The 239,969-nt window shown below is 43.8% G+C and overlaps 3 protein-coding genes and 1 long non-coding RNA gene across 6 annotated transcripts; 2 read left to right on the forward strand and 2 right to left on the reverse strand.

Annotated features, from left to right (window-relative positions):
- Nucleotides 1-3,246: 3,246 nt before the first annotated feature.
- Nucleotides 3,247-18,377, reverse strand: LOC116556772. Of its 2 annotated transcripts, none has more exons than XR_004271155.1 (3): nt 16,195-18,377; nt 12,566-12,708; nt 3,247-3,357 (listed from the first exon to the last, which is right to left on the reverse strand). It is a non-coding gene; the product is annotated as an uncharacterized LOC116556772 (long non-coding RNA). The 2 variants fall into 2 exon arrangements; XR_004271154.1 differs by having other exon boundaries at nt 12,570-12,708; nt 16,195-18,376.
- Nucleotides 18,378-30,292: 11,915 nt separating this feature from the next.
- SAT1 (spermidine/spermine N1-acetyltransferase 1) lies at nt 30,293-33,386 on the forward strand. Its single transcript, XM_032286130.1, has 6 exons — nt 30,293-30,631; nt 30,907-30,958; nt 31,049-31,132; nt 32,499-32,600; nt 32,694-32,734; nt 32,860-33,386. Exons 1-6 carry the CDS (start codon nt 30,566-30,568, stop codon nt 33,028-33,030), a joined length of 516 nt encoding a protein of 171 aa, XP_032142021.1. The 5' UTR covers nt 30,293-30,565; the 3' UTR covers nt 33,031-33,386.
- A 50,463-nt stretch (nt 33,387-83,849) lies between these two features.
- On the reverse strand, nt 83,850-156,756 carry APOO (apolipoprotein O). 2 transcript variants are annotated; one of them, XM_032286132.1, is made up of 9 exons: nt 156,514-156,756; nt 128,534-128,641; nt 126,636-126,755; nt 123,740-123,794; nt 117,847-117,942; nt 107,979-108,070; nt 105,634-105,711; nt 91,007-91,072; nt 83,850-84,004 (listed from the first exon to the last, which is right to left on the reverse strand). In XM_032286132.1, exons 1-8 carry the CDS (start codon nt 156,520-156,522, stop codon nt 91,037-91,039), a joined length of 594 nt encoding a protein of 197 aa, XP_032142023.1. In that variant the 5' UTR covers nt 156,523-156,756; the 3' UTR covers nt 83,850-84,004; nt 91,007-91,036. The 2 variants fall into 2 exon arrangements, with proteins under 2 accessions (XP_032142023.1, XP_032142022.1); XM_032286131.1 differs by having other exon boundaries at nt 83,850-84,106.
- A 2,554-nt stretch (nt 156,757-159,310) lies between these two features.
- On the forward strand, nt 159,311-189,155 carry CUNHXorf58 (chromosome unknown CXorf58 homolog). Its single transcript, XM_032286133.1, has 8 exons — nt 159,311-159,481; nt 161,655-161,754; nt 164,826-164,920; nt 165,337-165,448; nt 175,239-175,370; nt 184,778-185,007; nt 188,200-188,356; nt 188,895-189,155. The coding sequence occupies exons 1-8, from the start codon at nt 159,363-159,365 to the stop codon at nt 188,952-188,954; spliced, it is 1,005 nt and encodes a 334-aa protein (XP_032142024.1). The 5' UTR covers nt 159,311-159,362; the 3' UTR covers nt 188,955-189,155.
- The last annotated feature ends 50,814 nt before the right edge of the window (nt 189,156-239,969 follow it).

A 239,969-nucleotide genomic window follows, 5' to 3' on the forward strand; every position in this document is an offset into this window, starting at 1 on the left:
TTGTTTTGTTTTGTTTTTTGTTTTTTGCTTTTTGTTGGAGTTTCACTCTTGTTGCTCAGGCTGGAGTGGAATGCCACAATCTCGGCTCACTGCAACCTCTGACTCCCAGGTTCAAACAATTCTCCTGCCTCAGCCTCCTGAGTAGCTGGGATTATGGGCACCCACCACCACACTTGGCTAATTTTTGTATTTTTAGTAGAGATGGGGTTTCACCATGTTGGCCAGGCTGCTTTCGAACTCCTGACCTCAATTGATCCACCCATCTCAGCCTCCCAAAGTGCTGAAATTACAGGTATTAGCCACTGTGATCGGCCACTAGTTGGTATTTTTAAAAGGGGTTCCTATTGGATCTGCATTGTTGTTTAACATAATTAGTAAAAATCTGCCAGGGTAAAAATTATACGATTGGGCCAGGCACAGTGGCTCACACCTGTAATCCCAGCACTTTGGGAGGCCGAGGCGGGCAGATCACTTGAGGTCAGGAGTTTGAGACCAGCCTGGCCAACATGGCAAAACCCCATGTCTACTAAAAATATAAAAAGTAGCTGGGTGTGGTGGTACACATCTGTAGTCCCAGCTACTTGAGAGGCTAAGGTGGGAAGATTGCTTGAACCCAGGAGACAGAGGTTGTAGTGAGCTGAGATCATGCCATTGCACTCCAGCCTGGGCAACAGAGAAAAAAAATTTACAGGATTGTGGAATAACAGAATGGCAAATGGACTTAGACATCCATCTACTGCCTTCATTTTGCAGATAAGGAAACACGCAGACTGAGAAAATTCCCTCACCTACTGAACAGTCTAGGGGTCCAAGTCATGGGGTGGGGAAGATGGCTGAGAGGAGAACCAGCACTTAGTATTTATGGAGCAGAAAGAACTAAGCATTGAGCCATGGCACACACAAAGCCATCAAGGACAATGTTTATGGTGCAAAAGGCTTTCTTAATGAAGCACCAATTTTGTTTTAAGTCAGAGTCTCGCTCTGTCGCCAGGCTGGAATGCAGGGGCACGATCTCAGCTTACTGCAACCTCTGCGTCCCAGATTCAAATGATTCTCCTGCCTCAGCCTCTGGAGAAGCTGGGACTACAGGCATGTGCCACCATGCCAGGCTAATTTTTGTATTTTTAGTAAAGACAGAGTTTCACCACGTTGGCCAGGCTGGTCTCAATCTTTTGACTTCGTGATCTGCCAGCCTCGGCCTCCCAAAGTGCTGGGATTACAAGCATGAGCCACCACGCCCATCCTAAAGTCCCAATTTTTAACTCCAAATAAACATTTCAAATCTGTTCACTATGCTCCAGATCCACCACCTTCAGCCTGTCTTTTTCATCTGGATTACTCTTGTCAGAGACACCTAACTGATCTACTCCCATTCTCTCTTGCCCTTTACTCAAAGCTGGGACTTAACATGGAAGTCTAATCACATGACTCCTCCACCTAAAGCTGACCACTTCAAAGGCTGCCTACTGCTCTTTGGATAAAGACCAGAACGTTCAGCATGGGCCACTGAGCCCTGATGATCAGGCTCTGGCCCACCTCCCCTCACTTCCAGCACCTTCATCCTCCTCCTCCTCCTTCTCCTTCACAACACTCCAGGATTCCACCTGTTCTGTTCCCTCTCAGGAAGCCTCCTCCCTCTTTTGTTTTTTTGAGACAGTCTTGCTCTGTCTCCAAAGCTAGAGTTCAGTGGCACAATCTGGGCTCATTGCAACCCCCACCTCCTGAGTTCAAACAATTCTCCTCCCTCAGCCTCCTGAGATTACAGGCAGGCACCACCACACTTGGCTAATTTTTTGTATTTGTAGTAGAGACGGATTTCACCATGTTGGCCAGGCTGGTCTCAAACTCCTGACCTCAGATGATCCACCCGCCTCGGCCTCCCAAAGTGCTGAGATTACAGGCGTAAGCCACTGCGCCTGGTCTCAACCAGTTTTAATATGTCATGTTGGGGAGGAAGGGAGAGGGAATGGGATTTTTAGATTTTTACCTCAACATAATATTTGCGACCAAAACGTGGATGAGGCTGGACACGGTGGCTCACACCTGTAATCCCAGCACTTTGGGAGGCCGAGGCGGGAGAACTGCTTGAGCCCACGAGTTTGAGACCAGCCTGGGAAACATGGCAAAACCGCACCTATACAAAAAATACAAAAATTAGCTGAACGTGGTGGTGCATGCCTGTAGTCCCAGCTACCTGCAAGGCTGAGGTAAGAGGATCACATGACTCCTAGAATTTAGCTTCTGAGATGCCGCTCCTCCACATCTTGGGTTTATTCTTTTTTTCTGTTCGAGTCAGGGTCTCACTCTGTCTCCAAGGCTGGAGTGCAGAGGTGCGATCAGAGCTCACTGCAGCCTCGAACTCCTGGACTCAAACAATCCTCTCACCTCAGCCTCCCATGTAGCTGAGACTGTAAGTATGTGCCACCACACCCAGCTAATATTTTATTTTTTTTAAGAGATGGGGGTCTCACTATGTTGCCCAGGCTGGTCTCAATTTCCTGGGCTCAAGCGTTCCTCCCACCTTGGCCTCCCAAAGTGCTGGGATTACAGGTGTGAACCACCATGCCTGGTCCACGTCTTGGGTTTATATACTGAGATTGTCCTCAGGTTTATGATTCTATACCCGATCTTATTAGAATTCAGTCAAATTTGTTTTTAATTTTGCATTTCCTCTTTGAATTCTGACACTGTCCCACAAGGAGTTTGCTTCCTCCCTAATCCCTCTCCTCTCAGCCGCTTTTAAGAATCATCTGCAAACCATTTCCATCAATGGCTTTTATTTGGCCAAAAGTTTCAGGTCGTTTGAGCAATAGAAAGTAAAGGTAATGAATATAAAAATGTTTCTGATGCACTCTATCTTCAAATCTTTGAAAACAATCAGGCTGGGTGCAGTGGCTCACTGTAATCCCAGAACTTTGGGAGGCTGAGGTGGGCAGATCCCTTAAGGTCAGGGGTTCGAGGCCAGCCTGGCCAACAGGGTGAAAAGTTGTCTCCACTAAAAATACAAAAATTAGCCGGGTGTGGTGGTGCATGCCTGTAATCCCAGCTACTTGGGAGGCTGAGGCACGAGAATCACTTGAACCCAGGAGGTGGAGGTTGCAGTGAGTCGAGATCATGCCACTGCACTCCAGCCTGGGTGACAGAGCAAGTGAGACTCCATCTCAAAAAAGAAAAAGAAAAGAACCAGACCAGTAAAGAGGGGAGGGGACTAAAACAAAATAATCAGTAAAGCCAATATACTAATTGAATTCCATTTAATTCATTTATTGAGCACCTACTATATGTCAGGTATTATATTGGGTCCTGAGACGACAAAGATCAAACAGGGAGAGTTTCCAACTTCTGAGAATTCTCCAGCTACAGGGAAAAAGCAGAAATGTAATCAAATACATTGTGATAATTGCTGCAGTGAGTCATGTGCCACATAGTCTACAGGAAGCAGCAAACAATTTTGCCATGATGGAGTGCTAGAGAAGTCTTGGGGAGGAGACAGCATAGTGGCCTGCAATGCGACAGAGAGGAAATGACATTTGTGTAAAGAGAAATGAAACTAAATAAGAAAAAGAAACTAAATTATCCAACTTGAATTTCCTAGTTTCTTGCTAAACCCTAAGAAAGTTTTCCAAAAAATTAAAGGAAAACATGTTTGTCTTTCTGTCTCACCTGATGATATATCTAAATACCTAATTAAAATGTCATTTTAATTAAAGGCACTCATGAAAGGTGGCTGGGTACCACTGTATCAATGGCCCAGCTGGCCATCCCCTGGCGGGAGATTTCCGTAAGTGACCTAGCAGGGTTACTGTTACTATTACTGCCCCACATGAATCTTGTGCTGGAGGTGACTAGACTGTGTGTTCCTCAGCAGAAGCGGGATGCATAAGCAAAAGCTCCCTTTTTGTTTCATTTTCAGAGTATCCTAGTTCCACACTGCAAGAAGTCACATGCCTCACAGGACGGTTCCAAGCTGAGCCCAAATCACTGAGGGAGGTTCACTGCTTGCCAACATGAACTTTATTCCTAGATAAACAAGTCCCAAACCATCTTCTCCACATGCCACCAAGGTCAGGTCAGAACACACATTATCAGCTGGGCACGGTGACTCACGCTTGTAATCCCAGCACTTTGAGAGGCCAAGGCAGGTGATCACATGAGGTCAGGAATCCGAGACCAGCCTGGCCAAGATAGTGAAACTTCATCTCTACTAAAAATACACAAATTAGCCAGCATGGTGATGCGGTGGCGCGCGCCTGTAGTCCCAGCTACTTGGGAGGCTGAGGCATGAGAATCACTTGAACCGGGGAGGCAGAGGTTTCAGTGAGCTGAGATCACGCCACTGCACTCCAGCCTGGTGACAGAGCGAGACTCTGTCTCAAAAATAAATAAATAAATAAATAAATAAATAAATAACCTTTTTTGGCTGCGTGCAGCAGCTCACATCTGTATTCCCAGCACTTTGGGAGGCCAAAGTGGGCGATCATTTGAGGTCAGGAGTTCAAGGCCAGCCTGGCCAACATGGTAAAACCCCATCTCTACTAAAAATACAAAAATTAGCAGGGCATGGTGCCAGGCACCTGTAGGCCCAGCTACTTGAGAGGCTGAGGCAGGAGAATCTCTTAAACCGGGAGGTGGAGGTTGCAGTGAGCTGAGATTGCGCCACTCACTCCAGCCTGTGTGACAGAGCCACATTATATCTCAAAAACATAATTAATTTTAAAAACAGAAGAATGCATTTCATACTATGACAGAATATCAATGTTAGCAGTAGGAAAGGTCTGATTTTTTTTTTTAGAGCTTATACTTTCTGAGGGAGAATCATGATAAGGGCCTCTTTCTTCCCTTCCCATCTCCAACTTACTTGTAGGACTGAAGGCCCAGGAAATCCTTACCCCTTTTCTACTTCCAGCCTGTCTCAGCCTGAAGGAACTGGATGACTGACACCCCAGTGAAGGCTAAGGAAGAAATTCAAAGGGCTGTGTTTTCCCTATGCACCGGGAAGAGACAAGTCCCCCAGCTTTCTTTCGGTGTCTGGTAGGAAGTCTGGAGTAGATGTTTTGATCTGTGATCTGTGTTGCTTTGTGTCTATATTTTTTTCTCCAGTTACAGCATAAAATTTCCCCTAGTATTTTAATGGAAATTTTTTCAGCTGGTACACTAGGTTCTCCTGAAAAAAAAAAAAAAAAAAAAAAGCCAGGCACCGGGGCTCACACCTGTAATCCCAGCACTTTGGCTGGGAAGCTAAGGTGCGCAGGTCACCTGAGGTCAGGAGTTTAAGACCAGCCTGGCCAACATGGTGAAACCCCATCTCTACTAAAACACTAAAATTAGCCAGGAGTGGTGGCACATACCTGTAATCCCAGCTGCTCAGGAGGCTGAGGCAGGAGAATCACTTAAACCTGGGAGGCGGTGGTTGCAGTGAGCTGAGACAGTGCCATTGTACTCCAGTCTGGGCAACAGGAGTGAAACTCCATCCCCCCCCTCAAAAAAAAAGCCTCTTTTTTTTTTTTTTCTCTTCTCCTCTCTTCTTTTCTTCTATTTTAAGATAGAGTCTCACTCGGTCACCCAGGCTAGAGTGCTGTGGCGCCACTGCGGCTCACTGCAACCTCAGCCTCCTGAGTAGATGGGACTACAGGCGTTGACCATGCCAGCTAATTTTTGTATTTTTTGTAGCGAAAGGGTTTCACCATGTTGCCCATGGCTGGTCTCAAACTCTGGCGCTCAAGCAATCTGCCTGCCTCAGCCTCCCAAAATGCTGGGATTACAGATGTGAGCCACCACGCCCAGCCGACTTTTCACATTTTGATAACCTGCCTCCATCCTTTGGTCAGCCAGAACCTAGCATGTTATAGGAAAGGACCTGACAGAGATCTCTTTCATAAGGGAGAAGAGAGTCCTATTGATAAAACCAGAAAAGTTTATCAAGAGTCTTGAAGGTTCTGTCTTATTTATTGCTGTAGCTACTATACCTGGCACACTGCCTGATATACTGTAATTACATAATAATATAGATTGACCAAATGAATAAATAGCAGTAGTGACAGCTACCATGTATTGAGTACTTAGTGCCTAACATGTTAAAAATATAAAATAAGGCCGGGCACGGTGGCTCACGCCTGTAATCCCAGCACTTTGGGAGGCTAAGGTGGGCAGACCACTTGAGGTCAGGAGTTCGAGACCAGCCTGACCAACATGGAGAAACCCCATTTCTACTAAAAATACAAAATTAGCTGGGCATGGTGGCACATGCATGTAATCCCAGATAACTCAGGAGGCTGAGGCAGGAGAATCGCTTGAACCCAGGAGGCAGACATTGCTGTGAGCCGAGATCACGCCATTGCACTCCAGCATGGACAACAACAGCAAAACTTGGTCTCAAAAAAAAAAGAAAATACATAATAAATAAATGCTGAACAAACGAGGGGTTGGGCGCGGTGGCTCACGCCTGTAATCCCAGCACTTTGGGAGGCTGAGGCGGGTGGATCGCTTGCGGTCAGGAGTTCGAGACCAGCCTGGCCAAGAGGATGAAACTCTGTCTCCACGAAAAATACAAAAATTAGCCAGGCGTGGTGGCACACGCCTGTAGTCCCAGCTACTTGGGAGGCTGAGACAAGAGAATCGCTTGAACCCAGGAGGTGGAGGTTGCAGGGAGCCGAGATTGCACCACTGCACTCCTGCCTAGGTGACAGAGCAAGATTCCGTCTCAAAAAAAAAATGAGTGAATAGTAGCATGGATTGTATTGTTTATTGAGCACTAATTCCTTAAATAAGGACTAATCTTATTTAAACTCACAAATGGATGAGGTCAATATTACCATTTTATAGATAAGGAAATTGTGGTTTAGAGACATTGGGTAACTCTCCAGAAAGTCAAAATGGCCAGCAATTGATGGCTAGCACAAATTTACCAAATATTAGGTTGGTGCAAAACTAATTGCAGTTTTTGCCATGGAAAGCAGCCTATTATCAGATGTGTAATTAGTTGTGTCTTTCTCCACCAGAGGGAGCACTCCTGCACCCAAGACTTGCCACAGAAAAACTGATAATGGGGTAGATCTGGGCTCATCACCCTGGTCATTGATAACAGCAATCACTGGTGGAATCAGGAGATTCTGCAGTCACAGGACTCAAACTTGGAAATGAGAAATCATCTGGAAACCTAAATGATCACCGGGCCTCAAAATGTAATATTCAAGTTCCCCTTTCATGTACATATTCAGCATTTTCCAAGCCTTCAGCCAATATTTCTCCCTTCTTGGTTTGTCTCTCCATGGGGACAAACGTATTCTACATTTATTTTTACTCTGGTACATGATAAAGTAATGAATGACAGATGGTTCTAACTTAATTGACGGGCTCCCCACCATATTGCAAACCAAATGAATTGAAAATTATCATCTGAGAACCCTATGTCTGCATTTAATTTTTGTAATCTAGGACTCTTTTCTATCTCAAGCCAGTAAATAAGGAAACTGTATTTTCACTTCTTTCCATTGTACTTTGGCAAAAATAGATTCTGGACTTCTTCTGCCGAATGTGAGTCTGTCTCATTTATTGGTTACATCCTTACACATGTATCATTCTTACCCATCTCAGTGCTGTCTACCATGGAAACAGTGGATGATGAGAGGAGAGTAATAAGCATGAAATTCAAAACCAGAATGGTGAGCTCCTGCTGGGGCTACAGGGTCTGTACTGTCTGCAACTGGAGTGGACCATTCCTGCTGTTCTGTCCTTAGTATGACACTGACATAAGGCAACAGTAAGACTCAAAGTAAAGATCAGGAAAAAGCATTATCAGGTAAATACTTACAAAAATAAAGCTGTATTACTTAGCCAGGAGTGATAGCATGTGCCTATAGTCCCAGCTACTCGCGAGGCTAAGGCAGAAGACAACTTGTGCCCAGGTCAGTAAGCCATGATCGCATCACTGCACTCCAGCCTGGGTAACAGAGCAAGACCCCGTCTCAAAAGATAAATAAATAAACAATAACATGTAAAATTAAAAAATAAAAAACCGGCCAGGCGTGATGGCTCACACCTGTAATACCAGCACTTTGGGAGACCAAGGTGGCGGATCACCTGAGGTCAGGAGTTCTAGACCAGTCTGGCCAATATGATGAAACCCCATCCCTACTAAAAATACAGAATTAGGCCGGGCGCGGTGGCTCAAGCCTGTAATCCCAGCACTTTGGGAGGCCGAGGCGGGTGGATCACGAGGTCAAGAGATCGAGACCATCCTGGTCAACACGGTGAAACCCCGTCTCTACTAAAAATACAAAAAAACATTAGCTGGGCATGGTGGCGCGTGCCTGTAATCCCAGCTACTCAGGAGGTTGAGGCAGGAGAATTGCCTGAACCCAGGAGGCGGAGGTTGCGGTGAGCCGAGATCGCGCCATTGCACTCCAGCCTGGGTAACAAGAGCGAAACTCCGTCTCAAAAAAAAAAAAAAAATACAGAATTAGCTGGGCATGGTGGCGCATGCCTGTAATCCCAGCTACTCGGGAGGCTGAGGCAAGAGAATCACTTGAACCCAGAAGATAGAGGTTACAGTGAGCTGAGATTGTGCCATTGCACTCCAGCCTGGGCAAAAAGAGCAAAACTCCATCTCAATAAAAATAAAATAAAGTAAAATAAAAAATAAATAAGATATGGGCCAGGCACGGTGGCTCAAGCCTGTAATCCCAGCACTTTGGGAGGCCGAGGCAGGTGGATCACGAGGTCAAGAGATCGAGACCATCCTGGTCAACATGGTGAAACCCCGTCTCTACCAAAAATACAAAAAAAAAAATTGGCATGGTGGTGCGTGCCTGTAATCCCAGCTACTCAGGAGGCTGAGACAGGAGAATTGTCTGAACCCAGGAGGCGGAGGTTGCGGTGAGCCGAGATCGCGCCATTGCACTCCAGCCTGGGTAACATGAGTGAAACTCCGTCTCAGAAAAAAAATAAATAAAATAAATAAATAAATAAATAAGATAAAAAACCACTGTAAAGAGGCACAAACATGATAAAAGAAAAAATTCGCCATAAAAATATTAATATAAAAACTCTGAGCTTGCTTGTATCCAATAACTTAGTCTCAGTTAAAACTGCAATGATAAATTTGACCTTTTTTTTTGAGACAGGGTCTTGCTCCCTTGCCCAGGTTGCAGTGCAGTGTCACTATCACAGCTCACTGCATCCTCAACCTCCTGGGATCAAGGAATCCTCCCACTTCAGCCTGCTGAGTAGCTGGGACCACATGTGTGTACCACCACGCCCAACTAATTTTTTTAATTTTTAGTAGAGACAAAGTCTGTCATGTTGCCTAGGCTGGTCTCCAACTCCTGGACTCAAGGGATCCTCCCACTTCGGCCTCCCAAAGTGCTGAGATTACACGCATGAGCTACTGCATCTGGTCAAACTTGGCTACTTTAAATTGAAAGACTTCCATATGACCAAAGACACTACTAGCAAAAAAGCATCCTAGCCACAGATTCAGTACACGTCTGTAACAAAAATAACAAAGAGAGGAATAAGAATAATGAATTATATAAAAGGGCTACTAAATGAATAAGAAAAAGAAAAATGAGTCAATCAAAAATGGATAAAAGTCAGCACGGCATGGTGGCTCATGCCTATAATCCCAGCACTTTGGGAGGCCAAAGCAGTCAGATCACCTAAGCTCAGGAGTTCAAGACAAGCCTGGCCAACATGGTGAAACCCCATCTCTACTAAAAATACCACACACACACAAAAAATAGCCAGGCGTGGTGGCAGTCACTTGTAATCCCAGCTACTCAGGCTGAGGCAGGAGAATCACTTGAATCCAGGAGGTGGAAGTTGCAGTGAGCCAAGATCACACCACTGCATTCCAGCCTGAGCGACAGAGCAAGACTCCATCTCCAAAAATAAAAATAAAAATAAAGGAAAATAAATCTAAATGTCCATCAACAGGATTTTTTTTAACTTTGAATGCTCCAGGGAATGATTTTTTTATCCAATTAGTTCATAATACATTGCCAAATCAGTTTCAAGGTCAGTACACCTTCCTTGGATAGATTTCAAATGCTTCTAATTTAATATTCCTTCTTATATCCCTTTCACATATATGAATACATGTAAACACTCCAAATAAGGGAAAGGCTCACCTGCAAGATTGGTGTCATTAATGTAAAAAGCTGTGTGGCTCTTGTCTCCCATAGTGGCTCACAGGGTTGAAATGCCTAGCTGAGTTTATCACGGTTCCGATACTGGCCCTCCGATATGCAAGTCTGAAACTTGATTTGTCACTTCACTAGAGGTAAATCTGTGTGTCTAGAAGGACTCACATTAGCCAAGAGACTGATACATGAAATTAGAATATCAATTTATTTTTTTTTATTTGAGACAGGGTCTCTCACTCAGTCACCCAGGCTCAAGTGCAGTGGTATAGTTACGGCTCACTACATCCTCAAACTCCCAAGCTCAAGGAATCCCCCCACTTTAGCCTCCCAAGTAGTTGGGACCACAGGTGTGCGCCATCATGCCCAGCTAATTTTTTAAATTTTATTTTATTTATTTATTTTTTTTGTAGAGATGAGGTCTCCCTAAGTGGTCCAGGCTGGTCTTGAACTCCTGGGCTCAAGTGATCCTCACACCTCAGCCTCCTGGGATTACAAGCCTGAGTCACCATACCTGGCCTCCGTTTTTGTTTTTGTTTTTTTGAGACAGGATTTCAGTCTCTCGCCCAGACTGTAGTGCAGTGGTGCGATCTTGGTTTACCACAACCTCTGCTTCCTAGGCACAAGTGATTCTCCTGCCTCAGCCTCCCAAGTAGCTGGGATTACAGGTGCACACCACTACTTCCCAGCTAATTTTTATATTTTTAGTAGAGACAGGGTTTCACCATGTTGGCCGGGCTGGTCTCAAACTCCTGACCTCAAATGATCCACCGGCCTTGGCCTCCCAAAGTGCTGGGATTATATACGTGACCCACCACTCCCTGCCTGGCCTCAACTTTTTAATTCATAATGAGATGTGGGTCTGCTTGAGGGCTATGAGAAGCCCAATTATAACTGGAAGATTTTTTTTTTTTTTGAGACAGAGTCTCACTCTGTCGCCAGGCTCCAGGCTGGAGTGCAGTGGCACAATCTTGGCTCACTGCAACCTCCGCCTCCTGGGTTCAAGCAATTCTCCTGCCTCAGCCTCCCAAGTAGCTGGGACTATAGGTGCGTGCCACCACGCCCAGCTAATTCTTGTATTTTTAGTGGAGACGGGGTTTCACCATGTTGGCCAGGATGGTCTCAATCTCTTGACCTCGTGATCCGCCTGCCTCGGCCTCCCAAAGTGCTGGGATTACAGGCTTGAGCCACCGCGCCCGGCCGTAACTAGAAGATTTATTAATGAGCATGAAATCAGTTGCATTCAGCTAAGATACATTCACAAGAATATAAGCACCATGACGGTAAAGATTTGTCTGATTTTTCTACTGCTATAATTCCAGAGATTATAGTAGTACCTGATACAATAAAAACTCTGGGCCAGGTGTGGTGGCTCATACTTGTAATCCCAGCACTTAGGGAGGCTGAGGTGGGTGAATCACGAGGTCAGGAGATCAAGACCATCCTGGCCAACATGGTGAAACACTGTTTCTACTAAAAAACACAAAAATTAGCCGGGCGTGGTAGTGCATGCCTGTAGTCCCAGCTACTGGGGAGGCTGAGACAGAAGAATCGCTCGAACCCGGGAGGCGGAGGTTGCTGTGAGCCAATCCAGTCTGGCGATAGAGCAAGACTTCGTCTCAAAAAAAAAAAAAAATCTGTTAAATAAATGAATAAATAAAGACAGACTGATGTATCTATCTCCACAATATACACACACCTGTCTCAAGATTCAACGACGGAAGTGCTTGCATCAGGGTATTCTTGTGCCCAGTTTAGTACCAGCTTGAGTGGTGCCAATTTTGGCCTTTGAGGTTCTTCTTTTTCTGTGTGTCCAGGACTGAACCTAGTTAACACCTTTAGTTGCCTACCCTAAGCCACTCCCTTTTTTTTTTTTTTTTTTTTTTTTTTTTTGAGACAGTTACACTCATGTTGCCCAGGATGGAGTGTAAGGGCATGATCTCGGCTCACTGCAACTCCACCTCCCGAGTTCAAGCGATTCTCTTGCCTCAGCCTCTTGAGTAGCTGGGATTACAGGCGCACACCACCATGCCTGGCTAATTTTTTGTATTTTTAGTAGAGACAAGGTTTCACTATGATGGCCAGCTGGTCTCGAACTCCTGACCTCAGGTGATCCACCTGCCTCAGTGTCCCAAAGTCCTGGGATTACAGGTGTGAGCCACTGTGCCCAGCTGCCCTGCTAATTTTTTATGTTTTTAGTAGAGACAGGGTTTCACCATGTTGGCCAGGCTGGTTTTGAACTCCTGACCTCAAGTGACTTGCCCACCTCAGCCTCCCAAAGTGCTAGGATTACAGATGTGAGCTATTGTGCCCAGCCACTTCTACAGAAGTTATAAAGCCCATAATACATGGCTATTATTTTCATCCTAGATAGTTAAATATCTTTTAAAGATGTTAAAAACAGGAAAAATATATTTTATATTTACACACATATTTGCCATTTCTGGTGCTCTTCATTCCTTTGCATAAATTCAAGTGTCCATCTGGTATAATTTTCCATCAGTCTGAACAACTTCCTTTAGCATTTCTCGTAGTACAGTTTTAGTGAATTCTTTTGGCTTCAGCTTTCCTGAAATAAAAATCCATTTTTGGATTATGCCTTCATTTTTGGAGAACATTTTCACCGGATATAAAATTCTAGGCTGACAGTGTTTTTCTTTCAGCGCATTAAAGATGTCATTCCACCACCTCTAGTTTGCATTGTTTTTGATGAGAAACCAGCCATCAGTCTCATCTTTAAAATTTTCTCTTTTTTTTTTTTTTTTTTTGAGACGGAGTTTCGCTCTTGTTGCCCAGGCTGGAGTGCAATGGCGCGATCTCGGCTCACCGCAACCTCCGCCTCCTGAGTTCAGGCAATTCTCCTGCCTCAGCCTCCTGAGTAGCTGGGACTACAGACACGCGCCACCATGCCCAGCTAATTTTTTTGTAGTTTTAGTAGAGACGGGGTTTCACCATGTTGACCAGGATGGTCTCGATCTCTTGACCTTATGATCCACCCACCTCGGCCTCCCAAAGTGCTGGGATTACAGGCTTGAGCCACCGCGCCCGGCCCTAAAATTTTCTCTTAATCAGGCCAGGCGTGGTGGCTCACACCTGTAATCCCAGCACTTTGGGAGGCTAAGGTAGGTGGATCACTTGAGGTCAGGAGTTTAAGACCAGCCTGGCCAACATAGTGAAACTCTGTCTCTATTAAGAATACAAAAATTAGGCTGGGCGCGGTGGCTCAAGCCTGTAATCCCAGCACTTTGGGAGGCCGAGGCGGGTGGATCACGAGGTCAAGAGATCGAGACCATCCTGGTCAACAAGGTGAAACCTCGCCTCTACTAAAAATACAAAAATTAGCTGGGCATGATGGTGCATGCCTGTAGTCCCAGCTACTCGGGAGGCTGAGGCCGGAGAATTGCTTGAACCCAGGAGGTGGAGGTTGCGGTGAGCCGAGATCGTGCCATTGCACTCCAGCCTGGGCAACAACAGCAAAACTCCGTCTCAAAAAAAATAAATAAATAAAGAATACAAAAATTAGCCGGGGATGGTGGCACATGCCTGTAGTCCCAGCTCCTCAGGAGGCTGAGGCAGGAGAATCACTTGAGCCTGGGAGGCAGAGGTTGCTGTGAGCCAAGACCATACCACTGCACGCGAGCCTGGGTGACAGAGCAAGACTCAATCGCAAAAAAAAAAAAAAGTCTCTAATCACTGGTTTTCAGAAATTTGATTCTGCAATGCCTTGTGGTTTCCTTTGTGTTTATGTGGCTTGGGATTCACTGGGATTCTTAGGTGTGTTAATTTATAGTCTTCAATAAATTTGGAACATTCCAAATGTAGAATGAGAACTACAAGATTGAGAATTGTGTTTCACTAATATATATTACTGAAGGTAAATAAAGAGTGCTTAACAACTATTCACAGGTCTTTAACTGTTTTTGTTTTTAACCATGGCTTCAGAGACTAGGTACTGAAAGAAAGTTTGGGAAAATTTAGCAAGCAATAGGTTTCTGACATTCTTTTTAAAAAGAAAAAAAAATAGAAAGTCTGGGAAATTGTTTTGTCTGCTGCCCTGTCCAGATCCTAAGCAATGTAACTGCATAATTTCCCCCATCTGGTATCTGTAAAATATCTATAAAATGAACAAAGGGCCAGACATGGTGGCTCATGCCTAGAATCTCAGCACTTTGGGAGGCCAAGTCAGGTGGATCACTTGAGATCAGGAGTTCAAGATCAGCCTGGCCAACATGGTGAAACCCCATCTCTACTAAAAATACAAAAATTAGCTGGGCATGGTGGCACATGCCTGTAGTCCCAGCTATTTGGGAGACTGAGGCAGGAGAATTGCTTGAACCCGAGAGGTGGAGGTTACAGTGAGCCAAGATCCTGCCTCTGCACTCCAGCCTGGGTGACAGAGCAAGACTCCATCTCAAAAATAAAAATAAAAAAAAAAGAGCAAGGAAGAAAAGTTGTATGAATTAATATATTCTGAATCATGGCCTTTTGCACGTTTTCTCCTTCTTTCATCTTTTCTGTAAGCTTGCTTCTTTAAAAAAAAAATCTCGAAGTGTCAATTATAGTTGAATGTTATTTAAGTCACAAATAAGGTCCACTTTTAAAGTGAGATAGACCTGTAAATAATTTACCCAGGTGATGTATTCTGGATTGACCCTGTTCACATGGTGTCTAGCCAGGCAGACAAAATGCTCCAAGGAACGTGCAACAGGGTTTATAATACTGATTATCCATACTGTTTTCAAACAAGAATCATTGCACGTTTATTATTTGTGAGGAAGGTCAATGCTTCATGCCAAAGGTTAGCGAATAAGAGAATGGTCCTGCGTAAGGGCAGGACAAAACAAGCGTAGGGCCCCATCAGGTCACTCCCAGCTATTCTTCCTAATCCAAAAATAGTTGTAATCCTTATATCACCAGGTAGCCAGAAAGGAACAAATCTTTAGAGGGTGCCTATTATATCCTAGGCACTCTACAAAGGGCTTTAATACTTTATATATATATATATATATATATATTTTTTTTTTTTTTTTTGAGACAGAGTCTCACTCTGTTGCCCAGGCTGGAGTGCAGTGGTACAATCCCAGCTCACTGCAACCTTCACCTCCCAGGTTCAAGCAATTCTCCTGCCTCAGCCTCCCGAGCAGCTGGGATAACAGGCATGCACCACACCCAGCTAATTTTTGTGTTTTTAGCAGAGATGGGGTTTCACCGCATTGGCCAGGCTGGTCACGAACTCCTGACCTCATGATCCACCCGCCTCGGCCTCCCAAAGTGCTGGGATTACAGCGCGTGAGCCACCGCGCCCAGCACAGAAGCTATTATTATTCACTTCATTTTATACATAACTACACTCAAATTCAAGTACCTTATCTAAAATCACACAGCTGGTAACTGGCAGCACTCAGATTTGCACCTAAATGTGCCTGGCCTAAAAAAAAATCCCTGCTTTTTCTGCCACACAAGTCCACTTAGCTCCACCTTCTAAAAGGAATTACTGAGTCAACTACCCTTTGGCATCACGCCAAAAGGCTGGCATCACTTGCATGGATGGGAAAACCCACAACCCCTGTCTGAGGTTCGGTGTGTATTCTATCTATGAGGGAAGAATATAAATGAAGACGTGGATCATTTTGTTAAAGTGAAAGCAAGTTTAGTTTTTTTGTTTTTGTTTTGTTTTTGAGACAGAGTCTCGCTCTTTCGCCCAGGCTAGAGTGCAGTGGTGCAATCTTGGTTCACCACAACCTGCACCTCCCGGGTTCAAGCCATTCTCCTGCCTCAGCCTCCTGAGTAGCTGGGATTACAGGCATGTACCACCACCCGGATAATTTTTGTATTTTTAGTAGAGAGGGTATTTCACCATGTTGACCAGGGTGGTCTTGAACTCCTGACCTCAAGTGATCCATCCACCTCCACCTTCCAAAGTATTGGGATTACAGGCATGAGTCACACCCAGCCATGAAAGCAAGTTTACTAGGAAAGTAAAGAAATAAAGAATGGCTACTCCACAAACAGAGCAGCCTGTAGACCATTTTTAAAGTATTGGGACAGCTCTCACCTCTGAAAATGATGGTGTTATGATGACTCAGCTTTACCAAGTAGATCTGCCAACCAATGAGATCTGCCTCAATCATCATAGAATCAGGAATTGTCATCTCAGAGTCATTCTGAAATGATTCATCATAGAATTGGGAATCATCCGAGTCATTATCAGAGTCTCAGATCATCAGGATTCTAATCCCTATGGCACTTTGCTTGAAGCATTTTATTTTCCTGGCCAGACACCATCTGTTTTCATGAGCAGAAAAATCCTACGGTCTCTGCAATTCCCCTTCTGTGAAGAGGCCTGGATGGAGGCAACTTCCTGCAGCCTCTGTGGGTGGCAGGGATCTCCTAGCAAGTTGATCGTGTCACGAGATCCTTCGGGTGTTGCTTTTCCAGCTGGAAACCTCTGTGACCAGTGGTGCCTTTGACTGAGTTTTGATCTGGCCAGGGTACTCATTCCGCTGACATGGGCTAGCAGGCTGTGCTTGGCTCATGCTACCAGCCAGGATTCCACACCTGCCAAGGGTTAGCCAGGCATGGAGTGGCAAGGGGTGTGTGGGTGAGCAAGCACAGGGTCTAGCCACTGCGCACAGCCAGACACACCAGCTGCTGCAGCTGGGCGGGCAGCTCCAGGCACTGGCAAAGGTGCTGGTTCCGTGCAAGTCTGCAGCTGGATCTGATGAACCATAAGCGGTGTCTGCTGTGGGCACTGTGTCTGGACAAGGGGGACGCAGCGCTGCCCAGAAGTTTGAAGATGCCAGAAACCGCAGAGCTCCAAAGAGGGTATCACAGCCCTGGCTCAGGGAGCCCCTAGGTCTGGGACCCCAGAAGGGCCACAGCACTTCTCTCCTTCACATCACCCGCAACATGTCAAGTCGGGGTGGGGGGAGAGGGTGTGTTTCAGCCCTGTTTGTGTTACTGCTCTTTCAGTCCCATCATTCAGTAGGTCCTGAGTTCTTGTCCCACATCCAGGAAGAATGAGGTCCACGGACAACTAGAGGGTAAGCAAGGCAGAGAGGAGCCTTATTGAGTGACAGAGCAGCTCTCGCGAAACCTGAAGTGGATAGCTCCTTTCCGCAGGCAGGTTGTCCCAGTGAGGGTCCAGCTCTCAACGGAGAGGAGACTCAGAGTAGGTAGCTCCCTTCCGCAGGCTGGTCGTCTTGATGAGTCAAGAAGACCTGAATTGGGCAGCTCCTTGCCACCGCTGGTAGTCCCAGCATCTGTGTGAGTCTGGCCGGGATGAGAAGAGAGGAAGTGCATGCTGATTGGTCCGTGGGGCGGCCATGGGCGGACCCGGAAAAAGCACCTAAGTTCTCACTCCCGGCCACAGACTTCAGGCGGAACTGACAGCTCGGCCCCCAAGCTTCAGGCCTCCGGGGGCTTGACGGTGGGGCTTCACCGGGGACCCACCCCTTTCCGCCCAGGAGCCTGTCTGCCTCCTGCTACCATCAATCAGGTCGTCCATCCCGCCCAGGCTGTTCCTGCAGAGGAGTGCCGGCAGGCTTGCACTCAGCTGTCCTCAGCGTCCCCTGCCCCCCACCACCAGCCTCCCTCCTGCACTTGTCAGTTCCCAAAGTCTAGAGGGGGCCAAGGTGGCAGGGGACTGGCATGTCAGAAGCGCCCCCAACAAGCACAGCACACCTAGCTGGGTCTAGACACCACTTGGGCTCAGCCACAACTTTGCTCCGCCCCAGAGTGGGCTCCAGGAGGGAGAGGCCAGGCAGCGGGAGCAGGCACTTCCAAGCCTGCCGGGGGAGGGGGGCCTCCCGGCCTCCTAGAGTACAGGGATGTCCAGGTCCGCAGCTATGGCTGTATGGCTGCAGCCTTGCCTGAAAGCTTGGGGATCCCGCCCCTCCAACTCAGAAGTGGGTGGGGCTCTGGCCAGCTCCACAGAGCTTGCAGCCCGGTCCGCGCCTCCCCCAGTACAGCCGGCCTCATCGCAGTAGCCGCTCCAGAAGGGCCACTGCTGCCATCAATTCTTTACTTGTCTTAAACTGTAGATGTTCCTGACCCATATTGCAGAGTTCTACTTACCAGTCCCATTATCAGGACTGGGGACTGGGATGCAAAGCAGAAGAGAAATGCTTAGGAAGAGGAAGAGGTCGAGGAGACCAGAACTGTTAAGAGCACTCCCTGTTGTAATTATGTAGCCAGGCATGGTGGCTCAGGCCTGTAATCCCAGCACTTTGGGAGGCCGAGGCAGGTGGATCACCTGAGGTTGGGAGTTTGAGACCAGCCTGACCAACATGGAGAAACCCCGTCTTTACTAAAAAATACAAAGCCGGGCGTGGTGGTACATGCCTATAATCCCAGCTACTTGGGAGACAGGTAGGAGAATTGCTTGAACCCAGCAGGCAGAGGTTGCGGTGAGCCGAGATAGAGACATTGCACTCCAGCCTGGGCAACAAGAGGGAAACTCGATCTAAAAAAACAAAACAAAACAAAACAGGATGTGTGCTAGTGAAACTTAATTTGTGAGAAGTGGACTCAAGTGTTTTGCTTGTTTACAGATTTTTGCTTGAGTTCCAGCCCTAGGAGAATATTTCATATAACGTCTGTTTTTTGTTTTTTGTTTTTACCATTTCTGCGAAGATCTATGAGGGTCATAATTGCACATAATTACACAGCGGTACAGTAAAAGATTTCTTGACTTCAAAGTCAGTAAACCAGCCAGGCGTGGTGGCTCATGCCTGTAAATCCCAGCATTTTGGCAGGCAGAGGCAGGCGGATCACTTGAGGTCAGGAGTTCAAAGACCAGCCTGGCCAACATGGCGAAACCCTGTCTCCACTAAAAATACAAAAAATTCGCTGGGGATGGTGGCGTGTGCCTGTAATACCAGCTACTAAGGAGGCTGAGGCAAGAAAAACGTTTGAACCTGGGAGGCAGAGGTTGCTGTGAGCTGAGATGGTGCTACCACACTCCAGCCTGGCTGACAGAGGAAGACTCCATCTCAAAAAAAAAAAAAAGTCTGTACCTAAGCTATGTTTCTGACTCTCTTTCTTTTCTAATGAGGTTGTTTTTGTTTTGTTTTGTTTTGTTTTGTTTTGCTTTTTCTGAGATGGAGTTTCCATCTTTTTGCCCAGACTGGAGTGCAATGGCACGATCACAGCTCACCGAAATCTCTGCCTCCCTCACCCTTCCGAGTAGCTGGGATTACAGGTATGTGTCACCACGCCTGGCTATTTTTTTGTACTTTTAGTAGAAACAGGGTTTCTCCATGTTGGTCAGGCTGGTCTCAAACTCCCAACCTCAGGTGATCCACCCACCTTGGCCTCCCAAAAGTCTGGGATGACAGGCGTGAGCCACTGCGCCCAGCCTAGAAGGGAGGCAGAAGTGAGTGGATCACCTGAGGTTGGGAATTCGAGACTAGCATGACCACCATGGCGAAATCCCATCTCTACTAAAAAAATACAAAATTAGCTGGGCATGAGGGTGGGCACCTGTAATCCCACCTACTTGGGAGGCTGAGGCAGGAGAATCACTTGAACCCGGGAGGCAGAGGTTGCAGTGAGCTGAGATCGTACCATTGCACTTCAGTTTGGACAAGAGTGAAACTCTGTCTCAAAAGAAAAAAAAATGAAGTTTCTAGTCAACTATCTGCCACTTTCTAGCCGGATGACCTGGGACAAGTACTTCACCTTCTCTGGGCTTCAGTTTTCTTAGGTTTTAGAAGAGGGATTCGGACTACAAAATTACTTTCTATGCTTCTAAGATGACAGAAACCTCAACAGTAGAGGATGTAGGACTTTGAAGAAAATACTTCCAGATTATATTTTTCCAGACCAGTTTTATTTAAATGGCTCTCCCTTTTGGAGTACAATTTAATAGACTCCAGATGAGAAAGTAAGACATATATTTTAAAAAGTAACAATACGCCGGGCGCGATGGCTCACACCTGTAATCCCAGCACATTGGGAAGCTGAGGCGGGAGGATAACTTGAGCTCAGCAGTTTGAGACCAGCCTGGCCAACTTGGTAAAACCCCATCTCTACTAAAAATTTAGCCAGGTGCATTGGTGCGTGCCTGGAATCCCAGCTACTCGGGAAGCTGAGGCAAGAGAATCGCTTGAACCCAGGAGGTGGAAGTTTCAGTGAGCCGAGATCGCAGCACTGGGTGTCGGAGGGAGACTCTATCTCAAAAAAAAAAAAAAAAACTACATGAAATCACATTTGTATAATGCCAAACAAGGAACACCACTCATAGTAGGAACTAAGAAATGCCAGTTGCATATTTTGTTTTCCCTCTGCTGTAGTACCTCCTATAATTAATCTTATAAGGAGACCCTAAAATGTGCTGGACTTCTCTCAGTCCTATGCTTCTGGGTCCACTTTTGATCTTCTTGCACCCTTCCCCTAACTCCATCATCCTCCCAAAAGGAAGGACTCACCCCAACATCCTCCACCTCCAGAATGAGTTTTCAGGTCATAAGCCCTGTTGTTGCCAGCCAACTATGCCAAACATTCACTCACGCCAAGGCCGGAACATAGGTCTGTTCCTTGTTCCTCAGGCCAAACAGAGGCTGCTTGGGTGCAGTGTACTCTCAGATTTCCTTCTTTGAAGCATCCTCTATTTTCCTGGATTCACTGTTAACATTTAATTGCCAGCTGACAAATGGTACAAAGGTTGGTAAACTGGATTTTGAACTTTAAAATCTACTGCATGTACCCAGAGGCCACAGAGAAAAGAGGGGATGTCTAATGCTTTGTGCACTAACAGGCAATTATTTACTATGATCTTTTTTTTTTTTTTTTTTTTTTGAGACAGAGTCTCGCTCTTTTGCCAGGCTGGAGTGCAGTGGAGCGATGGCTCGCCACAACCTCTGCCTCCCAGGTTCAGGCAATTCTCCTGCCTCAGCCTCCTGAGTAGTTGGAACTACAGGTGCATGCCAGGGTTTCACCATGTTGGCCAGGGTGGTCTCAATTTCTTGACCTCGTGATCCAGCTGCCTCAGCGTCCCAAAGTACTGGGATTACAGGCATGAGTCACCGTGCACAGTCCTACAATCTACTATGATCTTCCTACCGAGTAATCTCTATACCTAGATACAAAGAGATGATACTTTTTTTTTTTTTTTGAGATGGAGTCACACTCTGTTGCTCAGGGTGGAGTGCAGTGGCAGGTTGCTTACTGCAACCTCCACCTCCTGGGTTCAAGCAATTCTCCTGCCTCAGCCTCCCAAGTAGCAGGGATTACAGGCGCCCTACCATGCTTGGCTAATTTTTGTTCTTGTTTCTGAGACGGAATGTCACTCTGTCACCCAGGCTGGAGTGCGGTGGTATGATCTCGGCTCACTGCAACCTCCACCTCCCAAGTTCAAGTGATTATCCTGCCTCAGCCTTCTGAGTAGCTGGGATTACAGGCACCTGCCACCACGCCCAGCTAATTTTTGCAATTTTAGTAAATACGAGGTTTCACTACATTGGCCAGGCTGGTCTCGAACTGACCTCAACTGATCCACCCAGCTCAGCCTGCCAAAGTGCTGGGATTACAGGCGTGAGCCACCACGCCCAGCTGAGAGCTGATACTTTAGGAGGCCTAAGGATGGTTGACTGTACTTTTCAGATATCCTAAGTATTTATGAGGAGTTAAAGCACTGATCTCTGAGCTGAGTGATAGGCAGTAGTCTTCCTTTTAGACACAGTCTCAGGAGGGAAGAGAGGAAGGGCTGCCCGGAATGGAAAGGGCCCACATGGAATGGGTTTCAAATCATGTATCTCCCCCTCAGTTCTAAATAGACCTGTGCTTTTTCTCTAGAAGGCAGAAGGCTGAGGCAGGAGAATTGCTTGAGCCTAGGAGGCAGAGGCTGCAGTGAGCCAAGATCACACCACTGCACTCCAGCCTGGGTGACAGAGCTAGATTCTGTCTCCAAAAAAGAAAAAAATTACACAATTCAAAAATGGATGAAGGAGCCTGGGCACAGGGGCTCATGCCTGTAATCCCAGCACTTTGGGAGGCTGAGGCGGGCAGATCACCTGAGGCCAGGAGTTTGAGACCAGCCTGGCCAACATAGCAAAACCAAATCTCTATATGAAAATACGAATAATTGGCCAGGCGAGGTGGCTCATGCCTGTAATCCCAGCACTTTGGAAGGCCAAGGTGGGTGGATCACTTGAGGCCAGGAGTTTGAGACCAGCCTGGGCAATATGACAAAACCCCATTTCTACTAAAAATACACAAAAATAAGCTGGGCATGGTGGTGCATGCCTATAAGTCCCAGCTACTTAGGAGGCTGAGGCACAAGAATTGCTTGAACCTGGGCGGCAGAGGTTGCAGTGAGCCGAGATCAAGCCACTGCACTCCAGCCTGGGCCACAGAGCCACACTCTGTCTCAAAAAAATACAATATTAAAAAATTAAGGAAATCCTGTCCCATGAGACAATATGGATGAACCTTGAGGACATTATTATGCTAAGTGAAATAAGCCAGTCACGGTCAGGCACAGTGGCTCACACCTGTAATCCCAGCACTTTAGGAGGCTGAGGTGTGTGGATCACCTGAGGTCAGGAGTTGGAGACCAGCCTGGCCAATTGGTGAAACCCCATCTCTACTAAAAATACAAAAATTGAGTTGGGGCATAAGGGCCCTGGGGGCCGGGGGCCGGCTCCCTCCCAGGATAAAAAAAAAAAAAAAAAGAAAAAAATACAAAAATTAGCCGGGTGGCACATGCCTGTAATCTAGCTACTTGGGAGACTGAGGCATGAGAATCACTTGAACGCAGGAGGTGGCGGTTGCGGTGAGCCACGATCGCACCACTGTACTCCAGCCTGGGCAACAGAAATGACACTGTGTCCAAAAAAACCAAAAAGTGTTCATGATAGAGAGCAGTGGCCCTTTTTCTAACAAAACCAGGCTTAATTCATAAATATTCATGACTCTATCATGTCCCAGCTTTAACAACGTTGTAACCCTGTTGGCCTCAGGTGTTGTCAACTGGAAAGTCGGAGCTAACATTACTTATGGCACAAGATGATTGTAAGGGCCAGGCATGGTGGCTCACATCTGTCATCCCAACACTTTGGGAGGCCGAGGCAGGAGGAGTGCTTGAGGCCAGGAGTTCGAAGCTAGCCTAGGCAACTTGGCAAGAGCCCATCCCTACAAAAAAATGTTAAAGATTAGCCAGGCATGGTGTCATGTGCCTATGGTCCTAGCTACTCAGGAGGTTAAGGTGGGAAGATTGCTGAGTCCAGGAGTTGAGATTACAGTGAGCCATGATCGCATCATTACCCTCCAGCTTGGGCAACAGAGCAAGATCCTGTTTTAAAAAATAGGTGGGGAGGTCAGGTATGGTGTATCACGCCTGTAATCCCAGCACTTTGGGAGGCTGAGGTGGGCAGATTACCTGAGGTCAGGAGTCCGAGACCAGCCTGGCCAACATGGTGAAACCATGTCTCTACTAAAAATACAAAAAATTAGCCCAGTGTGGTGGTGTATGCCTGTAATCCCAGCTACTTGGGAGGCTGAGGCAGGGGAATTGCGGGAACCCAGGAGGCAGAGGTTGCAGTGAGCCGAGATCGCACCATTGTACTGCAGCCCGGGCCACAAAGCAAGACTCCATCTCAAAAAAATAGGGCTGGGTGTGGTAGCTCACGCCTGTAATCCGAACATGTTGGGAGGACAACGTGGGCAGATCACCTGAGGTCAGGAATTCAAGACCATCCTGGCCAACATGGTGAAACCCCATCTCTACTAAAAATACAAAAAAAATTAGCTGGGTATGGCGACACATGCCTGTAGTCCCATCTACTCGGGAGGCTGAGGCAGGAGAACTGCTTAAACCCAGGAGGCAGAGGTTGCAGTGAGCCAAGATCGCACCACTGCACTCCAGCCTGGGCAACAAAGTGAGAAGACTCCCTCTCAAAAAAAAAAAGTAGAATAAGCTGGGCATGGTGGCTCACGACTGTAATCCTAGCATTTTGGGAGGCTGAGGCTGGTGGATCACTTGAGGTCAGGAGTTCAAGACCAGCCTGGGCAATATGGTGAAACCACATCTCTACTAAAAATATAAAAATTAGCCAGGTTTGATGGCACATACTTATAATTCCAGGTACTCGGGAGGCTGAGGCAGAAGAATCACTTGAACCCAGGAGGCGGAGGTTGCAGTGAGCTGAGATCACGCCACTGCACTCCAGCCTGGGCAACAGAGCAAGACTCTATCTCAAATAAAAAAAATAGTTGTAAGGATCAAATGAGACAATTAAGGCAAACCGCCTAAGGCAATGCCTTGGCTGAGTCCCTTCCTACTCCTCTCCCCTACTCAGTTCTCCTCAGTTCTAGGAATTCTCTTTCTCACCAAGGTTAAATTCTGCTACATAAGCCAACACACATCTCTAAAAGTAACCTGTATATACCACGAGGGCTGGTTTCCAAACTTGGTCATCCTTCAAAACCTCCAAGTACCTAGTACAAGACTCAGTAAATACATGTTCATCTGTTGACTCATTAACCAAATAAAATTTTCCAAATGCTAGATAGTTAATCCCGTTTCTGTTTGTTTGTTTGAGACGGAGTCTCACTCTGTCGCCAGGCTGGAGTGCAGTGGCGAGATCTTGGCTCACTGCAACCTCTGCCTCCTGGGTTCAAGCAATTCCCCTGCCTCAGCCTCCTGAGTAGGTGGGACTACAGATGCGCACCACCACGCCCAGCCAATTTTTTGTATTTTAGTAGAGATGGGGTTTCACCATGTTGGTCAGAGTGGTCTCAATCTCCTGACCTCGTGATCCGCCCACCTCAGCCTTCGAAAGTGCTGGGATTACAGGTGTGAACTACCTCGCCCGGCCTAGTTAATCCCTTTTTTATGCCATTTCCCCCCCGCTGTTCATGAGCTGTATGTGATATTTTAAATATAAATTCCACACTGGGTGTGAGATTTCTCATGCCTGTAATCCCAGCACTTTGGGAGGCTAAGGTACGAGAATCCCTTGAGTAGGAGTTCAAGACCAGTCTGAGCAACATAGAAAGACTCCCATCTCATTAGCTGGGTATGATGGCACACACCTGTAATCCTAGCTACTCAGGAGGCTGAGGTGGGAGAATCGCTTGACCCTGGGAGGTGGAGGTTGCCTGGGCGACAGAGGAAGACTCTGTCTCAAAAAAAAAAAAGACTCCCATCTCTACAAAAAATTTTAAACATTAGCCAGGCATGGTGGCACATATCTGTGGTCCCAGTTACTCAGGAGGTTGAGGTGGGAGGATCACTTAAGCCCAGTTCAAGGCTGCAGTGAGCTATAATCATCCCACTGCACTCCAGCCTGGGTGACAGCAAGACCTTGTCTCTTAAAGAAAAAAATAGGCCAGGTGTGGTAGCTCCCGCCTGTAATCCCAGCACTTTGGGAGGGCGAGGCAGGCAGATCCCCTGAGGTTGGCAGTTTGAGACCAGCCTGACCAACATGAAGAAACCCCGTCTCTACTACAAATACAAAATTAGCCAGGTGTGGTGGCGCATGCCTGTAATCCCAGCTACTTGGGAGGCTGAGGCAGGAGAATCACTTGAACCCGGGGCGGAGGCTGCAATGAGCTGAGATTGTGCCATTGCACTCCAGCCTGAGCAATAAGAATGAAAATCCCCTCCCCAGATCACAAAAAAAAAAGAACAAAACTCTGTCTCAAAAAATAATAACTACTATTATTATTTCTATTATTATATATATTACATATATATATGGCTGGGTGTGGTGGCTCACACCTGTAATCCCAGCACTTTGGGAGGTTGAGGCAGGTGGATCACCTGAGGTCAGGAGTTCGAGAGCAGCCTGGCCAACATGGTGAAACCCCGTCTCTACCAAAAATACAAAATTAGCCAGGCATGGTGGCAGGCCCCCAGCTACTTGGGAGGCTGAGGCAGGAGAATCGCTTGAATCTAGGAGGCAGAGGTTGTGGTGAGCCGAGATTGCACCACTGCACTCCAACCTGGGCAAGAGAGTGATAGAGTGAGACTGTCTCCAAATATATATATATATATATATACACACACACACACATATCTATATTTTATATATATACACACACAAATTCCAGTATCAGGACAGGGTAATGTTGGTTGCATCAATCCATTGATGACAATGGAAAAGCATAATGTGATTCACTGCCATGAAAAACATTCAAATTTCTTAGGGTCTAGGCTTCTTTACGTGCACAAACACAGTCACAATAGGCTTTATTTAGCCATCTGTTCTGTTTTGGTTTTTTTTGAGAGAGGGTCTCGCTCTGTCCACCCAGGCTGGAGCACAATGGCACAGTCATCACTCACTGCAGCCTCGACCTCCTAGGCTCAAGCGGTCCTCCCACTTCAGCCTCCCAAGTATAATAGCTGAGATACAGGCACATGCCACCACACCTGTCTACTTTTTGTATTTTTTGTAGAGACAGGGTCTGCCTGTGTTGCCCAGGCTGGTCTCAAACTCCTGGGCTCAAGCGATCCATCCACCTCAGCCTCCCAAAGTGCTGGGTTTACAGGCATGAGCCACAGTGCCCAGCAACCATCTGTTTTTCAGAATAAGTTCTTTCTGTCACAAGGTCAAAGCAAAGCAAAAGACCATGAAACTTAAACCAGTCCAGGCATGGTGGCTCATGCCTGTAATCCAGGCACTTTGGGAGGCCGAGGTAGGTGGATCACGTGAAGTCAGGAGTTCGAGATCAGCCTGACCAATATGGTGAAACGCTGTCTCTACTAAAAATACAAAACTTAACCAGGCTTGGTGGTGTGCACCTGTCGTCCCAGTTACTCAGGAGGCTGAGGCAGGAGAATAGCTTGCACCTGGGAGGTGGAGATGGTAGTGGGCTGAGTTCACGCCACTGCACTCCAGCCTGTGCGAAAGAAAGAAAGAGACTTAAACTGGAAAGGCAAAATAAACAGAAAAAATCACAATGCATGGGCCGGGCGTTGTGACTCACGCCTGTAATCCCAGCACTTTGGAAGGCCAAGGCAGGGGGATCACGAGGTCAGGAATTTGAGACCAGCCGACCGACATGGTGAAACCCCATCTCTACTAAAAATACAAAAATTAGCTGGGTGTGGTGATGGGTGCCTGTAATCCCAGCTCCTGAGGAGGCTGAGGCAGGAGAATGGCTTGAACCCCAGAGGCAGAGGTTGCAGTGAGCCGAGATTGCACCACTGCACTCCAACCTGGGAGTTAAAACTATAATGTATTTTAATGAAACAATCAGTATTCTACTAAACTAAACAACCCAAACAGAAGATGGCTTTGGTTTTGCTTTAGCTACGCAGCTATCACTAGTGCTTAGTCATAGCAGTCTAATTCACTGTTAACCAGTAAATGCATAACAAGCTCTCCTAAGTCCTGACATTTGAGACAGAAACAGGAGGAAAAGGCCTTCTGGTCATCCAGGAGGTCTAACCAACACTGTCAGGAAAGACTACTCGCTGTAACTTAGGCAACCGAGAATCAAAGTCATTTTGTAAAAATCACTTTGAAAAAGACGTTTGAGTTTCATAAACTCCCAGGCTGACTCATTATTCGTGGAATTCCCCTAGGGCAGGAAGGGTAACAGAGAATCTACTTCTGTTTTCTTTACTACATACAGGATATTGCTAGCAAAGGCAGAGAATCACTTGTCGAACGTTAGGGGTGGTCATTTGGAGACAGCCTGATCCCTCCTTCTACAGGCTGCAGACACTGCAGGCCCGTTTCATGCTTTTCTTTTTCTCTTTCTTTTCTTTCTTTCTTCTTTCCTTCTTTCTTTTTTTCCTTTTTCTTTCTTTCTACTTCTCTCTCTTTCTCTCTCTCTTTCTTTCTTTCTTTCTTTTTCTTTCTTCTTCTTTCTTTCCTCTTTCTTTCTTTCTTTTTATTTCTCTCTCTCTCCCTCTCCCCGCCCCCCTTTCTTTCTTTCTGAGACAAAGTCTCACTCTGTTGCCCAGGCTGGAGTGTGGTGGTGTGATCTTGGCTCACTGCAACTTCCGCCTCCCAAGTTCAAGCAATTCTCCTGCCTCAGCCTCCTGAGTAGCTGGGATTACAGGCACGAGCCACCACACCTGGCTGATTTTATATTTTTAGTAGAGATGGGGTTTCACCATGTTGATCAGGTCAGTCTTGAATTCCTGACCTCGTGATCCACCCACCTCTGCCTCCCAAAGTGCTGGGATTACAGGCATGAACGACCATGCCCAGCCTCTTTTTATGCCTTTCATCACTGTGAAAATCATCCTCTGACTCATTTCTGAACCCAGGCAGGGCTGCCGAAGCAAGGCCCTCAGCAGGGCTGTCTGGGAAAGTGGGTTGTAAAAGAAATGTCATTCATTCCACAAAGGCTTGAATACTTTCGCCAGGAGGTACAATCCAGGAGTAGCTATCCTCGAATTCCCAAACACTGGTTTCAGAACATTTAAAACTTGTCAAGGGGCCGGACACAGTGGCTCATGCCTGTAATCCCTGCACTTTGGGAGGCTGAGGTGGGCAAATCACCTGAGGTCAGGAGATCGAGACCATCCTGGCCAACATGGTGAAACTCCATCTCTACTAAAAATACAAAAATTAGCCTGGCGCGGTGGCGGGCACCTGTAGTCCCAGCTACTTGGGAGGCTGAGGCAGGAGAATCGCTTGAACCTGGGAGGCAGAGGTTGTAGTAAGCTGAGATTGCGCCATTGCACTCCAGCCTGGTGACAGAGCAAGACTCTGTCTCAAAAAAAAAAAAAAAAAAAAAAAGCTTGTCAAGGAATCCAGCTAGTTTTAATCCCAGCACTTTGGGAGGATGAGGTGGGAGGAGCACTTGAGCCCAGGCGTTTGAGACCAGCCTGGGCAAGATGGTGAGACCCTGTCTCTACAAAAAAACAAACAAACAACAAAAAACCGTATCAAGGAATCCAAAGACCTTACCTTTAAAAACGGAAAAAAAACGTAAGAATACACAAGCACACATTATTTTAGTCACTAGAGCAATGACGTCATCACATATCCTGTAAAGGTATAACTATTTCAAAAAAGAAGTTAAAGGAAATGAAGCACAGAGGATGGAGCAAGTGGGGATTACAACAACTTTTAACAGCAACTGAAGTTAGAAGACAGATACCACCAATGTGCTGAAAGAGGAAAACTTCTGAACCTCAAAATCTATCAACAGTGAAATAAACCCTTCAAGAATTTTAAGATGGAGGCCGGGTGTGGTGGCTCACACCCGTAATCCCAGCACTTTGGGAGGCAGAGGCGGGAGGATCACGTGAAGTCAGGAATTTGAGACCAGCCTGACCAACATGGTGAGACCTTGTCTCTAAAAAATAAAAAAATTTAAAAAAAGAATTTTAAGATGGGCTGGTCCAAAGGTAGTAAGTTATCTCGATTGTTTATAGTCAGCTACAGATCAAACTCCTTATTTTACTTTCACTACTGCACTTGACTACTGTAATAAAAAAGAATTATAAGATAAAGACACATTCAGACCAGCACTGAGAAAGTTTGGCAAAAGCAGATCTTTACTAAAGGAAATTAGGAAGAATATACCTCAGGCAGAAGGAAAGGTGTCAAGGAACATCAGAGATTTGAGAAGGTACAAGAAGGTTAGAAAAGTAAGAAAAAATATCCTGTTAACTCTAAAAACCACAAGTATAAGGAAAAAAGATTATTGGGAAATCCAAATAACCTACCCTAGGAAATTCTAAAAACCACAAAAATATACAAGCTCACATTCCTTTGGTCATAACAGCAGTGTCATCATTAGACATCGGGTCACCTATGGAAAATTCCATTGCGAGTTGAAAAGGCAAATGACGTCTATTATTCTAAAACTAGTTCTGCCACCGAACCTCTAGAAAGGATCTTGGGATCTGCAGGGCCTCCCGGATCACACTTTGAGAACCGCTGCTTTAATCATTCTCCCATCTCCTAAGGCCAGGGCTCCTGAGTTTGCTTCCCTGACCGGCCAAGGAGAAAAGAGCAAGGTCAATGGTCGGGGGCCGCAGAGAGAATCCCACTCCTTCTTTTGCAAAGGTTACTAGAGGACACACGGGCTGCTGGTGGGGTTTCCGGGAAGACTCCGCAAAGCGCCACTAGAGGGCGCGGCTAGCGATTTCCACAGCGCGTCCCGCAGCCTACGCCGTTGTCCTACGGGTTCACACGGGCTCCTGAAAGAGAGGGTGGTGCCTGGGAGAGGAAGCGGTGCGCCGCGGGGCCGCGACCTCATTGGACGAGAGACCTTCGCCTCACGGCCCGAGGCGGGGCTTCTCGCGCTTAAGAGCTGGGCCGCGCCAGCGCTTAAGTGCGCAGCTTAGTCGTAAGTCTGCTGGGGTTTTTCCGTCACTCGCCGAGGTTCGCTGGGTCATGGTGCCAGCCTGACTGAGAAGAGGACGCTCCCGGGAGACGAATGAGGAACCACCTCCTCCTACTGTTCAAGTACAGGGGCCTGGTCCGCAAAGGGAAGAAAAGCAAAAGACGAAAATGGCTAAATTCGTGATCCGCCCAGCCACTGCCGCCGACTGCAGTGACATACTGCGGCTGATCAAGGTAGCGGAGAGCCCGAGCTCCCCTCGGGGCGTGGGGTGGAGATGGCTCCGTTTTCCGGGGTGGGGGAGGATCCACGTCTTGGGGTCTGGGCCGGTGTGAGAGCCCAGCCTGTTCCCCTTTCTGCGCCTGCCTCCCTTCGCCCCATCTCCGGTGCGGCCGCCACCCTGGGCGGGCCGCCACCGCGCCCCGCCCGCCCCATTCCCTTCCTCTGAGCTGGCCTGGCCGGAGCCTTATTTTGTTTTCCGCTTCTCTCTCTCCTATGTGCATGCCCCCAGGAGCTAGCTAAATATGAATACATGGAAGAACAAGTAATCTTAACTGAAAAAGGTAATTCAACAGCAGCGGGGTGGGGGGAAAGCGTTCGGTGCTTGGCACCTTCGCCGAGGCCGTTACCACCCCTGTTGTCCCTTCTTGCAGATCTGCTAGAAGATGGCTTTGGAGAGCACCCCTTTTACCACTGCCTGGTTGCAGAAGTCCCCAAAGAGCACTGGACTCCGGAAGGTAACTCCTCTCCCTTTCCAGAAGCCAGAGAGAGCGAGTGTTATGTAAGAAGTAGTGTTGGCGGTGTAGCCCTGACTCCACAGGCCGAAGTTACTGAGAAGTTGGACAGAAAAAAATAGCAAGGGTTCAAAGTACTGAGGAAAAAAAAATTAGATACGCTGCACTTGAGAATAATAGGGCAGGGTAAAAGAGTTTAAGTATCAGAGTGCTGTGGAGACTCGGAAGAGTTAGGTATAATGTCATTTGTTGTAATTCAGTTTCATAAAATGGTTCTTGTTTGACCCTAACGTGACCGTTTTTGTAATTGTGTTAAATCACATTTTTTTCTTTAATTTGTCCCAATCTTCAGGTTACAGTCTCTAGCTTCGCCATGTACATGGCCCTTCCGTGTACATGGATGGGCGGGGAGGTAACTAAAAGATCCTTTACACAATAAAGTAGATGATCATGATAAATGAGGTAAGGTCCTATTATCACACAGTTAAAACACGGTAGATCAGAAACCCACTGTGATACTCGCTTCCTATCTGTTTGCAAAGGAATATAAAATGGCTAGAAAGTTTAATTTGAAACCTTTGCCTCCATTTGGAATAGTAGACACCAGTTAAGAGGGTGTCAGATGCCTTTTTTTTTCTTGCTGATCCCTGTTGATTGGTCAGAAGACAGCTCAGCTAAAAGGGGAAGTTGTTTGGGTGGGTGCTTTTTTTTCTGACGTCTGTTCCTCAGGCTGTAAGAATTCAGCAGAAAACATAAGGGATGAGTACTTTTTAGAGTATGTGGGTGTTACGTAATACCTGTTTCTGGGCAATGCTGCTGCTTCTGACTCAACAAATGGGGAGAGCAAATTGAAAATATGTAAATTGGAAGGCAAGTTCTGAAATTAAACGTTGTACTTTGGCCTGATGTTCTGACCTTTAAGGAAGCAAGACTTTGTAAACTTACAAATATCGACTATTCTGAACTGCCGTGTAAACCTGACTTATTCCCAAGTCAACATACCAGTATACCAATAGGATGTGAATAATGTGTGTGCAAGTTTAAAACCGTAGCAGTTTTGCTCTGGCAAGTAATGAAAGCTTCCTGAGTGTGAGATCCAGCAGTCTGCAGAGTGGCAAGTCCACAGTTGTAGCCTGACTTCAGTGAGTTCTGATGTGTGCTTTTTGCAAATACATGTTCTCAGAACAGTGAGATCATCCAGCAGTGGCCTGGACTGCACTCATGTAAATCATGAGACACTCGTGGCTGCTTGTTTCTGTAACACATGCATGTATGTTTTTTAAAACCTATGATAGGCCTCTGATTCTGCAGCTACAACTTTTATGGAATGTTTTCCTTCTCCACATCTCATGTGATACTCTTATTACAGGACACAGCATTGTTGGTTTTGCCATGTACTATTTTACCTATGACCCGTGGATTGGCAAGTTATTGTATCTTGAGGACTTCTTCGTGATGAGTGATTATAGAGGTATGATTTAGTTTGGGGCAGAGGGTCTGAAGAGTTTAGGGCTGTAAATCCTTACAATGACTTTTAAAATCATATTTCTCTTTAACTTTTTAGGCTTTGGCATAGGATCAGAAATTCTGAAGAATCTAAGCAGGGTATGTCGTAGTTTTTGGTTTCCAAATTTGTAAGTTTACTGGATTATTTTAATGATGGAATAAAAATTGGGTCTTGAAAGCAGGCTGAAATGTCATGGGGTTTGTATTTTACTCTCTCATGATAGGTTGCAATGAAGTGTCGCTGCAGCAGTATGCACTTCTTGGTAGCAGAATGGAATGAACCATCCATCAACTTCTACAAAAGAAGAGGTGCTTCTGACCTGTCCAGTGAAGAGGGTTGGAGACTGTTCAAGATTGACAAGGAGTACTTGCTAAAAATGGCAACGGAGGAGTGAGGAGTGCTGGCGTAGATGATGACAACCTCCATTCTATTTTAGAATAAATTCCCAGCTTATCTTGCTTTCTATGCTGTTAGTAGTGAAATAATAGAATGAGCACCCATTCCAAAGCTTTATTACCAGTGGCGTTGTTGCATGTTTGAAATGAGGTCTGTTTAAAAATGGCAATCTCAGAGGCAGTTTGGAGAGTCAGATAGTTCTTGAAACTCTTTCGATAAACAACAAGGTGGTGTGATCTTAATATATATGAAAAAAACTTCATTCTCGTGAGTCATTTAAATGTGTACAATGTACACACTGGTACTTAGAGTTTCTGTTTTGATTCTTTTTTAATAAACTACTCTTTGATTTAATTGTTTGGTGTAAGCTTTTTCACTAATTCTTTATTTCTTACACATTTTTCTTGCTGTTGAAGACTAAAATGACCCGCAGACATCATTGGATAAATACAATTGCTCAAAATAATTTTTAACCCAATTTAAAGTTTTTATGATCATTTGTTATGCTAGTATTAACAAAGTCTGGATAGAAGCCAGTTGACTATCAAGGTTTTATATGTAGCAACATGTAAAACGACTTTTTTTAAATTGAGACAGAGTCTCCCTCTGTTGCCCAGGCTGGAGTGCAGTGGCGCAATCTCAGCTCGCTGCAACCTCCACTTCCCAGATTCAAGCAATTCTCATGCCTCAGCCTCCTGAGTAGCTGGGGCTATAGGTGTGTGCCACTGTATTCAGAAAATTTATGTATTTTCAGTAGAGATAGGGCTTTGCCACGTTGGCCAGGCTGGTCTTGAACTCCTGACCTCAAGTAATCCACCCACCTCAGCCTCCCAAAGTGCTGAAATTACAGGCATGAGCCACCGCACCTGGCAAAACATGACTTTTTACACTGATGACACTGTACACTGCATCTGACAGAATTTTCAAGGGCTGAAAAACCAAGTTAGAAACCGAGGCCCACAGTGAATAAGCCAATCATTACACAAGTAAAATGTGGAGCTGCGATTATGAAACATTGAATATCGAGAAAAAACATCTTGTTACCGAAAACCTCATGCCACACAAGACTTTTTAAAAATAGAGCCAAGTTCTCACCCTTTTGCCCAGGCTGGAGTGCAGTGGTGTGATCACAGCTCACTGTAGCCTTATCTTCCTGGTTCAAGCGATTTTCCCACCTCAGCCTCCCAAGTACCTGGGACTACAGGTGTATGTCACCATGCCCGGCTAATTTTTTTTTTTTTTTAATTTTTAATAGACACAGGGTCTCACTAAATTGCCTAGGCTGGTCTCAGATTCTCCTGCCTCAGCCTCCCAAAGTATTGGGATTACAGGCGTGAGCCATGGCACCTGACCAAGATAATTTTGACAGTAAAGTGGATCACTGAAATAAGTGTCTTCTGTGAACTGAAATAGTACACATTTTTACAGGAAATTTGCAAACAGAAAAGCTCCGGTTGGACACAGGTACAAATCAGACAAATTAGCATCTTATTTGGAGGGTGAATTTGTAGTACTGTGTTAATACAATGGATTTTTAGAGCAGAGAAACAATAGCCCTTAAAATTGCCAGGAGGGAAAGAAGTAAACAAATGCTTTCTAAGGACTGAAATGAAAAAGAAGAGGTAAGAGGAAAAGACCGTTGGGAGGCCGAGGCGGGTGGATCACGAGGTCAAGAGATCGAGACCATCCTGGTCAACATGGTGAAACCCCGTCTCTACTAAAACTACAAAAAATTAGCTGGGCATGGTGGCGCGTGCCTGTAATCCCAGCTACTCAGGAGGCTGAGGCAGGAGAATTGCCTGAACCCAGGAGACGGAGGTTGCGGTGAGCCGAGATCGCGCCATTGCACTCCAGCCTGGGTAACAAGAGCGAAACTCCGTCTCAAAAAAAAAAAAAGAGGAAAAGACCGTTTTCCCCTTAGATATGTGAACTCCTTTCATTATTCATTACATTGGCCCAAATTCCTAAACCGACTAATTTCCACAATAATGAAAACAGTAGTTGATAAGAACACTGGTAGACTAAGATCCAAGATAAATGTTTTCCAAAAGAAGTCAGATACCTGAAAACAATGCTCTGTATCTCTCCGTGTTCTCCAGGAAATACTGAGTGCCTTGGTCGAAGGGAATGTTGTCCCGCCATCCTTTGTATCAGTGTCTGTTGTGGCTTCCTAGATTAGAAGGCAGCCATATGTAAAAGTGTAACCCTGTTTTATATTTAATACAGGAGGGCTTTGGGGTTTATCGGTGGCTCAGCGAGCATGCCATGAAAACAGGCTCACAAGTCAATCATCAACCAGGGACCTATTAGGCAGGCAAGTAACTACATAAGAGAAACTGGCAAAAATAAAAGGGTAACTAAACACAAAGAGCCTTGTGGGGAAGTAAGATATTTTGCAAACTGTGTTTTGGAAAGTGAGCCTCTCAGAGGAAAACAACTACATGCTGACTGTGGTTAAATATATGAATAAATTAAATTAACCAAGCAAGTTACAATATAACTCTTTGTTTTCTCATCTTTCTTAGAGCTTAGCCTTAAAGGCCCAGTATTGTTAAGATAAAGGCTTTTTTTTTTTTTTTTTTGAGATGGAGTCTTCCCTGTGTCACCCAGGCTGGAGTGTAGTGGCGTGATCTCAGCTCATTGCAACCTCCACCTCTGAGGTTCAAGCAATTCTCTGCCTCAGCCTCCTGAGTAGCTGGGATTACAGGTACCCGCCACCTTGCCCGGTTCATTTTTGTATTTTTAGGAGAAACAGGGTTTCACCATCTTGGCCAGGCTGGTCTTGAACCTCTGACCTTGTGATCCACCCACCTTGGCCTCCCAAAGTGCTGAGATTACAGGTGTGAGCCACTGCGCCCAGCCTTTTTTTTTTTTTTTTTTGACATGAGTCTCGCCCTGTCGCCAGGCTAGAGTGCAGTGGCGCGATCTCGACTCACTGCAACCTCCACGTCCCGAGTTCAAGCGATTCTCCTGTCTCATCCTCCTGAGTAGCTGGGACTACAGGTGCCCACCACCACGCCTGGCTAATTTTTTGTATCTTTAGTAGAGATGGGGTTTCACCATGTTGGCCAGGATGGTCTCGATCTCCTCACCTCGTGATCCACCCGCCTGAGCCTCCCAAAGAGCTGGGATTACAGGCGTAAGCCACCGCGCCCAGCCGATAAAGGCTTTTATGAAGTTTTTGTATCCACTTTAGAGAAGTCACTTAAGTGTAAAATTTAATTTTTATTTTATTTATTTATTTATTTTCCTTTCTTTTTTTATATGTTCCACAGAAGGAATTTTTTTGTTTGTTTTTTGAGATAAAGTTTCGCTCTTGTTACCCAGGCTGGAGTGCAATGGCGCAATCTAGGCTCACCGCAGTCTCTGTCTCCTGGGTTCAAGCAATTCTCCTGCCTCAGCCTCCCAAGTAGCTGGCACTACAGGCGCACGCCACCATGCCCAGCTAATTTTTGTATTTTTAGTAGAGACAGGGTTTCATCATGTTGACCAGGATGGTCTCGATCTCTTGACCTCGTGATCCACCCACCTCGGCCTCCCAAAGTGCTGGGATTACGGGCTTGAGCCACCGCGCCCGGCTTTTATTTTATTTTTTCCTGAGACAGGTTCTCAGTCTGTTGCCCAGGCTGGAGTGCAGTGTGCAATTAAAGCTTACTTGCAGACTCGACCTTCTGGGCTCAAGCAATCCTCCTGCCTCAGCATCCTGAGTACATCCTAAGTAGCTAGACTACAGGAATGTAGCACGACGCCCGGCATTTTTTTGTTGTTGTTGTTAATTTTTTTGTAGAGATGAGGTCTCGCTACATCTCCCAGGCTGGTCTCCAACTCCTGGCCTCAAGTGATCCTCCCACCTCGGCCTCCCAAAGTGCTGGGATTACAGGCATGAGCCACCGTGCCCAGCCAAGTGTAATATTTAGAAGCTGAAACACCACAGCATTAGCCCACTGCAAGCTCAACTCAATTACAAAGACACCTCTTTAAAAACTGAACTATAGCCGGGCGCGGTGGCTCAAGCCTGTAATCCCAGCACTTTGGGAGGCCGAGGCGGGTGGATCACGAGGTCAAGAGATCGAGACCATCCTGGTCAACCTGGTGAAACCCCGTCTCTACTAAAAATACAAAACATTAGCTGGGCGTGGTGGCGCGTGCCTGTAATCCTAGCTACTCAGGAGGCTGAGGCAGGAGAATTGCCTGAACCCGGGAGGCGGAGGTTGCGGTGAGCCGAGATCGCGCCATTGCACTCCAGCCTGGGTAAGAGCGAAACTCCGTCTCAAAAAATAAATAAATAAATAAATAAATAAATAAAAAATAAAAACTGAACTATAAAGCAAATCTGTAAAGTTTGAAGTCACCAGGCAAGTAAGAAAACATGTTATGGGGAAATTATCGGAAAAGAAACAACAAACAATAATAAACATGAAAAAGGAAAAAAGTAGTCCACATAAGCAACACTCCCATAAAAATAGTTTTTTTTTTTTTTTTTTTTTTTTTGAGACAGAGTCTCACACTGTCGCCGGGGCTAGAGTGCAATGGCTCAATCTTGGCTCATTGCAACCTCCCCCTCCCAGGTTCACACAATACTCCTGCCTCTGCCTCCCGAGTAGCTGGGATTACAGGCGCACACCACTACACCTGGCTAATTGTTTTTGTATTTTTAGTAGAGATGGGATTTCACTGTGTTGACCAGACTGGTCTCGAACTCCTGACCTCGTGATCCACCCGCCTCAGTCTCCCAAAGTTCTGGGATTACAGGTGTGAGCCACTGCACCAGGCAAAAAATATCTTTAAAATTACTATTTTACTAAAATATTATGCCTAACAGAATTATTTCAGAGAAATAGTATTTCAGGTCTAAGGACTTACCAATTATTGCATCAGGATATTTTGGGTTTACCGTGTGTGTTAAAAACAATAACTTTCATACCTGTAATCCCAGCAGGGAGGCGGAGGTGGGTAGATCACCGAGGTCAAGAGATCGAGACCATCCTGGCCAACATGGTGAAACCCTATCTCTACTAAAAATACAAAAATTAGCTAGGCATGGTGGTGCATGCCTGTAGTTCCAGCTACTTGGGAGGCTGAGGCAGGAGAATTGCTTGAACCCAGGAGGCGAAGACTGAGGTGAGCGCCACTACACTCCAGCCTGGTGACAGGGTGAGACTCTGTCTCCAAATAAAAAAAAAGAACTTATTTGCTAAGTTTATGATGTCACTAAAAGATTCATAAAATCAAAAATTTTTGATGCTATTAAAACAGGATTGTCCATGAATAAGCTTAAGACATCCTACTACCAATCTGATTACAGGGTTGATAGTGGAGTCGTGGTCATCATCCAGACCAGACCCCAAGATCATCAACCACTTAGATTCCCCAGAGTAGTCTTTCTAGGGAAAGAAGGTAGAGTCTTTTTTACAGAAATACTGAAGAAACAATCCAGAAGAAACCTAATAATTTATTAATGTCTTAGACCCACTCCACCCCTTCCAGTTAGTCTCCTTTCCACTGGGGACCCGGTAGGGCCTAGAATGGATGATGCTTATCACGGTTCATTGAAGCAAGTGGCTGCTCACCAGCAACTGATGGAACTGGCCATGCCCTGGGAAACCAGCCACCTTCTCCTGCTAGGAGTGAAGCAATTTCCTCCCTGACTGTGACAGGCATGACCTTCCTCTGAGCTTGCAGGTGGCCATGTCTGCTCCTAGAATTCTGTTTCCTTGACAGGTGCCATCTTTGTTGTTTTTTGTTTGTTTTCAGATGGAGTTTCACTTTTGTTACCCAGGCTGGAGTGCAGTGGTGCGATCTCAGCTCACTGCAACCTCCACCTCCCGGGTTCAAGCGATTCTCCTGCCTCAGCCTCCAGAGGAGCGAGGATTACAGGGGTGCACCCCCACGCCAGGTTAATTTTTGTATTTTTAGTAGAGACGGGGTTTCACCATGTTGGCCAGCTAGGCTGGTCTCGAACTCCTGACCTCAGGTGATCTGCCCGCCTCGGCCTCCTAAAGTGCTGGGATTACAGGCGTGAGCCACCACGCCAGGCCCTGTTCGTTTTTTGAGACAAGGTCTCCTTCTGTCACCCAGGCAAGGTTGCAGTGGTGCGATCAGGGTTCACTGCAGCCTCGACCTCCCAAGCTCAAACGATCCTCTCACCTCAGCCTCCTGGGTAGCTGGGCCTACAAGCATATATCATCACCCCCAGTTACTTTTTTAAATTATTTTTTGTAGAGACAGGATCTCACCAGGTTGTCTAGGCTGGTGTCGAACTCCTAGCTTTAAGCCATCTTCCCACCTCAGCCTCCCAACTGCTGGGATTGCAGATGTGAGCCACCACACCCAGCCCATGCCATCTTTGTTTTCTTGCTTTTTCAACATCTCTTTCTCTGGATTGTCACCTCAGAATGACCTTGTGCTTCATCCTCATCCCTTTTCTTTGTGTTTTCTGTCTGGGCTTCCTCTTAGTATTCTCCCAGCACCCTATTTCAGCACATTCTTGTGGCTCACATCTGCCCTGCAAATGTTTCAGTAGCTTCCAGTTGGTTTTCAAAATAATAGCTACTGGCCAGGTGCAGTGGCTCACACCTGTAATGCTAGCACTTTGGGAGGCCGAGGCAGGAGGATCACCTGAGGTCAGGAGTTCGAGACCAGTCTGGCCAACATGGTGAAACCCCGTCTCTACTAAAAATAAAAAAATTAGCCTGGCGTGGTGGCGTACACCTGTTATCCCAGCTACTTGGGAGGATGAGGCTGGATAATCGCTTGAACCCGGGAGGTTGCAGTGAGCTGAGATCACACCACTGCATTCCAGCCTGGGTAACAGGGAGAGACTCCATCTCAAAAAAAAAAGAAAGGAAATTAGCTAGTGATAAAAGCTAACATTTATTAAGCACTAACCAGGAACCAAGCATTCAGTTTAGCACCTTGCATATATTATTATTTCATCTAATTCTCACAACCACCATACGAGACTGGTACAATTATTAGTTTCTTTTTACAACGAGAAACTAAATCTCAGAGCGGTTAAGTTGCCCAAGGCCACACAACTAGACCTGGGAATCAAGCTCCAAACCAATTCTCAAACCATTGGGGTTCCTGCCATAGTCTCAGAGGACCTCACAGTCTCTGAAAGAATGGTGTTTCTGTGGGATTCTATTCCAAAGAATAATCAGTAATAGCGTTTTCTGGATCATCAAAAGCCATGGCTCATCTGGGTGCAGTGGCTCACTCCTGTAATCCCAGCACTTTGGGAGGCCAAGAAGGGCAGATCACAAGGTCAGGAGTTTGAGATCAGCCTGTCCAACACGGTGAAACCCTGTCTCTACTAAAAATACAAAAATTAGCCGGGTTTGGTGGTGGGTGCCTGTAATCCCAGCTACTCAGGAAGCTGAGGCAGGAGAATGGTTTGAACCTGGGAGGCGGAGGTTGCAGTTAGCCAAGATCCCACCATTGTTGCACTCCAGCCTACGCAACAAGAACGAGGCTCTGTCTCAAAAAAAAAAAAAAAAAAAGCAGTGGCTCTCAGTATGGACTACACATTAGGATGGCCTGGAAATCACCATAAAAATACTAATGCCACACCCTGAGAGAGATTCCTCATTTACTTATATTTTTATGTTCATACCAAAGTGGTGCCAGGGGTCTGGTGAAGTAGCTCATGCCTGTAATCCCAGCACTTTGAGAGGCCGAGGCGGGAGGATCACTTGAGGTCAGGAGTTTGAGACCAGCATGGCCAACATGGTGAAACCCTGCCTCTACTAAAAATACAAAACTTAACTGGGTGTGGTGGTGTGCACCTATAAACCCAGCTACTTGGGAGGCTGAGAACTGAGAATCGCTTGAAACTGGGAGATGGAAGTTGCAGTGAGCCAAGATTGCGCCGTTGCACTCCAGCCTGTGTGACAGAGCGAGACTCTGTCCCAAAAAAAAAAAAGTGCCAAAGGCATCAGCAGTAATACTTGATCAGATTCAGGTTTGAGTTTTTGGCAAGAATATTTCATAGGTGATGTTTTTCCCCTCAAGAGGCAAAAAATGCCTGGTCGTGTCTGTGCTGCTGGCAGCTGTTAACATCAATACTTAACGTATGTTGATCAATTAGGAGTGCAAAATGATGATATTCTACCATTCTTTATGAGCTAGAATAGTTCTATAAAGAGAACTTTCAGCCGGGTGCTGTGGCTCACACCTGTAATCCTAGCACTTTGGGAGGCCGAGGCGGGAGGGTCACTTGAGCCCAGGAGTTCAAGACCAGCCTGAGCAACATAGTGAGACCCCCGTCTCTATAAAAAATTATTATTATTATTAAAATAGAGAACTTTCCCCCATCTTACATTTTGTTACCCTGAGATACACAGTTCACCCAGAAGAGGCAGAATAAATGCTTAATTACTCCCTTTACTAGTTTCCAAAAGAATGAATTTAGTGCCCCCAGCATCTTCCAGTTAGGCTTTTTTTTCCTTTTAAGTAGCATTATAATTATTATTTAATAATATGCAGTCGGTGTTTCACCATGTTGCCCACGCTGGTCTTGAACTCGTGAGCTCAAGCTATCCTCTCACTTCAGCCTCCCAAAGTATTGGAATTCCAGGCATGAGCCACTGTGCCCAGCCTGAAGTATCATAATTAACTCAAAGCCTCTTAGCATTTCCTGTGTCTTAATTACTTGCTATTATTTTTCTTATGGAAGCTCAGATTTCCCTAATTGTCCAGTGAAAGCTTCTTCAAGTTGGCTCCAGAGTTGAGTCCTTTGGACGAGACCCCAGAAACCTTTGTTAACTTCTTCCCTTTTAAGTTTTCCCAGGCTCATCTAGTACATTTCCTCCCCCAGACCTGACATCAATGGCTAGGTAATTCTGAGCTTCAGTGGTTCCCGGGGGAAACTACATTTATTGGGAGCAGGTGTTGTTCACAGTTCTCTGTTATGATAATGACACAGGCACAGCAGGGAGATCCTTTTAAAGTGGTGCTTGAGAGTGGCTGCATTCACTCCAGGCTTCCCTGAGGACGTGTTCCACCAGCTGTGGGACAACATGGTCTTCTTTCACCTCAGTGTTTATACTGCTTTCTTTTATCCAGTGAGTCAATAACAACAACAGCAACAAGCGGTTTCAAAACAGCTAAATCCACAACAGCAAATCTCTGTTTGCGTAGAGATGTGGTCCAGAGGCAGTTTGAGTCTGGTGAACACTTGTCTTGGAGTCACAGGAAATTGAATTAGATCCTGGCTTTTCTTCATTTATGAGAATAAAAACAAACTTCTTTTATTTCTTTTTATTTATTTATTTGGAGACGGAGTCTTATTCTGTCACCCAGGCTGGAGTGCAATAGCGCAATCTCGGCTCACTGTAACCTCCACCTCCCGGGTTCAAGCAATTCTCCTGCCTCAGCCTCGAGTAGCTGGGATTACAGACATGTGCCACCACCCCTAATTTTTTTTTTTTTTTGTATTTTTAGTAAAGACAGGGTTTCACCTTGTTGGCCAGACTGGTCTCAAACTCCTAACCTCAGGTGATCTACCCGCCTTGGCCTCCCAAAGTGTTGGCATTACAGGTGTGAGCCACTGTGCCTGGCAGATATACATTATGAATATATTCTATGTGATATATTTATAGTCACCCTACATGGAACATCTACTATGTGCCAGACACTGTGATTTTATTTCATAAATGCCCATAACAATATTGTAGGGTATTCCAGTGGTACACTAGTAAGTCAGCTGGAGGTGGGGTATCCTTGATTTGTAGAATTGACTGATTTCCATGGTGTAAATACTTCCACCAAGGGTGTACCAATGGTTTTAAGCAACTGGCTGACAAAATTCCTGAGTATTTAACAATAGGTTCTCACAAGCCAGTAGGAGCAGCTTGCAGCACACCACTGGATCAGGCCCATCTTATTTTACTGTAATTTACTTTATTGAGACAGGGTCTCATTCTGTTGTCCAGGTGCAATGCAGGGGTGTGATCGCAGCTCACTGCAGCCTCAACTTTCCAGGCTCAATTGATCTTCTCACCTTAGTCTCCTGAGTAGCTGAGACTACCGGTGCATACTACCAAACTCCTAGCTAATTTTTGGTTGTTTTTTTTTGTTTTTTTTTTTTTTTTTTTTGCAGAGACGGGGGTCTCATCACGTTGCCCAGGCTGGTCTTAAACTCCTGGGTTCAAGTGATCTGCCGGCCTTGGACTCCCAAAGTGCTGGGATGACAGGTGTGAGCCACTGTGACCAGCCCAGGCCTATTTCAAAGATGAGGAAATGGAGGCTCAGGGAGTTTAAGCAACTTGGATTCATTACAGGGGGTGCAGGTCTGGGCTATCAACCACGTTTGTGCCTTCACAACTGTGTGCTTTTTCTACCACACTGCTGCCACTTTTCTAAGCTGTTGAGCTACACCAGCAATCTCCAAACTTTTTGGCACCAGGGATCAATTTCATGGAAGACAATTTTTCCACAGATGGGGGGATGGTTTTTAGATGAAACTGTTCCACTGCAGATCAGCAGGCATTAGATTTTCATAAGGAGCGTGCAACCTATTGTGAACCCTCCAATGCAGAGTTCACAATAGGCTTCACTCTCCTGTGAGAATCTAATGCCACCACTCGCTGATCTGACAGGAGGCTGAGCTCAGGCGATAATGCTGGCTGGCCCACAGCTCACCTCCTGCTGTGCAGCCTGGTTCCTAACAGGCCACACACCAGTGCCACTCTCTGGCCTGGGGACTGGGAAGCACTGAATTACACTATTTGACCTCTGACTTATTTATGCTTTTGGCATAACAGCGTGCACAAAAATGTTTACTTCTCTTGACTGTAAACATCCTGGGTGCAGGGATTATGCCCATAATCTCTGTATCCTCAGGGCCTCATTCCATGCATGGCACATAGTAAACACTTCATAAACGTTCATTAAATAAATGGAATAAACCAGTCACAGTTTTAGGGGGAAACTGAAATAGAAATCAATTCTAATGTCTTTCTTTACCTATAACAGACACCCATTTTGGGAATCACAGTTAAATTGAAAAAAGAAAGCCAGGCCAGGTGTGACAGCTCACACTCATAACCCTAGCACTTTGGGAGGTTGAGGAAGGCAGATCATGAGGTCAGGAGTTCAAGACCAGCCTGGTCAACATGGTGAAACCCCATCTCTATTAAAAATACAAAAATTAGCTGGGCATGGTTGTACATGTCTGTAATCCCAGCTACTTGGGAGGCTAGGGCACAAGAATCACCTGAACCCAGGAGGAGGAGGTTGCAGTGAGCTGAGATTGTGCCACTGCACTCCAGCTACAGAGCGAGACTCTGTCTCAAAAAAAAAAAAAAAAGAAAGCTAATAATTATAGGACACTTTCTACATTCCACATGTTATACATGGATTATGTCATTTAATCCTTAAAGCAAAGCCATCGTTTTGTGTATGAGAAAGGTAGGGTGTAGAAAGCAAATCAATTTATGTCATACAACCAGAAGGCAATAGGATTGAGATCTGAACTGGGTAGCCAGGTTCCACTTATACCTCACAAACTACAACTCACTGTCTAGTCTCACTAACCATTCACAGTGGCGTTTAGTCATTAAACACTGGTGGTGCTTTAGGGCTAAGACTGTTTCTTTGAAACATGGAAAGGTCTTGCATGTGCTTAGATTTGGTGTTGAGCAACAGGGAGAATGCGGGCTTCCTATTCACTGTTCCTGTCTCAACACGTCTCTGCCAGCTCTGCAAAAAAATTCGACACTTCCACAAAAGACCAGTGAAGGAAATCAAAATGTTTCACCCCACAACATACTCCTTTGACATATTTCAAGACGGCTATTCAGAAGGGCTGGAAATACAAGAATAGCTGCAAAGCTGTCTTTTGTGGAGCCTTGTATCTGTAGAGAAAATCCGCATTGATGCAGCCCTGCTTTCTCGGAGGCCCTCCCTTGTCTTGATCTAGGAAAGATGAACTGAGAGTCTGATGCTTTCAGAGGACTTTAGAGGCCTGAAAGGGGGCTGCGACCTGTGAGGTTTGACCTACATAATAAGACCCCTTCGCCAGCCAGGCCTCCTCTTCACCCCCTAAACAGGTTACAAGAGGCCTTCACTTCCGTTTTGCCAAGATCCAAGACCCCATTCTTCCTGTAACCTCAAGACGGTATATAAGCTTCTGTACCTCATGGGGCGGGGGTTGCAGTAATCACTCTGTGATTTCCCTCCGCAAATGTTAATAAGTTTGTATGCCATTTCTCCTACTAATCTGCCTTTTGTCAGTTGATTTTCCAGGGAACTGTCAGAGGGCGAAGGGAAAGATTTCCCTTGGCCTCTACAGCAGCTTCGAGGCAAGGCAAGGGGTTCAGCAATCATCCGCTTTTTTCTTCCTTGAATTACTTATGAGTTTGTTTTGAGACAGGATCTCACTCTGTCACCCAGGCTGGAGTGCAGTGGTGCCATCTCAGCTCACTGCAACCTCTGCCTCCTGGGTTCAATCAATTCTCCTGCCTCAGCCTCCCAAGTAGCTGGGATTACAGGTGCCTTCCCCCAACACCCAGCTAATTTTTGTATTTTTAGTAGAGATGGGGTTTCACCATGTTACCCAAGCTGGTCTCAAACTCCTTACCTTAAGTGATCCACCTGCCTTGGCCTCCCAAATTGCTGGGATTACAGGTGTGAGCCACTGTCCCTGGCCAAATTACATATGAGTTCTGTCACTAGAAACAAAAGTTGGCTCTTCTGAATTTTCCACACAGGCCCCCAAGGAGTTAAAAGACAAAAATCATTTTCCAGTTTCTCTGGCTTCAAGCCTGATTCCCAGACGGGATCCAACACTATGCGCCATCCAAATGCCTGTCAGCAAGACAGTCATTATGTACTCTGGCATATAGTACTGAGGCGGTCTTGGGCAATGTTGTTACAGTATTATGTTATAATTATACCCAGCCTTGTTTCCTGTACATCTCACAGATACTTATACACCAATGGGGTGTTAGCTGACAATCATTCTGAACAAGCCCAGACAAAGGAATAATAGCGGTAACCTTAGGAACTTCTGAAGAAATACACAGCTAAGGTCTGAGAATGTTCAGCCAGTTCAATAGCCTCTTACAGGCAAGTCTAATGGCAGGCAGCATTCCTACCTTTTCCTGTTCTTTGACCTTTTTGCCCTCTCTTGTCCTGTCCAGAACAATGTCACTTAACTCCTCTGTATTTCTCCCCTGCCCCCCTTTGCCAAGATGGAGTTTCACTCTTGTTGCCCAGGCTAGAGTGCAATGGCGCCATCTTGACCTCCACCTCCCAGGTTCAAGCGATTCTCCTGCCTCAGCCTCCCGAGTAGCTGGGATTACAGGTGCCTGCCACCACGCCCAGCTAATTTGGGGTACTTTTTGTAGAGACTGGGTTTCATGATGTTGACCAAGACGGTCTCGAACTTCTGACCTCAGGTAATCCACCCACCTTGGCCTCCCAAAGTGCTGAGATTACAGGTGTGAGCCACCGTGCCCGGCCTTTTTTTTTTTTTTTTTTTTTTTTGAGACAGGGTCTTGTTCTGTCGCCCAGGCTGGAGTGGCACGAGTACAGATCACTGCAGCCTTGACCTCCCAGGCTCAAGTGATCCTCGTACCTCAGCCTCTGGAGTAACTGGGATTACATGCACACGCTACCATATCTGACTAATTTTTGTATTTTTTTGCAGAGACGAAGTTTCACCATGTTGGTCAGGCTGGTCTTAAACTCTTGGCCTCAGGTGATCCACCTGCCTCAGCCTCCCAAGGTGTTAGGATTACAGGTATGAGCAACCCACTGTGCCTGGCCAAAAACATGTAACACTGGGGGAAGTTCTTACAATCCTCCATTACCCGTGAACCCCACTCCAATACCACCCCACCTTCCAAAAGGGTTCAAAGCCTCAAGGAGCTGAAAGTCGGTGTGCTGTTTGTTAGAACTGCGAGGGAAAGGCCTATCTACCCACTGCCCTCTTGCTCCTCCCCTGAGATGGGAAGAAAGCGCTTGTGTTATGGTCAGGTGTGCCCTGGTCTCAGCCAGCCCAGATGGAATTCTGGGAAAACATTCCCACCGAAATCCAGAGAAGTGGTGAGGAGCAAGCTCCTGAGGGAAGAATCTAGGTGGTGGTGGGTGTGTGTGTGTGTGTGGTTTACATTCCAGTCTGTATTTTAAGAAGTTTCCAAGCTGATTTTAATTAACCTCCAGCTGAAACTTGCTAAACAAGTTTTGCAACCTACGTTATTATGTTAGTATTTTTCCGGATATATTGTCCTAGGTTTGAATTTCATGACGTTTATTATTCTTTCTAACTACAACTCAGTGGGGAAAAGCCGAGTGTACCTTTTAAGAGCTAAGTATTTCCTGGTAATGACTTGTAGGAAAGAATGACATTTCCATAATATTTGGACCAAGAGAAGAAGTGAGAATTTAAAGTTGACATTTGCAAGTGATAAAAGCCAAAACCAAAAGTATTCTTTTAAAGAATATGCCTTTCTTCTAATGAAATATATACAAGTCTTGAGTCAGATGATAACTTTTTGAGATTTACCTTTTAAAACAAGCCCTTAGGTTTCTTATGCTCCAACCCCTAGGGGCCAGACTCCGAACGACTTGTTTCTTTCAAGTCTACTCTAATGAGGCCTGCCTTCTAGAGACTATTTCTCTGACAAAAGAGAGTCTCTCTCTCTCTCTCAGTATCTCTCTCTCTCTCTCTCTCTCTCTCTCTCTCTCAGAGGGAGTTTTGCTCTTGCTGCCCAGGCTGGAGTTTAATGTTTTGATGGCCAATCTCTACTCCCCACCACCTCTGCCTCCCAGCTTCAAGCGATTCTCCTGCCTCAGTCTCCCAAGTAGCTGGGATTACAGGCATGCACCACCACACCTGGCTAATTTTGTATTTTTATTAGAGACAGGGTTTTTCCATGCTGGTCAGGCTGATCTAGAACTCCTGATTTCAGATAATCCGCCCACCTTAGCCTCCCAAAGTGCTGGGATTAGAGGCATAAGCCACCACGTCCGGCCTCTAGAGACCTTTTGTAAAATTTTTTTGAGATACTTTCGCTCTGTGGCCCAGGCTGGGGTGCAGTGGTGCAATCTCAGCTCACTGCAACTTCCACCTCCCAGGTTCAAGCACTTCTCTGCCTCAGCCTCCCAAGTAGCTGGGATTCAGGCACCTGCCGCCATGCCCAGCTAGTTTTTGTATTTTTTTTAGTAAAGATGAGGCTTCACCATGTTGATCAGGCTGGTCTTAAACTCCTGACCTCAGGTGATCCACCCACCTCTGCCTCCCAAAGTGCTGGGATTAGAGGCGTGAGCCACCATACCTGGCTTCTAGAGACTTTTCTTTTTTGAGATGTAATTTTGCTCTTGTCGCCCAGGCTGGAGTGTAGTGGCGCGATCTCAGCTCACCGCAACCTTCTGCCTGCTGGGTTCAAGCAATTCTCTGCCTCAGCCTCCCAAGTAGCTGGGATTACAGGCGCCTGCCACCATGCCCAGCTAATTTTTGTATTTTCTTAGTAGATACAGGGTTTTACCATGTTGACCAGGCTGGTCTTGAACTCCTGACCTCAGGTGATCCGCCCACCTTGGCCTCCCCAAGTGCTGGGATTAGAGGCGTGAGCCACCGTGCCTGGCTGTGACTATTTTTAATGGGTACCACATGATCTCTCCGGAACTGAGACGAGCAGACTTTGGGGAAATGAGAAAAGATGTAGTAGGATGCTGCCCCACAGCCTCCATCTCATAGCCTTCAGAATAATCGCTTGACATGATCTCTTACGCTCTAGGTCATTTATATAAGCTTCTGCCCCAAACATATAGGAGTCATCTAGTTTAGGGCCATCAAACTGGGAAACATTTACTGCTTGAGGTTTACAAGAGCATTCCAGGGTACTGAGTTTTAAGGAAACTGGGTTCCAAACCTCAACTTCTATATATACTCTTTCCGGAAATGATCTGCCTGCAAATGCTCCTTAGCTTAAGAGGTCACACTTGGGCCGGGCGCAGAGGCTTATACCTGTAATCCCAGCCCTTGGGGAGGCCAAGGTGGGAGGATCCCTTGAGCCCAGGAGTTTGAGACCAGCCTCGGCAATATAGTGAGACCTTGCCTCTAAAAAAGAAAAAACTTTAATAATAATAAGAGATCACACTTGGTTCCTCTTGCCTCTCTCCTCTTTCATAAATGCACTTCTTGGCCGGATGGGGTGGCTCATGGCTGCACTCTTTTTATTTATTTATTTATTTTTGAGACAGAGTCCCACTTTGTTGCCCAGCCTGGAGTGCAGTGGTGTGATCTCAACTCACTACAACCTTCGCCTCCCAGGTTCAAGTGATTCTCCTGCCTCAGCCTCCCGAGTAGCTGGGATTACAGGCGCCCGCCACCATGCCCAGCTAATTTTTGTATTTTTAGTACAGACAGGGCTTCACCATGTTGGCCAGGCTGGCCTCAAACTCCTGACCTCAGGTGATCCACCTGCCTTGGCCTCCCAAAGTGCTGTGATTACAGGTGTGAGCCACCGTGCCTGGCCTCGGCTGTACTCTTAACACTTTAGGAGGTGGAGGTGGGTAGAGGGCTTGAGCCCCGGAGTTCAAGACCAGCCTGGGCAACACAGTGAAACTCCTGTCTCTAAAATAAATAAATAAATAAATGCCCTTCTCCTATCTTACTAAAGAAGGGTGTATCCCTAACCCGCCCTAAATGTTAGCAGAGGGTGCTACCCCCAAGGTGTAAAAACCTCTGCGTACCAAAAAAAGAATAATTCAGGAACTTAACAGCTCTCAAGGGAAGAGCTCCCTGAGAGTTGAGACCCCTTCTCAGATTGCTTAGGTAGGAGCATGTATGGGGGTTTTATTTCAAGTTCCACAAAGAAAGAAGCTTCTGAGCACGTCACTTCAAAGACTTCTTTCTTGGTGGAGACAAAAGGGATACAATGGACTATGGGTTACAGAGTCTCAGCAGCCAGGTAGCTGGGGGGAAACCATAACTTTCCAGAAAAAGATTATTCGAGCATTATATCAGGATAGCTGATTTCCTGGGGAATAGACTGTAAACTACCTCAGCCCTGAAAGTTCTCTTCCAGATTAAGTTCAGGACAATTTTCTTTCTTAAGACATGAATAAAGAGAGCTTTGGTTAAAAAAGAAAATAGAAAAAGAAAAAAGAAAGAAGAGTAAAGAAAAGAAAAAGAAAATGGCAACTTTTACTCCAGGTGACAAACTGTTTTTCCTTTGAGACAGGGTCTCACTCTGTCACTCAGCCTGGAGTGCAGTGGCCAGATCACGGCTCACTGCAGCCTCAACCTTCCTGGCTCAAGCGATCCTCCTACTTTAGTCTTCTGAGTAGCTGGGACTACAGGTGCATATCACCATGCCTGGCTAATTTTGTTATTCTAATTTTTGTATTTTTTTTCTTTTTAGAGACAGGGTTTCACCATGTTGCCCGTGCCTGGTCTTGAACTCCTGGCCTCAAGCTTTCTGCTCACCTAGCCTCCCAAAGTGCAAGGATTACAGACATGGGCCACTGTGCCTGGCCTGCACCATCATTTACGAGTTAGTCTGATTTGGTTGATTGGTTTGATAGTAAGGACTGGCTTTGTCATTAGGTTATAGAACGGGCACTTTTCATTAACAGAACAAGCTAAATGAGCTGTGCCAAGATTCTGAAGCAATAGAAATAGATTTTTTTTTTTTTTTTTTGAGACAACGTTTCGCTCTTGTTACCCAGGCTGGAGTGCAATGGCCCGATCTCGGCTCACCGCAACCTCCGCCTCCTGGGTTCAGGCAATTCTCCTGCCTCAGCCTCCTGAGTAGCTGGGATTACAGGCACGCGCCACCATGCCCAGCTAATTTTTTTGTAGTTTTAGTAGAGACGGGGTTTCACCATGTTGACCAGGATGGTCTCGATCTCTTGACCTCGTGATCCACCCGCCTCGGCCTCCCAAAGTGCTGGGATTACAGGCTTGAGCCACCGCGCCCGGCAATAGATTTTGTTTTTAAAGGAGTTTTGCTCTTGTTTCCCAGGCTGGAGTGCAATGGCATGATCTCGGCTCACTGCAACCTCTGCCTCCGGGGTTCAAGCGATTCTCCTGCCTCAGCCTTCCAAGTAGCTGGATTACAGGTGTGTGCCACCACACCCAGCTAATTTTTTGTATTTTTAGTAGAAACAGGGGATTCACCATGTTAGCCAGGCTGGTCTTGAACTCCTGATCTCATGATCTGCCTGCCTTGGCCTCCCAAAGTGATGGAATTATAGTTGTGAGCCACTGCTCCCGGCCTCAAAATTCTTTTAGGGCATATGTGAGCAACAATGTTTGAACAAAACTGAAACACTACAATCACTGCATTGACATAGGACTCCCATTTCTATTGTTCCTGGGTGGGCATCAGTCAGCATCTGCTTGAACACATTCAATGATGGGGAAATTACTACCTACATGGTAGCTCAAAGCAGCGTTTGAATGTTGTATTTGTCAAAACCTTCAGCTAGCGTGCAGTTGAAAGCTTCCTCTGCTGTTTGCATTCACCCAATTGTGGCCTTAATTCCACCCTGCTGAAGCAGGAGTACTGCCTCATCCTCTGAACAGGCTTTTGATGATCTGAAGATAGATAAGTCAGATATCCAGTCCTTCAGTTATTCTTTATTAAATATAATTTCTTGGCCGGGCACTATTCTTTGAAGATCTCTGATCCCCTGCATCTAATTAACTCCTACCTACTCTTTCTCAACTCTCTTTTTTTTTTTTTTTTTTGAGACGGAGTTTCACTCTTGTTACCCAGGCTGGAGTGCAATGGCGCGATCTCGGCTCACCGCAACCTCCGCCTCCTGGGTTCAGGCAATTCTCCTGCCTCAGCCTCCCGAGTAGCTGGGATTACAGGCACACACCACCATGCCCAGCTAATTTTTTTTTGTATTTTTAGTAGAGACGGGGTTTCACCATGTTGACCAGGATGGTCTCGATCTCTTGACCTCGTGATCCACCCGCCTCGGCCTCCCAAAGTGCTGGGATTACAGGCTTGAGCCACCGCGCCCGGCGCTCAACTCTCAACATGTTTTTTTTAGACGGAGTCTTGCTCTGTTGCCAAAGCTGGAGTGCAGTGGCGCGATCTTGGCTCACTGCAGCCTCCGCCTCCTGGGTTCAGGTGATTCTTCTGCCTCAGCCTCCCGAGTAGCTGGGACCACAAGTGTGCGCCACCTCACCCAACTAATTTTTTTTTTTTTTGTATTTTTATTATATTACTATTTTCTTTTGAGATGGAGTTTCACTCTTGTTTCCCAGGCTGTAGTGCAATGGCACAATCTTGGCTCACTGCAACCTCCGCCTCCCAGGTTCAAGGGATTCTCCTGCCTCAGCCTCCCAAGTAGCTGGGATTACAGGCATGCACCACCAAGCCTGGCTATTTTGGTATTTTTAGTAGTGACAAGGTTTCTCTATGTTGGTCAGGCTGTTCTCGAACTCCTGACCTCAGGTGATCCAACTGCCTTGGCCTCCCAAAGTGCTGGGATTATAGGCGTGAGCCACCGCACCCGGCCTTTTTTGTATTTTTAGTAGAGATGGGGGTTTCACCATGTTGGCCAGGCTGGTCTCAAACTCCAGACTGTAAGTGATCCTCCTGCCTTGGCCTCCAAAAGTGCTGGGATTACAGGAGTGAGCCACCACACCCAACCCCTCAGCTCTCAGCTTAATGTCACTTCCTGCAATGTGCCCATTCTACAAAGGGAAAAGGGGAAAGGCAGTGGGTAAAAAAAGCACAGCCTTTCCTCATACTGCTTGTTCTTTTTTGTTTTTTAAATTCTGAAGAAGCCATCGCCAAGCACTTCCACCTACATTTCATTGGCTGAAATGTGTCACCTGGCAACCCCTAGCTATACAGGAGTCTGGAAATTCTAGTATTTTGCTTTCCAGTTTCTCTAGTAGAAAAATTCAGGTATGTAAAGTGAGCAAAGTGATAAAGCATATATTCTAAAAAGTAATTTGGGGCTGGGTGCAGTGGCTCGTGCCTGTAATTCTAGCACTTTGGGAGGGCAAGGTGGTAGAACTGCTTGAGGCCAGGAGTTTGAGACCAGCCTGGGCAACATAGTAAGGCTCTGTCTGTCTCTACAAAGAATTTAAAAAATAGCTGAGCATGGTGGCACATGCCTGTAGTCCTAGCTACTTGGGAGGCTGAGGCAGGAAGATTCCTTGAGCCCAGGAGTTTAAGGCTACTATTGTTGTGCCATTGTACTCCAACCTGGGTGACAGAGCAAGACCCTGTCTTTAAAAGACTAACTACATAAATGAAAATAAAAATAAAAAGTAGGCCAGGCACAGTGGCTCATGCCTATAGTCCCAGCACTTTGGGTGGCCAAGGTGGGATGATTACTTAAGCCCAGGGGTTTGAGACCAGCTTTGGCAACATGGCAAGACCCCATCCCAATTTAAAATTGTAAAAACCCATAAAAGTAAAAAGTAATTTGGAATACTATGAGGTAAACCAAATAATCAACTAACAAATTAGTTATTTAAAAAACAAAATAAGACTAGGCTTGGTGGCTCACGCCTGTAATTCCAGCACTTTGGGTGGCCAAGGCAGGAGGACTGCCTGAGGCCAGGAGTTCAAGACCAGCCTGCACAACACAGTGGGACCCTGTCTCTACAAAAAATAAAATAAACAAATAAATAAAAATAAAACCAAGCCCTCCAAAAACCTTTGACACTGTGTAAAGCTATGCAATTTTCTAATCGGGTTAAAGTAAAAGCAGTTCACAAAAAATTCAGACTCTAAAGAAATACAAAGTAGTATATATGGCCTAACATTACTTTGTTCTTAAAATTTTCCAGTGACTTTTCTTCCCACTTCTAACTCCAACTGCCCTATCCCAAAATGTCAAATGTGACTTGCAGGTTTTCTTTTTTTTTTTTTTTTGGGACGGAGTTTCGCTCTTGTTACCCAGGCTGGAGTGCAATGGCGTGATCTCGGCTCACCGCAACCTCCACCTCCTGGGTTCAGGCAATTCTCCTGCCTCAGCCTCCTGAGTAGCTGGGATTACAAGCACGCGCCACCATGCCCAGCTAATTTTTTGTATTTTTAGTAGAGACGGGGTTTCACCGTGTTGACCAGGATGGTCTCGATCTCTTGACCTCGTGATCCACCCGCCTCGGCCTCCCAAAGTGCTGGGATTACAGGCTTGAGCCACCGCGCCCAGCCGACTTGCAGGTTTTCTAATCAACATGTAAGTCAGAAATTCTAAAAATGCATTTTAAATTGTGAATCACATCATTACATGACTGTCTATAGAGCCACTTAATTTTGAAGGCAAGTTAATTTTAAAGATACTTACACACAATGTTCAGTTGATTATGCTTAAGATAGTTTTCTTCTGGTGATTCAGCATGATTCTTTTCAACAAATTACGTACTTTGCTTGCTTTGTGTTACATTGGCAGTTTCATTTCCTGTTAAGGAAGCTATCATCAGAACTCAGAGAAACCTTTGCCTTTATTATTCAAGTACTGAAAATAAACAAAGAATATAAAATACACATATAGGCTGGGCGAGGTGGCTCATACCTGTAAGCCCAGCACTTTGGGAATTCGAGACCAGCCTGGCCAACATGGTAAAACACCATCTCTACTAAAAATACAAAAAATTAACTGGGCGTGATGGCACACACTTGTAATCCCACTTACTCAGGAGGCTGAGGCAGGAGAATCACTTGAGCCCAGGAGGCAGAGGTTGTAGTGAGCCGAGATCGTGCCACCGCACTTCAGCCTGGGCAACAGAGCGAGAGTCCATGTCAAAAAGTAAAATAAAATAAAATACACACATATATACTTGGGGACAGACACAGTAAATACGTTTTCTGGATGATTTAAAGGTTTAAAAGGGGATTATTTGTTCTAACTGAAAAAAAACTCTTTTAATATGAATTATTTATATGGAAGACTTCTTTTTGAAGCTGTTGTGGCTGATACTAGTGGATTCATGTCTAACTTCTTTCATTTTATAAAACAGAATAATATCATTATCACAATCTACACACTCCCACCTATACTGTTAGTCTGGGGGAAGTCTGGGGTGGTTCCTGGGATAACAGGCCCAATTATCCCAGTACATATTACATACGGCATCCTAACAACTTTTAGGAAAGGTTTTCATTATTAGTGCTTTGTTTTAGAAAAAGTCCAAAGCAAGGCCAGGCGTGGTGGCTCACGCTTGTAATCCCAGCACTTTGCAAGGCTGAGGTGGGCATATTACTTGAGGTGGGGAGTTCTAAACCAGCCTGACCAACATGGAGAAACCTGTCTCTACTAAAAGTACAAAATTAGCCAGGCAGACGTGGTGGCACGTGCTTGTCATCCCATCTACTGGGAAGGCTGAGGCAAGAGAATCTCTTGAACCTGGGAGGCAGAGGTCATGGTGAGCCGAAATCGTGTCATTACACTCCAGCCTGGGCAACAAGAGTGAAACTCTGTCTCAAAAACAAAAAAAAGAAAAACTCCAAAGCAAGACATAGTTAAGAGTTCAAAGATTAAGGAAGATGAAAAGAAAGAGAAAGCAGTGAAAAATAGAATCACATGATTTACAAGCAGGACAAGGGGAGCAAGCAGGAAAAAAAACAAAGGAGTTGTCAGAAACTGTGGGGAAACTGTGCTGAACAGCAAGGGCTGAGAAATGAGCAACATTTTTTTTTTTTTTTTTTTTTCCAAATTTTGAGACGGAGTCTCACTCTGTCACCCAGGCTGGAGTGCAATGGCACTATCTCGGCTCACTGCAACCTCTGCCTCCTGGGTTCAAGCGAATCTCCTGCTTCAGCTGCTCAAGTAGCTGAGATTACAGGCACCAGCCACCTTGCCCAGCTAATTTTTTTGTATTTTTAGTAAAGACAGGGTTTCACCACTTTGGCTAGGAACTTCTGATGTCAGGTGATCCACCCGCCTCAGCCTCCCAAAGTGCCCCCAATTTCCTTTCATTCATTTAGAGAACTCCTCCATTGCTTGCATGGTTTCCTGGTAAAATGATCAGTCCTGCCCCTCTCCAGGACCCTCCCAAGGAGCTGGCTCAGGGCTGGGTAAACTGGGTCAAGCCAGGATTTCATGGCTACCACTATTTCACAATAGTTCACAAGCTGGAGGCTGTAGCCTGGGGCTGTTGGCTGTCATCTTCCTTGTCTTGAGGGTGTGCCTGCTACAAAATACAGCTGAAGGGTGGCAGAATACTCTATGCCGAAATATGCCAGCATGATGTAAGGATTACCTCAAGCTAAAGGCACTTGAAAAACAGCAGATGCAAGAAGGGCATTCTAATCTCCTCTTTGCTTCTTGCAAACAGGAGAAAGAAACTCCCATGTGAACATGCCCTCCCTGTACCAGGAAAAAAGGTAACATTCTTCACAGCTCAGAGAATCCTGTACAAACATATTTCATGAAACTAATTCTTATCTTCCTTTAACAAACTCCCTACATAATTTACTTTTCCACGATAGCCTCTCTTTGTTCAACCTAACACAAAAGCATGTTGGTTTTGTCACTTCTTTGGGTCTTCATTTCCTTCCCAGGGCTCCTGAGTCACATAAAACTTACATTAAATTTATATGCTTTTCTTCTGTTAACCTGCTTCATGTCAATTCATTCTCAGGCCCAGCCAGGACACTAAGAGAAGAGTTTTGACTTTCCTACACAGCCAAGACCTGTGGGAATCAGAGCCTGGCACTGACAGAATAGCACAGCAGTTTATGATTACATGCCAGGCCTGTGGGTGCTGTGAAAGGTGGGAGGCAGAAAAAGACATAACATGACATGCTAGCAAGCTGTTTAGGACCCAGGCAGGGAGGAAAGCTATGCCATGTGATCTGTTAAGGAATATGGGTCAGTCTGTAAGTAAGGGGTACAGTTCTGAGTGGGACTGATCACTGAGACCTGGGGTGGAGTCTTGTGCTGGGAATTCAAGGACTGAGAACAGAGTAGGAATTCCCGAAAAAAAGAAATAGATCAGGCTTGGTGGCTCACACCTATAGTCCCAGCACTTTGGGAGGCCTAGGTAGACAGATTGCTTGAGATCAGGAGTTCAGTACTGTCTGGTAGAGGACTTTTTGGCCCCGTTCCCCAGCCATGTGGAAAGGACCTAATTCCCGATAAGGAAGGCCCTTCCTCCCCCACAGGGAGGGTCCCTGATCTCACTCTATCCTGGCCCGGCCCAAGACCAGCAACCTTCCCGCCCAGCGGCCCACTGAACCAATCACCACCCGCACCACCAGCTCTCCTACCGCCCCAGTCCCTTTGTCCCTATAAAGTCGACCGAACAAAGAAAGCGCGCGCGATTCCTCCCTTCCCGCTTGAGTCGCCCGGAGATCCCAATAAAGTCGGTACCGGTCACCACGCGTCCTGCCTCGAGTCTATTGAGCGCCTGCCTCCGTGGGTCGGGGTCCCACAGCCGGGGTCGCACAAGTACCAGCCTGGGCAACATACGGAGACACTGTCTCTACAAAAAATACAAAAATTAGCCGGGCATAGTAGGGAGGCTGAGATGGGAGGATTGTTTGAGCCCAAGAGGTCGAGGTTGCAGTGAGCCAATATCACAAAAAACATCATAAACTATAATACAGCGAGGATGTTTTTCTTTCTTTTTTTTTTTTTGAGATGGTGTCTTACTCTGTCACCAGGTTGGAGTGCTGTGGCCCAATCTTGGCTCAGTGCAACCTCCACCTCCCGGGTTTTCAAGCAATTCTCCTGCCTTAGCCTCCAGAGTAGCTGGGATTACAGGCACGTGCTGCCACGTTTTTAGTAGAGACGGGGTTTCACCATGTTGGCCAGGATGATCTCAATCTCCTGACCTTGTGATCCACCTGCCTTGGACTCCCAAAGTGCTGGTATTACAGGTGTGAGCCACTGCGCCCGGCCGAGAATGTTTCTAATACATGATTACATGGGCAGCTACTCGAGGAACATTTACTGCACATAACTTACATTATTTCATTTAATCTGTACATGCAATTTATGAGGTAGATACTCAAGTTTATGACCTTGGAATGTTCAACTGAGTTGTAAACTGAAATGAAAACAAGTACCTCTGATTCCAAATTCTGTGTGAGAAAACGACTGCCCATGGGCAGGCCTGGTGGCTCTCGCCTGTAGTCCCAGCACTCTGGGAGGCCGGGACGAGCGGATCACCTGACCTCAGGAGTTCGAGACCAACCTGGCCAACATGGTGAAAACCCATCCTACTAAAAATATAAAAAATTAGCTGGGCGTGGGCAGGTCCCTGTAATCCCAGCTACTCAGGAGACTGAGGCAGGAGAATCGCTTAAACCCAAGGAGGCGGAGGTTGTAATGAGCTAAGATAGTGGCATTGCACTCCAGCCTGGGCAACAGAGCAAGACTCCATCTCAAAAAAAGAAAGAAAAAAATGACTGCCCAAAAAGGCTCCTCTTCACCCCCTCCCACCAGCTAATAAGCAAACTTGTACCACATCATTATGTCCATAATCTCAGTGGTAAAGGGCATTCAAGGACAAAGGCTTACATGCTAAATAAACTGCAACAAATTCTCCACTTGAGTTTTGTCAAACCCATTTCCCCAGCAGCAAGATACGTGATTCAGCATAGGAAAAACTAACCACTGGTGCGAACACACATTTGCTTAGACAGCCTTAGGCCAATCTTAATTACCCTGCCTATAAAGGAGAGGCCTCCACTGAGAGGTGGGAGGAGGGAAAACAAACTAGTTGTTGGACTGGAACCTTCCAGAACCACAGCTGTAGCCCTTAACAGGACAGCTGACCTGTGCCTTTCATTTGCTTTGACTTCATGTATGAGTTTAATTCCAAAGTTGCAAATAACAGGAAATGAACCACAGCGTTAGCCAGTTAACATCAAAGGTAGAAGGAGACCAGCAGGCAGACTGTTAAAAGAATTAAAAGAGTAAACATTCTGGTGAGTCATGGGCTTTCTGTACTCACTAGAACCACTAGAAGGAAAACTGCGTGGGAACCTACAAGTGGATATTCCAAGTAAGAGCCTACCTGGAGCTCTTTGAAACGTGTCAAGTTCTGGCCGAGTGCAGTGGCTTGCGCCTGTCATCGCAGCATTTTGCAAGGTCGAGGCAGGAAGACTGCTTGAAGCCAGGAGTTCAAGACCAGCCTGACCAATATGGTGAAACCCCGCCTCTACTAAAAATACAAAAATTAGCTGAGCCTGGCAGCGCATTTGCAATCCCAGGTATTCAGAGGCTGAGACAGGGGAATCACTTGAACCTGGGAGGTGGGGGTTGCAGTGAGCCGACATCACACCACTGCACTCCAGCCTGAGTGACAGAGACTCCATCTCAAAACACAAAACAAAACAAAAAAAGAGATTGAACCCTTTGTGTGTGTGTGTGTGGGGGGTGTATTTTAACAAACAATCAAAGTACTTTGGCATAAAAGTATAGCACAGCAGAACTCAATCAAGATTTTCCTTCAGCCCGGTGCAGTGGCTCACGCTGTAATCACAGCACTGTGGGAGGCCAAGGTGGGTGGATCATGAGGTCATGAGATCAAGACCAGTCTGGCCAACATGGTGAAACCCCCATCTCTACTAAAAATACAAAAAATTAGCCGGGCATGGTGGTGCGCACCTGTAATCCCAGCTACTCAGGAAGCTGAGGCAGGAGAATTGTCTGAACCCAGGAGGCGGAGGTTGCGGTGAGCCGAGATCGCGCCATTGCACTCCAGCCTGGGTAACATGAGTGAAACTCCGTCTCAAAAAAAAAAAAAAAAAAAAAAAAATTTATGTAATGGTGAGCATGCAGGAGCTTTGTTTTCTGTCTAGTTTTATTTCACTTGTCTAGTAATTAAAAAGAGCTCCAAAGGATAAAAAGTAGATTTCTAATTCCTCTTTATCTCTGAGAATTCATTCTAGTAGAGGAAATGAAGTTTGATGAGAAGAGACCAAAAACAGTACAAAGAAGTAAAAAATCATAGATTGAAAATGAAGCTAAATTTTGAAGAGTCTGATCTCAAAATGAAAGGCTCACTGCTGGAAGGTTGCTATAATTTCATTTTGTAATTCAATTTGACACAAATTCTGCTCCACTCATTTTTTTTCATTGACAAAATATTGGTGTTTCCTTGACGTACACTTTTTTTTTTTTTTTGAGACAGAGTCTCACTCTGTCACCCAGACTGGAATGCAGTTACGTGATCTCGACTCACTGCAACCTCGGCCTCGTGGGTTCAAGTGATTCTCCTGTCTCAGCCTCCTGAGTAGCTGGGACTTCAGGTGCACACCACCACACCTGGCTAATTTTTGTATTTTTAGTAGAGATGGGGTTTTACTATGTTGGTCAGGCTGGTCTCGAATTCCTGACCTCAGGTGATCTGCCCACCTTGGCCTCCCAAAGTGCTAGGATTACTACGTGATCCACTGTACCCAGCCTGACATACACTTCTTAATCAGCAAACAGGTTAAAATACATATCTGGCCGGGTGTGGTGGCTCACGCCTGTAATCCCAGCACTTTGGGAGGCCAAGGCAGGTGGATCAGTTGAGGTCGGTAGTTCCAGACCAGCCTGGCCAACATGGTGAAACCCCATCTCTACTAAAAATACAAAAAATTAGCCAGGCGTGTGGCACGTGCCTGTAATCTCAGCTACTTAGGAGGCTGAGGCAGGAGAATCACTTGAACCCGGGAGGCAGAGGTTGCAGTGAGCTGAGATTGCACCACTGCACTCCAGCCTGGGCAACAGAGCGAGACTCCGTCTCAAAAAAAAAAAAAAAAAAAATTTTTACATATCTGAGTTAAAAACCAAAAGAGGAAAATGGTATAGTGGTTCTTCAAAAAATTAAAAATAGAACTACCTGCCAGGTATCGTGGCTCACACCTGTAATTCCAACACCCTGGGAGGCCAAGGTGGGAGGACTGTTTGAGGTCAGGGATTCAAGACCCGCCTAGGCAACATAGTGGGACTCTATAAAAAAAAAATAATAAACAATTAGGCAGATGTGGTGGTACACAACTGTGGTCTCGGTTACTCAGGAGGCTAAGGTGGGAGGATCACTTGAGCCCAGGAGTTCAAGGCTACAGTGAGCCAAGATTGCGTCACTGAACTCCAGCCTGGGCAACAGAGCAAGACCCTGGGTCAAAATAGTAAAATAGAATTAGCATCTGATCCAGGAATCCCACTTCTGGGTATATAGCCAAAAGAACGGAAAGCAGGATCTGGAAGAGATACTGGCACACCTATGTTCATAGCAGCATTTTCACAACAGCCAAGAGCGGGGACCAAACCAAATGTCCATTGATGAATGAATGAATAACAAAATGTGGTATTGTCCATACAACGGAATATTTTTCTACCTTAAAAAGGAAATCCTGGCTAGGCATGGTAGCTCACACCTGTAATCCCAACATTTTGGGAGGCCAAGGTGGGAGGATTGCTTGAGTTCAGGAGTTCAAGACTAGCTTGAGCAACATGGCGAGATCCCATGTCTATAAAAAGTAAAAAAATTAAAAAGGATACTGGGTGCAGTGGCTCACGCCTGTAATCCCAACACTTTGGGAGGCCAAGGCAGGTAGATTGCAAGGTCAGGAGATACAGACCATCCTGGCCAACACAGTGAAACCCCATCTCTACTAAAAATACAAAAATTAGCCAGGTGTGGTGGTACGCACCTGTAGTCCCAGCTACTAGGGAGGCTGAGGCGGGAGAATAGCTTGAACCCAGGAGGCAGAAGTTGCAGTGAGCTGAGATTGTGCTACTGCACTCCAGCCTGGGTGACAGAGCAAGACTTTATCTAAAAAAAAAATAAAAATAAAAAAGGAAATCTTGTCACATGCTGTAACATGGATAAACCTTGAGGACATTATGCTAAGGAAAATAAGCTAGTCACAAAAAGACAAATGCTTTCTGATTCCACTTATGTGAGGTATCTAGAGTAGGCAATTTTGTAGACACAGAGTTTATAATAGTGGTTGCCAGGAGTTGGAGGGAGGGAAAAATGGGGAGTTATTTAACAGGTACAGAGTTTCAGTTTTGCGAGATGAAAAAGTTCTGGAGATCTGTCTCACAATGATTTGCATATAGTTAACCCTACTGAAAGATATACCTTAAAATGGTTAAGATGATACACTTTATGTGTTTTTTACCACATTAAAAAAAAAAAACTTGAGACCAAGCACAGTGGCTCACACCTGTAATCCCAGCACTTCGGGAGGCCAAGGCGGGTGGATCACCTGAGGTCAGGAGTTCGAGACCAGCATGACCAACATGGAGAAACCCTGTCTCTACTAAAAATACAAAATTAGCCGGGCATGGTGGTGCATGCCTGTAATCCCAGCAGCTCGGGAGGCTGAGGCAGGAGAATCACTTGAACCCGGGAGGCGGAGGTTGCAGAGAGCCCAGATCGCACCATTGCACTCCAGCCTGGGCAACAAGAGCGAAACTCCTCAAAAAAAAAAAAAAAATCTTGGTTTCAAATATCAGAAACAGAATTTAGGTAACTCAGGAAAAGAAAATTTTAGAAGTCTGTATCTGACCACTCACAGAATCTCTGGGAAGATTAAAGATCCAAACTCAGCCAATAAGAACAAGAAAGACTAGGAATCATGACATGGGATGTTCCCTTAAAGTCTGAGAGATATGCATGTTCCCTTGACTGGGAAGCAGCCAGTAATAAATCTCAGGTTTGCAAATACCATGAAAAACATTCAAAAAGAGGAAGCCTGAGCTAAAGGATGTCAAACGGGTTAAGCAGCAGGTGCACCCAGCTCTAAATTAGGGACGGGAAGAGACGTGCAATTGCAGATTATGAAACAATGAAAGGCAGAGGACGCAATAGTACTCCTAAAAGATCTTCCATTGTGATGTAAGTATTTTGATCTAAGTCTGTTCTCATTGTATTTAAAAAAAAAGTCTCTCTTTGGCAGGGGCTAAAAACAAAATCTGATTCATATTGAATTTCTTCCCAAAAGTTACACAAAGGGAAGTAATAATGCCGACTGTGAGAATTGAAGTGAAAATCAGATCTCAGCCCAATCAGAACAACCAATGGGAACAATAGACAATAAATGTGACTCTAATGAAATTTATTTCTCAGCTGAAGGCACTGAGCCGATGTTTCTCTTGGTCTATTCTTAGTACTAAATCGAACTTTTTCCCTTTCAGGGAAACAGCTCCCTTCAGTTTGAAACAATAGATATTCACACCGCATTCCATATTTTATGGGTTCTCAGTTCTGGCTAAAATGTCATGACCTCCTCTCTTCCTCAACAAGATATGACCCACATTTCCTCTCTTCGAGTGGGGTCACAGCTGTTTTAAGGACGTGTGTAGAGTTGGAGTAAGAGGCCTCAGGAGCAGTACTGATAAAGTATGGGCAGGCCCAAATTTGGGAAATATGTAAAACCTGCAAAAATAGTCTTGCAGCTTTAACCCAACTGCAGGGTAAAATGAGAATTTATGACAATGGAAGGCAGAGATGACGCCTATACCTACATTCCTTTGTATAGTAATTTCTTTTTTTTTTTTGGAGATTGAGTCTTGATCTGTTGCCCAGGCTGGAGTGCAGTGGCACAATCTCTGCTCACCACAACCTCTGCCTCCCGGGTTCAAGCCATTCTCCTGTCTCAGCCTCTCAAGTAGCTGGGATAAGAGGTGCCTACCACCACACCCGCTGTTTTTAGTAGAAATGGGGTTTCACCATGTTGGCCAGGCTGGTCTTGAACTACTGACCTCTAGTGACCCAAAGTGTTGGGTTTATCAGCATGAGCCGCTGAGCCAGGCTAAAAACCACATCTTAACATTTTATCTCCAGTTCTATGCCTGCCATTTGATGACATTCAGTAAGTGCTGAATAAATAGGACAAGTATATCTGGTATCTTTATACTGAACATATCAGAACAAGCTGATTCCCTAAAGGCAAAGGAAATGAGTGAATGAACTGGATTCCCTAGTGACCATAACCACACTAGCTTTAGGCTGTTGTGGTAAAAGCTTTTGCTGGCTGCCAAGTCTCTACTCTATAATTCTCTCTCAGATTAAAAGAATCCAGTTTTTCACTTAGCATATTGCTTCCCAGCTAAAAGACTACATTTTTCAGACTCCACTGCAGCCAGGTTAAGTTACAGTCAATAAGTAAGCCGAAGTATTGGTTGGAAGTTTGGGGAAGTCTTGGAAGGGAGGTGGCTGCCATGTACTCCTTCCTCTCTTATTCTATTCTGCTGCTTGGAACTATGATGTGATGGCTGGAGCTCCAGCAACCATTTTAGACCTTAAAGATGAAGACTATACCCCAGGAATGGCAGTGTGAAAAGCTGAAACAAGCCTGGGTCCCTTCCCTGGAGCTGTCATACTAGCCCTGGACTGCTTATGTATAAACTTCTTTTATTTGAGAAATAAATTCTGTCTTTTTGCCATGAGTTTTAAGGTTCTATTACTCATTTCTGAACCCAATTCTAACTGATACAGCTATGGTCACAAAAAACACAGAACTAACGGAGAGGTCTCAGATCCCACAGTCTCTCTCCCCTTCCCCTCCTCAAAGGCATCAAACACAATCTATGAAGAGTCCCTTCCTGAGTAGGCATACTCCCAGATCCTGACTCCTCCCTGCTTTTAGGAGCCAGTGTAGTGCCATGGTGCTTCCTAAAGATTCCCCTTTCACAATCATGTTCCTTTTCAAAAAATAAAAAGATTCCCCTTGCCAGCCAGGCACCGTGGCTCATGCCTATAATCCCAGTACTTTGGGCGGCTGAGGCAGGTGGATCATCTGAGGTCAGGAGTTCGAGACTAGGCTGGCTAACATGGTGAAACTCCATCTCTACTAAAAAAAAAAAACGCTGGGCATGGTGGCAGGGGCCTGTAATCTCAGTTACTTGGGAGGCTGAGGCAGGAGAATTGCTTGTACCTGGGAGGCAGAGGTTGCAGTGAGCTGAGATTCCACCACTGCACTCCAGCCTGGGCAACGGAGCGAGACTCTGCAAAAAAAAAAAAAAATCCCTTGCCCGTCTACCTCCCTCACTCTAGGCCTGACTTCGTATGGCAAAATTGTCCAACACCCCCTTATGATCTGATTAAACTAATTCATAGTAAGATAATGAATGGCTAATACTCCTAACCTGGAGAGATGGGTAGACACATACACATTCTCCAAGTGTATAATTCAGAATGCATGTTTTTTGTTTGTTTGGTCTTTGGGTTTTGCTTTTTGAGACAGGGTCTTGCTCTATTGCCCAGGCTGGAGGGCAGTGGCGTGATCTCGACTCACTGCAACTTCCGCCTCCTGGGTTCAAGCAATTCTCCTGCCTCTGCCTCCTGAGTAGATGGAATTACAGGCATGTAATTCCCAGCTAATTTTTTGTAAAGATGGGGTTTTACCGTGGTGGCCAGGCTGGTCTTGAACTCCTGACATCCAGGAGATCCACCCACCCCATCTCCACTAAAAATACAGAAATTAGGCAGACGTGCTGGCACATGCCTGTGGTTCCAGCTACTCGGGAGGCTGAGGCAGGAGAATCACTTGAACCAAGGAGGTAGAGGTTGCAGTGCGCCAATATTGAGCCACTGCACTCCAGCCTGGGAAACAGAGCGAGACTCTGTTTCAAAAAAAAGAAAAAAACAAAGGAGGATTGCAGGCTTAACTTTCAGCCAGAAGGCTCTGAGTAGCACATGATGGAAAAGCTAAGTGGTTAACGTCCTGTGTACATGCCTTCTCTCGTTTTCGTAGAAGTCTCCCAAGGAAGAGAGGAAACCACATAGAAGGCCTGTCTACAGCTTCTTGCAAGGCTGTTTCTGGTGTGGATCTCATAGCTGCTTGGTGATAAGCAGAAATGACAGATTATATAGGAATTGGGGTTTGGTTTTTTACATTTATTTATTTGAGACAAAGTCTTGCTCTGTCACTCAGGCTGGACTGCAGTGGTGTGATCTCGTTACACTGCAGCCTCTGCTTCTTGGGTTCAAAAGATCCTCCCACCTCAGCCTCCTGAGTAGCTAAAACTACAGGCGTGCACCACCACACCTGGCTAATTTTCTTTTTTTCTGAGACAGAGTTTTGCTCTTGTTGCCCCAGGCTGGAGTGCAATGGTGCGATCTCAGGTCACTGGACCCTCCACGTCCCAGGTTCAAGCGATTCTCCTGCCTCAGCCTCCCGAGTAGCCAGGATTACAGGACCGTGCCACCACACCTGGCTAGTTTCGTATTTTTAGTAGAGATAAGGTTTCACCATGTTGGTCAGGCTGGTCTCGAACTCCTGGCCTCAAGTGATCCACCTGCCTTGGCCTCCCAAAGTGCTGGGATTACAGGCGTGAGACAGCGCACCTGGTCAATTTTTTGTATTTTTAGTAGAGATGGGGTTTCACCATGTTGGCCAGGCTGGTCTGGAACTACTGACCTCAATTGATCCACCCGCCTCAGCCTCCCAAGGAGCTGGGATTACAGGCATGAGCCACCCGCACCTGGCCTGGTTTGCTTTTTTATGTGGCAAAATTCATATAACATAAAATTTTTCATTTTATTCACTTTTAAGTATGCAGTTCAATGGCATTAAGTACATCACATTATTGTGCAAACATCATCATTATCCATCTCCAGAACTCTCTCATCTTCCCACATTTTTTTTTTTTTTGAGACGGTGTCTTGCTCTGTTGCCCAGGCTGGAGTGCAGTGGCGCGATCATGGCTCACTGTAACCTCAAACTCCTGGGCTCAAGCGATCCTCCCATATCAGCTTTCTAAGTAGCTGGGACTATAGGCGTGCACCAGCGCACCTGGCTGATCTTTTTTAATTTTTTGTAGAGACAGGGTCTCGCTGTGTTGCCCAGGCTGGTCAAACTCCTGGGCTCAAGTGATCCACTTGCCTCGACCGCCCAAAGTGCTGGGATTACACACATGAGCCACTGCACCCAGCTTATGAATTGTTTTTAAAAAATACATACACACCTGTGTACATATATACATAAAAAAGTATGAAAAAGTGTCTTCTACTGTACAGGGGATCTGCATTTTGATTCTCTGGTTCATGCAGTGAGTGCGCTTACCTCTGCCACATATTAGGTGCTACTGAAGAGAGGTATATAATGTGGACCAGCCTTCAAGAGAGCTCACAGGCCAGGTGCGGTGGCACATACCTGTAATCCCAGCACTTTCGGAGGCCAAGGCAGGTGGATCACGAGGTCAGGAGTTCAAGACCATGCTGGCCAACATGGTGAAACCCTGTCTCTACTAAAAATACAAAACATTAGCCGGGCATGGTGGCACATGCCTGTAATCCCAGCTACTTGGGAGGCTGAGACAGGAGAATCACTTGAACCCAGGAGGCAGAGGTTGCAGTGAGCCGAGAATGTGCCATTGCACTCCAGCCTGGGCAACAAGAGCGAAACTCCATCTTAACAACAACAAAATTAAAAAAAAAATAAAAAGAGCTCACAGTCAGCCTAGGAGGTGACACAAGTAGCTAGCTTTAATATAAGATGACAAATGCCATGTCAGAACAGAAGAGAAGCAGATGAATTCTCCCTAGGAGGCATCAATACCAAGAACCAGCTCGGCCGTAGAGACCCCCACCCAGGCGGCACCTGGAACTGAGAGGCAGACACCCAGATAGAACAACAAAGGGGGACTATCAAGGGGTCAGCAGCCTGCACGCTGAGAGCCTCAAGGGCTGACCACATTCCAGGCTGAAGGCCTCGAGCAGACGCTGACCCACAGTTATTCTCTCTGAACAGGTGATCATTATTATTATTATTATTTTTTTTTTTTTTTGAGACGGAGTTTCACTCTTGTTACCCAGGCTGGAGTGCAATGGCGCGATCTCAGCTCACCGCAACCTCCGCCTCCTGGGTTCAGGCAATTCTCCTGCCTCAGCCTCCTGAGTAGCTGGGATTACAGGCACGCGCCACCATGCCCAGCTAATGTTTTGTATTTTTAGTAGAGACGGGGTTTCACCATGTTGACCAGGATGGTCTCGATCTCTTGACCTCGTGATCCACCCGCCTCGGCCTCCCAAAGTGCTGGGATTATAGGTGTGAGCCACCGCGCCCGGCCCAGGTGATCATTATTAACAAACAGTTGTTCGGTATTTTCTCATAACACAAAACACGCCAAGTAGGCAGCTGGTGCCTGCTTACCACTGATCACAGACAAACTAAAAAGTATTCTCCAGGAGGGAGCCATGGGGGCAGGGTCAGATATTTTAAAGAATTGTTTTAACCAGTGTATATTTATACATTGTCCTGCCACTTTGGAGTGCCCCAAGTAGTTTTCTACTTGGGGGTGAGGTGGCTAGGTTTTCCTTGCCATCGTTCTTCCCAGCAAACAATATATTCTATCATACACTCAGCATTTCTCAATATTCATAAACTTAACATTTCTCAACACAGCAGAATGATTGCACAGGCCGGGCACAGTGGCTCACACCTGGAATCCCAGCACTTTGGGAGGCTGAGGCAGGCAGATCGAGACCAGCTTGGCCAACACGGTGAAACGCCGTCTCTACTAAAAACACAAGAATTAGCCGGGCATGGTGGCACACACTTGTAATCTCAGCTACTTGGGAGTTGGGAGGCTGAGGCAGGAGAATCACTCGAACCCGGGAGGCAGAGTTTGCAGTGAGCTGAGATCACGCCACTGAATTCCAGCCTGGGTGACAGAGCGAAACTCCATCCCAAAAACAAACAAAAAGAGTATGGGCTGTCCTTAGTGACTTCCCCCACAATGAACTGGATGCAGCAGAAGTGATAGTGGATGGCTTCTGAGGTTAGATCCTAACCTTCCACCCTGTTGTCTCTCATTATTGTCACCCTCAGAATCCAACCACCGTTCCGTGAGGAAACGCAGGCCCCATGGGGAGGCCTTGTGTGGGTGTTCACTGACAAGCAGCATCACCCAGCAGCTCTGTGATGGACTGAGCCTTCTAGTGATAAGCCCCCAGCCTTCAAATCTTCCAGTCAAGACATTATAAACAGTGAGAACCTGTGCCTGCTGCTGTGCCATGATGGAATTGGGATCCCAGTTAAATCCCTTTCATGTGTGGGGAAAAAAAGGAACATGTATTGAGCATCCTTCTAGATTCAGGACATAGTAATTTCATTTAATCCTGTTAATCTGAGATGAAGACACTAAAGTCTAGCACAATTAAGTACTGTGTTTTAATTGGGATTAGCTGGGATTACAGCCACACACCACTATGAATGGCTTTTTTTTTTTTTTTTTTTTTTTAAGACAGAGTTTTGCTCTTCTTGCCCAGACTGGAGTGCAATGGTGAGATCTCGGCTCACTGCAACCTCTGACTCTCGGGTTCAAGCAATTTTCCTGCCTGAGCCTCCTGAGTAGCTGGAATTACAGGCATGTGCCACCACGCCTAGCTATTTTTGTATTTTTAGTAGAGACAGGGTTTCTCCATGTTGGTCAGGCTGGTCTTGAACTCCCAACCTCAGATGATCCACCCGCCTTGGCCTCCCAAAGTGCTGGGATTACAGGCGTGAGCCACCGTGCCTGGCCTAATTTTTCTATTTTTAGTAGACACAGGTTTTTGCCACGTTGACCAGGCTGGTCTCATACTCCTGACCTCAGGTGATCCATCTGCCTCAGCCTCCCAAAGTGCTAGGATTACGGGCGTGAGCCACTGCACCCAGCCAAGTCAGTCCATACATATTCAAAGGGAGGAGAATTAGACTCTTACCTTTTGGTGGGAGGAGTGGCAAGGTTCTACAAGAATGTGTGGAACTAGAAATATTGCTGTGGCCATTTTTAGTCACAGTAGGTTTGGTGGTATATGCCTCAGGCTGAAACCACCTGGACATGTACTGGGACTCCCTCTGGGATAATAGCTTTGTCCATGGGTACAAATCAGCTATAGGAGTATAAAAGACTGGCCACCACTCCAGTCCTTGCAATTACTAATTTCCAGTAGATGATCAGGCGGTAATGACCACCTGGCTGTCTTTCATTTAGGACTGACCCATTCAGACCTAGTAAACCCCTCAGGGGGAAGAAAGACAGCGAGAGAGCGAGAGACACAGAGAGAGAGAGAGAGAGAATATGAAACTGGACTGCCTGCTAATTTGGCTATGTGTGTGTTTGACCAATTAATTTCATTACAGCAAAGTGACACTGGTACCTTAAGTTGGTCAAGAGGCCACACCTACAATGACTTTAATATACTAACTTGTGTGTCTGCCTGTCTCACAAACCAGATTAGAAACTCTTTTGAAGACAGGACCCATCTTATCTGGCTTCCCCAAAGGATTTCACGACATGGCTCCTTGGAGAAAGAGACTGAATTTGCCGTAGCACTTCATCTCAACCCTTCACCGCAAGGGCTTTGGAATCACACAGCCCTTGATTTAAGTCTCAACTCTGCCACTTCCTGGCATGTGTGGCCTTAGACATGGTACTTAACTGTACCAGATGATCATTACCACCTGATCATCTACTGAAAATTAGTAATTGCCAGACGTCAGTGTCTTCATCTCAGATTAACAGGATTAAATGAAATTATGATGTCCTGAATCTAGAAGGATGCTCAGTACATGTTTTTTTTTTTCTTTTTTACATGTTAGTTTCTTTCTTTCCCATACATGGACTCTCCCCACCCCACCCTTCCCCCTTTAGCTTATTTATTTCCCATGAGCCCTTCCTCTCCCCAGCTCCTCAGGATTGTGATGCTCCAGAGACTCCTCTCAGCCCTGCAGGTCTGCTTCCCCCAGGGGATACCCTCCCAAGGAGTTTCACTGCTTCCACTGCAGTTAGCAGCTGGGGAGGCAGGAAGGGACCAGAGGCCTCCTGACTGAGAGGAACAGGGAACTGGCCTACCCTGAGAGTTAGGGGTGAGGTGAGTTGCTACAGCAAGTTAAATCTCTTTCATTCATTGATGAAAGAAGTATTGATTGCCTCTCACCGGATCCCATGCACTGTGCAAAAAGCTGGGGATACAGCAGTGAGGAGGAACCAGATCTCTTAATCTTTGTAGACTTTTGGAATTTTCTGGAATTTATATTGTTCGTTAGTGTTTTTTTTTTTGTTTTGTTTTGTTTTTTTTTTTTTTGAGACAGAGTCTTGCTCTGTCACCCAGGCTGGACTGCAATGGCACGATCTCTATTTACTACAACCTCCACCTCCCAGGTTCAAGCGATTCTCCTGCCTCAGCCTCCTGAGTAGCTGGGATTACAGACGTGAGCCACCAGACTGGCTAATTTTTATATTTTTAGTAGAAACGGGGTTTCACCATGTTGGCCAGGCTGGTCTTGAACTCCTGACCTCAGGTGATCTGCCCACCTCAGCCTCCCAAAGTGCTGCGGTTCAGGAGTGAGCCACCATGCCCAGCCCTGCTCATTAGTGCACTGTATGTGGGGGCAGGTAGGAGGGAGATGGGGTAGATAAAAGACGAACAAATAAACAAAATAGAGTGATAGTGCAACAAGAAAAACAAAACTACCTTATGCTGGTTGGTCAGGACATACCCAAAGGTCAATTTAGGTAAAGACCTGCATGACAAGGAGCTAGCCTTGCAAAGCTGTGGGGGCGGTCCTGTGCACTGCAAGATGCTCAGCAGCATCTCTGGCCTCTACCCACAAGATGCTAGGAGCATGCCCCTCCTAAGGTGACACAACCCAAATCCCTAGGGGACACAATGGCCTGAGAACCACTGGGCTAAGGGAGGGGTATTTCCGGCTGGAGAAACAGCAAGTACAAGGAAGGAAGAAGCCCCGCCCCGCTGCCTGGCCTCACCAGCTCCCGCTGCCCTGCCTGCTGGGTGCTTCTGTCAACCATGGCAAAGTGGCAACTGATGCTCAGAGTGGAGAGGGGTAATAAACCTCCGGGGTTCAAGTGATCCTACTACTTATTTCAGCCTCCTGACTGGCTAGGACTACTGGCATATGCCACCACATCCAGCTAATTGTAATTTTGTAGAAATGAGGTCTCACTATGTTGCCCAGGCTGGTTTTGAACTCCTGGCCTCAAGTGATCCTCCTGTCTCAACTCCCAAAGTGTTGGGATTACAAGCATGAGCCACCACACTTGACCAGCACTTTATTCTTTTTTATGGCTGAATAATATTCCATTGTATGGAAATACATTTTGTTTATACATTTATCAGTTGATGGACATTTGATTGTTTCTGTTGTGACTATGATAAATGCTGCTGCTATGGCCATCTTATAAGCTTTTGGGTTGTGAAAACACAAACATGTGTTTTCATTTATCTTGGGTATATACTGCAGTAGAAAAGAATTGCTGGGTCCCATGTTTAGCATTTTGAGGAACGGCCAGACTGTTTTTTGCACATCCTTGCCAACACTTGATCTTTTTTTTTTCTATTTTTTTTTTTTTGGGTGGGGCGGAGTTTTGCTTTTGTTACCCAGGCTGGAGTGCAATGGCGCGATCTCGGCTCACCGCAACCTCCGCCTCCTGGGTTCAGGCAATTCTCCTGCCTCAGCCTCCTGAGTAGCTGGGATTACAGGCACGTGCCACCATGCCCAGCTAATTTTTTGTAGTTTTAGTAGAGACGGGGTTTCACCATGTTGACCAGGATGGTCTTGATCTCTTGACCTCGTGATCCACCCGCCTCGGCCTCCCAAAGTGCTGGGATTACAGGCTTGAGCCACCGCGCCCGGCCTGTTCTTATCTTTTTTATCCTAGGGCATGAAATAGCACCTTGTGGTTTTCATGTGCATTTTTCAGATGACTAATGATGCTGAACATCTTTTCTTGTTTATTGGCCATTTGTAAAATGTCTGTTCAAATCCTCTGCTGAGTTTTATTTTATTTTTGAGAGGGAGTCTCGCTCTGTCGCCCAGGCTGGAGTACAGTGGTGTAATCTCGGCTCACTGCAACCTCCGCCTCCTGGGTTCAAGCGACTCTCCTGCCTCAGCCTCCTGAGTAGCTGGAACTACATGCATGTACCACCATGCCCAGCTAATTTTTTTTTTTTGAGACAGAGTTTGACGCTGTTGCTCAGGCTGGAGTGCAGTGGCACAATCTCAGCTCACTGCAACCTTCACCTCTCAGCGATTCTCCTGCCTCAGCCTCCCAAAGTGCTGGGATTATAGGAATGAGCCATCATACCCAACTGTCTTTTTATTTTCTTGATGGTGTCATTTATAGCACAAAAGTTTTTAAAAGTTGGGGTAGTACAGTTTATGTGTTTTGTCACCTGTGCTTTTGGTGTTGTATCTAAAAAACCACTGCCTAACCCAAGGTCACGATTTACTCCTTTTCCAAGATTTATTCCTATGCTGTCTTCTGAAAGTCTAACAGTTTTAGCTGTGACATTTAGGTGTATGATCCCACACAGACTTCTAAAAGTCTTACCTATTTGGTAGTGCTTTCCCAGGGAAACATTTATGGCACCACTAAGAAACAAACAATTAAACTATTGTGTTTAAAACAAAATGTGCAATGCGTGCTCTTTAGCATTCTGAACTAGGCTGAGAACAATATTTGAAATGAGCCAGTGCTCTCTCTGTAGGACAAATAAATGCTTTCATAAAGACGTCACTTTTGAATGGAGTGCAGTTTATGACCTATTTACTTATGAACCAGCCCAAACCACTTGCCTCCATAGTGTGAGGGGAGGAAGAAAGACTCTACTGTGAGAATCAGGGGAAAAAACCCAATCACTAATTTGGTCTAAACAAGGGAGCTTAGAGTTTTCTATGGCTTTCAAAAACTACTTTCTCTTTGCCTGAAGAAGATGAATAAAAGTTTTTTTTTAATGTCTTGTGACCTGGAAATATTTAATGTAAATATAATAGTCCTTTTATTTATGTTTTTCTTCTAAAGCTGAGGGCAAGATGGCATAACATAAAACAAATACCATTTTAACATGCTGTTTTGGGGGGTAGGTCCTCAAGCTTTGCTTAAAATGACTCCACACATGTTCTCATGCCTTAGGTTTATCCTAACAAAGGATTCATGACAGCACCAGCAAGGGAAGAAGACACAGCAGAGTCTGGAGAAATCCACACACAGGCTTCCCATGCTTTCTCCCTCCCAACCTGGAAGGACACATGTTTAGTGCACTTTTTTCTCCAGCAGCAAAACTGAAGCCACATGTATGCAATGCTTCTGTCCAGGGAAGCCTATTAGAGATTCACCGCCAAAGGCTTTTTTTTGGTTTTGTTTTGAGACAGAATCTTGCTCTGTCGTCCAGGCTGGAGTGCAGTGGCATGCAGCCTCAAACTCCTGAGCTCAAGCAATTCTCCTGCCTCGGCCTCCAGAGTAGCTGGGACTGCAGGCACGTGCCACCAGGCCCAGCTAATTTTTGTGTTTTTAGTAGAGACAGGGTTTCACCATGTTGGTCAGGCTGGTCTCTGACTCCTGGCCTCAAGTGATCCACCTGCCTCAGCCTCCCAAAGTGCTGGGACTACAGGCATGAGCCACCTTGCCTGGCCGGCACCAAAGGGTTTTACTGGAGGCTGGTCATGTAGGCATCTTCCGTGTATGCCTACAGCCAAAATTCCAGATTCACAGAAGGAAGCCAGGTGTTTGCCATAACTCACATCGTTTGCACAATCTCTGTGATCTGATACAACAGGACTTGGTGCCCTAGACTTAATGAGCATAGAAAACTTTCGGGAAGCCCAGTTTCTGAAGGGCCAACCCTGCAAGCAGGCCTTTTTGAAGCCAGCAGGCTCAGGCTTGCTATGGTAACTCTCTTCTGTGTAGAGGTCACGTCATTCATGCAAGCTTGAATTTTATGTTTAAGGAAACACTCAAACTTGGTGTTTATTAATATTCTGAATTTGTAATCATTCCAGTGAGTTGAAGTTTATTCCTATCTATGAATTTAAAAAAAAGAAAGTATATTACTATAGTAAATATTGTCTAATGGCGTGTTTAAGCTGCCAAGGAGATATTTAAAGGACAGTGGCATACCTTCTTATGAAAATGATATTATTAATTCTATATTATCATATCTATTAGTTAAAGCAGGATATGCAAGATCCTAGCTGGCACTACTCTTAGCCAGACGTTCAAATTCCTATTCATGGCTGGGCGTGGTGGCTCACACCTGTAATACTAGCACTTTGGGAGGCTGAGGCAGGCGGATCAACTGAGGTTTGGAGTTTGAGACCAGCCTGGCCAACCTAGTAAAACCCTGTCTCTACTAAAAATGCAAAAAATTAGCTGGGTGATGGTGCACGCCTGTAATCCCAGCTACTTGGGAGGCTGAGGCAGGGGAAACGCTTGAACCTGGGAAGTGGAGGTTGCAGTGAGCTGAGACGGTGCCACTGCACTCCAGCCTGGGCAACAGAGTGAGACTCCGTCTCAAAAAAAAAAAATTCCTATTCATATGTGAAAGTAGTTAAGATATTAACTATTTTCCATATGCAACAGCTTTAATAAATGAGCTAGAGAGATACATCAAGGGTTGCTCAAATGCCCAACCCTGGGCTAACGCTTGCTAGACTTGCTAGGGACAGAAGGTGTTCCAAGCGAAAAACAGTGATCACACAAAGAGAGCATGAGCTAAGTCCTAACTCAGTCAAATCATCCATCTAAAGCCTGTATCCCCTGTTTTACCAGGCTTGTTTCCTCTGATTACTTTCCTTCCTTATCCAAGAGTTAGTATGCACAAAAATTTAAAACTACTGCCTAGGTACATTCACGTTTTCCTTTTTTTTTTTTTTTTTTTTTGAGACAGGGTCTTCCTCTGTCACCCAGGCTGGAGTGCAGTGGCACAATCTTGGCTCACTGAAGCCTCAACTTCCCAGACTGAAGTGATCCTCCCATCTCAGACTCCCAAGTAGCTGAGACTACAGGTGTACCCTACCTGTTAATTTTTTTTAAAGACAGGGTCTCATTCAGTCGTCCAGGCTGGAGTATAGTGGCACCACCTCAGCTCACTGCATCCTCTGCCTCCCAGGTTCAAGTGATTTCCTGTCTCAGCCTTCTGAGTAGCTAGGATTACAGGTGTGTGCCACCATACCTGGCTACTTTTTTATATTTTTAGTAGAGACAGGGTTTCACCATGTTGGCCACGCTGGTCTCAAACTCCTGACCTCAATTGATCTGCCTGCCTCAGCCTCCTAAAGTGCTGGGATTATAGGCATGTAATCCCACTGTGCCTGGCCAACTTAGAAAATTTTTTTTGTAGAATTGGAGTTCCTACTATGTTGCCCAGGCTGGTCTCAAACTCCTAGGCTAAATTGATCCTCCTGTCTTGGCCTCCCAAAGTGTTGAGATTACAGGTGTGAGCCACCTCTCCTGGCCATATTGATGTTTTAGACAAACATCCTTGGGTGCTTCTTTGCACAAGACCAAAATACAAAATCAGTATCTACCACAGATATTTAATTTGTACATTGTGATAATGCTGCCTGTAACTACTCCAATTGTTTCATGTACTTGCTTTGTCTTTGAATCTGAATTGTAAAAGGTATCTGCCCACTATAACAAAATATCTAGACCAGGCATTCAGCGGGTGCTTAATAAATCTAAATGGGAGAAGTCATTAGAGATTTAAGGCCTTTAGAGAGCTCCTCTGTTTTTAGATTTGGAAGTCAGAAACAGGGACACATAATCTGAGGTTGAGGACAAACAAATCAAATACCTATGTAAATCCTACAGAGGTTTTGACTGAAACAGAATCAATGCAATTTTGAACTTTCATGAATTCACACATTCACAACGTATGTATCACTGCATTAGGTCAGTACAGTGGGAACACTAAGAAGAAGGACACTTGTCCTGGCTTCAGGAAGATTACACCCTACTAGAGGAGGTCAGGTATGAACAAACAAGGGTAGAACATGCATGAAGCCATAAGAAATCTAGAATGTGATCTAGGAGTTCAGACAGAAAAGGTTTTCACGTCTGGAAAGTCAGTTCTTCAGAAAGGTACCAGTGATGGTGAATTCAACAGTACAAATAAATTAAAAAGGGTCTGAAAGGATACCAGCTTTTCCTACATCTCACATCCTGCACATAAATGAGTAATGAGAACAGAACATGTCCCAAGGGGACAGCGATCACACAAAGAAGACTATTAGTAGTAAGTTAAACATCTTTAGGTCAGCAGGACCACAAAGAGCCAGTAACACAAAGTGAGCAATGGAAAAATATACCATCTTTGTTTGATAAGATAGAGAGAAAGTAAGGAAAGGAGAGGCGGTACAAACAGGAGACAAGTCTATGAGGCAAGAAAGGCTCCCAGGAGCACGGTGCTTCCAGTTCTCAACAAGAGCAACTGCAAGGAGAACAATATACTAAGTGGTCTCTGCTTTTCTTCACAAAATGACACAACTTCCAATCCAGGGAAACATGCCTGCCAACAGGCCACAGGTTCCCTCTGGAGCAATGTTGTAACTTGAGGGGTTGTATTCCTGACAAAAGATTCAGAAAATGAATCAGAGCTTTTTTTTTCTTTTTTTTGAGACAGGGTCTCACTGTCAGCCAGGCTGGAGTGTAGCGGCACAATCATGGCTCACTACAGCCTTGACCTCTGGGGCTCAAGCGATCCTCCCACTTCAGCTTTCTGAGTAGCTGGGACTACAGGAACACACCAGCACAACAAAAATACAATTTTTGTATTATTGTTTTTTGTTTTTGTTTTGTTTGAGACGGAGTTTTGCTCTTGTTGCCCAGGCTGGAGTGCAATGGCGCAGTCTCGGCTCACTGCAATCTCCGCCTCCTGGGTTCAAGAGATTCTCCTGCCTCAGTCTCCCGAGTAGCTGGAATTTCAGGCATGTGCTGTATTTGTTGTAGAGATGGGGTTTCACCATGTTGCCCAGGAACTGTCTTGAACTCCTGGGCTCAAGTGATCCATTCATCTCAGCCTCCCAAAGTGCTGGGATTACAGGCATAAGCCACCACATCTGGCTTTTTTTCTCCCCTTGGTGACAGGGTCTCACTGTCGCCCAGGCTGGAGTACAGTGGCATAATCCTGGCTCACTATAGACTCCATCTCGTGGGCTCAAGTGATCCTCCTGAGTAGCTGGTACTACAGGCACATGTTGCCATTCCCGGCTAATTTTTAGTTTTTTATAGAGATGGGGTCTCATTCTGTTGCCCAGGCTGGTCTCAAACTGCTGGGCTCAAGCGATCTTCCCATCTTGGCCTCCCAAAGTGCTACGATTACAGGCATGAGCCACTGCATCTGGCTGAATCAGAGCTTTGACAAAGTGCCATAGACACAAAGACACACATAACCTTCTAAATTTTCTTTAAATGGGGAGAAATCTATCATATGCCTTCACTATAGGAAGGGCCCCAGTGGACACACAGAGTCAAAGTTTACAAATTATATGCAACTTTTTTTTTTTTTTTGAGACGGAGTCTCACTCTGTGGCCTAGGCTGGAGTGCAGTGGCGTGATCTTGGCTCACCACAACTTCCACCTCTGGGGTTCAAGCAATTCTCCTGCCTCAGCCTCCTGCGTAGCTGGGATTACAGGCACCCATCAACACACCCGGCTAATTTTTGTATTTTTAAATATAGATGGGGTTTCACCATGTTGAACTCCTGACTGCAAGTGATCCGCCTGCCTAGGCCTCCCAAAGTACTAGGATTACAGGCATGAGCCACTACACCTGGCCAAATACTTAATACTAACCTCCTTGCCTTTTGTAGGATTTACTTCTAAATATTTTCATTATCTTTATTTGTGTCAATGTTATATGGGTACAGAGTTTCAAACAATTCCACTGAGTCTGTTGCGAAAAACAAGTCCCATTGTCTCCCTCTCTCCATCCTTTTTTTCTTTCTTTCTGTTAGTGATAGAGTACTCCCGCTATGTTGCCCAGGCTGGTCTCAAACTCCTCCACCATCCTTTGCTTACATGCTAATACAATATAAAAATCCCTTTCTTCCTGGGGTTTCAGGAATGAGTAATGTATGAATTCACACACACCATTACCTGGAGGCCATTCTCTCATAATTTAGAAGGGATATAGGAGATAAGTTAAACAGCTGATATTAAAAAGCTGATGTGTTTTCTGTAGTAAACAAAGCATTTAAAATCATCCTCTGTCCATACACAAATTTGGGGTTCCTCCTAACAAAATCTCAGTACTATGTCATCTAAGCATTTGAAGGACTCACTATGACTTTTCAGTGTGCAGAGCAGTCTTTGAATCCTGTATTTTTCTCCTTCTTTGCCTTTCCCTTGTTCTTCTATCTGTTCTCTACACCGATCAACAAGTCAGCATTGAAGGGCGAGTCTCACCAGGCATACCTGAGAGGAGAGAATTTACAAACTGACTATAGAGATGCTGAGTCTTAAGACTATTTCACAGGTTGCAGGTGGGCAGGGAAAACAGTTACTTCCAGCCAGGCGCAGTGGCTCACGCCTGTAATACCAGCACTTTGGGAGGCTGAGGCAGGCGGATCATGAGGTCAGGAGTTTGAGACCAGCCTGATCAACATGGTGAAACCCTGTCTCTATTAAAAAAAATACAAAAATTAGCCAGGCATGGTGGCGAGTGCCTGTAATCCCAGCTACTTGGGAGGCTGAGGCAGGAGAATGGCTTGAACCTGGGAGGTGGAGGTTGTGGTGAGCTGAAATCATGCCATTGCAGTCCAGCCTGGGCAACACGAGCAAAACTCAAGTGAGTTAAGATAAAGGCCTCTACACATGAAATACAGACGACTTATTCTACACTGCTAAGTGAATGAAATGTGAAACACAGTTGCTTGTAAAAACAAACTTTTCTTCCACCCAGACATTTCCTTGGCTATCATTTCATAAACATAGATAAACCTGAACTTTGGTCAATGTGGAGTTTGACCTAGCTGTATACCCTTAGTATTATGTGCTGGTTAACTACAGGTTGAGCAGCCCTAATATTAAAATCTGAAATCAAAATACTCTGAAATCCAAAATTGTTTGAACACAGACATGATGCCACAAGTGAAAAATTCTGTGTCTTACCTCATGTGACAGGTTACAGTCAAAATATAGTCAAAACTCGCCAGGCGCAGTGGCTCACGCCTGTAATCCCAGCACTTTTGGTGGCCAAGGCAGGAGATCACTTTAAGCCAGGAGTTCGAGACCAGCCTGGTGAATATGCTGAAACTTCATCTCTATTAAAATACAAAAAATTAGCTGGGTGTCATGGCACAACACGCCTTTAATCCCAGCTACTCAAGAGGCTGAGACACCAAGAATTGCTTGAACCCAGGAGGTGGAGGTTGCAGTGAGATGAGGGCGTGTTACTGCACTCCAGCCTGGGTGACAGAGTGAGACTGTCTCAAAAACAAAACAAAACAAAAATATATATACTCAAAACTTTAATGCACAAAAGCATCGAAAATATTTTATAAAACTACCTTCCACCTATATGTATAAGGTGCAAATGATACAAATGAATTTCATGTTTTTAGACTTGGGTCCCATCCCCAAGATATCTCAATAAGTATATGCAAATATTCCAAATCCTAAAAAAATTCCAAAATCCAAAATACTTCTGGTCCTAAGCATTTTGGATAAGGGACATTCAACCTGTACTGACTTGAAAGTTGACTGTATCAGAAGGGAAACAAAACATCAGACAGGAGGTTTATCGGATGAAAACCAAAACCTAAAGCAAGTTTCGGCCACTGCTGAATGAAACCATGATTTCAAATACCTACTTTAAATGAAAATTAAGCCATAGTGAGAGTTTAGTCCCACAAATGTACTACCAGTTCCCTGACAGTGGTTTCTGCATTAGACTGGGTTGGTACATTGAATTAAAAAGTGAAAACTTGGGCCAGGCGAGGTGACTCACGCCTGTAATCCCAGCACTTTGGGAGGCCGAGGCAGGTGGATCACCTGAGCTCAGGAGTTCAAGACCAGCCTGGGCAACATGGCGATTCTTATCTCTACAAAAAATACAAAAACTAGTGGGGCATGCTAGCATGTGCCTGTGGTCCTAGCTATGCAGGAAGCTAAGGTGGAACGATCATGTTAACCCAGGGAGGTCAAGGCTGCAGTGAGCTGTGATCACGCCACTGCACTCTAGCCTGGGCAAGAGAGTGAGACTTTGTCTCAAAGAAAAAAAAAAAAAAGACTTTCCAAAATGATGAGTGCAAAGTACATTCATTAAGATAAGACTAGGTGGAGGCTGGATGCAGTGGCTCACACCTGTAATCCCAGTACTTTGGGAGGCTGAGGCAGGAATTCAACACCAGTCTAGTCAACATGGTGAAACCCCGTCTCTACTAAAAAATACAAAAGTTAGCCGGGCGTGGCAGCAGGTACCTGTAATCCTAGCTACTTGGGAAGCCGAGGCAGGAGAACTGCTTGAACCCAGGAGGTGGAGGTTGCAGTGAGCCCAGATCGCGCCCCTGCACTCCAGCCTGGGCTACAGAGTGAAACTCTGTCTCAAAAAAAAAAAAAAAAAAAAGACAAGGTGGACAGGTGCGGTGGTTCACGTCTGTAATCCCAGCAGTTTGGGAGGCCAAGGTGGGTGGATCACTTGAACTGGGGAGTTTGAGACCAGCCTGGGCAACATACCAAAACCTTGTCTCTACACACACACAAAAAATTAGCTGGGTGAGTTGGTGCATGCCTGTAGTCCCAGCTACTTGACAGACTGAGGCAGAAGAATTGCTTGAGCCTGGGAAGTTGAGGCTGCAGCAGCTGTGACCGTGCATGCCACTGCACACCAGCCTGGGCAAAAAAAAAAAAAAAAAATCAACCAAAACCAGAAAGAGATAAGACGAGGAAAATATAACCCCTATCTATTATTTTTTCTGAATGCAAGGATTCTCAAGTATATCTTTAGACTAATAAAAATCAACAATATTAACTACATGGCCTAATTTTACCTGTTATTGATTTGCTATTTAACTTTGAGGAGTCACATTTTTCTATCTGTATATGTGAGCACAGGAATTTTGCCTATATTTTGAATTTTCTTTTTTGAAACAGGGTCTTGCTCTGTCACCCAGGCTGGAGTGCAATGGTGCCATCTTGGCTCACTGCAACCTCCTCCTCCTGGGTTCAAGCTATTCTCCTGCCTCAGCTTCCTGAGTAGCTGGGATTACAGGTACCCGCTATCATGCCCAGTAAATTTTTATATTTTTAGTAGAGATGGGGTTTCACTATGTTGGCCAGGCTGGTCTTGAACTCCTGACTTCAAGTGATCCGTCTGCCTCGACCTCCCAAAGTTGCAGCCATGAGTCACTGCCCCCAGCCTTCTTTCTCTTTTTATTGAGACGAAGTCTCACCCTGTCGCCTAGGCTAGAGTGCAGTGGATCGATCTTGGCTCACTGCAAATTCTGCCTCCTGGGTTCAAGAAATTTTTGTGTCGCAGCCATCTGAATAGCTGAAACCACAGGCATGCACCACCATGCCTGGCTAACTTTTTTTTTTTTTTTTTGAGACGGAGTTTCGCTCTTGTAAGCCAGGCTGGAGTGCAATGGCGCGATCTCGGCTCACCGCAACCTCCGCCGCCTGGGTTCAGGCAATTCTCCTGCCTCAGCCTCCTGAGTAGCTGGGACTACAGGCACGCGCCACCATGCCCAGCTAATTTTTTTGTAGTTTTAGTAGAGACGGGGTTTCACCATGTTGACCAGGATTGGTCTTGATCTCTTGACCTCGTGATCCACCCGCCTCGGCCTCCCAAAGTGCTGGGATTACAGGCTTGAGCCACCGTGCCCGGCCTGCCTGGCTAATTTTTGTATTTTTAGAAGAGACAGGGTTTCACCACGTTGGCCAGGCTGGTCTCAAACTCCCAGCCTTAAGTGATTCACCTGCCTTGGCCTCCCAAAGTGCTAGGATTATAGGTGTGAGCTACTGCGCCTGGCCTAAAATGTTTTAAAGCAATGTTTCAATACTGAGTAAAGAACTGAAAATGGGAGGTAATATCTTACAGATAAGAGGCACTCAAATATCTATTGATTAATGACCTAAGCATGCTGACTTGTAGGCCATTTCTTCTTAATCTTTGCTAGATCAGGTAATCACAAGGAAGAAACTCATGAAATTGCTACTTTCCAGGGATGACGTCGGAGGCCAAGCCAAATGAACAAAGTCTGAAATAATAGCATTTTTATAATGAGATATAAGTATGGGTTTCATATATTTGGGTGACTGACACAGTAACACAAAAGTACTTTGGCATAAAAGGAAATAAAAGACATCTGGGTGACTACAAAGATCATTCTAGGGACAAATTTGCTTCAGCTCATTAATCCAGTAACAATGCTGGCACTGTTCCTGCCATTTTGGCTCTCTTAAATATATATGACATGAATATGTGTATGTCCATCTGTGTATTGCTATCTAACCGACTGCTATCAGTTCTGGAAGGTCAACAATTAGGAATTAAATTGATGATACAAATATACAAGGAAGATGAGTTCCCAAATCTAATTGAAATCTGGAAATTCTAAATTCTCTTTCACATTTAGTTCCCCTGCCATCCTTCCTGGCTGGCTAAGCCAAGAGAGGCTCCTGCAGTGGGAATCCAGAGTTCAATGAGCTGTGCATTCAGGGGCCACAGAGGAGGAAAACACAAGCCACACATACAGAGAACCCAAAAACACACCACATCCCCATTCATCCACTGGCAGAGGACATAGACTTCTTCATTCTGAATCTCCCACTGGCATTCAAGAATTGCAAGTTCTGTACAGACTAGGAGGTGACAGCCACAATAAGGGATCACTGTTACTGTTTTGTATGTCTTCTAATCATTGTCAGGCAAACTGTATTACTTACAAGTTTTGTTTCTTGTGCTGGTTACTGAAGCATCTCTCTGACTCCAGAGCTACTCTTCTCTACTCTGTGTTGTGGGGCCCAGACTCTGCAGGCTGCAAGCTGATAGTTCCCTAAGAAGAGTTACCTGCTGTCTTTAACACACATACATCATGCATACCACTACACCACACACACAACCCATGCATACACACACACCATACATACCATACACACAGGCACCAGATACACTTAGACCATCACTCAATGATATCGGACAACTTTTTTTTAACTTGGGTTTTAATTATGTACATAAATAGCAACATGAGAACGAGGAGTTCTAAGGCTTGTACATTATCTCTAGGTGAAAGGGTTTCAGATTAGTTTGCTTGTAGGATGGTATCACCCAAGATAACAGAAGTCTGGTCTAGTTTTTCCTGAAGAAGAAAGCCAATTTAATACATTCAATACTGATTTCTCTGCCATTTTTCTGTAGAAATACTGATTTATTCTATGGAGTTTCCAATGTTTACCTATAACTAAAAAAAAGAAAAGAAAAGAAAAACATAAGTAAACTGTGCCAGAAAAAATAAAAATAACTATAAAATTTTGCATTATGGAAATCCTTCAGATTTAAGTAGAGAAACCAGCCCAGATGCAGTGGGTCATGCCTGTAATCCCTGCACTTTGGGAGGCCAAGGTGGGTGTATCACCTGACGTCAGAAGGCCGAGACCAGCCTGGCCAACATGGTGAAACCCCGTTTCTACTAAAAATACAAAAAAATTAGCTGGGCATGGTGGCAGGTGCCTGTAATCCCAGCTACTCAGGAGACTGGGGCAGGAGAATCGCTTGAACCCAGGAGGCAGAGGTTTTCAGTGAGCCGAGATCACACTATTGCACTTCAGCCTAGGCAACGAGAGCAAAACTCCATCTCAGAATAAATAAATAAATACAGAAGCCATAGAAAATATTTACATCACCATTATATGACCATAAGAAGCATGAGCCAGAGAAAACTCTAATTATTCCCATTTCACAGAGAGTTAAACTAAGAATCAGAAAGAAGCCCGGGTGCGGTGGCTCATGCCTATAATCCCAGCATTTTTGGAGGCTGAGGCAGGTGGATCGCCTGTGGTCAGGAGTTCGAGACCAGTTTGGCCAACATAGTGAAACTCCGTCTCTACTAAATACAAAAAATTAGCCCAGTATGGTGGCGGGTGCCTGTAGTACCAGCTACTTGGGAGGCTGAGGCAGGAGAATCAGTTGAACCCAGGAGGCAGAGGTTGCAGTAAGCCAAGATCATGCCACTGCACTCCAGCCTGGTGACAGAGCAAAATTCCATCTCAAAAAAAAAAAAAAAAAAAAGAAAAAAGAAATTTTGTGCTCCATCAATACTACATATACTACATTCGGATTCTCAACTAGCTATGTATCTGAGCGTGATTAACCAGATGGATGGATTAATAAAAAAAATAAATGCCTAAATGGCACAGTACACATCACATCTGAAGATTAAACAACTACATTTCCATCTATCTGCTGGACAGCATGATTACATCACCCTCAGCTTGATGTATAATTTTCCTCACATCACCCTCATCATACTTTTCTGGAATAAAATACACATATATTCAAAGATATGCCAAAGACAAACGAGTCTTCTCCAGATTGCTTTCTTGATAATTTGTTGTTGTTGTTGTTGTTGTTGTTTTAAGACGAAGTCTTGCTCTGTTGCCAGGCTGGAGTGCAGTGGCATGATCTTGGCTCACTGCAATCTTCGCCTCCCGAGTTCAAGCAATTCCCCTGCCTCAGCCTCCCGAGTAGCTGGGACTACGGTCTCGCACCACTATACCTGGCTAATTTTTGTATTTTTAGTGGAGACGGGGTTTCACCATGTTGGTCAGGACGGTCTCAATCTCTTGACCCCATGATCCACCTGCCTCAGCCTCCCAAAGTGCTGGGATTACAGGCATGAGCCACCATGCCAAGCTCTGATTTTTTTTTTTTTTTTTTTTTTGAGACGGAGTCTCATTCTGTTGCCCAGGCTGGAATGCAGTGGCGTGATCTCAGCTCAATGCAACCTCCACCTCCGGGTTCAAGCAATTATCCTGCCGCAGCCTCCTGAGTAGCTGGGAACATAGGCACGCGCCACCACACCCGGCTAATTTTTTATATTTTTGATACAAATAGCATTTCACCCTGTTGGCCAGGCTAGTCTTGAACTCCTGACCTCAAGTGATCCACCCACCTCAGCCTCCCAAAGTGGTGGGATTACAGGCATGACCCACTGCACATGTTTTTTTTTCATAATTTGTAATTAATGTACTTAGCAATTAAGAGATTTTAAATATCTTAGAGGCCAGTGACTACTCACTTGATCTTTTAATATACAACCAAAAATTGCTTTTTTTTTTTTGCAATGGAGTCTTTCTCTGTAACCAGGCTGGAGTGTGGTGGCACGATCTCGGATCATTGCAACCTCCACCTCTCGGGTTCAAGCGATTCGCCTGCCTCAGCCTCCCAAGTGGCTGGGACTGCAGGCGTGTGCTACTACACCCGGCAAATTTTTTGTATTTTAGTAGAGATAGGGTTTCACTATGTTGGACAGGATGGTCTCAATCTCCTGACCTCGTGATCCACCCACCTCGGCCTTCCAAAGTGCTGGGATTACAGGTGTGAGCCACGGCGCCCAGCCCAAATATTCTTAAACATATAAACTACTAGCTCATTTTTCCTATCTCAGTTTATTATTCTGTTTTTGTCTTCCCTAGGAATTTGATAGATTTACTGCATTGTTAAAAACTAAAATCTGGAAACAATCTATGTTGATAAGGATGGTAGTCTATACTAGGAAATCATTAAGCAACTAGAGAAGGAATAGGTAGATCTATTAAGTACCAATAGGAAATATTTACACAATATATTACATAAAACAAGTTCATTCATTCATTCAACATAGTTAAACATAGTGCTGTCTATGGCATTCTCAGCAAAAAAACATTGAACCCAAGTCTGATCAAGCCTTCAAATCCAACCATAAGCTTATGGGAAATACAGGGAAGAAAGGAACCAAGAGATAAACAGAATACTACTAAATGTATACATTCGGCCACAGCCAGAACATGAGAAATTCTTTTATTCTTCCTCCCAGCTCAATCCCTGTAGAACATAGGAAATTCTAAAGGACAAATCCACCAGGTTTTTCAACAAATAAATGGCAAAGGACAATGAGGGAGTGGAAACTATTACAGTTCAAAGAGACTTAAGAGACCTATCAAACACAACGGGCATATCTTGTTTGGATCCTGGTTCAAAGGAACCAACTGTAAAAGGTTATTAATGAAACAACCAAGGAAATATGCACATTGACTGGATATTAGATGATGTTAAGGAATGAGTGCTAATTTCTTTCTTTCTTTCTCTCTCTTTCTCTCTCTTTTTTTCTTTCTTTTGGAGACGAATTCTTTCTTTTGGAGAAGAAGTCTCTCTCTGTTGCCCAGGCTGGGAGTACAGTGACGTGATCTCAGCTCACTGCAACCTCTGCCTCCTGGTTCAAGCAATTCTCCTGCCTCAGCCTCCCGAGTAGCTGGGATTACAGGCACCTGCCACCACACCCTGCTAATTTTTCTATTTTTAGTAGAGACAAGGTTTCACCACATTGGCCAGGTTGGTCTCAAACTCCGGACCTCAGGTGATCCACCTGCCTCAGCCTCCCAGTGCTGGGATTACAGGCATAAGCCACCATGCCCAGCTCTTTTTTTTTTGAGACAGGGTCTCACTCTGTCACCCAGGCTGGAGTATAGTGGCACAATCATGGCTCACTGCAGCTTTGACCTCCTAAGGCTCAAGTAATCCTCCTGATTCAGACTCCTGAGTAGCTGGGATTACAGGCACTGCCACTACGCCCGGCTAATATTTGTATTTTTAGTAGAGATGGGGTTTCACCATATTGGTCAGGCTGGTCTCGAACTCCTGACCTCGTGATCCGCCCACCTCAGCCTCCCAAAGTGCTGGGATTACAGGTGTGAGCCAACATGCCAGGCCAACCAGCTAAATTTTTACACATTTTTTTGGAGAGACAGGGTGTCACCATGTTGCCCAGGCTGGTCTCAAACTCCTGAGCTCAACTAATTCTCCTGCCTCAGCCTCCTGAGTAGTTTGAACTACAGGCATGAGCGACATCAATTTTTGTTGTTGTGGTTGTTGTTGTTGAGACAGTCTCGCTCTGTTGCCCAGGCTGGAGAGCAGTGGCACGATCTCAGCTCAGTGCAACCTCCACTCACTGCAACCTCTGCCTCCCTGGTTCAAGTGATTCTCCTGCCTTAGCCTCCCAAATAGCTAGACTACAGGCACGCGCAATCATGCCTGGCTAATTTTTGTATTTTTAGTAGAGATGGGGTTTCACCATATTGGCGAGACTGGTCTCGAACTCCTGACCCACCTGCCTTGGCCTACAAAAGTGCTGGGACCACAGGTGTGAGCCAATGCGCCCCGCCTGGGCCTTAATTTCTTTATGTGTGATAATAAAATTACAATTATATGCCTTCAGAAAGTTTTTTGTGCAGCTACTCAGGAGGGTGAGGTGGGAGGATCACTTGAACCCAGGAGTTGGAGTCCAGTCTGGGTAACACAGCGAGATCCCATACCCCCAAATAAATAACAGTAAAAAGAAAGTTTTCTGTGAACTTGCAGAACAATATGAGGAATATGATCCCATTTTGTCAAAAAAACAAAAACATGTATGTATGCATGAATGTTATATAAATTTAATTTATAAATTTTAAACAATATATATGTGTATGTGTGTGTGTGTGTGTGTGTGTGTGTGTGTGTGTATGTTTTTGAGACAGGGTGTTACTCTGTTGCCCAGGCTGGAGGGCAGTGGTGTGATCACAGCTCACTGCAACCTCCACCTCCCAGGCTCAGGTGATCCTCCCACCTCAGCCTCTGGAGTAGCTGGGACTACAGATGTTTGCCAACCACAATTGGCTATTTTTTTAAATTTTTTGTAGAGATAGGGTTTTGCTATATTGCCCAGGCTGGTCCCATGTAATCCACCTACCTCGGCCTCCCCAAGTGCTAGGATTACAGGTTTGAGTCACTACACCCTGTCTGTCTATGTGTGTGTGTGTCTCTCTCTCAATCTCTCTCTCTCTCTCTCTCTCTCTCTCTCTCTCTAAAAGTCTGGAATGATATACTAAACTATTAACAAAGATTACCTCTGGAAAAAAGAATAAAGGGCCAGGTGTGGTGCCTCATGCCTGTAATCCCAGCACTTTGGAAGGCTGAGGCAGGTGGATCACCCAAGGTCAGGAGTTCAAGACCAGCCTGACCAACACGGTAAAACCCCATCTCTACTAAAAATATGAAATTAGCCGGGTGTGGTGGCACATGCCTGTAATCCCAGCTACTTGGGAGACTGAGGCAGGAGAAACACTTGAATTTGGGAGGCAGAAGTTACAGTGAGTGAGATTGTGCCACTGCACTCCAGCCTGGACAACAAGAGCAAAACTCTCTCTCAAAAAAAAAAAAAGAATAAGGGATAAGACAAGCTTTTAAAATATTTAGCTAAAAACATTTTTTATAACCAACACAAATCACTTTTATAATTAAAAGCTACACCTCCTCCAACAAAGATCTAAAAAAAATAAAGAATGAAATCAAGGTTGTGTATTACAGCAAGCTGAACTCTGGTGCAGAGTATCTTTGAAAACTGAAATGGATATTTAGCTAATTTCCCTTTATTCTATATCTTTCATTATCCCTGTAGAGAAATATAACCATTCTGGCTGACAGGGATTAAAAAAAAGAGAGAGAGAAATATAACCATATTAAAAGTCAAGTCTCTAGAGGACATGTGTCACTCTGTGGCTGCTCACCCTCTACTCATCCTTTTTTTTGTTTTTGGAGACAGAGTCTTGCACTGTTGTCTGGGCTGGAGTGCAATGGTGTAGTCTTGGCTCACTGCAACCTCCGCCTCCTGGGTTCAAGCAATTCTCCTGCCTCAGCCCCCTGAGTAGCTGAGATCGCAGGTACCTGCCACCACGCCCGGCTAATTTTTGTATTTTTAGTAGAGACAGGATTTCGCTATTTGGCCAGGCTGGTCTCAAACTCCTGACCCTGTGATGTGTCTGCCTTGGCTTCCCAAAGTGCTGTGATTACAGGCGTGACCCACCGAGCCTAGCTCTAGTCATCCTTCTAACGGCGTATCTGGCCCCATTCACCAGAGATGCTGATTGTGGGGTGGCTTTTGCCTTTTAACAAGCTCCCTGGGTAATAGTTTATATCTGAGAACTACTGATTTTGGGTTACTGTATAAACTGCTATGATGTGAAAGAGGAACTGGATTTGTTCTCTGTGACCACTAAGAAGACATATTTTTGCTTAGCAGAAGAAATAGCTTCCGAAAAATCAGAACTGTCCCAAGATGGCTGCCCCACGGAGTGAGTTTCCCATCAGTGCTGGTGTAAAAGGAGGAACATACAGGGCTCCAGGGGACTCTGCTTGGGGCTGGGGGTTGGGCCAGATAATCTCTCTCAAATTCTCAGTTTATGTGACTCTTTGGGTCTCCAAAAATATAAAGAAAGCTTGAGGGAAAAAAACCCTTCAAACTCAGGGTTTTCATAAATTTCAAGTAGGGGCCATGATTTATAATAAATGTAACACCAATTTCCAAAAAAATTTTCTGATTATAAAATGCACATTCATTGCAGAAAAATTTTAAAATACAGAAAATTATAAAGAAGAAAAAACATAAAAATCATCATACCACTGAAATATACACACTTTCTGGTATATCGCCTGGCTTCATCCCCCCTATAAACATATCACACTCCCTTTTTTTTCATTTAACAATAATTGTGCATATGTTCCCATGCAATTAAATATTGCAGAAACAGAATAATAATATTCCTCTTTATGGATATACCATAATTAAACCATTTTCCTGTAGTTGAATATCTAGGTTGTTTCTAAATTCAATTAGTCTTCTAATTACCAGGGAATCACAAGTGCTATTATACAATTTTTCATTTATACACAAGCAATATAACTAGTGTTTCGAGCCTCTCTGTAACAGTCACACATTTCAGTGTTCATTATTAGATAAATACAAGTGTACTTACTATAATAAAGTATTGTTTGAAAATAATAAACCTAAGGAATAATGATACTTTTCAATTGTTTGAAATCGATCTATAGACAAATACCAACTGCCTGGTTCTAGCTTGTCTAAAATACCCAGGTATTTATTTTGTTCCATCAGTGGAACAAACATAAATAAGGCACAGCATTTAAGCCCAGAAATTAAAGATGGAAGAAAATATGACCGTTATATTTTCACATCAAGTTTGAACTGTTACAATTAATTAAACGAAAGACAAGTCATTTCAGCTGGCACTACAATGCTGAAAATAATCAGAGATTTCTTATTCTTTACCTGATTAAGATGGGCAGAGCATGGAGTTTTCTACTTAGTTCCAGGTGAATTCTTCACATTTCCTGGCTTTTGAAACAAAAGAAAGAGCTTTAATGCAGTTTGAAAAGAAACAGTGCAACAACTCAGTGTCCTGAGTATTTGGCTGAACATGAACATTAAAAATTATTGCAGGGGACAGAGTCAAACCATTTTATTGAGGACTTTGGGGCTTGCTAAAGAAAGGCTGAGGAGGACAGAGATCTTACATTCTCACAGTTGCCTTGCCAACCATTAAATGTTATACTGCAAAGTGATCCACCTCTCAGTAAGTTGAAGAAGTTACTAGGTCTCTGAGGGCCCTGTTGTAGAGTGACTTGGGCAGAGAGAGCAGGAAATAAAGCTCCATTAATTCTCATTATGTAGATTCAGCCAAACAGTTGGTTCTATTTAAAAAAAAATCAATAATTCCTCCTCTTTTATTTCCTGACATAAATCTTCCTAAAAGAGGAAGATTTACTATTTCATGGTGCTGTCACTGTTGGAAGATTTTACACCTATGGGAAGGCTTCCTGTAGGTATTCGCCCCATGCATTATTCACCATTATCCACCATAGGGGCCAATCCACAAAACATGTTTACTCTGAAAGAAGTTAGAATCAGACCACACCCATTCTGCCTAGCCATCATCCCAGAACACATAATTAGCTCATGTCATCCTTAAGAAGCGGTGTAAGAAAAGTTTCTAGTGGGAAAAGTTCATGTGCTAAACTTTTAAGGCCTTACTTTCTTTTCTATATGTTTTTTAGACTTTAATTCTGAAAACACATTAATAGTCAGAGATCAGATGGCAGTCTGAAAAACAGGAGGCTGCAGCTGGGTAGGCCATGGGGCTATGATTCTGTTGTATAGACTTGGAGCAGTTTCTCCTGGTGGCCCTCTTTCAGAGTTATTCACGGGTGAAGGAGGGGGAAAGTAAGAAAGCAGGAGCACGTGACAAACCCTGTCATTTCAGAGCACGGTTTCTAGGCAACTTTGGGGCTCCCTGGAGTGGCTGAGAACTGGTCTATAAGCACTATTTTATATCCATTGTCCCAGCATAATCAATAGTGTCCTCTTTCACTCTCAAGAGTATCCTGGTTTGCCGGGGATAGTGGCTCACACCTGTAATCCCAGCACTTTGGGAGGCCGAGGTGGGAGGATCCATTGAACCCAGGAGTTCAAGACCAGCTTGAGCAACACAGAAAAAAAAAAAGTTAAAAAACAGAGTACCCTGGTTTTGATGATAATGGTCACCACATCCACTTGACAATTGAGTTCTGGGAAACAAGGCCATATGGATTACTTGGCGGATCAATGATCAACAATTCTCAGGTCTACTTGATGCTCTGAACAAGACTGCTACAGGACTCAGAATCTGTGCCCTTCTCCTCCTCCAGAGCCACTCCCCACCCTGCCCCCTCACGTGCATGCACACAAGCGAACACACATATACAGACATGAACACACACCCACCTACTCCCTAGAGGCCTTTTTGCTGTTGCTTGAACTTGCCAAACTCCCTATTGGGACAAGAACTTTGCCAAGTATACCCCTTGACCAAGACCGGTCAATCCCAATTTTTGCCTGGCTAAATGTTATTCATCCTTTACATCAAAGCTTTCTTTATACTCTGTCCTTCAATTTAGCAGAACTTTCTATTCCCTTTCATAGCACTCATGCATTTCCTGATTGCATAATTATTTCTTCTTTGAATCTTTCATTAATCTGTAAGCTTCATGAGTGTACACTATCCCTTGGGCCTCCTAGCACATAGTATTCAAATATTTGTTGAATAATCAAATAGAAGGCCGGGGCAGTGGCTCACATCTGTAATTCTAGCACTGTGGGAGGCCGAGGCAGGTAGATCATTTGAATCCAGGAGTTCAAGATCAGCCTGGGCAACAGGCTGAAATCCTGTCTCTATAAAAAATACAAAAATTAGCCAGGTGTGATGACACATGCCTGTGGTTTCAGCTACTCAGGAGGCTGAGGTGGGAGGATCACTTAAGCCAGGGAGGTTGAGGCTGCAGGGAGCCATGACTGCACTACTGCACTCCAGCTTGGGCAAGAGTGAGACCCTGTCTCAAAACAAACCAATGGAAATGGGGCAGAACTTAGAAATCTGATGAATGTAAAAAAGTTTGTTGTTGTTGTTTTTTTTCTCAGATCTCAAGTCTGTCTAGAATTCAAAAGTTTGGGTTTTAATTTTCTTAACACATCTATGAACACAAATGACAATTTCTGTTAGCAAAATTAAAACTTAAAAAAAAAATCAAAACATTAATTTCTAATTAGTATGACTGCCATGTGAAGGCTGATTGCCAGCCATAACTTTGAGGTATAGCAGTCTACTGAAATATCTGGGTCCCTTACCAGATTAATGAAGAACAAGGAGAGGTAAAAAGAGGCTTATGAGGGCAAGTGAAATAATCATGTCCAACAATTGGGTCTGGCATAAAAACAAGGTAGTTCTTGGCAGGGCGCGGTGGCTTACACCTGTAATCCCAGCACTTTGGGAGGCCAAGGCAGACAGCCTGACATACATGGAGAAACCCTGTCTCTACTCAAAATACAAAATTAGTCAGGTGTGGTGGCACATGCCTGTAATCCCAGGAGAATTGCTTGAACGCGAGAGGCAGAGGTTTCGGTGAGCTGAGACTGCACCATTGCACGCCAGCCTGGACAACAAGAGTAAAATTCCGTCTCCAAAAAAGAAAACAAAAAAACTAAACCAAAAACAACAATAGAAAAAAACAAGGTGGTTCTCTACCTAAATATATGCTAAGTCTGAAAAAACAAAATGCTAAATTCACAAGCTTTTTAATCTTTTGGACAGTAAAAAAAATGAGCACACAAAAGCATTCTTCTGATTCAGGAAAACAACTTTGTTGCTAGGAAAATTTTCTTGTTTGGTTACATATCACTTATAGTATAACAAAACATCATAGTCTAATATCTCACTAAAAAAATATTTCAGAGACTCTGGGTGCACTACAAAAAAAACACAAAAAATAATAAAAAAAAAAATAAATAAAAATACTGAGCCCATCCACCCACCCTGTTACAAATCAGATCTCTCTTGGCAGATAACTCCATGATTTCAGACAAAACAACATTCTGACTTCAAAAAAACAGTTTGTGATTTAGCACAAGCCAGAAATCAAGTTTTTTTTTTTTGCATTTTCAGAGAAACAGTTTTATCTAGAATATTTTATAACTCAATCATTTTAATACATATCTGACTTCAGTTTTTATTTTCTTACCACATCCATGAACACAATTCCTTGTTTTGTTTTGTTTTTTTTTTTGAGACAGAGTTTCCCTCTGTCACCCAGGTTAGAATGCAGTGATGCAATCTTGGCTCACTGTAACCTCTGCCTCCTGGGTTCAAACAATTCTCATGCCTCAGCCTCCCAAGTAGCTGGGATTCCAGGCACCCGCTACCATGCCTGGCTAATTTTTGTATCTTTTTTCACCATATTGGCTAGGCTGGTCTTGAGCTCCCGACCTCAGGTAATTCGCCTGCCTCAGCCTCTCAAAGTGCTGGGATTACAAGCATGAGCCACCATGCCCGGCCATAAACAACAATTTCTGCTAGCAAAACTGAAACTTTTAAAGAAAATCAAGACACTGATTTCTAATTAGTATGCCTGTCATGTGAAGGCTGATGGCCAGCCAAACCTCTGAGGTACAGCAGCCTACTGAAATGTTTGCCTCCCTCACCAGCTGAATTATTTTCAACAATTATTTAACTTCTCCAAAATGTAGTTTCCTTGCTTACAAATGGGGATAATAGAATCCACCTCAAAGACTCTTAAAAGAGCTTAGTGCCAAGGGCCAAGCTCACAGCAAGTAAGTGCTCAATAAATATTACCTATCCTACATGGTAGGTCACTTGAGTCTTTGGATGAAAAAAATAAAAGGTAAGGATAAATTACCTATTAAAGATCTCAACAAGGCTGGGCGAAGTGGTTCACACCTGTAATCCCAGCACTTTGGGAGGCTGAGGTGGGTGGATCACGAGGTCAGGAGTTCGAGAGTAACCTGGCCAATACAGTGACACCCCGTCTCTACTAAAAATACAAAAATTTGCTGGGCATGATGGCGTGTGCTTGCAGTCCCAGCTACCAGGGAGGCTGAGGCAAAAGAATTGCTTGAACCCGGGAGGCAGAGGTCGAAGTAAGCCAAGATCGTGCCACCGTACTCTGCCTGACTCTGTCCAGCTGCTCCAGAGCGAGACTCCATTTCAAAAAAAAAAAATTCCCAACTAAATTCTGGTTCACTGGATGTGGTAGGCAGAGTAATGGCCCCTCAAAGATGTCTTCTATTTCTGGAACCCATGACTATTACCTTACATGGCAAAGGGAAATTAAGGTTGCATTGGAACTAAGCTTACTAATCAGTTGCCCTTAAAATAGGGAGATGATCTTGGATTATCTGGGTGGGCCTGATTCAAGCACATGAGTGTCTGTAGTCTAAGACGGAGGAAGAAGAAGGGGTCAGAGAGGGAACCTGAAAAGGACTTGCTGCAGGCTTTGACAATGGAGGAAGGAAGCTGGCAACAGCCCTCAGCTGACAGCCAGCAAAACAGACCTTGGTACTACAACCTCAAGGAACTGAGTTCTGTCAACAATCTAAATGAGCTGGAAAGAAATTTTCCCCTAGGGCCTCTAAAAAGGAATGCAACCCTGCTGACACCTTGATTTAGAACTGGACTTCTGACCTACAAAACTATGATAATCATTTGCATTATTTTCAGCCTGTACATTTGCAATCATTTATTCTGGTAGCAATGGAACACTAAAACAATGACATAAGGACTCCTGACTACAGCGTATGGTTCCATTTTCTATCAGTGGACATTATCTTCTCAGGCAGAAGCGAAAATGTTCAGTATCACATGAGTGGTGGTTGATGACCATCATGTGGCTGGAGTCCATCCATTTCATATGTTCCTCACATAGATAACCTTACTGAATCCTCAAAACAGCTCCAGGAGGTACTACGTCCAGTTCCCACGGTGCTGGAGTGACTTCCCAAGGTTTCAGGGCTAGTAAGAGGCAGAGGTGGGGTAGAAGTCTGGTGCTCCCCACCTCTTACACACTGGGCAACACTGTATCCTGACCACTGACACCAAGAGTGCATTCCTTTCAAAGGAGGAGATGATCATTATCTTCAGGATTTCTAACTTTTTGTTTTGCTGAATAATGGTGTTTTTAAAAAGAAGGAAAAAAATCATTTCCTAATACCTGTATTTCTTAGAATTTTAGAAAAAAATTACAAAGAACACAAATTCATAACTTTATGGAAAACCCATCAAATTGTCATTTAAAACAAATATAGTGGTAAGAATACCTAACGTGAGATCTGCCGTCTGGGCAGATTTTTCAGCATACAATACAGTACTGATATCTATAGGTGCAACGTTGTGCAGGGGATATCTAGAACTTATTCTCTGTGCTTGACTGAAACTTTGTTGATTGCCAACTCCCTATTTCTCCCTCCCCCAACCCCTGGCGATCGCCATTCTATTCTCTGCCTCTATGAGTTTGACTATTTTAGATACCTCATATAAGTAGAATCATGCACTATTTGCCCTTCTGTGACTAGCTTCAAAGATGAACATTTTAAAACTAAAATGTTTACTTTCAGTAAAACTTTGCTGTGTTTAGAGAGCCGAGGAATTTCTAACGGAGGAAGAAAAAGCAGGGCATGTTTACTCAGGGTGGTGGCTGCTGCTTCCCTTTCATTTTCTTGCTGAGCCAGCAAGAGCCTGAATAAAACTATTAACAGCTCAGCTTTAGAAGTTCTGCTCAGTTTTCATGTTGGTAAGAGGTCTGTGCTTCTTTCTGAATTTCCTGCCCTTTGAATAATTAGTGTTGGCCTTAAGAGTCATTCTACAATTCTGTGATAGTAATTCGTTGCATTAAAAAAAAAAGCTAGTGAAAAACTAAAATGTATTTACTGAGATATACTGCTGTGTTTGGCTAATTATAAGACAACTCTAGTCAGGCGTGGTGGCTCATGCCTGTAATCCTAGCACTTTGGGAGGCTGAGGAGGGTGGATTAATTGAGGCCGGGAGTTCAGGACCAGCCTGATCAAAATGATAAAACCCCATCCCTACTAAAAATATAAAAATTAGCCAGGCATGGTGGCACATGCCTGTAATCTCAGCCACTAGAGAGCTGAGACAGGAGAATTGCTCGAACCCAGGAGATGAAGGTTGTAGTGAACAAGATCGCACCACTGCACCACCACACTCCAGCCTGGGCTACAGAGCAAGATTCTGTCTCAAAAAAAAAAAGAGACAACTCTAAAAGAGCCATCGGTGACCCTGAGGACTGACACACACAACTGACCTCCTGACACCCACAACTGGCCTTCATCTCTGATACTCTGACCTTGAGTTGGAACTATTCTGAAAGCGTTTCAGATTAGCAATGGGCAGTCATTAAATATTTCATGCTTTCATTAAGCTCCTAGAGTCAAAGAGTGAAACCACAATGGAAAAGGTCAATAAATCAACTCCACGAAGAACTTCTGATCATCGAGACACCAAAACTGAAAAGACAAGCCCCAAACTGAGAAAAGACATCTGCAAACATCTGGCCAAAAAAATATTAGTATCTCGGAAAAAAATAAAGAACTCTTATAAATCAATAAGGGACAAATGACCCATATAAAAAGTGGCCAAAAGACATGAACAGGCATTTCAAGAAAAAGAAACCAATAAACCTGTGACAAGATGCTCAACTTTATTAGCAATCAGGGCAATGTAAATGAAAACCACGATGAGAAATTCTGGGAACATCTTGACATACTAGATAGTGAGGTAACTATGCAAACTACTTGGGTCATGTCAAGAGGACTCAGAGCCAACTTCCACTAGCAAAATGGGACACTTTGAACTTTAATAACAAGAATTACAAAGCATTCAAAACCATCAAATATGTTTAAATCTATAAATCCATAATTATTTTTAATTAATTTATTTATTATTTTAAGGAACAGGGTCTCGCTCTGTCACCCAGGCTGGAGTGGAGTGGTACGATCATAACTTGCTGCAGCCTCAAATTCCTGGACTCAAGTGATTCTCCTGCCTCGGTCTCCCAAAGTGCTGGCATTACTGGTGTGAGCCATTGTGCCCAGCCCATAATGATATTTTTAAAGAAAAACTAATAGGCAATCTTCTGAGGAAAGGGAATGAATTATTTTGAAACTGGATAAGAGGAAAAAAATCAAGTAATTATCTTCTTTTTCCTATATAAACTATAACTGGGTAACCAGTAGATAAGGGAAAAGGTTCCTTATTAAAATATTTCAGCTAATATGAGAAAATGAAACAATAAAAGTAGAATATTATTTTCTTTTTTTTGAGACAGAGTCTTGTTCTGTCACCCAGGCTGGAGTGTAGTGGCACAATCTTGGCTCACTGCAACCTCTGCCTTGCAGCTTCAAGCAATTCTCCTGCCTCAGACTCCTGAGTAGCTGGGACTACAGGCACGTGCCACCATGCGTGGCTAATTTTTTTGTATTTTTAGTAGAGATGGGGTTTCACCATGTTGGCCAGGCTGGTCTCAAACTCCTGACCTCAAGTGATCCACCCTCCTTGGCTTCCCAAAGTGCTATGATTATAGGCGTGAGCTACCACGCCCGGCCAATATCATCATTTTCTAACCCCCAAAGACTCAATGAGTCTAGGCATTGAACATCCACAGCTGCTAAAATCAAAAACAACAACAACAACAACAACAACTGAAAAAAAAAAAAAAAAAAAAAAACCAGACTTATGTGTCTATGTGGATCTAGAGCCTTGCCAAAAGGATGAAACAGGATGTGGATCAAGCAGCCTGTGGATCCAACTGCCAAAGTGCAGGGAATACAGAGAACACATTTAACTGCAGCATAAATGTGTAATCAGCAAAACCCAAACTGTTAGAAACTCTATGGGTGAAATGTGCCTGATTGTTTTTTTTTGGGACGGAGTTTCGCTCTTGTTACCCAGGCTGGAGTGCAATGGCCCGATCTCGGCTCACCGCAACCTCCGCCTCCTGGGTTCAGGCAATTCTCCTGCCTCAGCCTCCTGAGTAGCTGGGACTACAGGCACGCGCCACCATGCCCAGTTAATTTTTTGTATTTGTAGTAGAGACGGGGTTTCACCGTGTTGACCAGGATGGTCTCGATCTCTTGACCTCGTGATCCACCCGCCTCGGCCTCCCAAAGTGCTGGGATTACAGGCTTGAGCCACTGCGCCCGGCATGCCTGATTGTTTTAACAGATAAACTGCAAGGAAGACAACTCCAAAAGATGGAAAGGGAGCCTTTAGATTAAGACAGACTTAAAAAGCCAAAGAAAAAAAGCACATGAATTCAAACTAATGGGCAAGACTAAAGTGACGGGGACAAATACTTAGGTGAGAAAGCCATTAAAAAATAAAAGAAAGTTATTATAATAAAAGTTAGAACAGTAGTTATTCCAGGAGGTAGAGAACTCTGTGACTGGGATGGGCTACGGGGTGGGGCTTTGAGAGAACGCTGGCAAACTTCTATTTTTTTGCCCTAAATGATGGTTTATGAGGGTGTATGCCTTGTAATAATTCACTTAGCTATAAAAAATTAAAAACTGTTTAAGTCAAGCACATTATTGGGGCAACTATGGAAATATGAACATGGGCTATATATGAGATAACATTTGTGTAAATAATGAAATGTGAACTTTCCTGAGTATAATAACGGTACTGTGATTATGTAAGTCCATGTTCTTTGGAAATACATGCTGAATTAGATACAGATGAAAAATGCAATGATATCTACAATTAATTCTCAGATGGTTCAGAAAAATAAAATATACATGTGCACATGAACACCATGCATACGTGAAAAGATAGATTATACAAATATAGCAAATGTTAATTAGTGAATCTAAGTGAAGGGTATATTCATTGTACCAGTCCTGCACCTGATCTGTAGTTTTAAAATTTTCTCAAAATGAAAATTGGGAAATAAAGTAAAGCCACATACACATATACTCCACAATGAAAAATTCTTTTAAAGCCACCAGACTGGCAAAATGGAAACAATCAGTTGGCATCATCTAGTAAAACTGAAGATATGCAGACCCTATGAATCAGGAACCCTGGCCTAGAAAAACTCTTCACAAATTATGAAGCCATGCTGTGTTGTAATAGTAATATACTGAAAACCACCAACTAACCACCAAGATGGGTATTTTCTCATAAAGAAAAAAGGCACGGTGGCTCACACCTGAAATCCCAACACTTTGGGAGGCTCAGGAGGGCAGATCACCTGAGATCAGGAGTTTGAGACCAGCCTGCCCAACACGGTGAAACCCCATCCTACTAAAAATACAAAAATTAGCCAGGCATAGGGGTGCATGCCTATAGTTCCAGCTACTTGGGAGGCTGAGGCAGGAGAATCACTTGAACCCAGCAGGCAGAAGTTGCAGTGAGTCATGATTGCACCACTGCACTCCAGCTTGGGCAACAGAGTGAGTCTCCGTCAGAAAAAAAAAAAAAAGAAAGAAAGAAAAAGAAAATAGAGCAGTGAAAACGAATGCACTACTGCCATACATAACCCATAAACAAAATGTTAAGGGAACAAAACAAGTTGCAAAATAATATGTAGTAAGACTCATCTAGATAAACATATATATTATATATATATTTAGATTTAAATTTGGTATATTAATTTATAAAGGCAAAAACAGGCAGGCTCAACTACAGTATTTCAGAATATATACATATATGGTTAAACTGGAAGAAGAGTTTAAAGAAAAACAAGGGAATGAAATAAAATTCCAGATAGTGGTTCCCTCTGGGGAGACATGGGGGTGAGGGGACCCATGGAAGACTTGAAAGGCATCGGTAATTTCCTATTTTTAAAGGCAGATGATTGGTCGATACATACATGGTCATTATACTGTTGGATTTTAAACTGTACATGTGTGTTATATATTCATGTAACTTAAAAAAAGCCCTAGACCGTACTAAGATGACAATATTTCTGGACACACCTATCTTTGCTTCACAGTTCTGACAGAAAGTTCATTTAAACTGAAGCAGATAAATTCCTCTGAAGTAACCAACGATGACAGACTGAAAGACTGCTTTATTGGTAGAAGACTCAGCACAAACATTTAGAATCATTTCCTAAGAGAGAAAAGGTATGTGGCAGAGCAGTAAAATGTCAGAGACATGTTTGGGATATTTCAGAGTAATATAGCCCTATGGGAAATAATACCATTAAGAACTGTGCCATCATTCCTAATTTAAAAATTTTCAGCATCCTGTTTTGTATGTATGTATGTATTTATTTATTTGTTTGTTTGATTTATTTATTTGGAGATCACGTCTTGCTCTGTCGCCCAGGCTGGAGTGCAGTGGTACAACCTCAGCTCACTGCAACCTCCGCCTCCCAGGTTCAAGCAATTCTCCTGCCTCCACCTCCCACGTAGCTGAGATTACAGGCATGTGCCACCACACCCAGCTAATTTTTGTGTTTTCAGTAGAGACGGGGTTTTGCCATATTGTCCAGGCTGTTCTCAAACTTCTGGGCTCAAGCAATCCACCCGTCTCTGCCTCCCAAAGTGCTGGGATTACAGGCCTGAGATACAACACCTGGCCAGTGCCCTGTTTTAAACATAATGTCCACAATTTCTCTGACTATGTATAACCAAAAGCCACTACATCTGTTACATGATGAGAATACAAACAACTATGAATTAGATGATACCTAATTGAGACTGCTAATTAAAACCTGACTTGAAAACCAACTTCCAAACAAGCTAAGAAATAAAAAAGTCTCCTTGATGAAGTGTCCCTTAATTCCCTTCAATGAAGACAAAATCTCTTCATCCAAAAATCGTACATACTTTTCTGTGCCTTTCTACTGGCATTTATTACATTTTATCCTGTATTTTGGTCATCTGCTTTCCTTATCTCCTTTACTAGATTATGAATTACTTGATAGTCTATGATGAGAACATTCTCAGCTCCAGGGCCCCAGAAACATTCATATTCTAGGGTAGCTTACATCTTTGCTCTCATTCAAAAAACAAAAACAAGGCTGGGAGAGGTGGCTCACACCTGTAATCCCAGCACTTTGTGAGGCCAAGGCGGGTGGATCTCCTGAGGTCAGGAGTTCGAGACCAGCCCGAACATCATGGAGAAACCTCGCCTTTACTAAAAATACAAAAATTAGCTGGGTGTTACAGTGTGAGCCTGTAGTCCCAGCTACTCGGAAGGCTGAGGCAGGAGAATCGCTTGAACACAAGAGGCAGAGATTGCAGTGAGCCGAGATCGCGCCACTACACTCCATTCTGGGTGATAGAGTGAGACTCCATCTCAAAAAATAAATAAATAAATAACAAAAAAAAACACCCCGAAGCCCATGAAATCTGAAGTGGGGGGTGGGGCAAGATCAACAAAAAACAATGGCACTTCATTAAATCAAGTAATTCCTGAAATCTAAGAATACTGAATTTTGAATTAAAAGGGCCCTTGCTATTTTTTGTTTAAAACTCGTAACAAATATTTAATATGTTGAACATTAATTTTATTTATTACCTTCTTTTTTTTGAGACAGGGTTTCACTCCCATTCCCCAGGCTGGAGTGCAGTGGCACGAACATGGCTCACCACAAACTCCGCCTCCTGGGCTCAACAGATTCTCCTGCCTCAGCCTCCCAAGTAGCTGGGACTACAGGTGCATGCCACCACACCTGGCTAATTTTTTTTTTTTGTAGTTTTTGTAGATACAGGGTTTCACCATATTGCCCAGGCTGGTCTCGAACACCTGGGTTCAAAGCGATCTGTCTGCCTCAGCCTCCCAAAGTGCTGGGATCACAGGCATGAGCCATTGTGTCTGGCCCTGATTTTATTACCTTCTATCGAGAATAGACAGCTGTCAGGAAAATTATGCTTGGAGGGTAAATAAATGGGAGAAAGCCTTAAGTTTTCAATGACTCTGAAGAAGACAAGGGGATAGAGAGAGAAATGCAAACCAACCACGAGCTAATTAGAAATCTTTATCACCCTACTCCAAACGGATCTGCATATAAATTTGGGTAGTTTTAATACCTAATGTTTTCAAATTACCAGAAAATATTGACCTGCTCAACTGGCATTCTAACCACAGTCCAGTTACTTCTGCACTGGGCTGAATTCTTAGCGCAGTCAGAGAATGCTGATTCCACGCCAGAGGCTCCTGCAGCCTCTACTTTGGCTTTGGTGTGCACGCGTGTCTGCACAGACACCACAGTGAGCACCCAGGGGAGCCTGGGGGCCTCCCCTCTAGCTTTGGTGTGCCTCAATCTGCAGTCACACCACAATGAAAGCTTGCAGTTGAGGCTTTTAGTCTCACTTCCCACATTTCCGTCTAGGTCTATGTAGAGTTTTCTTGACATTTTACTTCCTTTCCTGTACAAAATTCAGTGGGCATTGGTTTTGCTTTGTTTTTGTTTTGAGACTGAGTGTTGCTCTGTCACCCAGGCTGGAGTGCAGTGGTGTGATCTTGGCTCACTGCAACCTCTGCCTCCTGGGGTTCAAGCAATTCTCCTGCCTCAGCCTCCCAAGTACCTGGGATTACAGATGTATGTAAACACATCCAGCTAATTTTTGTATTTTTTTAGTAGAGACAGGGTTTTACCATGTTGGCCGGGCTGGTCTCGAACTCCCAACCTCAGGTGATCCACCTGCCTCAGCCTTCCAAAGTGCTGGAATCACAGGCATGAGCCCCCGTGTCCAGCCGCATTTGCTAAGAATTTTTTTTGAGATAGAGTCTCACTCTGTTGCCCAGGCTGGAATACAATGGCACTCTCTCAGCTCACTGCAACCTCCATCTCCTAGGTTCAAGCAATTCTCTGCTTCAGGCTCCCGAGTAGCCAAGATTACAGGTGCCCACCACGTCTGGCTAATTTTTGTATTTTTAGTAGAGACAAGGTTTCACCATCTTGGCCAGGCTGGTCTTGAACTGACCTCGTGATCCACCCTCCTTGGCCTCCCAAAGTGCTGGGATTACAGGCGTGAGCCACCATGCCTGGCCAGGAATTTTTTAAACAGGAAAAGAAGCTTCCATAGAAAATACCAGAGAAACAATAATAATTTTTAAAAAAACACCTATGAATGTTTATTCTTTAAAAGGGATTGCCAAAAGACACTTGATACTGGTATAGAACTGTCTATTCAAGAGCTAGTTTAAACAGGCTTCAGAGGGACTAATTCCTTTAGAAGCCAGCAGTATAAAAATTATGTTTTTTCTTTTTCTTCTTCTTTTTCTGAGACAGGCCCTCACTCTGTTGCTCAAGCTGGAGCACAGTGGTGCAATCATGGCTCACTGTATGTAGCTGTGACCTTCTGGGCTCAAATGATCCTCCCACCTCAGCCTCCCAAAGTGTGCCACCATGCCTGGCTGACTTTTTTATTTTTTGGAGAGATGGGGTCTCATTGTGTTGCTCAGGCTGATTTCAAACTCCTGGGCTCAAGTGATCCTCCCACTTTGGCCTCCCAAAGTGCTGGGCATGAGTCACTGCACCTGGCCAAAAAATGTGTCTTAAGATTTCACTAGAAGATTATTTATGTAAATAATAAAGAGGGCTTATAATTTATTCTGTTCCAAATCCCAGTTCAAAATTCTAGATTTTAATTCTGACATAGTTATTTATATTTTAAAACTTTTTCAAAACTTGTCAGTGATTTGAAGTATTTTTTAAGACTTGTCAGTGATTTGAAATACTTGTCAGTATTTTTTAAAACTTGTCAGTGATTTGAAGCTCGGTTATTTATTTTCATTGAAAAATGAATTTCCTTTAATATGTGATGTAGAAGGCATGTTAACATAAGAAGTCCAATTCTTTCTTAGCTGGCTGTGCCTCTGAGTAGAGACATGATACCTTATTCTTTACTCATTCTTCCTTATCAGTGGGAGGAAGGGAATGTTCCAGTGAACACAGGCAACATTTAATCAGCTATGTGGCCACTAAAAGAGATGAAAGGTGACAAGTTCTTACAATTACACAATCTCTTCCCTCTGCTGCTCATGTACCAGACAGCACAGAGAACGTGGTCTTTAGCTGGTGGCTAGTCCCCAACATACCTTGGCTCACACCCTCAGCTGAGCTGAGAAGCCTGGGGGATAAACAGAAATGGCAGTGCTAAAGAAAATACAGAGCTTATGATAAGTGAAAAACCAAGGGGAAAAGGCTCACAATTATGTGGAAGAGGCTCTCAATTGTGTCTTTTTCCTGGGAGCACAGTATATTCCCTTTGAACTCAGTTTCAATAAAACTTTTAAATAATAAGCTACACTCGAAGGAAACCATGAATACAATATAATGGAAAATATGGTCTAAGACTGTGGTGGAATGCACTGCATTTTATGGTCACCACTGATTTGGTCCTGTTGATAATAACCAAATGCTCAGAAGTTCTACTGCTCTACCAAGAAAGGTCACCAGAAAATCTGAACTGGAGACATAACTAGAAGCAACTAGAAAAAGCAAGGAAATCAACAGGGTTATTAAGTATTTTATAAAACCCTAGAGAAACCACATATTTAAACCAAAAGGAAGGTAAGGAAAAAGATGCTTCTCACCTTTTGAAAGTTCTTCCACAGATCTTCTATGACGATATATCCTCGTAAACCCCAGTCATATAATCTCTCCCCACTGACCTTGAAACAAAACAGAAAAGATCTTACCATTCGACCCAGCAATCCCTACTACTGGGAATAATAATGGAATAATAGAATATATATCATTCTACTATAAAGAAACATGCATGCATATGTTCAGCATAGCACTATTCATAATAGCAAAGACACAGAATCAACCTAAATGCCCATCAATGGCAGACTTTCTGTTTTCTGAGATGGAGTTTTTGCTCTTGTTGCCCAGGCTAGAGTGCAATGGCGCAATCTTGGCTCACTGCAACCTCCACCTCCTGGGTTCAGGAGATTTTCCTGCCTCAGCCTCCCAAGTAGCTGGGATTACAGGCATGCACCAGCACGCCTGGCTAATTTTTTGCATTTAGTAGGGATGTGGTTTCACCATGTTGGTCAGGCTGGTCTTGAGCTCCTGATTTCAGGTGATCCACCTGCCTTGGTCTCCCAAAGTGCTGGGATTACAGGCATGAGCCACTATACCTTGCCAATGGTAGACTAGATAAAGAAAATGTGGTACTTATATACCACAGAATACTATGCAGCCAAAAAAAGAATGAGCTCATGTCCTTTGCAGGGACAGGGGTGGAGCTGGGGGCCATTATCCTAAGCGAACTAACACAGGAATAGAAAACCAAATGCCACATGTTCTCACTTATAAGTGGGAACTAAACCTTGACAAACACATGGACACAAAGAAGGGAACAGAGACCGAGGCCTACTTGAGTGTAGAGGGTGAGAAGAGGGTGAGGATGGGAAAACCACCTATAGGGTACTAGGCTTATTACCTGGGTAACAAAATAATCTGTACACCAAACCCCCATGACACACAATTTACAGTAACAACCCTGCACACGTACCCCTAAAGCTAAAAGTTAAAAAAGAAGTTTTTTTTAAAAAAAGACTCCTATTCTGGGGATAGCCAATATGCTTCTCAACCAGCAACCAAGTTCACTCTCTTCACTCTAACCATGTACTGCTTTAACCATAACAGGCTGAAATAATGTTTAATTATTTTTATATCTAGGGCAGGAAGATGTTACTCACTGTTCCTGACCTGGGGCTGCAGCAGAGATAGAAGCATTAACCATCTGCCTCCAGGACTGTTACAATGTTGAGCCAATGTTGGAAAGTACTGGCAGTTGTCACTAAAGCCATCAAGCTCCCCAAGCTGCGGCCACTGGACTCCCACATACAACTGTAGCCCAATCGAGGAATCTGGACTCAGTTCTGTCATGAGCAACTGAGGGAGCTCAGTCTCAGCTCAGTCTGGCTCAGAGCTCAATCAGTTCAGGTGACTGCACTGCTGTCTGCTCCTGGAACCGAGTTTCCGTGTGATGTGGTGGTTCTAGCAACTGAAGTCCCTGTGTCCATAATCTGCCCAGGACCTCAAAACCTAGAGCCTGCCTTGCTCTTGCCAGTTTTCCAAGGGACACTATCTCTAGAGTCCCATTCACTCCAGACATCACCTTTAACAGGCTACCTGCTGGTCTCCATCAGTGGCTCTTAAACACCATAGGCATTAATAAAAAACCACCAGAGGGCTTGCTAAAACATGGACTACTGGCCCTTACTGCCAGAGCTTCAGATTCAGTCAGTCTGGGGTGGGGCCTGAGAGTTTGCATTTCTACCAAGTTCTCAGGTCGTGCTGCTGCTTCTGGTCTGGTAACACACTTCGAGAATCGATGGTACAGCTTTATCCATGTTGCCTGCCACCGTGATCCACCTACCTGTCAGGGTACCATAAAACTGAGGATTCAAGGGTAAGAAAGGAGCAGCCTATTGAAAGCCCCAAGAAGGGCACTCCCAGCAGAGGGTACTACAGTCCCCAAAGTCCCCAACAATGAAAGCAAAGGTACCAGTACCAGGGAAGTGTGGAGGTCAGAGCAGTCTGTGTCTACAATGCCAACAAGAGCAGGTTGTGACCGGATACATAATTATCTAAACGGAGTGACCCTTAATTATCAGCTTTGGAATTTGAGTCTCTAGACTTCCATGTAAGTATACCAAAAAAGTATTTTAAATTTTTGCTAATGAATATTCAAACAATCATGCAAATTCATGTTCAAATTCTGTGAATACTGGCATTATTGGAAAAAGGGCCAGAACTGAGGCATGTAGTGGAAAAAATCAGTTAAATTTGCTGTAGTTCATCTGTATGTACAAACAAATTTTAGTCTGGTGTTATAAGAACTGCAAAGTAAAATAAAATTAAGCATCAAATTCATACACGCACAAACAAGAATGAGGGACACCATGGATTACACAGTTTATCTTACCTGGGCAAACACGATGGCTTGTTGTGGATAATAGAGGGAGGCAGCTAATCCCATGAAACCAGGCGGATACACTAGCTTCTTTATTTTTGAACCTAATAAATAAAAGGTTGTACACACCATCAGATGATTCATTAACCTATCACAATTTACCTTATCCATTTAACAATGAACAAGGCCAGGCATAGTGGCTCATGCCTGTAATCCCAAAGCTTTGGGAGGCTGAGGCGGGAGGCTCACTTGAGGCCAGGGGTTTGAATCCAGCCTGGGCAACACAGTGAAATCTTGTCTCTACAAAAATTTAAAAAAAAAAAAAAAATTAGCCAGGCATGGTAGTGTGTACTTATAGTCCCAGCTACATGGGAGGCTTAGGTGGGAGGATTCCTTGAGCCCAGGAGTTCCAGGTTACAATGACCTATGATCACACCTCTGCACTCCAGCCTAGGTAACAGAGCAAGACTGTGTCTCTTAAGAAACCCAAATAACTTGATTAGCAGTAACCTCTAAAAAGAAAATGAAAAAAAAAAAAAGAAACCCAAATAAGAAAACGAAAATAACCCCACCACTGAATAAGATTTCTTTGGTCCTAAACTAAGAGAATGTGCCTAATAAAGTCATGTGAACCAAAAAACTTTTGCACGGCTTTATTGAGATATAATTCACATTTACCCATTTAAAGTATAGTTCAAAGCCAGGAGCAGTGGCTCACGCTTGTAATCCCAGCACTTTGGGAGGCTGAGCGGGGCAGATCATGAGGTCAGGATTTCGAGACCATCCTGGCCAAACATGGTGAAACCCCCATCTCTACTAAACATATAAAAATTAGCCAGCCGTGGTGGCAGGTGCCTGTAATCCGAGCTACTTGGGAGGCTGAGACAGGAGAATCTCTTGAACCTGGAAAGCAGAGGATGCAGTGAGCCAAGATTGTACCATTGCACTCCAGTCTGGGCAACAAGAGCAAGCAAAACTCTATCTCAAAAATTAGAAAAAAGGACAGTTCAATGGCTTTTAGTATATTGTATTTTTCCTTTTTTGTTGTTGTTTAAAGAAGGTCTCATTTGGTCTCCCAGGCTGGAGTGCAGTGGCACAATCATGGAGTGCATGGCACAATTCAATGGCTTTTAGTATATTGACAGAGGTGTATAACCATCATTACAATTAATTTTACAAAAGTAATTGAGAGTTTAAAGAAAAAAAGACAAAAAAAGAAAATTAATTTTAGAACTTTTTCATAATCACCAAAGAAACCCATTAGTAGTCACTCTTCAACTCCCCCATACCGTCCAGTCCTAGGCAACCACTAATCTATTTTCTTTCTTTTTTTTTTTGAGATGGAGTTTTGTTCTTGTTGCCCAGGCTGGGGTGGCACGTTCTCGGCTCACTGCAACCTCCGCCTCCCGGGCTCAAGCAACTCTCCTGCATCAGCCTCCTGAATAACTGGGACTACAGGCGTCCGCCACCACACCCAGCTAATTTTTGTATTTTTAGTAGAGATGGGGTTTCACAATGTTGGCCAGGATGGTCTCGATCTCCTGACCTTGTGATCTGCCCGCCTCAGCCTACCAAAGTGCTGGGATTACAGGCGTGAACCACCATGCCTGGCCACCACTAATCTATTTTTTTTTTTATTTTTTTATTTTTTTTCGGGGTAGGGTTTCACTCTTGTTGTCCAGGCTGGAGTGCAGTGGCATGATCTCGGCTCACTGCAACCTCTGCCTTCCGATTTCAAGCGATTCTCCTGTCTCAGCCTCCTAAGTAGCTGGGATTACAGGTGCCCACTACCACGCCTGGCTAATCTTTGTATTTTTTTAGTAGAGACGGTGTTTCACCCTGCTCGCCAGTGTAGTCTTGAACTCCTGACCTCGTGATCTGCCTACCTTGGCCTCCCAAAGTGCTGGGATTACAGGTGTGAGCCACTGCAACCGATACCACTAATCTACTTTCCATCTCTATGTGTTTGCCTACTCTGGACATTTCTTTTTTTTTTTTCCTTTTTGAGATGGAGTTTTGCTCTTGTTGCCCAGGCTGGAGTATAATGGCACAATCTCGGCTAACTGCAACCTCTGCCTCTCGGGTTCAGACAATTCTGCCTCAGCCTCCCGAGTAGCTGGGATTACAGGCGCACGCCACCATGCCTGGCTAATTTTGTACTTTTAGTTGAGATGGGGTTTTGCCATGTTGACCAGGCTGGTCTCAAACTTCTGACCTCAGGTGGTCCACCTGCCTTGGCCTCCCAAAGTGCTGGGATTACAGACATGAGCCAATGCGCCCAGCTCTCTGGACATTTCATAAAAATGGAATCATTTAGTAAATATGTGGTCCTTTGTTTCACATTCTTCTTTCACTCAGCACCAAGTGTTTTCAAGAGAACCACCTTTTTCCCCCAAGAAAGCAGAAAAACAGATTGTTTTAAATATAAACAAATCAGTATTTTGGTTTCTAGGGTTTATGTTCTTTAACAGCAATCTGGCTTCCTATTTAAATACTAAACACAGGCGTTCCTCTTCTCCTCTTTCTGCAACCCCATTAAAACAACAGTGAGAAAAAACATTAATAAACCCGCCATAAAGAGAAAATGTGTGGAGAGGCAACTGGCAGACAGGAAGCGTCAATCAATTTTCAGAAAATGGAGAGTGAACGGAAATGAGAGGACACACTGCTTTGAAATCTTGAAATCTTGAGGAGGAGCTGCGGCCTCAGAGGGAGCAGATCTGTCGCAGGGACACTCCAGATCCAGAGATGGCAGGTACTGTGGGGAATGGAGATGGCAACCAGGGAGCAAGACGGGGGACAGGACAAATGCAAGTCCGATGCATGGACCAGCACGGCCCTTCCTTCCCCTCTGCCATCCCAGTACAAAACTACCCATGGCCAGAAAGTCACACCAGGCCAAAATGTTAAAAAGGGGCAGGGTTACTGGGTGCAGTGGCTCACACCTGTAATCTTAGCACTCTGGGAGACCAAGGCATAAAGATTGTTTGAGGCCAGGAACTGAAACCAGCTGGAGCAACAGAGCGAGACTCCGTCTCCATTTCTTTTTTTGTTGTTGTTGAGAGAGGGTCTCACTTGGTCTCTCAGGCTGGAGCGCAGTGGCACAAGCATGGCTCACTGCAGCCTCAACATCCCAGTTTATGCTATCTTCCTGCCTAAGCTCCTCAAGTAGGTGAGACTAGAGGACCAAGCCACAATGCCTAACTTTTTTTTTTTTTTTTGTATTTAGTTAGAGACAGGGTTTGCTTATGTTGCCCAGGCTGGTCTTGAACTCCTGAACTCAAGCAATCCTCCCTCCTCAGCCTCTCAAACTGCTGTCTGTGATTACAGGCATGAGCCAGTGCACCCAGCCTACCCTCTCTATTTCCTTTTTTTTTTTTTTTTAAAGTGAGTCGGATGCAGGGGCTCACACCTGTAATCCCAGCACTTTGGGAGACTGAGGAGGGAGGATTGATTGAGCCCAGAGGTTTGAGACCAGTCTGGGCAACATAGGGAGACCACATCTCTACAAAAAATTAAAAAATCAGTCAGGTATGGTGGCATGCACCTGTGGTCCTAGCTACTCAGGAGGCTGAGGCAGAAGGGTCGCTTGAGCCCAGGAGTTCAAGGCTCAAGGTTACTGTGAGCCATGTTTATGCCACTGCACTCCAACCTGGGTGATATAGTTTGTATGTTGCTCTCTCTGAATCTCATGTTAAACTGTAATCCCCACTGTTGCAGGTAGGACCTGGTGCGAGGTGACTGGATCATGAAGGTGGATTTCTCACAAATGGTTTAATGCCATTCCCTTGGTGCTGTCCCTGTCCAACAGTGAGTTCTCTCAAGAGAAGAGAAGAGAAAGAGGAGGGGAGGGGAAGGAAGGGGAGGGGAGGGAGGAGGGGAGAGAGAGAGGGGAGAGGGGGGAGGCGGAGGGGAGGGGGAGGGGAGGTGGAGGGGGAGGGGGGAGGTGTTGTCCCTGTCCAACAGTGAGTTCTCTCAAGAGAAGAGAAAGAGGAGGGGAGGGGAAGGGAATAAGGAGGGGAGGAAAAGATACCTTCCTTCAGCTGGATGCTGCAAGCTACCATATTGTTCAGGCAAGGAATGAAAACACCTATATCCAAGGCCCGGCATGGCGGCTCATGCCTGTAATCCCAGCACTATGGGAGGCTGAGACAGATGCATCATTGGAGGTCAGGCATTCAAGACCAGCCTGGCCAATATGGCAAAACCCTGTCTCTACTAAAAATACAAAAATTAGCCAGGCGTGGTGGTACATGCCTGTAACCCCAGCTATTCAGGAGGCTAAGGCATGAGAATCGCTTGAACCCAGAGGTGGAGGAGGTTGCAGTGAGCAGAGCTCATGCCACTGCGCTCCAGTCTGGGTGACAGAGCAAGACTGTCTCAAAAAAGAAAAAGAAAAAGAAATGACCTCTATCTAGTCACAGCACCACAGAAATTCAGAACACTGAAGATTCACAGAAGATCCTCAAAGCATCTAGGAAGAAAAAAAAAAATGTATCACCTGTTCAGAAGCAGTAAATATCGAGACTGGCTATTTATTTATTTATTTTTTGAGATTGAGTCTCGCTCTGTCGCCAAGGCTGAAGTGCAGTGGCATGATCTTGGCTCACTGCAACCTCTGCCTCCCAGGTTCAAGCAATTATCCTGTCTCAGCCTCCTGGGTAGCTGGGACTACAGGTGCCCGCCACCACACCCGGCTAATTTTTGTATTTTCAGTAGAGACAGGGTTTCACCATATTGGTCAGGCTGGTCTTGAACTCCTGACCTCAGGTAATCCGTCCCCACCTGGCCTCCCAAAGTGCTGGGATTACAGGCATGAGCCACCATGCCCGGCCCAGACTGGCTACTGACACTCACATCTACAATGCCAGGTGCTAGAATATATGGCTTTGAAAGTTTTGATGGCAAGCAAATTCAGTGCCCAACCAAAGTATCACATGCTATGAGGGCCAGAAAGGGATTTTCAGACATGGAAGGTCTTGGGAAGTTTACCTCCAACATACGCTTTTTTGAAAGCGACTTCAGCATATGGTTCAACAGCACGGCAGACTAAACCAAGGAGAAGATGACATGGAACCCAGGAAAAGGGGGCTTAAACCCAAGAAAGTGTGGAGAAGACCAGTCCCAAAACAAGAGCTGTGTTGAAGTCTCAGGCCAGACTGTAGGAGGATATAGAGCTGTGGGGTAAGGGGAATGGACAGAAGAGAGCAGGATGCAGAGCTTGGAGAAACCTGAGAATGAGGTTTAAAAACCAGTAGAGGATGAAACTAGAGAATACATATGGACTTGACTCCACTGAGAGGCATAGTGTTTTTGCCATGGGACCCACATAGATGATAGCAAAACGTGTATGTTACTGATTTTTCTTTAATGGAGTTTCACTCTTGCTCCCCAGGCTGGAATGCCATGGTGCGATCTTGGCTCACTGCAACCTCCGCCTCCTGGGTTCAAGCAATTCTCCTGCCTCTAGGATTACAGGCATGCGCCACCATGCCTGGCTAATTTTTAGTAGAGATGAGGTTTCATTATGTTGGTCAGTCTGGTCTTGAACTCCTTACCTCAGGTGATCCACCCACTTCAGCCTCCCAAAGTGCTGGGATTACAGGAGTGAGCCATCATACCCGGCCAATTTTTTTTTTTTTTTTGAGACGGAGTCTCGCTCTGTTGCTCAGGCTTGAGTGCAGTGGTACGATCTCAGCTTGCTGCAACCTCCAGGGTTCAAGTGATTTTCCTGCTTCAGTCTCCCGAGTAGCTGGGATTACAGGCGCCCGCCACCATGCCTGGCTAATTTTTGTATTTTTATTAGAGACGGGGTTTCACCATGTTGGCTAGGCTGGTATTGAACTCCTGACCTCAGGTGATCCTCCCGCCTCGGCCTTCCAAAGTGCTGGGATTACAAGCGTAAGCCACTGAGCCCCACCAGAATGTGTATGTTAATCCTTAAACAGTTCTAATCATGTAAGTGCTGTTTATTGGCTTTAAAACTTTAAACAGACAAATCCCCAAAGATGGAGCTGGGGTTGCTGAAGAGAATACAAATGTTATCAACCTAGAGTATTAATGAATTACTGTTTCTCTCCCGATCCTGTTGCATGAATTGAAAGGGTATAATTATCCTAGAAAAGCCTGTGATACCCCTGCATATTGCCCCTCCCCCACCACATCCACTTGAAGCAGCTCAACCAAGTGAGGACCAAGGGAAGAGCAGCAACCTGCCACCCAAGTCATTTCTCACTCCTCCAGGGAGAGCCAAGAAGCAGCAGCTCTCGGGCCTCCAGCTCCTGCTGGTTCACACAATGAGCCAGGGACTCCAGAACTTCAGGAAGGTGGTATAATCATACTCCTCCACCCCTACCTTCATGCCCACATCTCCTAAGAGGCCAATGGTATGGGTTGTCACTATCAGCACTGCCAGGGGCAGGGGGGAACCACTGGTTGCCAATGCTGGGGAGAGCCACCAGAAGGCAACTGTAGTGTCAACAACCACGTGTCAACTTGGAGTGGTCTGGCTCAGCCCATTTCCTCTGAATGGACATCCACTCACCTCTCCGAGAGCCCCTTGTCACCAGCACAGTCATGGCCATCCTCATCAACTGAAGCAGACTATCTTAGCAGATACACTCAAGAAATCCCACCAGGCTAGGCGCGGCGGCTTATACCTATAATCCCAGCACACTAGGAGGCCGAGGCAGGAGGATCATTTGATTTCAGGAGCTCGAGACCAGCCTGGCCAACATGGTGAAACCCCTTCTCTACTAAAAATACAAAAATTAGCTGGGCGTGGCAGCACATCCCTGTAGTCCCAGCTACTCAGGAGGCTAAGGCAGGAGAATCACTTGAACCCAAGAGGCAGTGTTGCAGTGAGACTGAGATCATGCCACTGCACTCCAGCCTGGACAACAGAGCAAGATTGTCTTAAAAAAAAAACAGAAAAGAAAAGAAAGAAAGAAAGAAACCCCAACAGGAGGGACCTTCTGCACCCACCCATCATGCTGCTGCCCTCATAAGGGACCATCTACCTGGAGGGACCTGCAAACCACTCTGGCTACCCACAGACATCCCTATCATCCCACTCATCCTGCTTGGTGAACTCTCTGACACTGCTCACCTCAGGCCTTTCTATACCCATTGCCCAGGGGAAAAGACCTGCTATTGCATATGTGTGTGCGTATGCCTGTGTGCATATTTGTGAAAAAGAATTAAAGTCTCAAATTATTTTAATACTACTAAGCTCTCCCCAGGAAAAGGAAGAAGAGACAAAGAAACAAACAAAATCAGAGGACCAGAATCTACTGTAGCAGGTGTCCTCATGCTGCTGCTCTGGGCAAGAGGGCATGGTCTCCAATCCTCCTTAGGATGGTCACCCTAGTGGATATGCCAGGGACAAACTCTTGGCATTGTAGGAACGTACCCATAACAGAGAAAAAGAGGTTTCTTTGGACCTGGAAGACTTCCCCACATGCTCTAACCATGGTGAGGGAGGGGGAAGCTCCTTTCACTCACTTCCACGTTCTTACCTCTCTAACAACAGCCGAAATCCCAACACTCTGGCCTAGGGATGTCCAACAATCTCAAACACTATCTAAATAAGACTGAATGCTCTTTTGAACAGCTTTGCAAGAAATGAGATGAAAGAAGTTTGGGGAAAAATGTTGGTTCATAAGTTGATTACAAAAAATAAGCTGGAAATTTAATTCTGACACATTCTGCATGAGACGGGAGGAGGGCATGAAGACTATGACATGAGTTGCTTCCACAGATGAGCTGGTAGTGCCACCAGGGCAGTGTCTACCCTCCAGATTTAAAAATAACAGCCACTGGCCAGGCGCAGGGGCTCATGCCTATAATCCCAGCACTTTGGGGAGCACCAAGGGAGGTCAGTGGCTTGAGTTAAGGAGTTCAAGACCAGCCTGGGCAACATAGCGAAACCCCGTCTCTACTAAAAATACAAAAATTAACTGGACATGGTGGCGGGCGCCTGTAATCCCAGCTCCTTGAAAGGCTGAGGTGGGTGGATCACTTGTGCCCAGGAGATCCAGGCTGCAGTGAGCTATGATTGCACCACTGTACTCTAGTCTGGGTGGTAGAGTGAGACCCTGTCTCAAAAAAGAAACCAATTTAAAAAAATAAAATAGGGCCGGGCGCAGTGACATACACCTGTAATCCCAGCACTTTGGGAGGCCAAAGAAGGCTGATCACTTCAGGTCAGGAGCTGGAGACCAGCCTGGCCAATATGGCAAAACCCATCTCTACTAAAAATATAAAAATTAGTTGGGCGTGGTAGTGTACACCGATAATCCCGGCTACTCGGGAAGCTGAGGCAGGAGAATCACTTGAACCCAGGAGGCGGAGGGTGCAGTGAGCCAAGATTTCACCCCTGCACTCCAGCCTGGGCAACAGAGCAAGGCTCTATCTCAAAAAAAAAATAATAAAATGAATAAAATAAAATAACAGCTATTGCATGTAGACAGAAGATTTTTTAAATTGGAGGAATAGGACTGATATAGTTTGAATGCTTGCCCCTCTAAATCTCATGTGGAAAAGTGACACCCCATGCTAGGAGGTATTTGGGTCATGGGGGCAGATCCCTCCTGAATGGCATGGTGCCCTCCCTATGGTAATGGGTGATTTCTCAGTCTATTAGTTCACACGAGAGCTGGCTGTTTAAAAGAGCCTGGCATCTCTCTCCATGTGACACACCTGCTCCCCCTTTGCCTTCTAACACAACTGGACGCTTTCTGAGGCCCTCAACAGAAACAGATGCTGGCTCCATGCTTCTTGTACAGCGTGCAGAACCATAAGCCAAATAGACCTCTTTTCTTTATAATTACCCAGCCTCAGATATTCCTTCATAGCAATGCAAAAAAAACTAATAAAGGGACCAAACTAGTCTCTATAGTTCTCTTTTATGGGGGTCTGATTACAGGGTTCATAAACTTTCTTCATTAGGAATGACAGAAAGGTCAGAATTTTATATCATAAACAATTAGTTTCCAAGCAGTGAAATTTCAAGTAGTTCCTAACAAATTAATCTCATCATAGTGAAGTATTTTATCAGCCTTTATTTCCTATAGATACTTTATAATCTAGCAGTGTAGTAATATTTTTAAGCTGGCATTTGTTAGCATTGAATTTTAAGCATTTTAAAAGTTTTTATGTCATGACTGACTGAAGCCATGACAAATCAAGAAGGTAATAAAATCTCTATTAAATCACTGTTCTATTTACTGTGATGAATAGCCTGATCTTAATAGTGAAACCTTTAGAAACAGTTTATTTCTCAGGTGTGAAAGACTTTGAACAAAATTTCACTCTTTCTGTACCAAAGAACAATAGGGGTTTGATCAAGTAAATGTGCCTATAAAGGATAACTAATTTCTTTTTTCTTTTTTTTTTTTTTTGAGAAGGAGTCTAGCTGTCTGTTGCCCAGGCTGGAGTACAGTGGCATGATCATTGCTCACTGCAACCTCTGCCTCCCGGGTTCAAGCGATTCTCCTGCCTCAGCCTCCCAAGTAGCTGGGATTACAGGCATGTACCACCATGCCCAGCTACTTTTTGTCTTTTTAGTAGAGATGGGGTTTCACCATGTTGGTAAGGCTGGTCTCGTACTTCTGACCTCGTGATCTGCCTGCCTTGGCCTCCCAAAGAGCTAGGATTACAGGTGTGAGCCACTGCGCCCAGCCTTTTTTTTTTTTTTTTAAACCAAGAGTATACAATTTCTATTTATGTTTAAAATCAAATATAATAACCATATCAATTATATGTTAAGAAAGCCATATTTAGGAACCAACTCATTATTCTGAAACCTGGTAAATGAAAGAAAGAAACATATATTCTATCTCTGCTTTATGAGCTATTAAACCCACAAAACTGCACCTACCTCTAGCCAAAAAGAGTCCAATAAGGCCAGCAAAACCAATAACACCAAGTCTCGGAAAAAATCCAGGAGGTGCATTTTGGAGATAGTCATAGCTGTCTACAATAGAATTAGAACAGGAAGCAGTTCCATAAATTTCTCATTAAAAAAACAAAAAGTCTTATACAGTATATAATTTGCATATATCATATTAAAGTGCTTTTCAAACCACATACTCTGCATTCTGCTAGTATACTTCTTTTCAACATACTGTTTTTGTGTGACATATAAACAAGATTTACTATTCACATAGCAAGTGTTCAATTTTCTTTTCTTTTCCTTTTTTTTTTTGAGATGGAGTTTCGCTCTTATCACCCAGGCTGGAGTGCAATGGCATGATCTTGGCTCACTACAACCTCTGCCTCCCCGGTTCAAGTGATTTTCCTGCCTCAGCCTCCCAAGTAGCTGGGATTGCAAGTGCCCGTCACCATGCCCAGCTAATTTTTGTAATTTTAGTAGAGACTGGGTTTCACCTTGTTGCTTAGGGTAGTCTTGAACTCCTGACCTCAGGTGATCCACCCACCTCAGCCTCCCAAAGTGCTGAGATTACAGGTGTGAGCCACCATGCCCAGCGTCAAGTGTCCAATTTTCAAACACTTTTGGTCCAACAACCTACTGACAATGAATTAATATTAAATTACTTTCATATTCCTGAAAGCAATATGAAATCTGAATCAGCAATTTGCATAGAGAGGAATACAAATACAGGGATCCTTCGCTATCTAAACTCTTGTTATGGAAACACAAAAACAGAATTGATTTGGACAAATCTTTGGGCAGATCTATTGCTATCTGAAGCTTTGCTGCTTCCTCTCTGAAACTGAGGAACCAAATACAGGCTGTGAGTGGTGGCTCATTCCTATAAACTCAGCACTTTTCAAGACTGAGGCAGGAGGATCACTTGAGCCCAGGAGTTCAAGGCTGTGGTGAGCTACGATCACGCCACTGCACTCCAGCCTGATAGCCTGAGCCACAGAGCAAGACACAGCCTCTTAAAAAAAAAAAAAAAAAAAAAAAGGCCAGGCATGGTGGCTCACACCTGTAATCCCAGCACTTTGGGCAGTCGAAGTAGGCGGATCAAGAGGTCAGGAGTTTGAGAACAGCCTGACCAACATGGTGAAACCCCATCTCTACTTAAAATACAAAAAAAAAAATTAGCCAGGCATGGTGGCGCACGCCTGTAATCCCAGCTACTCAGGAGGCTAAGACAGGAGAACAGCTTAAACCTGGGAAGCGGAGGTTGCAGTGAGCCAAGATTGCGCCACTGCACTCCAGCCTGGGCAACAGAATGAGACTCTGTCTCAAAAAAAAAAAAAAAAAAAAAAAAAAAACAAGAAATCAGACTCAGAAAAGTAAGTATCATTTGCCATTTGAACTTATTATTCAGTGCTCGCTTCGGCAGCACATATACTGAACTTATTATTCGAACTCAAGAAAAGAATAAATTTGTATAATAAAGGAAACTTATAAGTTCACTCAGGAAATAGCCACTGTTGACCACCATTGATGGTGATAGAATCAATAAAAATATGAGCCTATGCACCACGCCTGAACATGCCTTCTGACTTCATTCATATGATGTCTCCTCTCCTCTCCATGGAGCCAATCTCACCTCTTAAAAGCCAGTTTGAGTCCCATCTCCACAGAAAAGCCTTTCCTAAGCTCATCAGTCCATACCTCTCTCCCTCCTCTAAAGTCCCATCATATTTACTCTCTGTACCATTACTTGGTACCTAATCCTATAGTACCCTGTGCTTAATTATTCAGATATGTATCTGGTGTCTCCCCAGGGAGAACATAAGCTGCTTAACAATGGATTGCTTACACTTCTGTGTTATCTTCTCTCAGTGGTAATAATGGATACTCATTCAATAGATATTTTTTTTTTTTTTGAGACAGAGTCTGTCTCTGTCGCTAAGGCTGGAGTGTAGTGACATGATCTCAGCTCACTGCAACCTCCACCTCCCAGGTTCAAGCAATTCTCCTGCCTCAGCCTCCCGAACAGCTGGGACTACAGGCTCATGCCACCACACCCAGCTAATTTTTTCTATTTTTTGTAGAGATGAGGTTTCACCATGTTAGCCAGGATGGTCTTGATCTCCTGACCTTGTGATCCGCCTGCCTTGGCCTCCCAAAGTGCTGGGATTATAGGTGTGAGCTACCGTGCCTGGCCTCAATAGATAATTATTAAGAATGATGGCCAGATGTGGTGGCTCATACTTGTAATCCCAGCACTTTGGGAGGCCCAGGTGGGAGGACTTGCTTGAGCCCAGGAGTTCAAGACCAGCCTGGGCAACGTGGCAAAACCCTGTCTCGACAACAACAACAACAAAATTAGACAGGTGTGGTGGTGCATATCTGTAGTCCCAGCTACTTGGGAGGCTAAGGTGGGAGGATTGCTTGAGTTCAGGAGGTCAAGGCTGCAGTGAGCTATGATCACGCTACTACACTCCAGCCTAGGTGACTGAGTGAGACCTTGTCTCCAAAGAAAAACAAAAACAAAACAAAAATCACAATGCCAGAAGTTAATGAATACTGGATGAATTAACAAATGAGTTTTAGCTAGATCATGACTTAAATAAGGCCTTCATGTCTCCTTCTCAGTCTCATCTTCAGCACTCCGTATCTGCTTAGGGTTCCTCGAACTCCCAATACCAAGTCATACCTCTAAGCCTGGTCACGCTGTGCCCAGTGTGGAATGCCTGCCTCCAGCAGTCCCTCCAGCAGTGTTGTGGCTAACACTGCTCCTTGAAGATTCATTTCAGAAATCCTTCCCTGACTGCTCTCACCTCCTCAATTTCTATTAAACTAATCTCCTTCCTCTGTACCTTCAATAATGGTCTGTGATCATCTCTGTATTTGCACTAGTATTGAATAATGTATTACACGCATCTCAGTGGTTGTGACCACTGTCTTAACCAACCACAACTTCCAAGGTCTGGCAGAATGATGACTTAAAAAACACACGCAGAACTGAACTAATAAACTGGAAAACTCAGTAATTCTGTCCCCTAATACTAGATACATGCCAGTTTTCCTTTTCCTCGGTTCTTTGGGAAATACGATCATTTTAAATACTACTATAGGACTTGTGTTGTGTTTCCATTAATTACTGTCTGGTCTCTTACTTATTTTGCCTTTAGCCTAGTTTTTACTTTCCATTCTCTAGTCTGGGTCATTTGAGGCCATTTTTTACTTCCCTTTATTTTTGCCTACTAACCCAGTGTTGCTCAATTCTAGATGTGTACACAGAGCAGTTGACAGAGGAACACCCAGATGGCTCTGGTGGGCTGGGCCAAAGTGGATAAATCACAAAGAAAGGGGAAAGAAGACATGTTTTAAGACCGCACAGAGTCTGGGCAACCAAGTGAGATCCTGTCTCTACAAAAAATAGATAAAATTATTTGGGTGTGATGGTGCATGCTTGTAATTCCAGCTACACAGGAAGCTGAGCTGGGAGGATTGCGTGATCCCAGGAGGTCGAGGCTGCAGTGAGCTATGATCACGCCACTGCACTCCAGCCTAGATGACAGAGCAAGATCCTGTCTCAGAAAAGTTTAAACAAGAGACCTCTCAGCCACACATGTACAGATAAAAGACTATATCACGAGTTCTCTAGTTTCCTCATATAAAAATGAAGTTAATAAAGGATCTGTCAGGGTTGTTATGAGGATTAAATTTATATATATATATATATATATATTTCAAATTTTTGTGGGTACATAGTAGGTATATATTTATGGGGTAAACGAGGCATTTTGATTCAGGCATATAATGCAGAATAATCACATCAGGGTAAATGAGTATAAAGTATTTATCATTTTTATGTTACAAGCATCTCAATTGTACTCTTTTAGTTTATTCACAATAACTATAAGAGTATAACTTTAGTTATTTGAAATGTACAATAAATAGGCCAGCATGGTGGCTCACGCCTGTAATCCCAACACTTTGGGAGGCCAAGGTGGGTAGATAACCGAAGGTCAGAAGTTCGAGACCAGTATAATAAATATGGTGAAACCCCATCTCTACTAAAAATACAAAACATTAGGCAGGCGTGGTGGTATATGCCTATAGTCTCAGCTACTTGGGAGTCTGAGACAGGAGAATTGCTTGAACCTAGGAGGCAGAAGCTGCAGTGAGCCAAGATTGTGCCACTGCACTCCAGCCTGGGCAACAGAGCAAGAATCCATCTCAAAAAAATAAAAATAAATAAAAAATAAAATGTACAGTAAAGTACTGTTGACTGCAGTCACCCTATTGTGCTACCAAATACTAGATCTTATTCATTCTAACTATATTTTTGTACTCATTAACCATTCTCACTCCACCCCCAATAAATTGGTATTTTTAAAGCACTTAGAATAGTACCTGACGTTTACGTCTTAAATAAGTGTTTATGAAATTAATAAAATGAAGATGTTACTTATTAACATGACTTAATAATTTAAAGAACCAGTAGGGGGCTGAGAATGGTGGCTCACGTGAAGTCAGGAGTTCGAGACCAGCCTGGCCAGCATGGTGAAACCCTGACTCTACTAAAAATACAAAAAATTAGCTGGGCATGGTGGCACATGCCTGTAGTCCCAGCTACTTGGGAGGCTGAGGCAGGAGAATTGCTTGAACCCAGCAGGTGGAGGTTGCAGTGAGCTGAGATCATGCCACTGCACTCCAGCCTGGGCAACAGAGTGAGACTCTGTCTTTTTGTTAGTAAATCAAAAAAAAAAAAAGGCCAGGCAAGGTGGCTCACACCTGTAATCCTTGCAGTTTGGCAGGCCGAGGTGGGTGGATCACCTGAGGTCAGGAGTTTGAGACCAGCCTGGCCAACATGATGAAAACCTGTCTCTACTAAAAATTTAAAAAATTAGCTGGGCGTGGTGACACATGCCTGCAGTCCCAACTACTCGGGAGGCTGAGGCAGAAGAATCACTTGAACCCAGGAAGCAGAGGTTGCAGTGAGCTGAGATTGCGCCACTGCACTCCAGCCTGGCCAACAAGAGCAAAACTCTATCTCAAAAAAAAAAAAAAAAAAAAAAAAAAAAACCAGTAGGCAACTATTACTATATCTGTCTTCAAATGATAAATTTATCTGATAGTCTCAGAAAGATTAGGACATCAACACAGTATGATGATCCTAGCAAATAAACTGTACTGATGTTTATTTTGTTTCATCATGGAAACAAACCCTTGTAAAAACAAGATTTTGTTTCTGAGATGCCCAATGAGGGGACTGAAATATGATCAACATCTTTATTTATTTACCAGTTCCTGCTTGAGATCAGTCAGAACATAGACTGTGAATCCAGTTTGTGAGTGTATGTGATAAATGGCCCACAAGTGAAAAACAATCAAGGAAAATAAAACCAAATGTAAAAAAATGTAAGAACACTATCAATTATGCAATAAGACCTTTCCCAGGCATATTAGCTCAGCTCTTTCCTGCTTCAAAACTTCTATAGCATCTATTCACTGCAGTGCAAATGAGCTATTCCAATTCTGAAAATCTATTGGTGAATTAGTATGGTGTATTACACTGCGCCTGGAAATGAGTTTTTTTTTTTTTTCTTTTTGCAAACTTCCTCTTCAATGAGTTGTTTTTTTTAAAGCAGTGTATATACTTGCTAGCCCAAGAATCCTAACGATCTTGAAGAGACTTACCTATTTGGGGATACTAGTTGCCTGAAATCTGATGAAAACAACAGCTCCTCTTCCCAGAAAAATCCACAAAGCTCTAAAATTTTGCATATAATTTTAAGGAATCTACAGATTTCTTGGAGCTCATTCATAGAACTCCGATTAAATAAAGAGTTCAATGTTAATGAAGTAGCTGATTATGCCTAATTAAAAATCAACTTACCTAACCCCCATTGAACCAAACTTTGCATCTTGGGCTTAGTTTGGGAGTACGTTTCCTAAAAAGGTAAAAAGAAACTGAATGAAACTATTCACAGGATCCGCTGATTAGAAAGTTAACAGAATAAATATATTTGTCTTTACTGAATAAATTATCATATTATTAACGCTTTTTCAACAAAGAGATACACTGTCTATCTGGGTCTTTTTGTCTGTTTTTTCTACTGTAATCTTCCTTTCATTGCAAATTACTCAGCAGAATGGCTTACTACTGACACAGGAAGCAGATTCCAAGCAGAATGGTTTCAACGACCCAGCCTTTTCACTCTTCTATTAAAATGGAAAAAAGCAGACTAAAAATCAATCCTCTTGATACTTAAGTGGCAAGCTTTTCTCCATGAGATTAAATCTGTCTTTCACATTAACTACTTCCTGATCTGCCATTAATTAGAGCCTACATCTGGAAACTCTCCATTTGAAGAAAGAATGGCCAGCTTTATTGAGTCAAAGAAGCCTATATCCCAAAGCAAATGAGGTGTCAACATTCTCTTAACAACAATTAAAAAGGCTTTGTGGCCAGGCGCGGTGGCTCACGCCTTTAATCCCAACACTTTGGGAGGCTGAGGTGGGTGGATCACCTGAGGTCAGGAGTTAGAGACCAGCCTGACCAATGTGGTAAAATCCCATCTCTACTAAAACTATAGAAATTAGTCAGGCGTGGTGGCACATGCCTATAGTCCCAGCTACTCGGGAGGCTGAGGCAGGAGAATCACTTGAACCCAGAAGGCAGAGGGTGCAATGAGCAGAGATCGAGCTACTGCACGCTAGCCTGCTGGGTGACACAGTGAGACTCCGTCTCAAAAAAAAAAAAAAATAAAAAGACTTTGTACATGAACATCAGATAATCCTAAAGGAAACGAGGGACCCGTTAGAAGGTACTCACCTTCAAGAAGTCTACAGTGAAGACAGGAAGAGATACATGGGTATCAGAAGGCATCAGAACTAGTTGCCATTTGGAAAAGGATTTGTTTTGTATAATTCAGTTCAAGTCAGAACAAGCTATCCTCACCCTTTAAATGGTCTTAAATAATAAATGCCAAATGAGGTGGAAGACCTAAAGAACTGAGTATCATTTCATTAAAATCCATTACTTCATGCCTGTAATCCCAACACTTTGGGAGGCTAAGGCAGGAGGATTGCATGAGGTCAGGAATTTGAGACCAGCCTGGGCAACACAGCAGAGACCCCCATCTCTACAAAAAATAAAAATATTAGCTGGCCATGGTGGTATCTGTCTGTAGTCCAAGCTACTTGGGAGGCTGAGGTGGGCAGATCTCTTGAGCCCAGGAGTTCGAGATCAGCCTGGGCAACATGGTGAAACCTTGTCTCTACCTCCTCCCCTTAAAAAAAGAAAAGAAAACTTCAGATTGATGTCTAGAGTGAATGCTCACTTCTTCTGCCAGCTTAATATTTTTACTATTAAAAAAAAATTAAATGGCCGGGCGCGGTGGCTCAAGCCTGTAATCCCAGCACTTTGGTAGGCCGAGGCGGGTGGATCACGAGGTCAAGAGATCGAGACCAACCTGGTCAACATGGTGAAACCCCGTCTCTACTAAAAAATACAAAAAACTAGCTGGGCATGGTGGCGCGTGCCTGTAATCCCAGCTACTCAGGAGGTTGAGGCAGGAGAATTGCCTGAACCCAGGAGACGGAGGTTGCGGTGAGCCGAGATCGGGCCATTGCACTCCAGCCTGGGTAGCAAGAGTGAAACTCCGTCTCCAGGCTTCAGTTCAAGAGATTCAAAAAAAAAAAAATTAAATTGGTTCTTCTAGAAAAGGGCTAGAAATTGCTGGTATGAAAAAGGAGCCAGGAATCAGAAATATTTATATTCATTAATACTTTGTTCTACCCAGGAAAATTAAACCATTATAATTACAAAAACTATTATAATTATGAGAAAGTTTTTTTGAGACGAAGTCTCGCTCTGTCACCCAGGCTGGAATGCAGTGGTGTGATCCTGGCTCACTGCAACCTCCGTCTCCCGGGTTCAAGAGATTCTCCTGCCTCAGCCTCCCAAGTAGCTGGGATTACAGGCACATGCTACCACTCCTGGCTAACTTTTTATATTTGTAGTAGAGACGGGGTTTCACCATGTTAACCAGGATGGTCTCGATCTCCTGATCTCGTGATCTGCCCACCTCAGCCTCCCAAAGTGTCGGGATTACAGGCATGAGCCACCGCGCCTGGCCAGTTTTTCTATTTAGTAGTAGTGGAAATAAACATGTTGATAACTAATTTATCACCCAAAGAGATATTCTGTGCACTGAGTATCATGCATGGAAGAAAAAATAAAAAATGAAAAGCAATCTTAGGCTGAAAGGTAGAGACTAAGTACTTTTATTACAAAACAGACACACTAGGAATAACAGTAGTCATGCCTACCTGATAAAAAAATATTTGCACAAATATGCTGACTTTAACTACCAGAAGTTTACATAGTACATAGACGGTACATAATAGGTATATACATTTATGGGGTACATGAGATGTGTTGACACAGGCATGCAAAGTGAAATAATCACAACATAGAGAATGGGGTATCCATCCCCTCAAGCGTTTATCCTTAGTGTTACAAACAATCCAATTACCCTCTTTATTTTAAAATGTACAATTAAATTATGGTTGACTGTAGTCACACTGCTGTGCTATCAAACAGGTCTTATCATTCTTGCTATTTTTTTCCCCACCTTCCGTCCAGGTCCCCACTACCCTTCCCAGCCTCTGTCAACCATCTTGGGGCCCTTTATCATGCCTTTTTCCAAAAACATGCAGCCAATATAGACTTTTCTCTATTGACTCTAAACAGAAGTGCGTTCATTCCATTTTTAGAATAGTTGTACCTGACACCAGCTTGTGTATGGCTCACAGTAGTGTCGGAGCTGTGAGATGCTTTCTTCAAGTGGGCTCCTTGACTCCTCCACATACTTCGATTGACCTTTGGGAACTGAGTAGAGTGAAAGCTGTGCATATTAAAACAAAACAAAGATTTAAAAGATGTACTGTTTATGGGATAAATTTATCAACTTTGTAAGTATTTAATATTTCTAATAATTCATGAATTATAGTGACTCTGCAGTCAGGCATGGTGGCTCATGTGTGTAATCCCAGCACTTTGAGAGGCCAAGACAGATGGATCACTTGAGGTCAGGAGTTTAAGACCAGCCTCGGCAACATGGCAAAACCCCCTCTCTACTAAAAATACAAAAATTAGCCGGGTGTGGCGGCACACGCCTGTAATCCCAGCTACTTGGGTGGCTGAGGCAGGAGAATTGTTTAAACCTGGAAGGTGGAGGTAGTGATGAGCCAAGATGGTACCACTGTACTCCAGCCTGGGCAAAAGAGCGAGACTCCAACTCGAAAATAAATAATAATTAATAAATTCCAGTGACTCTAAGGGTTATGTGAAACCTGAACTTGACCTCAAACTATCTGTGCACCTTATTTCCTTAATCAACCAGGCCAAGGCCGAAAGGGCAAGGCTATGAGGTGTCCTACCCTCTCCCCACCTACTGAATGCAAACAAAGCAGCTCCTCTTTATCCATGTTATATACTGGTATTTGGTATTCCACCTTAGATTGAGTTTGGAAAAAGGATTCTATTCCTCTAAAGGGTAGGTGAAGGGGTTACAAAAGCTTGAGAGTAACCGAAGGGCATGTCACTCAGTTCAAATGATTGGTCTGTGGTTAATCAAAGCAGGACACCAGGTTTGTTCCCCACCCAGAGAACTTCTCACAGCCACTGCTGGCTGCCTTCTTCACCCTCAAAAATGCCACTGTGCCAAGGCCTGAGAAGAGAGTAAAGGTCAAAAGATAAGCTAATTAGCTTTATGTAAACACCAATCAAGTAACCCTATCCAGGACTGAAGGCAGATCCTTACCTCACTGTATTCAAAGGCAACAGAAACTAAATATCCAAAATAATTAGTGGGAAGTACAGACCAAAAAGGAATGTAAACAGTAGAGAGAAGATTTCTTTTTTTTTTTAAATTTAGTATTTATTAAGTATATACTTATGAGCGTCTCCTCCAGCCAAGAAACAGAAAGGATCCAGATCTCTAATTTCTTAGAGAGGAAAAAATGTGAATATCTTCTTGGCTTGATAAAAATCAAGATAAGCCAAGAATCAGGCAGACCACTTAGAAAAGTGAGCTGTGCGTATAAACCTATTGGGACAAAGTGGATTCCCGAGTAAACATTTATAAAGAATTCCTTAATTGTGCCCTTAGCTAAGTACCATTAAAGTTTATCTATTGAAAAAGCAATAGTTTATTAATTTCCCACAAATTAAACCAACTACAAGGAAATATATTTTCTCCATTTAAATGTCTTTTGGCCAGGCAAGGTGTTTCACACCTGTAATCCCAGTACTTTGGGAGGCCGAGGCGAGTGGATCGCCTGAGGTCAGAATTTCAAAACCAGCCTGGCCAACATGGTGAAACTTTGTCTCTACTAAAAATACAAAATTAGCCAGGCGTGGTGGCACATGCCTGTAACCCCAGCTACTTGGGAGGTTGAGGCAGGAGAATCGCTTGAACCCAGGAGGCAGAGGTTGCAGTGAGCCGAGATCGTACCATTGCACTCTAGCCTGGGCAACAAGAGTGAAACTCCATCTCAAAAAAACAAATAAATAAATGTCTTTTAAACAGTCACATCTTTCTGATATACAATTTGTAAAAAATTCTCCAAGAGTAACTAAATCAGACACTCAGAATATACCACAACATAAACAGCATGTTACCTCATCAACCTTCACAGAATTTTTGGGAGGTGAGTCCTTTTTTGGTACAGCATAGACTTTGAAGGTGAGCAAGCTCAGGCTGGCCGGCCCCACGGACCTCTGAATTACCTGAAATGCAGAAGCAATCTTAAACCTTCTCTCTATGTTACAGACCAAATGTGCAAAATGTTAGCATATTCATAACCTCAGCCACTTTCCACCATGAAAGGCTTACTGTGCTTTATTTTATTTTTACATTTTCGAGATGGAGTCTTGCTCTGTCACCCAGGCTGGAGTGCAGTGGCATGGCCTCAGCTCACTGCAACCTCTGCCTCCCAAGTTCAAGCGATTCTCCTACCTTAGCTTCTCAAGTAGCTGGGATTATAAGCGTCTGCCAACATGCCCAGCTAATTATTTTATTTTTAGTAGAGATGGGGTTTTGCCATGTTGGCCAGACTGGTCTCGAACTCCCAACCTCAGGCTTGGCCTCCCAAAGTGTTGGGATTACAGGCGTGACCCACTGTGCCCAGCCTACAAAATATATTTTTAAAAAATTAGCCAGGCGTGGTGGTGTATGCCTGTAGTGCCAGCTACTCAGGAGACTGAGGTGGGAGAACCTTTTGAGTTTAAGGCTGCAATGAGCCATGATCATGCCACTACACTCCAGCCTGGGTGATGGAGTGAGACTCTGTTTCACACACACAAAATGATTGCTCCATTAAAAAAAAAAAAAGATTAGCTGAGAAGAGGGGAGAGCTATGGGTTTTTAAATTTAAACTGTGAATATAAAAAAATCAGACCCCTCCTGTGAAGGTTGTGACAGTTTTCTAGGAGGGATATTGATCAACTTAGGTTGTATCCTGGTGCTGCTGGTTCTGCCTAATAATTGTGATAGACACAAACCACATGGACGAATGTCAGCACTAGCTGGCTAATCTTTACCACAGAAGCAAAAGAAATCTGTAGCAATAGGCCAGGTGCAATGTCATGTCTGTAATCTCAGTACTTTGGGAGGCTGAGGTAGGCGGATCATGAGGTCAGGAGATAGAGACCATCCTGGCCAGCATGGTGAAACCCAGTCTCTACTAAAATACAAAACAATTAGCCAGGCATGATGGCACGTGCCTGTAGTCCCAGCTACTTGGGAGGCTGAGGCAGGAGAATTGCTTGAACCCGGGATCCGGAGGTTGCAGTGAGTCAAGATTGCGCCACTGCATTCCAGCCTGGCGACAGAGCGAGACTCCGTCTCAAAAAAATAAAAAAGAAAAAGAAATCTATAGCAATATTGCCTTGAAATTATGACCTCAAGATGCACACTTAATACTTGAAGATTTATCAATTATTTTAAACCAGTTAAAGTCATAACCACTTTTTTTAAATGGCTTTCAACTCTTTGCTTCTGAAATATGGGAATTTCCAGGCATACGTTTTAACAGACATTTTTGTTATATTTTAGCTTGCATTATGTTTTGTCTTACAGAATAGCCTAGTCTTTCACATTATAGGTACTGCAAATCTCAGTAATATGATTTCCAAGATGCTAAATCATGCCTAAATTGAGAGAAATCAATCGCTCATTTATTTTCCACCTCTCCTCCATCCATTTCCTTTGTCTCATTCGAGCAGGAAATAAACAATTATTGAGCATGTCTTGTGTGTTAGGCACAGCCGGCATACGGAGTAAGACATATCCTCACCCTGAAAGGGCTTCCAATCTGATAGGAAGAACTTGATAGATGTAAGTAAATAGACAATTTTTTTTTTAAGAGATGGGGTTTCACCGTGTTGGTCAGGAGGCTGGTCTCGAACTCCTAACCTCGTGATCCGCCCAACTCAGCCTACCAAAGTGCTGGGATTACAGGCATGAGCCACCATGCCTGGCCGACAATTTTTTTTTTTAAAGCAGGGTTTCACACTGCGGCTTAGGCTGGAGTGCAGTGGCAGGATCTCTGCTCACTGTAACCTCCTAGTCCCAGGCTCAAGCATTCCTCCTGTCTCAGTCTCCCAAGTAGCTGGGACTACAGGCATGCACCACCATGCCCAGCTAATTTTTGTATTTTTTTGTAGACAGGTTTTGCCATGTTGTCCAAGCTGATCTTGAACTCCTGGACTCAAATGATCCACCCACCTCAACCTCCCAAAGTGCTGGGATTATAGGCATGAGCCACTGCACTTGGCCTAGGACAAATTAAAAAATAAAATAAGGGAGACTGAGGCACAAGAATCGCTTGAGCCCAGAAGGTGGGAAATTGCAGTAAGCCAAGATGGTGCCATTGCACTCCAGCCTGGGTGACATAGTGAGACCCTGTCTCAAAAAATAAATAAATAAAATAAAAGTGATACGGGAGGTAGGGCAGGGAAATGCTGGGCAGAGAAGGGCATGGTCCCTGGCTAGGGCTCCACCTCTGGGCCTGGCCACCAACCTAGGTGAAGGCAGGCATTTTTGTTTTTGTGCCCCCCAAATGTTGCATTTCCTAAGACCACCCTGGCTCACCACGCCCCATCCTGTGCCTATGATAGACACAAGTGACTGGACACTGACAGAAGAGCATATGAGCAGCTGGAGGTCAAGAGAAGCAGAGGCGTGGAAGAACACACCCGCAGAAGAACACACTAACAAACTCCAGCAGGCCACCAACAGCAGAATGGCAGGACAATGCGGAGTTCGGCTGAGGGTGGTAGGAGAGCCCAGCCACTAAGCAGGCCTGACTCCAGGGGAAAACCACCTTCCCACTCCGTACCCCTTCTGGCTCCACATTCATCTGCTGAGAGCTACTTCTACCATTCAATAAAACCTTGCACTAATTCCCCAAGCCCACATGTGATCCAATTTTTCCAGTATACTCAGGCAAGAACCCCAGGATACAGAAAGCCCTCTGTCCTTGCGATAAGGTAGACTGTCTAATTCAGTTGATTAACACAAGCTGCCTACTGATGGCAAAATTAAAAGAGCACATGGTACCAGACGCCCACTGGGGTTTCAGGAGCTGTAAACATCCACCCCTAGACGCTGCCATGGAGTTGGAGCCCACACTCCCCACGACCTGCCCGTCTGCCTGCTTTCCCTAGAGGTTTTGAGCAGTGGGGCACCTGAGAAGTGAGCCACACCCCCACTGCATGCCCCGTATGAGTGACAAGGGAAATTTTCCTGTTTCAAAAGCATGAATTTTCCCTGCTCTTAGGCAGTTCTACAGAAAGGCAAAACAAGTATAGAACATTACAGACTGATGAATAAGCATGTGTGAAGCCATGAAGCTGGGAAACACCATGGGAGAAATACAGGGAGTCCGAGTTTTGTGGGAGGGGGCAGAGTGACAGGGAGATGAGTTAGAGAAGTTGGTTGTAGCCAGATCATAATGGGCCTCGCGTGGCTCACATAAAGTCCTAGGTAATAAATACCAAAAGATCTCAAATAAGGGGATAGAATATAGAATCAAGTTTGCCGTTTAGAAAGATCATGATTTCTCAGTGTGGTGGTTTGAGTCATTAAAGGGCCAGATGACCAGTTATGGTGCTGCTAAAACAATGCAGGAAAGCAATGAGGGCCCAAGGAAAGATTGCACAGGAGAGGAGAAAGAAGAGAAAGTGGAATTGAGACAGTTTAATAGGCAGAATTAGCAGGACTTAGTGACCAATGGGAAAGGAGGGGTGACGATCACCTTGGTTTCTTTTTTTAATTAATTTTTATTTATTTTTAAATTAATTTTGAAACTGACAAGATTCACATATATATTTATCGTGTACAACATGCTGTTTTGAAATATGTATACATTGAGGAATGGCTAAATTGAGCTAATTAACATATGCATTACCTCACAAATTTATTTTTGTGGAATCTAAAAAAGTTCAACTAATGGAAGTAGGGAACACCATGGTAGCTACCAGGGACAGCGGCTGGGGGGAAGTCAGGGAGATCTTGGTCAAAGGTACAAAGTTTCAGTTAGAAAGGAGGAGTGGTTCAAGAGAGCTGCTGTATTACACGGTGACTATAGTTAATAGCAATGTATTGTAGTCTTGAAAATCAGGAAGAGTCGATTTTAAGTGACCTTGGAGTTTCTGATGGGTTTTTCTAGTTTGGTGGTGACACAGCATTCCTGAGAGAGGAAGTAGAGAAGGAGGGGCAAGTCTGAGGGAAAGACGATGAGTTGGTTTTGGATATTTTCCAGAGACAGACAGACAGCTAGAGGTCTAGTCATCTATCTATACATCTTTTATTTTACTTGAAAAGCTAAGTAGACAAACTTAGAAACTCTTGTCTTTTGGAAATTAAGACAAAGTTGACTTGAAATTTTAAGTACATGAGAACATGTTTTTGGGATCTGGACTTCCTCAGCACTTCAAGGGTGCATTTATTTCTCATAAAGCACAGTAAGGATGGGCACGGTGGCTCACGCCTATAATCCCAACACTTTGGGAGGCTGAGGCGGGCAGATTACCTGAGGTCAGGAGTTTGAGACCAGCCTGGCCAATATGTTGAAACTCAATCTCTACTAAAAATACAAAAATTAGCCAGGAGTGTTGGCAGACGCCTGCAATCCCAGCTACTCCGGAGGCTGCGGCAGGAGAATTGCTTGAACCTGAACCTGGGCGGCGGAGGCTGCAGTGACCCGACATCGTGCTACTGCATTCCAGCCTGGCCAAACACACATCTATATATTAGTAGAGATAGGGTCTCACCAGGTTGCTCAAGCTGGTCTCGAACTCCTGGGCTCAAGCAATCCTCCCACCTTGACCTCCCAAAGTGCTGGGATTACAGGCATGAGCCACTGCACCTAGCCTTCCAGCTCTTTTTAAAGACACCAAGCTGTCTAAGGCTGAGCCACCCAAGAGTTCTCTACAGTACCCAAGTGGTTCCCTCCCAGAGCCCTCATCAGAGGCTTGTAAGGCTGCTAGCATCTGGAGGCGCCAATTCATTGCTATCTGCTTTCTAGGTCTGCCCAGGACCAACAGACCACGCTGCTTCTACTAAGAACTCTCCACGGAGGCAGGAGGCAAGCCAGCCCCACCCCAGGACTTTGTTTCCAACTTCCCTCCTTTAGGTGCCCAAGCTGGTGCCCCGCCCCCCTCCACTCCCTCAGTTAGCCTCTATTGGTTTCACAGTGTCCTCTTCATCCTCATTTTTATATACTGGTATCCATCGGGGATTGGATCCAGGACCTCTCCCCACAATACCAAAAATCCATGGATGCTCAAGTCCTTTATCTAAAATGGCCTAGTATTTGTATATAATCTCTGCACAGCCTCCTGTATACTTTAAATCATCTCTAGATTACTTATAATACCTAATACAATGCCTACACATCATTTCATTTGCGTGGATTCAATGTAGTACTTGGAGCACAGCAAATTTTAAGTTTTGCTTTTTGGAACTTTGTAGAATTCTTTTCTCCATATATATGTACATACATATAAATTTTTTTGAGACAGAGTCTTGCTCTTGTTGCACAGGCTGGAGTGCAGGTGCAGTGGCATGATCTTGGCTCACTGCAAACTCTGCCTCCCAGGTTCAAGCGATTCTCCTGCTTCAGCCTCCTGAGTAACTGGGATTACAGGTACCCACCACCATGTCTGGCTAATTTCTCTATTTTTAGTAGAGACAGGGTTTTATCATGTTGCCCAGGCTGGTCTCAAACTCCTGGGCTCAAGTGATCCACCTGCCTCAACCTCTCAAAGTGCTGGGATTACAGGCATGAGCCAACACGGCCAGCCTATCTTTGATTTTTAAATTGCAACTCATTTATCTTTTTTATTGGATTCTTAATTATTAATTTCTACTTTACCTTTCCCTCTTTTCTTACTTGTTTTTCTAGTTTTAATATTATTCTAGGCCTGCCTCCCTTTACTGCCTAAATCATTTTCTTCTTTCTCTTCTCCTATTAGTTTTCCTCCCTAAGCCCACCCTGATCCCCATCCCACAGCAAGAACTGTGGCCACAAGGGTGGTGGCACCAAAGAAAGCTGGCTCCTGCAGTGGCCTTTTCAGATTCCAGCAAGCTCTCAACAGACAAGCAAACAAAATAAAGAAAAAGCAAACCTCACCCCAGGAGACCTGGGAGACCCACAAATGAACACTCCCCAGGTCCATAATTCTGACTCTGCAGAGAACACATGATTTACTCGGGGATTTCTCAAACTCAGCACTATTGACATTTGTGCTGGGTCCTTCTTTGTCATAGGGCTGTCCTGGGCACAGCAGGAAGTTTGGCAGCATCCCTATCCTCTACCCACTAGATGCCAGTAGCACCTCCTCCCAGTCATGACAGTCAAAAACGTCTCCGGATGCTGCCAAATGCCTCCTGGGGAGCAACTATCCCACTGAGAACCTCTGATTTACTTGAGTAAATACTATCTTCTGACATCTCTCACCATCCAAACTTTAAGAAAATCTTTATGTTTTAAAACCCACGGCCTCAAACACAGTAAAAGAAACCAGAACAATCTCTACTGGGTGGGAGAGGTGGGGGTTGAAAGGAAGTGGACTTATGGAGAAGGGACACAAGTGAACTTTCTGGGGTGAAATAATCCATATCTTGATGGGGATGTGGGTTACACAAGGTGTATACATTTGTCAAAGCTCAAATTGTACATCTAAGATTGTACAACTTAAAAATCTATCTGTTTCACTATATGTAAATTATACTTTTTAAAAAATCCATGGGCTCTAGCATACCTAATCCATGCCAAGCTCATTCCTAGGAAGGAAAGAGCCACACACCTGACCATGGTAAGGAACTGGTATAGATCCACGTGATCGAAACCCATGGGAGAAGCCTTGGCAAAAGGTCCTCAGGCAGACAGACAAGGCTGAAGCTGATGCACTCAACATCTTGGCTGATTCATCTTCCTTTTTGACATCAAAGGGGGCGCCTCCTGGTGCGAGATGACCCCACCTTGCCTCAGTCCACTCACCACCTTTCCCTCTAACAGTAAAAAGGAAGCTGGCCAGACCAGATATTATCACAAATGGCACTCTTGGACACTGTGTGCCTGCCAGGTGGTTATCATAATTTGTTAGGGCTCATATTGAGTATTCAGGTCAACCTATTCAAAATCAGGATTTAAGAAGGGAAAGGCTAAGATGGGCAGAGATCATCCCAGGAAAGTGCAAGGGCACAGAGAGGACATGAAGAAGAACCTTCTTCAATCTTTTGTCTCCCCAAGGAAGAACAATCCGGTTCCTTGAAGAAACACAACCAACATTCAGGGTCTGCATCATAAGAAAAAAAATTCTCTAGCTTTATCAACTTTCCTCCTGTTTGCAATCTGGATAGGTTGTTTTCTGAGACAAGAACACAAAGGTATTCTGTCTCCATGAGAAGTCCCGATCCATTATGGTATAATCGGACTGGATATGCCTCCCAATCAGTGAGATCTCCCCCACACGTTTTCTGATGCAGGGTTGGAATCTCTAGACTGCATGTACCAAGAGCACTCCCTGTCCCAAGTGACAGTGCTTGTGAAGCCTTGTTTGCTCAGAGCAGATGGCCTGGCCCAGAAAATGAGTACATGTGCACCTGCCAAGAACCAATAAGATATGCTCTACTTTGAATTAGATGAGTTGGGTTTGCTTGATCAAAGTCAAGCAAACTCTGTTAAGAGCTGCATCTCCAATTAGTGCTAAGTTATAGGTTAGATCAAAGGTGGCATTTCTTGGCCAGGCACAGTGGCTCACACCCGTAATCCCAGCCCGTTGGGAAGCCAAGGCAGATGTATCAAAAGGTCAGGAAATTGAGAACATCTTGGCCAACATGGTAAAACTCTGTCTCTGTTAAAAATACAAAAATTAGCCGGGCATGGTGGTGCACACCTGTAATCCCAGTTACTCTGGAGGCTGAGGCAGGAGAACTGCATGAACTCAGGAGGCGGAGGTTGCAGTGAGCCGACTGCCACTGTACTCCAGCCTGGGTGACAAGAGTGAAACTCTGTCTCAAAAAAAAAAAAAAGAAAAAAGAAAAAAAAGAAAAGGTGGAGGCATTTCTCTAGATCCAGCCCATCTGGAGTGTACCCTTCAGTTACTAAGTACCTTTCTTGGAATTGAGCTAGTTGGTGGTCTCAAAGTAAAGACTCGAATGTGTTGGTTTGTCTGAGGTTTTGAACACGGCTGTATGACCCATAGTCACAGACTAACTAAAATTCGGCTTAGACAAAGGTAAACTGGTGGCCCTTAGCTTTGCAAATCTTGGAGTGTCATTGAGTGATCTCGCTCTTGTGGCTGAACATTCTGTCTTTCTGGTCTGATTCTACTCCCCAGCAAGGTATCAAGGTACACTCTATCTTGGACCTTGGACTCTCTGTGTCTCAACTTTTGTTTCACAGTCTGCAAGAGGCTTGTCAATGGAAACAGATCAACCAGGACTAGCGTTGGGTTAGATGAGGCCCTAACAAGAAGTGTAAAGGGGCAGGCTGTCATTATCTTTAAGAAATATATTTGCTTCTTACTCCCTCTCCACTGAAGCTTGCCAAGGACTGACGTTGGCAAAACAAATTTGTTACGGCAAGCAAAGTTATATTATAACAATTAGAAGGGGTCAACCAGGATTTTATTTCAAACAAATATTCACTGCACACCTGCATCATGTCAGACATGGTGCTAAACAGATACAACACATAAGCAGACATGGTCCCTGCTCTTACAGAGCTTCTGGGAAGCTCAGGCCACAATTTAAAAAATAAATTAACATTCAAAAAAAGATTCAGGCAGCCAGGCGCAGTGGCTCACGCCTATAATCCTACCACTTTGGGAGGCCGAGGTGGGTGGATCACGAAGTCAGGAGTTCAAGACCAGTCTGGCCAACCCAGTGAAACCCCATCTCTACTAAAAATACAAAAATTAGCTGGGCATGGTGGCACGTGCCTGTAGTCTCAGCTACTCGGGAGGTTGAGGCAGGAGAATCGCTTGAACCCAGGAGGTGGAGGTTGCAGTGAGCCAAGATCATACCACTGCACTCCAGCTTGGGCAACAGAGTTAGTGAGACTTCATCTCAAAAAAAAAAGAGTCAGGCATAAGATTGAGTTTACTAGGAGGCTAGGGTGGGAGGATCACTTGAGGCCACGAGTTTGAGACCAGCCTGGGCACCCTAACAAGACTCTATGTCTCAAAAAAAAAAAAAAAAAAGGCGGGGTATGGTGGGGCATGTCTGTGGTCTCAGCTACTTGGGAGGCTGAGGTGGGAGGATTACCTGAGCCCAAGAGGTCAAGGATGCAGTGCCATTAAAAAACAAAAAAAAGATTGAGTTTATCAGTCAGTTCCCACAACTTTAAAGGTAGATTCTTAGACACAGTTTACTAAGATATGAATCTGGTGAAGTCGTAAACACAAATCATAATGGGTGCCCAGAAGGTAAAACCGCTCTTGCTTTGCAAACAAAAGTACACTGCCCAGGATCTGGGATCACACTGCTGTGATTATGTTCCAGTAAAACTGCCTTAAAGACAAATAAAACCTTAAGCTAAATAAGACACCCTCAGAATCATTCAGATTCCCATGAATGGTGGGGCTCAAAACCCTAACAATTTGCTTTCTTTTTCAACTCTACAGAGAATCTAGCGTGTAGTCTCTCCCATTTAAAAATAGGGTGACCCTCTATTCTCCTACAATTATAGAACTATTATCTTATTAGACTTTCATTTAAAATATATGCCAGCTTCATGATAAAAGGCCTTTGCAGGCCTGTGTACACAAGAGGTTTCAGAAACACCTGGGGAGTTTTTTAAAAGCACAGATTCTAACACCTTCCCCCCGAGGGTATGACTCAGTGAATCTAAGAGGGGCCCACAAGTCAATTCCCAAGATAAGCTAAGTTTTGAAAACCACTATTCCACAAACAGACGCTTATAAGCTAAGCACTCAAACATACTTTTAAAAATGTTGGAAAGAATAAAATGAAAACTGTCTTAAACATAAAAAGAAACAGTGACTGGCCACCCACTAGAGAAATTATGATATTCATTTACATTCAAGAAAATCTCTCTCATCTTAAACAAAACACAACAAATACCCTCCACCCCTAATTCCCTCTCTAACTGCTACCTTACCCTTCTACTAACCTCCACTGACAAATTTATTTTAAAAGTAGACTATGGTTAGAAGGCAGAATAGTGGATACCCTTAGCAAGCTGGGAAATGACTAGAAGGGCCATGAGAAGAGCTTCTCGAGTGCTAGTATGTTCACTTTGTAAAAATTCACTTACAACCTGTTTACCTTCCTATATGTATGTTATATAAATGGTCTCCAACTTACAAATGGTTCATCTTTATGACGGTGCAGAAGCGATACGCATTCATCGAAGCCACACTTTGAGTACCCATATAACCATTCTGCTTTTCACTTTCAGTACAGTATTCGATAATGTACATGAGACACTCAATAGTTTATTATAAAATAGGCTTTGTGTTAGATTATTCTGCCCAACTGTGCACTACTGAAAGTGTTCTGAGTACATTTAACAGAGGGGAGGCTAAACTATGATGTTTGGTAGGTTAAGTGTGTTAAATGCATTTTTGACTTGACAAAATTTTCAACTTATGATAGGTTTATCAGGATGCAACCCCACCACAAGCTGAGAAGCATCCATATTTCAGCACGAAGTCAAAAAGACAGACTGTTTGCTTTCTCATTTTTATCTCCTCCTCCCTTCACTACTCAATGTACCTAAAACCTTTCTTTCCAAGGCCACCAATGGCCTCCCAGTTATTAAACCCTACTGGATAGCTGCCATCTTGGTTGCACCCTGAAACTGGTTAACTACTCTGTATCTTCGAACCCTTCCCTTGGCTTACAGGATTCTATCCTGCCTCCATTCTATAAGCTTTCTATATTCTACAATGCAGAAAGGTACTTTCTAGGTAGTCTCTCCTCCCCTTTTGGGCCTTCTCTTCCTCTGGATAGCTCTTCAAGGTTGATGAGTCCTGAGTAGTCTTTAACTCTCTCCTCTTCTCACTACACAGCAATTTCATTGAAATCTAACTTTTTTTTTTTTCAGACAGAGTCTCGCTCTGTCGCCCAGACTGGAGTGCAATGGCACGGTCTTGGCTTACTACAATCTCCACCTCCTGGGTTCAAGTGATTCTCATGCCTCAGCCTCCCAAATAGCTGGGATAATGGGGTGTGTCACCACGTCCGTCTAATTTTTGTACTTTTAGAAAAGATGGGGTTCTGCCACGTTGGTCAGGCTGGTCTCGAACTCCTGACCTCAGGTGATTCATCCACCTTGGCCTCCCAAAGTGCTGGGATTATAGGCATGAGTCACTGCACCCAGCCTCAATCAATCTTTTCTGTAATAATTTCCATTCTGAAAGCATTTTTCACTTGAAACAAAACTATTTTAATCTGATTCTTATTTAGAAAGTAAAAATCTGAAATGGGTTTTTAAAAAAAAAAAAAAAAACTATGAACACTGACAATACTTTTGAGATTATTCTTATTCTAAGTAACTAACATTTCAGCATGTTGGCCAGAGCGGTCCTGAACTCCTGACCTCGTGATCCACCCGCCTCAACCTCCCAAAGTGCTGGGATTACATGTGTGAGCCACCGCACCCGGTCAGGCCCAGGTAATTTTTGTAGAAAATAGATTTCTTTTTCTTTTTTCTTTTTTTTTTTTTTTTTTTTTTTTTTTTTTTTTTTTTTTTTTTTTTTCATTTTTTGAGACAGAGTCTCGCTCTGTGGCCAGGCTGGAATCCGATCATGCGATCTTGGCTCACCGCAATCTCTGCCTCCCGGGTTTAGGCAATTCTCCTGCCTCAGCCTCCTGGGATTACAGGCACGTACAATCACACCCAATTAATTTTGTATTTTTAGTACAGATGGGGTTTCACCATGTTGGTCAGGCTGGTCTCAAACTCCTAACCTCAGGTGATCCACCCACCTTGGCCTCCCAAAGTGTGCTGGGATTACAGACATGAGCCACTGCACCTGACTTCGATCAACCTTTTCTGTAATAATTTCCATTCTGAAAGCATTTTTCACTTGAAACAAAACTATTTCAATCTGATTCTTTTTAATCATAGGAAGCAAAAAATCTAAAATGGAGGCCGGGCGCGGTGGCTCAAGCCTGTAATCCCAGCACTTTGGGAGGCAGAGGCGGGTGGATCACGAGGTCAAGAGATCGAGACCATCCTGGTCAACATGGTGAAACCCCGTCTCTACTAAAACTACAAAAAATTAGCTGGGCATGGTGGTGCGTGCCTGTAATCCCAGCTACTCAGGAGGCTGAGGCAGGAGAATTGCCTGAACCCAGGAGGCGGAGGTTGCGGTGAGCCGAGATCGCGCCATTGCACTCCAGCCTGGGTAACATGAGTGAAACTCCGTCTCAAAAAAAAAAAAAAAAAAAAAATCTAAAATGGGTTTTTCACACACACACAAAAAAAACTATGAACACTGACAATACTTTTGAGATTATTCTTACTCTAAGTAACTAACATAAAACAAATAAACTGTGAAAGAATTTAGAGTAAAACAAAATGATGAAAACGACAAAAATTTTTGTCCAAATCAAGCTATGTTGGTGTCCTTAGTAAGGTGTTGAAAATTGAATTAAAAATTAAGAGAAACAGGCCAGGTGCGGTGGATCATACCTGTAATCCCAGCACTTTGGGAGGCCGAGGCGGGTGGATGACAAGGTCAGGAGTTCAAGACCAGCCTTGCCAAGATGGTCCTGAAACCCCCATCTCTACTAAAAATACAAAAATTACCCGGGCGTGGTGGCGGGCAACTATAATCCCAGCTACTCAGGAGGCTGAGGCAGATAATTGCTTGAACCCAGGAGGCAGAGGTTGCAGTGAACTGAGATCACGCCACTGCACTCTAGCCTGGGTGACAAAGACCCTGTCTTAAAAAAAAAAAAAAACACCAAGAGAAACAAAATGAGTTCACGATTCTTGAAATATCAGAAGAACACAGAAGATTATTCTCCATAAGGAGCATTCAGGGCAGTATTTACATTTTATACAGCCATCTTTTTCTTTTTTTTTTTGAGACGGCGTTTCACTCTTCCCACCCAGGCTGGAGTGGAGTGGCGCAATCTCGGCTCACTACAACCTCTGCCTCCTGTGTTCAAGTGATTCTCCAGCCTCAGCCTCCTGAGTAGCTGGAATTATAGGTGCCCGCCACCATGGCCTGCTACTGTTTTTTGTATTTTCAATAGAGACAGGGTTTCTCCATGTTGGCCAGGCTGGTCTCAAACTCCTGACCTCAGGTGATCCACCCGCCTTGGCCTCCCACAGTGCTGGGATTACAGGCATGAGTCATCACACCCAGCCAGCAATCCTTTCTAATCTGGAGGGCCACACACCAAACAGAACAGAGGCTTTCTCTGGTAAGGGGTTGGAGGGAGGCGGACAATAGTAACCTGATCATCAACTGCACTATTTTGACTTTTTACAAAGAAAAGGTATTTCAGTATTACTTAAAACATTTTTAAAAAATAGACGTTTTCTTGTCTTTTTTTTTTTTTTTTTTTTTTTTGAGACGGAGTTTCGCTCTTGTTACCCAGGCTGGAGTGCAATGGCGCAATCTCGGCTCACCGCAACCTCCGTCTCCTGGGTTCAGGCAATTCTACTGCCTCAGCCTCCTGAGTAGCTGGGATTACAGGCACATGCCACCATGCCCAGCTGATTTTTTGTATTTTTAGTAGAGACGGGGTTTCACCATGTTGACCAGGATGGTCTCGATCTCTTGACCTCGTGATCCACCCGCCTCGGCCTCCCAAAGTCCTGGGATTACAGGCGTGAGCCACCGCGCCTGGCTGACATTTTCTTTTCAAAGCAGTTACCTTGGTAAATCATATATGGAGTCAGAATTTACTGCAACTATTTTATAAATTTCATAAGTGAAATTTACTTTTTAAAAAATTATTATTTTTTTTTTGAGACAGAGTCTCACTCTGTCACCCAGGCTGGAGTGCAGTGGCATGATCTTGGTTCAGTGTAACCTCCACCTCCCAGATTCAAATGATTCTCCTGCCTCAGTCTCCCCAGTAGCTGGGACTACAGGCTTGTGTCACCATGCTCAGCTAATTTTTTTATTTTTAGTAGAGATGACGTTTTGCCATGTTGGCCAGGCTGGTCTCGAACTCTTGACCTCAGGTGATCCACCAACCTCAGCCTCCCAAAGTGCTGGGATTACAGGTGTGAGCTACTGCTCACGGCCGAAATTTACATGTAATATGTAATCATATGGCTTCCATTTCTAAATGCTTTCAGATCACATTTTAAGCCTTTAAGAAAATCAGTCTCGGCCAGGTGCTCACAACTGTAATCCCAGCACTTTGGGAGGCCAAGGCAGGCAGATCATCTGAGGGCAAGAGTTCGAGACTAGCCTGGCTAACATGGTGAAACCCCGTTTCTACTAAAAACAAGAAAAAAATTACCCAGGTGTGGTGGCATACGCCTGTAATCCCAGCTACTTGGGGGGCTGAGGCAGGAGAATCGAATGAACACGGGAGGTGGAGGTTGTAGTGAGCCAAGATCACGCCATCACACTCCAGCTTTGGCAACAAGAGCGAAACTCCATCTCAAAAAAAAAAAAAAAAAAAAAAAAAAGAAAGAAAATCAATCTCAATATATTTGAAATAAGAGTGGTAAACAATAGAAAACGGGCCAGGTACCTGTAGTTGGGAGGCCGAGGCAGGTAGATCACTTGAGGTCAGGAGTTTGAGACCAGCCTGGCCAACATAGTGAAACCCTATTTCTACTAAAAATACAAAAATTAGCCAGGTGACGGGTGCCTGTAGCCCCAGCTACTCAGGAGGCTGAAGCAGGAGAATCACTTGAACCCAGGAGGCAAAAGGCTGCAGTAAGCCAAGATCACACCACTGCATTCCATTCTGGGCAACAGAGTGAGACTTCACCTCAAAAAAAAAAAAAATCATTATCTACACACACCTACACACACACACAAACACACACACACAGATTAGAAAATGGCAACGGTACGCGTATGTTTACTGTAGCACTATTTACAATAGCAAAGACTTGGAACCAACCCAAATCCCCATCAATGACAGACCGGATAAAGAAAATGTGACACACATACACCATGGAATACCATGCAGCCATAAAAAAGGATAAGTTCTTTGCAGGGACATAGATGAAGCTGGAAGCCATCATTCTCAGCAAACTAACACAGGAACAGAAAACCAGCAACCACATGGTCTCACTCATAAGTGAGAGTTGAACAATGAGAACATATGGACAGGAACATCACATACCAGGGCCTGTCGGGGGTTGGGGACAAGAAGAGAGAGAGCATTAAGGACAAATACCTAATGCATGCAGAGCTTAAAACCTAGATGACAGGTTGATGGGTGCAGCAAACCACCATGGCATATGTACACCTATGTAACAAACCTGCACGTTCTACACATGTACTTAGAACTTAAAATAGAAAAAAAAAATTACAACTGTTAGTCATCATTAAAACAATCTCTTCCTGAATCTTTTGTACATCTCATAATTAAATGTAGTGTCCAATGTAAGCTTTTCTTTCTGTTGCTGTGGTGGTGGTAGTGGTAAAGAATCAAACTTTATGTAAACTTGGTCAATAATAAAATTATCTCATTGTACAAAAAAAAAAAAGAAAAGAAAATGGCATTGGTTTAAAAAAGGGGAGGGGGACTTGTGGTATGATTCCACCAAATTTTCTGAAAATGTCATACCAAGGGTATATCTGAGTATGTCCAGAATGGAGTCTAAAAAGATATTAGGGCCAGACACAGTGGCTCATGCCTGTAATCCCAGCACTTTGGGAGGCCGAGGCAGGTAGATTACAAGGTCAGGAGTTTGAGACCAGCCTGAACAACATGGTGAAACCCCATCTCTACTAGAAATACAAAAATTAGCCAGGCGTGGTGGCGCAAGCCTGTAATCCCAGCTACTCGGGAGGCTGAGGAACGAGAATGGCTTGAACCCGGGAGGCAGAGGTTGCAGTGAGCTGAGATCGTACCACTGTGCTCCAGTCTGGGTGACAGAGCAAGACTCCATCTCAAAAAAAAAAAAAAAAAAAAAAAAAAAAAAATTTTAACAGTAGTTCTCTATAGGTGGTGATATTAAAGATGATTCTTTACTATTATCCGTATTTCCTGAAGTTTTTACAAAAAACACTGGTTTTATAACATGCAAAGAACAAAAATGGCTGGCTCCTGAGGATATACTAAAGAATTTGCCACAAAGTTTGAAGATAATTCCAAATGAGGAAGAAGAAAAATGTTTTGACCAGTGATAAGAGTTTTTGGAATAAATATATTGACAGTATAATTAAACCTATCCTCTCAAAATGACCATTCTGATGCATTCATTTGAATGCAAAATTTGGAAGCACTCATACTTTAACAATAACAATAAAAGCCACAATCATTTCAATCTGTTTCATAGCAAAGGAGGGTATAAAGCCAAGAATTTCTCTCCCTCTGTCACTCAGGCTGGAGTGCAGTGATACAATCATAGCTCACTGTGGCCTTGAACTCCTGGGCTCACGCAATGCTTCTGCTTCAGCCTCCCAAGTACCTAGGACTATGGGTTCGATGGAGCATACTCAGCTATCTTTTTTTTCTGGTAAAGATGGGGTCTCCCAGGCTGATCTTGAACTCCTGGCCTCAAGCAATCCTCCTGCCTTGGCCTCCCAAAGTGCTGGCATTACAGGTATGAACTATCACGCCCAGTAAAGTTCAGCCTTTAAACAACATGAAGAAAACCTCTTCCCACTATGACAACCACAGAACTATTTTATGAGAAAATTTTAATCCTTTAGTTCTGTACTACAGTAATTGGCATTTCCTAGTTCTTTCTCATCCACTATAAACAGACTACAATCTAAAGAGATAAGCAAAGAAAAAAATGAGGCTGTTTTCAAGATTAATATTATCTTTTTCTCACAGAAAACCAAATTCTAGTTTATCTTTGGAAGATAGAATTTACCACAAAATTAGGTCAGCAAAGCAAACAAAATGTTTCATCTGCAATTGTTTCATTTTCTACTCTTTAAAAATAGTTATTAGATTTTATAAAATTCATGTACAAAAATAATAAACTTGTGTGATAAACAGGAAGAAAACCTCAGGGCCAAAGAATGAGATAACTGTTCATTTATGCAGGTTTTGAGTCATCCAGTTGGACTATACTGGTTTCACAGACTTGGAACACAGATAATATGTAATTTATCAGGTTCAAAATTTATTTTGAACTTCCTCATCCAGACAGAAATTTACTGCTACCTAAAACTCCAATACATATATATACACATATATATATATATATATATATATATATTCTCTATTAGAAAGGAAACCTGGGATCCACTTAATCTTTTCTGAATTAAGGGACTATAGGGGGGAAAAAATCGCAGGGGAACATTTACTTCAAGTTTAGCTTTTCAAATGCATCTGTGTTTTCAAGCAACTAATAAAATGTACATCATTTAATAGGAGAGCTAATCTGTCAAAGTAAAATCTATCTGGGCCAGACATGGTGGCTCATACCTGTAATCCCAGCACTTTGGAAGCCTGAGGCGGGCGGATCCTTTGAGCCCAGGAGTTCAAGACCAGCCTAAGCAACATGGTGAAATCCCCATCTACAAAAAACTAGCTGGGTGTGGTGGAATGTGCCTGTAGTCCCAGTTACCCAGGAGGCTGAGGCAGGAGGATCACTTGGGCCTGAGAGGAGGACGCTGCAGTGAGCTAAGATTGTGCCACTGCACTCCAGCTTGGGTGACATAGCATGACTCTTGTCTCAAAAAAAAAAAAAAAAAAAAAAAAAAAAAAACCTACCAAGACACAGGTTTCATATCTCTCTTTTTTTTTTTTTTTTTTTTTTTGAGATAGGATCTCGTTGTATCACCCAAGCTGCAGTGGCATGATCACAGCTCACTGCAGCCTCAACCTCCTAGGCTCAAGTGATCCTTCCATCTCAGACTCTCAAGTAGCTGGGATTACAGGCAGGCGCCACGACACCCGGCTAATTTTTGCATTTTTTGGTAGAGACAGGGTTTCACCATGTTGCCCAGGCTGGTCTCAAACTCCTGGGCTCAAGCAATTCTCCTGCCTCAGCCTCCCAAAATGCTGGGATTATAGGTGTCAGCCATCATGTCGGGCCTAGACCCAGGTTTCATATCTTAATAGACTACCACGTGCACAGAGGACGCTGAACTCACTAATGAAAACAGCCTTCAACTTCATCTCAGTTATTCATGTGTGTTTTTCTTCTTTAACGAAAATTGTAAACCTTTTCTTAAAAAAAAAAAAAATCGTGTAAGACTCAATTCGGTTGATGACCATCTGACCTCATAATGAAAATTTGTGCAAAAATAAGGAACAAAAACAAGAAAAGTAAATGTTTGGACTATACCCAGCAACTTTAACAGAACTCCCAAATGGTGTGACTCCACAAACAGGCTCAGTCCTATTTGCCAAGTGAGGTAAACCATCAACAGACAATTTAGGAAACTTCTTGGAGCCCTCATAATCACTTTTTGCTTACTTACTCACTCACCAGTCTAACCCATGTCACATGAATCAGCAGCACCTCTAATAGGAGAGCAGACTCATTTCAGCAAGCACAAAGAAAAACAGCCTAGCTCACAAGGACTGACGTTTGTGGAATAGGGAAAAAGAAAAAGGAACCTTTATTAGTTAGTTTCATATATCCTATTTTAAAAGACTGTTCAGAAGAAGGAATAGACATATCTGAAAAAAGAAACTACTGGGAATTCCTCCACACTAAGGCAATGGACATGCACTTGTGAATCTATCTCTAGTTCCCACAGAGGGGGCTCCTCATCCTCATGGAACCAAACAAAGAAGTCTTTAATCGGGAGCCAGTGTGGGCTTTGAATAAAACACGCTGCATTGCTTCAAAGAGCCAGAAATAGGAAGATAAAGAGTAACTGTACTTAAAGTGCCTTTAAAACTTTATTCACTCAAAATGCAACTATGCTATCTATAATGCATAAAGCTCTATCAGGAAAATATAGCTTAACAATCAAAGTTATAGGCTTTCAGCATGTTGAAAACTCTACAACCCTTGCTCTATATTCCTGCTTCTCCAAGTTTTAGTGAACACTGAAAATAAGTTTAAAAACCTACTACACTAAGAAATTGGCACTGATTAAATTTTCTAACAAAACTGGCATGAGGCATGCAAAAGTTAGAAAAAACTCAGCAAAAGTGAAAAATAAGTAACTTCAAAATCCCGAAATATATCTTTAAACTGGGATTTTTTTGCCCCTGAAAATATCTATATAAAGTTTCATGCTGTATGAACTAACCGTGAAAATTCCACTTTAGCATTATTGGGGAAAATCAACTGATACACTCTTCCAATTCCCTTTTTTAAAGATCTTTTGATACTTTCTTGTCAAATAAGTCAAGTCTAAACTTTTTGAAACAGATATCTTTGCTATTGAGATTTATTTATTTTATTTATTTATTTATTTTTTTTTTTTTTGAGACGGAGTTTCCCTCTTGTTACCCAGGCTGGAGTGCAATGGCGCGATCTCGGCTCACTGCAACCTCCGCCTCCTGGGTTCAGGCAATTCTCCTGCCTCAGCCTCCTACACCTAATAACTTGCATTTATACACCTAATTTTTAATGTACCATACAAACAAATATGGAAGTTCATTTCCTAGCCTCTAAGAAGTTCCAGTCTAGCCTAGAAAGGACATAGGTGTGGAACATCCATATATTTAGATTATAGATTAAACCTTTATGTCATAAAAGTCCATAAACAATAGGCCTCGTGGGGTAATCAATTCAGTTATCATAAATGTCTGGTACATTATCTACTCTTCTCCACTGTGTCTCTGATCTCTCCATTCTTTTAATGTACCGTTCTTCTACTTCTTCCTTCTCCTCTTCCACTGCTAGTTACAACTGTGAGGCTATTTGCATTTTAGAGGTAGATAAAAGAGTCCTACAATGTCCTGAGCAGAACTCATTTCCAAATGAGAAGTGAAATAACCCAAGTTTGATTCACTTTTGAGAGTCATTAAGTCGAGAGCTAACCTGCAAGCAGAGATCACTTCAGTGGACAAATGTGACGCAAGAGGCACAGAAATCACCTTACACTGATATAGTGCTTTGTAGTTCACGGTTCTTTTCACATATTATCTCAATTGAATCTCCAACAACCCTGTGAGATACGGACGCACATATTACTATCCCCACAGGATCATGATCGGGATGCTGAGAGATTAAGAAATCTCGGCCGGGCATGATGGCTCAAGCCTGTAATCCCAGCACTTTGGGAGGCCGAGGCGGGTGGATCACGAGGTCAAGAGATCGAGACCATCCTGGTCAACATGGTGAAACCCCGTCTCTATTAAAAATACAAAAACTAGCCGGCGTGTTGGCACATGCCTGTAGTCCCAGCTACTCGGGAGGCTGAAGCAGGAGAATGGCTTGACCCGGGGAGGCTGAGGGTGCAAGTGAGCCAAGATTACACCACTGCACTCCAGCCTGGGTGACAGAATGAGACTCCAGCTCAAAAAAAAAAAAAAAAAAAAAAAGAAGAAAGAAAGAAATCTCAACAAGGTCACTCAGCCAGAAACACAACTAGATCCTGAGGCTCAAAAGATTGCATCCAGAGCTACAGAACAGTTTTTTCTTCCTCTTTGTGATCTACTGTCTCAATTCACTGAAGGGTAAGAAAGGAAAAAACAAAAACAACCAATTAGTTCTGCATATAAAAAATGTATTTATGTGAGTAAAAATGTAGTTACTACAATTCCTCAAGAAGAATTCCCTTGAAGATGCTTAAATTGTTAGGGAAAAAAGCCTTTATTATCCTTCCAAATACGTGGCTTTTAAAATAATACTCAAGTATAAAAGTTACATTACTCTTCCAATTTACAGACAATTTTCCTTTTCCATTTAGCATTGTAATTCTCCCCTCAGTTTGTACTAGTAACATGGCAAGAAAATTAATTTCAGGAAGACAGGCACCGTAAGCATTACACCAAGCCACAAAGAATGTGTGATGTAATAATGCTTTATAGCCATGGACACGTTCACTCAGGTTCCTCAGTTGTGGTGAGCTCTGAGCACAGGTCACGTATTTTCCCTTGAGGAAGGAAATGACACAGACCAGTTTTCACCAGGCCACCTTCTTACCCTGGAGGCTTCAGCTAGCAGCCGACGATTTCCCAATTTCCAGCCCATGTCTCTTGCAGGAAAAGTCCATACCCTTGGGTTCCATATCAACTGATTTCCCCCTCCCAATGCCCAGATATTTCAACAAGCCCGGCCTGTTCAAAACCATCAACTCCCGCTCAAGCCAAACTCAACCTTCTTCTACTTTCCCATCTCAGTGAATAGTTCCACAGTCAAAAGTTTCAAAAGCCTGGGCACCATCCTTAACTTATCCTTCTCTTTTGTCTGCCACATCCAATCGACTACCAAGTTTTGAAATAAAAAATACTTTTGGAGAGCCCCAAGACTGTGCATTACTGTAACACTACCTTAGCAGCCTCTTACAAGATGCCAACTAAAAGCAACAGTTCACATTTCTTGAGCCCTTACTTTGTGCCAAGCATTGTTCTAAGCTTTGGGTATGAATGAATTTAATCAACAAAGTAATTTGAAGTTGGTAATCGTCTCATCCCTGTTTTACAAATAAGGAAGCAGCTACAGAAAACTCTAGTATCTCTTGCAAGGAATACAGTGAAGCCCAAGGTCTTAACACTGTTCTGAACTCCCTCACACTTCTGTGTCTTCTGTTTAGAAGGCCCTTTCAACCTTGTCTGCCCAGCTCCAAAGGTCAGCATAGGCACTTTCTTCTCTATAAAGCCTTCTGATGCCCCCTGCTGGCACTCTTTCTTCTAAATCAGTAGTTCTCAAGGGTGGCTGCTTGCTCCAAAAACTAGATGCCTAATCCTACCTCTAGAGGTTCGTGATGTCATTGATATAGGTTCTAACCTGGGCACTGGGACTTTTTGTTTGTCTGTTTTGAGATGGAGTCTCACTAGGACGCCCAGGCTGGAGTGCAGTGGTGTGATCTTGGCCTCCCAAATAGCTGGGATTACAAGCACATGCCACCATGCCCAGCTGATTTTTGTATTTTTAGTACAGATGGGGTTTTGCCATGTTGGCCAGGCTAGTCTTGAACTCCTGACCTCGTGATCTCCCCGACCTTGGCCTCCCAAAGTGCTGGGATTACAGGCTTGAGCCCCCGCGCCCAGCCGCATTGGGACTTTTGAAAGCTCCCCAGGTGGCTCTAACGTGCAAAGTTGAGACCCACTGCATCATAATGGATCTTTAATGTCTGTGCTGGTAAATGCATTGTGAACTTCTGAAATGAAAGTTTCACAATCACCTTGGGGGGAGCATTTTCAAAACTAGTGGTTCCTGGATTCCACCTAAAAAGTCAGTCAGAACCATGCGTAGGGGCTTGGAAACTGTCTCCTTGAATAATTCTGATGTGTGGCCAGGTTTGGGACATCTCTCCTAAATAAGAACTGGGTCCTTTCACTTGTACCCACCAGGGTCCAGCACAATGCCCAGCCCATAGTTGGACTAGGACAAAATCTGTGTAATGAAGGAAATCTAGCAAACAAACCTGGGTATATGTATTCAATATTCAAACTTCCTGCAGCAGCTCAAGAAAAAGCTGCTTCCTACAATGGAATGCAAGTACTGGACAGCGTTTCAAATGTGTTTTTTAATCCACCAGTGCCCCCTAGTGACCTGAAGATGAATAGCTATATCAAAACATCACAGTATATATTTTAATTACAATATGCCTGATAGTTATGTGCATATCTTAATTAAGTATAAATTTTAATTTATACTGGGCATCGGGACTTTTTTTTGAGATGGAGTCTCACTCTGTCGCCAAGTGCAGTGGCACAATCTTCACTCACTGCAACCTCTGCCTCCTGGGTCCTGGTTCAAGCAATTCTCCTGCCTCAGCCTCCCAAGTAGCTGGGATATATAAATTATATAAAAATAAAATATAAATTTTTATTAATATATGCACACAACTAGTCAGACACATTATGTTTTTACTTCTAACACCTATACTATTAACTCCTTTGCCCTCCAGTTCCAGTTGACCCCAGCTGTTAACTCCTAAACCCGGATCAATCCTACCATTTACTCCATCCCCACTCTGCACCAACATGCAGGAGGAGTGCTCTCAGCAGAGCCCTCAAAGGGTCTGGCCTATCTTCTTGTTCCTTGGTCAGTGCCTCTTGCAAATCCCACCACACTCATAAAACCATCCATCTCGAAAACACAAGAACCATTCATCTACTGATTTGCCTCAATTCCTGCTCTTCAAAGGGGACCAATGAAAACTACAGAACTTGGGAGCTAGCTAAAAAATGGAGAATCTGAGGCCACATCCCAGACCTACTGAATTGCAACCTGCATTTCAACAAGAGTCGTATGCCCATTAAAGTTTAACAAGCACTGGTTCACAACTACTAGACCTAACATCAATATTTTATGACAAACATTTTTTGACACTCTTTTGCTATCCTGAAATAAACTTCAGCACTAACCTACGTGCCTAAGTCCAAAAAGTAAATCAGTATACCACGGTAGCATAAAGGTGAATAAAAAGGAAAGATTTATATGAATTATATTTCAGTATGCAAATGTTCAACACAAATAAAGACATAAAGAACAACCCCATTTTCAGTTATAATTTTTGCAAAGTTAAAAAAAAAAGAACAACCCCACAAGTTTCCAAAACGTACCTTAAGGGGCTCCTACCATTCTGCAGAGAACCACTGGTCTACAATCCCTTGCAGCTTTCTTTTCATTCCATCTCTCAGGTGGGGATCTCTCTCCCTTGTAAAGCTGAGGTAGTCTCTCTAGAATCTTGACTGAACATCTCCTTCTAGTTATCATATTCTCTCTGCTTCCCTTAACAGTCAAGCTTATCAACCACCATAGTGTCCATTTACTCATCCCTCAGTCACCAACCCACGTTAACCTACCCTTCACTTCCATCAGTAAACCTAAAGTATAAGGATCATGAAAGCTTTCCCAAGTGTCCAAATCAACAAACACACCTCATTACCTAGCTTTTATCTCTGTCACAGACATTACTGGTTGCATACCCAGTCTCTATTCTCCCTCTTCCTTCTTAAAAGAACTCTAGTGTGTTCATGAATGCATTCCTCTCCCCTGTGATGAAGTGACACCACCCTGGGTTGATCCTGTTTAGTCTAACCCAATCAGATCATGGCATTCCTCTGACAACGGTATAGGGTCAGACAACTGACCCAAGTTGGTCCAATCAGACTGAAGGACCAAGTGTGGGAGTTTTTCCTCTCTCCTCCTCTTGCTCTAGAGAATGAGAAAGTGTGTATGTTACTGGTAGTCATCTTGCAACCCTAAAGGAAACCAACCTGACTGTGGAAAGCCAAGAGATGGGTCCTTGATGACACTACTGAACAACTGAATCACAGCCTGGAATTCATTCTTCCTCTGGACTTTGTGAAATAATTTTCCTTACCATTTAAGCAATGGGGTTTTCCCAGCTGAAAGCATCCTAACATAGCCATTTCTCCTTGAAACTTTACTCCCTTGATTTTCTAAACATCACTCTTTTCTGCTCCCACTTTCCTCCACCTATTCCTTACATTTTGGTGTCTTCCAAGGTTTGTTGTGGTCTTTTCTACCCAAAGTACATGTTCACCTGAAATAATCTCAGCTTGGCTGGGTACAGCGGCTCACGCCTGTAATCCCAGCACTTTGGGAGGTCAAAGCAGGCGAATCATGAGGTCAGGAGTTTGAGACCAGCCTGGCCAACATGGTGAACCCCTGTCTCTACTAAAAATACAAAAAATTAGCTGGGTGTAGTGGTGGGTGCCCATAACCCCAGCTACTCGGGAGGCTAAAGCAGAACAGCTTGAACCTGGGAGGCAGAGGTTGCAGTGAGCTGAGATCATCCACTGCACACCGGCCTGGGTGACAGAGTGTGACTTGGTCTCAAATCATCATCATCATCATCATCTCAGCTCCCTGTATCTTCCCCTTGAAACATCAAAATTGAGCTACCACGCCAGGTGCAGTGGCTCACGCCTGTAATCCTAGCACTTTGGGAGGCTGAGGTGGGTGGATCACCTGAGGTCAGGAGTTTAAGACCAGCCTGGCCATCATGGTGAAACCCCATCTTAAAAAAAAAAAAAAAAAAAAAGCCAGGCACGGTGGCTCAAGCCTGTAATCCCAGCACTTTGGGAGGCCGAGGTGGGCGGATCACGAGGTCAAGAGATCGAGACCATGGTGAAACCCCGTCTCTACTAAAAAATACAAAAATTTAGCTGGGCGTGGTAGCACGCACCTGTGGTCCCAGCTACTCAGGAGGCTGAGGCAGAAGACTTGCTTGAACCCAGGATGTGGAGGTTGAAGCGAGCCGAGATCGCGCCACTGCACTCCAGCCTGGTGCCTGGCAACAGAGTGAGACTCTGTCACAAAAAAAAAAAAAAAAAAAAAAAAAATTGAGCTACCAGCACTCCCCCCAGTGCAATACCACGGCTGATGTTCCCCAGCTCATGTGCCTGAAGAACTACTTGTCTTTCAAATTTAAATTTAAGTGTTCTGTCTGTGAAGCCTTCCCTGAAGTCCATGGTTTCTTTACCTTTTTTGTGCCATGGATCTCTCTGGCAGTCTGTAAGCCCTATGAACCCCTTTTCAAAATAATGCTTCTAATTGCATACAAAAAAATGCCAACTATATTGAAATAATCTTATTTTTTAGACTTAAATATCTGACATAAGCAGTATGTGCTTCTTTATTAGCCCACTAAACAAAAAGATCTAGCAGTGAGTCTTATAACCACCATAGTTCTGAAGTAGTAATGAGCATAAATGATATTTTGAGATCTGCAACAACTGTAATGTGACATGAAAATGTCTGTGACTTGTGCTGGTACTGTGACTTCTATTGGTAACAGGTACTGCTAACACTACTGTGGTTTGATACAATAGGAGCTTGTTAAATGAATGGACCCCAGTGAAGTGTACCTACTCATATCTATGACCTTGTGTAGTTCCCCACCACATCAACTCTGAACTTGGCTATGTTACTTGTTTTGACATCAGCAAATATGATGCTGTTTGTGCCTTGGGACTTGCCCTCTTGGAACTCAGTAACCAGGTGAGGAAGCCCAAGCTAGGCCTATGGCGGGGTACCAAGCCCCCAGACATGGGAGTGAGGCCAACTTCCAGCCAAGCCACCAGCTGAATTCAGCCACTGGGACATACCAGCAGAACTGCCCAGCAAGCCTACAGATTTTCAGAAGTAATTACTGTTTTGGCCAGGCATGGTGGCTCACACCGGTAATCCCAGCACTCTGAAAAGCCAAGGTGGGAGGATCACTTGAGGTCAGGAATTCAAAACCAGCCTGGCCAACATGGCGAAACCCCGTCTCAACTAAAAACACAAAAACACAAAAATTAGCCAGGCATGGTGGTGGGTGCCTGTAATCCCAGCTACTCAGGAGGCTGAAGCAGAACTGCTTGAACCCAGGATGCAGAGGTTGCCGTGAGCCAAGATCGAGCCATTGCACTCCAGCCTGAGCAACAGAACAAGACTGAAAAAAAAAAAAATTCTTGTTTTAAGGCACTGGTTTGTAGTGATTTGTTACCCAATAATAGATAACAGAAACATTACTCATATTCACAACTAAAGGAAGTGCTCAATTTCATTTGGAGATTGATGAAGATAAATTTATATTTTTCCCCCATCAGAGTTCAGGAACCCCCTGAAATATATGTGCAGATCTTCTGAGGAGCTGAGGACCCCAGGTTAGGAACTCCTGGTTAAGCCAAGGGGATCTTGCGCTCCTTTTTACTACCTTTCTATATTGTTGGTACACACATATAGTTAAACTGGCCACAGCATATCTTTCCTTGTTGTAAACCTGAAATGGCGCTGAGCTCCTAGCACATAACAGGTGTTTAACACACAAATTTATCAAATGAATGTTGATTATAAGATTTGTCTTCCTGACTAAACTGTGAGCTCCCTGAAAACAGAATAAGAGCAAATGCCAGGCCTTTTCCAACTGCTTTACACATACCAACCTACTTTTTATAACAACCCTGTGTGGTATATGTTATTACCCCAATTTCACCAATAGTAAGATAGGCACAGAGAAAGTAAGTGACTTGTCCAAGGTCACACAGCTAAAAGGTGGCAATGCCAGGACTCGAAGGCAGAATGCATGTTCTGATTTTACAGCCTTTACTAATGTACATTGCGGAGCTCAATAAAATTTTTAAATGAATACAATTCTGAGATTTCAATAGCACTATTTTATGGGTACTATGCTTCTTGAAGACTCAATTTTGTAGATTAATTTCTGGTAGCCTGTGTTTTTTTTTTTTATGACAAAATACATATAATTTACTTTTTTAAAAGTAGAATAATGGCTTTATGTTAAAGTGCAGATTTTCGAAATTAAGTCTTCATTGTAAAAGTCGATTTTTTTCAAAGGGCACGAGTTCACAAAATGCAGGAAAAGGGGGTCCACTAGTCCATATTAAATAATGTTCCCTGAGGAGTGGAGCAAAGCTCCAGCTTCCCTCACCACCCAGCCGTCCCACCCCAGCCTCCCTCATACCCTGCACAACTTCTAAGGTGACCCTCCCCCACCCACACATCAGGTTCTGAAACCTGACCCTGCCAGGCAACTAAAGCCGCGAACCCCACAGTGACCTGAGCTGGCCTCCCTCTACCCTACGATCCCAAGAGGCCACCAGCCGAGGGGATGGGTACTTTGGGGGAAGCACTTTAAATTTTCAAAGTGTTTAATTCACGAAAGCACAACCCAAAAGGCTGCCCCCACCCACTAGGGGGTCTCCCGCCTCCACCCAGTAGCCGCTCATCCCCAGCAGACCGGTGAATGAACCGCGGGGCTGGGACGCAGCCGGCCCAGTGGCGGGAAAAGCCTCGGGGTGAGTCGGGCCTGGCCGGCGGAGAGGTCCCAAGAGAGCGCGGGGAGGGCTCGGGCGGCCGGGAGGGGGCGGTGACAGCTGTGACCCAGCTCCACGCTCTCACCTTGTACATGTCGCTGGCAACGGTGGCTCCGGCAGGGTCACCCCGGCCTCGGCCACGCCCACTATGGAGAGGTGACTACGGAGGCCCGATAGGGCCTTGCTTTCTCCAACGGCAAGCGGGTTGCGGTGCGGGTGGCAGCCGTACGGCAAATTCGGTACGGCGAAGGCTTAGTACAATCACCCGGTTCTAGAAGCCGCGTCTCTGAGCCGCAGAACGTCGCGCCCCGGGCGGCGGATGAACGCAAGACCCGCCCTCCAGGAGGCTCCGCCCCTGCGCCGGCGGTTGCTAGGCGGCAAGAAAGCACCGGCTCTGTGTGGGCGGTACGCGGAGGCGCAAGGGAGGTGCCCGGCGTCGTGCGGCGCTGGGAAACTGCCTCCGCCGCCGCTATTGGGCGCCCAGTGGCGTGGGCTGGGATTTCTGTGAGCACAGGTTGCCGGAAGGGGGCGCTGGGAGGGCCTCGGGCGGCTTCGAAAGCCTCGCAGCCGGAAGCCGCCGGCTGGAGGACTGGATTTACCTTACGAAAGGTTTTAAGATTTTTAACCGTTGACTGGACCTTTCTCAGGTTTTAAATTTAAACTAACATACTATGTCCTTTAATCGGAAAAGGCTCAGAGCTTATTTTTTTCCCTTTAAGAAACAAGCGGTAAGCCTCCTCTCTGGGAATCAAATGTTTGTCCCTTAATACTTGCAGAAGTCAATGATAATGGCAATAATTATCTTGTTAACTAGAGTAACAAGCACTGATACAGCACTTAGGATGTGTGCAGCCCTGATCTAAGTTCTTTATACACATTCATCTAATCTTTCCAACGACGGAAGTAGGTGGGCATGATTATTATTCCCAATACATAGATGAAGAAACTGAGGCACAGAGAAGTAATTTGTACAAGACCACAAAGAAAGTGGGAAGCTAGGATCCAAACCCATTAGTCTGCTCTTGAAACCTGTGTTCTAGCAAAAATAATCGTTGCACTGTGTCATAATGAGGATGTATTTCCTATTTCATTCTGTATTTCTGCTCTAATCCTATAGAAAGTGTAAGCCCCATCCAGGCGGGCAGCTGGAAAAATTTGGAATTTGTACAGTGACATGTCACTGCCCTTCAGCCAAAACCCACTAGGGACACGCCTGTAGTTTTTGGGTTTCTCATTGCTCCAAGGAAATCGCACATATAGGAACACAGTGACATATTTCAGTAAAAGAGTGTTAGAAAGATTTATTATAGGATTTGGGCTTTGGTTCGGTGATTTTGGGGCGAGTTCAAGGAAGCAGGAGCTTTGCTCTGGATTGGGTGTTGTTAGGAAGCAATGGTAACACCAAGGCCCAGCTGTGAATGCCAGCCATCTCCCAGATGTTAACGGCTGCTTTTTCTTAAGAGGGTTGTATATTCCAAGGCATCCCCAAGGAGAAATTTTTTTTTTTTGAGACGGAGTCTTGCTCTGTCTCCAGGCTGGAGTGCAGTGGTGCGATCTCGGCTCACTGCAATCTCTGACTCCCCCGTTCAAGCGATTCTACTGCCTCAGCTTCCCCAGTAGCTGGGATTACAGGCATGTGCCACCACGCCTAGCTAATTTTTTTTTGTATATTTAATAGAGATGGGGTTTCACCATGTTGGCCAGGATGGTCTCGATCTCCTGACCTCGTGATCTACCTTCCTTGGTCTCCCAAAGTGCTGGGATTACAGGCGTGAGCCACCTCCTCTGGCCCAAGGAGAAATATTGAATAGACTCAGAAGGCTCTCTGCAGCACAGTGTAACATCACACATACATAAAAGTGTGAAACATACATATTGAGAAAATAGGGCAGAAGTTCCTAATTCAGGGGGTATGTGAACTTGGGGGAAAAAATGACAACTCCATTTCCACTAACCTCTAACTGAACTTTGTTTCTTTCAGTTATAGTGTAGACAGCAAACCACAGTATATTAGCATGGATGATAAAAGCAGATATTTTCATGCTACATTGCAGTCATGTCAGAGATCTTGAAATATTTATGCTCATTACTACCTCAAAAATACAGTAGTTATTAGAGCTCATTTAATGCATTAAGAAGACACATTTACTATAATTTTGTTGTTAAAAATATTTTGATAATTTCAGTATAATGGGAGCACTTTGTAATCCTATGTATTTTATGTTATGCATTTTAAAACCAATTCTTAGAAGAGATCTGTCCATAGGGGTCCATGGCACCAAAAGAAATGATAAAGAGCCCCTGGTTTAGTAACAGAGACCAAGCCGTGACTAAGAATTTGGGAGCTGCATCCAAACTGGAGTGTTACTGCATCCAAATTGGATGCTTTAAAGAATAGAAAGTTGGAGGTGGAATCAGAAATTTAGAGCACAGCCTCTCACTTTACCAGCGAGGGAACTGAACCACTGAGAGGTTAAGTGACTTGCCCAGAGTCCCACTGCTATTTGATGATAAAACTGGGACAAAACGTGTTTAGACAAACATGTAAAAACCCTCCACTGTGCTAGGCAGTGATGAGATTGAATTATTGAGCTACAAAGTTAACTCCAGGTGCAGTGTGGTAGGTCAATGAGAGGAGAAAAAGACTGGAGACAGACCAGTTAGAAGGCTATGGATAGATTTACTTGTCTTTTCCATATACCATAAAATGTTTTTATGGTATATGGAATGTACCATATGGTATATGGAATGTACACACAAAGAATGTAAACTGTAAGCAACTTTAAGAGATCCACAACGCCTTCCTTTTTAAAGAACTCAGAATTAGTACAACAATCATATGGCACTTGAGTCTTGTCCAAACGATGTCATAGTATAAATTATGACCTCAAAGGCTTAATTTATATACTTTCAGATTACTTCATTGGCGAGAAAATGAATCGTTCTTCAAATGCAACACTTAAAGGTATTCTGAAATCAGGTACTAGAACCTCAAGAAAAGCTCATAGAGTACGTTTCGAAAGTGTACCAACCACAGGATCATCATTATCATCGTAAGTACCCATATTTTGCCTTGTGTTACTTTCCACAACCATACAGTTTCCAAACAGTACTTATCCAGATAACTTCAATTCTTCTTGTTTTGTAAATCAGAGATTTTGTGTTTTTGTTTTGTTTTTGTTTGTTTTGAGGCGGAGTCTCGCTCTGTAGCCCAGGCTGGAGTGCAATGGCACGATCTCAGCTCACTGTAATGTCCGCCTCCCAGGTTCAAGCGATTCTCCTTCCTCAGCCTCCTGAGTAGCTGGGATTACAGGCACCCGCCACCACACCCAGCTAATGTTTGTATTTTTAGTAGAGACGGGGTTTCACCATATTGGCCAGGATGATCTCCATCTCTTGACCTTGTAATCCGCCTGCCTCGGCCTCCCAAAGTGCTGGGATTACAGGCGTGAGCCACCACATCCAGCTGATTTTGTGTTTTAAAATTACTTTCCAATTGAATAATAATTGCATTTTCTAATTTACAAAGCATATTAACACACATCTATTTGATCCTGATACAATCTTGTGAAACAATTTTATTATTACATTTTATAAATGAAGAAGCAGCAACTGGGAGAAGGTAAGTGGCTTAAGGAAGTTAAACAGCTAATAAATGGCATCAGCTAGGATTCAAAGCTTTGTTTCCATACTTCAGGCTTTTTCTTTCCTTGGTTTTTTTTTTTTTTTTTTTTTGAGACAGAGTCTCACTCTGCCACCCAGGCTGAAGTGCAGTGATCTTGGCTCACTGTAACCTCTGCCTCTTATGTTCGAGTGATTCTCCTGCCTCAGCCTCCCAAGTAGCTGGGATTACAGGTGTGCGCCACCACACCTGGCTAATTCTTATATTTTTAGTAGAGACGGAGTTTCACCATGTTGGCCAGGATGGTCTCCATCTCTTGATCTTGTAGTCCGCCTGCCTCGGCCTCCCAAAGTGCTGGGATTACAGGCACGAGCCACTGTGCCTGGCCTGGCCTTTTCTTCATTTTATCTTGTAGTCCGCATTTTCCCAGCCAATGGGTAACCTTATGCAGGAGTACCTGTCTTTGTACGTGGCCCTGTAAGGGGTAATGATGGGGTGGGAAGGTATGAGGGAGGAGACGCCTACAATCTGCCAGTGCTGGGATATGATCCAAAGTAGAATAATTCTAGGCCGGGTGCGGTGGCTCATGCCTGTAATCCCAGCACTTTGGGGGCCGAGGCGGGCAGATCACAAGGTCAGGAGTTCGAGACCAGCCTGGCCAATATGGTAAACTCCTGTCTCTACTAAAAATACAAAAAGTAGCTGGGCGTGGTGGCGAGCGCCTGTAGTCCCAGCTACTCGGGAGGCTCAGGCAGGAGAATTGCTTGAACCCAGGAGGCGGAGGCTGAAGTGAGCTGAGATCACACCACTGCACTCCAGCCTGGGCAACAGAGGGAGACTCCGTCTCAAAAAAAAAAAACAAACAAAAAAAAAACGTAGAATAATTATGAACTGACCTGGATGAGCCTGGTTCAAGCAAAGATCAGAGAAGGAAGTTTCTTTTTCTAGGACATAGTCATCCACCCCCAGAAGAGAACTGAGCCTCCTGTAACTTTGACTATTCCCCATTCCATTTTCATAGCACTTGAACTAGTTGGATGTTTCATTTTAGGTCGTGGTTGTTTTTGGGAAGTGAACTTGCCTCCTCACACTTTTTATTTATAATATATGTGCCTCTTAATGATACATTTATTTATTTATTTATTTTTATTTTTTATTTTTATTTTTATTTTTTTTTTTTGAGACGGAGTTTCACTCATGTTACCCAGGCTGGAGTGCAATGGTGCGATCTCGGCTCACCGCAACCTCTGCCTCCTGGGTTCAGGCAATTCTCCTACCTCAGCCTCCTGAGTAGCTGGGATTACAGGCACACGCCACCATGCCCAGCTAGATACATTTATATTTTATATGCCTCTTCATGATAAAGTCTTAGCCAGGACTTTTTTTTTTTAATCTCAAGGGAAATCCCCTCAGGTATTTCACATCCTCATTCTGAGTTGATTCTGCAAATGACCAGTTCCAATTACCACATCCAAATGTTCCTCATTAGGTTAGTCTTAGAGTGGGGGATGGGGAGGTACAGGAGGAAGAAGCATAAAGTTCTCTAAGGTTTTAGAAAAATGAAAACTACTTTGTAAATATTAACCTCTTTTTTTTCCTCACAGAAAGGTTAAAGATATTGCAGCTCGAATAATACAGAGGGCTTGGTTAGCTTATATAAACAAAATGATATTTCAACTCCTAAAACATGCAATTTGTGCAGCGGTATGTATTTTGCTTTTTGTTTTCTCTGATGGATTTAATTATCAAGCTAAAAGATCTGTTAATTAAAGATAGAATAGATAACCTTCTTCATCTCTTCTATTTGGATCTAATAGAAGGCAGAGGCCAGGAGTTCGAGACTAGTCTGGCTAACACTGTGAAACCCTGTCTCTACCAAAATACAAAACAACAGCCAGGTGTGGTGGCATGCGCCTGTAGTTGCAGCTACTTGGGAGGCTGAAGCAGGAGAATTGCTTGAACCAGTGAGACTCTGTCCCCAACCCAAAAAATCTCTGAATTAAAAGTGCCCTTACCTTTCATCCAGCAATTTTACTTCTAAGAATCCATTCTAATACACGCACACACACACACACACACACACACACACACACACACACAATTTGATTGTAGCATTGTTTGTAACAGCAAAGGAAGTAAACTGTATAATAACTATTGATAGAATGCTGGTTAAATAAGTTGCTGCTTTTATAGTGTTAAACTTTGTAGGTTTAATGTGATTCTGCAATTGAAAGATAACCAAGATAGCTCATCAGTTAAAAAAGCAAGCACCGGACAGTATGAAGAATATGATTCTACCTGAGTGAAAAACAAAACCAAAAAATGATGCACATCCCCCCTCCTCTAGAAAGCAACTCTGGCAATCTTAGCAGAGCCTTCCTTGGTATAGTACCAAATATTCTAATAAGACATCCCGTTATTCCAGTAGTCCAGTATTAGTGATACTCTTTTTTGTTTGAGATGGAGTCTCACTCTGTCCCCAGGCTGGAGTGCAGTGGCACGATCTTGGCTGACTGCAAACTCTGCCCCTCAGATTCAAGCAATTCTCCTGCCTCAGCCTCCCTAGTAGTTGGTACTACAGGTATGTCCCACCATGCCCAGCTAATTTTTTTTTTTTTTTTTTGGTATTTTTAGTGGAGATGGGGTTTTACCATGTTGGCCAGGCTGGTCTTGAACTCCTGACCTCAAGTGATCCACCCGCCTTGGCCTCCCAAAGTGCTGGGATTACAGGCATGAGCCACCACACCTGGCCAATTAGTGATACTCTAAGGGAATTTAGCAGCTCTGAAAAAAAAAAAATAGTCTGAGCAATGTGTACACTGTTTACCATCTGAGTCACAGACCTATTTCTGATGTCAGTAAAAGCAGAATATGGCTGGGCGCCGTGGCTCACAGCTGTAATCCCAGCACTTTGGGAGGCCAAGGTGTCCAGATTGCCTGAGGTCAGGAGTTCAAGACCAGTTAGGCCAACATGGTAAAACCCCGTCTGTACTAAAAATACAAAAAAAAATTAGCTGGGCGTGGTGGCATGCGCCTGTAATCCCAGCCACTCAGGAGGCTGAGGCAGGGAAATTGCTTGAACCAGGGAAGTGGAGGTTGCAGTAAGCCAAGATCACGCCAGTGCACTCCAGCCTGGGTGATAGAGCAAGACTCTGTCTCAAAAAAAAAAAAAAAAAAAAAGAAGAAACAGAAAAAAAAAGCAGAACACTTCAGAGAAAACCCACCCAGGTAAACTCCTGACATTTCAGGTCCATATTATCTATTGTCTTTGAATATGGAACTTGTATTTAATTATTATAATGCTGGTTGTATAGTATTTTTAGACTCTTTTGTAACAGAAGAAAGTTAATTTTTATCTGTTATAATAATGCTTTAATACCTTAATAATGTTTTGTCCTTTTAAAAGCCCTTTATTTATTTGTTTGTTTATTTATTTATTTATTTATTTGAGACAGTGTCTCATCCTGTTGCCCAAGCTGGAGTACAATGGTGCAGTCTCAGCTCACTGCAACCTCTGCCTCCCAGTTCAAGCAATTCTCCTGCCTCAGCCTCCCGAGTAGCTGGGAGTACAGGTGCCCGCCATCACACCCGGCAAATTTTTGTATTTTTAGTAGAGACGGGGTTTCACCATGTTGGCCAGGTTGGTCTTGTTCTCTTGACCTCAAGTGATCCTCCTGCCTCGGCCTCCGGCCTCCCAAAGTGCTGGGATTATAGGTATAAGCCACAGCACCTGGCCTAAAAGCCCTTTAGTGTACATTTTGATGTGAGTATCATAGGTATAAAGGGGTTGGTTGGGGAAAAGATTTGGGGCTTTAGAGTCAAACAGAAATCAATGAATCTTGGCTTCCCAGTTTACTACCTGTATCCCTTTTTATACATTGCAAAAAATTCCTGAGCCTCAGCCTTCTCATCTGTAAAATAGGAGTGATAATAATGAGCTGGGTATGGTAGCTTATGCCTATAATCCCAGCACTTTGGGAGGCCTAGGTGAGCGGATCACCTGAGGTCGGGAGTTCAAGACCAGCCTGACCAACATGAAGAAACCCCATCTCTACTAAAAATACAAAATTAGCCAGGCGTGGTGGCGCATGCTGTAATCCCAGCTACTCAGGAGGCTGAGGCAGGAGAATCACCTGAACCCTGGAGGCGGGGGTTGCAGTGAGCCAAGATTGTGCTATTGCACTCCAGCCTGGGCAATGAGAGTGAAACTCCATCTCAAAAAAAAAAAAAAAATTCTCATAATGTTGCTGGTGTAAGGATTAAATGAGCTAATGTATATAAGGCACCCAACATAGTATACAGTATACAAAAGGTGCTTAAAAGCTAGTAACTTATTACTATTATAATCCTCATCGTACAGTGATTCATTCAACAAATAAAGCATCTGCTGTGTTCCAGGCACTGTATTAGGTGCTAGGAATATAGTGGTAAAGAGAAAAGCCACCATCCCTGCCTTAATGAAGCTTACAGTCTAGTAGGAGGCACAGACAAGTTGATAATTAATTATAATATATTGTGAAAAGTGCCGTCATAGGGAAAGAATAGTGCCTTTGATCTCTAAAAGGGACAGATACCCCAACTTGGAGGCCAAAATGATGAAGTAACTAGCTCAAAGCTACACAGATGGTAAGCGGAGGTGCCAAAACAAAAACCCACCCCTTCAGAACTCCAAGTCCAGTGTACTGTTCGCTTTACCATGTTGCCTCTCTTACAGTCTGTACATTGTGTCTGGGCAGGATACTGCTCTCCTTTTACATCACTGTCCTCTATTTCAGGAATTCTTTGTGACACATGAGATACTGAAGAAAGTGACCCCCTTAGAGGCTAAACTTCTTAAAGATCCTACCATGAAGTGTAAAATTAGATTTAGGTAATGTGTCTATGCTGATTTATTTCAAGAAGTACTTAGTTAATATGAGGAAATCTTAGAAATGTATTTTGTTAATCCTCATAACTTCTCAGAATATAATGACAAAGTAAATGTGTTATTTACATTTGTTATGTAAAGACACTGAGGCATGACTCTGGCTAAAAGTTGCTATGTGAGTAACTCTCATCATCTCTCATTGTGTATCCAGTCTTCCACAGGTATGAGAATAGTTCTGAGCACGCCAAAGTGTGGGTCTCACATGCTATGTGATCATTTCATTACCAGTTCTTTATATGCTCCGGCATAGCCTTTACCTTGTATGCAAGAAACTATATAAACTTTCTTAAGTACAAGGGGGAAAAGTAGCCGAGCCCAAAACCTGATGCCAAATACCTAATTTCTTATCTTTATTTCAGATTTAGAGGTGAAACATTTCCACCTTTCATCGTGTTTAAAATTTTTCTTCATACTGAAGGCCATGGATGCAAGTACTTCAGCGGAAAAAATGTATTCAGGCCGTCAAATGAGGTGACGTTTCATGACGTACATTTTATGTTAATTTAGCTTCTTAACATCTGTGTAGTGTCTGAATTGTATTCAAATTATACAGAATAAGTTATTTCACCATTAAACAGCCCACCAGGCAGGTAGTGTTTTTTTTAAGCACCATGTTTCAAAGTGTCTCCACTTATTAGCTAAAGAAAATTTGGAGTGAATTACTTATTTAAGGCTCTAGAAAATATCCATAAGTTTTTTTGTATTAAAATTTTCATTTCTTAATAATAGACTAGGCCAGGCGCGGTGGCTCACGCCTATAATCCCGGCATTTTGGGAGGCCGAGGTAGGCAGATAACCTGAGGTCAGGAGTTTGAAACCAGCCTGGCCAACATGGTGAAACCCTATCTCTACTAAAGATACAAAAATTAGCCAGGCATAGTGGCACGTGTCTGTAATCCCAGCTACTCGTGAGGCTGAAGCAGGAGAATCGCTTGAACCCGGAATGTGGAGGCTACAGTGAGCCAAGATTCTGCCACTGCACTCCAGCCTAGGCATCAGAGTGAGACTCTGTTTCAAAAACAAAAAAATAGACTAAAATTGGTCAGGGCTCTTAAACTATGAAGAACGTTTAATTTAATGCCATTTTATTTGTTTTAATGGAATTTAATTTTTTTTTATTCTGGTAGCACATTTAGAAAAAAATGTGCTGGACTGTGCTATTGAAAATGAACTTTCGGCCGGGCGCGGTGGCTCACGCCTGTAATCCCAGCACTTTGGGAGGCCGAGGCGGGTGGATCACGAGGTCAAGAGATCGAGACCATCCTGGTCAACACGGTGAAACCCTGTCTCTACTAAAAATACAAAAAATTAGCTGGGCATGGTGGCACGTGCCTGTAATCCCAGCTACTCAGGAGGCTGAGGCAGGAGAATTGCCTGAACCCAGGAGGCGCAGGTTGCGGTGAGCCGAGATCGCGCCATTGCACTCCAGCCTGGGTAACAAGAGCAAAACTCCGTCTCAAAAAAAAAAAGAAAAAAAGAAAATGAACTTTTAAAATATTTGTCTTTTTTCACATGAATTCTTATCATATTTTTTTTTTTTGAGATGGAATTTCACTTTTGTTGCCCAGGCTAGAGTGCTATGGCACAATCTTGGCTCACTGCAACCCCTGCCTCCCGGGTTCAAGTGATTCTCCTGCCTCAGCCTCCCGAGTAACTGGGATTACAGGCATGTGCCACCACACACGACAAGTTTTTGTATTTTAAGTAGAGATGGGGTTTTACCATGTTGGTCAGGCTGGTCTCAAACTCCTGACCTCAGGTGATACACCCGCCTCAGCCTCCCAAAGTGCTAGGATTACAGGCATGAGCCACCATGCCTGGCCCTGTCATCATACTTTTAAGTTTCATGAATATTCACCACAAATTGTGTCTGCAGTATAGGAATCACCTGGGAATCTTGTTAAAATGGTGCCCCTGCTGCTGGTCCATAAACCACATTTAAAAAAAATTAATTCATTCAGCTACTCTATATCTTTTGATTGGAGAGTTTAGTCCATTTACATCAATGTTATTACTGGTAAGTACGGACTTTTGCCATTGTCTTATTTGTTGTCTGGTTGTTTTGTGGTCTTCTCTTCCTTTGTTCCTTCCTGCCTACCTTCCTTTTAGTGAAGGTGATTTTCTCTGGTGGAATGTTTTAATTTCTTGCTTTTTATTTTTTATGTATCTGTTGTATGTTTTGGATTTGAGGTTACCATGAGGCTTGCAAACAATTATAACCCGTTATTTTAAGCTGATGACAAATTAACACTGATTGCATCAACAAACAAATAACTAACAAACAAGAGAAACCAAACAAAAACTCTGCACTTTAACTTAATCTCCCCACTTTTTAACTTTTTGTTGTTTGTATTAATATTTTACTGTACTGTCTTTGTCTCGAAAAGTTGTTGCGGTTATTATTTTTGATTGGTTCATCTTCTAGTCTTTGTATTCAAGATATGAGTAGTTTATACATCACAATTCAATGTTATAATACTCTGTTTTTCTGTATACTATTACCAGTGAATTTTGTACTTTCAGATGATTTCTTACTGTTTATTAATGCCCTTTTCTTTCAGATTGAAAATTCCCTTTAGCATTTCTTGTAGGACAAGTCTGTTATTGACAAAATCCCTCAGCTTTTGTCTGAGAAAGCCTTTATTTCTCCTTATGTTTGAAGGATATTTTCACTGCATATACTATTCTAGGATAAAAGTTTTTATTTTTCCTTCAGCACTTAAAATATGTTACGTCACTCTCTCAGCCTGTAAGGTTTCCACTGAGAAGTCTGCTCCCAGATATATTGGAACTCCTTTGAATGTTGTTTCTTTTCTCTTGTTGATTTTAGGATTCTTTCTTTATCCTTGACCTTTGGGAGTTTGATTAGTAAATGCCTTAAGGTAGTCTTTGGGTTAAATCTGCTTGGTATTCTATAACCTTCTTTACTTGAATATTGATATCTTTCTCTAAATTTGGGAAGTTCTCTGCTATTATCCCTTTGAATAAACTTTCTATCCTGATCTATCTCTCTACCACCTTTTTAGGACGAATAATTCTTTTTTTTTTTTTTTTTTGAGATGGAGTCTCGCTCTGTCACCCAGGCTGGAGTGCAGTGGTGCATTCTCTGCTCACTGCAACCTCCGTCTCTCGGGTTCAAACAATTCTCCTGCCTCAGCCTCCTGAGTATCTGGGATTACAGGCACATGCCACCACGCCTGGCTAATTTTTGTATTTTTAGTAGAGATCAGGTTTCACCATGTTGGTCAGGCTGGTATCAAACCCATGACCTTGTGATCCGCCCACCTCGGCCTCCCAAAGTGCTGGGATTACAGGTGTGAGCCACTGCGCCTGGCCTTTTAGGGCCAATAATTCTTAGATTCGCCATTTTGAGGCTATTTTCTAGATCTTGTAGGCATGTGTCATTCTTTTTTATGTTTTTTTCTTTTGTCTGCTCTGATTGTGTATTTTCATATAGCCTGTCTTCTAGCTCACTAATTCTTCTGCATGATCAGTTCCTTTGTTAGGAGACTCTGATGCATTTTTCAGTATGTCAGTTGCATTTTTCAGCTCCAGAATTTCTGCTTATTATTTTTTTGAGACGAAGTTTTCTGCTCTTGTTGCCCAGGCTAGAGTGCAATGGTACAATTTTGGCTCACCATTCCTCCGTCTCCTGGGTTCAAGTGATTCTCCTGCCTCAGCCTCCAGAGTAGCTGGGATTATAGGCATGCACCACCACACCCAGCTAATTTTTTTTTTTTTTTTTTTTCTTTTGAGACGGAGTTTTGCTCTTGTTACCCAGGCTGGAGTGCAATGGCGCGATCTCGGCTCACTGCAACCTCCGCCTCCTGGGTTCAGGCAATTCTCCTGCCTCAGCCTCCTGAGTAGCTGGGATTACAGGCACGTACCACCATGCCCAGCTAATTTTTTGTATTTTTAGTAGAGACGGGGTTTCACCATGTTGACCAGGATGGTCTTGATCTCTTGACCTCGTGATCCACCCGCCTCGGCCTCCCAAAGTGCTGGGATTACAGGCTTGAGCCACCGCGCCCGGCCTTTTGTATTTTTTTAGTAGAGACGGGGTTTCACCATGTTGGCCAGGATGGTCTCGATCTCTTGACCTCGTGATCCACCTGCCTCGGCCTCCCAAAGTGCTGGGATTACAGGCGTGAGCCACCGCGCCCGGCCATTTTTTTGTATTTTTCGTAGAGACAGGGTTTCTTCATGTTGGTCAGGCTGGTCTCGAACTCCCAACCTCAGGTGATCCACCCTCCTCGGCCTCCCGAAGTGCTGGGATTACAGGCGTGAGCCACTGAGCCCTGTCTGCTTAATTATTTTTAATTATTTCAGTCTCTTTGTTAAATTTATCCAATAGGATTCTGAATTCCTTCTCTGTGTTATCTCGAATTTTGTTCAGCTTTCTCAAAACAGCTATTTTGGTTTTTTTTTTTTTTTTTAAATCAGAACATGAACACAAAAACAGCTATTTTGAAATATCTAACTGAAAGATTACGTGCCTCCTTCTCTCTAGGATTGGTCACTGGTGCCTTATTTCGTTTTTTTGGCGAGGTCGTGTTTTCCCAAATGGTCTTGATGCGTATGGATGTTTGCCAGTGTTTGAACATCAAAGAGTTAGGTACTGTAGTATTTATTATAGTCTTTACAGTCTGGGCTTGTTTGTAACCCATCCTTCATGAAAAGGTTTTTCAGGTATTCAAAGGGAACCCGGGTGTCATTATCTAAATCTTTGGTCACTGCAACCATATCTGCATTAGGGGGCACCCCAAGCCCAGTAAGGCTGTGGCTGTTGCATACTTGGACAGGTACTGCCTTGTTGTTCTTGGCTAAAATCTGGAAGAATTCCCTGGATTACTGGGCAGAGACTCTTGTTCTCTTTCCTTACTTTTTCCCCAATAAATGGAATCTCTCTTTCTTCCTGTACTGAACAGCCTAGAGCTGGGGAAGGGGTAAAACAGTCACCCTTGTGCCCACCACCACACTAGGACTGCACCTGAAGCAGGCACAGCACTGAGTCTTTCTTGAGGCCCACAGTAACCATTGCCTGGCTACCACTTATGTTCACTCAAAGTCCAAGGGCTCTCCAACCAGCGGGTGGCGAATCTGGACAGGCTTGTGATATAGACCACCCTTTTAATAGCAATGCTCTACGGTAGAGGTTTTACTCCTTGGACCCTTCTATGGGACTTAAGTTTTAAAAAAGATGGACATTCTCATATTTAGCCATTTATAAACCACACATCAAAGGTTATTTTCCTGTAACTCCAGCAAGATCCCCCTTCTGGAAATGTTGTACACAAATACTTAAATCATAAGCTCTAGCATGTACGCAGGAGAGGTGACCACACAGCCTGGCCGTTTCTGATCAGATCCTGCATGTGTGGCATTGATTCTGACGAGTTTTAGAAAAGGAAAAGGGATTGCTTTTCTCCATGTTCTCAGGCAATATCAGAGAAAATTGAACTTTATTTCAGAAATATAGCAAATGAATCCGGGCATGGTGACTCATGCCTGTAGTCCCAGCACTTTGGGAGGCCAAGGTCGGTGGATCACCTGAGGTCAGGAGTTCAAGACCAGCCTGGCCAACATGGTGAAACCCCATCTCTACTAAAAATACAAAATTAGCCAAGTGTGGTGGTGGATGCCTGTAATCCCAGCTACTTGGGAGGCTGAGGCAAGAGAATCACTTGAACCTAGGAGGCAAAGGTTGCACTGAGCTGAGATTGCCCCATTACACTCCAGCCTGGGCAACAAGAGCAAAACTCTGTCTCAAAAAAAAAAAAAAAAAAAAATATATCAAATGAGCTACATGTTTTCATTATGGAACGTGGTGTTTCAAAACATTAATATTTAAATAGATTGACTTCAAATGTGGAAATACATGTTTATCCTACATTTGAATAATAAATTTATGCCACATTTATCTATAGAATAAGCTTGTAGTTACCCCTATAAAATATCATCAATTGTTTCTTTCCTGAGATTATATAATGAGGTTTTTTTTTTTTTTTTTTTTTTTTGAGACGTGGTCTCGCACTGTCACCCGGGCTGGAGTGCAATGGAGTGATCTCGGCTCACTGCAACCTCCGCCTCCCGGGTTCAAGCAATTCTCCTGCCTCAGCGTCCCGAGTAGCTGAGACTACAGGCACCCATCACCACACCCAGCTAATTTTTTCTATTTTTAGTAGAGACGGGGTTTCACCATGTTGGCCAGGCTGGTCTCGAATACCTGACCTCCTGATTCTCCTGCCTCGGCCTCCCAATGTGCTGGGATTACAGGCATGAGCCACCGCGCCCAGCCTTAATGAGGCTTTTTCAAGAACTGAAATCCTTCTGGGTCCACTCCTGCCAGCCCCTGTGCTGTACCCAGGCTTGAGCAAATGAGAGGCTTAGAGGCAGTGATTGGAAATCACTGCTTATGCATTAAAACTCATAGTAATGCTGTATAATAACTTAAATTTTTGTTTAAATTAGCCCACAGATAGACAAATATGCCTCCGTGCCTTTCTTTTCTGTGCTACATCTTTCACTCTCCTGGGGTAGTCATTGTTAATGGTTTGCTGTGTATCCTTCATGTTTCCCATGAAAATATACACACAGAGATTTTTAAATTTTGTTCTTATTATAAACATGTGGTCATACTATTGACCTTGAATTTTTCACTAAACATCATAATGCATTTTAAATGGTCAGAACATACCCACCTTGAAGAGAACAGTTTAAGCTTCCTTTTTCCTTTTAGTTCAGCTGCAAAACAAACTCTGGTAACACTTGGATTTGTGGTTGATAGAAAACTGATAAATGCCGGGCACGGTGGCTCAAGCCTGTAATCCCAGCACTGTGGGAGGCCGAGGCGGGTGGATCACGAGGTCAAGAGATCGAGACCATACTGGTCAGCATGGTGAAACCCCGTTTCTATTAAAAATACAAAACATTAGCTGGGCATGGTGGCGCGTGCCTGTAATCCCAGCTAGGAGGCTGAGGCAGGAGAACTGCCTGAACCCAGGAGGCGGAGGTTGCAGTGAGCCGAGATCGCGCCATTGCACTCCAGCCTGGGCAACAAGAGCAAAACTCCGTCTCAAAAAAAAAAAAAAAAAGAAAACTGATAAATGTGAAATTTTCCTCACTCTAAGCTTAACTCTGTTGCTCTTTGTTTTTGGGTTTTGGTTTGTTTTTTTTTCTTTTTGAGGCAAGGTCTTACTCTGTTGCCCAGGCTAGAGTGCAGTGGCGCACTGTCGGCTCACTTCAGCTTCCCCCTCCCAGGCTCAAGCAATTCTGATGCCTCAGCCAGCTGAGTAACTGGGATTACAAATATGTGCCACCACGCCTGGCTAATTTTTGTATTTTTTTTTAGTAGAGACAGGGTTTTGCTATGTTGGCCAGGCTGGTCTCAAACTCCTGGCCTCAAGCAATCTGCCCACTTCAGCCTCCCAAAGTGCTGAGCCTGCTGAGTACTTTCTATCAAATATGAGCTTACGCCGGGTGCAGTGGATCACGCCTGTAATCCCAGAACTTTGGGAGGCCAAGGCAGGCAGATCACAAGGTCAGGAGTTCGAGACCAACCTGGTCAACATGGTGAAACCCCATCTCTACTAAAAATACAAAAATTAGCCGGGCATGGTGGTGGGCGCCTGTAATCCCAGCTACTCGGGAGGCTGAGGCAGGAGAATTGCTTGAAACCAGAAGACAAAGGTTGCAGTGAGCCAAGATCATGCCACTGCACTCCAGCCTGGGTGACAGAGTGAGACTCTATCACAAATAAATAAATACAAACTTAAACAATTTATGCACATTACTACATTTAATCCTCATAAACACTACAATGTATTTTCTGTTATTATCCTCATTTTAAAAAAGACTAAGGGCTGAGTGCTGTGGCTCACATCTGTAATCCTAACACTTTGGGAGGCCGAGGCAGGTGGATCACTTGAGGTCAGGAGTTCAAGACCAGCCTGACCAACATGGTGAAACACTGTCCCTGCTAAAAATGCAAAACTTAGCCAACTGTGATGGCACATGCCTGTAATCCCAGCTACTTGGGAGGCTGAGGCAGGAGGCTCACTTGAACCCAGGAGGTGGAGGTTGCAGTGAGCCGAGATTGCACTACTGTACTCCAGCCTGGGCGACAGAGTGAGACTCTGTCCAAAAAAAAAAAAAAAGAAACTTGCCTAAGGTTTCACACCTAGAAAGTGAAGGAACCGAGATCAAGCCTAGTCAGTCTGCCCCCAAAGTCTAAGTTCTTAACCACTCCTGAGAGTTAGGAACTATGTTAAATACATATTCTCTTAGATGGCCCTGAAATAATTCTGGTAAGGGACACATTATTCCCATTTTCTCTATGAGGAAGCTGGAAGTTGGAAAGACTTGCACACTTCTCTGTGTTTCCACTGTACTATGTACATTTTGAGGTTAAAACAACCATGCAGTTATGGTGGTTTTGTTGATTCAGAGCCTGTATATAATTGAACTGTTCCAAACCAAGAAACTGTTCCAAACCAAGAAACTGTTCCAATGCAGGGATACCAGTTATTACCTCCTCCATGAATGACAGTTTCCAGTAGGAATGGGGAAGTGTCTTGAGATACTAGTGTAGCTTTACAAGCCCAAGTGTGGACCTAGCCCAGCAGATAGCCACAGAGCTGTGGGGGCCTCTGGCCACAGGGATGCTGAGTATGAGGGTGAGTGTCAGATTTAGAGATAGCCCCCTTTGGCCCTTTCAATCACCCACTAAGAACAGAAACTGCCTCTTGAATCCTACCCTGATTGGCTGGTATCCTTGAATCTTTGCCCAGTTTTTGCCCTTGCTTTTCTCCAGACTCTAGGCTCTGCTTTCCCATTGCTTCCTATGGAGAAGGACTTTCTTGAATATGGTCATATGCTGTGGATGTCTGAGAAAGAATATCTTGGCCCCTGGACAGCAAACATTTTTCTGTTTTTTTTTTTGAGACAGAGCCTCACTTTGTCACCCAGGCTGGAGTGCAGTGGCTGGATCTTGGCTCACTGCAACCTCCGCCTCCCAGGCTCAAGTGATTTTCCTGCCTCAGCCTTCTGAGTAGCTGGGACTACAGGCACCTGGCACCATGCCCAGCTAATTTTTTTATTTGTAGTTGAGACGGGGTTTCACCATGTTGGCCAGGCTGGTCTCGAATTCCTGACCTTGTAGTCCACACACCTCAGCCTCCCAAACTGCTAGGATTACAGGCGTGAGCCACCACGCCTGGCCACATTTTTCAAACCCCTTTCACAGACGGGCAGAGAGCTTGCCCTATGCTTCCAGGTGTGTTTTTCTTTGGCTGATGGACCAGAATGGGCCAGACACAGATGAGTCACACAGCTGAGGCACTGCACACATAAGGAAACTGGGTCTTGGAGAGATTGGTGGTGGTGGCTGAGTGGGGCAGTGTAGGGAGGACCTGTCAATAAATACCATTTTTGGAAGGCCAAGGTGGACAGATCACTTGGGGTCATTTCAGGAACAGCTTGGCCAAAATGGTGAAACCCTGTCTCTACTAAAAATTCTACTAAAAATACAAAAAAAAAAAAAAAAAAAGCCAGGCGTGGTGGCACGTGCCTGTAGTCCCAGCTACTCGGGAGGCTGAGGCAGGAGAATTGCTTGAACCTGGGAGGCAGAGGTTGCAATGAGCCATGATCGCACCACTTGCACTCCAGCCTGGGCAATAGAGGGAGACTCTATCTCAAAAACAAACAAACAAACAAACAAAAAAAAAAAACTAAATAAACAAATACCTTTTTTACTGTGGCTCATGCCCATAATCCCAACACTTTAGGAGGCTGAGGCAGGCAGATCACAAGGTCAGGAGTTTGAGACCAGCCTGGCCAGCATGATGAAACCCTATCCCTACTAAAAATACAAAAATTAGCCAGGCATCGTGGTGGGCGCCTGTAATCCCAGCTACTTGAGAGGCTGAGGCAGGAGAATTGATTGAACCCGGGAGGCGGAGGTTGCAGTGAGCCAAGATCATGCCACTGCACTCCAGCCTGGGCAACAGAGCGAGACTCCGTCTCAAAAAAACAAACATCAACAACAATAAAACAATGTAGATAAGGCTATGGAAACAATTTTAAGTGGTTTAGAATCCCAATATAATTTATTTGCAAATGCAGGCTTTCTATTGAATAGCAAGCTGCTAGAAGAAAGGAACAATAGTTGATGTATTTGTCAGAAGAAATATGTAAAGGGTGTGCTGATAATTAATGCTGTTATGCTACTATTTTTAAAGTCTATTTCCTGTTCTCTTTACAGGCAGCGGTTGATGCTTGCAAACTAATGGAGGAAAAGAAATTTCACCGTATAACTATGGAAGATAAACGTATTTTCTGGAACTCCAAAATAACTGATATAAGGGATGTTGTCACCATGCAAGATTATATGCAAGTAAGGAATTTAGGTTTAGATGTTGAAAAACAAACAAACCAAGCAAGTCTTCCTAACTCTGTCGTCCAAGAAGAAAGAATCACACTTTTTTATTATGGTAAAATACACACAATATAAATTTATTATGGTAAAATACACACAATATAAAATTTACTATTTTATATCTTTCAATTATTTTCTTTTTTTTTTTTTTTTTTTTTTTGAGATAGAGTCTTGCACTGTCGCCCAGGCTGGAGTGCAGTGGTGTAATCTCGGCTCTCTGCAACCTCCGCCTCCTGGGTTCAAGTGATTCTCCTGCCTCAGCCTCCAGAGTAGCTGGGATTACAAGTACACACCACCACACCTGGCTAATTTTTTGAATTTTTAGTAGAGACGGGGTTTCACTGTATTGGCCAGACTGGTCTCGAACTCCTGACCTCATGATCCACCCGCTTTGGCCTCTCAAAGTGCTGGGTTTACAGGTGTGAGCCACCATGCCCAGCCCTTTCAATTATATTCTATAGAATGAAACTTATTTTTAGATACCCAAGCACTAGAACTTTATAAAATCTTTTAAAATTTAACTTTTAAGTTCAGGGGTACATGTATATGTTTGTTATTGTATACAGGTAAACTTGTGTCTTGGGGGTTTGTTGTTCAGATTATTTTGTCACCCAGGTATTGGGCCTAGTACTCATTAGTTACTTTTCCTGATCCTCTCCTTCCTCTCACCCTCCACCCTCTGGTAAGCCCCAGTGTGTGTTGTTTCCCTCTATGAGTCCATGTGTTCTCATCATAAAATTTATCATTTTAAAGTATATAATTCAGGGGCACTAAGTACATTCACAGGGTTGTGCAAGCATCACCACCATCTAGTTCCAGAACCTTTTCATTACGCCGAAAGGAAACCCTACATCCAGTAAGCAGTCACTTTCCATTCCTGCATCATTCCAGCCCTGTAAACCACCAGTCTACATTCTGTCTCTATGGATTTGCCTAATATGGATATTTCATATAAAGGAAGTCATGTGATATATGGTTTTTTGTATGTAGGGAGGGTGATAGCTAAGGAGTTTGGGGGTTCTTTTGGGGTGATGGAAATATTCAGAAATATTCATAGGTAGTGGTGATAGTTGCACAACATTGTGAATATACAAAAAATCATTAAGTTGTAGACTTTTTTGAGACAGAGTTTCACTCTTGTCACCCAGGCTGAAGTGCAATGGCATGATCTCAGCTCACTGCAACCTCTGCCTCCCGGGTTCAAGCGATTCTCCTGCCCCGCCTCCCGAGTAGCTGGGATTACAGATGGCCGCCACCATGCCCAGCTAATTTTTTAGTATTTTTAGTAGAGACGGGGTTTCATTATGTTGGCTAGGCTGGTCTCAAACTCCTAACCTCAGGTAATCCACCCGTCTCAGCCTCCCAAAGTGCTAGGATTACAGGTGCCTGCCACCATGTCCAGCCAATTTTTTAGTATTTTTAGTAGAGACAGGGTTTTATTATGTTGGCTAGGCTGGTCTCAAACTCCCAACCTCATGCAATCCACCTGTCTCAGCCTCCCAAAGTGCTAGGATTACAGGTGCCTGCCACCATGCCCAGCTAATTTTTTTGTATTTTTAGTAGAGATGGGATTTCACTATGTTGGCCAGGCTGGTCTTGAACTCCTAACCTCAGGCAATCTGCCTAGCTTGGCTTCCCAAAGTGCTGGGATTACAGGCGTGAGCCACCATGCCCAGCTGAGTTATATACTTTAAAATGATTTAAAGTTTCTATTATGTGAAGTTTATATCAACAAAAAATCAAAAATTCAAAAATACATGGTGCTTAAAAAAAAGTATATGATGGGGATTTGACCTAGTGGGGCAGGGTTCTCTTACTGTTTGGATGCTTTCTCTACAAGTAACAGCATATTTCCATCTACAAGAGGTTTAAACAATAAAGGCCATTTATTGTCCCTTGAAAGAAGTCTGGGGATAGGCAGTTCTTGGGCTAGCTAATTCACAGCCTAGTGACATCAGGTTCTGGGCCAGCTTCTCTTCAGTCCTCTTGGCTTCCTTCACATGGAAACGATGACTGTCACATCCTCAGTTCCATTCAAAGGCAGGAAGAGGGGACTCCTAGCATCTTTCTTTATCTCAAGAAGGAAATTCTTTCCCAGAAACCTCCAAGAGACTTCCCCTTAGGTCCCATTGGTCAGAATTGGATCACATGCTCCCCCAAACCAATCACTGATAAAGGTGAAGCTGGCAGAGGTTGGTTCGTGAAGTTTAAGGAAAGAAGCCATCTTCATAACATAAAAGTGCAAGGTGAAGCAGCAAGTGCTGATGCAGAAGCTGCAGCAAGTTATCCAGAAGATCTAGCTAAGGTAATTGGTGAAGGTGGCTGCACTAAACAACAGATTTTCAATGTGGACAAAATAGCCTTATACTGTTAGAAGATGCCCTCTAGGGCTTTCACAGCTAGAGAGGAGAAGTCAATGCCTGGCTTCAAAGGACAGGCTGACTCTCTTGTTAGGGGCTAATGCAGCTGGTAACTTTAACTTAAAGCCAGTGCTCATTTACTGAAAATTTTAGGGCCCTTAAGAATTATGCTACATCTGTCTGGGTGTGGTGGCTCACGCCTGTAATCCCAGCACTTTGGGAACCCAAGATTGGTGGATCATTTGAGGTCAAGAGCTCAAAACCAGCCTGGCCAATATGGTGAAACCCCATCTCAATTAATAATACAAAAATTGTCTGGATGTGGTGGCACATGCCTATAGTCCCAGCTACTGGGGAGGCTGAGGCTGGAGAATCACTGGAGCCCAGGAGGCAGAGGTTGCAGTGGGCTGAGATTGTACCACTGCACTCCAGCCTGGGTGACAGAGAAAGACTCTGTCTCAAAAAAAGAAAAAAAAAGTATGCTATATCTACTCTGTATAGAGTAATTATATAGCCTGTGCTCTATAAATGGAATAATGCAGCCTGGACAACAGCACATATATTTACAGCATGGTTTACTGAACATTTTAAGCCCCTGTTGAGACCTACTGCTCAGACAAGACAAAAAAAAAAAAAAGATCCCTTTCAAAATATTACAGCTCATTGACAAGGCACCTGGTCACCCAAGAGCTCTGATGGAACTGTGCAAAGAGATGAGTATTTTCATGCCTGCTAATACAGCATCCATTCTGCAGCCCATGGATCAAGGAGTACTTTCAACTTTCAAGTCTTATTATTTAAGAAATACATTTCATAAGGCCATAGCTGCCATAGAGAATGATTCCTCTGATGGATGTGGGTAAAGTAAATTTTAAAAATCTAGAAAGGATTCACCATTCTAGATGCTTTTGAGAGCATTCATGAGATGGGCATGGTGGCTCATGGCTGTAATCCCAGTACTTTGGGAGGCTGAGATGGGAGGATCTCTTGAAGCCAGAGTTTGAGACCAGCCTGGGATATATAGGGAGACCCTGTCTCTACAAAAATTACCCCCCAAAAATTAGACAGGTGTGGTAGTATGCCTATGATCCCAGCTACTCAGGAAGCTGAGGTGAGGAGATTGCTTGAGCCGTGATTGCACCACTGCACTCCAGCCTGGGTGACAGAGTGAGACCCTGTCTCAAAAAAAAAATGCCAGGCCGGGTGCAGTGGCTCACGCCTATAATCCTAGCACTTTGGGAGGCCAAGGTGGGTGGATCACCTGAGGTCAGGAGTTCATGACCAGCCTGGCCATCATGGTAAAACCCCATCTTTATAAAAAAAAAAAAAATGCCACAGGCACCCCAGCCTTCAGCAACCACTACCCTGATCAGTCAGCAGCTATCCACATCAAGGCAAGACCCTCCACCAGCAAAAAGAATAGGACTCACTGAACCCTCAGATGATCATTAGCGTTTTTTAGCAATAAAGAATTTTTTTATCGTTTTGTGGAGATGGGGTCTTGCTATGTTTCCCTGACTGGTCTCGAACTTCTGGGCACATGCAATCTGTCACCTCTGCCTCCATAAGTTCTGGCATTACAGGCATGAGCCATTGTGCCCAGCCACAACAAAGTATTTTTAAATTAAAAAGTATGTACATTTTTTGGAAATAATGCTGTTGCACACTTAAACTACAATATAATGTAAATATAACTTTTTTTTTTAAACAGAGTCTTGCTCTGTCGCCCAGGCTGTAGTGCACTTGCGCAATCCCGGCTCACCACAACCTCCCCCTCCCGGGTTCAAGCAATTCTCCTGCCTCAGCCTCCTGAGTAGCTGGGATTACAGGAGCGCACCATCACACCCAGCTAATTTTTTTTTTTTTTTTTTGTATTTTTAGTAGAGATGGGTTTTCACCATGTCGATCAGGCTGGACTCAAACTCCTGACCTCGTGATCCACCTTCCTTGGCCTCCCAAAGTGCTGAGATTACAGACGTGAGCCACCACACCCAGCCAAACATAACTCTTTTATATGCACTGGGAAACCAAAAAATTAGCATGACTCTGTTTGTGATATTCACTTTATTTCCATGGTCTGCATCTGGAACTGCAGTATCTCTGAGGTATGTCTTTATATAGCCTTAACTATTCACTCGGTTGCTTCAGTGTGAAACATGAAATTAATGCAGTGCCTTAGAGACTCCCAATGAGATTTTCTTTCTGTTAGAGTCTTAGCCTGTGAGTTTAGGGAAGTGAACTAGGAAAAAAATCAAGCCAGGGATACCAACTATCTTTGCTAAGGACAAAGATCACATACTTTCAGATTGTGAACATGTCGAAGATTAGTGTCATAGAGAGGAGTCCCCAGATAGACATAATGGAAGAGAGAGATAAGATCATTGTTGACATTTGTTGAGTCCTGATACGGGTGTGGCACTGCTTTTAACTCTTTACATGTGTGTTATCTTCTTTAATCTTCAAGTTTGTAAATTATGTGACCTTTTTTACAAATGAGAAAAATGAAGTTCAACAAGCCTCAGAAAAACTTGCCTGAGGTCACAGATCTGATAAGTGGCAGAGCAGATGGTTGACAGGTCTGTGATATTTACCCATTTTACTACTGCACTCAGGAAAAAAAATATACAGTCTTACTTTGCAAGGTAATGCAGGACCATAAAAATGACTGGCAAATTGAAACCATGCAAACAAACTTAATAATCCATGGGTAAAATTGTGATTGTCCTGTGACTTTTCAAAATTTTTGTCTGTAGTCCCAGCTAGTCGGGAGGCTGAGGCAAGAGGATCACTGAAGCCCAGGAGTTTGAGACTAGCCTGGGCAACATAGTGAGACCCCATCTCTAAGAAAAAAAAAAAACAAGCAGCCAGGCATGGTGGCTTATACCTATAATCCTAGCACTTTGGGAGGCTGAGGCGGGTGGATCACCTGAGGTCAGGAGTTCAAGACCTCATGTTGGCCTGGCCAATATGGTGAAACCCAGTCTCTACTAAAAATGCAAAAATTAGCTGGGCATGGTGGCATGTGCCTGTAATTCCAGCTACTCGGGGGGCTGAGGCAGGAGAATTGCTGGAACCGGGACCCGGGAAGCAGAGGTTGCAGTGAACTGAGATCATGCCACTGCACTCCAGCCTGGGCTACAGAGTGAGACTCCGTCTCACACACACACACAAATAGTAATAATAAAAAGATTTAAAAAAAAATTTTTTAAATGAGCTTTTTTTTGTCAAAACATTAAAAACTCTCTTGCTAGGCTGAGGCAGGGGAACTGCTTGAACCTGGGAGGCAGAGACTGCAGTGAGCTGAGACTGCACCCCTGCACTTCAGCCTGGGCAAAAGAGTGAGACTCCATCTCAAAACACACACACACACACACACACACACACACACACACACACACACACACACACACACACTTTCTTGCTGTCTGTTATAAATACATAGGAAAATGAAAGAAAAAAACCCAACATATTTAGTAGACTTTTAGTATACTATAATTTGAAACACTAGAAACATAAAGTGTTTTGTTTCTTCATAAAAAATCTTACCAATTGTGAATAGACTGAAATCATTGAATTGTACACTTTAAATTGTTGATTGTATGATATGTGAACCCTAATAAAGCTTGAAAAAAACAACTTATCAAGAGTAGTTTAAACAGTGTTTGCCTTCTTGTTCTTCTCATATAACTTACAGGTGTCTTTTCTATGTCTTGGTGTATTGTCATATTCCTTTTAAAATTTGGATCAGCTGCCAACATTTTATTCTTTGCGCTTTAAATGTTGCAAAATATCTCAGAGTTTCTTCAGTATGAAGTTTTTTTTGGCCAGCATGACTTCCACTGGGAAAGCGTCATCCTTTTATCACAGCCACTTTCCTCATTTATGTTGATAAGTTCATCCTCACCAAGTTCCTCTAGCTGTAGATCTGCAATGTCTTGAACGATGGCAGTGTCAGCATTCCCATAGTCACCTATCTCTTCTAGAACCCTATTACGATTGATTCCAATTTCACTTCAAGTGTTACCACTTTTTGTTTCTTTGATGGCCAATTCCCTCTTCTGATTTTCCATTTTTGTAAAATGTCACATGGATTTATCATTGGGAAACAAAAAGGCAACACAATTATATATTTTGCTGTCTGTGTGTGAAATGAATAACAGATTCACAATGACCAGTCACTGATTGACTTTGGAAGGTATGACCTGATTTGTCACTAATCATAATGAATATCTGTCATTTATATTGTGATCTTTGAGCTGAAGAGCTAGCAACAGGAGACCAGGTGTGGTGGTTCACGCCTGTAATCCCAACACTTTGGGAGGCCGAGGTGGGTGGATCACCTGAGGTCAGGAGTTTGAGACCAGCCTGACCAATGTGGTGAAACCCTGTCTCTATTAAAACTGCAGAAATTAGTCAGGCGTGGTGGCGCATGCCTGTAGTCCCAGCTACTTGGGAGGCTGAGGCAGGAGAATTGCTTGAATTCAGGAGGTGGAGGTTGCAGTAAGCTGAAATCATGCCACTACACTCCAACCTGGATGATAAAGCAAGACTCCATCTCAAAAAAAAAAGGTTTGAAAAGGCCAGGTGCAGTGGCTCATGTCTGTAATCCCAACACTTGGGGAGGCAGAGGCCAGAGGATCACTTTAGCCCAAGAGTTTGAGATCTGCCTGGGCAACATGGCGAGACCATGTTCTCCAGAAAAGAGAAAAAAAGATGAAATGGTGCAAAGGTAGGATTGCCTCCTCTGTATGTGTGTGAGTGTGAGGGTGTGTATATGTTGAGAGTATATGTGTATGTGCATCTGTGTGTATGTGTGCTTGAAAGCATAAGTGTGACTGTCTAATATACCCTAAAGGCCTTCTTGTTATTCTGTTTCCTAGCACTATAGCTCCTCCTGCCCCATCCCTGGCTCTTAAATGCACAATTAGAATGTTAAATTGATGATATATATTTGTATTTTTAATTCCTAATTTGATATCATTTTAAATTGGAAAAAAAGCTCTCTCTCTCTCTCTCTCTCTTTCTCTCTGTCTCTCTCTCTCTCTCTCTCTCTCTCTCTCTCTCTCTCTCTCTCTCTTTTTCTCTTTCTTTCTTTCTGGAGTCTCACTCTGTCACCCAGGCTGGAGTGCAGTGTTGCAATCTCAGCTCACTACAACCTCCACCTCCCAGGTTCGAGTGATTCTCCTGCCTCTGCCTCCTGAGTAGCTGGTATTACAGGTGTGTGCCACCACACCCAGCTGATTTTTGTATTTTAGTAGAGACAGGCTTTTACCGTGTTGATCAGGCTGGTCTCGAACTTCTGAGCTTGTTCTTTGCCTGCCTTGGCCTCCCAAAGTGCTGGGATTACAGGTGTGAGCCACAACACCCAGCCGAAAAGTGAGATTTCTGCAAATACTCCAAATGAAAATAGTGAAATTCTCCACTTCACACGAGAAATGAACTCACATTGCTAAAAAGTTTGGGGCAAAAGTCCTCTCAACAACCTGGACAATATAGTGAGACCCCATCTCTACAAAAAATTTAAAAATTGGCCAGGCATAGTGGCTCACGCCTGTAATCCCAGCATTTTGGGAGGCCAAGGCAGGTGGATCACCTGAGGTCAGGAGTTCGAGACCAGCCTGGCCAACATGATGAAACCCCATCTCTACTAAAAATATAAAAAATTAACCAGGTGTGGTGGGCACCTGTAATCCCAGTTACTCTAGAGGCTGAGGCAGGAGAATCGCTTGAACATAGGAGGCAGAGGTTGCAGTGAGCTGAGATCATGCCACTGCACTCCAGCCTGGGCAACAAGAGCGAAACTCCATCTCAAAAAAAAAAAATATATATATATATTAGCCAGACATGGTTGTGTGTACCTGTAGTCCCAGCTACTCAGGAGGATCACTGGAGCCGGGGAGGTTGAGGCTGCTAGCCATGATCATGTCACTGCACTCCAGTCTGGGTGACAGAACGAGACCCTGTTTCAAAAAAAATAAGAAAAAGTCCTCTCAACCCAAGTACATCATGAACAAGCTCTACCATATATGCAGAACACATAGCTATTATCATTAATTTTTAGGCCTAACATCTGAGTTATATTTGCCATAAAAATGTAGATGCATTAAATAAATATTTAGTGAGTGTGATACTATGTGCATGATACTGTGTAGCATAGCTCCTGCTTTCCAATAAGGGAGCTAAGTCATACACAGATAACAAAAACATGGAGTAGTCAGTAATAAGAGTCATAGAAGAGTGATGCCGATAAAGTTCAGAGATGGAATCAAAAAATCCTTTTGGATGAAGTGACATTTGAGTGGAACCATGGGAAATGTGTCTAAAACCATTTTAGAGCACCCACAACCAATCAATTTTTTTTTTTTTTTTGAGACAGGGTCTTACTTTCTTGCCCTGGCCGGAATGCAGTGGTGCAATTTTGGCTCACTGCAACCTCTGCCTCCCGGGCTCAAGTGATCCTCCTGTGTCAGTCTCCTGAGTAGCTGAGACTATAAGCATGCACCACCACGCCTGGCTAATTTTTGTATTTTTAGTAGAAACGGGGTTTCACCATGTTGGCCAGGCTGGTCTTGAACTCCCAACCTCAAGTTGGGAGACCACCTGCCTCAGCCTCCCAAAGTGCAGGGATTACACACCGGGCCAACTAATCATTCTTAATTGTTTTTCTTTTCTTTCCTATTTTTCATTTTATTGGGATGGAGTCACTTTGTCACTCAGGCTGGAGTGCAATGGTCCTATCTTGGCTCACTGCAACCTCCGCCTCCCAGGTTCAAGCCATTCTCCTGCCTCAGCCTCCCGAGTAGGTGGGACTACAGGCATGTACCACCACGCCCTGCTAATTTTTGCATTTTTAGTAGAAATGGAGATTCACCATGTTGGCCAGGCTGGTCTTGAACTCCTGACCTCAGGTGATCCACCCACCTCAGCCCACCAAAGTTCTGGGATTACAGGTGTGAGCCACCCCACCTAGCCAACTAATCATTCTTAATTGTTTTTTCCATACAGTATCGCAGTTTTCTGGATGAAGCCCCAGCGTCTTCTGGTGGCAGAAATAACAGCTGGCGAAAATTAAACCTTGAGAACATTCCCAGGTCAACGCTAATATATGACATAGTTCATTATTCAGAGTCTGGAGTAATCTCAACCCGTCTACAAAACAAAATGAAGTTTCTGTCACGGAGACCAGTAACGGAAGAGATGCATAAGCATCAGCTACAGATTGTTTCTGAAATTAGGTAAAACAGATTCTTCATTGGGGTTACAATACTAGGGGCATATCCGAAACTGTTCACATTCTGCCCGATAGCTCACTAAAGATAATAGGATATATGGAAAAAATAGGGTTGGAGCAGATTGCTCAAAACTTAGGCAACGGGCCGGGCGCGGTGGCTCAAGCCTGTAATCCCAGCACTTTGGGAGGCTGAAGCGGGTGGATCACGAGGTCAAGAGATCGAGACCGTCCTGGTCAACATGGTGAAACCCCTTCTCTACTAAAACTACAAAAAATTAGCTGGGCATGGTGGCGCGTGCCTGTAGTCCCAGCTACTCAGGAGGCTGAGGCAGGAGAATTGCCTGAACCCAGGAGGCGGAGGTTGCGGTGAGCCGAGATCGCGCCATTGCACTCCAGCCTGGGTAACAAGAGCGAAACTCCGTCTCAAAAAAAAAAAAAAAAAAAAAAAAAAACTTAGGCAACTTTGTAAACAGGGCACTAACAAAAAGAACAATTGGTACTTGGGGAGATAACTTATACCACCAGATAGGCAGCTCAGTGTAGCTGAAGGCTGCCACAGAAAATGTACAAACAACCACCACAGAGTGGAGATACTGGCAACTCTTTCATTAGAGCAGGTAGTGGGCATGGGGACAGTGCACGTAGAAGTGGGACCCTGGGCCAGCGTGGTTGCCTTTTAAGTGGACATGAGAGATGGTTCAATCTGCCAAGAACCAGGAGCCTTCCAAGACCAGAGTGGGGGTGGGGAAGGAGTAGGGTGGAGGGCAGTGAGGGTGAGTTGGGGGTGGGGTGTGCCTCTCTGGGAAGACAGCATTTGATACAGGTACTCATTTTTGTTCTCATGAATAAAGCCAAAAGGGCTCCCCTCGCCCCTGCAGCACAGAGCTGAGGGCTTTTTCCTTTTCTGCTGAAGGTTATGATTCTATTCTTGCTACTCTGGCTCCCTTTGCCTAGGATAAATTGCATATAAATTAGAGTGACGTCATTCCCCTTTTTACCAATAGCACGTGAGGCAGTTGTAGAAATGCATGTTGTGGCAAAATAGATGTATTATGATCTGAAACAACATGGACAGAATATAACCGCTCCAATTATATTCCTTTTCTCTTTCCATTACTAAGCCTCTCTTAGCCTATCTTATTTACAAATTGAGCTGCTTTCTTAAAAAAAGAAAGAGATAATAATATGTAAGACCCACTGGTAATCTATTTTCACACTCTTATAATTGAAATGAAAAATACTCCCTTTGTACATGAAGAAGATACTGATGACCCACTGTCAAGCAAACATGCCGGGGTTTTTCTCAGGAGTAGAGATGAGTGATTCTGACCCAATAACATAATTTAACCCATATATTTTATGATCAAGGCTATACATTTGCCAGACAGATGGCCTGGTTTAGGGCACAGTCTGTCATCATGAAATAGATTTTCTCTAACTCATCCATATGAGCACCGAATATAGAATTTAACCCTATTACCACCAAGGTCAAATAAATGATGTAATTTTCTCTGCCACCATTTATAACAGTGGTCTCCCTGCTATTTGGATTTATCCTACTGAGCATCCAAGAATAAATCATTTAAGAGCCAAATAAGTAGCCAAATTCTTAATCAATTGAAGAGGAAAACATACTTTCATAAAAGCATCCATGAGGCTGGATGTGATGGTTCACGCCTGTAATCCCAGCTCTTTAGGAGATAGAGGCAGGTGGATCACCTGAGGTCACCAGTTCGAGACCAGCCTGGCCAACATGCAGAAACCCCGTCTCTATTAAAAATACAAAACATTAGCCAGGTGTGGTGGCATATGCCTGTAATACCATCTACTCAGGAGGCTGAGGTAGGAGAATCGCTTGAACCTGGGAGGCAGAGGTTGCGGTAAGTTGAGATCGCGCCATTGCACTCCAGCCTGGGCAACAAGAGTGACACTCCGACTCAAAAAAAAAAACAAAAACAAAAACGCATCTTTAAATGCAGTTGTAGCTTAGCATCTCCTAGAAGCAAACCCTGAACAGAGATTTGAGTGTAAGTAGTTTATTTGGGAGGTGATCCCAGGAACCACTGAAGGGAGAGGGTAGAAAAGTGGAAGGCAGCCAAAACAGTGTGTGTTAGCAAGCAAGTTACCACTGCGGGTAACTGGAGCTTAATCCCCCCTGGGAATGTCAGAGCCAATGTAGAACATGCAACTCAGAATTATCCCACAGAGGGGAAGGGAATTACAGTATTGATACATCAACACCCATCAGTCATTGGTTAAGGGTTGCTTAGGAAGGGAGACATTCATTCTCCGGCACTTTTGACCTCCCCTGCACATGGGCTGTGCTTTTCTTTTTTATTTATCTTTTATTTATTTTTTTCCTTGTCATTACCTCCAAGTCAGGGCTTTGCTTTTCAAAGAAAGCTTTCAGGCTGAGTGATGCCGATGCTGGCAGTTGAAAGTTGAGTCTATGTGCCTTATAATGTTAAGGACAAGGGGATTATGGGCATAGCATCTGATCCCAGCACTGATAAAAACAGCTTGTTTTTCCAACCATTATGAAATGTAATTTTTTTTTTTTTGAGGCAGAGTCTCGCTCTGTTGCCCAGGCTGGAGTGCAGTGGTGTGGTCTCGGTTCACTGCAACCTCCACCTCCGGGTTCAAGCAATTCACCTGCCTCAGCCTCCCAAGTAGCTGGGATTACAGGTGCCTGCCACCACACCTGGCTAATTTTTGTATTTTTTTTAGTAGAGACAGGGCTTCACTATGTTGACCAAGCTGGTTTCGAACTGCTGACCTCAGGTGATCCGCCTGCCTCAGCGTCTCTAAGTGATAGACTTACAGGCATGAGCCACCACGCCCAGCCGAAATGTAATACTTTTTTGTGTTAGTATATGGTGTAAAAAAATAAGATTCAAATGGCTACTACACAGTATTTTCTAGGAAGCTAATTTTAAACTGATATCAGGTTTTATAATTTTTATCATCATTGCTGTCAATATCATCACCTGTACACCTTCATAAGTGCCAGATAAAGATCTATGCTATGTAAACTCAAGCAGAAATGGTAACTTTAACCTAAAAGCTTACATGCAATGCTGCTCCAATGTTGCTAAGGTCTATATTTTCTAGAGAAATCTTTAATAAAATTTGAAACTTGCTTTGTGTTTAAATTTTATTGTGTGATTTTTTTGTTTTTAACACAAACATTTTCTAGGTCTCTACCACCTTTAACTACCCGACCTCCATATCGGCCCTATAAACAGCAAAATCAAGTTAAATATCTGGGTCGTCGATCCAAGCAAGCTCTAAAGAAAGTTGAAAAAATGAGAAAAGCTTATTTGGCTAAAGAAAAAAATTCTTCTGAGGCAACCGTAAGTTTAACTTGTACTGAATTCATTATTTTGGACAATATTCAAACTGTCTGTAAGTAGCTGTACTTACGTAAGTGGAATTTTCCTAAAGTTCAAGGCTGAAACACATTTGACACATTTTATCATGGATAATGTGAAGCTAATTTCATCTTGGTAACATTTCAAAGATATTCTTAATATTGGTAGCAATCCTGATAAAAACCAGCTGTTTTGGCTCCATATCAGCATGAGTCGGCAAAAAAAAATTATTGTCTGTGTTGACACTGCTGATTCAGCACATCTCTGATGGTGCTTTTCTCAAAATGGAAGTCATTTCTATCTAAACTTACCAAGAGCTATACGATGTAAAGTCTGCCTCAGTATACTTTTACATCATAGGAATTTACAGTGGACATGTATTCATATATTACTTTGTAATTTTAAAAAAAAGCACTGTAAATATTTTGGGATGAGGATAAATATAGTCAAATATTAAAATACAAAGTAGTAAAAAACCAAATCTATAACAGTTCCCACTTTTATTGATAATTCTGCCTAGGAACCGAAAATGGACACCTCAGGTGCAAAGGATAATTTTCATCTCCACTCCAGCTTTTGACATAGTGAAAACTAAGGAATCTACATCAGAAAGTCAACTGAAAAAAGAAAAAAAGGACTCATTTTTCTGGTATCAAAATTTGGCAGCTGGTAATTCTCCATCATAATGCACAGCTAATTGACAGAATATCCAAGTTGTTTAACAATCTGCTTGTCTGTCTATAAATGATGCATATGAGTAATAAAGGAAAATAACATAGAAGCAAGTCCTGAGTATCCTCTTCAGAGTTTCGCTATTGTTGCTGAGGCTGGACGACAGTGGCACAACCTCCACTCACTGCAACCTCTGCCTCCTGAGTTCAAGTGATTCTCCTTCCTCAGCCTCCTAAGTAGCTGAGATTATAGGCATGCATCACCACACCTGGCTAATTTTGTATTTTTAGTAGAGATGGGGTTTCTCCATGTTAGTCAGGCTGGTGTCGAACCCCCAACCTCAGGTGATTCAGCCTGCCTCGGCCTCCCCAAAGTGCTGGGATTATAGCTGTGAGTCACTACGCTTGGCTGAGTATGCTCTCTTAACTAAATGTGTGACATATTTTAAGCCTTTTTGTATTGCCGTAGGAACACATTCTTCTACTGACAGAATTTTAATCTAAACAAATTATTTCTATTGCTTGCCCTTTAACTAGCAGTATAGTTTTGTTCAAGAAATTATGAGTAAATTAGTCCCTGAGACTTTTATCCGATTTAGATTTTCCTTCATTTAAATAAATATCTGAACAGGCCATGCTTAGCATAAATATTAGAATTCACAGAATGAAAGACTGCTTTTGAGTCATCTTCCAGTGTCTTTTTTTAAGTTGAAATTTGCTTTTACAAAACAGCTTGTAAATGACCTATTCTGAATTATAATAAAAGTAATAATGGATTTATTGCTACAGGAGGCATGACATGGCATACCTAATTATTATTGAGCATGAGAAGTACCTGGAACAGAATGTTGCATCTGCTTTAATGTACTTTGGTTATTTTTGAAGTATCAAGTCTGTTTGGAGTAATATTTATCAATTTCATTTTGAACTGATAAATTGTCATTCCTGATATAGTACAAATTATTGATTTCTTTTGTGATCCAGGCTGTTGGATCATATCAAACTTTACACAGAGGCTATGATAATTAAAGCGCAATAATTTATTGAACTTTAAAAATCCAATTTTTCATTTTACTTAACATTTAAAACACGTAGGTTGATTGCTTATCTAATTCAGGCATGGCAGCCTGTAAGAGGACCTCATGCTCTACTAAAATATTCTCTTATATGACAAAGAATATTGGAGTAAATGTGTATGATTCTCACTAGAATATATTTAACATAAATGTGCACTCCTTGATATTAATGCATTGTTATTTGATATCCAAAAATGCAATGGTAATCCCTTTGTTTTCAGAGCTTGTCCTGGACACTGGTTAAACAGAAAAACACTTATTTGTCCTCGTGAGTCACACGTTTTCATTCATTAATTTGGAATGTGGTCTCTCATCTGATCAAATGCATATCAGAGTCTGTCTACCTATAATATATGTAACAACAAAGGAAGATTTTAGGTAGCAAGATGGAGGGAAAAGACAAAGGAAGGACATCTTCATGTTTCACGATCCCCACTTCTCATATTTCATTAGCTATAACTTTGTCTCATCGTAACACCTAGCTACAGGAGAGGCTGGGAAATGTATTTTTGTTTGGAGCATTTATGTATCCAACTAAAATTCTGTTGTTATAAAAGAAAGGGTAGTGGATATTAAGGCACAACTAGCTTCTGCTCCCAGAGATTATGTCTTCTATTGATTCAATATAGCCACATCACAGAAAATCCCTTTAAAAGTAGAATTATATATAATCCCATTACCATAATATAACGACTGCTTTTATTTGCTTATCCCTTTCTAATCTGTCTAAATGCATACATATTTTTCACATGGTTGTCATAATAGCTAACACATGGATTTAAACTTTTCACTTATATCTTAAACATAATCCACTTAAAAATAATTTCATGGGTATACAATAGCCCATTGAATTGATAAAGCATAATTTATCTACCATACTCATATCATTGGATATTTCAGTTGTTTCTAATTTTTCACTACTATAGGTAATTAATATTAGAATGAACATCTTCATACACAGTCTTTTGATTTTTCTGTTATTTATTTTTAACCTAATTGCACTATAATCAGAGAGTATGATACTGATTCTAGAAAACTTGTTGAGACTTGCTTTATAGCCAAGCACATTGTCCATTTTCATAAATGTTTCTTGTACTCTTAAGAAAAATGTGCTTGCTTATGCCCATTACTGGAGGTAACAGAAAAAAAAAAAAAAGATTAAAACAAAAAGGAAAAGAAAAGAAAAATGTGCATTTGGCCAGACGCAGTGGCTCACCCCTGTAATCCTAACACTTTGGGAGGCTGAGGTAGGTGGATCACCTAAGGTCAGGAGTTCGAGAAACAAATAGTGCTAGGTGGTAAAACTTCGTCTCTACTAAAAATACAAAATATTAGTGCCTGTAATGCCAGTTACCCAGGAGACTGAGGCAGGAGAATTTCTGGAACCCAGGAGGTGGAGGCTGCAGTGAGCGAAGATCGCACCACTGCACTCCAGCCTGGGCAACAGAGGGAGACTCTGTCTTAAAAAAAAAAGAAAAAGAAAACTGTGCATTCTCTACAGTTGGATAAAAAGTTCTATACATGTCCTTCTGATCAAGCTTGTTAATTATATTTTTTTGTTTTCTATATGCTACTAAGTGCTGGAACACATTTCCCAGCATTTTTTGCAGCTATGTTGGGACCCTGTGAACTGACTTCTGGCCAGAGTAATGTGGGCAAAAGTGATGCATACTACTTCTGGCCTTGGCCCCTAAAATAAATCAAAAATAAATTTTTTATCTATGTGAGGTCAATTATTGAGAAAGGTGTATGTTATATATGTCCTACTATGGTGGAAACTTGTCAGTTTCTCCTCATAATTTTTTTTGCTTTGTTATTTGAAGATATTATTAGGTACATATATAATTTTGGAATTAGCATCTCTTCCTGGTGAATTTAATCTGTTGTCATTATGTAGTTACTTCCTGTCTTTCTTTTTTTTTAGAGACAGGGTTTCACTCTGTTGCACAGGCTGGAGTGCAGTGGCACAATCATAGCTCATTGCAGTCTCGACCTCCTAGGCTCAGGTGATCCTCCAGCCTCGGTCTCCCAAGTAGCTAGGACTTAAGGACTACAGGTGGGCACCACCAAACCTAGCTAATTTTTTTTTACGTTTTTATTCTTGTAGAGACGGGGTCTCACTATGTTGCCCAGGCTGATCTGGAACTCCTGGTTTCAAGTGATCCTCCCGCCTCAGTTTCCCAAAGTGCTGGAATTATAGGCATGAGCCACGACTGCTGGTTCCTTTATTCCTAATAATGCATTTTGCCTAGAAGACTTTTTCTTTTTTTTAGACAGAGTCTTGCTCTGTCACCCAGGCAGGAGTACAGTGGTGGGATCTCAGCTCACTGCAACCTCCACCTCCTGAGTTCGAGCAATTCTCCTGTTTCAGCCTCCTGAGTAGCTGGGATCACAGGCATACACCACCACGCCCAGCTAATTTTTAAAAAGATTTTAGTAGAGACGGGGTTTCACCATGTTGGTCAGGCTGGTCTCGAACTCCTGACCTTAGGTGATCCACCCGCCTCTGCCTGTCAGAGTGCTGGGATTACAGGCGTGAGCCACCACACCCAGCTGGAAGACTATTTTGTCCAATGTGAAAAGAGCTACTCTAGCTTTCTTTTGGTTAGTGTCTACCTGGCATATCGCTTTCCATCTTTTTAATTTTTCAGCCTTTTCATGTGTCAGAGACTGGAGAGATGCTCACGGACTTCATGTTCTCTTCCTGGGAACACATTTCCCAGCATTTTTTTTGCAGCTATGTTGGGACCCTGTGAAATGACTTCTGTCCAGAGGAATGTGGGCAGAAGTGATGTATACCACTTCTAGCCTTGGCCCTTAAAATAAACATGGTCCTCTATTCTCCCCCTCCACTCCCCCTCGTTCCTGTGGCTGGAGGCAAGGAACTCCATGGTGGCAGAAGCAGGACTGAAGGATTCCAGATTCCTCTGTCAATGATTGAAGGAGAGACAGCCAGAGCAGCAGCCTGACTTGATGAACTGTAATGTGAGCAAGAAATAAACTTTGTTGTGTTAAGCCCCAATAATCTTAGGAGTTATTTGCTACAACAGATAACATTAATCATTCTGATATAATGTCAAATACACTGTCTTTGTGTTTTAGGTTTTCTCCAGCATACAGCAAATATCTAGATTGTTTTTAATTCAATCTCAGGACATCTGTCTTTTAACTGGTGAGTTTAATTAATTTACAGTTTATTGCAATTTTAATTAATTGCTAACATATTTGGAATTATTTTTACCATTTTATTTTGTGCTATCTCTCCTGCATTTTCTTTCTCCTTCCCCTGCTGTTCCTGTTTTCTTTCAGATTTCAATTCTACTTTTTTCCCCCTACTGTTTTGGAAGTTATACACTCTGGGATTTTATTTTGTTGTTGTTTTTGAGACGGAGTCTCGCTCTGTCACCCAGGCTGGAATGCAGTGGTGCCATTTTGGCTCACTGCAACCTCGGCCTCCTGGGTTCTAGCGATTCTCCTGCCTCAGCCTCCCAAGTAGCTGAGACTACAGGTACCTACCACCATGCCCGGCTAATTTTTGTATTTTTAGTAGAGATGGGGTTTCACCATGTTGCCCAGGCTGGTCTTGAACTCCTGGCCTCAAGTGATCCTCCTGCCTCAGCCTCCCAAGTAGCTGAGACTACAGGTACCTACCACCATGCCTGGCTAATTTTTGTATTTTTAGTAGAGATGGGGTTTCACCATGTTGCCCAGGCTGGTCTTGAACTCCTGGCCTCAAGTGATCCTCCTGCCTTAGCCTCCCAAAGTGCTGGGATTACAGGCATGAACCACCATGCCTGGCCAACTCTGTTTTTTTTTTTTTTTCCCTCCACCTCCTCCTCCTCCGTTTTTATTAGTCATTACATGTAAATGTTGGAACGTGTTCTTAAAATCTAAAGTTAATCAACAGCTCCATTCTCCTCCCAAACTAAGCATGCTAATCACCATTCTTTTGTCTTACAGGTTACTGTTGTGTCTAATATTTTAGCCCTATCTTGTTTTTAAGTTCCAACTTAGACATTATTACTGTTTTATAAATCTTAGACTTTCCTTCTGAGATCATTTTTCTTTATCCTGATGTATATTCTTAAAAGCTTTTAAGGAGCATCTTTTGGTAATAATTACTCTTTCAGTTTTTGGTTTTCTGAAAATGTCCTCATTTTGCCCCAATTCTTAAATATGTAATTTAGGTAGCTATCAAATTCTACATTGGCAGTGGTTTTCTCTCAGCAATGTGAAGTCTTATTCCACTGTCTTCTGGCTGCCGCCTCCAGTCTAGTTGTTATTCCTTTTAAATGATCTCTCATTTTTCTCTGACAACTTTTAAGATTTTCTCTTTCTATTTTGTGTTCTTCAGTTTTATTGAAGAAGATTGACTCTCCCATGTTCTTTCTCTATTTCCATTTATTTTCACCTTACTGTCCGTCGAGGGTCTGACTTTATGTAGAGGTCTCATCTTGAATCCCCTCCCTTCCCTGAACACAAGATCTTACCTTCTACACACCTGAGGTCATTCAAATCCAAAGCTCAGCTGGGCACACCAGTAATCCTAGCACTTTGGGAGGCTGAGGCAGGTGCATCACCTGAGGTCAGGAGTTCGAGACTAGCCTGATCAATAGGATGAAACCCCATCTCTACTAAGATACAAAAATTAGCTAGGCGTGGTGGTGGGTGCCTGTAATCCCAGCTACTGGGGAGGCTGAGGCAGGAGAATCACTTGAACTCAGAAGGCGGAGGTTGCAGTGAGCCGAGATTATGTCATTGCACTCCAGCCTGGGCAACAAGAGCAAAACTCCATCTCAAAAAAAAAAAAAAAAAAAAAACCTCTGAAACTTAGGTCCCTGGTATTGACACACATGCTCAGGGCTTCAGTCATTTACCACGCCAGTGTGTAGCTTTCTCTTTATTTTTCACTCCTGAGGATTCTTCTTTTTTTTCGTTTTTTCTTTCTTTTCAGTGTCAAGGATTCTTCCTTCTTACAAGTTCAATTATGCCTTTTAAGATATGTTTTTGCATTTTATCTAGAATTTCTATGGTTTTCACAATGGGTTGCTTTCTTTCACGATATATGGGGTACTGATTTCTCATAAGCCAGAGTCCACATTGTCACTTCATTATATTGAATTACAGCCTTAGGATAAAATCTTGAGAGTCTACTTACATCAGAGATTTTAAACATTTTTATAGCTGTTTATATGCATTGTCATATTGCTTTCCAGCCGTTTGCTCTTTGAGTGGTATGATATTGATGTTTGTTTATACTTCATGGAGGCAGCGTGCTATGATAGAGTATGGGCTTTGAATCAGCCAAATTTGGTTCTCTCTCTCCCTATCGTCATCTCTCCCTCAACTTCTCCATTATTTACATATATAGAGATTAGAGAAAAATTTTTCCTTAAAAGTCTGTTGTGGTTTGAAATGTGAGAGTATTAAGATAGAAGGTGCCATTTGAGAGGCAGAGAAGGAAGATACATGTAGGAAAACTTCTGGCTAAAAATGCTGGCTTGAGTATCGAAGTCTCTTTCCCCCCTCAAACCCCACTTAAATAACAGCAAGGAGATTTTTTTTAGAGCTTAAACCTGATGATAAAGAGAAATCAGAGAAAACAGTAGCAAAATTTTTTCAGTTGGAAAGCTTGTATATGAGTGGTGGTTGAATAGCAGATGTGAGAAAACTGAGTTTTAAACTGGTGTTGAAAAAAAGCTAAGAAGCAAATCAGTTTATACTGGGGGAGCCCCCTAGAAGACTCAGGAATTGGCAACAGCAGGTACTCTTTGGAAGTGAGTATTGAAGTAAAAGGAGTTGGTTGAAAATCTGTTTAACAAGCAATTAGAGCACCAAATCCCTTCCCCACTGTTACGGGTTGAATCGTGACTACCCCCACCACCTCTCATCCCCCGACCCTCCTCTGAAAAACTATGTTGAAGTCCTAACCCCCAGTACTTCAGAATGTGACCTTATTTGGAGATAGGGTTGTTGCAGATGTAATTCATTAAGATGAGGTCATACTAGAGTATGATGGGCCCCTAATCCAATATAACTGTTGTCCTTATAAGAAGACAGCCATGTAAAAACAAAGACCCATGGGGAGAACACCATGAAATGATGAAGAGACAAGTTATGCAGCTGCAAGCCAAGAGATGTCAAAGATTGCCAGCAAACCACCATAAACCACAAAGAGGCAGGGCAAGATTCTCCTCTGCAGGTTTCAGAGGGAGCATGGCCCTGCAGACACCTTGATCTTGGACTTCTAGCCTCCAGAACTGTGAGACAATACATTTCTGTTGTGTTAGGTCATCCATTTTGGAGTATTTTGTTACCGCAAGTACCTAGGAGACTAATATAACCACCTTGCAGTCAGACAACTGCTTCTCCTTCACTTGAGCACAAAACCGGAGACTTTTCTTGGCTAGAGAGAGCAAAACAAAAGTTCTCAGGACTGGAAAACATAAGGCACAGCTAGGGGCCAAGGTACTGTACTGAAAATAGGGGTTAAGCAAAAGTTGACATATTGAATGTTGAGACTCCTGCCTTCTTCTCCCACCAGGCACTCAAAATGCTGGCCATTAGGGTTACACCCTCCATGAAATTTAGAAGAGACTTCTCTGGAGAGTCTGGCCAGCAAGGGTAAAGACTTCAAAATACTGGTCTGGAAGAAGGGAGTCTTACAACTAATGGCCCAACCAGGCAGGGAAGCTTACAGTCTAGCTCCACCTAACTACACAGAGCCTCCAATCTTGTATTTTTGGCACCCCACTCGTAAATAAGCAGATGGCCAGGCACGGTGGCTCACGCCTATAATCCCAGCAGTTTGAGAGGCCGAGGCAGGCAAATCACCTAAGGTCAGGAGTTTGAGATCAGCCTGGCCAGCATGGTGAAACCCCATCTCTACTAAAAACACAAAAAATTAGCTGGGTGTGGTGGCATGTGCCTGTAGTCCCAGCTACTTGAGAGGCTGAGGCAGGAGAATTGCTTGAACCTGGGAGACAGAGGTTGCAGTGAGCTGAGATCACACCACTGCACTCTAGCCTGGGCGACAGAATGAGATTTCATCTCAAAAAAGTAAATAAATAAAATAAATAAATAAATAAGCAAGCACAGACAACCAGCCATCACTGGACGTCTGAGGAAAGCTTGTAGCAAGAAAGACAGAGGCGTAAACAGAGGAGAAAACTTGAAGGGAATAAATAATCAAAATATTGAAAACTGAAAAAAAAACCCAGACCACTAATAAGATGTAAGAAAAGGTATTGCATTCATGAAATAAGAAGAGGATGATTATATACATGTGTGTATATGAGAAAACTAATAGTTTTGGATTTTAAAGCCTTGAAGGTTTGAATTTAAAGTTAAGGAAGTCAAGGCTGGGCATGGTGGCTCACACCTGTCATCCCAGCACTTTGGGAGGCCAAGGCAGATGGATCACTTGAGCCCAGGTTTGAGACCAGCCTGGACAATATGGCAAAACCATGTTTAATTTAATTTTGTGTTTAATTTTTAAATATGAAAATTAGCCAGATGTCGTGAAACTAAAATACAAAAAATTAGCAACTTGGGAGGCTGAGGTGGGAGGATTGCTTGAGCTCAGGAGGCAGAGGTTGCAGTGAGCTGAGATTGTGCCACTGCACTCCAGCCTGGGCAACAGAGCAAGACCCTATCTCAAAAAAGTAATATAAAATAAAGTTAACAAACTCCCCCAGGAGTAAATCAAAACCACAAGATTTCATTATAATATTTTAAAATACCAGGGACAAAGACAAAGAAATGGTCCCATAAATTTCCAGAGGAGAAACTGATTTTATATAAAGAATCAAGATCAGACTTCTCAGTAGCAACACTAAAGCAATCAATGTCTTTATAAAATTCTGAGGAAAATAATTTCCTACCTAGAATTCTAAAACCAGGCAAACTCTCAATTGAGTTTGAGGGCAGAATAAGGACATTTTCAGACATGCAAGATTATAGGAATTTTTACCTCCCATACGCATTTCTCAAGAAACTCTAGAGGATATTGTTTCACCAATACAAGAGTATAAACAAGGAAAGAAGGTGAAAATGGGATCCAAGGTCCAGGGGATGCAACTTCAGAGAGTACAGGGAATCCCTGATGAGAAGTCTCCAAACAGCAGCCATTGAGCAGACTTACAGAAACAAATCCAGATTGGAGCCGACCAGATGGCTCCAGAAGAGACTTCTTAGGTAGATGAACTCATAAACCTAATATGTTTGAATATGAAAGATTTACCCAAGTGAGAGAAAGTCTGAGGATATGGACTTAGGAAACCAAACAAATGGAAAAAAAATAAGGGAAAAAAAAACCCAGAATAGTTATTAGCTTCAGGAAAAACCAAAAAGTTGGAAAGGAAGAATAATCACAGTATATTACATATTTGAGCAGTAAATAACATTTTCCTTTACTGATCTAACTAAAATTAGAATGTAACCATATGTGAAACCTGGAGGGATAGGAGATGTGTATGTGGGTAGCCGGGTAGGGAATGAAAGAGAACTTAATCATTACATCTCATAATGGAAAGTCAATAAATGATGTCTGTCTTAGTCTGTTTAGGCTGCTATAACAGAGTACCGTAGACAGGGCAGCTTATAAACAACAGATATTTCTCACAGTTCTGGAGGCTGAGAAGTCCAAAATCAAGACACCTGCAGTTCAGAGTCTGGTGAGGGCTTGCTTCCTGGCTCTTAGGTGGCTGTCTTTTCCCATGGCAGAAGAGGGCAAATGAGCTCTCTAGGGTCTCTTATGAGAGCACTAATCCTGTTCGTGAGAGCTCTACCCTAGTGGCCTAAGTCACTTCCCAAAGGCCCCACCTCCACCATCACACTAGAGGTTAGAATTTCAATCTATGAACTGGAGTGGGGGTGGGAAAACAATCATCATTCAGTCTATAGCCATGTCCAAAACTGAAAAATCAAGAAACATCTAATTTCGAGAGATGGAGGTCAGTGCTGCAAGAATCAGGTAAAATGTTTACAACCATTGCCTCTGAGAATCAGAAAATGGAGAACTATTTGATTTTTTTTAACTGCAAGAATGCATTTGATTTTAAAAACTAAATTTTAAAAATACAAGAAAGTTGGGGAATTATTAGGATGCATACAGGAGTATGCTAAAGTGGCTCACACTTAGCTTGCTATTGTTACATTTTTAACACTCGCTGAATTTTCAGGCATTTGGTGAGCTGGTTAAGTATAGCCATTATTAAAAATCAAACTGCAGCCAGGCATGGTGGCTCACATCTGTAATCCTAATGCTTTGGGAGGCTGAGACAGATGGATCACTTGATCACAGGAGTTTGAGACCAGCCTGGGCAACATGGCAAAACCCCATCTCTACGAAAAACTTTTAAGAAATTAGCTAGGCATGGTGACACACACCTGTAGTCCCAGCTACTTGGGAGCCTGAAGTGGAAGGATCGCTTGAGCCTGGGAGGCAGCGGCTGCAGGAAGCTGAGACTGCGCCACTGCACTCCAGCCTGAGTGACAGAGCCAGACACTGTCTCAAAAAGTAAAAAAAATTGAATTGTATAAACTTATAATTGTATAGTTTACTTAGGTAAACTATATTAAAATAACAGGTAAAACTATTCAAAACGCATCACTTCTAATTATTTTAATTATTATTTAAGGAGAATCATTGTAATGATTCTACATTTTACATTCTACAATCTGTGCTCTTGATTCTATTTTTATCTATTGTATCTGTATGGTCAAAATGCTATAGAGTGATGTTACTCGATATCTCTTGCCAACGCTGTTGTGATGTCATGTTGGTAATTTGAAAACGTATTTATGTATATATTTCTTGTGTATTTCTTAAACTTTTAAGAGTATAACACATCTATAGAAAAATCATATAAAATGATTTTACAGTTGAATGCATTGTTGTAAGGCAAAACACCTTAGTAATTACCATCCATGTCAGAAAAAAAAATTATACCTGACCACCCCAGAAACCCTCTACCTGTCCCTGTACCCCATCTTTTAAGAGTAACCATTCTTCTGGCTTTTATGGTAATCACCTTTTTTTGGTTGTTTTTGTTGTTTTTGAGATGGCATCTCACTCTGTCGCCCAGCCGGAGTGCAGTGGCTCAATCTCAGCTCACTGCAACCTCCATCTCCTGGGTTCAAGCAATTTTCCTGCCTCAGCCTCCTGAGTAGCTGGGATTACAGGGGCACACCACCATGCCCAGCTAATTTTTGTATTTTTTAGTAGAGATGGGGTTTCACCATGTTGGTCAGGCTTGTCTTGAACTCTTGACCTTGTGATCTGCCCGCCTTGGCCTCCCAAAGTTCTGGGATTGCAGGTGTGAGTCACCATGCCTGGCCCACCTCATTCTTCTATAGTTTCCTCACCTAAGTATGCACCCATAAATACTGTAGTTAAATTTTGCCTCTTTTTATATGGTTTTTATTTAAATCTTTTTAATCTGTAAGTTCCCTATACACCTCTTTTTTTCTCCCCCTTTACAATTTGTTAACGAAACTGGATCATTCATTCTGTAACATCTCCCAAGATCTAGACTTTGCTGATTGAATTCCTTGGCATAGCTAAAACATTCCTCTGTCCCCTGTATTTCCTGTAAATTGGTAGTTGGATCTAGAGACTCATTCTTGTTTTTCTGAGACAAGTTCTCAGTCTGTTGCCCAGGCTGGAGTGCAGTGGCATGATCTCAGCTCACTGCAACCTCCACCTCCCAGGCTCAAGCAATTCTCTCACCTCAGCCTCCCGAGTAGCTGGGACTACAGGCCGTGCTACTATGCCCGGCTAATTTTTGTATTTTTTATAGAGGCAGAGTTTCACCATGTTGCTCAAGCTGATCTTGAACTCCTGAGCTCAAGTGATTGGCCCGTCTCAGCCTCCCAAGATGTTGGGATTATAGGCATGAGCCGCCATGCCTAGCCTTAGGAGACTCATTCTTTATTATTAAAAACAGTGGCCGGGCGCGGTGGCTCACACCTGTAATCCCAGCACTTTGGGAGGCCAAGGCGGGTGGATCACGAGGTCAAGAGATTGAGACCATCCTGGTCAACATGGTGAAACCCCGTCTCTACTAAAACTACAAAAAATTAGCTGGGCATGGTGGCGTGTGCCTGTAATCCCAGCTACTCAGGAGGCTGAGGCAGGAGAATTGCTTGAACCTAGGAGGCGGAGGTTGCGGTGAGCCGAGATTGCGCCATTGCACTCCAGCTTGGGTAACAAGAGTGAAACTCTGTCTCAAAAAAAAAAAAAAAAACAGTGACAACAGCAAAAATACCAATTCAGCAAATATATGTTGAATATCTACTACATGCCTGAATAGGATAAAAATATGAAGTAATCATTAAGGACATTTATCATTTTAGGCAACTTGACAGAATCTTCTCAGGGGACAAATTGTTACAGTTAACTCTATGCCGTTAGCTTGGTCGTCAACTCAGGAAATAGCTCCAAAAATGTGAGGCCTTATGGGTGAAACAGATATTAACTGACAAAGGGACTCCTCATAATAGCATAGAATAGTGTAGCAGTGCCTTTCTGAAGAAATTATTAACTGCATAACCACTTGTATAGAAATGGTTGTCTATTTTTCAAGGCTGTTTTTAACAATGGTACATTGATCAAGCACCACTGACAATGATTGCAAATTTTGTAGGAACAATTTGCAGGAATTCAGCAAGGATTTTTAAAAAGAAGAGGAATACATTTTACTACATATTTCTAAATTATCAGAATCTTAAGTTTAAAAAGGACACAGAAGGCCAAGTGCGGTGACTCACACCTGTAATCCCAGCACTTTGGGAGGCCAAAGTGGACAGATCGCCTGAGGTCAGGGGTTCAAGACTAGCCTAACCAACATGGTGAAACCCTGTCGCTACTAAAAATACAAAAAAAAAAAAAAATTAGCTGGGTGTGGTGGCAAGTACCTGTAATCCCAGGTACTTGGGAGGCTGAGGCAGGAGAATTGCTGGCACCCAAGAGGCAGAGGTTGCCGTGAGCCAAGATCGCGCCACTACACTCCAGCCTGGGCAACAAGAGTGAGACTCTGTATCAAATAAATAAATAAATAAATAAATAAAAATAAGATAAAATGAAAAGGACATAGAATAATAAGATTCTATAACCTGATGCTTTCTTACTTTTTCCTATGGTGAACTAATAACACAGTCTCCCTAACCAATGTAATTATTTATAAAATAATATCGACAACTTGAAGAAATGCTGATTTGCTTAAAAGCAAACATCAAGGCTTCCTTTTCATAAACAGTATTTGGCTAAATTATTTTAAGTGTGGCCTAAGTTACATTGTTTTGTAGCTTATTTTCATAATGTATTGGTGAATGTATATACTGTTTATACAATTAATGAAGTTTTATAAACATGAGAACTTATTTCACCTCTACTATTAAATCTTTGTAAGTAAGGTGAGATGCTCAGATTTCTGGGTCACGAAGATGTGAAAGAGTTAAGATTGTCCAAAGAACAAAAATTTTCAACCCTAATCTATAAATTTACAGTATCATATTGGCTATGATTCATAGAAATCACATTAAGTTTAAAATATTCATGCATATTATTTTTTAAAGTTCTCCAAGAGTAAGTCATTTCCTTCTATATTTTTGGAAAAGTGAATATTCATTTCTCCCTGGTAATATTAAATTATGACAATCTTTAACATTCAAATTAACCTGTCAAATTATATTCTCTAAAATTCTCTAACATTTGCAGAGCTATGAGAAACTTCTAAAAGTGAAAATATCAAGATATGGTGGTTATGGACCAGAGTGAAAAAAAATAAATACCAAAAATTATACCATTCCATCATAGACTATTAAGAAAGAATCAAATACAACCTAAGCATATTTTGGATCAATAATTATTATAGCCGGGCGCAGTGGCTCAAGCCTATAATCCCAGCACTTTGGGAGGCCGAGGCGGGTGGATCACGAGGTCAAGAGATCGAGACCATCCTGGTCAACACGGTGAAACCCCATCTCTACTAAAAATACAAAAAATGAGCTGGGCATGGTGGCGCGTGCCTGTAGTCACAGCTACTCAGGAGGCTGAGGCAGGAGAATTGCCTGAACCCAGGAGGCGGAGGTTGCGGTGAGCCGAGATTGCGCCATTGCACTCCAGCCTGGGTAACAAGAGCGAAACTCCATCCCCCCCAAAAAATAAAAAATAAATAAATAAATAAAATAATTATTATAGACTTCTATGAATAAAAAACCTCCAGTGTTAAAAGACATTGGATTAGCATTTCTGGAAATCTATGACTAATGCCATTATACTATCTGTACCAGGGATTTTATTATGACATCATCTCTTGAGAAACTTTAAATATTAATCCATAGGTTATTCTCAGCATGCAACCCATTACCTTTTTTTTTTTTTTTTAATCATTCAGGGTACCTTTCCATTTAGCACAAATAAATTAATTCTTTTAACATGCTAAAGTAAATAGAATAAGACAATGATATCTAAGTTTGCATTAAAGCGAATAGAAATACTCTGTGCAAAGACTGTGCCTTGCCAGTCTCTTTTTGTCTTCACAGATTATTTCTGAAGGCACAACCTCAAAGGAATATTATTTTTGACAAATACACCCCCAGAAATATTCTGTAATTCAAGTAATATTGAAATAAATCACAACATTCATATTTTCCTCCTAGAATCACAGAAATCCTCCTTTGGATGATAATTTCTCTCACGTGTTAGGGTAATTCTCCTACCCTGCTGTGACAGGTGCTGTATGTAGGTGGGCTGCCTTTATCTCCGCACCTTTATCACTTCTAAGCACACAGCTTGACGTTGGACTCACCAGCTCCTGGACTTCTTTGTTGAGAGCATTCTCCTGTTGCTGGAGCCCACTGCCACTCGTGCTTATGCAAGCAGGCCAGAAGTGCCAGGGAGTGAATGCCCCTTTTGTTCCTCTCACTCAGTGCCTAAGAGAAGTTGATGTATACACATCCCAGCTCTTTCTGCCCTGGGTGGAATAACCGAGGTGTATGTGTGTGTTTTGTACTGGTTCGCAGAATGTCCCCAGCACAAGTAAGTTCCAGGCACCCACAGGGTAACTGACTTAGTAACACATCCTTTACTGGCTGCCTTGCCTTCTTTACTTCCCCAGTAACTTCCCCATTTTACTGTGGTGGTTTCTTTTTGGTTTGTTTTGGTTTTACAGCTTCTAAATAATTATCGTACTTGCACTGGAATGCTTGTCTCAGGACAGGCTTCTTGGGGAAAACCAGAAGACCCTGTTTCTGGTTCATTCTTTCCTCAACATTTGAATTCATTTGTCATTTCTTGTTTTTATAGTGTAATGAAGGGAGCAAATGTCAACTTCATTAGGAAATGGCTTTTTCAGCTATTTCAGAACAGGCTGTCTTCTTTGTACACTGTGTTAAGAACAGTCATTTTATTCCTTCACTAATCCTCCAAGGTATAGAAACCTACCATTGATTTTGGCTACCTGGAGAGAAAAAATGGCATCTCTGGTGTTTTTATAGTCAAATCAAGGTTCAGTCAGTACTGGGTGAATTCAAGGGTGTCTTTCAACTTTAAAATTCTGTAAGTTTTATTACCAGTTCTACAGAAATTATTCCAGAAAATTGAAGAGGAGGGAATATTTCCCAACTTGTATGATGAGCAGGTTAAGAATGGTGAAGACTGAATGTCTATAGTAAACAGTAATTTACCAACATCAGTTTCCTGATTTTGATATACTCTGGCTATATAAGATCTCATCATTGGGGGAAACTCAGGGAAGGGCATATGGGGCACTTTGTAATATTTTTGCAATTTCCTGTAAATCTATAGTTATTTTCAAAGTAAAAAAAAATTTTTTTGGAGACAGCCATGCTGTATTGCCCAGGTTGGAGTGCAGTGGTGTGATCTCGACTCACTGCAACCTCTGCCTCCTGGGTTCAAGGGATTCCCTGCCTCAGCCCCTCCCAAGTAGCTGGGACTACAGGTGCACACTGCCACGCCCAGCTATTTTTTTGTATTTTAGTAGAGACGGGGTTTCACTGTGTTGCCTAGGCTGGTCTCGAACTCCTGAGCTCAGGCAATCTGCCCACCTCGGCCTCCCAAAATGCTAGGATTAAATGTGTGAGCCACTGCACCCGACCTCAAGTAAATTTATTTAAAAATTCTAAGTTTATGTGATCATAACAGGAGAGGGAAAAGGCATGATAGGTATTGGTTTTAGATTTTTGGCTGCTGTCTCTTTACAGATAATAAAAGTATATAAACAGATAGGAGGTGCCCAAAGGCGATAAAACTATTAAGGCCTGCCTGGGGCTAGAATAGTTACTTCTAGTCTACTGGGTTTTTTCACCACATCACAGGGCCTCATTATCATTCCGGCAAAGGAATGGGGGTGGGATGAGGAGGAAAAGAGGCCTGGCCCACGTACTTTGCTATCCTTTTTGATCTTGACTCACTTGGCACACTAATAAGACTGAAGCAGGTGTAACTGTATTATTGCCCAGGGAGCCTTTCCCCAGCTCACTAACATAGAAAATCTCTTGAATTAGAGAAGAAAATATTTAACTCACAATTAGAAATGGTGTTCTTTAAAATACAATGTTCCAGGACAGTAAATAACTTAGTGTGAGTTAATTTCTGTCAAAATGTGAATTACCCATCATTGTAAAACAGTGTTCTTGAAGCTTAAAGGAGAAGAGTTTGTTCTGTCTATTGGGGTGGAAATACTCTCACAGAGCATAACCTTTTCTACCGTTCTTTGTGTTTCTACCTGCTCTTCTGTATTTTGCCACTACTGGGGGTAAAGATCAACTATACATTATATAATCATAAAATATCCATCTTTATCTTATCAAATGTTTGCTGCCATGAATTCTGCTTTGCCTGTTATTAAAATTTCCACAACTTGGTGTAGCTTTGCCTCAATTTTTTTTTTTTTTTTTTTTGAGATGGAGTTTTGCTTTTGTTGCCCAGGCTGGAGTGCATGCAATGATGTGATCTCGGCTCACTGCAACCTCTGCCTCCCAGATTCAAGCAATTCTCCTTCCTCAGCTTCCCCAGTAGCTGAGATTATAGGCGCCCACCATCAAGCCTGGCTAATTCTTGTATTTTTAGTAGAGACGGGGTTTTACCATGTTGGACAGGTTGGTCTTGAACTCCTGACCTCAGGTGATCCCCCTGCCTCGGCCTCCCAAAGTAATGAGATTACAGGCATGAGCCACCAAGTGCGGTCCCAAATTTTAAACATTTGCTTGTCATTTGTGTCTCTGATAAACCGCATATAGCTGTGTTTTTATTTCCTCAATATCAGTCTTTCATCTTTTAAAGATATTTAATCTATTACCCTTATTGTGACAACTTACTTTTGGTCTTATTTATATTATTTTATGCTTGCAGTTTCCTGTGTGTTCTTTTTTTGTTTTTTTCAGGGGGTGGGGGTTGGTTTTTGAGACACGGTCTTGCTCTGTTGCCCAGGCTGGAGTGCAGCAGTGCAACCACAGCCCACTGAAGCCTTGACCCCCCGGGCTCCAGTGCTTCTCCCACCTCAGCCTCCAAAGTAGCACCACCATGCTCAGCTAATTTTTTGTAGAGCCAAGGTCTTGCTATGTTGCCGAGGCTGGTCTTGAACTCCTGAGCTCAAACTATCCTCCTGCCTTGGCCTCCCAACGTGCTGGGATTACAGGCATGAGTTTTTCCTTTTCTGACGTTTGCTGGGATGATCTAGTTTTCATTGATCTCTATTTTTCCTCTAGGATTTGTAAGACTTAGTATATTATTTTTATTCTATTATCTTCCTTAATTTCTAATTTTATTCCACCATTTAATCATGAGAAGTAAAAATCATCTACACCCATCCCTCCACGCCCATCAAGACATTTAACACGCTTTAACCCTACCCATATAGCAAATCTTTTGTTGCAATATCTGGGTTTTAATCTTTATATCTTACCTTCTTTCCAAAATTGCTCTTTTTATCACAATCATATTAAAAGGTATGCAAATTTAACTATTGCTTTTGGATTCATTGCTTACCAGTGTTTCTCATATCTAGAGCTTACTTAATTCTGATTAACATTTCTTTTTTTCTTTTTTTTTTTTTTTTTTGAGACAGTCTTGCTCTGTCACCTAGGCTGGAGTGCAGCAGCACGATCTCAGCTCACTGCAACGTCCGCCTCCGGGGTTCAAGCGATTCTTTTGGCTCAGCCTCCCGAGTAGCTGGGATTACAGGTGCGTGCCATGATGCCTGGCTAATTTTTTGTATCTTTAGTAGACACGGGGTTTCACCATGTTGGCCAGGCTGGTCTCAAACTCCTGACCTTGTGATCTGCCTGTCTCGGCATCCCAAAGTGTTCAGATTATAGGCGTGAGCCACCACGCTCAGCCCCGATTAATATTTCTTATGGCATTATATTATTGCTTCCATTTATATTTTCAGAAGGAGACATGACTCCTAAAATGTCTGAAAATGTTTGCCTTTACACATGAAAAATAGAAGGATCAGGGTTGGGCGTGGTGGCTCATGCCTATAATCCCACCACTTTGGGAGGCCGAGGCAGGTGGATCAGTTGGGCTCAGGAGTTTGAGACCAGCCTGGCCAACATGGTGAAACTCCGTCTCTACTAAAAATACAAAAATTAGCCGGCTGTGATGGCAGGAGCTTGTAATCCCAGGTACTCTGGAGGCTGAGACAGGAGAATCGCTTGAACCTGGGAGGCAGAGGTTGCAGTGAGCCGAGATCATGCCACTGCATTCCAGCCTGGGTGACAGAGCGAAACTTCATCTCAAAAAAAAAAAAAAACTGGATCAGGGACTGAATTATAGAGTCACATTTTCTTTTCTGACAGAACTCCATTTTTTCTATCATTTGGCTCTAGACTTGAAGTTCCACACTGGTGAAATTAATAATATTTAATAGCATTTTGGTCAGACTGAGATAAGAGATCAACAATGATAATGAACAAAGCAGTATGGTAGTTATTTTAAATTTAATATTTTCTTATCTTTCATTTATTTCCTTCCTGCCTTTACTAAAATGCTCCACATTTCACCCAAATGTTGAAGTGTATTGATTGAAGAAGCTGAATTCTGCAAGTAAAAAGAATAATTTTCAAAGGGGAAAAAAATCATTTAATCCTTTAATCCCTGTTTTTCTGTTTCTGATAATTGATAAATGGTGAGTGCCTAGTCAAGCGTAACTATGGTTATCAACTTCCCTTGGAAAATTGGGCCAGGGAAAAATATTCTCAATATAGTGTGAAAATTGTACAAGAAAATTTTAAAAGTTAACTGCTTTATTAAGGTAGAACTGACATACAGTATATTATGAATATTGCACCAGGACAATTTGATCAGTTTTGACACATGAAACCATCACCACAACCAAGATAATCATCCTCAGACATTTTCTCATGCCTCGCTAGTCCCTCCCTTCTGTCTTTCCCAGCCCCCATCCCCAAATGACCACTCATCTTTAGTTTGCATTTTCGAGAGTTCTGTATAAGTGAAATAAACTAGCATATGCTTTTCTGGCAGGGTTGGGGACGGGGATTTCTGGCTCCTTTCACTCAATATAATTATTTTGAGACCCATCTATATTGTTGCATGTATCAATAGTTCATCTAAGTTGCATTCCATTGTTTCCATATACCACAATTTGTTTATCCATTCACCTGTCAATGGACATTTGGGTTATTGCCAGTTTTTAGCTCTTGCAAATAAAACTGTTTTGAGCCTTTATGAGCAGTCTTTGTGTGGATGTAGACTTTCATTTCTCTTGATATTGTCAATCTTTTATAATTTAGGCGTTGTAGTAGGTACGAAGTAGTGTCTCACTGTGGTTTAATATGCATTTCTTTAATGACTAAGATGTTAAGCAACTTTTCGTATGCTTACTTCCCATTTGTATATTTTCTTTGGTGGAGTGTCTTTATTTTTTTTTTTGTTTTGTTTTGTCTTGGTGAAGTGTCTTTAAATAGTTTGCATATTTTTTTGGTTGCGTTGTGTTATTATTGCCTTTTATTTATTTATTTTTATTTTTAAATTTTTTCAGATGGAGTCTTGCTCTGTTGCCCAGGCTGGAGTGCAGTGGTGCAATCTCTGCTCACTGCAACCTCTGCCTCCCGGGTTCAAGCAATTCTTCTGCCTCAGCCTCCCAAGTAGCTCAAACTGCAGGCACACACCACTATGCCTAATTTTTTGTATTTTTAGTAGAGAAGGGGTTTCACCGTGGTAGCCAGGATGGTCTTGAGCTCCTAACCTCATGATCCACCTGCCTTGGTCTCCCAAAATACTGGGATTACAGGCCGACTTTTTAGAGTTCTATATGTATTCTGCTTACAATTCCTTTATCAGATATATGATTTGCAAACATTTTTCCTGAAACGTGTATTTTTTTTCTTTTCTTAATAATGTCTTTCAAAAAGCAGCAGTTCTTAGTTTTGGTGAAGTCCAACTGATCAGTTTTTTACAAAGTGTCCTTTCAGTGTCAGAAATAAGAAGTCTTTGTCTAACCAGATCAGAAAGATTTTCTTCTGTGGCTTCTTCTAAAAGTTTTATTGTTTTAAATTTTCTATTTGGGTTCATAATCCATTTTTAGTTCATTTTTATACATGATGTGAGGTATACGGGAAGGTTCTGTTGTTTGCCTTTGATATTCAGTGGCTCCAGCAACATTTGTTGAAGATATTATCTTTTTAAAAATTGCCCTTGTGGGCCAGGCGCAGTGGCTCACGCCTGCAATCGCAACACTTTGGGAGGCCGAGGCAGGTGGATCACCTGAGTTCGGGAGTTCAAGACCAGCCTGACCAACATGGAGAAACCCTGTGTCTACTAAAAATACGAAATTAGCCAGGCGTGGTGGTGCATGCCTGTAATCCCAGCTACTTGGGAGGCTGAGGCAGAAGTATTGCTTGAACCCAGGAGGTGGAGGTTGCGGTGAGCCGAGATTGTGCCAATGCACTCCAGCCCAGGTAACAAGAGCAAAATTCCATCTAAAAAGAAAATTGCCTTTGCATTCTTGCCAAAAAATCAGTTGACCATATATGTGTGGGTCTGTGTTGGCACTCTGTTCCAGATCTATGGGTCTGTCCTTTTGCCAATACCACATTGTCTTAATTACTCTCGTTTTATAGTACATCTTGAAATCAGGTACTGTGAGTTCTCTAACGTTGCTCTTCTTTTTCAAAATTGTTTTGACTATTCCAGTTCCTTTGCTTTATTATGTAAATTTCAAAACCAGCTTGACAATTTCTACAAAAAAAATCTTTCTGGGATTTTGGTTGGGGTTGCGTGGTATCTATTAATCCATTTGGGGAGAACTGACATTGTATTATCTATCACTGCATCACCAATTAGCCCCAAATTTAGCAGTCTACAACATCAAGTATTTGTTATCTCACAGATCCTGTGGGTCAGCAATCTGGGTGCAGCTTAGCTCAGTGCCTCTGCCTCAAGGTTTCTCACAAGGTTGCAGGCAATCAAGTTGTCAGCCAGGATGCAGTTGAAGACTCAAGTAGGGGAGGTTCTGCTTCCAAACTCACTCCTGTGGTTGTTGGCAGGATTCAGTTCTTTGCCGACTGTTGGCCTCTCTGTAGAGCACCTCACTACATGGCAGCTAGCTTTCTTCAGAACAAGAGAGCAAGAGAGTGCTCGAGGCAAAAGCCATAGACTCTTCGCAGCCTAATTGAGGAAGTGACATTTCATCATTTTTGCCTATTCTGTTTGTTACAAGTACATGACTAGGTCCAGCCCACCCTTATGGGGAGAGGATTACAAGGGTATGAATATCAGAAGGCAAGGATCACTGGGGACCATTTGAAAGGCTGCCTACCATAGACACCTTTATAACAGTGAATCTTCCACCTTAGGAGCGCAATATATCATTTATTTAGGTCTCTGATTTTTTTCATTGATGTTTTATAGTTTTCAGTGCATAGACCTTGCACATATTTTATAGGAATTATGCCTAAAGATTTCATATTTCTGGTGCTACTGTAAATAGCACTGTTTCAAATGTCAGTTTCTAATTGTTTATTGCTAGTACACAAAAATACAATTGATTTGTATTTTGGCCTTACATCCCGTATCCTTGATTAGCCCACTTGCTGGTTTGAGTAAAGATTTTTTTGTAGACTCTGAGTTTTTCTACATAGACTGTTTGTCAATAGAACTGGTTTTATTTCTTCTTTTCTGATATATATGCCCTTTGTTTCATTTTCTTGCCCATTTTACTGGCGAGGACTTCCAATACAATGTTGAATATTGATCACTTTTTTTTTTTTTTTTTAACATGGAGTCTCACTCTGTCGCCCAGGCTGGAGTGCAGTGGCACGATTTCAGCTCACTGCAAATTCCGCCTCCCAGGTTCAAGCAATTCTCTTACCTCAGCCTCTGGAGTAGCTGGGATTACAGGTGCCTGCCACCACGGCCAGCTAATTTTTGTATTTTTAGTAGACACGGGTTTTCGCCATGTTGGGCAGGCTAGTCTCAAACTCCTGAGCTCAAGTGATCCGCCCTCCTCAGCCTCCAAAAGTCTTGGGATTATGGGCGTGAGCCACCACCCCCCGCAATGATCACTATTCTTTCATCCCATAGGTTCCACATAGAATCATGTTTATCCTTCTGGGATAAATTTTTTTTTTTTTTTTTTTTTTGAGACGGAGTTTCGCTCTTGTTACCCAGGCTGGAGTGCAATGGCGCGATCTCGGCTCACCGCAACCTCCGTCTCGTGGGTTCAAGCAATTCTCCTGCCTCAGCCTCCTGAGTAGCTGGGACTACAGGCGTGCGCCACCATGCCCAGCTAATTTTTGTATTTTTAGTAGAGACGGGGTTTCACCATGTTGACCAGGATGGTCTTGATCTCTTGACCTCGTGATCCACCCGCCTCGGCCTCCCAAAGTGCTGGGATTATAGGCGTGAGCCACTGCGCCCAGCCGATAAATTCTTTTTTCTTTTTTGAGACAGAGTTTTGCTCTTGTCACCCAGATTAGAGTGCAATGGCACAATCTCGGCTCACTGCAACCTTTGCCTCCCAGGTTCAAGCGATTCTCCTGTCTCAGCCTCCCGAGTAGCTGGGATTACAGGCTTGTGCCACCACACCTAGGTAATTTTTTGTATTTTTAGTAGAGACAGGGTTTCTCCATGTTGGCCAGACTGGTCTCGAACTCATGACCTTAGGTGATCCACCTGTCTCGACCTCCCAAAGTGCTGGGATTACAGGCGTGAGCAATCATGCCCAGTCTGGATATATTCTTTAAAAGTTATTTTAATTATGTCTGCTTATGGCTGAAAATATCTTTATTATACCTTCATTCATAAAAGTTTATTTGCTTGGTGTAAAATTTTAGGTTGACAGTTATTTCTCTTGCAACTTCAAAGGACCTATTTCATTGTCTTCCAGTTACCATTATTGGAATGTCTTCTTGCCTTTGATCTTTTTTTTTCTTTTGAGACAAAGTCTTGCTCTGCTGCCCATGCTAGAATGCAGTGGCTCGATCTCGGCTCACTCACTGTAACCTCTGCTTTCCTGATGAAGCAATTCTCCTGCCTCAGCCTCCTGAGTAGCTGGGACTATAGGCACACACCACCACACCCAGCTAATTTTTTATTTTTAATAGAGACGGGGTTTCACCGTGTTAGCCAGGATGGTCTCTATATCTTGCCCTTGTGATCCACCCGTCTTGGCCTCCCAAAGTGCTGGGATTACGGGCATGAGCCACTGCGCCCAGCCTGTAAATTTATTTTTAATTATCCTGCTTGGAATTTCTTGGGTTTTTGCATCTGAAGATGGGTGTCTTTCACGATGTTGGGTTCTTTTTTGAGACAGGGTCTCAGCCTGTCGCCCGGGTTGGAGTGCAGTAGCACCATTGTAGCTCAATGCAGCCTCAACCTCCCTGGGCTCAGGTGATCCTGCCACCTCAGCCTACAGAGTAGCTGGGACTACAAGCAGGCACCACCATGCCCTACTACTTTTTCTATTTTTGTAGAGACAGGGTTTTGCCATGTTGCCCAGCTGGTCTTGAACTTCGGGACTCAAGCCATCTTCCTGCCTTCGCCTCCCAAAGTACTGGGATTACAGATGGGAACCACTGTGCCTGGCCCATAGTTTCTGAAACATTATCTTTTTATATATTATCTTTTCCTCTATTATCTTTCTTCCTTCCTTCTGGAACTCTAGTTGGTACGTATATTGGACCTTCTCACACTGCTCCATTTCTCTTAACCTCTAATTAATATTTTCTATCATTCTGTCTTTTTTGTCCTATATTGATAATTTATGTCTATCTTCTAATTCTCTCTTCAGTTTTATCTGCTGTTTATAACATCTTTTGAATTTCTAATTTAAATAATTTTTTATAGGAACAGTCTTGCTCTGTCACTCAGGCTGCAGTGCAGTGATGTACTCTTGGCTCACTGCAACCTCTGCCTCCCAGGCTCAAGTGATTCTCCCGCCTCAGCCTCCCAAGTAGCTGGGATTACAGGTGTGTGCCACCACCCCCGGCTAATTTTTTGTACTTTTTAGTAGAGACGGGGTTTTACCATGTTGGCCTAGCTGGTCTCAAACTCCTGGCCTCCTGTGGTCCACCCACCCCGGCCTCCCAAAGTTCTGATATTATAGGCATGAGCTACTGCTCCCAGCCCCTTTAGTTCTTTATACACTATAAATATTATCATTTTATACTCCAATCTGAAAGTCTCACTATCTATAGCTTTTCGTGTGTACCTTTTTCTGAAATTTGACATTTCGGCTTACTGTCACCAATGATGGTTTGTTTCCTCATGGGTTTAGTGACTTTTTAATTCGAATTTGCACCTTTATAGCAATTCCTTTAAGTCTGTAAAGTGCATTCCTCCAAAGAATTTTTTGTTTTCTTCTGGTGTTTTCTCTAGGCACTACCAAGGACCACTTTGAACTGTGTTTTTGGCATAGTGTTTATTTTGAGCCATGGAGATTCCGGTTTAGGTCTGTCCGATGCTCATGTGAGTTTGCTTGCGCTTGGCTGTTCTCGAGGAGTTTACTTCCACCACTTCCATCAGCGGGATGGGCTCTTTCCAGTTGAACTTTTTTTTTTTTTTTTGAGACAGAGTTGCACTCCGTCGCCCAGGCTGGAGTACAGTGGTGCAAGCGTGGCTCACTGCAACCTCTGCCTCCTGGTTTCAAGCCATTCTCCTGCCTCAGTCTCCCCAGTAGCTGGGACCACAGGTGTGTGCCACCATGCTCGGCCTAATTTTTATATTTTTGGTAGAGACGGGGTTTCATCATGTTGGCCAGGCTGGTCTTGAACTCCTGATCTCAAATGATCTGCCCACATTTCCCTCCCAAAGTGCTAGGATGACGGGCATGAGCCACCTCACCCGGCCCCAGTTGAATTTGAGGGTGAAGCTCTTTGACTCTCCTGCCTTCCTGCAAGGGTCTTCACTCTGACCTTGTACGCTGCTTGGATTCTAGGCTTTGTCTGCTGTCCCCCACAGGAATGGCTCATGAAGACCTGGGGCTAGAACCGCAGGAATCAGCAGACAGCTCCAGAGTAAATATGGTCTCCATCTCTGAGGGATTTGTGCTTTCCTATCCTTTCTGCCCTCCCAGGAATTTCCATACTTTCTTGCCACTACCCTACATATTAAAATATTAAAACTTTTTCTGGCTAGGCGCAGTGGCTCATGCCTGTAATCCCAGCACTTTGAGAGGCCGAGGCAGATGGATCACTTAAGGTAAGCAGTTTGAGACCAGCCTGGCCAACATGGTGAAACCCTGTCTCTACTAAAAATATAAAAATTAGCCAGGCGTGATGGTGCATGCCTGTAATCCCAGCTACTCAGGATACTTAGGCCAGAGAATCACTCGAACCTGGGAACTGGAGGTTGCAGGGAGCTGAGACTGTGCCACTGCATTCCAGCCTAGGTGACAGAGTAAGATGCTGTCTCAAAAAAAAAAAAAAAAAAACTTTTATTGGCATTCATGTTCTGAACTAGAAGGAGTTTCTCTGAACATTTAGTCCGACAAATTGTTGGAAACAGAATGCCTGCTATTAAGACATTAGTGTATTCTTTTGCAGAATTTTTTCTATGCAGATATATAATATGTATGTATACTAAGAAAACACCCTGCACACTGCTTTATAACCGATTGTTGTGTCCTTGAGCAATATCTTTTGAGCATCTTTTTACATTAATAAATATGTCAGTGCTGTTGTGGGTGGGGTTCCCCAGAAAACAGACACTGCGACAGAGATTTGTGTGCCCGAAATTTATTAGGGTGTGCTCGTGAAGTCAACACCTACCAGGGAAGGGAAGAAAGTAGGATTAGGCAGAGGGAAAGTTAGACAGTGGGTGCAGCAGCCACCAGGGATCCAGCTCTGCAGATGGAAGGGCCCTGCAGAGTTGTCTGGAATTGAAGAAAGAAGGCTGGGCCTTTATGATCCTGCTGCAACACCCCCAGGAAGGGATTAGGGGTTACATTGGAAAGGCAGTGGACTATAGCTGAGTGCGATTCCTAGAGGTAGCTCACAGAGGAGAACAGCCCACAGCACTCCAAGTATCTGGCAGCCTTGAAGGGAGATCTGGACAGCACATCACAGAATCTACCACAGTTAGGGACACATTTGGCTCCAAATAACAAAAAATACAACTGACCCCCTTTCCTAACAAATACTAATTTTTCTCATTTAACATAAAGTTTGCAGTAGATGACTGTTGGCATCAGCAACATCTGTCGCTTTTATCAGGAAAGCAAAAATCCTTCTCAAAAGTCCCCAGGAGACTTCTCTATACATCTCAATGACTAGAACTGGACCACATGGCCACTCCTAGCTGCAAGAGAAGCTGGGAAAGTGGGATCAGGATTGTCCTAATTTTGTGCCTAGGGCAGTGAACATTGCTGTCCTGAACAATATCTGGGTGCTGTTAGCATAGAAGAAGAGAGGAAAGGATATTAGATCTGCAATTAACAGAGCCTGCCATAAGACAGACCTCTACCAATTTTTTTTGAATAATTGAATATGGATATAAGTTACTAAAACAGTCCCCATATTGCTAGGTGTATTAGTCTGTTCTCATGCTGCTGATAAAGACGTATCCAAGATTGGGTAATTTATAAAGAAAGAGAGATTTAATGAACTCACAGTTCTACATGGCTGGGGAGGCTTAAGAATCATGGTGGAAGGCAAAAGGCATGTCTTACGAAACAAGAGAGAATGAGAACCAAGTGAAAGGGGAAACCCCTAAATGCCCATCAATGATAGACTGGACAAAGAAAATGTGGTATATACACACCATGGAATACTACGTAGCCATAAAAAACGATGAGTTCATGTCCTTTGTAGGGACTTGGATGAATCTGGAAACCATCATTCTCAGCAAACTGACACAAGAACAGAAAGCCAAACACCACACATTCCCACTCATAGGTGGGTGCTGAACAATGAGAACACGTGGACTCAGGGAGAGGAGCATCACTCACTGGGGGCATTTGGGGGGGGGGAACTAGGGGAGGGACAATGGGGGGTGGGAAGGGAGGAGAGGGTGGGGAGGGATAACATGGGGAGAAATGCCAGATATAGTATGCACTTAAAGTAAAATAAATACATTTTTAAAAAAATCATCAGATCTCCTGAGACTTATTCACTACCACAAGAACAGTATGGGAGAAACTGCCTCCATGATTGAATTATCTCCCACCAGGTCCCTTCCACAACACATGGGAATTATGGGAGCTATAATTCAAGATGAGATTTGGGTGGGGACACAGCCAAACCATATCATTCCACCCCTGGCCCCTCCCAAGTCTCATGTCCTCACATTTCAAAACCAATCATGCCTTCCCAACAGTCCCACAAAGTCTTAACTCATTTCAGCATCAACTCAAAAGGCCACAGTCCCAAAGTTTCATCTGAGACAAGGCAAGTCTCTTCAGCCTATCAGTCTGTAAAATCAAAAGCAAGTTAATTACTTCCTGGATACAGTGGGGGCATTGGATAAATACAGTTGTTCCAAATGGGAGAAATTGGCCAAAACAAATGGGCAACAGGCCCCATGCAAGTCCAAAATCTAGCACAGCAGTCAAACCTTAAAGCTCCAAAATGGGCTGGGCGCAGTGGCTCACGCCTGTAATCCCAGCACTTTGGGAGGCCGAGGCGGGCGGATCACGAGGTCAGGAGTTCAAGACCAGCCTGACCAACATGGTGAAACCCCATTTGAGGAAAAAAAAAAAAAAAAAGCTCCAAAATGATCTCCTTTGACTCCATGTCTCACATCCAGGTCACATCAATGCAAGAGGTGGGTTCCCATGGTCTTGGGCAGCTCCCACCCCTGTGACTTTGCAGGGTACAGCCCCACTCCTGGCTGCTTTCACGGGCTGGCACTGAGTGTCTGTGGCTTTTCCAGGTGCACAGTACAAGCTGTCAGTGGATCTACCATTCTGGGGTCTGGAGGATGGTGGCCCACTCCTCACAGCTCCACTAGGCAGTGCCCCAGTGGGGACTCTGTGTTGGGGGCTCCCACCCCGCATTTCCCTTCCACACAGCCCTAGCAGAGGTCCTCCATGAGGGTTCTGCCCCTGTAGCAAATGTCTGCCTGGACATCCAGGCATTTCCATATATCCTCTGAAATCTAGGCAGAGGTTCCCAAACCTCAATTCTTGACTTCCGTGCATCTGCAGGCCCAACACCACATGGAAGCTGCCAAGCTTGGGGTTTGCACCCTGAAGCCATGGGCCAAGCTGTACCTTGGGCCCTTTTAGCCACGTCTAGAGCGTCTAGGATACAGAACACCAAGTCCCTAGGCTGCGTACAGCAGGGGACCCTGGGCTCAGCCCACAAAACCATTTATTCCCCCTAAGCCTCCGGCCTGTGATGAGAGGGGCTGTCACAAAGGTCTCTGACATGCCATAAAGACATTTTCCCCACTGTTTTCATGATTAACATTTGGTTCCTTGTTAATTATACAAATTTCTGCAGCCAGTTTCAATTTCTCCTCAGAAAATGAATTTTTCTATCGCATCTTCAGGCTGCAAATTTTTCAAACTTTTATGTTCTGTTTCCCTTTTAAAACTGAATGCTTTTAACAACACCCAAGTCACCTCTTGAATACTTTGCTGCTTAGAAACTTCTTCTGCCAGACATGCTAAATCATCTCCCTCAAGTTCAAAGTTCCACAGATCTCTAGGGCAGGGGCAAAATGCTGCCAGTCTCTTTGCTGAAACACAGCAAGAGTTACCTTTACTCCAGTTCCCCACGAGTTTCTCGTCTCCATCTGAGACCACCTCAGCCTGAATTTCATTGTCAGTATTTTGGACAAAGCTATTCAACAAGTTTCTAGAAAGGTCCATACTTTCCCACATTTTCCTGTCTTCTTCTGAGCTCTTCAAACTGCTCCAACCTCTGCCTGTTACCCAGTTCTAAATTTGCTTCCACATTTACGGGTATCTTCACAGCAGTGCCCCACTCTACTGGTACCAATTTACTGTATTAGTCTGTTCTCATGCTGCTGATAAAGGCATACCCAAGACCGCATAATTTATAAAGAAAAAGAGGTTTAATGGAATCGCAGTTCCAAGTGACTGGGGAGGCCTCACAATCATAGCAGAAGGTGAAAGGCACATCTTACATGGTGGCAGACGAGAGAGAAAGAGAACCAAGCAAAAGGGGAAACCCCTTATAAAACTATCAGATCTCATAAGACTTATTTACTACCAAGAGAACAGTATGAGGGAAACCACCCTCATGATTTAATTATCTCCCACCTGGTCCTTCCTGCAACACGTGGGAATTATGGGAACTACAATTCAAGATGAGATTTAGGTGGGGACACAGCCAAACCATGTAAGTGGACATTGTTTGGTTTCCAACATTTGCTATTATCCACTATACTGCAATAAACATCCTTGTCAGCCTATATCTGCAATTATTTCCTCAGGATAAAATGCCACGTATGTAATTTCTGTGCAGAAAGAACGTACCTTTTTAAGGATTTGATACTGATTACCGAGATGTACTTGAGAAGTCTACAAATTTGTTTCCAAGAGCAGTAAATAAAGGGGCCTATTTTTCCTTAGATCCTTACTGACACTGGATATTAACATTCATTTTCATCAGACTTAAGTTCTAAAAAAAAGTACCTTATTTTAATTTGCATTTTGATTATTTTATTCATCATATTCATTCAATTTTCGAATTATAGTCCAAAAATGGAGTTTATATGGTTTCAGCTTTTTGGAAATTATTGAGAGTTTTCGTGTCTTGCTCTTGTGCTGTAAGGGTTAATCATAGCAGGTCTGTAATTAGCCTGAGCTATTTAGATAAAGCTCCTGCTTGACACTAACTTCTGGTCAAAGCATGAAACATATTAATAGTGTCTTCACGTAGCCATGAGCCCTAAGAGTTTTCAGGGCAGTTTGATCGAGCTTGTCAGCATTGTTTATTGATAACAATGATATGAAAGAACACCTGGTCTTGATGTGATTCCCCTCCCTGCCTCACAACCTCCTTCTCCTCCCCAGGGTTCTGTTGGTTATGCAGGAGACCTGCAAAATATAAACCTCCTCAGTAAAGACTTCATTTTCGTCTCCCTGGTTCTGAAGTGTTTTGTGCACACATTAGTGGTTCTGGATCCAGGAGACATCCGGCCTGGGGCTATGAAGAGGACAGTGGGGGCCTGCACCTGGCCTCTCCAGACCCCTTGTGGAGTGTCCGTGGTGGTGTATACCTTGATTGTTATGCTCTTCTGATAGTGGGTCCTTTCCCTGTAATAAAGTGTAGCCTTGTAAGCTTTGTTATTTTGGGTCCCGTGAGTCTTCTTTAGCAATTAAACCCTGTTTTTAAGTGCCACTGTTAATGCAGCTACGTAGTCCATTTTTATAATTGTTCCAAGGGCATTAGACAAAAAAAGGTTACATTGTCTGCTATACATGCTTCTGTTCAGGAAGCTATTAGGTAAGGCTTTTAAATCGTACCATTAATGGAGTCTCTATCTTTCGTGTTTTGGCTTTATACATTTCAATGCCATTTTATTCAGGGTTTGTTTTTTTTTGTTTGTTTGGTTGTTTTTTTTTTCTTTGGGACGGAGTTTCGCTCTTGTTACCCAGGCTGGAGTGCAATGGTGCGATCTCGGCTCACCGCAACCTCCGCCTCCTGGGTTCAGGCAATTCTCCTGCCTCAGCCTCCTGAGTAGCTGGGATTACAGGCACGCGCCACCATGCCCAGCTGATTTTTTTTTTTAGTAGAGATGGGGTTTCACCGTGTTGACCAGGATGGTCTCGATCTCTTGACCTCGTGATCCACCCGTCTCGGCCTCCCAAATGCTGGGATTACAGGCTTGAGCCACCGCGCCCGGCCCTGGATCGCTTTTGTATATATTCTCTAACATTGATTTTTTTTTTTGCCATTGTTCAATTCTTTTAAATAACATATAATTGATTTTTTAAAATGCAATCTAGGAATGTTTTTTATAAATACGGGAGTAGATTCCATTTATATTTATCTTTATAACCACTACATTTAGTTTATTATGTTTCATCTTTTTAATAGTATTTTTAATGCTTCTTTGACATTTCTTTTGCTTTATTATTTTTTTCTCTTATGAGTATTTTCATTGCTTTTATCTTCTTCATTAATACAGAGAACATATATATTCGTTTGAGGATGGCTAAGGATGGCTAAGTATTCTGTGAGTCTGGAGAAGAACACATATGAGATGTTTTGAGAGAAAGAAAGATATCGAAGTCTACTAGGTCATGCCAAAATGACTCAAAAGCCAACTTACAGAAGTTCCCACTACCCACAGTTGATATAATTTTAGCATCAATAGAGATAATTACAGTGGGAACCGGACACAGTGGCTCACACCTGTAATCCCAGCACTTTGGGAGGCTGAGGCGGGCAGATCACCTGAGGTCAGGAGTTCAGACCAGCCTGGACAACATGGTGAAACCCTGTCTCTACTGAAAATACAAAACTTAGCTGGACATGGTGGAGGTGCACCTGTAGTCCCAGCTACCATGGAGGCGAAGGTGGGAGGATCACTTGAATCCAGGAGGTGGAGGTTGTAATTAGCCAAGATTGCACCACTGCACTTCAGCCTGGGCAACAGAGTGAGGCTGGCTCAAAAAACAAAAAACAAACAGGCCTGGCGCGGTGGTTTACGCCTGTAATCCCAGCACTTTGGGAGGCCGAGGTGGGCAGATCACAAGGCAGGAGTTCGAGGCTAGCCTGACCAACATGGTAAAACCTGTCTCTACTAAAAATACAAAAATCAGCCGGGCATGGTGGCATGCACCTGTAATCCCAGCTACTCAGGAGGCTGAGGCAGGAGAATCGTTTGAACCCAGGAGGTGGAGACTGTAGTGAGCCGAGATCGCACCACTGCAATCCAGCCTGGGTAACAGAGCGAGACTCCATCTCAAAAACAAACAACAAACAAAAAAAGAGATGACTGCAGTTGACTGAATTACATCAAGTATGAGTCTGTGAGTACATAATATTACAAGAAACACTGATTATCTTTTGTTAAAAAAAAAATAACATGTTTCCTTTAAAGAAGTTTATGTCACAGACTATTTGGAAAACTGCTGAATAAAATGTTCAAGCAGAAAAACAATTTTTATTGTGACATTTTTGTACATAGTTACGGGGCCTATGTGATATTTTCTTACATGCATAGAACATGTAATAATCAAGTCAGGGTATTTGGGGTATCCATCACCTGAAGCATTTATCATTCTGTGTGTTGGGAACATTTCAAGTCCTCTCTTGTAGCTATTTTGAAATATACAATATACTGTTAAACTATAATCAGCCTACTCTGCTATCAAACAGAACTTATTCCTTCTATCTAACTGTATGTTTGTGCCCAATAATCAACCTCTCTTCATCCCCGACAACCACCCTTCCCATCCTCTGGTCTCCTCTCAACTTCCATGAGATGAACTTTTTTAGCTCCCACATATGAGTGAGAACATGCAGTATTTGTCTTTCTGTGCCTGGTTTATTTCACTTAACATAATGACTTCCAGTTCCACGAGAACAACAATAATTTTTAAAAGCATTCTGTGGCCTATGTTTCTTAAATTGTCAGAATTTTAAAAATGAAATGGTAACCTTTTAGTTCCTCCTCATTTGGCTGAGTTGAGCTCACTTTTTTTTTTTTTTTTTTTTTTTCCCAAGACAGGGTTTCACCATGTTGGCCACGCTGGTCTTGAACTCCCAACCTCGGGTGATCCGACTGCCTTGGCCTCCAAAGTGCTTGGATTACAGGCGTGAGCCACCACACCCAGCCCTTTTTTTTTTTTTGAGACGGAGTCTTACTTGGTCGCCCAGGCTGGAGTGCAGTAGCACAATCTCGGCTCACTGCAACCTCCACCTCCCGGGTTCAAGACATTCTCCTGCCTCAGCCTCCCGGAGTAGCTGGAATTACAGGCATGCGCCACCATGCCCAGCTAATTTTTGTATTTTTAGTAGAGATGGGGTGTCTCCATGTTGGGCAGGCTGGTCTCAATCTCTTGATCTTGTGATCCGCCCACCTCAGCCTCCCAAAGTGCTGGGATTATAGGCGTGAGCCACTGTGCCCGGCCTGTTTCCTCATTCTTTGTTAATAAAATATTAGATTTAGATACAGATTATTTCGACTTTTTAAATTGCCTTTGAATTTTTTTTTGAGACAAGGTCTCATTCTATTGCCCAGACTGCCATCTCAGCCTCCAGAGTAGCTGGGACTGGAGGTGCGCACTACTACACCTGGCTAATTTTTGTATTTTTTGTAGATACCGAGTCTTGCCATGTTGCCCAGGCTGGTCTCGAACTGCTGGGCTCAAATGATTCTCCAGCCCACAGCCCTCCGATTAGCTGGGATTACAGGAGCATATCACCATACCTGGCTTAGTTTTCTTGATTTCTTGTTATTGTGGTGTATATTTTTACTAGATTTTTGTGAAGAAGTGGGCATTGATTATGTTTTTTAACCTTAGTCTCATGGCAATGCACAGCATGGCTCAGAAGACTGGACTGCCTAGGCTAAATCCTGATCTTAGATAACTGATCTCCTTCCCAGGATTCTGGCTTGCTCATCTACAAAATGAGGATAAGAAGTCCTGTCTCAGAGTTGTTCGTGGAGGGAATGGCTCAATATATCTATAAAGCACTTAGAACAGTGCCCGTCACATGGTGTATGTTTAATGCTTTTTAGCTATCCTGAAATTGTGAAAGACAATTTGGCAGAACATATGAATCTTCAGTTAACAATCTTTTTCTCCAGAAAGTCTAGCTGTTGCTCCATTTTCCTCTGAAAGCGAATATTGCAGAGAATTCTGAAACCAAACAGGCTTTATTTCCTTAGAGCAGGGTGGTTAAGGAGAACCACCAGATAGAGAAGGGCATCACTGTGTCTGAGAAATTGAAGGAGTTCATGCCACCAGGACTGCAAGAACTGATCCCCTTTGTGAAGCCTGCGCCCACTGACCAGGAGCCATCAAAGAAGCAGAAGAAGCAACATGAGGGCAGCAGAAAGAAAGCAAGAGACGTCACCCTGGAAAACCGGCTGCAGAACATGGAGGTCACCGACGCCTGAACATTCCTGCCTCCCTGTTTGCCAGGCTTTCATTTCTGTCTGCCGAGATCTCAGAGCCTGCCCAAGAGCAAGGAAGCCAAGCACCCATTCATCGCCCTGTCCCCATCTGTCTGTGTAGCTAGGAGGGGAACAGTGCCACGTACCACACAGATGTTCCTGTCTCCTCGCATGGGCATAGGAACCCATCACTGATGACTGACGTTTCCATGTAATAAAGCATCTCTGGGGAGGGAAGAAAAAAAAAAGAGCTCTGAGGCTGGACTGCCTTGGTTTGCCGGCTCTGCCGTTTACTGGATGTGTGACCTTGGACAAGTTACTTGATCTCTCCTGTAATATCGGGGCAACTCATAGACCCTCCCTGTCGTGGACCCTTTGCATCTGTGGGCCAAACCATCCTTCCTCCCTTTTACTTGTTTGGGTTTTTTTCACTCCAACCTGTTGATTCAGGTGGGCCTTCCAATTGTAGTAGCCTCATCCCCTGACCAGTAGCTCACTGCATTCTCTCGGCCACTGTGCTGGATTTAAGTGTTGAGCGCATAGCCTGAAGACAACAGGAGGCCTTCTCTGGGCAAACCGGGCGGGAGACTCTTTCTTCCTTCTGGGGTTCCCGAGCTCGGATTACGTGAAACTGGAGTTGCCGGGGCGCGTCTGGAAGCCTGTCTGCAGTTGGAGAGGCTGAGGCTAACACACAGAACTAACCGGAGCCGAGCGGCTGGAGAGCAGAGGGACCCCGACGACATCGGTTGAGTTGCTGCGTCCAGCCAACTTCCAGGCCAGCACCGCCACTTTATTGGGATGCTGGGTGCATTAAATGAGAGAATTCGTGTAAAGCACCAAGTACGTGTTGGACACAAGTCCTCAAGAAAAGATGATCTGTTTCCTCCTGCCATAATGATTGCAGGAGTTTTTTAACTTGTAGTTAAAAATTGTTGGGGCTGGAGCAGTGGCTCACACCTATAATCCCAGCACTTTGGCAGGCCAAGGCAGGAGGATCACTTCAGGCCAGGAGTACGAACCCAGTCTGGCCAGCATGGTGAAGCCCCATCTCTTACTAAAACTACAAAAATTAGCTGGCCGTGGTGGCAAGCGCCTGTAGTCCCAGCTACTCAGGAGGCTGAGGCAGGAGAATCACTTGAACCTGGGACACGGAGGTCGCAGGGAGCCGAGATGGCGCCAATGCACTCCAGCCTGGGCAACAAGAATGAGGCTCTGCTCAAAAATTTAAAAATTAAAAAAAAAAAGTTTCCAAATGTGTGTACGTGTAGATAGCTGATTCTCCTGAAATGTGGTGAATTCCTTCAGTCTGCAGATACTGATCTTTCTTAAGCTTAGGACATTTTTTTCTAAAGCTCTTTCATGATTGCATCTCTTGGCCAGGAACGGTAACTATCTGCGTGTTGGTGCCGCATTCTCTGTTCTTCATATCTGTCATCTCTCTCATAATTTTCTCTCTCCTCCACCTCCAAATGTGGGAATTCCTCAGGGTTTGGACTTGGTGAAAGTATTAATTGCAAGAGCAGTTGACTCCTGTTCCACCTTCCTGGGCCATCCAAGGGACAGGGGAGGAATAATTAAGCCACCACCTGCAGCAAGCCCAGTCCCTTTCCACAGGCCACTGGTGAGGAATGCGTTTCTGCCTCGTCCTGGTCCTCTATAGTCTTTCTAGCAGTGGTGCTGGCAGGTGTATGTGATACAGGAGTCTTCCTGCAAACCGGGAGGGGGGGGGGGGACAACAGCTAGATCCCAGAGAGACTCCTGCTGTACAGCCCAGCAGCTCCAAAGGCAGCACCCGAGAGCCCTTTGGAAACCCAGACCCCCCGGGCCCCTGCCGGGACCCCTGAACCAAAACGAGCATTTCCACAACATCCATGGGTGATTTGTGTGGACATCAAAGTTCGAGAAGCTCTGCTCCAGGGTGCAGGCTCAGTTTAACCCTTTTTCCATAATAGATTTTTTTGTCTGCTTACAGAGTCTTTTTTTGAGACGGAGTCTCGCTTTGTCCCCAGGCTGGAGTGCAGTGGTGCAATCTTGGCTCACTGCAACCTCTGCCTCCCAGGTTCAAGCGATTCTCCTGCCTCAGCCTCCCGAGTAGCTAAGATTACAGGCACGTGCCACCACGCCCAGCTTTTTTTTCCTATTTTTAGTAGGGATGGGGTTTTCCCATGTTGGCCAGGCTGGTTTTGAACTCTTGACCTCAGGTGATCTGCCCACCTCGGCCTCCCAAAGTGCTGGATTATAGGTGTGAGCCACTGCACCCAACCTCTCAAAGTCATTCTTTACAGCGAACACCCCCAACTCCTCACCAGACCAGATTGCATAATACTCTCTTTACTGTTAATACGTACTTCATTTTCATGCGATATTTTCTCTCAATATAATGTTATTACCATGAACGGGTCTTCATTGCCAGGGCACCCAGTGGTCACATATGCACAATTCAGCCTGCATTGAAACCTTAATTCTACTTGGGCTCTGCGACTGTGTCCTTTGGCTTGCCTCTTGCTGTCGAGAATGCCAAGACATGACACAGCTGTGTCAGCAGCTTCTGTTTTGTTCTATCCATAAGAGTCACCGATTCGAATACTTTCCTCCAAGTTTAAAAAGTTAACTCATTTTGTTTCTACTCACAAACCTTGATATATTTTCTTCCTCCCACATTGGACCAATATTGCCCCCCAACAGGAACAAAATATTCCTGGCTAACAATGGTTACCGTACATCATTGACGTGGCTAATCTCACTCTATCCTCACCAGAACTCCGTGAGGCAGATTCGAGTATTCCTTTTGCAGATGAGGAAACTCGCACTGGAGCAGTAAGTGGGAACTGGCTCCTTCTCTTTAGGAGACTTTACCATTCTTATAGCAAAATATTACTTTTACCCTGATGGGTGTGTGGAGAATCATTATGTTATTTTACTTTTGTGTTTGACTATTTCCATAAGGAAAAAGTACATAAAATCAAAATAAAGAAGTACTACCTGTAACAGTGGGCAACTGTCCGATGTCTCTTTCCTGATCTGAGCTTCATCCAGATTTCTAGATCTAGGACTTTTTTGACCTCCTTACTCTTGTACACCTCACAAACAGTGGAGGCCTAATGCACCTCTTATTAGCCCATTTTCACACTGCTGATAAAGCTATACCTGAGACTGGGCAATTTGCAAAAGAAAGAGGTTTAATGGACTTACAGTTCCACGTCGCTGGGGAGGCCTCACAATCATGGCAGAAGGCAATGACGAGCAAGCCACTTCTGACAAAGACGGCAGCAGGCAAAGAGAGAGCTTGCACAGAAAAACTCCCCCTTATAATAACTATCACATCTCGTGAGACCTATCACGAGAACAGCATGGGAAAGATGATTTCCCATGGGAAGAACCTGTTCCCCAAGATTTAATTACCTCCCACCAGGTCCTCCCACAACTCGTGGGAATTCAAGATGAGATTTAGGTGGGGACACAGCCAAACCAAATCACACCTAAACCTATACTCCTGCGATTTTCTCCCCAAATTGCTTTTTCCCCCATCTTTCCCATTTTAATTAACGGCATCATCACATACCCTGTGCTCCGATTGGAAATCCAGGAGTTGTTTTGGGTCTCTCCTCTCCAGCACCTCCTAAATCCACTCTGTCACCACGTTCTGCCAGTCTTAACCTCCAGAATATGTCCTAACTCCATTCACTTCTTTCTGCAGTGTCAGCCACCACCCTTGCCCAAGGCTCATCACCCTTCACATTGCCCTGGCCCCCTCAATGAGCTTCCCAATTCTATCCAAGAGGGACCAGATGACCTTTTAAAAAAAAATTGCAGCTGGGCTTAGTGGCTCACACCTGTAATCTCAGCACTTAGGGAGGCAGAGGGGGGGCATTGCTTGAGTACAGGAGTTCCAGACCAGCCTGGGAAACATGGTAAAACCCCATCTTTACAGAAAAATTTAAAAATTAGCCAGTCATGATGGTGCGTACCTGTAATACCAGCTACTCTGGATGGTGAGGTGGGAAGATCACCTGAACCCTGGGAGGTCGAGGCTGCAGTGAGGCAGGATCGTACCACTGCTCTCCAGCTTGGGTGACAGAGTGAGGCCCTGTCTAAAAACAAAAATAAATTGGCTGGGCGTAGTAGCTCATGCCTGCAATCCCAGCACTTTGGGAGGCTGAAGTGGGTGGATCATAAGGTCAGGCATTCGAGACCAGTCTGGCCAACATAGTGAAACCCCGTTTCTACTAAAAAAAATACAAAAATTAGCCAGGCATGGTGGTGTGCATCTGTAATCCCAGCTACTCAGGGGGTTGAGGCAGGAGAATCATGTGAACCTGGGAGGCGGAGGTTGCTTTGAGCCGAGATCACGCCACTGTGCTCTAGCCCAGGCGACAATGCGAGACTCTGTCTCAAAAAATAATCATAATAAAAAATAATAGTAAAAATAAAATAAAAGTATAAATTGCACCTACTTAGTTAGAAACCTTCAATGACTTCCCACTTCCCTTAGAATAGAATACATACTCCTCACAGTCCCTTATGTGACCCTGGGTGTTCTGGCCTTAGTTCCTCTCCCATCTCATCTTGCATCACATTCTCTGCATTCCTCACCTCAACCAGATGCCCTGGTTCTCTTTCAGTCTCTTGGCTGCCCCAAGTTTTTTTTGAGACAGGGTCACCCTGTGTCACCCAGGCTAGAGTGCCATGGTGCCATCTCAGCTTACTGAAGCCTCGATCTCCTGGGCTCGAGCGATTTTCCCACCTCAACCTCCCGAGTAGCTGGGACTACAGGCGTGCCACCATGCCTGGCTACTTTTTGGAGAGATGGGATTTCATCAAGTTGTCCAGGCTGGTCTTGAACTGCTGGGCTCAAGAAATCCTTCCGCCTCAGCCTGCAAAGTGCTGGGATTACAGGCATGAGCTACCATGCCGGCCTTACATATTCCTTCTTCAGAGAGAACTTCCCTAAGCACCGGATCAGAGCTGGTTTTCCCAGGCAATCTTTATAGTGCTGGATTCCATTTGTGGCAACCATCACAATTTGCAATTATATATTAACTTGTGTTTAAGGGTTAATGATGGCCTGTCATACTCTGAGGATAGAGAATATAAAGGCCTTTATGTCCAGCACCCAGCACAGTGACTGGCATATATTCTGTGTTCAATAAGCATCAGGTGAAGAACTGAATGTCTTTGTTATTTTCTTTTTTCTGTTTCTTTTTTTTTTTTTTTTGAGACGGAGTCTCGTTCTGTCACCCAGGCTGGAAAGCAGTGGCATGATCTTGGCTCACTACAACCTCCACCTTCTGGGTTCAAATGATTCTTCTGCCTCAGCCTCCCAAGTAGCTGGTATTACAGGCTTGCACTCTCATTCCCGTCTAATTTTTGTATTTTTGGTAGAGACAGAGTTTCACCATGTTGACCAGGCTGGTCTCGAACTCCTGGCCTCAACTAATCCACCCGCCTCAGCCTCCCAAAGTGCTGGGATTATAGGCATGAGCCACTGCACCCGACCTGCAATCTTTTGAAGATGCCAAATAGTTTGAGTTTTTCTTCTGGCTCTGAAAGCAAATAATTTTCCTTTTTAAAATTATTTTATTTTATTTTAATTTTAAGACAGAGTCTTGCTCTGTTGCCCAGGCTGGAATGCAGTGATGCAATCTCAGCTCACTGTAACCTCCGCCTCCTTGATTCAAGTGATTCTCCTGCCTCAGCCTCCCAAGTAGCTGGGATTACAGGTGTGCGCCAACATGCCGGGTTAGTTTTTGTATTTTCAGCACAGACGGGGTTTCACCAGATTGGCCAGGCTGGTCTCAAACTCCTGACCTCAGGTGATCCTCCCTCCTCAGCCCCTCAAAGTGCTGACATGAGTCACCTCGTCCAGCTTGAAAGCAAATAATTTTCAGAAGCATTTCCTTTCTCTAAGTCCTCCTCTATTTCTTGTATCCCACAGTCTTTGTTGGTACACTCCAATTTGTTTTTTCTCTTAATTCATACAGAAATAAGGAAAGACCCTTCCAAACTCAGTGTGTCAACAAGACAGTGTGTGGGTTGCCTGTCGTCCCAATTTATATCCACCTGGGTACTTGTTCAACCCCTCGATAAATCTGAAGCCACTGAAGTGGGCAAGTGGAAGGGCACAGCTTCCAGTTTTGCATTTTACTTTCCAATTGGCTTTTCTTTATTGTACCTCTTTGTGGTCTGGTGGTATCTCCTTCCTCTCATCCTTTCCTGTCTGATACTGGATGCAGTGGTACTAAGTGGAACAGTTTTCCTGTCTCTATGGTTACCCTTAAGCGCCTAATGGGGAGAATACGCTCTATACTATACCAAGGCCAGTCTCTCCCTACTTCCTGCCCAATTGATTACTGGAACTGATCTCTGTGTCAATGTAAAAAGACAGTGGGGGCTGGGCATGGTGGCTCATGCCTGTAATCCCAGTGTTATGAGTAGAATTTTCGATGCCACAAAAGAAGTAGCACTTGAGGCCAGGCGCGGTGGCTCAAGCCTGTAATCCCAGCACTTTGGGAGGCCGAGGTGGGTGGATCACGAGGTCAAGAGATCGAGACCATCCTGGTCAACATGGTGAAACCCCGTCTCTACTAAAAATACAAAAAATTAGCTGGGCATGGTGGTGCGTGACTGTAATCCCAGCTACTCAGGAGGCTGAGGCAGGAGAATTGCCTGAACCCAGGAGGCGGAGGTTGCGGTGAGCCGAGATCGCGCCATTGCACTCCAGCCTGGGTAACATGAGTGAAACTCCGTCTCAAAAAAAAAAAAAAAAAAAAAAAAGAAGTAGCACTCGAATATAAATTTCCTCAGCAAGGCAATTTACTTCTACAGAAGGGTGCGGCTCACAGGTGGAACAATGGCAAGTGCACACCTGGACAAGGGAGGAAAAGGGGTACTTATTCCCTGACGGGGGTTGCCCCTACTACTGTGTCGTTCCCCTATTCCTATTTGCTATACTAATCCCAACTGCCTATTTTAAAGAGAGCAGGGGTCTAAGCTGGAGGGGCAGGGTGGGTGGTTTGGCAGGAAGGACAGTTACAGGCGGGTCAGCACAGGTAGCCGGGGTGACCTAGGTCAAAGAAGGTGACTGGAGCAGGTGACTGGGATGAGTCAGGACGGAGCCGGGGCACCGGAACAGATGTGAACTACTGATTAGGACCAGCGGGGAAGGTTGTTGACTGGAACTACAAGGAAGTTAAACTTTAAAATAGAGAATTAAAGAATAAGAGAGCTGAACATACTGACATACTGATTCTTTTAAGAGAAACTTGGGGTTCACTATATCTAACATCAGCACTGTGGGAGGCCGAGGTGGGCGGATCACATGAGGTCGGGTTGGAGACAAGTCTGACCAACATGGTGACACCCTGTCTCTACTAAAAATACAAAAAATTAGAGCATGGTGTTGCATGCCTGTGATCCCAGCTACTCAGGATGCTGCTGAGGCAGGAGAATCATGTGAACCTGGGAGGCAGAGGTGCAGAGAGCTGAGATTATGCCACTGCACTCCAGCCTGGGTGACAGAGCGAGACTCCATCACACACTCACACATATACCACACACACACACACACACACATACACACACACACACACTGGATGGCCGAGCGCAGTGCCTCACTCCTGTAATCCCAGCATTTTGGGAGGCCGAGGGGGCGGATCATGAGGTCAGGAGGTTGAGACCAGCCTGGCCAACATGGTGAAACCCCGTCTCTACTAAAAATACAAAAAATTAGCCTGGTGTGGTGGCGCGTGTCTGTAATCCCAGTTCCTTGGGAGGCTGAGGCACAAGAATCACTTGAACCCAGGAGGCGGAGGTTGCAGTGAGCCGAGACCATGCCACTGCACTCCAGCCTGGTGACAGAGCGAGACTCCATCTCAAAAAAAAAAAAAAAAAAAAAAAAAAAAGACAGTGGGTAGATGGAGCTGGGGACAGGCGACAAGGGAGCAAAACTCAGGAACACAACTACCTTCTCTCCTGGGAATCGAGAGGTGAATGCCCAGTCCTCTGGCAGCTAAGGGCCTGAAGCTCGGAGTCAGAACATAGTTGGTGGAGCAACAACAATGTACCTTTACAAAAAAAAAAAAATCTTTCTTTTTTGAGATGGAGTCTCGCTCTTGTTGCCGAGGCGGGAGTGAGGTGGCGCGGTATCAGTTCACTGCTTGCTACCTCCGCCTCCGGAGTTCAAGTGATTCTCCTGCCTCAGCCTCCGAGTAGCTGAGACTACAGGTGTTTGCCACCACACCCGGCCAATTTTTTGTATTTTTAGTAGAGATGGGGTTTCACCATGCTGGCCAGGCTGATCTATGAACTCTGGACCTCAGGTGATCCACTTGCCTCTGCTTCCCAGAGTGCTGGGATCACAGGCGTGAGCCACCGCACCTGGCCAAAAAAAAAAGTCTTTCTCCAGTTGCTCTCACGAAGGGAAGCCTGGGTATTCTACAAGGTGAAGTATGGATCTGCTTTTCTCAGTCTAACTTTACTGGACTTAAAATTATTTTCAAGGCAGCTCACAATTTTATATGACATTGTCTGTCAGTCTTTATTTCAATGGTTTTTTATTCTTTTCCTATAAGGGCATGGGAGATTTTAGTGAAGAGTGAGGTATTTCACTGTGGGGCTGTAAGATCCTATTTTTTCTTATCCTCTTTTAACAAAGTAATCTGCAGATCCACAGAATATTCATGAATATGATTTTCTATTTGCTTGACATCTGCTCCCATAGCTCTGTCAGTGAGGAATTCATCATTCCCAAAGCTTTCCATATGCTTTTCCGCTCTGCATTTACCCGTGCAATTTCCCCTGGCACAAACCCCCTTCGTTTTTGGCTGCTAGCAACTCAGAACAGGATGTTTCGACCCTCCCCTTGTTTTGAGCCTGAGGACACTACACTGTGACTCCGTGTTTCTAAGTCCAAACATTTAAATCAGAGTTCTACCAACTCTGGCTGGGTACAGTGGCTCACGCCTGTAATCCCAGCACTTTGGGAGGCCAAGGTGGGAAGATCACCTGAGGTCCAGAGTTTGAAACCAGCCTGGCCAACATGGTGAAACCCCATCTCTACTAAAAATACAAAATTAGCCAGTTGTGGTGGCACACGCCTGTAATCCCAGCTCCTTGGGAGGCTGAGGCAGGAGAATTGCTTGAACCCTAGAGGCAGAGGTTGCAGTGAGCTGAGATTATGCCACTGCACTCCAGCCTGTGTGACAAGATCAAAACTCCGTCTCAAATTAAAAAAAATTTTTTTTGGCCGGTTGCAGTGGCTCACGCCTGTAATCCCAGCATTTTGGGAGGCCAAGGTGGGTGAAATATGAGGTCAGGAGATAGAGACCATCCTGGCTAACATGGTGAAACCGTGTCTCTACTAAAAATACAAAAAATTAGCTGGGCGTGGTGGCGCATACCTGTAGTCCCAGCTACTCAGCAGGCTGAGGTAGGAGAATCGCTTGAACCTGGGAGGCGAGGCAGAGGTTGCAGTGAGCCAAGATTACACCACGCCACTGCAATCCAGCCTGGGCGACAGAGTGAGACTCCATCTCAAAAAAAAAAAAAAAAAAAAATCACATCCTCTTGACAAAATTTAGGCCTTCAAGATTTGTAGTCCCAGTTACTTGGGAGGCTGAGGCAGGAGAAGAATCACCTGAGGTCAGGAGTTCGAAACCAGCCTGGCCAACGTGGAGAATCCCTGTCTTTATTTAAAAAAAAAAAAAAAAAAAAATTAGCTGGGCGTGGTGGCACGCGCCTGCAGTCCCAGCTATTTGGGAGGCTGAGGCAGGAGATTGGCTTGAACCCGGGAGGTGGAGGTTGCAGTGAGCTGAGATCATGCCACTGCACTGTAGCCTGGGTGACAGAGAGAAATCGTCTCCAAAAAAAAAAAAAAAGAAAGAAAGAAAAAGAAAAAAAAGAACCTCCTGCCTCATGTGACCTTCCTGTGCTTTTTCGCACATCCTCTCTTGAAAGCCCTTTTTCATATTCTCCACCTAGAGAAATCCTGCTTAATCTTCATGAACAAGTAAAAAGCCAGTTCCTCTATGAAACTTTTCCTGATTCTCATCAGTGGCAATGTGAACTTTCTGAGCTCCCACAACATGCTGCTTTGCGCTCTGTCTAGCACCTTTTCCTGCCTTCAGTGATTTTTACTTGTTTATGCTCCTCTGCTCGATGGACACTCCCAACTAACTTCATTCCTGCCACCTTCCACAAAGCAGGTCTTCAATAACAGTTCGAATGTGTGTTTCCATTACAGAAGATGGAACCCTACAAAGAAGGTTTTCATATTCTGCATCTAAGTAGAATGTTGATAACTTTTGAATAGGTTTCCTCTTAAAAACCATGTATACTATGCTGCTCTCTATATCAGCTTCCCCTCTCTCAAATATATTTGATTTTCAATCATTTTCCTTCATCAGTGGAATTGTCATCCTTTTTATTTTCTCTAGAACCTGTTTTATTTGCTTTTCACATTAAATGAAATTTGACTATATAATTTAAAAAATCAGGCCGGGCGCAGTGGCTCACACCTGTAATCCCAGCACTTAGGGAGGCTGAGGCGGGAGGAGTACTTGAGCTCAGGAGTCTGAGACCAGCTTGGCCAACATAGTGAAACCCTGTCTCTACCAAAAATACAAAAATTAGCCAGGCATGGTGGCACACGCCTGGAATCCTAGCTACTTGAGAGACTGAGACAGGAGGATCGCTTGAGTCCAAGAGGTGGAGTTTGCAATAAGCTGAGATTTCATCATTGCATTCCAGCCTGCGGGACAGAGCAAGAGCCTGTCTCAAAAAAAAAGTATTTCTCACAATAGGGGCATGGTTAGATAAATGACAGTATAATCACTAAAAATATTATTTTCAGCCTGGGTGCAGTGGTTCACGCCTGTAATCCCAGCACTTTGAAAGGCCGAGGCAGGCAGATCACTTGAGGGCAGGAGTTCGAGACCAGCCTGGCCAACATGATGAAACCGTCTCTACTAAAAACACAAAAATTAGCCAGGCGTGGTGGTGCGCACCTGTAATCCCAGCTACTCGGGAGGCTGAGACAGGAGAATCGCTTGAATCCAGGAGGTGGAGGTTGCAGTGAGCTGAGATTGCACCACTGTACTCCAGCCTGGGCGACAGAGCAAGACTACATCTCCAAAAATATATTTTATAGAAATTTTAATGGCTTATGAAATTTCTAATATAATTTTATGTGAAAATACAGAATAAAAAAACTATAATTGCACTGATTACAGTAACACTCACCCCTCAGAGGCAGGTTTCTGTTGACTTCTTTTCCTGAGTATGGGTCACACTTTGCTGTTTCTTTTAGATAATATGTTGTAGCAACTCTGGACTCTGTATTAACCCATCCAATCCAGGGGATGGTCGGTTTTACTATTGTTGTTTGATTTGTTGTTTAGTGATCTGCCTCGATTAATTCTGTGGCTTCTATTCCCCACCTCAGTCTCCGCCACCCCCTGCAGTGTACAGCCGCTGCTCAGTTTTAAAAATTCTTGTTTTTAAGCCTGGATTCCCAGGGATCACTTCTGAGTCACCATAGGTCAGCCAGTGACTGGTCAGAAGTTGTGTTTAAATACCTTGAACCAGCAGAGGTCTCATCCTCTGCTGATGAACGTGTGTGAACTGGGGAATGCATTCAAGCCAGAGCAGTTTCCAAGTCTATGTATTCGTTTTGATTGTGTTTGCAAGGCTTCACATGCAGGCAGGGATAAGCAGCTTGCTAGGGCCCTTTTAGGTCTCTTCTTGGGTGCATACGGCCCTGCACATGATGAGCACGGCCTTCTGGATCGCCAGGGGTAAGTGGGATCTTATCAAGCTGATTTGGCTGTTACATTCCCAGGATCTCCCTGTTAAACTGCTCGCTGCTCTGTCTGCCTCTCTGTTGCTAGCCCAAATCACTATTGAGACCTCAGGCTAGCTGCAATCTTGGCCACAGTGAGATAGGGGATTCTCCACACTCTACTCCAAATGAACTCAGCCCCCTCCCAAAGCCCTAGAACTTCCGTGACACAGAGCCTGGGGAGAGGGATGTCGAAATGGGAGCAGCCCCAGGTTAAAACATCACAGACTCCCACTTTTCTTAGGGAGGAGTTCAGTAGATTTCCTTGAATAAAGGCTCCTCAACTTGTTGTATGCCTTGGGTCAACTTCCGATCTTAAAATTTTTTTTGACAAGTTTGTTCAGTTTTGTCATTGCTTTTTAGAGAAAGGATTTGCTGAGCGCCTTGCTTGGTCTTCCTGGAAGCACTGCTCCTTAAACCATATGAGTCGTAAAAATTAATTATACTGGCTGGGTGTGGTGGCTCATGCCTGTAATCCCAGCACTTTGGGAGGCTGAGGCAGGAGAATCACTTGAGGTCAGGAGTTCAAGACCAGCCTGGAACATGGTGAAACCCCATCTCTACTAAAAACACAAAAATTTGCTAGGCGTTGTGGTGGGTACCTGTAATTCCGGCTACTTGGGAGGCTGAGGCACAAGAACCACTTGAACCTGGGAGGCTGAGGTTGCAGTGAGCTGAGATCGTGCCACTGCACTCCAGCTTGGGTGACAGAGCAAGGCTCTGTCTCAAAAAAAAAATTAAATTCATCCTTCTCTCAGGAGAAAGTGGGACCTTCCTTGCTAAGTAAAATCCCTAACGTAATGTCATCGTGGCAAAATGTTAACTTGAGCCTAGAAACTAACTGGACCTGGAGGAGGAAGTCCTGTTTTGTAGACCAGAGTAACTGAATTAGCAGTCCTGTGCTATTTTTTTTTTTTTCTTTTTAGAGACAGGATCTCACTCTGTTACCTGGGCTGGAGTGCAGTGGCGTGATCATAGCTCACTGCAGCCTCAGACTCCCGGGCTCAAGCCATCCTCCTGCCTCAGCCTCCCAAGTAGCTGGGCTGTTTTCTTTCAGTTATTCCTTAGCGAAGCTTTTTCAAGAGCATTCACGGATCACATATATTCTGTGAAAAAGAGCTCAGCTGTTTGGTTTGCAAACAGTCAAATGTTTGGTTTATACTGAGCTAAACAAAGTAAAAATGAGTTAACAGCAGGACTTCTTGGAGCCTTTAATATACTAATGTTAGTTGAGATTCTCTAAGAAAGAGAAATGTAGTGCTACCTAAGATTACTGTGACCCACTGAACACTTCCCCCAGCAGAGCATTTCATGGGATTAATACTCAAAAACACCCTTTGGTCTGTTCTACTTGATATTTTCAGCCTGGATCACTGAGATGTTAAGGGAAGAAGTATTTGTTGACAGCTGTGAGAGCTGTATGCATCACCCTTCTAGACACAGGAGCAGTGGTAGTGGAAATGAATGGGGGGAAATTCCTCGGGGAGGTCAGTTTTGGCAGACAGTCAAGCTCTCTAATACAGGTATCCCCCTCACCAGGAGCATTTCATTGGCAACATTCCACGTTTCTGGTTTCTATTTTTAAGGAGGGCCTTACCATGTGCCAGACATTAAGTCAGAGTCTTGGAAAATAAACACACAGTATTTGCCCTCAAGGAGTATGGTTAAGAGTGGGATGGCGAAGACAGTTCTAAACATGTGTTAGGGGAGATGGGATCTAGGTATCCACAGGTGTCATGTTAAGACCAAGGGGACAATATTAACCTGGCCCAATGGGTTAAAAAAAAAAAAACAAAAAAAACAAAAAACCTGGCTGGGCGCAGTGGCTCACAGTTGTAATCCCAGCACTTTGGGAAGCCGAAGCAGGCAGATTACCTGAGGTTGGGAGTTCGAGACCAGACTGACCACCATGGAGAAACCCCATCTCTACTAAAAATACAAAATTAGCCGGGCGTGGTGGTGCATGCCTGTAATCCCAGCTACTCGGGAGGCTGAGGCAGGAGAATTGCTTGAACCCGGGAGGCGGAGGTTGCAGTGAGCTGAGATTGCACCACTGCACTTCAGTCTGGGCAACAAGAGCAAAAAACTCTATCTCCAAAGAAAAAAAAAAAAAAAACCAAAATCTGACAGAGGTCATGATGCCCAGGCTAGTTCTTGAAGGCCAAGAAAGGGTTAGCCAGGAATGGAAAAGGGGAAGCGTGTGTGCAAAGGCAGAGACGCTTAAGAAAACATGGTCTATTCAGGAACTCCAATTAGCTTGCATAGCTGGAGTATAGAATGTGCAACAGCCTGAACGGGTACAAAGAGAGCAACGCATGCAGGGCTTTGTGTGGCACACACGCTAGGGAATTTGGATCTTATTCTCAGGGTGAAGGGGGGTCAGTAAAAGGCTGCTGAATCTCAGGATCAGATTTACCTTTTGAAAGCTCCTTCTGGCAGCAATGTAAAAAGTCAATTTTGCCAAGGCAGGTGGATCACTTGAGGTCAGGAGTTTGAGACCAGCCTAGTTAACAAGGCGAAACTCCAACTCTACTAAAAATACAAAAACTAGCCAGGAGTGTCATCCCAGCTACTAGGGAGGCTGAGGTGGGAGAATCGCTTGAACCTGGGAGGCAGAGGTTGCGGTGAGCTGAGATTGTACCACCGCACTCCAGCGTGAGTGACAGAGTGAGACTCTGTCTCAAAAAAAGTGGATTATGGAGGTAGATGATCAGAAAGCTCCAAAAGGACGGCAAGAACGATAAGGGTCCGAAATAGGACAGTATCGAGAGAGGGCAGCTAGAACTGGATGAACTAAAATGTTGGGGTTAAGTGGGGAAGAGGCATTCCCAGGTTCTAAGTGAACAATCACAGGCAATGGTAGAGCAAGATAATAATACAGAAAAGCTAAGAGGCATGTTTTGGGGGAGGAGATAATGGATTCAGGTTTACACTTGTTCAGTTTGAAATTTCAACACAACATGTGAGAGATGGTTGGAACTCTGGGTTGAGAAATACAGATTTGATGGGTATCAGTATAAAAGTTGTAACCTGGGTGCCGTGGCTTGTGATCCCAGCACTCTGGGAGGCCAAGATGGGTGGATCATCTGAGGTCAGGAGTTCGAGACCAGCCTGTCCAACATGGTGAAACCCCATCTCTACTAAAAATACAAAATTAGCTGGGCGTGGTGGCACCCGCCTATAATCTCGGCTACTTGGGAGACTGAGGCAGGAGAATCACTCAAACCCAGGAGGCAGAGGTTGCAGTGAGCCGAGATTGCACCATTGCACTCCAGCTTGGGCAACAGAGTGAGACTCCGTCTCAAAAAAAAAAGGAAAACAAAAGAAAAAGAAACCAGTTGTAGCTGAAGCCATAGGTGTAGGTATGGATAAGGTAATACAGAGTGTGTAAACTGAAAATAAAGCGGAGACAAAACCCCAGGACACGGTAATCTCTCATCTGAATTGCATTTGTCTATTACATATGGAATTTGTCATTATGCTGCAATAAACATTTAGCTCCATGCCTACTTACAAAGCATCATGCTAGATATGAGGGCACAAAGAAGAATGAAAGATCCTTTCACCCAAGAAGACTATGAACTAGCTGTGGAGAATCATGCCCAACTGTTCTGCAAAATGAAATTAAATAGAACTGTTTAAGTGTGTTGAGTGTAGAAGAGGCAATTAATTCAAGGGAAGAGCTAACACAGCTTTCAGGAGGGGAGGGAAATATTTGAGTTGGACTTTGCAAAATAAGTGTATTTTTAACAAGCAGGGCAGGGGAAAGAAAGGCAAGCAATTTTAGGCTGGAAGGGAACACATGTAAAGATCACAATAGAATGGATTGTAAAGTGGTGGGGGAGAAAAAGGCTGGAAAGGTTGCCTGAGGCCAGGATCTAGGTGCTTGGGAATCCTGCTGATGTTTCTTAGGTGTCCATTTGAAAGATGGCACACACATGCCTATGTATAACCCAAAGCCTCCACCCAGTTCTGAATTTCAGAAATGCCTATAAGACCAATGAATCAGAAATGCTAAAGGAAATCTAAAAATCATCAAACTAAGGCTTGAGGCTTGTAAATGCTTTTTCTCAGTTCTACATTTTCATTTTGCAAGACTGCAAAACTCTGTGTTAGAACTTTAATTACTTGGCTTCATTATAAAATTTCCATTGCATATAAGAGTATAAATAATTTCACTCTAATGCTCTCATTTGAATCTGTGGCTGAAAGCATTGGCAGAAATCACATTTTCATGGCACTTCCTTGGCATGTTGAAGGAAAACAAAATGTATTCTGCTAATCAAGTCATTAGTGACTTTGAAAGTGATGGATTAAATAAAAACCAGCAAATAATCAGAGATAAAGAAGTGTATTTTAAAGATTAAAAATATTTTATTTAAACTTTTCTTAATAAACACTTTTAACATTTTTTTTTTCAATTTAAAAACAGAATGGATAGCATAAACATGTTTGAATAGATTATATCCACGGCTTGGGA

Source organism: Sapajus apella, unplaced genomic scaffold (genome assembly GCF_009761245.1).
Source record: "Sapajus apella isolate SASKATOON/1434 unplaced genomic scaffold, GSC_monkey_1.0 scaffold17, whole genome shotgun sequence".
NCBI lineage: Eukaryota > Metazoa > Chordata > Mammalia > Primates > Cebidae > Sapajus > Sapajus apella.

Excerpts from the sequence above, each read along its gene's own strand:
- SAT1 (XM_032286130.1), top strand. The coding sequence starts at position 30,566 with ATGGCTAAATTCGTGATCCGCCCAGCCACTGCCGCCGACTGCAGTGAC. Across the intron at positions 30,959-31,048 it reads AGTAATCTTAACTGAAAAAG|ATCTGCTAGAAGATGGCTTT; the intron begins GTAATTCAACAG and ends CCCTTCTTGCAG. Across the intron at positions 31,133-32,498 it reads AGAGCACTGGACTCCGGAAG|GACACAGCATTGTTGGTTTT; the intron begins GTAACTCCTCTC and ends CTCTTATTACAG.
- APOO (XM_032286132.1), bottom strand. Across the intron at positions 117,943-123,739 it reads TTTGGTTCAATGGGGGTTAG|ACAGCTATGACTATCTCCAA; the intron begins GTAAGTTGATTT and ends ATTCTATTGTAG. Across the intron at positions 105,712-107,978 it reads AAGCCATCGTGTTTGCCCAG|GTCAGTGGGGAGAGATTATA; the intron begins GTAAGATAAACT and ends TTTTGTTTCAAG.
- CUNHXorf58 (XM_032286133.1), top strand. The coding sequence starts at position 159,363 with ATGAATCGTTCTTCAAATGCAACACTTAAAGGTATTCTGAAATCAGGT. Across the intron at positions 165,449-175,238 it reads TATTCAGGCCGTCAAATGAG|GCAGCGGTTGATGCTTGCAA; the intron begins GTGACGTTTCAT and ends TTCTCTTTACAG. Across the intron at positions 175,371-184,777 it reads CCATGCAAGATTATATGCAA|TATCGCAGTTTTCTGGATGA; the intron begins GTAAGGAATTTA and ends TTTTCCATACAG.